General features: G+C 36.9%; 3 protein-coding genes and 1 pseudogene across 8 annotated transcripts; 3 read left to right on the top strand and 1 right to left on the bottom strand.

The window, feature by feature from the left end:
- Positions 1-59,684: 59,684 nt before the first annotated feature.
- On the bottom strand, positions 59,685-226,081 carry Commd1 (copper metabolism domain containing 1). The gene is made up of 3 exons (XM_026387206.2): positions 225,905-226,081; positions 173,842-174,123; positions 59,685-59,905 (listed from the first exon to the last, which is right to left on the bottom strand). The coding sequence occupies exons 1-3, from the start codon at positions 226,079-226,081 to the stop codon at positions 59,798-59,800; spliced, it is 567 nt and encodes a 188-aa protein (XP_026242991.1). The 3' UTR covers positions 59,685-59,797.
- Positions 62,321-62,542, top strand: LOC113181616 (small nuclear ribonucleoprotein G pseudogene; annotated as a pseudogene).
- A 5,661-nt stretch (positions 226,082-231,742) lies between the features above and the next one.
- On the top strand, positions 231,743-248,408 carry Cct4 (chaperonin containing TCP1 subunit 4). Its single transcript, XM_026387224.2, has 14 exons — positions 231,743-232,004; positions 235,453-235,505; positions 236,432-236,521; positions 238,024-238,132; positions 238,980-239,122; positions 240,127-240,248; positions 240,565-240,697; positions 242,542-242,681; positions 244,832-244,928; positions 245,011-245,121; positions 245,229-245,359; positions 245,833-246,067; positions 247,695-247,808; positions 248,192-248,408. The coding sequence occupies exons 1-14, from the start codon at positions 231,878-231,880 to the stop codon at positions 248,204-248,206; spliced, it is 1,620 nt and encodes a 539-aa protein (XP_026243009.1). The 5' UTR covers positions 231,743-231,877; the 3' UTR covers positions 248,207-248,408.
- A 3,543-nt stretch (positions 248,409-251,951) lies between these two features.
- On the top strand, positions 251,952-271,682 carry Fam161a (FAM161 centrosomal protein A). 6 transcript variants are annotated; one of them, XR_013342248.1, is made up of 7 exons: positions 251,952-252,213; positions 258,153-258,385; positions 260,294-261,424; positions 261,780-261,947; positions 263,799-263,898; positions 267,232-267,327; positions 270,207-270,291. XR_013342248.1 is itself a non-coding variant. In XM_026387236.2 (7 exons), exons 1-7 carry the CDS (start codon positions 252,028-252,030, stop codon positions 271,199-271,201), a joined length of 2,094 nt encoding a protein of 697 aa, XP_026243021.2. In that variant the 5' UTR covers positions 251,952-252,027; the 3' UTR covers positions 271,202-271,682. The 6 variants fall into 6 exon arrangements, 5 of the variants coding, with proteins under 5 accessions (XP_026243021.2, XP_026243020.2, XP_026243022.2 ...); XM_026387236.2 differs by lacking the exon at positions 267,232-267,327 and adding an exon at positions 271,057-271,682 and having other exon boundaries at positions 251,952-252,189; positions 270,207-270,361; XM_026387235.2 differs by lacking the exon at positions 267,232-267,327 and adding an exon at positions 271,057-271,682 and having other exon boundaries at positions 270,207-270,361.
- Positions 271,683-278,193: the final 6,511 nt, after the last annotated feature.

The following is a 278,193-nucleotide window of genomic DNA, read 5'->3' as shown; positions in this document are numbered from 1 at the left end:
GTACCTGCAGCCACCTCTTGGATGCCCGAGGTCTAGGGTGGTGCCCACTGGGCACTGCCACAAGATCCTCGGGTTTATGAAGCCGCCCAAGACCTTTGGGGGAGTCTTGTTCCTCCTAGCAGTGAAGTGCAGAGGGTTTCCTCGAGGTCCCCCTCGTGTCTCAGGAAGCCGGAAATGCAAGGTGCCTGGCGCGGGGCTGCTAACCCGACGCCGCAGTCCAAAATGCAGGTACCTAGGCATAGCCAAATAGCTGAACGCTGACCCCTCGCGACATTGCTCGGCTCAGCAAGCTGGATGGAGGCTAGGCGTCAACCACACCCACCAGCCGGACCTCTCTGAGCGCCGAAGCGTCCTCCTAACCCAGCGCCCCTGCTGTCTCGCCAGAGCACTACATGCCACTAGGAGTCCGGCCGGCTGACACCTGGCGCGACCGGATGGAGAAGTTGCGCGGGTTCGAAAGGTCCAGCCTAGCTGGCAAGACCCGCCCAAGGTGCACCTGCAAGCGCTGCCTCACCTTGTCCTTACTCCCCTGGGCTGATCCCCTCTGGGTAATCGTTCTGAGGAATTAACTATTTGCAATTATTATTTTTTTTTTCTCAGAAAGCTGTCAAGAGGTGAAGTTAGCCAAAGGGAGGGAATTGCTAATGTAAGAAATTTCGGGTACCTTCAAATTCAGCTCAATCCATCATCACCATCAGCACCTAAAGAGCACATTGTCGCTGGATGCACAGAGCCACGTGGGTATGACCCTCTAGAAATAAGGATTGTGAGTCAGTGGATCTGGAAGGGCTATGAACTGCAGTCTCAAGATCTTCCTGCTTTTATGTTGATCACATGATTTTACTAAGACTACGACTTGAAATCCAAGAAACAAATTGTATTTTTGTGTATTCCTAGGAGAGACATTTGAAATGATGCACATGGACCATTAACCATAGTTACTGGAGTTTGGGATGGGGGCGGGTAAGAAAGGGAGGTAAATTTAAAAGGGCATACAAAACTTGAATGTTGTTTTTCCAGTTTTATTTATTCCCATAATTTAGAAAACTAACAAGACTTTTAAAGAAACAAATTAGAAGAAATCTACAGGAACTGTACATTAATAGATAAATCAATTCGTGTAAAAATAAATAATCTTAAGTCATGTCCCTTGGTTTAAATAAAGATGTTTGTAGGCTCTGTTTTGATCTTTAAATGTTGTAAGGGGGCAAAGCTGATATCTGAAGAAGATCCTTCTAAGCTATCAAAATGATATTTTGTTACTGTGCGAGTTTCTTCTTTTAAAATTCATTCCCAGTAGCCACAGACATGCTTTCAAGGACTGCCAGCCAAGCAGTTTTTAGTAAAGGAACTGCTACAATGTCAGCTAGCAACCAACAAGAAAATTAAGCTTGTGTCCTTCACAGCTGCCAAAGGCTGCCCAGGCCCTGAAATTTAAAAATAAGGGCATTCTCTCCAAGTTGCCATTTATTAGTCCAACTTGGAGTGTATTAGCAACAGTCGTTCTGACTTGGGGGAAAAATTCAATGTAGAATTCAAACCCACTTATCTATAGTCCCTATTCTTAGTTAAGGACTGGGTTCATCATCAGTAGGTAGAGGTTTTATTCATTTATTCAACAAATATGTGCTAACTACTTATGAGGTGCAGAGCAGAGGGCTAGGCATTGGAGTAGTGAACATGGCAGACATACTGTTCCCTCTTGGAGCTCACAGTCTAGCTGGAGAAAGGGGTTTAACAATTGAATACACTTAAATAATTGCAATTATGATATGAACCAAAGTGAATGTAAGGTGGTGGGACCATTTGGGAAGTCCAAGAGAAGTTCCTGGCTGGTACAAGCTATCAAGGGTAAAGGTGGAGATGTAGGCAGGGTCAGAACATACAACGCCTAGTATAGCGTGTTACAGAGTTTGGACCTTATCTGAAGAGCCATCTGAAGCTAGAATTGTATGCTCAAATTTGCACCTTAGGGCCAGGCATGGTGGCACATGTCTGTAATCCTAGCAACTCAGGACTCTGAGGCAGGAAGATGCCAAGTTTGAAGTCAGCCTCAGCAACTTAGCAAGGCCCTAAGCAACTTAATAAGATCCTGTCTCAAAATAAAGAAGACTGGGGATATGGCCCTGGGTTCAATTCCCAATCACCCCCCCAAAAAAAATGCACCTTGGTTAAGATCACTCTGACTGCAATGTGAAGAAGGCAGTGGGGAGGGGTGGGACTGAAGGACAGTTAGGAAGGTGTTTGTCTAGACAAAATGGTACAGTCAATGAAAAGTAGATACCAACAAGACTTGGGTCATCATTCAGATAAGGAGGAATCAAGGAAAACTCCCAGATTTCTATTGATTCAATCAAGTGGATGATGGTAGCATTTATTCTACCCTTTTCTCCTGGGTTCCCTATATCAGATGGTAGAATAAATGCTAACAACGTTCAAACATGGTCAAAATAGTTTGGGATGCCTGTGAGATGTCCCAGTAGAGATGTTGAGCAGGTAGTTGGTTATATTCTGGTGCTTTGGGGAGAGGCTGGGCTGGAGTAACTGGTGTAGTTGTGGTGGTGAAGCTACAGGAGTGAGGAGGTCTCATGGGAGAGTGCACAGTAGACCAGAAGATGGCCTAGGACTGATCCTTGATGCATCCTTATCTCAGATCTGAACAGAAGCAAACTGTCTGGCAGAAGAAATTGAAGAGCAAGCAACTAGAGAGGCAGGAAAAAAGCTAAGAGCTTGAGGAGATGGTAGGTAGCAGAGCCCAAAGGAGCCAAAGTGCTATGAGAAAGAGGCGGGATTCAGCAGCCCTCAAGATATGAGACCAGTATGAAATAAAGACTGAATAACATCCACTTGATTTGGTGACCTTGGTGTCACAGACTTTTAAAGCGGGACTGGTGGAGTGAAGGCATAGGGCAAAGATTGGAATGGACTGAAGACATGAAGAAAGGTACCGAGTGAAGGTAACTTTTGTAAGGTTTGCCTGTGCAACTCCAGGAAGAGAACTAGCTAGAGAGGGATGTTATGTCAGCAATGGATTTGCTCATTCTGGTTTATATATTTTTATATTTTTAGGATAGTATAATTTGAGTGTATTTAAACATAGATTGGGAGGATCCCATAGAGAGAGGAAGACAAAGGTACAGCAGGGAAAGGACATGGTTTCCTGTATCCAAGGGGGAACGGAATCAGAGTGAGTGGAAAGGCTGATCTCATGCAAGCAACCAACTTTACCTTTGTAACAGAAGGAAGAAGACTGCAGGAGGCTGCACCAGGAAGGTTTGGTATGGATAGCTAGACCTTTTCACCTGAAGACTTCCTAATCTGTGACATAAGGAGGATTGTGATGACCAGAGAAACAGATAGCAAGACTGCATTACGTTCCACCTGAGGTTGCTGGCTCTCCTCTGTGGTTTCTTCCAACAGCTCAGTGGTCCACTCTGGCACAGGCCCAGGTGAGGGAATTGCTAGGGAAGAAGAGCAAAGAAATTGAGAACATTAGCCATGCTGCATGATCAGAGAGAAAGGACAGATGTCAATGGGCTGGAGAGCTCAAAGGGATCACATGAGAAAGAGAAGAGATTGGTCAGAGATGTGGATGCTTAATGTGGGCTCAGAGGGTGTGGGCTCAGAGGGTGTGGGCTCAGAGGGTGACCTGTAGGGTCATGGCAAATCTAGCATGTGATAGGGGAAAAGTAGAGAAGAAAGTCATTGAAGAATGTTAGGTCAAGGAGTTAAGAGGCAGCGTACTAGATGGGTCATATGTATGAGTGAAGTTGTCCAGGATGTGGATGGGCACTGGGATGTGGTATGAAGGCCATGGAACCAGGAGTTAGAGCAAGGAAGAGGGAGTAAACAGGAGATCAGAAGATGGAAAGAACCAGGAAAGGGAGAGGAAATATGACTGAGGTGACAGTCTCCTCAAAAGAGCAAGACTGTTTGCAAGAGGTGGAGGAGTGGCAATTGGTAGAGGATCCACTCTCACCTCTGGACCCTGGGGGACACAGTGAGTGAGAGTCAACAGGTTCAACTCCCAGTGCTGCAAGGGAAGAAAAGAAAGTGAGTTAAATTTTGAGCAGAGGTGGATGAAGGATGGATGGATAAACTGTCGGATGCACAGATTGATGAAACCAACATTGATTCAGCTTGCATGTTGAAGTCTATAGTTCCAAAGATTGAAAGATTTGGGGACAGCGGGTGAGTAGAAGGGATAACTCAGGTGCCAGGAAAAGCAGAGTGTTATGGCATGATGGAGGGAGAGAGGATCCATAAGCGAAGATGAGGAAGACTAGAGTGAGAGGCACAGTGGATTTTGCCTTAGTTGTCTCTTTCTGAAGCCTAACTCATGTAGCTCTTCAGCCAAGGCCACATTCCCTCACTCTCTTTTCCTTCCCAAGATTTCCATCACAGCAAGCATGTGAAAGCCTCTCAACCTTCTCCCCACTTCTCTACTAGGGATGCTGTTGTTACCACATTAGGTTTGGTATGGATAGCTAAATCTTTTCACCTGAACAATAGCTGTTGTTACCAAACAAGCTCCTGTAGGCCCTGGGTGTGAGTCAGGAATCCCAGGCTTGTCCTACCTCTACAGCTCACCTCCTTTCTTCAGACAGCTTGTTGATCTCTTAGTCTCAGTTTCATTGTCTGTAAAATGGGGTTGCTAAAACACACCTACCCCTTAGGGTTATCTCAAGGAATCGAGGAGTTAAGTGCTTTGTACAGTGTGAAGTCTCAAAAAAGTCAGTGTGAATCACAAAAGCTAGTGATTTCATTGTAAAGAACCCCAAGGTAGCCCCAGATACACCCACATCTCTCCCAGTAGCCCTCCAAAGGAGGCTGTGAGTCTTTGCTCCAGAGGAAGTTGTAATTTTTCCCCAGAGACAGGACAAACACATCCAAAACAATTAGCGAGGAATGCACAGCTGTGTCTGATTAAGTGCTAAATTGTAAGGTAAAGACAATAAGAGCTCCAAGAGCAGAAAAGTGAACAATGAACTAAGTTTGGAAAATTCTGGGAGAATTCCTGGAGAAGGTGGGGTAGAGAGCACCCAGATTGCTCACTTATCCTAAGAACATTTGCAAACTTGCCCATTTCTTTGAGACTGCAAACACTGTTGATCTGACATTGCAACAGGGGTCTAAAAGAGGTCGTAGGTCATAGATGGCTGTCTCGACATGCCTGCATCTCAGCCTATTCTTGCTCCTGGAGCCCTGTCCCTTCTCAGTCATACTCATGTGCTCCTCCCAGGGGGACCTACAGCCTGGGCTACACAATGAGTCCAGGTGCTTTTCCCTGGGCCTCTCATCTTTGGATTTCCCATGACACCCTTTTTATGTGTGTGTGGTGAGGAAATTGAGGCTGATCTTCACAAAATTTCCCATGCCCTCTGTTTGGTTTTAATATCCACCTGGTATTTTTTGCCAAGCCAGACAGCAAGCTCTTGAGCAAGCAGACCTTTCAAGTTCTGTGGTTTGCTTTACTGCACCTGGCCAGTCTAGGGCACCTGTATGCCCACACAGCCAAAGCCCAGGTCATACCTGCCTTCTTTGTTCTTTACTGCCTCTGACTTGCTAGCCAGGAGCCCTACAGAGCTGCCACCCTGGACCCAGAGTTCAAGCATCTTGAAGCCAAGAACTGGTTTCCACCACCTGGTTCTAATGGAATTAGTTCCTGTAACCCATAACCCTGTGGCCTGGTTGATGCCTCAGCCCTGTACCTCTCCCTCCTTTCCCCACAGGCCCATTAAAACTCTCAGTATACCTATGGGCCAGGCACACATAGATAGCATCAGCAACAGAAATTCCCAAACCACATACATTCTGTGAACTTAGATTATTCTAGAAGGATAGCAGTGTTTTGCTAGTCTGTTAATCAGTCCCAGATGGGACTATGAAAACAATCACTGGTCAATGGATAAAACATTAAACATTAATTATCCATGGGAAGTATAGGATCTTGGCACCGAGATTCTTAAGAATTCAAATTCAAATCTCTTGAAACTGGCAAATAAGGAAAGGCCCCAAAAGTAGCTTCTCTGAGGCCAAATACTTGATACTGGAGATAGTATCTTGAATGTTAAACAATTAAGTCACAGGTTAAAAACCACCTGGCTCCTAAAGCAGATGCTTTGCTCCCAAGGTTACTGTGACTTTGCAACAGCAGAAAAACATAAAGCCTCATTATCAGATGCAGATACTAGAGACGAATGTCATGATTCCCAGAGGACTCGCTCCATATTCCACAGTTCTAATGCTAGAAGAACTCAAAAATTCCCAGGTTAGTGAAGCCAGCTTGTACTGACATTATGATAGAGCATAAAGTCAGTCATTTGAAGGGGCATGAACAGCTGTCTCTACTAGGGTCATCACACTGTTTTGGAAATGGAACTCTCATTAAGGAGAAATGCAAAATCATACTCCTAATTATCATCAAACTGCAAATGTTCAAGAGGCGAGGTCCGTAACTGCAGCACTGAGCATGAGACAGTGCTGTTAATATGATTATCAGGGCATAAGCCTATTAGAGAACTTAATGCCTCTTTGCTGGCATCATCTCTTGTAAAGCTTCCCAGGGTCTAGAAATCATCTCAATTGTAAACACGACTGTGACAAAACAGTGATTTCCAAGGGGCATAACAAAAATTTGCTGACTTTTACCAAAGGCCAAAACTGCCTGGCTTAGGAGAAAGAGAACATTTCTGGAAAATGAAGACTGATAAGCCACTCTGATTGGCTCTTATTGAGGAAGGCAGGGTATCTGGCTGAGTCCCATGGATCCTTGCAGTAACCCAATGGTGGATATAATTGTAAGGTCTAACCACCACCAGGAGTTATTCATGAATGAACTCAGATGGGCACAATGGCCCAGGTCTTGGCTGCTGCTAGTGAAAAACTTATAGTATGAAAGTCTCTCAACCCATGTTTAGATCCCATTCTGGAAAGAAGCTCAGTGTAGTCCTCATGGGGATAGTAAGAACTATTTGAGAGAGTTCCAAGGAAGAGGAAATGAAGCTGTTTATGTCCAAGTGCCTGTTTTATAAGTGTTTATTTCCCTCCTTTTTCTTGGTCGTACGACCAAGTCCTAACAAGGATAAAGTATGCATGATACCTAGGTGTAGAATGCTAGGCAGTCTCAACCTTTGTCCTGGGTCACAGGAGGAAGTACCATTTTGTCCTCTTTCTAAAAGGTTCTGACACCATCATCACCAACATCATCCAGAACAGAAAAACCAATTGATTATCCCTGGAAGGAGCCACCTGCTTGGTCTTTAAGACCCAGTGACATTTGAAACTCTTCAAGTTCATCCCACAGCAAAACCACCTCCAAGAAGGGCACAGCCTCTTCCTTAAACATATCAGCTAGGAAAATCAGAGAGCAAGAGAACCCATGGATAGTCTTAAAAACAAATCAGAATGCATAAGCCATGTAGAATCCTAAAACATCAAATGAAAGGAGGCATATACAAAGAATACTTATTAAAGTTCAAGAACATGAAAAAGCTAATCTATGGTGGTAGAAATCAGAACACTGGCTGTCCTTGGGATTAGGAGAGGATTACCTGGAAAGAGATATGAGAGAATTTTATGGGATAAGAAAAATGTCTTTTGACTAGAATTGTGGTTACATAGGAGAATATGATTGTCACAACTCATCATACATGCATTTCAGACTTGTACTTTAAAAAAAATCCTTTTTACTGATTAGCTGCTTGACACAAGTGCACTTTGTAAATTTTCTTTTTTTTTTTTTCAGAGTATAAATTAGAAGTTTATTAAAGGACAGCAGAAAAGACTTCTCCCGGAGGAAGAAGGGGACCCAAGAGGTGGAATCCCTAAATTTTCTTTTTCAAAAAAGAAAGAAAAGGAAGCAGCCATCTTTAGGAAAGGGGAGTATGGGCAAGTAGAAAAATGAAAAGGGCTCCCCACCCATCAATCCCACTACCATCTAGGGCAATTTTCCCAGTGCCAACCTTTAGGACAGTAAGAAATCAACACTTCAAAATAAACCAGATAGGAGGGGATGCATTTTTTTTTCTAAAAATTAATAGCTTACTCTGAGCTCAGCATTTCGGATCAAGCCCTGTTTCTCTACATTTTGAAAGCCTTCTCATCACCATTTCCTTCCTTTGTCATCTTAGTGAAATGGCCTTTCAGAGTCAGCATCCTTCAGCAGCACATATCTGTTGCATAACATTGGCTTTATAAACATCATGCTTATGATACCATAGAAAAACAAAGCAGCATGTTGTTGATCTAGCAAAAATATGTAAATGATCATCAAAACTCAGAAGAAAGAGAGTTTGGGTTACCAGCAAACTTTCAAGAAGAAAGAATTCTGACAATAAAGCTTTTGACAAGCAAAGACCCTCCAAGGGTAAGAAAACAGAATGGGCCATTGAAACTAGAACAAAAATCACAAGCTGTAGATGCAATGCCATCATTAGGTGCCTGTGTGACAAATCCCTTCTGTGCTATCAAAGGGGACTCATTGCACATGACAAGAAGATTGTAGGCTGGGCAGGCTTCAGCCCAGCATGTTATGGCTCTTCTTTAGCTTGACTTTCCTGCTGTTCTCTTGGCTCTGTCTTCCCACGTCTGTTCCTTTCCACAGCTATTTCGGGCATCTCATCCAGAGTCAGTAACCAAAAGGGGGACTCTTTCTTCCCTTGTCTCTTTTTATGACCCAAGAAAAACTTACCTATAGTTTCCTACCAGATTTCCCTTCCCATCTCTTTGTCTGGGATGGAGTCAAATGACTCTTCCTAGGCCAGTCACTGGCAAAAATAAAGGTACCATCCTGAATCACTTGGCCAGTCAGGATTTACTCCTGAGTCTTCACGTGAAGACAGTATGGACCCCCAGACATAGTCGGGGCTCTACTGGCCTGGATAAATCAAGTAGGATTGCAGGTAGGGTTTCCCAGCTTGAGAAAGAGGTTTGTAAATAGGAAGTTTGTGGGGGGGGGGGAGTACTCTTAGCATCAACACCTGAAGGGAAGGGAAGTAAGCAGGAATGGACAGGGAGAAAAAAATGAACTGTAGTGCAATCCTGATAATGGCCTTGGCTGATCTCTCAGGGAACTCTGGTACTGGGATAGCTTAGAGTTGTCCAAATTGGATGAGAGGACTGGGCCTTTTTACTCCTGCATCAGTCAGTCATTGGATGTAGGCTGGCCTTGGTCAATGAGAGCATGATCTTAGGAAAGGTCCTTCAGCAAAGGACAAGTCTCAGAGAGGGGCTTCGCTGGCAGGTGCTGCTATCAACACTTCCAGTAGAGAGACAGAGATATAGTTTAGTAGTGGTGCATATGACGAGCATCATGCACGAGGCCCAGAACCAAACAACAAACAAAGAAAAGAATCCCAAACAAAACCCCAACCTCAGTAGATGGGGGGATGAATATGTCAATCTCAAAGGAAAGGTGGATTTGGGAACATGTCATCCACTTTGGGGGAGATGGATATTGCCTGGGCAATCCCTCAGATCTCCTAAAAATCAAACTGAAATCCACACTCTTATTTGGAGAAAACATTATATAGCTACCTTTACCAGGAGTAGCTCTGGAGCCCCTATATCTCCTCACCCCTCCACCTCCTTAAGAAGAGGGGACAGGAGACCTTTCAAGTATCAGCTACTACTTTGGTTTTTAAGAGGACAGCTGAGAAAAGGCTCTCTAGACTGAGTTTGGGTGGAACCCAAGCCCTCAGACTTAAGGGGCATGATGCCCACAAGAATGAAAATCCACAGGATTAATTTTGAACAAGCCAAGAGCCTGCTAAGCCCTGGCATTTGCTGAACTTCCCAAATCACACACATTAGACCATTCAGTTCCACATTTCTACAGTGTGTTTCCTGCCAAGCTTCCCAACACAGTTGACACAATAGGAGAATCAAAATGAGCAGTTAGAGCAATTATGGATATGCAGGTCAAATAAATAAGCCTTTATCTAGAGTTTAAACAGACATAGTCAACAAGGGTCTGGTCCAAAACTGAGTTTTAGACAAAGAAAGGCTTTACAAAACAAAGGGGGAAAGGGAGTGGAGATGTTTTTTCTGTCTCACTGAAAATACTAAAGTGACATTTTATTCAGCCTCTCCATGGTGCCCTGACCCCCTACCTCCCCAACCTCCACCCCTTGAATATTCCCTAGCTATATTAGAATCTGACTGCAGGGCCAACTCACAGGAAGTGTTATGATAGCAAATGAAAAGAGTTGACATTGAAAGGAGCTAGGGAAATCACTTGTTCATTGTTAGATATTTAGTTGAATGCTTAAGAATTAGAGCCATATTCATGAATATTTGTATTTATGTGTACACTAAGGAAGTACTCAGGTTTTGTTACTTACTGAAACCTCAAGTATTTCAATCAAATGAATAGGTAAAGTAAGAAGGTTGAATCTGATAATTAGAGGTGCTATAAAGCCAAGAGTGGTACAAATCCAGAGGTGTTACAAATTTCTTTTCTTTTTTTGGGGGGGAGGGTGTGGGTGAAAGGTGGTGGTGCTAGGGATCAAAATCAGGGCCTTGATCACACTAGGCAAATTCTATACCTCCAGGCTCCCCCAGTCTCCCTCCCACCCCACCCCACACGCCCCCGCCCCCTTTTTGGCACTAGGGATTGAGCCAGGGGCACTTTACCGTTGAATATATTCCCAGCCCTTTTCTATTTTTTATTTTGAGACAGGGCCTCACTAAGTTGCTTAGGGCCTTGCTAAGTTGCCAAGACTGGCCTAGAACCCGTGATCCTCCTGCCTCAGCTCCCTGAGTCTCTGGGATTACAGGTATGTGCCATGGAGTTGAGTCCTTATTCTTTTTTTTTTTTTTTTTTTTTAATGAAAAAAAGTGTATACAAGTTTCACTCCTCATTTTAGCAGTGGAGACACCAAGTCTCCTTGAGAGGAACTGTTGGAAGTCCTCTTTGATTGTGTAGCTGAAGGCCAATGGATTCTTGTTGTTACAGGGAAAAGGAAATGAAGAACCATTTTGTTTTCTTTGTCCCCCTCCTCCCCACCCAGCCTGACAAAAATCACTCCACTTATACAAGCCCACAATCTTCCCTAAAATTCTTTTTGTTCCTATTTTTATATTTTTGGTGCTTAGGATCGAACCCAGGGTCTCATGCATGCTATGTACTTGCTCTACCACTGACTACATCCCCAGCCCCCTCTGCAACTCTGAAGTCCATAAACCTCCGAAAAACGAAAGTTTTTTTTCATAAGATGTCACTAAAACTAAATTGGCGGGCTGGGGATGTGGCTCAAGTGGTAGCGTGCTCGCCTGGCATGCGTGCGGCCCAGGTTCGATCCTCAGCACCACATACAGACAAAGATGCTGTGTCCGCCAAATACTGAAAAATAAATATTAAAGTTCTCTCTCCCTCTTTCTCACTCTCTCTCACTCTTAAAAAAAAAAAACAAACTAAATTGGCTGTAAAATTCTACAGGAATTTATGGGAGAGTAGTTATAGTTTTTATCATTCCCACTTTATTTATTCCATGTTTATTTACAAATATGTTAATGTGTTTGATCACGGTTGCTTCTGGAAACACATTAATATATCTGTAGTAAAGGATATTAAATAGTATACAGTATATGTACTCTATTACTTCTCTGAAATCCAAAAAGTTCTAATTTCTGAATAAGAAGTGTGGGCCTGTATTAGAATCTAATGTAAGGACCCAGGTAAGATTAAAATACTGGATCATCTCCCCTAGCCCCCCAGTACTGGGGTTTGAACCCAGGGCCTTGCACATGCTAGGCAGGTGCTCTACCTCTGAGCTACACCCTCTGCCCTGGGTCACCTTGACCAGTGACCAAGATTTAGCTCTAGGGCTCCCATTGGTGGGGAATAAGTAGGCAGTGTGTGCTGCCAGTTCTGGGCACAGTGAGTAGTTGATGGGGAGCCACCTCATATCCAGCCACCTGCACAGTGGGACAACAACAAAATCAGCAACCCAGCCCATCCTGTCTTTGGTGGACAGAAGCACCTATTTCTGTTAGCTACTTACCCAGGTATTGAGATGCTGGGATATATATGTTTAGTTTTAGTAGCTACTGCCAAACAGGTTTCCAACATTGTTATGCCAATTCCTATGCTCCCATCTGGATAAAATTCTAGTTGCTCCAAATCCTCACCTAAAGTTTGGTATCCTTAGGGCTTCTAAAGTGTTCACTGCTTCAGTAGAGCTCTAGTGGTGCCTTATTGTGGTTTTAAAATGCACGTCCCTGATAATGACAGGAAGTACCCTATCTATGCATGTTAATTGTTTGGATACCTTCTTTTGTGAAGTTCCCATTAGTCTGTTGAGCATTTTTAAATAGTCTTTTTCTTATTTATTTATAGGCATTCTGTATGTATTCTGAATGAGTCTTTTGTTGAGTGTGTGTGTGTGTGTGTGTGTGTATATAGTAAATGCCTTTTCCCAGACTCTGGATTGTCTAGATTTTCTTTTCTTCTCTTTCTTTCTTTCTTCTTCTTCTTCTTCTTCTTTTTTTTTTTTTTTTTTTTGTAATTGTAGATGGACAGAATGCCTTTATTTTATCTGTTTTTTTTTTAATGTGGTGCTGAGGATGGAACCCAGTGCCTCAAACATGATAGGCAAACACTCTGCCACTGAGCTACAGCCCCAACCCTAGATTTTCTTTTTAAGTTACAAATCCTTGCACTGGGACATGTCATTTCTTCAATCATTCAATGATAAAGGTGGAGCAAACAAGCAGGTAAACAGGAACGTTTCTACAGAGCAAGGAGTCAGTGAGTCTGAATGTTGGACTGGATTTTGGAACTTTCTCCCATATATTATTGATAGGCCCTCTTGCTCCACTGACAAGAGGCTGATGTTCATCTGTTCCAAATAATCGCCTTTGAATCTTAAAATTAAAAAATAAAAGATAAACAAAAACCCCACAGTCCCCAGGATCGAGGAAAGTGACCTGGGGAGAAGCAAGCTGGTATGGGGAGACCAGTTAGAAGGCTGGGTGAAATAGTTTAGATAAGAAATAGAAGTGTAGATGAACGTAACAGCAGTGGGTATGGGGAGTAAGATATTTATGAGGCAATTTGGCTGTTAGGGGCAAGAACGGCAATATTGTAAAAGAGAGAAAAGAGTTGGATTGACTGGGTAGATGGTGGCAGTGTCCTTTACTGAATTTGGGAAAACAGGGAGCGAGGAGGAGCAGGGTAATAGGGAAGGTAGAAACCAAGAGTATAAGGTATGTGATATCAAAGTAGAGATATCATGAGACAGCTGGGTAGTATCTATAACCCAGAAGAACCACCAGGAATGAAGACATATAGATATCCATGGGGATTATCAGCATACAGATGGCGACTGAAGTCATAGGAATGTTTAGAACGGTGCAGAGAATGAAAGAGACTGAGAGGACAGGGCCTAGGATGGCTCCTCTGAGGATCTAATTTAGCAAATGGGCTAAAAGAGAAAAATCTAGCAAAAGGATTCCAGGAAGAACTGAGAAATAGAAAATCCAACCAGGCGCAGTGGCACACTATAATCCCAGGAGCTCAGGAGGCTGAGGCAGGAGGATTGTGAGTTCAAAGCCAGCCTAAGCAACTCAGTGAGATCTGACTCTAAATAAAATGCAAAATAGGGATAGGGATGTGGCTCAGTGGTCAAGTGCCCCTGAATTCAATCCTCGGTACACCCCACCCACCCACCCCCTAAAAAAGAAAATCCAGAGTGTGGAAGCCCAGCAGCCCAGGGAAGAGCTCATTTCCCTATGGGGAGTAGTGATTAGTGCTGGCTGAAGGAGGCCCATGACTGACCATATGGTAGCTAATGGATTTGTGGTCTTGTCTCCTAGGAGGTTAAGAACATGTCTTCAACTTATTTTATCTTTTCAAATAACTGATCTGTGCTTTGTTCATTGTAGGTACTCAATAAAGACTTGCTTATTCATTGAATATGTGAATTAGAGCCGGAGATCAGAAGCAAACATGTGAAGCCTTGTTTGGGATAAAAGACTAGGGAGACGACGGAAAGAGCAGGAGTTTGCTCACTGCCATGAAGAGCTGAAAGAACATTTTACCTCTTACCACATAGAAGAGCAACAGGTCTGGGCAATGAGAGAGTGCACATTGGCAAGTCTTTGGGGTAAAAGGCTTGGTCAGGGAGGAAATAGATCAACCCAATAAATGTTTGGTTCTTAAGCTGTATAAATCAGAGCAATTTATAGAACTTAGAGATAGTAAAATCAACTGTATTATTTCACAAGTGAAAATACCTGAGAAGTATTCAGAAAGCTGAGAGACTCACTTAAGGGCACAGCTAGTTACTGGTGAAGCTTGGACTCAAACTGAGGGCTCAGTCCCAAGTCTTGTGCAAAAGGACAAGAGGGTCTGGTGCTATGTCCACTATAAACATAAAATCTCACTACTAAGTCCTCTTCCCTTTTCCTATTCATTTCTTTGTTTGTTTGTTTGTTTTGGGGGTGTTGGTACCGAGAATGGAATTCAGGGATACTCAACCACTGAGCAACATCCCCAGCCCTATTTTGTATTTAAACACAGGTCTCACTGAGTTGCTTAGCGCCTTGCTTTTGCGGAGGCTGGCTTGAACCCTCGATCTTCCTGTCTCAGCCTCGGGAGCTGCTGGGATTATAGGCAGGCACTACATGCCCACGTCTCCTATTCATTTCTTTTCACTTGCATATGAGTGAAGTTTGGTTAGAAAGGACATCTAGGCACCTGTGATCATTTGCATGAAATCATAGACACTGGGACTAAAGTACTCTCAATGGTCACCCCTGGGGCAGTTTCTTCCCTATTTAGCAGCAAAATTCAGGCCTGGCTGATGTGCTGTGGTGTCACAGGCCAAAGGCTATTATAATTTACTCCTAAAAGTTGCTTTTAAGTCCCAGAAAGAGGAAGTTATAACCTCTACAACATGGAAAACAAGGCTATAAAACACCTGAAAAAGTCTTGGAAATTTCTCCAATGAGGTTAGTTCAAACTTCCCCCCTCCCTCAAGGGTCAGCTCCTACTGTCCACTGAGACAGTTCAAGTTGCTATGCTGTCTGTGGGTGAATGAGCCTTCCAAGGACCTGAGAGTCTGGTTTAGAACATTGTAGAAAGTGTCAGTTGTCCTTAAGAGGGAAAGTTTCCTGCCTTGGATATTATAAGCCACAAGTATAGGAAAGCCCAGAGGCATTTTTTGCCAGGAGCTTTTAAGTATAGTTCATAACTCTCATTTTCAGCCAATGAAATTCTATCCTCCAGTTTCACTAGGAAGAAAACATTTCCATAGCACAGAAACACTAAGCTTACCATCAGAAAAGCCAGCTTTGCTTTGGGAAGAATCCAGGGGAATCAATCTTTCCATCCAGTGTCTAAAAGATCTTATCACTGACATGAAAATAAGAGGGTCACCATAGAACTGAGGCAATGCCTGACAGACTCTCTTGCTACTGCAGGAGATGTCTTAGTGCATGGAGTTGAGCCTAGCCCTGGCTTGGCCTCATACTGCTGGGAGGCATTTCAGGAAAAAGGGAGCCATTGCCCCCAACAGGATGCACACCTAGCCCAAACACAGGTTGGTTTCTCTATGGACCACTGACATCCTTCTTAACAAATGTCAAATGTCTTTGTGCTTTGAAAGATCCCTTTGAATGGATGTGCTAAGGTGTCTGATTATAATTTAGGGATTATTTCACCCAGTCTAATTACGTAAATATTGAGGAGTGGCTTATGTAAAGGAAAATGATGTCACATGCTACTAGAAAACCAATGAAAAACCCAGTCTCCTAACCTTAAGGTGAAAGACCCTAGCCCAGTTAGCCCAGTTACCTAAGGCCAAGAGATGAAATCAAGATACCGGGCTTGTCACAAACAGGCTCAGGCGCTGGATGTGCTTTCCATATAACCGGTTGAGAAAGGACAGAGCACCCACATCCTGAGGCATGAATGAATAAACAGGAACAGATAAGCAGGAACAGAAAGAATAGAATGCAGACCTGTGGTTTTTGGAATGCAGACCTGTACCCCCTAGGTGGCCTATATGCTAGATTTAAACAAACCAATAAGAAACCTGTTGCTTCCCGCGCGCGCGCGCGCGCACGCGAAACCTGTCCCAAACCCTATAAAAATCTCTGTATCCCCAAGCCCGGTGTGCCAGTTCACCAAAGCTCCGGCTGAGGTTCTGCTGGGCACCCGCAGGCGCCTGTGTCTCAATAAACCACCTCGTGCTTTTGCAGCCAGTGTTTCGTGTGATTCTCCTTGGACAGGGAAACGGGGGTCTTTCATAAACGGGGTGTCTTTCAAAGGAGCTCATCGTTGTCTAGTGGTGGCGAGCATGGGGGCATGGCAGCTATGGGTGCCCAGAGTCCCCATAGACTAGACAATGACCTAGTATACTTTTGCTATCTGGTTTTCACTGTATACTGATACATTGTGCTCAACTCTATCAACAAATACTCTGCTTCAAAGAGGCAAGATGGCTGGGAAAAAATGTTTATTCAAACTGGCCCAGTAGGAGGTGAGGGTGGTAGGATGATAGGAAGAAGGAAGAGAGTCACTCCTCAATGCGGGTAAATCTATTATATAGGGGCTGGGGAAGTAGTCAAGCACTTACCTAGCACATGAAGTTCTGGGGTTTGAGCTCTTGCACCACAAAAAAAAGTAAAAATTAAAATTTAAAAATGCATTGTATAAACACCAAGTGAGGAGACATTTACCTTTGTTGCTACCTTTCTCCAAAATGAACTCTGAGTCCAACCCTCTGTTAGATAGAAAGGTTAACTTCTTAAGTAAAATTAGTTTATTTGGGAAAAAAAGCTTTGTTTTTAATATTTTATTGCCCAATCATAAAATAATAAAAAAGTCTCTCTTGGTGAGAAGGGCCATTGCTCTGTCCTAACTATACAGTTAATTTACTCAAATTAATGCAGCAGAAGCAGGGTGGGGGTGGAATCGTCTTTTGTATCCCATTTTTGCATTTTTAATACTGATAAGCTTTCAAAAGCCATGCTCTTGCAGTCTTTAGAATGAGGTTAAAGAGAATGAGTTGGAAGGAGTAGGATTATATTTATTTTTACAACAATCTGCCCTCTCTGAACAATGGGGAAAAGTACATTTTAGATCTTCTAAAAAGAACATTAAAAGGATCTCAAATAATCCTAAGCTTTCTCTTGCCTCTAAAAAAGTACCTTTTCTCAGCTCTTTGGTGCATATTATCTTGTCTGCCTGGGATCTGCTTTTAAAGCACATTTCCCACTAGGCCACTTCAACAGCAGTCTAAGAAATGTCAGATTTCCTACCTAAGACACAAATGGAAAAACACAGGATCTGAGTTCACTTGTTCTTTCCCCTCCCCCATCCCTTTTAAATAAAGGATGTATTTATTTCTTTCATCCTAAGACTTTTGGCAACAGCCATTTAAAAGAAAGAATCATATGGTAATTATTAATTTTGCATGGAATCGACTCTGGCCTCAGCTTTCATTTGAGATGCAGTTACATGAAAAACAGACTGCGTTAATTTCATCCCTCTGGGGTTGCTTGGCAACAAGGCCTTGTTCCAGACCATCTCTTCTTGGCCCAGAGTGATCTCTTTGGGGTGTCTCTCATGCTAAGGCAATCATCACCCTGTTGCTGTTTCTTTTATGTGTCTTATGATCCTGGTGACCCTGGGGGTTGGTGGCTTGACCCTAATTATACTGACTAGAGTCTGTATAAGTCCAGGACATATCAGGCTTGGAGAAGTTTGGATTTGTGCAATTCAGGTTAGACAGAAAAGATAAGGAGCCTGAGAAATGTCTGAAGTGATGCTGGAGATCAGATGGGCTGAGATGGAGTAAATATTAGCCCTTTAAAAAAAAAAAAAAAAGCATTACTACGTTGTGCTTTGTTACATTGCTAAATAATAATGCAAGGTCCAGGACAGTATGCCTTGGATACCAGCTTTTGAATATGTGCAGGGAGAGAAAAGGATTAAGAAAATATTTTGCTTATGTTTGCATAAAGAAAAATACAGATGGTCACCCTGTGAGTGTTTGGGAGCGATGTATAAAGGGCAGGAGCCAGAACAATATTTTTCACCTGTGTATTTCTTTATATTGTTTTGCTTAATAAGCTAAAAGGTGTGTTACTTAGTCTAAAAAAATATCAAAAACGTTAGCAATCCAATGTAAGTTATTAAAACAATTTAGGGAGTTGGAAAAACTGAAGGTTTTTTGGTTTTTGTTTTGTTTGTTTTGGGTGAATATGGAATTATTTCAAAATTTAAAGTTAAGCGTATTAACAACCCAAACAGTTTTATGTAGTTTTTTCTCTTGCTGTTTAAACCCCATTCTTGCCATCCTTTGTAAAGGAAGGTGATCTGTACATTTTGAACATTTTGTGTGACTTGGTAGCAAATAGGGGTACCACTGAACATTTTGAGCTACAAAGAAAAGCCAGTAGGAACATTAGCCTAATCAGAATGTGGCTCCATTCCTGCCCTGCAGGGCTTTGCTGTGGTCCCTGGGGCTGGCCTCTGAGTGTGGAACTCTCAGGAGGGAAGCATTACTCTTTGATTCAAATAAGCCCTTGGTTTCGCCTTCCTGGCCATCCTTCAGTGTTTTCTCTTAGCAAAAGGCTATCTCCTCTCCTTTCATTGTCCATCTGTATCACTCTAGTTATATCTTTCTCCATTAGATCTAGCTCCTTGAAGGTACCCATAATGGCTGAATTTATTACCTTATGTGCTTCCCTGGCACATAATTTTTTAAAAAACTATTTAAAATTTCTTTTTTTTTTTTTTTTTTTTTTAGTTGGAGGTGGACACAATACCTTTGTTTTATTTTTATGTGGTGCTAAGGATCAGACCCAGTGCCTCACGTGTGCTAAGCAAGCACTCTACCACTGAGTCACAACCCCAGCCCCACATAATTTTTTCTTAAGTTTTTATGTAAAAATAATTATAGATTCACATGAAGATGCAAGAAATAAATTCTTTGGTTACATTCTGCATTCCATCCTGGAATCCCTCAAGCTCCTAAATGATTTTTTAAAAATGTGTACATACTGAGTGATTCTTTGTGATATAAACTTCTATGGGTTTTGAAAAATGTTTAATGTCTTGTATTCAGCCTTGTAGTATCATAAAGAATAATTTGACTACTCTAAAAATATTCCCTGTGCTTTACTTGTTCAAGTGGCTCCCACCCTAAAGCCCTGACAGTCTCTGATCTGTTTATCATTTCTATAGTTTTGCTTTCTTTGGAATGTGAAATAACTGGACTCGTGCAATATCTTGCTTTTTTTTCCCCTGACTGCTTTCACTTAGCTATATTTATTAATGAGTCATCCACATCTTGAACAACTCCTTTCTTTCTTTTTCTTCTTCCATCTTTTTTTCATCTCTTTTCTTTCTTAGTGCTGGGGATTAAACCCAGGGCTTCGTACATGCTAAGCATATGCTCAATGACTGAGCTACATCTCTAGCCCTAATTTATTTCTTTCTATTGCTGTAAAATATTCCATTGTATGGATGTACCAGTTTGTATATCTAGCACCATAATCACAACAGCCATTTCTATTCACCACTCCTCCCCATATCCCTAGTCCTTGGCAACCACTAATCAATCTATCCTCCATGTCTAAAATTTGATTTCAAGAATATTTTATAAACTGAACCATTTAGTTTGTATCTTTTGGGATACATTTACCCCTGATGCAACATAATATCCTTGAGATCCATCCAAGTTGTTTTGTGTATCAATAGTTCATTCCATTTTATTGATGCATAGCATTCTATGAGAAATAAGTGTCAAAGTTTTCCTAACCATTCACCTGTTGACAGATGAGTTGCTTCCACAGTTTGGCAATCATGGAAAAAGCTGCTATAAACTTTCATGTGCATGTTTTTGTGTGAGCCTAGATTTTTATTTCTCAGAAGTGCAATTGCTGAGCCAAATGTAAGTGTGTTTTTAAGTTTGTAAGAAACTGCCAATCAGTTTCCCAGAGTGGTATACCTTACATTATATTCAGAAAAATGTTGGAATGGTTCAATTTTTCTTCATCTTTGCCAGCATTTGGTTGCTAGCCTCTGAGTTAGACTCTTAGAGTGTGGAGGAAACCCCATTCCTGAATGTGAGGGATTGGAGGGCAAGTGCAGGAGAGGAAGCCATTTCCTCCTACATCATTCCTAAGAGCCCTGCAGTCTCACAAATAATGATGTGTTGGATGATGAACCCTAAACCCCTAATAGGAACCTGTATCAGGGATAGCTTTTCTGTGGGCTACCCAACTCAGAGAGAAAATAAAAACTATAGAAGGTGTTAAAGTTTGGATATGAGGTCTCCAGTGAAAGCTTCCTTGTTAACACAGGGATGTTCACAGGTGCAATGATTAGTTTATGAAAGCTGTAACCTTATGGGTTCATCCTAGTTTGAATGGACTGACTGGGTTGTAACTTTAGGCAGGTGAGGCATAGTGGGAGGAGATAGTTCACTGGGGGTGGGCCCTGGAAGGGTGCATCTTCCCCGTGACCCCTTCCCCTTTCTCTCTCTGTGTCCTGGTTGTCACGAGGTAAGCAGCTTTCCTCTGCCACAGTTCTTCTGCCACAGTGTTCTGCCACAGTGTTCTGCCTCACTCAGGCTCAAAGCAATGGTTAGCTGACCACGGACTGAACCTAAGTTCAGCCACGAGCCCAAAATAAGACTTTTCCTCCTCTAAGTTATTCTTGTCAGGTCCTTTGGTCTCAGTGACATAAGGTTGACTAATACAGAGAAGTAAAGAAGAAAATCACTGTCAGGATCTAATAGAGGCTCAAGTCAGCTGTTTGAAGCTGTGGGTAAAAGGAATGACATTTACTGTTTGGGTTTTCCAAAAGTAGTTCAGATTCCGCCTGTGTTTTGCAAAGAAATAAGACAAAGCTAACAAAGCCTCCTGCCCATGTATGGCAAAATTGTACTGATTTTTAATCTGAAAGAGAACCCTATCCTTTCCCAGTGGATTTTGCTAAAGAAGATTCCTAGGTTACTGTCCAGGACCTCGTCTCTCATTTTCTCCAACTTCCATCTATTTAATTAAGCCTAGGACAATAAGTTCCATTTACTGATAGTCGTGAATGTGGACAAAATCATATTTCTGTACAATTAATGGAACCTCAGCTATCTAAAGAGCAGAGGGCTTGATTATTAAAAAACAAAACAAAAAAACAAAAAAACAAAAAAACCCAGCTTTTAAAAAGCAACTCTTCAGACAAAGGTTAGTTTTGTCTGGAATGGCACAGAACACTGTGCTCAGGACTTCATAGAGGAATATGCCATCAGGGAACTTTCTGTCCTTCCCGGCATAACTTTCTCCACCCCTGCCCTTCCTGACTTCACCCTAGGGGATAACTATTGTCCTCATTCTAGTCTTATTTTTTTAAAAGTGTTTATTTATACCCCACCCTATTCCAAAAAGCTTTTTGAAGAAATTTAAAAATTGAAATATTTTCCTCTGTAAAACAGGATAACAAAAAGGAAAACAAAATCAAAACCAGTTAAAAAGAAGCAGAAAAATAGATGTGGCCAAATTAGCATTTATCATCCACAATGATCATACTTTGCTTTAAGAAATACTCCTCACATATAATGCTCTATTACAAAAACACTGTTTTTAAAAGCTATCACTTGACTTTTCCCATTTGAAGTCTTCAAAATTCAGTGGAGGGGCTGGGGATGTGGCTCAAGTGGTAGCCCGCTCACCTGGCATGTGTCCGTGCGGCCCAGGTTCGATCCTCAGCACCACATACAAACAAAAATGTTGTGTCCGCCAAAAGCTAAATATATATATATATATTAAAAAAAAAACCCAGAGCCTGAAGGGTCATTAAAAAAAAATTCAGTGGATACTCCCATATTTTCCATTTCACTATTTTGTTTCGAAGTTACTAGCTCTTAGTGGCTTATACACTTAAATGAACATCTTAAGGATTTTCTAGTAGTCTGACTCCAGTTGATGGCTATTATCTTTTCTAGAGAACAATACAGAGGGCGTTTCTGTTGCTGCTACAGACAAACAATTCTTCTCAAAAACTTTCTGATGATGGTCTGGGGTTGTGGGTCAGTGATAGAGCACTTGCCTAGCATGTGTGAAGCACTGGGTTCGATTCTCAGCACCATGTATAAATAAAATAAGTAAATAAATAAAGGTCCATCAACAACTAATATATATATATATATATATATATATACAATAAAAATAAATAAAACAATAAAAAAAGCTTTCTGACAATAACTTGCAAAGATACAATAAAAAACAGTGCTATGGACTGAACTGTGTCCCCCTCAAACTCATACGTTGAAGTCCCAACCTCCTATGTGATATTTAGAAGTGGGGCCCTTGGAAGGTAAAAATAAGGTACTCATGATGAGATTAGTGTCCTTATAGGGAGAGGCAGAGTATGAAAGATCCTCCACACCCCCACCCTATCACGTGAGGACATGGGAATGCCATCAGCAGCAGCAAGCCAAGAAGAGTGTCACAAGAACCAGATAGTTGGCACATTGATCTTGAACTTCCCAGACTCCAAAACTGTGAGAAACATATATGTTGTTTAAAGTACCCAGACTATGGTATTTTGTTATAGCCACCTAAACTGATAAAGTTGACCAAATCAGCCAATGAATAAATACATATTAAGGTATGCCTATTAATAAACATTATCAGAGGGTAGAGGCCTTGTCTTTCTTGTCCATTATTCCTCACACAATGCCTGGCACAAAGACTCAAATACTGACCTATAGTTGTTGAGTGCCTTCTCTGAGCAACATACTAGTCTTATGAAAATATGCCCAGATAAAGGATTCAGGGTTTTGTGACTAGCACCCCTCATGCCCAAACAAGGTCCATCATGGCACATACATTTAGAGAAAAGGCTTTGCCTCCCATGCAAAAGACTTTCAGCAAGTGCATGGCCCAGATCCACCCACACCAGCCTGTGTGAGTCCCAGGCACACAGCAGGCTCGGTCCGTCCCTTTCCCAGTGGGGCAGACACCCCCTCCCCCAGGCTAGCCTCTGGTGCAGGACCACCCTTTCTGGCCTCTGGTGCAGGACCACCCTTTCCGACCAGCAGACTACCCCAGGAGCCGAGATCTAGCCCAGACTGCCCACACCAGCCCTCGGGGGACCCACGCTCTCAACCACCGGTCAAGCCCAGTGGCCCAGATTCACCCACACCAATTTTCGCAGGACCCAGATCCAGGATGCAGTAGCATTCATTGAGGGACACCAGCAGGGTCTGGGAGCCCAATGCCAAGGTGAGGTACAGACAGTCTGCATGGGTACTACAAGAATATAGGGTAGAAACTGTAATATCTCAGATCCACACTGCAAGAAAGGAAGACACATAGACAACATGAAAAATCAAGGGAGAAAAGTGCCTCAAACAAACCAGGACACTATAATAACAGAACCCAAGGACAGCAAAGTTGATGAAATGTCAGAGAAGGAATTCAGAAGGTTCATAATTAAAAAGATCTGTAAATTAAAGAATGACCTAAATGAGCAAATACAGGCAAAAATTGATCACTCCAACAAAGAGATAAGAGAGCAAATACAGGTAGCAAAAGATTACTTCGAGAGATAGAGACTCTAAAAAAAAACAGTCAGAAATCTTTGAAATGAAGGATACAATAAATCAAATAAAAAACTCAATAGAAATCATAACCAACAGACTAAATCACTTGGAAGAAAGAACATCAGATAATGAAGACAAAGTATACAACCTGGAAAATAAAGTTGATCACACAGTGAAGATAGTTAGAAACCATGAACAGAACATCCAAGAATTATGGGACAGCATCAAAAGAGCAAATCTAAGAGTTATTGGGATAGAGGAAGGCACAGAGTTTCAAACCAAAGGAATGTACAATCTCTTCAATGATATAATATCAGAAAATTTCCCAAACATGAAGAACAAATTGGAAAACCAAATACAAGAGGCTTACAGGACACCAAATGTACAAAATTACAACAACTGTACACCAAGGCACATTATAATGAAAATGCCTAGCATACAGAATAAGGATAGAATCTTAAAAGCTGCAAGAGAGAGGAACCAGATCACATACAGGGGGAGACCAATTCGTATCTCAGCAGATTTTTCAACCCAGCCCCTCAAAGCCAGGAGATCGTGGAACAACATATACCAAGCTCTGAAAGAAAATAGATGCCAACCAAGAATCTTATATCCAAAAAAAACAAGTTTTAGATTTGATGATGAAGTAAAAACCTTCCATGATAAACATAAGTTAAAAGAATTTACAAATAGAAAACCTGCACTACAGAACATCCTCAGCAAAATATTCCAAGAAGAGGAAATGAAAAACAATGATGAAAATCTGCAGAAGGATGGATTACACTAAAGGAAAGTCTAATCAGAGGAGAAACCAAGTCATGTTAAATACCAAAAATAAACAAAAATGGCTGGTAATACAAATCATGACTCAATAATAACCCTGAATGTTAATGGCCTAAAATCACCAATCAAAAGGCATAGACTAGCAGATTGGATTTAGAAAAAAAAAAAAAAAAAGACCCAAGAATATGCTGCCTCAAAGAGACTCATCTCATAGAAAAAGACATCCATAGACTGAAGGTGAAGGGTTGGAAAAAATCATACCACTCACATGGACTGCAGAAGCAAGTAGGGGTTTCCATCCTCATATCAAATAAAGCAGACTTCAAAGTCAATCAAAAAGGATAAAGAAGGACACTACATACTTCTCAAGGGAACCATACACCAACAAGACTTGACAATTATAAATATATATGCCCCAAACAATGGAGTGTCTACCTTCATCAAACAAACTCTTCTCAAGTTCAAGAGTCAAATAGACCTCAACACAATTATTTTGGATGACTTTAGCATATCTCTTTCATCACTAGATAGATCTTCCAAACAAAAGGTGAGGAAAGAAACTATAGAACTCAATAATACAATCAATAAAGTAGACTTAACTGACATATATAGAATATTTCATCCTTCAACGAGAGAATACACTTTCTTCTCAGCAGCACATGGATCCTTCTCTAAAATAGACCGTATACTATGCCACAAAGCAACTCTTAGCAAATATAAAAAAGTAGAGATACTACCCTGCATTCTATCAGATCATAATGGATTGAAATTAGAAATCAATGATAAAATAAGAAATAAGATCCACTCCAACACCTGGAGACTAAATAATATGCTACTGAATGAACAATAGGTTGCAGAATACATCAAGGAAGAGATTAAAATATTTTTAGAGGTGAATGAGAACACATACAACATATCAAAATCTCTGGGACACTATGAAAGCAGTTCTAAGAAGCAAGTTCATTGAACAAAGTTCGTTCCTTAAAAGAAGAAAAAATCAACAAATAAATGACTTAACATTACATCCCAAAGCCCTAGAAAAAGAAGGAAAAATCAACATCAAAAGCAGCAGAAGACGGGAAATAATTAAAATCAGAGCTAAAATCAATGAAATTGAAACAAAAGAAAAAATTGAAAAAATTGAAAGAACAAAAAATTGGTTCTTTGAAAAAATAAATAAAATTGACAGACCCATAGCTATGCTAACCAAGAGAAGGAAAGAAAAAACTCAAATCACTCATATACATGATGAAGAAGGAACCATCACAACAAACACTAAAGAAATACAGAAGATAATTAGAAATTATTTTGAAAACTTGTACCCCAATAAAATAGAAAATGTTGAAGGCATTGACAATTTTCTAGAGGCACATAATTTGCCCAAATTGAATCAGGATGATATACACAATTTAAACAAAACAATTTCAAGCAACAAAATGGCAGATGCCATCAAAAGTCTACCGACCAAGAAAAGCCCAAGACCGAATGGAAACACAGCTGAGATCTATAAGAACTTTAAAGAAGAACTAATACCAATACTCTTCAGTTTATTTCAGGCAGCACTCCCAAACTCATTCTATGAGGCTAATATCACTCTGATTACAAAACCAGGCAAAGACACATCAAAAAAAGAAAACTTCCGACCAATATCTCTAATGAACATAGATGCAAAAATTCTCAATATAATTCTGGCAAATCGAAATAAAAAATGTATTAAAAAATTGTGCACTATGATCCAGTGAGATTCATCTTAGGGATGCAAGTTTGGTTCAACATATGGAAATCAGTAAATTCATCACATCAATAGACTTAAAGATAAGAATCATATGATCATTTCAATAGACGCAGAAAAAGCAGTCAACAAAATACAGCACCTCTTTATGTTCAAAACACTAGAAAAACTAGGGATAACAGGAACATATCTCAACATCATAAAGGCTATCTATGCAAAGCCCCAGGCCAACATCATTCTAAATTGAGAAAAATTGAAGGCATTCCCTCTAAAAACTGGAACAAGACAGGAATGCCCTCTTTCACCACTTCTATTTAACATAGTTCTTGAAATGCTGGCCAGAGCTATTAGACAGACAAAAGAAATTAAAGGGATACACATAGGAAAAGAAGAACTCAAACTCACACTATTTGCTGATGACATGATTCTATACCTAGAAGACCCTAAAAGTTCCACCAGAAAACTTCTAGAACTGGTAAATGAATTCAGCAAAGTAGCAGGATATAAAATCAACACCCATAAATCAAAGGCATTTCTGTATATCAGTGACAAATCCTCAGAAAGGGAAACGAGGAAAACTACCCCATTTTCAATAGCCTCAAAAAATAAAATAAAATACTTGGAAATCAACTTAACGAAAGAGGTGAAAAGATCTATATAATGAAAATTACAGAACCCTAAAGAAAGAAATCAAAGGAGACTTTAGAAGATGGAAAGATCTACCTTGCTCTTGGATAGGCAGAATTAATATTATCAAAATGACCATACTTCCAAAAGCACTATACAGATTTAATGCAATTTCGATCAAAATTCCAATGAGATTCCTCATAGAAATAGAAAAAGCAATGATGAAATTCATCTGAAAAAATAAGAGACCCAGAATAGCTAAAGCAATCCTTAGCAGGAAGAGTGAAGCAGGTGCCATCACTATACCAGACCTTAAACTATACTACGAGAGCAATAGTAACAAAAACAGCTTGGTTCTGACACCAAAACAGACTGCTAGACCAATGGTACAGAATAGAGGACATAGAGACTAACCCACAAAATTACAATTATCTTATATTAGACAAAGGTGCCAAAAACATGCATTGGGGAAAAGATAGCCTCTTCAACAAATGGTGCTGGGAAAACTGGAAATCATGTGCAACAAAATGAAATTAAACCCCATGCATAAAACTCAATCAAAATGGATCAAGGACTTAGGAATAAAACCAAAGATCCTTCATCTAATTGAAGAAAAAATAGGCACTAATCTCTATCATGTGGAATTAGGCCCCAACTTATTTTTTTTAATATTTTTTAGTTTTTGATGGACATTTTTTAAAATTTATTTGTATATGATGCTGAGTATTGAACCCAGGGCGTCACACATGCTAGGCAAGCATGCTTCCACTGAGCCACAACCTCAGCTCCCCCAACTTCTTTAATAAGAATACTGTGGCATAAGAATTAAAATCAAGAATCAATAAATGGAATGGATTCAAACTAAAAAGTTTCTTCTCAGCAAAAGAAACAATCTGGGAGGTTAATAGATAGCCTACATCTTGGGAGCAAATCTTTACCCCTCACACATCAGATAGAGCACTAATCTCTAGGGTATATAAAGAACTCAAAAAGCTAAACACCAAGAAAACAAATAACCCAATGAATAAATGGGCCAAGAATCTGAACAGACACTTCTCAGAAGATGATATGCAATCAATCAACAAATATATGAAAAAAAATGTTCATCATCACTAGCAGTTAGAGAAATGCAAATCAAAACCACTCTAAGATTTCACCTCACTCCAGTCAGAATGACAGCTATTATGCATACAAACAATAATAAAGATTGGGGAGGATGTGGGGAATAAGGTACACTCATACATTGCTGATGGGACTGCAAATTGGTGCAGCCAATATGGAAAGAAGTATGGAGATGTCTTGGAAATCTGGGAATGGAACCACCATTTGACCCAACTATCTCTCTCCTCAGTCTATACCCAAAGGACTTAAAAACAGCATACCCCAGGGACACAGCCACATCAATATTTATAGCAGCACAATTAACAATAGCTAAACTATGGAACCAACCTAGATGCCCTTCAATAGATGAATGGATAAAAAAATGTGGCACATATACATAATAAAAGATTACCCAAGATTAAGAGAGAATAAAATCATGGCATTTTCAGGTAAATGTTAGAAAAGATAATGCTAAGTGAAGTTAGCCAATCCCCAAAAAACCAAATGTCGAATGTTTTCTTTGATATAAGGAGGCTGATTCACAGTGGGAAAGAGAGCGAGAGCATGGGAGGAATAGATGAACTCTAGATAGGGCAGAGGTGTTGGAGGGGAAGGGAGGGGGCATGGGGTTATAAATGATGGTGGAATGTGATGATAATTACTATCCAAAGTACAGGTATGAAGACATGAATTGGTGTGAATATATTTTGTATACAACTAGAGATATGAAAAATTGTGCTCTATATGTGTAATAAGAATTGTAATTCATTCCACTGTCATATATAAATTTAAAAAATAAATGGAAAAAAAAAGACTTTCAGATGAGCCAGGATTCCCATCTTCCTTGGAGGCCGCAGAAACCCTACCCAGGCACATCATGTGGAAATGGGAGGAGCACATTCACTAGATACGGGGAGGATGTAGATGTGCAAAGTCTTAGTTAGGTAGAGATGCACTAGCACATAGTCACCAGTTTAGCTACTCAGCCTCTGGGAAATGCAACAGTACCACCATGTTTTAAGGAAATACAGAAGCAAGAAATCATGTGTGAAATAACCCTGTAAGTCTTAAGCTCTGTGGTTGTAGTTTATCCCAGTGCATAAAACTGGGACCAGATCTTGCAAGCCACAGGTGCTACTACCCCTGCACACTGCCACCCCACCGCCAGCTATGTTAGTGCTGCCACCTGACTTCCCAGCTGCTGCCTCTTTTTTTGGTACCAGGGATTAAACCCAGGGGCACTTAACCACTGAGCCACCTCCCCAGCCCTTTTTGTACTTTTTTTATTTTTACACAGTGTCATGCTAAAGTTGCTTAGGCTTCACCAAGTTACTGAGGCTGGCTTTGAACTCATGATCCTCCTGCCTCAGCCTCTCAAGCTGCTGGGATTACAGGCTTTTGCCATAGTGCCTGGTGCTTCACCATCTTTTCCAAACACTTTGCCTTTAGTTTAGGGTGGTGCTTAGAGGCTGTAACACTTTAAATTTGGTTCCTGCCCTCTTAGGCAACAGGCAAATGTCTAGGGCAGGAAAAACAACTGAAATATCAACTAATAAACCACATGAGATACATACTGTCCATATTCCAAAACATAAACCTGAGAGTAATCTGTTTAATCAGACCATAATATTTCTCTTTCCTGATAAATCCACTGAATAGAGCAGGTTCTTAACCTTAGTGCTATTAGCATTTTGGTTCCGAAAATTTTTTTGTTGAGAGTGCTGTCCTGGGCATCGTAGAATGTTTAGCAGCATCCTTGGATTCTAATCACTAAGTCATGCTGTTAGGATTAAAAAGGGTATAGAAAAAGAGTCTGAGAAAAAGGTTAGTTAAAAGGTTAGGCCATTTTCATCCGTTTGATTTAGCACTAGTAGTACAAATTAAGTAATTATTAGAATATGCATTGAGGGGTAAATTCAGATTATTTTCAGAGTTTTTAATTTTTAAAAAAAATTTTTAATTCAGAGTTTTTTGAGAATCATGTGAAGGGGCAAGTAGGATTATAGGTAAGATAATTGATAATTAGCATAAGATAATTTTATATGCCATTAGGAGCCACCCCCCCACCCCCAACAAAAACATCTACCAATGGTGTTAGATACCACTGGGGTAAAGTCAGCAGGTGTTCAAAAGCCCAGGTGTACAAAAAACAACAACAAAAAAAAGTCAATGAATGCATTAGCTAACAGCTGATGGAATCTTTTCTTTAAAAGAGTGAAAATGTCAGTAATTGATAAACTTGCAAGTTTCTGAAAACTTGAAGTTGTTTCCAAATACAAAGTTTTTTTTATTAACAAAATGCCTTTTATAAAGTTACTTTTAATTTTTTTAACAGAATGCCTTTATTTTATTTGTTTATATTTATGTGATGCTAAGGATTGAACCCACTGTCTCACACATGTTAGGCAAGTGCTCTATCACTAAGCTATAGCCCCAGCTCCCTAATACAAAGTTTTAAAAAGAGAGAAACATATATCACTTGAATTCTGGCTTGATTTCTTAAAAAAAGAAAAAGAAGGAAGGAAGAAAGGAAGGGAGAAAGAAAGAAAGACATAAAAAGCTTCATTGAAATAATTCACAACCAAACTATTCGCCCATTTAAAGGGTGAATTTAAAGTCCACATCTTTATTTAAATTTTCAATTTAACATTCCACTTAAAGTCAACGTTCTTCAGTAAGTCCACAGGACTGTGAAAACATAACTACAATTTTAGACATCCATTCCCCCTAAAAGAAATTCCACACTTGATACCAGTTGCACAGGTCACTCACCAGGCAATCACTAACCTACTTGGTCTCTACAGATTTGCCTATTCTAGACATATAAATAATTATACAAAATGTGATCTTTTGTGATGGGTTCTTTCACTTAGAATAATGTTTTGAAGGTTCATCCATATCATGGCATGTATCATTACTTCATTCCTTTTTATTGCTGAAAAATAGTTATTGGTGAATGTATATTTCATTTTCCTTGGGTATACATGTGAGAGTGGAATTACTAGTTCACATGGTAACTTCCTGATTTTGAGGAACTGCCAAACTGTTTTTGAAAATGGTTGCATACACAAAGCCCTGGGTTCAATCCCCACTATCACACACGTGCACACACAAAGAACATGTATACACACACACACATACACTAAGACTGCATCATTTTATATCCCCACCAGCAATGTACAAAAATGTATAAGGGCTTCCATTTCTCTGTGTTTTCCTCAATCCATACTTGTTATTTTCTGTTTGGGTTTTTTTTTTAATTTTTAATTTTTTATTTATTTATTTATTTTTTAGTCATAGCCATCCTTCTCTCATGGTGGCTTTGATTTGCATTTCTCTTTGGACAAATATCTATTCAAATCCTTTCCTGTTTTTTTTTTTTTCAAATTAAGCATTTTATTTTGAGATATAGATTTACATGCAGTTCTAAGAAATAATAGTCATACAAATAATGCTTAATACTCAATTTTCCCGATGACAACATTTTGTAAAGCTACAGTATAATATTACAACCAAAATATTGACATTGATAAGTCAAGATACAGAACATTTCCATCACCACAAGAATCTCTCATAATGTCCTTTTACAGCCAAACCCACTTCCCTCCTGCCCCACACTGATAACTATTAATCTGTTCTTCAAGACATTTTGTCATTTCAAGAATGTTATAAAAATGAAGTCATGTGAAAGTTTGGGATTTTTTTTTTCCCCACTCAGCATAATTCTCTGAAGATACATCTAGGTTGTTACATATAGTTTGTTTATTTTTATTGCTGAATAACACATTATCCTCAGGATATATCCATTTGTTTAACTATTTACCTAGTAAAGAACATGGAGGTTATTTATGGTTTTGAGTTATTACAAGTAAAGCTACTGTGAACATATGCACAGGTCTCGGTTTGGACAATCACCTTTATTCTTCCAGGTTAAATGCCTGGGATTGAAATTGCTGGGTTGGACATTTAATTTTCAAAGAAATTGCCCACCTGATTTCCAGCATCACTATACCATTTTATCTTCCTTCAGCAAGGCATGAGCAATCTAGTTTCTGTACAGAAGTAGAGCTTCTGCCCTCTGAGTTAATGCTGAGTGGGGAAAGTGAGACCTGCTCTTCTCTGAGGCACTGGTTTGAAGATGTTTTTATTTCAATTTCAATTTAACATTCCACTTAAAGTCAGTGTTCTTCAGAAAATCTGTAGGATCCCATATACACAATTTTAGACATCATTCCCCGTAAAAGAAACTCCATACTTGATACCAGTTACACAGGTCACTCGCCTGTGGGAAGGGTAAAGGAGCTTGTTTGTGTCTCAAATGCCATAGACTCTCTGTTCTTTTTTTTTTAAACATTAATTTTTTTAGTTGTAGGTGGACATAATACCTTTATTTTATTTTTATGTGGTGCTGAGGGTTGAACCCAGTGCATCACGCATGCTGGGCAAGCGTTCCACCACTGAGCCCCAGCCCCAGCCCAGACTCTCTGTTCTTACTGAGAGATTTTAGCAGATTTTCTTGAAAGAATGTTTCCTCATGTGCCATATGCTCTAGAGACCTAAAAAAAAAAGAAAAAAAAATTTTTGCTAGGGAGAGGATCTGCTTAGCTCCTTATACAATGTTACCCAGGCTTGTAACTTTGACAGACATGATATCAATTCTGATCAGGATGTGCAAAAGAGTCTGCTGCTCCTAGGAGGCCACCATATTGTTGTCGAATTTAGTGCAGACACCCTATCAGCTTAGCGCACTACAGTCTCAAATTTCTGGGCTAGGTGATCCTCCTGCCTGAGCCTCCCAATTAGCTTAGGCTATAGATACATACCATTACACCTGGCTCTTGATTTTTGATATGACCAAGAATTTGGTAGAGAGGGAAAATTCCCCATCCTGCCCCCAAATTCTAGATCCTCTAACAAGGCAATCATTCCAGGTCCTCCCATGGATGATGAGAGTGGAAATGTTGCCCCTTCCCCTGCAGTCTTGGTTGCCTATAAGGCTGGATGAAGTATACTGCCCAAACATCTCAGGGGCTGACCTGTCTTGAATTAAAAAAAAAAAAAAATAGAGTTCTCTCCTCTCCTCCACTTCCCTCCTCTTTCCCTCCCCTCTCTCTTCTTTTCTTTTTCCTAAAGGGGTTGGGTATATCAGATAATAAAAATGGACCCATTCTTGAAGACTGAAGCTAGCTAGTACTTTAAATTTTATGCCAAATATACTTCTATTTCCAGAGGCATATTGTCTTGGTGCATCCAGCCGAGTGGCTTATTAAAGCTGGTCACCAACAGGGGAGTCAGTGGACCAGGTTAAATAAGTAAAGCAAAGACAAATTTTTGTTTGTTTGTTTGTTTTAGGGCTGGGGGTATAGCTTAGAGGTACAGTATGTGCCTAGCAGATGTGAGGCCCTGGATTAGATCCCATATACACCCCAAACCTCCCTCCCCCACATACAGAGGTTTTGTCCTCCTCCTCCTCCTCCTCCTCCTCCTCCTCCTCCTCCTCCTCCTCCTTCTTTATTGGACTGCATTGTGAAATAGTTTACAGAATGACATATAATAGGACTTCCTGTCACTCCTCTTCCCCTGCCATACAATTCTCCTCTACTGACAGGCCACCCATGAACTTAGTCCCTTATATATCTTTCCATGGACATGCTATGTAAACAATTTGTATCTTGTTTTCCTTCAAAGTCTGAGTTGAATTCTAGTTTTATCCTTTACTAGCTGAGTGGCCATTGGCAAGTAAGTTAACCTCTTTTCAGATTCTTCATCTGATAATGGTACTTACTGAACAAGGTTAGGGGGAGCATTTTTGGATTTAAGCCAGGCACAGTGGCACATGCCTGTAATCCCAGCTACTCAGGAGGCTGAGGCAGGAGGATCGCAAGTTCAAAAGCCATCCTGGGCAATTTAGTGAGACCCTGATTCAAAATAAAAATAGAAAGGGCTGGGAATATAGCTCAATGATAAAGCACACCTGGGTTCAATTCCCAGTACTTAAAGAAAAAAAAGATTGTGTTTAATGGTGCTTTTTAAAATAGAAACATACCTATGTCAGCTGTTGTTCTAATGGAAACATTTACCATGTACCAACAGTGAGGTGGAGACTGGCTGTATTCAGTAGGTTCTCCAGGATGAGAACTATAGATGCAGGGGAAACACCAGAATCGGACTGAGAGAAAGAGAACATAAGCCATGGGGAAATTCCATTATGGTTAAAGTTGGTATAAAATAGGGTCTTATGTAATCCCAGTGGCTCAAGAGACTGAGACAGAAGGATTGCTTTGAACCCGGACGTAGAGAAAAGACCACTGAAGCAAACTTGTATTTGTGTACACAAAGACAGCTGATCAGCGGCTCTCTCTCCTAAGGGGGGCTAGAGACCAGCACCCCCAGTTCTCCAAGAACAAGATTTTATAGCACAAAAAGTTGCAAAGGGGGATGTCTTGAGAACTTACAGATAACAGGATTTTGACAAGCATGATACAAAGGCAGATAGCAGGTTAATGATCTACATGGCATGATATTTCAAGGTAGGGAGTAAATTCAGATCCCAACATCAGAATTTATGGGGCGCCACTGAGGTTTCACAGAGGGTTGTTTTCTGGTCAGGGGGAGCCATGCATGGGTGCGTTCAAGGCATGGGCAGAAATTCCAAACAAGTTTAGAAATCACAGAAATTTATAGTAAAACAGAAATTAACTTTTCATGATTTTGTGACGAGATAGCTCCCAATCTTAAGATGGAATTAGGCTGGGTTCATGAGTTGAGATTTCAAAGCCAACCTAGCAAGTTAGTGAGGTGATAAGCAACTCAGTGAGACCCTGTCTCTACATAAAATACAAAATAGGGCTGGGGATGTGACTCAGTGGTTGAGTGCTCCTGAGTTTAATCCCTAGTAACCGCTCCCCCCCCCAAAAATAAAAACAGGGTCTGAATCATTTGCAAGGGGAAAACTTTGGGAGTCAGTGACACACAAAACTATCATGGAGGTAGTTGGAGAACATTTTCCTCTATCATCTGTGTACTGATGGCATATTGCAAGGCTCAAGCCTCTGTGTAACCCTTCTCCCCAAAGAAGCCTGCTTTTGAATCAGTGACAGTGTTGGGGTTAACCCCAAATAGACTTGAGTGGATTGGGGTCTTCCAAAGATCACGTAGAGGGGCTGTTTCAAAGATTATTTAGAATTTAATTTACAACAGGTGCTAAGCAACTCAGTGAGACCCTGTCCAGCCTAGGAGATCTGACACAGACTCAGGCCAGGAGACTAAGACTCAAACTGAGTTAAGCATACATTTGTTTCCAACCTTCTCTTTGACAGAATGAGTAAGAATAGCAGCAGGGAAAATAAGAGAAATCAGAGGGGCATGGGCAAAGAATCAAACATTGTTTTCAGTCTTCCTCTACTTGAATACAAGATTGAAAACATCCTACAGGGAGCCTGTCCTAGGCTCTCACTGTCTCTTTAAAGGATCGTAGAGGAGATGGAGCGAGGGAGATACCAACAGTTTCTGGATAGGATGCCAAAAAGGTGAAACAGGGCAGGACAGCTGTAGGCAGGCTGAGAGGAAGTAGTTCAAAGGCTGGAATTGCTCATTTTCTGTTTTGAGAGGAGCTAGGTGGGAAGAAGAAACAGTCATCTGCCACATTTAGGTTCCTCTCAAATTACAGATTCTGCAGCTTTTGCAAGGCCTCCCATGCAGGTCTGGCCACCAACTGCCTGAAATTGGGAGTGTGATTAATGGCTGAGGGAACACCAAGTCAGACTCCAGGGTCCAGCAGAGTTGACTCTCTGAAGTCTTGGAATCTGCTTTTAACAAGAGTTAGGTGCTCATTCCAAAGCCAGAATCACCCCTCCCAATCCTAAAGAGATTTGGTCATGCCCACTCTAGCCTCAGGGTCAGATCCATATTGTCAGGTGCCTGGTTACAGCTATTTGGGAGGCTGAGTCAGGAGGACCACTTGAGTTCAAGGCCAGCCTCGGCAAAATAGCAAGACCCAGTCTCTAAAAAATAAATACATAAGGAGCTGATGAAAAAATGGTTAAAAGGTTTGAAAATGATTGCTTCTATAGAGGACTAAAGAGTGAAAAGGAGCAGGATTGGAGAGCAGGAAAAAAAAAAAAAACAGCCATGTCAACTTTCTTTCTTTTTTCTTTGTGATGCTAGTGATAAAACCCAGGCCTTGCACATGCCAGGCAAGTGCTCTAACACTGAACCATATCCCAGCCCCAGCCTTCTTCTTTTCCTCCCTTTGTATTTTTAAAAGTTTCAAATCCATGCAAAAGTTGGAAAACACATACAATAAAATGACATTGAAAGAACTATTCATAAAGATGAACTGATAAATTGGACTTCATTAAAATGAAAAGTTTCTGTAACTTAAAACATGCTGTTAAGGGAAATAAAGAACAAGCCACAGGCCAGGAAAAAAAAATCTCAAAAACACAAATCTGATAAAGGACTTATATCCAGAATATATATGTATTTTAAAAAGCTCCCAAAATTCAATACAAACACAAATAACCTAGTTAAAAATGGGCAAATTATTTGAACAGACACTTCACTAAAGAAGATACACAAATAGCAAATATGCATATGAAAAGAAACTGGACATCACAGGTCATTAAGGAAAGATAAATTAAAACCAGGAGATACCAGAAAAACTAATAATATAAGTTGGTGAAAATGTGGAGAAATGGGATTCTCACATATTGTAAGTAGGAATAGAAAATGCTTTAGAAAAGAGTTTAAGAGTTTCTTATAGAGTTAAACATAATCCCACTGCTCAACATTTACTCGAGAGGTAAAAATTGGGATTCACACAAAATCCACAATGCAAATGTTTATAGTGGCTTTATTCATAACTGTCTAACACCAGAAACAATTCACATGTCTTTCAGCAGATAAATGGATAAACAGAGATCAGTACATCCTAACAATGAAATACTAGGCATTAATAAAAAGGAACAAATTACTGACCTGCAAAAATGTGGACAAAGGCACATGACAACTAGCCAAGAACAGTGCTTCTTGAACTATGAGAAACAATTTTAAAAATTTCCAAACCATCAAAGACTGACAACTTTATAAAATGAAAAATTTATTAAAGACATGCAAAAAACAAGCTTATCATTAATCCAACATACTCTGTGAAATGCTGAAAATGTTTCTGAACACTCACTCTGAATGCTTGTATTGATCTTGTCACAAACAACTTGTATTGATTTCTTGTCACAAATCAGGAGGGCACATCTGAGTCATTTCCAGAGCTTTTCTGAATTCATGGGCCTGCCTTCTAACCCCACAGGTTTGGCATGCTCAGTATACACTCTTCAGAGGACTCTGATGCCCACCTGTGATTAAGACTTACTCATAGCTTTAAAATTCTACCAAATCTACTGTCTCCATCTTGATGCAAGTTCAGAGACTCAAGGTCCCCACCCGCCATTTTTTACCCATTTTTAATATTGGTGCTTTATAATTGTACATAATGGCGGAATTTGTTGTTACATATTCATATGTGCACACATTGTAACAAATTAATTTGGTCAATATCACTCCCTAATATTTCCCCTTTCCCTCCCTGTCCTCTACTCTACTAATCTCCCTTCAATTTTCATGAGATCCCCACCCCATCTTTCTTTTTCTTTCTCCTCTCAATTTTCCATACATGAGAGAAAACATACAACTCCTGACTTTATGAGTTTTGCTTTTTTTTTGCTTAACAAAATATTCTCAAACGTCCCACAAATGACATAATTTCATTCTTTACGGCTGAATAAAACTTCATTGTGTATACACCACATTTTCTTTATCCATTCATCCACTAATGGACATCTAGGCTGGTTCCATAGTTGGATATTGTGAATTGTGCTGCTCTAAACATGATATGCATGTATCCCTATAGTTTGCTGACTTTAATTCTTTAGGATAACTACTCAGGAGTGGGATAGCTGGGTCATATGGTGGTTCCATTCCTAGTCTTTTGAGGGACTTCCATAATGATTTACATAGTGATTGTACTAATTTACTATCCCAGCAACAGCATGAGAGTGTTCCTTTTACTTCACACACTTTTCAGTATTTATATTTACTTAGGTACCCAATATTTATGATTTGCCACTGAGGTACATCCCCAGCCCTTTTAATTTCTTCAAGACAGGGTCTCAGTAAGTTATTTAAGGCTTTTCTATGTTGCTAAGACTAGCCTTGAACTTGCGATCCTCCTACCTCAGTCTCTGTAATTGCTGGTTTTACAGGCATGTGCTAACACCTCCAGCTTCCAGCAATTATTATTGTTGGTATTCTTGATGGTGGTCATTCTAACTGGAATAAGATGAAATCTCAGTATAGTTTTGATTTTCATTTCCCAAATTTCTAATGATGATGAACATTTTTTCATGTATATATTAGTCATTTGTATTTCTTCTATTGAGAACTGTCTGTTTCTTTGCCTATTTATTAATTGGGTGGCTCGTGGAAGGGTTGAGTTCTTTATATATTCTGGATATTAACCTTCTGTGAGAAGAATAGTTAGCAAACATTCTATTGGTTCTCTCTCACATTCTTAATTGTTTCCTTTGCTGTGCAGAAGCAAAGACCTCAAAGAGGACTTCTACTTCCTTGGTTAGATTTATTTCTAGTTTTTTTGTTTTTTAGGCTATTGCAAAATAGCCTAGGGATTGTTTTCCTGATTTCTTTTTCAGTAGATACATTATTTATGAATTGAAAAGCTATTGATTTTTATATGCTGATTTTGTAAGCTGCTAATTTTCTGAGTTTTTATTAGCTCTCAAAGTCTTCAGGTGAAGCTTTTGGATTTTCTAAGTATAGGATCATATATGCAAACACTGATAATTTGACTTCTAGCTTTCCTATTTTTAATTATTTCCTTCTCTTGCCTAATTGCTCTGGCTAGAATTTCTAGTACTTCGTTGAATAGGAATGACAAGAGTGGACATTCTTGTCTTGGTACACTATAATATTGGCTTTGAGTTTGTCATAGAATCTTTATGATATTGAGGTATGTTCCTTCTATCTCTAGTTTCTTCAGTATTTTTTTTTAAATCATCAATTGGGTTCTGAATTTCATTGAAAGTTTTCTCTACATATATTGAGAAGTGATTTTTGTCATTAATTCTATTTATGTTATAAATTACACTTATTGATTTGCATATGTTAAATCATCCTTTCATTCCTGGGATAAAATTAATTTGGCATGATGTACAATCTTATTAATATGTTGTTGAGTATGATTTGCTAATAATATTAAGGATTTTTGTACCTATGTTCATCAGGGATATTGATCTGTAGTTTTCTTTTTTTTTTTTAATGTATCCTTATCTGGTGCATCATTATGTGCTTATCTGAGATCTTTCTTATTTTTCTTATGCAGGCATTCATAGCTATAAGGGCTATCATGACTTCACAGAATTAATCTGGAAGTGTTTCACCCCTTTCTATTTAGGGAAATAATTTGAGGAGCATTGGTATTACTTCTTTAAAGGTCTGGTAGAATTCACCCGAGAATGCATCTAGTTTTGGACTTTTCTTTATTGGAAGGCATTTTACCACCTCTTATTGTTAGGTATTGGTCTGTTAGATTTTCTGTGTCCTCTTGATTTAATTCATGTGTATCTAGAAATGTATTCACTTCTTCTAAGTTTTTAAGTTTATAAGCATATGTTTTCAAAATAGTCCTTAATGATCCCCTGAATTTTTGTGATGTCTGCAGTAATTTCTCCTTTTTTTACTTCTAATTTTACTAATTTGGTTCTTCTTTCTTTTTCTTTTGGTTAATTTGGCTAAGGGCTTATCAATCTTATTTATCTTTTCAAAGAACCAACTCTTCATTTCAATGATCCTTTGTAATTTTTAATTCTAAATTTTATTGATTTTTGGCTCCAATTATTTCCTTCCTTCTACTGATTTTGGAATTGATTTATTTTCCACAGGCTCTGAGGTGCATCATTATGTGCTTATCTGAGATCTTTCATATTTTTCTTATGTAGGCACTCATAGCTATAAACTTTCCTTTTAGAACAGCCTTCATAGTTCCCCAGAGATTCTGGTATATTGCATCTCTACTCTTGTTTGATTCTAAAAATTCTAAAATTTTTCTCCTGATTTCTTCTATCACCCATTCATCATTCAAACATGTACTATTCAATTTCCATGTGTTTACATAGTTTCTGTGAGTTTTTTTTTGGGGGGGGTTGATTTTGAATTTCATTCTGTATGATAAGATGCAAGGAATTATATCAGTTTTGTTTTGTTTTTGTTTTGTTTTGACATTTGGTAAGACTTGCTTTGTGTCCTAAAATATGGTCAATTTTGGAGAAATTTCCATGAGCTGCTGAGAACAGTTGTTGGAAGAAATATTCTATAGATTTCTGTTAAGTCCATTTTATTTATAATGTTTTTCAGGTCCAAAGAGTTTTTACGGAGTTTTTGTCTGGATACACTATGTATTGGCGAGAGTGGTATGTTTAAATCACACAGTATTACAATACTGTGGTCTATCTAAGTCTTTAATATGAGTAGTGTCTGCTTTATGTAATTAGATGCACCAATGTTTGGGACATAAGTATATATCAGTATTATATCTTCTTGTTGGATTGTTCCCTTTACAAGTATGAAGTGACCTTCTTTGCTCAAAATCTGCTTTGTCAGCTATAAGAGTAACTACTCCTGGGGCTGGGGATATAGCTCAGTTGGTAGAGTATTTGCCTCACATGTACAATGCCCTGGGTTAGGTCCCCAGCACCACACACACACACACACACACACACACGCATATACATACACAAACAAAGTAGCTACTCCTGATTGTTTTCAGGTTCCATTTACATAGTATATCAATATGTCAATTTTTATCTTTTCCCTTTCAGCCTTTGGCTGTCCTTGCCTGTAGGGTGAGTTTCTTGCAAAATCATATAATTGGGTCTTGTTTTTAAATTCATTCTGCCAGGTTATTTCTTTTGATTGGAGAGTTGAGACCATTAGGTTTCAACATTTACACCTGATGTAATCAGAGAGATATTTGATAAATCCCATCATTTTGATTTATTTCTAATGTCTAATTTAGTCCTGTTTCTCCTTTGCTTCGCTACTCTTCAAATGATATTTGTTCATTTGTGAGCTCTGGGTTTTGTTTGTTTGTTTGTTTGTTTTCCTCCGTGTGAAGTATTTCTTTAAGTATTTTCTGTAGTGCCAGCTTAGAAGTCATAAATTCTTTTAGTTTCTGGTTACCTAAAGAAGTTTTTGTTTCTTCTTTGATTCTGGATAGATTTTTTTTATATATGACTATCTTGGTTGACAGTTATTTTCTTTTGGGACTTGGAATACATCTGTCCAATCCTCCTGGATTTTAAAAATTTGTGCTAATAAATCAGAAGTAATTCTTATTGGCTTGCCTCTAAATGTGACCTGACACTTTTCTTTTCAGGCTTTTAAAACTATCCTTGCTTGGTGTGGTGGCATACACCAGTAATCTCAATGGCTCAGGAAGTTGAGGCAGGATGATTGCAAGTTCAAAGTCAGCCTCAGGAGCTTAGCAAGCCCCTCAGCAACTCAGCAAGACCCTGTTTCAAAATAAAACATAAAAATGCTGGGGATGTGGCTCAGCTTTTAACCCCCCCTGGGTTCAATTCCTGGTAAGAAAAAACAAAACAAAAAATTTTATCCTTGTTCTGTATGTTAGGCATTTTAATTATAATGTGTTGTGGAGAGGTTCTTTTTTGATCTTGTCTATTTGGGGTTCTGAATGCTTGCAGTATCTGGATGTTCATCGAATTCTCAATGTTTGGAAATTTTTCTCTTATTAATTTTATTAGCCTGTATCTCACAACCCTCTTTAATTCCAATGATTCTTACATCTGGTCCCTTAATGTCTCAGAGTTCTCGTATATTCTGGTCATGGTTATTTTTATTTATTTATTTATTTATTTTGTACCAGGGATTGAATCCAGGGGTGTTTAACCACCGAGCCTCATCCCAGCCCATTTTTATATTTTATTTAGAGACAAGGTCTTGTTGAGTTGTTTAGGGCCTCACTAAGTTGCTGAAGCAGTCTTTGAACTTGCAATTCTCCTGCCTCAGCCTCCCAAGTTGCTAGCATTATAGGCATGCATCACTGCACCCAGCTATTTTCCTTTGTTTAATAATACTGCCTGAATTTTTGAAGATGGTCACTTTATCTTTCAGCTCCGAGATTTCTATCTTCAGCATGATCTATTCTATTAAAGGCACTTTCAACTGAACATTTAATTTGATTTATTGTATTTTTAATTTCTAAGATTTCTTTTTTATTCTTTTTCAATCTTTCTTTATTGAATTTATGAGTCATATTCTACATTGACTTCCTTAACTCATTTAGCCGTTTTTCTGTGTTATCTGGAATTCATTGATCATTTTTATAATCACTCTTTTGAATTCTTTATTTGGTATTCCATCTACTTCAATATCTTTGAAGTCAGTTGCTAATGAATTATGAACTTTAGGAGGTGTTGTGTTACCTTGTTTTTTTCATATTTTTTTGTTAGGTTTTATGTATCAGTTGGGATGGATTTCTCTTCCATTCTTAAGTGTGGGCCTTTTAAGGGCACAGCCTTCTCTTGCCAAAGTATCCTAGAGTCATTTAGATTGAGGCCCCCTCATAGGTGTGGTATCCTATGTGTTAATTCTGTTTTGGCTGTAGAAGTGGATGTCCATGAGCAGGATTCCTACTTTAGGTCTGGTCATTTGCTTGAGATGTTTTTTTCAAGTATATTTTTTAATATTTATTTTTTAGTTGTAGTTGGACACAATACCTTTATTTTATTTATTTTATGTGGTGCTGAGGATCAAACCCAGGGCCCTGCATGTGCTAGGTGTATGCTCTACCTCTGAGCCACATTCCCAGCCCCTGAGTTTTTTTTTCTCTTTTGTTCTTCATATTAAACTATATAGAGCTGAGGTTTGAGTGTGGTTAATTTGTGTGGGTCAGGTGTGTTATCTTTTGGCTGAGTTTAGTTCAGCATTAGATTCCCTATCCTGTGAACTTGTAGTGTCCCTGTAGATTTCCAGCATCTCACAGAAGGGGGGAAACAAATAATAGCAAAACCCAAAGCAAACAATACACAGCATTAAAATAAATACCTGGTTCCCACTATGACAGCTACAAACCTAATTATCACAAAAACAGGACTGGTAGGGTTGGCAATTGCAAATAGCAAAACAATAAAAAACTGTGGACTAGATCAGGCATCAAAGTACAGTAGATGTCAAATGTGTCATCCACAGTACTAATAACTGCAACAACATGAACAATGGGGGCAAGAGTTAAATAAACCAAAAGTACTAAAAGATGGTAAAAATATAGTTAAGAGAAAAGAAAATGTGATAGGAAGGTAGAAGAAAGTTTAGAATGTTCAAAATATAAACAGGGAGATGCAGAAGAAATGTGGTTCTAAAGGAGGAGAAAAATAGGAAAAACAGAAAAAAAGGAGAGAGAGAACAAGATAATTTGGCTGTTAGAAGAACAAAGAGAAATAAACAAACATAACAAAACAAAACCAAAATAAATAAAGCAAATACTGTCAAAAAACAATAAGGATAAATAATTATTATTTAAAAAATGATAAAAGCAAGAAAAAAAGCAACAAAAGTGTGTATGTACTCATGAACAAATCAGCACAGCAAGAAGACCATCACCAAAAATTTTTAAAAAAAGGAAAAAACCTTCTTAATGAAAAATTAAAATTAAAAAATTATCTCCAAGGAGGTGGTCAAAACAGTCAATGAGGGGCTGGGGCTATAGCTCAGTGGCAGAGTGCTTGCCTAGCATGTGTGAGGCACTGGGTTTGATCCTTAGCACCAAATAAAAATAAACCAATAAAATAAAGCATGCTGTCCATCTACAACTACAAAATTAAAATTAAAAAAAAAAAAAAACCAGTCAACGTGGATGGATGGTCACTGCCTGTGCTGACTATCCTTTCCATTTCTTCTTGGGCTATGTTCTGGGGGTAGGGGATGGGGGGAGACCAAGAGCATGTGCATGCAAGGCTGGGTGTTGTTAACCCCTTCCTCTTTTTGTGATACTTACAAAACTGCCAGCTTGAGTGTCCTAAAATTAATGCTAGTTGATAGGAGTTTTGTCTGGACAGACCAGATGGATGCACTCCCAGGGCAGGACTGCTACAGAGTTCTGAGAAAGAGTTCTGACAGCTGGGCTTAGGTCTAATCAGGACTTAGGGGCTTTGTTTGGTGGTATCTGCTCTGGAAGAGATTAGGTCAACATAACCACAAGGCCTAGGCAGATGCTTTTCTCTGCTGCAAGTCTGAATTTCAGAAACCTCCCTACTCATGGGGTAGGGAAGCCAATCCTCCATACACTCTACTGCCCATGAATATGGCCTTCCCAGGCTTGGTCCCTGAGTGTACTCACACCTGCCTACCAAGTTTTCTGGCCCTCTTCAGCTGGTCATGTGAGCCACCAGATTCAAAAGGGACAGTGAGTTGTACTCCCCTGTTTTTCTGACTTGAATTCCCGCTCTGTGCCTGTTTGACTCACTTTCTACTAGTTCTGTCACAGGCCACATGATAGGGACAGTATAGCAATGTTTGCCATATTAGATCTCCCAAGCTTCCAAAGCAGTAAGCGGCACTGTGGTCTGCTTAATTTTATGGCTTCCAACTCAACTTTTTATTTGCCAGTTGAGAAATACAGAGCACTTTTCAAACACTAGTTTTCTGTTCAGTGTCTGGACAAGCTAAATTCAGGCTGCTTTTCTGGTCTGTAGGTTTTTCCTTACCAAATTTGTCCATTTTGTTTCTCTCTGTGTGTCATTCCCTCCTCTATGCAGTTAACCAGTATCACTGACACTGCTTCACTTGGCTTGGTTCCAGTATACTCTTTCTTGTTCTTTGTTCAATGCATTAAAATTTTGGAGTCTTTAAGAGACTCTGACTTATGTTGAATTTCAGTGAAATTCCTTTTCACCCATCCTGCTGAAAATCATTACTCAATAAAATTGAATTCTGATTCATGAAGCAACTAGAAATGCAGCCATCCTCTTATCTGCCATCTTGAATCTCCTCAAAGTCCCTTTCAGAACTCACTAAAAGCAGTATTGGACAAGGGGGTAGGGGATTATGAGACTGAGGCAAGAATACCAGGGAATAGAGGGACGGATTCAAGTATCCTCTCTAACAACTGCATTACTATCTGGTGCTATATCAAACATCTTTTCAACTTATAAAATGTTGATGTCTGGTTCAAGGGTAAAATCTCTCTGAAAAGAAAATTAGAAGCAATCAAAATTGAATTTCATAGATAATCACTCTCAGCTAAGATGACACATATATTATGTTTCCTTCTCCACAGCTCTGCTTTTCTAAGAACTGGCCACCTCCTGCATCCTGCATAGGAGGGATTCTGGAAACCTTCCATACCACAGAAAAACTGTACATCTGTAATTCATCCCAGAATATGGCCAGTGGGTTCAGCAGCCAGTTATTTTCAAGAAGAGTCTGGGGAGAAGAACCATACCACCTTTTAAGATTAGGGTCAACAGTGAAAGACAGGGAGATAGGGATGGAGCCTCACAGAAATATTTACTTAAAACCTCAGTGGGATGTGGGTATATTTCATAATAGAGTGCTTGTCTAGTATGTGTAGCATGTGCAAGGAGGCACTGGATTTGATCCTAGCAACAGTAGACACACACAGAACCCCAATGAAAACAGGAAGTGCTGTCCTTCAACTAAAAAAAAAAAATCAGTGACTTAAGTGGCCCCAACAGAACTGGCGATCAAGAGGATGCTTGTGAAAATGACAAGTAGGCTGAGTCAAAATACAATTTATTTTTCTCACTACTCATAGTGAATACTATTTTATTATCACTGTGTATATTGAACTGATCCTACCACAATGTTAAATGAGTGCAAAAAGTTTGATGTATACAATTGTACTTCTCTCTGAGTTCCAGTTATGGCTTAGATCTACAATGTCCCCCAAACAGTACATGCATTAGGCAATGTAGCATCATCAGAGAAGAAAGACTGGATTATGAGAATTGTTACCTCACCAAATTAATCTATTTGCTGGATTAGTAAATTGAAAGGACTACTGAGTGGTAACTGTGGGTCACTGGGGTAGCCTTGAACTATATTTTGTCCCTGGCTTCTTATATACTGTCTCTACTTTCAGTTGCCATGAACTGAGCAGCTTTCCTCCATTATCTCCTTATAACATGTCCTGCTTTGTCTTGGGCCCAGACCATGATCTGCTGACCATAGACTGAAACTCCAAAAACATGAGTCCAAAAATAAATGTTTCTTCCACTAAATGGTATCTTTCCCTACCTCATCCCCAAGGTATTTTTTTGTCAAAACAAGGAAAAACTAACACAGAAGTTGGTAGTGGGAGTGAGAACATGAATGTGACATAACTGATCATGTTGCTCAGACTTTTTGTAACTGGTTTGTGGTAGGAGTTTTGGAAAGTTTGGAAATGCAGGCTAGAAAAGCTTTAGAATGCTGTAAGCAGAGTTTAATGGGTAATTCTGGTGGGAGCTCATAAGTCCAGTATGTGGACATGCAAAGAATATGCTCATGAAGTTTCAGATGGGAATGAGGGACTGGATTGTGAATTGAACTAAAGGCCATTTGTGCTATATTCTGGCAAAGTATTTTGTAGAAATCCTAAGAATCTCTGTGAAGCTGAATTTATTTATATATTTGTACCTTTTTCTAGCCAGTTTTCACATATACATACATTTTTCAGAATGATAAACATAGAATATATGTAATTTGCTATCTTTTATTTTATAAATTAAACATTTCTCCAGGTGCTATAGAATCTTTTTCCCCCCTCATTAAACTTTGTCTTACTGGATCTTAAAATTCTATGATAGATTTTTGGTCAAGTTGTTTCCATTAAAAAGTACTGATTTAAGCCAGGCATAGTGGTCACACTTGTAATCCCAGCAGTATGGGAGGCTGAGATGGGAGGATTGCAAGTTCAAAGCCAGCCTCAGCTTCAGCGAGGCACTAAGTAACTCAGTGAGGCACTAAGCAACCCTGTCTCTAAATAAAATACAAAATAGGGCTGGGGGTTTGGCTCAGTGGTTGAGTGTCCCCAGCACACACACGAATAAAATTTTCTGGGTGGCTGAATTTAAAGATGATGGAGTAATTCATCTGACAGAGGAAATTTCAAGGCAGCACAACATTCAGGTGATGGCATGGATATTGCTGGTTGATTTTAGCCAAGTTTACTGTGATAATCAGGAGCAGAAGGAGAAGAAATATTTTTAAAACTTTCAGTTTGGCTAGAAAAGCATATGTAAAACTGGGGCCAAGGAAGAGTGGTTGCTGAGGAGATTACTGTCACTAAAGGTAAGCTAAATACTTTGCACAAAGACAGTGAGAAACATGTCTTGAGGGCATCTCAGGAACCAGCAAGACTAAACCCATCACAGACTTAAGGATCTAAAAGTAAAAACTCATTTGGAAAGACTATGTCAGCACCTGCTTGTACACAGGTGCCTGGGAAGTAGTTTATCCAGGCTTCATTTTATTGTGCTCAGCAGTGCAGGAACTCAGAGGCTATTGCAACCATGCTCCAAGGGAGTCAGGCTGCTGCCTCGAGCTGGCAGTAAACCTTGGCATCATCCACATGATATTGGTTCTACAGGAATGAAGGTTTCTGGAATTAGGGGATCTTGAAGGCTTTCAATGAGATTGTAAAGAGTCTGAAGGCCAGGCAAAGTGTAGCAGGGCTGGAATCTCTGTGGACAGCTCCTGGAGAAGGAGATATATTTGAAGCAATGAGAAATGAAGCCAAAGCTGGAATGGAAACCTTGGGGATTAAGAGATGCTAGGAACATGGAAAGCCTGTTGAGGAAAGCTGCAGGAAGTGAACAGAGGCAGGCCAAGAGAGGTTATGTGGGCTGCAACCATCAAGGCCATGGGGTAGGATATCACATTTCACTGCCATGTGCCCTATATGCAAGATGTGTAGCTATAGGACTTCTTTGTCCAGCTACATTTTAGTCTTATTCCTTCTTTTTGTCCCTATTCCTCTTTTGGAATGGGGATATTTACTTTCTATATTATAATATATATAATATTATGTATTATATAATAATATATATAATATTATGTATTATATGCATGCAGTTTGCTTGGTTTTGATTTTTTCAAGTGTTTACCTTGAATCTTGGAGATTTTTGACTTGGAGTTTTTAGAAATGATGGGGAATTTATGGGGACCCTTGGGGTATGGACTGAATGTATTTTGCATTGTGAGATAGGAATGAGCTTCTGGGGAAAATGGTTTAGTTCTAAAAATGTGCCCAAAGACCTTATGTATCAGGCAATTAAACAAAGTAAGCGGTGAAAAGATTGGATGATGAAAGTTATAACCTCATTGGATTAATCCATTGGATGGGTTAATAATCTGAGTGAATGGATGCTAACTGTAAGCATGGATGGAGGAAGCAGGTCACTTGGGGATGTGGCCTTGAATAAAACTGGTACCCAGTTTCCTCTTTTTCTCTCTTCCTTCCTGCCATGAGCTGATACCATACTTCACCATACCATTCTACCATGATGTTCTGCCTCACCTTGAGCGATTGGAGTAGGCCGACCATGGACTAAGACCGCTGAAACCTTGAGCTTAAAATAAATTTTTCCTCCTCTAAATTGTTATTATCAGTTATTTTGGTCACAGCAAGGAAAAGCTGACTAATACATAGTTATTTCCTTTACCTTTTTCTTCAGTACTGAAGCCAAGGGCACTCTACCACTGAGTTACTGTCTCAACCCTTTTTACTTTCTATTTTGAAACAGGGTCTCCTAAGTTGCCGAGGCTGATCTGGAATTTGCAATCCTCCTGCCCCACCTCCAGAGGCACTGGGATTCCAGGTCCACCATGCCCAGTTCAGTCCTAATAGTTCTTCATTGGTATGTTCATGTAGCAGGCACTCTCTAGGATAGTCTGAAAACCTCTTAAACAGATTACTATTTCCAGACTACAAGGGCTCCTATAAATCATTAAAAGAGAAATAAAAGAAAAAGATGCAAAAGACCATTTTATGAGGAAGAAGAAAAATATAGCAAAGATGTAAAGATGTTCAAACTCTCACTGATTGGGAGAATGAAAAAAGTGTTTACTAATAGGTAAAAATGTATTTTTTAATATTTATTTTTTAGTTTTAGGTGGACACAATATCTTTTCTTTACATTTATGTGGTTCTGAGGATCGAACCCAGTGCCTCATGCATGCTATACGAGCACTCTACCACTGAGCCACAACCTCAGCCAGTAAAAATGTATTTTATCAAACACTGCCAAGAGTAAAGGGAAACAGATACTCTGATACACTACTTGTGTAGGTTAGGATACTTTAGAGGGCTTTTTGCCAATATTTGGTTGCATTCCAAGTTTGAGGGGTCACTTCATACCAACTTCCAAGAATTGACTATGCATTAATGTCACATTAGTAACTTGAAGTCAGTCATGGTAGGAGAAATCACACAATGGAAATCTCCAAGTACTACAAATCAGTACCTACCAATCCACACACATATTTTTTAAAAGACTGATTGTTAAACATTTATGAGTATTCCACGCATAACCCATGATATAGCATGTTATAGTTTGGATCTGAAATGTCTCTTAAAGGCCCATGTGTTAAAGGATTGACCTCAAGCTGGGTGCTATTGAGAGGTGTCATAGTGGAAGAAGGTTGAGTCATTGGGTGTATGCCCTTGAAGGGGATTATGGCATCCAGATGTGTTAGTCAGCTTTCTTGTCACTGTAACAAAATACCTGAGAAAGTCAACATATAAGGAAGAAAGATTTATTGTGGCTTATGGTTTCAGAGGTATCATCTGTCAACATCCCTTTGAGGGGAGTGCTGATAAATGTCTAACAATTAGTCTTAAAAAAAAAAGGGTGGGGTGGGTTGGTAGGTGCTCATTTGTAGCACTTGGAGATTTTCATTTTGCCTTTGGGCCTGTAGTGAGGCAGCATATTAAGGTGAAAGATGTGGTGGTAGAAATTGCTCATCTCATGGCAGCCAGAAAGGTGGGGGTGCGGGGAGAAGAGAGAGGGGGAGGGGGATAGGGAGCGAGAAAGAAGGGAGTGGATTGTAAGGGATCAGGGCCCCCATATTCCCTTCAAGGGCATAGCTTCAATTACCTAACTTCCCCCTACTAGGCTCTACCTCCTAAAGGTTCCATCTGCACCTTCTACCAGTACTGCCACAGGTTTAAGGCCAAGCCTACAATGCAGCCTTTGGGAGACATTCAAAATTCACACTAAAGCACCTGGTCTCTCTCTTTCATACCCAGCTATGAGATGAACAGGCTTCCTCTGCCATGTGTTCCTTCCACAATGTACTGTGCTGCCACAGGCCCACCAACAGAGCCAACTGGTCATGGACTGAAATCTCAAAAACTGTGAGAGAAATCTTTCCTCTTTATAAGTTGGTTATCTCAGGCATTTTGTTACAGTAATAAAAATATGCCTGACACACACCAATTCCTTGTTTCTAAGGTGTATGTAAACACATATACAGGGAGGCATGTGCAAGGATGTTCCTTGCAACATTGCTTACAATGGCAAAAAGTTGGAGTCAACCTAAAAGCCCACTATTTGGGGAACTCAAACAACCACAATGTACTGTGTCTATGGAATACAATGCAGCAGTTGAAATTAATGAGGTAAATTTATATTTAACAGATTGGAAGAAAAACTTCTCTACCACTGACTTGTCAGTGGCCTAGGAATTAACTGACAACAGGCAAATGATTAGGAGAAAAAACTACTATGCAAGCAGGACTACCTCAAAGAGAGTAATTTAGGAGTAAAGAAACATCAGCTTAATAAAAGCAGAGGAATTTAGGATTTCAAAGGATGAAAGATTTTGATTGAGGCTGGTTTACACACTTTTTTTTTTTTTTTTGGAATGTCCTTGTGCTCAAGGTTAGTGACTTTCTAACTGGAGACCTTCCTGGGGAGGGGCAGGTTAGGGCGGCAGATTCCAGTAAAACTCAGCTTTCACCAGATAGGAGAATTACAGATAATATTTCTTTCTGCATCTTCTGTAGGTAAAATGTTTCTGTTTGTAAGTATTCCCTAGGCCCATTTGATGGGCAGTTGGTCTCTTTAGTACTCATATAGAAAAGCCTCAAGACATACCGTAGGGGTGAGGTAGGGATTTCTAAGACAATACATAATGACTATACTTATGTTACAGAAATACAGAAAATAATACTGTAAATGTGGACATACTTATAAGTAGGTTAAAAAGAATCATGGAAAGAACCTTAAAAGCAACACAATTAAAATGACTGTAGGGGTTATTGCTGAGAGGAGTAGAAAAATAAACCAGGATCAATGGTATTGGCCATGGGGACCTTTGTTTTAATTATAAGGTTTAAACGTTTCTCAGGAACAAGGTACACATGCATTATTTGTGTAGTTGAAATAAAAATAAAACTCCTTAAGACAAAATGTCCATAAGCTTCTACCCAAAAGGTCAAGAAAACAGGGTTCTGTGCTCCTGGAAAGAGAGGCACTTTATTCCTGTGATATAGTCCCTCCTCCTCTAGTGGCTCGGGTTTCTTGAGTGGCCCTATACTTCTCCCTACAGAATACTCTGTAGGATATATGGCCAGATTAAGACTGGAAAAAAAGCCCCTGAAAAACACTAAAAAGATTATGGTTCTCCTCCCTCTTCTACATTTGGGATTCAAAAGAAAAAAGCACTTATACAGAGTTTTGATTTTTCCTGTATGACTACAATGATGCTTTTGATATTTGAAAAAATTTTTAATTTCTCAAAAAAGTGTGGCTTAGCTGGGGCTAACCAGGGAATTGATTTACTGGGTAATTTAGCACTTGGCAATACAATGACAAGAAATGACATCATCAACTTTGGGTCATTTCCCAAAGAGAAGGATAAAAGAATGGAAGGAAAAGATAACAGTTTAATCATTATGAGACTCCTCAAACCAGAACTTTAACAACCTTGCACACAATTAATTTGCTAAACTGCCAGGTGCAAAACTAGGTGTGGCATTTGAGCTACAAAGAATGGTACAGGCTGTGGTTACGGTAGCAACCACTTCTCTCCAAAGGCTCACTCAAAGCAACAAGGACTTGCTGGGTCTTGCCCCTGCAGCAGTGGTTCCTGGGCTGGTTGCCCAAGGGTACTTCAAGTTGATTCTCTCAGGATTGGGTCTCCAGTGAGGAGATTTCTCTAGCTCTTCAGAGACCTTCAGAACCAAATTCCCTTAGCTTTTTGCTCAGCTGTTCCCCATGTGTGTAGGGCAAGGGAAGCGTACTGTTTGTTAAAATTTTGCATTGATGTTCCCCATTTATTAAAATTACTTTCATAATGATGAAAAGTCAGTTTTTCCAACCTCATTAAGGGAACTGGGTGGTCTTCATAACTTACTAGGTATTCCTGGTCCCACATTATTCTGGCCAGTTTTTTTAACTTCCTGATGCTGGGGGGAAATATTCTTCCCTGAATTCCCCCTAGACTATACTTAAAGTTGTGGTACACTATCCAGCAAATGGTTATATATATATGATTTAAGTGGATCATACATTAATTTATGAAATGACTTACTTCCAACTCAAAGAGAATCTCTGGAAAGGCACCTTTTTTAAAAAAAACATTAAATATTTATTTTTTTAGTTATAGGTGGACACAATATCTTTATTTTATTTTTATGTGGTACTGAGGATTGAACCCAGTACCTCAGGAATGTGAGGCAAAAGCTCTCCCTCTGAGCCACAATCCCAGCCCTGGAAAGGTACCTTCTTGATCTATGTATACCATCTGCACCCAGAGGATTTGGAGCCTCATCTCTAGCGCTACCTGGTCAGCCAATTTAGGTCAGTCTGAGGGTCTGTGGACAGCCTGCCTTCTTGTGTCATTATTAAGCTAATATGTGTTATGTTATGGTTCAGATGTGAGATATCCCTGAAAAGCTCATGGGTGAGATAATGCAAAAGGGTTTAGAGGTGAAATGATTGGGCTACAGTCTTAACTTAATCAGTGCATTAATCCTCTGATAGGAATTAACTGGGTGGTAACTATAGGCAGGTATGGTATGGCTGGAGGAGTTGGGTCCCTGGGGGAGTGCCTTTGGAGTATATATTTTCTCCTTGTTGAGCCAGGTTGTCTCTCTGCTTCGTATGTCCATATTCCCAGCTGCTTTCCATCGTGATGTTCTACCTCACCTCGCACCTCAAGGAATGGAGCTGGATATTTATGGAGCAAGACCTCTGAAACCATGAGCCCCTAAATAAACTTTTCCACCTCTAATTTGTTCTTGTCAGGTCTATTGACACGATGATCAAACAAAAACAAAAACAAAAACTGACTGACTAGGTTGATGGGTAAATATAAATCCCAAGACAAAATTCAGTTTTGCACAGAATACCAATCTTCACTCCTTTTAAGTCTTCCACAACTGAATTCTGCTTTGAAGGAAAGGTCAGGAAGAAATTTTTTGTTTCATTTTGTTTTTTTAAACCCTCATTTCCTCTGGCAATCTGCTTGGGGGATATGAACGAACCTCCTGGGTTAATAGGACAGTGGTTTCTTTTTTGTATTCCACTCACTTTCCCTTCCCTGTCCAGGACCTAGGCTCTAGTGATTCTCTTTCAGGAGGCAAGTAAGAGACTCCTGAAAGAACCACAGACATCACTCTCCTTCTGAGTCAAGACAGAAAGGCCCCACAGGGCTCCCAGGGATGCTACAGAAATTGCTTCATGTCTCAATTCCCCAGGGAGGGAGCGAGCCTTGGGGTTTGTTCAATTGCGCAGTTTACTTCTGTAAGCAGCCATAGGTTCTCTTATCCAGCTATGTTTGGCATTGTTTGCCTTCCATGGGAACACAACTGCCTTGCCTTCCTTTTCTCAGTTCTCAACTTATAAGAACTTGTCACCAAAAACCTGAGTCCTGGATAATGACCTGGGTATGATTCAGGTTTGTAAATATCAAGGGGAAAAAAAAGGCCCATGAAGAGGTGTGACCCCACTCATTCTTGATCATGTTCCCATCTCACCAAATTGTTTTTACCTTCATTTATTTGGCTTCTCTACCCAGCTTAGAATACTCCTCAATCCTTTTCAAATTTGCCTGAATTTTTAAATTTTGGCTTACCATCTTTCCTAACGTCTCCAGGTCCCACTGCCCCTTCACTTTGCTGAAACTCATAGCAATTGTAGTTTGCACCACTCAATTGAGCAAATGAGATTTAATTGGCTCCTGACTTGTGTATTACTTGTAAATTGTTACCGGTTTCAGTTTCTTAAGGAGATAGTTCCTAAGAGTAATGATAATAATAGCAGCAGCAGCAAACATGTGTTGACTCTATGCCAGGTAGTGCTCCAAAAGTGGAAATATTAACTTATTTTATTCCAGAATATGCTACTAAGATAGGTACTATTGTATCATCACCTCATTTTTTACAAAGAAAAGGCATAGAACTGTTAAGCTGCCCAAGGTTACATAATTAGTAAGTAAAAGAGTCAGGATTTTTTCTGGATATTTTGCCCATAAGGCTCCAAAAGATGTCTTTTAGACTATATCCTAAATCCCATTTAATCCTAATCCTGTGAATTAGATTTAACATCCCTATTTCCAGATGAAAAAACTAAATTTTCTGAGGTCAAGAACCTGGTGTAGAACTGAGATTCAGATCTAGGTTTGACTCTAATGCTATCCTTTCCTCACCAAATGTAATACTCAGCTCAATCATCACATCTCTCTCTCTCTCTCTTTTTAAAAAAAAAAATTTTTTTTGTAGTTGTAGATGGACAGAATGCCTTTATTTGTTTATTTTTCTGTGGTGCTGAGGATCGAACCCAGTGCCACGCGCATGCTAGGCAAGCACTCTACCACTAAGCAACAGCTCCAACCTCTCTTTTTTTCCATGATATTAGGAATTAGAACCCAGAGCCTTGCCCGTGCTAGGCAAGTGCTCTACTACTGAACTACATTCCCAACCCTCATCACATCTCTTAATGCTCATTCATTACACGCACATTTGTAGAGTAAGTTGGAGCATAGCACAAGGTAAAAGGGGACAGAAAAATGTATAATATATGGTACCTGCCCTTAAGGAGTTCATAGCCCTGTAAAGACAGATGTGAAGACAAGGAGGTCTACTACATATAGTTACTGAGATGGCAGTTAAGGAAGTTCAGCAAGCACAAAGTTTAAGTGCTTAGAGGTGTCTGGGACTGACACATAGAGAAGTGGACTCAGAATTTACAATTTGTTATACAAACAAAAATCTTCACTATAGGAAATGTAAATCTAAACACAATGAGCCAGAACATAGGTATTTTTATAAGCACATTCTTTTGAAGGATCTAGCAGGTAGAAAATAAAAATAAAAGAAAGTAGCCCTGAACTTTCTTCCTGACCATGCACTTGTGCAAGTCCTCTGCCCTTTCTACCCAGATGTTTCTTCATTATTGACAAAATTCTAAAATAGCTTCCACCAGAACTTACAAACCAGCCATTCTAAGATCTATGCCAATTCTTAGCCATGTTTCTAAAAATAGAATAAAAATCACATATGATTCCCAAATTTCTACTTCTTTAATATAGAAACTGTGTGATAACATTAAAGGAATGAGATTTTAAAAAATATTTCATCCTAAAATTCTTTTAAACTAACAGTTTTATCTTCTTTCACTTGAACAATCAAATTCATATTTCTCCCTTTTGTCTCTCCCCCACTTGTATCCTGTGAATCAACAGAACTTAAATCCCTCACACCACCAGAAAACCAAAACCAGTCAAGAGTAGGTGAAAGAAAAACAAAAGCCCTAATTACAGGTCTTAGTGAATAAATGATGCAAATATGCATATTTTACTATCTACTCATGTGCAGCTTTAGTAATTTATTCTGATAATTTATGTACTGAACTTTTAAGTTCTGTTAGCTGGCACCCTTATCTGACAGGCAGCAGGCCTAAGCAGATTTCTTTGCTATAAAGGCTAGCTCAATGTGACATACAGCTTGATGTTATGTGAGACAATTAGGGTCATCCCCATGTAAGGGCAAATTGACCATACTTAGATAAAATTGTTATTTCTCAAATTCTGAAGTTTAAAACTATACACCCTATAATTAGAGTTAAGCACAAGCTAATTATGTTCTGTTTAGGTTTTCCCTTCTAAAATATGCCAACACCTTAGCTGTAAAAGTGGAAAGCTAAGAATTGTAAGAAAGCAGATGTCCCAAAAATGGGTACAGCATCCTGTTCTCTTAGGAAAATATCCAATCATTTCTCAGCTGATCCTAGGATTCTTTCTGTATCCTGGTCCTTTTCACTGGTCTAGATATTTACTGTTCACTTCAGAAAACAATTATTTTCTAACATCTGTTTAACATTTATTTTCCTTTGATATTTATATTCTGTTTTCCAAATTTTCACCCAGGTCTAAAAAAAGAGCTTCAACAATTAATAGCTCCGCATGATGCCAGCTATTTAAGACTTCAGATACTCAGTGTCATCCTTTGTTTTTCACCGCCTTCTTGCATTCATAGAATAGTTAGGATAAGGTTTTTAAAAATGCTGTAGTTCTTTTTGAATCATCATTAAAATAAGACTGGGAAAAGAGAGATTATATAAAGGAAAGAGGAGGCCACACTGGTGGAATTCAGGTCTCCACTGATAAAGCTGATAAATCGGAACCAGCGCTTCCAAGAAAGCCAGCCTTGAGAACAAGGTCAAAACCTGCTCATTATCAACATGAAACTACCAAAGTCTGGAGTTACTTTCTTTTTTTTTTTTTTTTTTTTTTAAATATTTATTTATTTATTAGTTATTGGCGGACACAACATCTTTGTTGGTATGTGGTGCTGAGGATCGAACCCGGGCCGCACGAGGTAGCAAGGTGAGCGTGCTACCTCTTGAGCCACATCCCCAGCCCCTGGAGTTACTTTCTGACTAGATTTTTACTTGACTGGATTCTTTCTACAGACTGAAGCTACAATGCTTATTGCTGAAGTAATTTTGACAAAACTTGATTCAGGCTGAGAATTATTTTGGTCTTTCATTTCCTGAACTTGAAATAGTTTAAATCTAGAATCACCAAAGTAGAAAACCTTGTAGTGGAGTAATGGAGTCTCTGGGATCTTTAGTTCTCTTCCTAGGTCCTTTCTTCATGCTTGCATTGTAAATGTCTCTTGCAAAAATTTACAGAAAAAATCTTAGTTTCACAAAATATAAAAAATAATATACAATCAGGTAAGAAATAGAGTGATTTATTCTCATACTTTCTGAGAGGGAATACAAATTTATATAACCTTTCTGAAGAGCAATTGGGCAATGTTTATCAAAATCTTAAAAACCATATATTCCACTTCCAGGAATTTATTCATGGAAAGTAAACTCTTTTCATAGTTCTCTCCATTATCTCTGTACATAAGGTTGATGGGTCATTTCATAGTTCTTGTTTGTTTCTAAATTTTTACAGTATACTATAATAAAATATACTCCTTTTACAATAAAAAATCAATAAAATATAAAACACATCCTATTCAAAACAACTTTCATTCAAAAGTGGTTAGTATTAAGTGTGGAGACCATCTTTGGCTTTTTTTTTTTTTTTTTTTTTTTTAGTTATTTTGAAAAACATTAATGGTAAGTTTTTAACAACCTAGGGACTGGGGATTTAATAAACAAAAAAACTCATGCCAACTTTTGTGACTATTACTTTCATAGGATAACTTAAACAGATTCAAACCACACTAAGTGGCCCATGGACCGTTCCTTCATGCTTCCAGACTTTCATGGGCTCTCTAAGTCAGTATTAATATGGTAGCTATAGTTCTTCCTTCTAAGACCATCTGGAATTCTATTATCTGATGAGATACTCTCCTCCATTTTACAGCAGGAGAAATTATCTAATGTGTCCTTGATCACATGGTGGTAGCCTGGGGATCAGAAAACAGGTTTTAATAGTGTTGTTTTATTTTTATTTTTTATTTTGCCAAACCACATGTCTTTTCTGAATCTACTTAAAGTACTGTTTCAAGATATTTTCTGAGGGGCCCATAGGGGCTACATTTAAAACCTCTGGTCATTGTTTGCTAACTGCTGGGATGGTTTCAATCAGGAAGAAGCCAATATTTTCAGTTTGAGTGCTGGAAAAGCTCTTAAAATGTCTCTAAACGATTTAAGAGAAGCTCCTTAACAGAAAAGGATTTATGCTTGTCCTAGAATAAACTCATTAGAACTGACATATGCTGCAACCACAGACCAAGAGAACCACATTTTTTGAACACATTATATCCCAAAATCAAATGAGATTTCCAAATATCATCAGTATTAAATGACAAAGCTGTTCAAAAAGGGCTACAGCCTCAATATGCTGGTTGACATCCTCCTTCACCTGGAATATTCTTTATGTTTGATAACGTATTATGGTTTAGATATTAAATGTCCCCTAAATTCATGGGTTGAAGGCTTGATCGCCAGCCCTTGGTGCTATAGGGAGGCAGTGGAACCTTTAGGAGGTGGACCTAGTGAAAGGAAGTTAAATTATGGAGTACGCACCCCTGTTCAATCCGGCTTTTCTCTTTGCTTCCTGGCCATAATGAGATGAGCAGCTTTGCTCCAACATATGCTTCTCGCCTTGAATATTCTGCCTCACCACAGGGCCAAAAATAATGGTGCCAAGCAACCATGGATCTTTGAAATCATGAGCCAAAATAATTCTTTTTTTTTTTTTTTGGTGGTGCTGGGGATTGAACTTGTGCTGGCCTTGTGCATGTGAGGCAAGCACTCTACCAACTGAGCTATACCCCCAACCCTTTCTTTCCTCCTTTTGACTATCTCAGGTATTTCTGTCTCAGTGATGGAAAGTTGACTAACCCCCTTTTCTACTAGGACCTACTTTTTATTATACTAGTTTTTCTTGAAGACATGTTCTGGAGGAGGCTTTGTTTGGTAAGTCAGGTAAATTTTTCTGAGGTAAAAGACTTCTAAGCAGACATTTTCCCCTCCTCACAATCCCAACTTGAGTCAAGAGAAGGAAGGGAGTCCCTTTGTTTGGAGGCCAATTTAGTTTTATGCTCCAGAAAGGTCCAATTCTCAGTAGCTGAGATCAAACAAAATCCCCCCAAACTTAGGCGGAACTAATTCAATTATCTGCATCAGTTTGAGGAGAATCTCATTAAGGTCAGGTAAATCTTTTCTGGTTCAGGTAGCTTCCTCTAAGCCTTAGCTTAGGACACATGACACTTTTTTAAAAAAAATATTTATTTATTTTTTTTGTTTTAGGTGGACACAGTATCTTTATTTTATTTTTATGTGGTACTGAGGATCGAACCCAGTGCCTCATGAATGCCAGGTGAGCACTCTACCACTGAGCCCCAGCTCCAGCCCCAACATGACACTTTGATGAACACTATATTTGCATGACTAAAATGTTTTCTTCCCCCTTTACTAATTCTTGCATGATTTATCAAATATAAACTCCTAAAATTTTTCTCAGGAATAACCAAAGGAAGGATTACCAAAGATGACTCCACATAGCCCAATCCTGATTCCAAGTCTCTGAGGGTAAGGCCCTAAAAGCCTGTTTTTTATTTTTGTTTTTATTTGTTTTTGTGTGGTGGAAGTGGTACTGAGGATAGAACCCAAGGCTTTACAAGATAAACAAGTGTTCTACCACTGAGCTACATCCCCAGTACCCCCATCTTTAAAATAGTTTAATCTATGCTTTCAAAAAATACACCTTGTAGTTCTTCTGCATGCTGAAGTATGAGAACCTTTACACCAGAACAACTATAAGAGTGAATGAAAGGGAGTGAAAGAAATCCTGACAAGCAAAAGCAGGCAAGATTTGACTTTTAAGGATTTAATATCAATAGGGGAACAAGATTTTAAAAAGATCAGTAGGGAAGGATAGTGAATATTGTTTCAATAACTCCAAGTCTTTCCTACATCAACTTCAGTTAGGCTGGTTGCATCAGTGTGCTGATAGTTTCTTCTACCTCTGAGAGCTTCTTCAAGATTTGGTTGACTTTGATCTCATCAAACTCCAAACACAGAAATTCAGATTCCTGTAAAACATAAAAGGATGTTTTAGAAGAGATCCCTAAGATAGCTAAAGTTTTTCATCTGGCAAGCTCCAGAGTCCCAATGCAGCAAGTCCAACTCAGGTCTTCATACCTAAGTGATGTATTACCCATAAAGCAAATCCATATTACATTCTAAATGAAATTGCTTGTATGATGGTGTTTCATAAAATGTAAAGAGATATACAGATCTCAGGTACTCTCATTATGAGGACTATAAAAATTTCTTCCCATTTGTCATCTAATGTCATCCTATAATAACTTTAAGTAATTACTCAAATATTGCTATTTTATAGATGAGAACTCTAGGGTACAGAAAAGTTAACCTATATCCAAACAAATTAGAAAATGGCAGATTGGGATTATGAACTCCCAGTGTTGGGTGACTCCAAAATCCATGCTATCTCCACAGCACCCTGTAGACTAACAATGAAAGGGGGATTTTGATTTGCAAGTTAGTCTGGGTTAACTCAGATTTAGTGGTTAAGCCAGAAATTGTTACAAATTCCTTGGGAAACATTAGTCAGACAATTAAAATACCCAGATATTGAAACAGCAACAAATATTTCTGGGGTCTTTCCACTTACTACAAGATTTCTCTCCTAAGGTTCCCCAAATAAATTCCCTTCAATCAATGTTAGGATTACTAAATAAATCATATATATATATATGTGTGTATATATATATATATATATATATATTTGTCTGATATACATGGCAGAATTTTCATGTATATTGGACAAATCTTAGGTCTGCAATGTTTTGAGAGAAAGGGGAAAATTACATGTATCCAAGAATGACAATATTCAAGATCCTTAAGAAAAATAATCCACTAATTTTACAGTAGTAAGAATCCAACAAGATCATATAACCCAATTGCTTTGTTTTCTAGATAATGAAATTAACATTCTGAGCAAATTAAATAATATGCCGAATCACTCTGTTTGTTATTGCAGAGTCACCAGTTAATGCTCTCTTCTCTACATTTTCTTCTTTATATATTAAAGGAGATCAGAATATGTCATCCCAAAATATGTCCCTTTGGAATATGGATTATTTTGTCAACTAAGAATCAACAAGTGGAGAAAGTCTTCTTAAAGTTTCCTTTATCTGAATAAAAAAGCAGAAACTTCTGAGAAATGAAGACTGCCTTATATAAATCCCTCCTTTGGTGGAGTTTTATGGAAATAAAGAAGATGGAAAGTTGGCACCAAGATGAGTCTGCATAAAATAGGCTCACTAGCTGGACCTGAGGGTAATCCCAGCTACTGAGGAGGCCATGGCATAAGAAATAAAGTTCAAGGCCAGCCTGGGTAACCATCAGAGACTCTGACTAATAAAAGAAGAGAGGAAAAGAACTGGGAGTATAGCTCAGTGGTAGAGAACTTGACAGTGTGTGCAAGGCCCTGGGTTCAATTTCTACTGCAAACAACAACAGACAAGCTTTACTAAAAACCCTAATCTACCATTAGTTCCCCCATATAGTTATCTTCCCATAATTTACTACCCCTAGTCACTTCATAATTTATCACCCTTTTATTAAGATGGTATATAAGATTTCAAGTCTAACTGCCTCTTTGGATTTTTAAATATATATTTTTTTCCTGTATAGCCCTTGTGAATATTGAATATATCAACATCAATAAAAATTGTAACTTTTTCTTCTGTTGATATTTTCTCAGTTTAATTTATAGCTTTCATGCAAAAAATCAGGAAGGTGGAGGAAAAGCTTCCGTCCTACAATACCACAGCACTTCCCACTCCTATCCCCAAATGGGCAGGTAAAAGATAACCAACAAATCTCTTCACGGCCTAAATCCTTAATGTTTTAGATCAAACTCATTTCTTACCAGGATCTGAAAGTATAATTATTATTAGTCTATAGAATAACTGAAGGTGGCTATTAAGCAAATGTTTGATTCTTTCCATCTATATACTAAATAACTTCTTTGTGTATAACTTCCATTTAAATGATCTGATCTAGGCCCTATAAGCTATACCTGAGTGAGTCTTCTGCAAAACAATAAAATTATAAAATAAAAAGATAAAATAATAAAATTAGAAAATAAAAAGACATGCCATTAAATACTGAAGTGGAACCATTTAGAACAAATTCAACTGAACAAAAATTCTATAATTTTCTATGCTATTACTATTTCTCACTTAAAATTTCACAAAGCTGTTATCAATTTATTGATCTCATTTATCAATATAATACAAATTTGGCAAGTTCTAATGTATTGTGTTTTCTTTTAAAAATGATAAAATTGGTGAAGTAGGCTACCAATTCCATTTCAAAGCATCTCTGTGCTTGCCAAGTAGACAAAATGAGCAAAGTTAACCCTCCCAAACTACTAATTATATATATATATATATATATATATATATATATATATATATATGAGAGAGAGAGAGAGAGAGAGAGAGAGAGAGAGAGAGAGAGAGAAGTTATTGAAATTAAATGGTGGCAGACATGTCCAGGGAATATTGCAGGGATTTGACCCATTATGAATCTTGTGATAGATAAATGTGGAGATGGCAACTAGTGGGCAACTGAACAATATTGGAATGATGGTAATATGAGGAAATAGTATCATGTTAGAATCCTTGGAATGGGTATAAATAATGGCTGTTCAGCAGAGAAATACATGTACTCTCTCCAAAGAGCCTATTTAACTAAGACATAAAAATCAGGTCATATACATTTTCATATTAAACTTTTTATTAAATAAACTTTTTTTTTAAAGAATTTTTAATATTTATTTTTTAGTTCTCGGCGGACACAACATCTTTGTTGGTATGTGGTGCTGAGGATCGAACCCGGGCCGCACGCATGCCAGGCGAGCGCGCTACCGCTTGAGCCACATCCCCAGCTCTTAAATAAACTTTTAATAGTTAGAAAAAAAGAGATAAAGTTGGGGGAAAGAAGGTGTCAGTAGGAAACAGTACCTTAGAAAACCAGTACTAATTAAAGAGATTCATGTAAAAAAGCTGGCTAGGTTTTATAAGACTCATTTGCAAAATTTTTCTTTTGGTTTCATCAGTTGTTATAGAGACTACTTACTGAACATAAACTCTGGCCATAAAGCCTGTTGTCTGGCCTGTCTTTTCATAAATTTAAATAATTCTCTGACTTACAGGTATGCAATCTGTATATTCTGTGTTTAACAACTAAGAGACAAAGAACATGGAGGTAGAGGTTAAAATTGGCACTGGCTTCTTGAGATACAATTTTATAATAAATAAGATTTCCAGTAGTTCTGAAATTGCCCATCAGAGAAATTCAGAACATCTTGATAAGTAAACTTGTATTCTCCACTCATTTCACAGTTACTGGGGTTTTCTCAGAATTATCATTGATACTGCTCCTTAACTCCTTCATGATACCTTGAATCCCCAAAATAGCTCCTCTGCAGCAAAGATATCCAAGTTCCTAAGTAACCATTTATTGAAAATTAAAATTTTATAGTTCCCTGAAAACTGTGCTGATTATTCTCCATTTGTCCTATCATATCCATTCTCTACCATTCTGTGCCTTGTTTCATGTCCTGTGAAGCTGTTTTCCGAAGGCACTGTCACTCTTTTGGTCTCTAGCCGACAGCTGGGTTTAGGCAAGAAGAGAGAGAGGTCATAAACTTTTATTCCCTAACCCCCAACTCCTCTTCCTCTACCATTTTCAACATTGTCTATGTAAGGATATTATTTCTTCTTTTCCTACTTTACTTACTGACCTCAATTACTACATCTGATTCACATAGAGCGGAGTCTCTTCAAGTACAGAATAATGGTATACAAAACCCAAAGAGGAGGAGAACAAGGATTTTTAACATGCCTAAATTGATAAGCCTTTTCAAGTGATTCCCCTTTCGTGGGGAATATGTACAAGACCCCCGAGTGGATGCATAAAATCACAGATGGTAGTAAAACCTAAATACATCATGCTTTTTTCCTTTACATATGCAAGCTAACTTACTGCCTTTTACATCTTAATGAAGCACTTATGTTACACTATGGCTGTAATTTTTCCAGTATGAGGTGTGACAATAAAACTAGCATGAATTTCTTTTTCTTTCTTTATTATTTCATGGATAGAAAATTTTATTCTCACTGTGGACTTCTATAACCTCAGCATATAATTTCTCTTATTGATAACTTCTCATTTGTTATTTTATTATTATTTTTAACTGACACAAACAAATTATATATATTTACGGGGTGATATTTACGGTGATATTTTGTTACATGTATATATTGTGTGGTGTTTAAATTGGATTATACATAACTATTTCCTCAAACATTTATAATTTCTTTATGGTAAAAACATTGAAAATCCTTTCTTCTGGCCTTCTGAAATATAAAAAATATCATCTCTAGTCATTCAACTGTGCAATAATATACCAGAATGTCTTATGCCTATCTAAGTATAATTTAGTACCTATTGATCAAACTCTCCATCTTTCCTTCTCCAATATTCTCTGCAATCTCTGTTAACTACCATTCTATTCTCAACTTCTGTGAGTTTCGACTTTTTTTTTTTTTTTTTGGTGCTGATAATTGAACCCAAAACCTTACACATATTAAGCACACATTATCACTGAACTATAATTAACATTTTATTTTTATTTTTTAGTTTAAGGTGAACACAATATCTCCATTTTATTTTTATGTGGCGCTGAGAATCGAACCCAGTGCCTCACGCATGCTAGGCAAGCACGCCACCACTTGAGCCACATCCCCAGCCTGAAATAAACATTCTTAAAATATTTTTGTAGTTGGAGATGGACAACACACCTTTATAATATTTGTTTATTTATTTATTTATTTTTTTACATGTGCTATGCAAATGCTCTGCCACTGAGCCACAACACCAGCCCTGAGATAAACATTTTAATATTCAATATGAGTGAGATCATATAGCACCTGTTTGTGCCTGACTTATTTCATTTAACATAATGTCCTCCTGTTCCATACATGTTGTTGCATATGACAGGATTTCATTCTTTGCTATAGCTGCATAGTATTCCATGGCATGTGTGTGTGTGTGTATACACACACACACACACACACATACACACACATATACATACATACATACCACTTTTTAAAAATCCATTCATCTATCAATGAACACTTGTCTTCATTTCTGGTTATTCAAATAGTACAAAATAAACATGGGAATAAAGATGTTTCTTTTGACATACTGATTTCATTTTCCTTTGGTATATACCTAATAGTGGGATTTCTGGATTTTATGGTAGATCTATTATTAATTTTTTGAGGAACCTCCACAGAGTTTTCCATAACAACTGCACTAATTTATAATTCCCCCATAGTGTGAAAGTGTTCCCTTTTTTCCACACTCTTACTAGCACTAGTTATCATTTGTCTTTTTTTATCGTAGTCATTCTGATTGATATGAGGTAATATCTCATTGTGGCTTTGGTTTGCATTTTTCTGATAATTAGTAATGTTAAACATTTTTTTCAGGGGCTGGGGATGTGGCTCAAGCGGTAGCGCGCTCGCCTGGCATGCGTGCGGCCCGGGTTCGATCCTCAGCACCACATACCAACAAAGATGTTGTGTCCACCGATAACTAAAATAAATAAATAAATAAATAAATAATATTTAAAAAAAAACATTTTTTTCAAATATATGTTGGCCATTTCCATGTCTACTTTTGAGAAAACATCTATTGCCCACTTTTTAATCAGGCTATTTATTTTTACTATTCAGTGGTTTGAGTTCCCTATATATTCTAGGTATAACCTCTTATCAGAAGTATAGTTGACAAATATTTTTCTCCAGTACTGTTCTCTCTTCACTATGTTGATTTTTTTCCTTTGCAGAGAAGAAACTTTTTAGTTTGATACATTTGTTTATTTTTACTTTTGTTTCCTGTAGTCTAGAGATCTTGTTCAAAAAATTCTCAAACATTCCAATGTTCTGAAATGTTTCCCCTATGTTTTCTTTGTTTTGTTTTTAATGGTACTGGGGATTGAATTCAGGGTCTCATACATGCTAAGCAAACATTCTACCACTGAGCTGTATCCCTGGCTGCTTCTAGTATATTTATTTAATTAATTTATTTTTGGCACCAGGGATTGAACACAGGGATTGTTGGTACCAGGACTGAACCACTGAGCCACATCTCTAGCCCATTTTTTATTTTTAAATTTTGAAACATGGTCTCACAAAGTTGCTTAGGACCTTGCTAAGTTACTGAGGCTGGTTTTGAACTTGCAATCCTTCCTGCCTCAGCACCACCCCCAGTCCCACATTTATTTATTTTTGATACTGGGAATTGAATGCAAAGGTGCTTTGCTACTGAGCTGCACCCCCAGACTCTCCCCACCTTTTAAATCTTTTTGCTTTGAGACAAGGTCTTGCTAAGTCGCCCAGGCTAGGCTCAAACTTGCCATCTTCCTGCCTCAGTTTCCAGGTTGCTGGAATTACAGGTGTGCCACCATGCCTGGTTCTTCTAGAAGTATTTTAAGTATTTTCAGGTCTCACATTTAAGTTTTTAATCCATTTCGAGTTGATTTTTTGGCATCTGATGAAAGACAGGTCCAGCTCATTCTTCTACACGTGAATATTCAATTTTCTCAGCACTATTTATTGGAAGACTGTCCTTTCTGCAAGGCATGTTCTTAGCACTTTTGTCAAACACCAATTGGCTGCGGTCGTGTACACCTGTAATCTCAATGGCTTGGGAGGCTGAGGCAGGAGGATTGTGAGTTCAAAGCCAGCTTCAGCAATTTAGCAAGGCTCTTAGCAAGACCCTGTCTTTAAATAAAACATAAAAAAGGACTGGGGATGTAGCCCAGTGGTTAAACAATCCTAGGTTCAATCCTCAGTATAAAAAAAAAATCAATTGGTTATAGATGCATGAGTTACTTCTAGGCTCTCTCCTCAGATCCACAGGTCTCTATATATCCTTTTTGTAAAGGCAATATAATGCTGTTTTGATTACTACAGTCTTGTAGTATATTTTGAGGTCAAGTAGTATAATCCCTCTTGCTGTGTGTGTGTGTGTGTGTGTGTGTGTGTGTAGCAGGCACTGGGACTGAACCTAGGGGCTTATGCATATTAGGCATATTCACCACTGAGCTACGTTTTTATTTTTAGTATGTATGTATGTATTTATTTATTTATAGACAACAGGTCTTGGTAAGTTGCTTAGACTGGCCTCAAACTTGGCAATCCTTCTATCTCCATCTCCTAAGTAGCTGGGAGTACAGCCATGTGCCTCTGTCTGGTGTCTCTTGCTTTATTCTTTTTGGTCAAAGTAGCATTAGAGTTTTGTGGTTATACACAATTTTTAGAATTGTTTTTTTCTAGTTCTATGAAAAAATGCCGTTGGTATTTTTATAGGGATTGAACTGAATCTATCAATTGCTTTGGGTAATTGGAACATTTTAACAATACTGTTTCTTCCAATCCATGAACACAGTATGTTTTTCCATATGAGTGTGTATTTGAGGCTACTATAAATGGAGACTATTTTCTTGATTTATAGTTAATTTGATATTGGTGTATAAAAAGGCCACTGATTTTTGTATGTTGATTTTGTATCCTGCAACTTTGCTCAATTTGTCTATTAGTTCTAATAGTTTTTTGGTAAAGTCTATGGGGTTTTCTAAATATAAGACCATGTCATCAACAGTTATAATTTGACTTCCTCTTTTCCAGTTTGGATCCCTTTTCTTTCTCTTGATTGGTGGCTCTGGTTAGGACTTCTAGTACAATGCTGAATAAACGTGGTAAAGTGGGCATCTCTGTCTCAGAGCTTAGAGATTAAGCTTTTTTTCCATTCAGTATGATATCAACTAGCTTATTATATATGGCCTCTATTATTTGAAGACATGTTCACTCTACTTAATTTATTCAGTTGTTGTCATAAGGCATTATTGAATTTTATCAAATGCCTTAGATTCTGCAGCTACTTAAATCATCATATGCTTTTTGTCCTTCATTCTGTTGGTGTATTGAATTATGCTTACTGATTTCTGTATGTTGAAACATTCTTATATCCCTGGGATGCATTCTACCTGAACAACTTTTTTTTTTTTTTTGAGGCGGGGGTGGGGGGATGGCAGGAGAGTGTGCTGGGGATTGTCTGGAACATGCTAAGCACAACCTCTACCAGTGAGCTACACCCCTAGCACAAAGGTGAATAATCTCTGTTTAATGTGTCCTAGATTTAGTTTGTTATTATTTTGTGGAGGGTTTTTCCCTTCATGTTTATCAAGGATATTGGCTTAACAAGCTTTCTTTTTTGTTGTGTCCTTGTCTAGTTTTGGTATCAGGGTAATGCTAACCTCACACAATAAGTCTGGAAGAATTCCTTCTTCAATTTTTAGAATAATCTAAGAGGAACTGGTATTAGGTCTTCAAATTTGGTAAAACTCAGCAGCAAAGTCATCTGATCCTGGGCTTTTCTATTATGGGCAACTTTTTATTACTGATTCAATCACATTAGGTGTTATTGATCTGGTTTTCTATTTCTTCGTGATTCAATCTTGGTGAAGTTTATGTGTCCAGGAATTTGTCCATTTCCTCTAGGTTATCAAATTTGGTGGCTATTATGGTTGGCATATAAGGTATTCCCCCAAAGCTCATGAGTGAGACAATGCAAGAAAATTTATAGGTGAAATGACTGGGTCTATGAGAGCCTTAACCTATCAATACCCTAATCTACTTGAAAGGATTAACTGGGTGGTAACTGTAGACAGGTAAGGTGTGCCTGGGGGAGGTAGGTCACTGGATCTGACTATATCACAGCAATCCTGCAAAAGGTTTTATAGAAAGAGATTAGAATTATTGGGAGAAACTTGAACTGTTACTTCACACAACTATTTTTGAAAATTAAGCCAGAAAGACCTTTTATTTGAAATATTTTCCTCCCTTCAATGAAAAGGACTACATTATGTCTTTGAAACATAAACACTTTTGACTAGCAGTAATGCAGTCCATAACACTTTTAAATTAAGTAAATATCAGGAGATTTGGCCAAGTGAATTGCTCAGTGGTAGAGGGCCTTGGTTTAATCCTCAGTACTAATAAGAACAACAACAACAACAATGATGACAATGATGATATCAGATTTTTTTTTTCTCCCAGAAAGAATGCACTCAAGTAGCCTGCCTTAAAGCTCATGGTTTACACATTAAGAGGGGGTTGGGGGTAGAGGCTGTACAGGTGGGAACAAAACATAAAAGGAGGAAAGTACCAAACGCAAATCCCTTTCCTTACCCAGTAGCCCCTATCAGATGCACACACATATCCATAGTGAAATATCTTCAGTTACTCAGATCCCTTGATTCATACCCTCCCTGTCCTTCTAATTACCCATTCACTAAGGCTGCTAGGCATTAGGAAAATCTAGGGACCTTACAAAAGGGAAATTAGCAAGATAAACTCAAAAAAATGTCTAAGCTTTCCATTGCTATAACACATACCACAGATAATCAACTTATTTTTTTAAAAAAAGGTTTGTTTTGGTTCACAGTTTGGAGGTTTCAGGCCATGACAGATTGGTGCTTCTGCTTTGGGCCCAGGATGGCATAGTATCTTAGGGTAGGAGTGCTTGGAGGTAGTGCGGGCCTATTCACTTCACACAGGGAAGTGAGACAGAAGCAGGTAGATGGTCCCATTATCTTACTCAAGGGCATACCTGCAATGATCAGAGGACATCCCACTAGTCTTCACTTTTAAACTTTCTATCATCTCTCAACAGTGCCAAGATGGGGACTGGTCTTTTAAACAGAAGGGCCTTTGGGGGACAAATCAGATCCAAACTATAGAAAAACAAGGCTGACTTTATACATACACACCCACAACCACCTACAACTTACCCGCAAAATACACATCCTTTTGCTCCTGTGTTTTCACTTTTATCAATAGGCTTGGGGCTGTGAGCTAACAAGGCAATGAAACTGCAAGAACACTGTCAACTTTAAGTTGTTTTAATTTCTAAAAAAGAAAAAAATGGGGGGCTAGGGTTGTGGCTCAGCAGTAGAACATTTGCCTAGCATATGTGAAGCACTGGGTTCATCCTTAGCACCACATAAAAATAAATAAAAAACAGAGGAATTGTGTCCATCTACAACTAAAAAAATTTTTTTAAAAAGAAAAAAATGGAATATGTCAAGATTCTTCTCTAGGTTTAAGATTTCTTAGCTGGAAACAAGCTAGAGACATGATTTAGAAGAAAACTAGACAAGCTTTTCCTGCTGATGTGTGGACAAAAGAAACATGTATTTTGGCTCAGGCAACACTGACTTATTTCTAAAAGAGAGAAAAATAGTTTTGTTCTTACAAGAATGGGTGGAGTGGACCTATCATTGGATAACTTATATACAGTTACAGATTAGCAGGGTGCAGTGGTGCATGCCTGTAATCCCAGCAGTTTGGGAGGCTGAGATGGTAGGATCCCAAGTTCAAAGCCAGCCTCAGCAACTGTCTGAAAATAAAATGTTTTTTAAAAAGGATGGGGATGTGGCTTGGTGGTTAAGCACCTTTGGGTTCAATGTACCAAAAAAAAAAAAAAAAAAAAGATTAACACTATTATTTTCCCCCAGAGTGTTCAAAACAGCCTGACATGCATTCTACTCCCCATGATAAGTCAGGGAATAATGAAAGATAGACATACCATTGATCATCATTTTACTACAAGAAACCAACCAACCAACCCACCCAGAGATGCCCCAATTATGGAAAGGCCAAAATTTCCAGTTTGATGCAACCCATCTGACTCTTGAGTCTGGTCACTTTTGAATTTGATTAGGAATACTAAATTTTATGTTGTGTATATTAGCATGAGGATCTAAGTAAACCTTTACAGGAAATTTTAGAAATATTCAACAAAACAAAACAAAATGTAGCCAAGTTATATAAACACTAAAAGCTGAATACCAATGAATCACTGGATAATTTCTATATTTTTTTTCAAAATCATACCCCAGTTCATTTTACAACTTCTCATTTTTTTTTTTGCAGGAATTAATGTTTAGCTGTTAAGATTTTCTGTATTTTGAAAACCTTTGGCTGAAAAATATTTTGGTATAAAACTATTTTTAGGTACTCTGGTTTGATCTGCAGGAAGCCACACTAATTTTTGACAATGGACAGAGTACCTAAGGAACAACTATTAAATAGCTGCAAGGCAAACCACATTGAAGGAAGGAGAAATTTCACTTAAATCTTTCAGAAACCAAATGACAAAACTCCTAGAACATTAAAGAAAGAATGTTGGGCCTGGAGTTGTAGGTGAGCAGTAGAGCGCCTGCCTTGTACATGTGAGGCACTGCATTTGATTCCCAGCACCACATATAAATAAGCAAAATAAAATAAAGGACCATCAACAACTAAAAAAATAAAAGAAATAAAAAAGAATGTTGCCGATTTTAGATTGAAATTCAAACTGGAACTCATCATCATTCCTAATGAGGTAAATACTAGAACAAATTCATTTGCAAACAGTCCACAGTATATTTACATGAAAGGAATTGAGATTACCCCTCCCCCACAAATTAAAGTCATCTAGAGTTACCATACTTGAACATCATTAGTGAAGCTGCACAAACTACGCAACAGCACTTGCTTTCTAAGGGCTTTTTAATAACCTACAGATTAAGATCAGAAACATGGTGTAATACATCTAATATAAAAACAGGAGAGCAATGATGAATGACAAACTTCTTGGCAGGAAGGAAGGCAGAAGTGGTACCAATCAAACCATTTCTGGGATTGTGGGTTTTCTTCAACTAAAGGAAGAACCAACATGCTCTACCAACAGCGCCATCTATTTATTTCCAGCATTCTCAATGTGGTTTAGGTTATTAATGACAGTATCATTAAGCAGAAACAGGCATAGTTTGAAAATAAGAAAGCAACATATCTCTATCCCTTCTCTAGAAGAAACAAATAAAGCTATGTAAGAAAGACAAAGTTTGAAATGATCAAGGACAGAAAGATTTTCAAATTCAGGGGAAAAGTTTTATATTTTGTTTTTGGTGGGGAATTGGGGTTGTTGGAGATTGATTTTGGGGGTTCCCAACTGCAAAATGTCTTCTAATTTGTACCCCTGTATTAGTTTTCTAGGGCTGTCATAACAAAACACCACAAATTGGATGGCTTACACAACAGAAATTTGTCACCTTTCTGTAGCTTAGATGTCCAAGATCAATTGGCCAATAGATTTGGTTTCTTCTGAGCCTTTTCTTTTTGACTTGTAGATGGTCATCTTGTCATGTGGTTTTTTCTCTGTGCACAAGCACCTTTGGTGACTTTCTCTTCTCATAAGGACACAACTCATTTAGAACTCAGCACAATGTCCTTTTAACTCAGTAGTCTCTTTAAAGAATTTATCTCCAAGAATAATTATATTCTGTAGTATGGAATGGAATTTCAACATATGAATGGGGGGAACACGATTTAGTCAATAACAACCCCCAGTGCTTAGGGGGTCCTGCACTTATCAAGAATCTGGTATTTGTGGTTGATATGACGAGGACACCAACCTTACACTTCACTTTTAGTTTGCTGCTCATGTTGTACAAAAATGAATCTCTAGTAGTTAGTTCAGAAATAAGAAAAAAATACAAATACAGAAAATCTATTTGCTCATTGGCCAGGTCTACCATCCCAGTTTGACAGAAGCCATATCTGGCCTCACCCTCACCGAACTTTATTTTGAAATATCATTTAATCTATAGTACTGCCAGGACAGGGATTAGATAATGGCACAAAGAAATCTCTCCTAATTACATCCTAATTACAGCTCCTTCTTACATCCTATTAAGTGCCTTGCCTGCCATGTTGTGTCCTAAAGTCTAGACTTGGGATTTGGCACACATTCTGTGACAGAATAATGTGGGCCTGAGGAAAGGAGAAAGGACTTGTAGTCACACATGAAGTTAGTCAGTTACCTGCCCCTCTAGTAAGAAGTACCTTACTGCAAACTTCTGGAGGTGGTATGCAGGGGGAAAAGAAGAGAGGAGGTTGCATCTTTATAGTCTAGAGTTGAATTCTGACATAATTTGCTGGGGACTTTGTTCAAATGCAATAATCAGCCCTCACATTAACACAGTGCTTTAGTTTAGAAAGTCCTTTCACATGCATAATCTCATTTGATCCTTATAACAGTTTTGTTAACTAGGAAGAGACAAAGCCAGAAGGTAAGCTTCTCTGATCAATTATAAAAGTGACAAAATTTGCTCATCTGACTCAAAGCAGATCTTCAAGTCATATCTGGCAGAAAGACTGTCAGAAAATGTAAGAGAATTTGCAGGCTTTGATACACTGTGACCCTATTTATGGGAAAAAATAAGCATCATTTATTTAAAACTGCCCAAAGTCTATAAACTACAATTTAAAAGTTTATTTCTTTGCAAAAGACACAACAAGCAAGCAGGTCCTAACTAGGGAAGAAGTATGATTCTTACTTGGTCATCACCATTCATGCAGTAGACTTTGGAAGTAGTGAAGGGAACAGAGAAGTTTGGAGGTAGATGGGATACAAGGATTATCTCTGGGCCACTGGGAGAACAGATAAATTTGGAGGTAGATGGGATACAAGGATCATCTCTGGGCCATTGGGAGAAATGAAATGCCACTATTAAAGAAAAATAAGCATGAAAGATAGGAGTTGAGATTGTAGGAAAAGGCTGACAAATCTGAAGACATCAGCAAATTCAAGGAAAGAAAATTATAGTTAAAATAATAAAATATAATAACATTAATAAGTAATGATAATTAACAAGGGCCAATGTATTGAATACATACTAAATATTAAACTTTGTACACACATTATTTCATGTAAGGATAATTTTTTCACATTTTGCAGGGTAGGAAAGATAATATATAACTTGTTCAAAGCCACACAAGTAGTAAGTGGCAGAGTCAGTTTTAAATCCAAGACTGTCTGGCTTTAGAACCTGAGCACTTAACTATTTGACAAGACTGACTCGCATTTATATACAACTTAAACCCCATCACTAATAGTTACTAAGTGCCTACACATGAACGCTATTCTATGATTCAATTAACCTTTTCAAAAAATATATTTTTGTAGTTGTAGATGAACACAATACCTGTATTTGTATTTATTTATTTTATGTGGTGCTAAGGATCAAACCCAGAGCCTCACATGTGCTAAGCAAGCGCTGTTCCACTGAGCCACAACCCCAACCAACCCTTGATTCAATTAACTTTTAAGAAAGACTCAAAGGACAGCTGAGTGTCGAAAGAGATACTCAAAGTCAATCTATAGTGACCAATAAAACCCATTTATAGATAAGCACATCCTGGCTCCATTTGGAAAACAATAGTGTGATGGGGCAGCAATACAGCTTATTAATATGCACACGTACCCAGGTGAGAAACATATTTTATTTTTTTTCAAATATCCATCTTTTAGTTTTAGGTGGACACAATATCTTTATTTTTTACATTTATGTGGCACTGAGGATCGAATCCAGTGCCGGGTGAGCATGCCACCACTGAGCCACAACCCCAGCCCCCAGAGAAACACATTTTAAAGAGATTAAGGTTTTACAATGATCTTTTCTCTTTCTGTTGGTATGGAGGTTGAGAGGCAGGGAAGATTCACAAGATAGCTAGCTTCTTATTACCATCAGCAGGAGAGCTGAAGCAAGGTTTACCTTTGTTATTCAATGGACCAAAGTGTGATGAAGTTTTGAGAATGAGATTCCTTAAATTAATAGAACCAAATTATCTGCTTACACCCAGGGTTCTCCTATCTGTAATCAGGAGGAATTCCTAATTCTGCCTTCTTGTCTGATCCAAGAATATCAAATTACTCATCTTTTAAAAATCATATCAGAATTTACAGGCACTTTTGGAATGCAAGATGAATATATTAAATCGTGGATTTAAACCTTTAATATCCTTCATATTGGCCCACATCTATTCCTTAATTGAAGAATAAGTGATACTGCTGGTTACTGGTGACGAGTTTTGCTCCCTCACACGTTAAAGTTTAACATTAGAAAAGCACGAAGAAGCAAGCATATAAAACAGGGTTTATTTTAAAATGGATAACGTAGGCTTCTCCTGGAAGGGAGAAACTGGTATCCCAAGAAGTAAGTGTGTTCTGTCTTTTTTTAATATGTCCTTGGCTTCCTTTGTTCTCCTGCTCTCTTCCCCTTATCTAGGCCCAGGAAATGGCCCATGTGAGATGGACAAAAGGCGAGAAGCAGATGGACAGGAGGATGGAGTGATCCAAGCAGGAAACAGCCCTCCACATATTAATTAACAACTTTTATAATTACAAGGGTGGAAGAAGAGGTCTAAAGGAATTAACATTTCAATCCCTTACGGGTGGTTTCCAACTTCCCAGACCCAAACTGGCCTATCTGTCTGTCTTTAATTCTGGCTTTATAAATAGGATTAGGTGAGGTTGAGGTTGTGGCTCACCAGTAGAGCGCTCACCTAGCATGTGTGAGGCACTGGGTTCGATCTTCAGCACCACATAAAAATAAATAAATGAGGGGCTGGGAATGTGGCTCAGGCGGTAGCGCACTCGCCTGGCATGCGTGCGGCCCAGGTTCGATCCTCAGCACCACATACCAACAAAGATGTTGTGTCCGCCGAGAACTAAAAAATAAATATTAAAAATTCTCTCTCTCTCTCTCTCTCTCTCTCTCTCTCTCGTCTCTCACTCTCTCTTAAAAAAAAAAATAAATGAAATAAAGGTATTGTGTCCAACTACAGCTTAAAAAAAAAATTTCCAGTGAACTAGGTGGGTGGAATAAAGGGAAAGAGAGCCCTGATACACTCATACATAACATGATCAAGGCTTGACTGACAACCACTAAAATATAAGGAGAATGCAGATAATATGTACACTGATATAAATAAACAAACAAATAATTAGTAAAAACAAATAATTTTTGACTTTGTAGCTTATCCTTTCATTAAAAAGAAAACATTTACCATGTTACTCAAGCTTATATTAATAAATAAGAATATGAATTATATAGGAAAAATACTGTTTGGGAAGACAGTATTAGCCAAAGACCTAATTACCTGGCATAAAAGTAAGGTTATGACTCCAGTGGAAATATAAGAAAAACATCTTGACTAAAAAATGACTTGTGTATTTTCTCTGTGAAATTACTCTTTGTCTTACTAACTTGGTTTGGGAAATTTCTTTGCCAAAGGAGGAAGCATAAATAGAATATGAACCTTAAATCCTTGTTGAACTGCCTCATCAGCTAGGTTTTGCTAGTTTCTGGAGAATTTTAGCCACATTTATAGAAGGTAAGACATCTGACATTTTTGTTGTTGTTGTTGCACAATTTCAAATACACATAAAATATAACAAAAATATGACTCTTTTTTACCCACATTCACCAGTTGTTCAATTATTTACATTTTGGTATAGTTGCTTTATCTTCTACTTCTCTCACAGCCACTTGAAAAAAAGTGTGGGATGTCATGCTCCTTTATTCCTTTATATATTAAACTTACTTTATTGTTAAATTTCCTAAAGATGAGAACATTATCTTTTATAGCCAGTTATATAATATTGATAAATTGGGGTAGGAGTTGTGGCTCAGTGGTAGAGTGCTTGCCTAGCATGTGTGAGGCACTGGGTTCAATCCTCAGCACCACATAAGAATAAATAAAGGTACTGTGTCAATCTACAAACTTAAAAAAAAAAATAAAAAATATTGATAAATTGAGGTTGAGCATCCATAATCCAAAAATCTGGCATCTGAAATACTAAAAAATCCAAAATTTTGAGTGCCAACATGATACCAGATGGGGAAAATTCACACTTGGGTCACAGTCAAAACACTAAAATACTAAATAAAATTAAAAATACTATAAATAAAATTATGTTCAGGTTGTTCAAAAAGGTTGGTATATGTGAAACATAAATGGATTTCATGCTTAGAGTTGGGTATAGTCCCATCCCCAAGATATCTTATTATTATTTTGGTACCAGGGATTGAACTCAGTACCCATTGAGGCGCATACTCAGCCATTTTTTTCACTTTTTATTTTGAGACAGGGTTTCACTAAGTTGCTTAGGGCCTCACTAAGTTGCTGATCCTCCTGCCTCAGAACCTCCAAACTGCTGTGATTACAGATGTGCGCCTACACCCAGACCCAAGATATCTTATTGTATGCAAATGTTTAAAAATCTGAAATAATTGAAAAACTTCTGGGTCTATGCATTTGAGATGAAGGATATTCAACTATACTAATGATTTATTAATCTAATTCTGACAATATTCAAATTTTATGAATGTCCCACAGATTTGTTTTTTCCTGGTCTGAAACCAAAGTCATAATCACATACTGCGTTCAGATGTCATTATTATCTTCTACTCATACTATTATTCCCACAAGGAAAGTCCTCACTTCTAAATTTTACATAGCCTAGAGTAAGTCTTACTTCCTTAATGAGAATTTTCTTATTTTTTTCATTCAAATAAACCTGTTCCTTTCTGAATTTCTAAAAAACTTAGTGATCTTGTAAATGTAACAACTATTGCACACACAGAATTTTTTTTTTTTCCCCAGTGCTGGGGATTGAACCCAGGGCCTTGTGCATGCAAGGCAAGTACTCTACTAGCTTTGCTATATCCCCAGCCCCTTGTACACGCTCTTATAGTGTCTGATTCTCTGTGTGCGTATATGCCTAGTTACTGGTTCCTATCTCCAATGATTAGCAAACAAAGGTTTTGAAGTTGTACAAACCTAAATGAAAATCTAAATCAAAATTCTATCACTTTCTACCTGTGTGGTTGATTAGGTTTTAATTTCCTAATCTGTAAAATAATGATTTTTACAGAATTGATGAGGTTTGTGTAAGGATTTTACAATAACACATCTAAAGCAACTCAATAGTTTCTGGGGGCAAAACTATTTCTTATGTCTCTGATTTTGCCATGGTACCTTACACCAACATTAAAATTATATTTGTTAGTTAAGCAGTATTTCTTATTTTCCAAAGGGAAAAATAAGTAGTTTACTTTGCCACTAACACACTGTACCTCTAGCAATCTAGACTGGCCAACATACTTCACTGCCAGCCTGAAATCAGCAGCAGCATCCTTTCCTCTGAGCTTTGGCTGTGACAGTGGCTAGAGAAGCTCAGTAGAAGAGTATGACGGGGCACAAATGCAAACAAGAACTAGAGTTGCCAAGAACATGCACCTGCTTGGGTGACTATTAATGAGCACTCTGACTAAAAGTATCAGGAACTCAGGTGCAAACTCTCCTTCCTCTCTGTCCATTACTGTCAATCCTGAGAATACCCAAATCAAGCACTTTTCTTATAACCAAATTGAAAGATAATTTTAATATTCAACAATAACATTAAAAAAATCAGAAGTCCACAGTTCAAATGCCATTCATATTTTATTTTCATAATTTCCTTGCTCTTAGTAAAAAGGCAAGAGAGCTAGTATGCAGAGCATTTCAAATCTGTTGTTTTGATATGGTAATCTCAACTTCCCCATCTCTGAAAAAATATCAATAAAGTCATTTATGTTAAATGAAACCTCTATGTCAGGGATTGGAAAAACAGAAGAAGAAGAAAAAAAAACAAGAACTACAGCATCTGTAAAACTTTAAAATATAAACCCACTGTAAGATTTGGAATAAAAAATTGAGTTTTTCTGCCATTAACTCAAATATTCCATCAAAGTGCAATGCAAAAAATTGTGTTAAAGTGATTTGTTACCCCCTCCATCAGTTGGAACCGCAAATGAAAGTCATGTGTTCCCTAGGAGTAAAAAAAATAAAAATGAAACAAACAAGAAAATCCCTGTATCCTTCATTTCAAGATGCAAGGAGGGGCTTCCAGTAAAGCTAATAAAGGTTTACATCTGTGATCTAAAAACAAAAAATTCTAATACAGAACCTTTATTTTTATTTTTGTCAGTAAAGAGTAAAAATACTATAACATGAACATTAAAATGGAATGTCAAATAATTGTCATTTATAGGGTAGAGGCCCTAAGTTTGAGACTTTCCTCTGAGAAATACATTAAACAGTTTTAGAAATGTGAACTCTCAATTCAGGTTAAATCTAAATACATGACAATGAAAATATTATAACCTGAAGGTATTATTAGTCTCTGTTTCTTTGGAAATTTCCAGAAATTCACAAATACTTTATTATTATTATTATTATTATTATTATTATTATTTTTGGTAGGAGAGGGGTACTGGGGATTGAACCACTGAGCTTTTACCACTGAGCTACAACACCAGCCCTTTTTTATTTTGAGGCAGGGTCTAGCTAAATTGCCAAGGTGGATCTCAAACTTGGAATCTTCTTGCCTCAGTTTCCAAAGTCACTAGGATTATAGGTATGCACCACAAATACTTTTCTGGATATTTTTTTGGGAAGGTGGGGGACCAGGAATTGAACTCAGGGGAACTTGAACACTGAGCCACATCCCCAGCCCTATTTTGTATTTTATTTAGAGACAGGGTCTCACTAGTTGCTTAGCACCTCACTTTTGCTGAGGCTAGCTTTGAACTCATAATCCTCCTGCCTCATCCTCCTGAACCTCCAGGATTACAGGCATGGACCAACATGCCCAGCTTTTGTGGATATCTTTAATTTGGGGAGAAAAGCTCATCTCTCATTACTCTGATGTGCTGGGGCTCAAAAAATGATACCCAAAAGTATAGTATTTTGACATGCTAATCTAAAGTAGTCTCAACATCTCCCTGCCTTTCCTTTTGCACCCTGTGTCTTGGATTCTCTTTTTTTTCCCAAAATACAGGATGGGGCTTTTCTCTAAAGTTTATCCACTAAAGGCCAGGTCTTCCAGAAGAAAGAAAAAAAGACTAGAGTTGAACCCAAAGCCCAGTCTGAAATTTGTCTCAGGTTAGTGTGTCTATTCTTTAGGCATTCACTCTATGATGACCTCCACCCCAGCTTAATTATTCTTCTCTTTCCCTTGTGAAAAGCACATATACGCCTCAATCACCTAGTCCTTGTTTGAGTTTTCATATTTTGGATGACTCCCAAAATATGGCTCTCATATTTTGTTTATATTAATTAAATATATTTAAAATATTTGTTTATTATAGCTCATGTTCATCAATTGTTTTTGTTTTCAGTCAAACCTACAGAAGACAAGGGAAGTTCCCTGAGTCTCAACAATTGCATCACTCATGAGATTGTCATATGATGTTTAAAACTTCCGTACATTTAAAACATTTTGAGTGTTAGGGTTAAAAAAGGAGTCTGTGAATGTAAATTCTGCTATCTTATACCCTATTTCCCTTTCCTTCTATAGGAAAGTCAGAAATTGAGCCCTCTCCATCAATACTGTGGAACTCAAAGCAATATTAGGGGGAAAAATCAATGATTTGATAATAATTTGGATTTGGATCTGGCTCTAACATTATTAGTTTCATGACTGTGGGGGAACATATATTTTTCTTAACTCTTGGTTTCCAAATATAAAAAATGGAAAAAATAATACCTATTTTGTAAGAGTGTTTAAGATAACTACGTGTACAAGGCCCCACCACTGTTTCCTGTATGAAACAGGCTCTCAATAAATGTTAGGTTCTCTTCCTACACTGTTACACATATCATGTCCCTTGATACTTTATAAAGAGACCTACTAAATACTTGGACTAACTGCTCTGTTTTCTCCCAAAAAAGGCAGTTGGCTCTTAATAGTGACAGCCATGTGAAAGACTCTTGGGGCCTGACATTATCCCAAAGAAACAAAAAAAGTTCTCATATTGATGAAAAACACCAACTGCTTCAGGCTATAACAAGCCCCAAACAGTAAATCCCTTCCTGCATGTTTTTATAGTGTTACTTAACATCCTGAGAGCTCTGTGCTCTTCCAAGAGTCTTTTATCCTTGCAAGGATCAGGCACACTGTTTACCTTATTTTCCTTTCTTAATAGAGGTCTTTATTGAACAAGACCACCTACTATATTAAAATATTAGGAATCAAAAAGGGCCAGGTTCAACCAGGAAGAAAGTGACAGTTTTAGGACTAAACAGTAAGCTGTTCTTAACCTTTTTAGAATCCAGAGTTTTATACTTTCTGCTCTCAGAAATAGCAGAGTTGCTGATGCACTGGTTCAAACATGTCTGTGTATTTCCCTTGCCTATACTACCAAAGAACTCTTACCATGTAGGAGACTTCCTACTGAATGAAGTCCACAGTCTCAGACTACAACTATAATTTTAAAAAGCGGTGCATCTCAAACTCTCCCTTCATACAATAGATAAACTTTGAGACATAGCACCTCTTGGAAAGCTCTGAACTAAAGTGTCTTATAAGAAATGGTGGCTACTGCATCTCCAAACTCTAGGAAACCAGAATATGCCACTTCAACATAACCATTTTGGCCAGGTCTTCCAGAAGAAAGAAAAAAAGACTAGAGTTGAACCCAAAGCCCAGTCTGAAATTTGTCTCAGGACTATTTTGAGAAACTGCAAACACAGTTATCCTTTTGTAAGAGAAATTTATAACTAAAAAGAAAATCTCCATTTGTAAGGGTACCCTCTCTATGGCAGCAAGAGGAGGATGACTAAACCACTAAAGGCTCTTAATGCAGAAAGCATAGACTTAAATCTGAATAATAAATATTAACCTTTGTTTTATGGTGCTTTCCTGGGCATGTTAATCAGGTCTTTTCCCACATCTTTCTTTACTTTGGAGAATGATGGTATTTAAGCTTCAAGTTTAAACTACCTCTTTGAGGTCTACTGTAGAGACTGACTCATCTCTCTGGGTTATTTGTTTTATATATTGGAGCTATGTAAGTTATTAAACTTGTTTTTCTCTTGTTAATCTATCTTCTTTAATAGAATATCACAGTAAGAATTCATGAAGGGTAAAGAAATTATTTTTCCTCTCCTACACTACAAAGGGTAAAAGTACAAGTAGCACTGAATAGGTATGCCATCGAACACAGAAACTTTACCACATAAACTGTTTCAACTCCAAACAGCTCAAAGTCCACACTCTCTTACAGGGCTGATCTCTCTGTCAGATCTAAAGGAAAAAGTATACCTACAAAAGGCAACATACACTGACTTTCAGCAGCCATTTTTTAACATAAGGATCACAAAACCTTAAGGCATTGATATAGGCATAAAATACTCAATGTTTTATACTTGGCAGGAACAGTTCTAGACAGTGGGGATTCGGTTTTAAAAAGCAGAGTCTCAGCCATTGAGGAGCTCCAATTTTAATGGAAAAGAGTGAATAAATTAAAACAACTTAAAAAAGTAATTTCAATAGAATGTATAGTCTACTATGGTAGACATGTAGAATAATACTTTTGATGTCATCAGAAAACTGTTAGCTACATCCCAAGTACCTTATTCAAAGGGGTAAAGAATTATAGATAGATGATGACCTAGTTCCAAAATTCACCTCTTACATTACTATTTGCTAGGGTTAACATCAAAGCCTCTGTCTTTTGGTAACATACAAAAGGAGGATGACATCATTTATAGGCAGATAATGAAGACCTAGGCAGTATAAAATTACAGAACACAAAACAAGAAATCAGATCTAGGATCTACTTCTAATTCTATCACTTGATATTCAGAGGAACTTGGGTAATTCACTTAAACTCTTGAAGCCTTATTTTCTCTTAATCTAGTCTGTCCCACTTCATAGGGCTTTTAGAAAATTTTAGTGAGTCAATAAAAGAACTTGAAAATGTTTAAAACATTGGGCAAATACTAACTACACATGCTAATCAAAATGTTAAGAAGCTCAAAGGAGAACAAACAAAATTAACTACATTTAAGATTATCATGAGTCCTTGCTCCTGTATATTAGTTGTTCTTAAATCTTTCCTTCCATATTGTTTCCTAAAAGAAATACCCACCTTTTCGAGAAATGATGCCCTCAAATGACACCTTTAGGAGCAAACTCCTATATTAACACACCTTCAAAGAATCCTTTCCTTCTGATTCAGCAAAATCTTTTTGGAGAAATTTAAAATGGGAGCTCCTCCAGCCAATATATGTTATCACCAAGCTAATCTTTTTCTTTTAGATACCTAGAGTAAACTTGGCTTGTTATAATACTAGATTGAGCATGCCCAAAAGCATGTGTCTACCACCTTTAAGTGTCCATATCTACCATCTTAAACTTTTAACATATGATCTATGACCTTGAGCTGGGCATGCCCAGAAATGTACATCCTATACTGAGTGTGCTCAGGAATGTCCTCACTACTAAAGTGTCTTCCTATATGAATATGAACATGAATATGAATAGGGTCCCCAGGAAAATCCCATGTTTCCATTCTTTAAGGAAACCAATGTTTTACAGAACTTTGGTATTCTCCTTACTTGTGGGTAATTAATCTCTCTCATAGGCCTAGTACATGTTAGTCAAGCACTCTACCTCAGACCTTTTAAAATTTTTATACCAAGATAGGGTGCCACTAAGGTATCCAGACTGGCCTCAAACTTTCAATCTTCCTGCCTCAGCCTCCTGGCCATCTAGGATTACAGTCATGCTCGCCCTATCTGGCACTCTGTGGGAGACCAACGTTTCCAACGTATGTGACTGAGTCATACCCCCCCACCCCGGTTGGGTGCTGAGGCACTAAGTCACAGAAATGTAGCAGAGCTTACCCTTCTTGGGTTTGAGGGATGGTGTCTCCTGCATGGGTGTGTCTTGCTACAGCCCCATGGGTGGAGCTACGCTCACCTGTTCCTTTGTAATATAACCCCTGTTTAGGACAGACTCTTCCATGGAAGTGCCTTGTGTGTGTCCCCTTCTCTTACTGTGTTCTTGGGTGTGGCCTACCCAGATGTCAGTCAACCTGCTGACAGTGGACATCATGAAGATAGACTCAGCCCCCTGAAACCTGACCCCTTGCCTCATTTGAATAGCTTCTCCTCAATAAAAGGGGTCAGTGCGTGCTCTAGCTCTCTCTTTTTGTGGACCCTTAAGGTCAGAGGAGCTGTCACAGCGACCCCAATGAAAAAGGTATTTGTGTCACTTGTGTGGTTATTTCGTGCAGCCCAGTTAGCCCAGTTCAACTGGAGTAACCCCTGAGCCTTTTAGTCATGAGAACAGAAACCCGGCAGCACTCTTTCTCCATTCTTTTATCTTCCGGTTGTGCTCATTGGCTTCACACTTTTCAAAAAGAGAATCTATTGTGTTTGGAAACAATGTCCAGCTAAGAGCCAGTTTTAGTGATTATCCCCTACCTCACTGGGCCAAGAACAAAAAACTATTTTCTTGTGTTTCACTTCTTGGTATTCTGCTCCTTGATTAAATGCCCTTATTTTTAGGTGCTAAACAAGGTAAGCACCCATAGGGGGCAAATTCCTATACTTTTATAGAGAAAAAAGCTGCTGCCCTTTTAAAAGACTGTTAATGTGCCTTCAAATTGTTTTTTCTTTATGCTTCAGCTAAGAGTCTATGGAGAAACATACCAGGAACCAGACAACATTACCAAGTCACTCTGACTCTTTTAAGTGACTTAAACTTTGCTAATTATGACAAAGAAGAAATAAAATGAGAAAGGTAGAAAGGAGAAAAAAGGAAGGAAAAGAAGACTATATTTTAAAAGCCTTGTCCTAAAGTTCCTCATACCTTTCCTCCCCAAGCCAGTTCTCTCTCCCAGACCATCCCTCCCCAAATTTCTATAAATCTTCACTCACAATCTTAAAGTTACTGGAAATTTGCCCACTTACAAAAACTGCCCTGTGCACTGTTTAATTGGCCTATAAATACAAGTATTCTTATAATAGATTAAGAAAATGGAGATATAAAATCTATAACATAAGGTACTTTCCTAACATTTTTATCTATTGATCAAATAATGGAAAAGAATCAATCTTAGGATTCTAGGAATTACCAGGCCACTGTAAACCATTTTGTGATCCCCAGATTGATGTCAATCTCATGCACCTTCCCACTGCCAACCTCACCAAGTTCCCTTTAAAAGAAGAGCCTGGGAACCCCGAAATTGTTTCTCACTCTTGAGATGGACCACTGAAGAAGATAGAGTTACATGAAGGATTCAAACTCAAAGGCCAAAGGTCATAGCCAATAGCCTTGATGCTTTTTCAATACCTGTGTAACACAGATTTTGACCAATGGCCTTGATAATTTTTCATTTAACACAGATTTTGGTCAATGTTCATACCCCAAAACTATATATGTCCTAGGATAACACACCAAAAACAAACAAACAAAAATGATATCCTGCAACCAGGTCCCCTTCCACATGGAGGGAGTTCTATCTCTTCTCTACTCACTTAAATAAATCCTGCTCCATTTGCCTTCTATTATCGTCTATGAATTTTATTCTTCAAATTTGTGAGACAAGAATCCAGGAGGAAACTGGCTTGAGTTACCAGGGTTTTCTGTGATACTAAGAGCTGCACCACACAATTCAGTAGTATTAGATATGGAAAATGACAGACGCCAAAATAATGAGGCTTGGGAAAAGGGAGTGAAAAAGAAAGCCATACACTGACAGCATTGATTCTTTCCCAATACATTCTTTCCCAGTGATAAGACAAGCCCCAGGGAGGAGATAGGAGATATCCACCACATCTGAAATTAGAGTCTCTGGGAAGAAGCCAAAGCATTGATCCTTCCCTAAACAAATCCTTTCCAGATACCAACCATAACCCCAGGCCATCCATCTGGTCCAGTAAGATAAATCCCAAATATTGACCACTGACCCCAGACCCCCTCCCATTCTGCCCAATAAAAAAGACCCCCAAATTCCTGAGTGCCCAAACTGACACATTCATTTATTAAGTCACCTCTCAGTATAGCCTAAAGAAGTCCAATCCTCTTCTTTGTTTAGTGGCTCATTTTCCACGAGGAAAGTGGGTCCACCGGTGTCACCCCGGTTCTTGCCCAACCCGTTCTGGCATGAAACTTCATTCCTGAATAAAAGGTTGTGATGAAGTTTGCATCAGGCCCAGTCCTTTTGTGCTAACAGGTAGTAGCAAAGAATCTAGTTTTGCCAGCTACAATCCTTGGGGCTGATGTCGGCAGATATCACCTGCTGTGTCCAGTTACTAATACTAAAATGGACTTTATTGGCTGTAGAAGCCTGTACCCTGCATAAACCCCATTTGCTAACAGAAGCAGGGAATGTAGTTTCTTCTCAAATTCTGGTTTCACCACAATCTCCTTTGAATGTGTACTCCTTGCTTTCCTAAATAAATCTCTGTCCCTCAATATCTGATGCATGCTGAAATTCTTTTCTATCACATCCACCAAGGACTCCATAGTCTTAAAGTGAGGCACCCTCTCTGGGACCTCTTGGGATCTCCTCCAATGACAATTATAATACCAAACTCCCTGCCCAGAAAGGTTTGTGCCTGCCATCTTCCTTTTGAATATGATTTATGACTCTCAATTAAGCATGCTCAAGAATGTGCCCATCCCACATGTGCTTTCCTGTATGAATATGAATATTTTATAGGTTTCCCTAATAAAATACCCTTGCTTTCTTTGTTTGAGGCGAGTACTGTTTTGCAAAGAATCTTTCCAGTGTGACTGCAAGAACTGCTAATGGAGAACCACCACAGCTCCTTACTTGCTGCAAGTAATCAATCTTTTCTTCATTCTTTTATTTTCTGGTTGTATTCATTAGCTTTCCACTTGTCAAGAAGAGAATCTATTATGTTCAGTTATACTTACTGTATGAGTTATTCTTGATGATTACTTTCAACTTGGAAGTAAAAAGTAATAGATGTGAACAGTAGAACACCTAGTTAAGGGAATAACTCTATAAAACTGGACCTTCTGTGCTGACTCCAACATGCTTTCTTTTAAGAAGCAATTTATGGGCTGGGGTTGTAGCTCAGTGGTAGAGCACTCACCTAACACATGTGAGGCACTGGGTTCAATCCTCAGCACCACATAAAAAGAAAGAAAGAAAATAAAGGTATTGTATCTATCTACAACTAAAAAAATATATATTTTTTAAAAGGCATTTACCTTCAGCTCTGCCTGGCTTAACTCAATAGAATATGCTATATTTCTCAACAAACAACCTGTTATCTACAGGAAAAATGCAAGCCTGAAAGCCTCATCCCTGCTAATAAGAACATAAGTTGCCCTGAAGGGGTTACTTTTCTGGCCTTTACATAGATCAGATTCCAGAATTCAGGGAGATAAAATATAGAACCAGTGGAAGTCTGATGCAATCCCACAGTCATTAGAAATCAAGAGGTGGACCTGGGCTGGACTCTCTGGAAACTTCCTTGGGACTCCCAATAAAGCTGGAGGACAGGAGGGGCACTCTAGCCCTCTCCTCTATTAGAGGACCCAAGCTGTCCCATGAGAGTGTCCCATATTTCCTTTTATATATCCCTTCTCATAAACTCTTACCTGCTACATGTCTGGAATCTTTCCAGTGGGACTGCAAGAACTGCTAATGGAGGATCACCACAGCTGTCTCAGCTCAGTGGTGGGTAGAAAGTTAAGTATAAATTCACCTCTCAGCTATTAAGACACTGATTATCAAGCACCTTAATAACCTCTTAGTAACTTCTCTTTTTGGAAAACTGCCCTTTTGTTCTCCAGAGTATTTCTATAGCTACTATTTTAAATTCAATTGCATGTGGGTCAGGAGGGCCAAGTAGAGTGTTAAAGTCAGCTGGAGTAATGTGGGGAAGAGAGCAAGGAGTGGTGGGACTGAAGTGGTGAGTACAAAAATCATCTAAAGGGATAATCATTTCTTAGCTCTAGCCTACTATTGGTAGAAAATTCAACCCAGTATTGCCAGACCTTTGTTATTTCAAAAGATTCCAGAAACTATATTCTTGTGTGACATTCACAGGGGCTATTATAAATTTAAGGGAATCACAACATGATGCCCCAAAACACTATGATGGCATAAGGATTATCTTGAACTGTAACCACAGAAAACCTCTCTACTTCCCCATATTTACCTAAAGAGAATTTTGAGGAGTTCCCACCCCTATTTTTTTTTTTTTAATACAGGAAAAGCAGAACTACTCTTAAATCACCTGAGAGGACTCCAGATTCTTATCAGCCCATAGCTGGAATGGCAGATATCTATATAAAAACCTTACCTAAAACAATCCTTATCTTCCACTAGTTTACCCTTCCACTACCTTCCTATAATTTACCATCCCTAGAAAGCTCAATTCCCTTTTCCTTTGTCTTTCCACATATCCACAATCTTCCTCTGAGGGTTACAAAGTTCTAAGGCTTCTTTGGGTCTTCACTTCTTTTCTATAAAGTCCTCTATATACAAACATAAGAAATAATTTCTTCCATTAATCTGTTTTCTGCCAGTTTAATCTGTAGGGCCCCCGGCCCTGAATCTAAGAGTAGAAGAAAAAAAATTTTCATATATTTCATTATGCAGATTTCCTTTGCCATTTTATGAAAAACTGAGTTATTTACTTAAAAAGTATTTACTAATGCTGATATGTAATTTATCATTTTTTTCCTGATATGTGGAAGTAAATATTAAACTGGCCTTGTAAGCTAGACTTGGGAAAGAGGAAACTTTAGGCTAGGCAAACATGATGTGCAAAGACAGAGGTAGAAATATGCCTGGCATGTTGGAGGAGGAAGGAAGATTGGATTTCTTTAGAGAAGTAGAACATAAATAGGAAAAAATTGTGAAAGATACTGAATTCTAAAGATTTTCATGGATAACTTTTTACTTTCTGTAGCTTTACTGAGGTAAAATTGCAGTACAATAAAATTTTTGTGGACCTGCAGGGAACTCAGGCTCACAGTAGGCCCAGGTCTATCCTGCCACTGGTAGACACACGCTGGAGTTCAGGCTCCGGACTGCCTCTTCCATTCAACAGACCACCTTGGGAGCTCAGGCCCAGCCCACATCCACCCACACCAACATACGCAGCAACCAGGCCAGAGTTTGCCACCTCCCACTTGGGAGGCCAAGCCTAACCCACTTCCATCTTGGGACACTGCAGATATCGCTATAGCCTTCCACCACACAGTAGCCCCTACCTTTTTGACAAGAGACAGGGCCCAGAAGCAGCTGCATCTCAGAGCAGGCATCCCAAAGACAGTGTAAGACCTACCCTTTAAGCCCCATCCTCTGTAAGACATTGCATCCATATTGGAGTACCTCCACTATTATCTCAAGTAATCTTGGCTATTTCCGCCACCACCTCTAGTTGCAGTAGCATATATTGAGGGACACCAGCAAGGTCTGGAAGCCCACTATCAAGCTGAGGTGCAGACAATCTGCGCAAGTACTACAAGAATATAGGATAGAAACTGTAATATCTCAGATCCACACTGCAAGAAAGGAAGATACATAGACAACATGAAAAAATAAGGGAGGAAGGAAAGTGCCCCAAACAAACCAGGACACTATAATAACAAAATCCATTTAGACAGAAAGTTGATGAAATGTCAGAGAAGGAGTTCAGAAGGTTCACATAATTAAAATGATCTGTAATTTAAATAATGACCTAAATGAGCAAACACTAACAAAAATTGATCACTCCATCAAAGGGATAAGAGAGCAAATACAGGTAGCAAAAGATTACTTCAAGGAAGAGATAGACACTCAGGGGGTGGACAGTCAGAAATCCTTGAACTGAAGGAAACAATAAAACAAATAAAAAGCTCATTAGAAAGCATAACCAACGGACTAGATCACTTGGAAGAAAAAACGTCAGATAATGAAGACAAAGTATACAATCTGGAATATAAAGTTGACCACATAGTGAAGATAGTAAAAACCATGAACAGAACATCCAAGAATTATGGGACAGCATCAAAATACCAAATCTAAGAGTTACTGGGATAGAGGAAGGCATAGAGTTTCAAACCAAAAGAATGAGCCATCTATTCAATAAAATAATATCAGGGGCTGGGGATGTGGCTCAAGCGGTAGCGCTCTTGCCTGGCATGCATGCGGCCCGGGTTCGATCCTCAGCACCACATACAAACAAAGATGTTGTGTCTGCCAAAAACTAAAAAATAGAATAATAATAATATCAGAAAATTTCCCAAGCATAAAGATTGAATTGGAAAACCAAATGCAAGAGGCTTACAGGCTGCCAAATGTACAAAATCACAACAGATCCACACCAAGGCACATTATAATAAAAATGCTAACATACAGAATAAGAGGAGAATATTAAAAGTCATGAGAGAAAGAAATCAGATGACAGATAGGGGGAAACCAATATGTGCAGATTTTTCAACCCAGACCCTGAAAGCTAGATGATCCTGGAACAACATGTATCAAACTCTGAAAGAAAATGGATGCCAACTAAGAATTTTATGTCCAGTAAAATTAAGCTTTAGATTTGATGATGAAATAAAAACCTTCCAAAACAAAAGTTAAAAAAATTTACAACTCGAAAGTCTACACTACAGAACATCCTCGGCAAAATATTCCATGACGAGGAATTGCAAAATAAAAATGAGAATCAGTAAAGGGAGGTATTACACTAAAGGAAAAACTAATCAGAGGAGAAACTAAGTCAAGTTAAATATCAAAAATAAACAAAAACATCTGGGAATACAAATCATGTCTCAACAATAACCCAGAATGTTAATGGCCTAAACTTACCAATCAAGTCATAGACTAGAAGACTGGATAAACAAAATTGACCCAACAATATGCCGCCTCCAAGAGACTCATCTCATAGGAAAAGACATCCACAGACTGAAGGTGAAAGGTTGGAAAAAAAATCATAACACTCACATGGACTGCAGAAGCAAGCAGGGGTTTTCATTCTCATATCAAATAAAATAGACTTTAAGCTAAAGTTAATAAAAGGGATAAAGAAGCACACTACATACTGCTCAAGGGAACCACAAACCAACAAGACTTAAAAATTGTAAATATATATGCCCCAAACAATGGACCATATACATTCACTAAACAAATTCTTCAAGTTCAAGAATCAAATAGACCACAACACAAGAATTTTGGGTCACAGTAACATACCTCTTTCATCACTAGATAGATCTTCCAAACAAAAGCTGAACAAAGAAACTACAGAACTCAATATAGAATCAATAATTTAGACTTAACATATATAGAATATTTCATTCTTCAATGAGAGAATACACTTTCTTTTCAGCAGCACATGGATCCTTCTCTAAAACAGATCATATATTATGCCACAAAACAACTCTTAGCAAATATAATGATCTGCATTCTATCAGATCATAATAGAATGAAATTAGAAATCAATGATAAAATAAGAAATAAAAGCTACTCCAACATCTGGAGACTAAATAATATGCTATTCAATGAACAATGGGTTGCAAAAAATATCAAGGAGGAGATTAAAAGATTCTTAGAGGTAAAGGAAAACACAGATACAACATATCAAAATCTCTGGAACACTATGAAAGCTGTACTAAGAGGAAAGTCTGTTGCATGGAGTTCATTCCTTAAGAAGAAAAAGTCAACAAATAAATGACTTAACATTACATCCAAAGCCCTAGAAAAAGAAGAACAAATCTACACCAAAAGCAGCAGAAGACAGGAAATAATTAAAATCAGAGCTGAAATGAATGAAATTAAAACAAAAGAAACAATTCAAAAAATTGACAAAACCAAAAGTTGGTTCTTTGAAAAAATTTTAAAAAATGATAAACCCTTAGCCACATTAACAAAGAGAAGGAGAAAGAAAACTCAAAATTACTAAAATCCGTGATGAAAAGGGAACTATCACAATGGACACTACTGAAATACAGAAGATAATTAGAAACTATTTTGAAAATTTATACTACATAAAATAGAATTCTTGATGACACCGACAACTTTCTAGAAATGTATGATCTACCCAAACTGAATCAAGAGGGTATATACAATTTAAACAGATCAATTTCAAGCAAGGAAATAGAGATGCCACCAAAAGCCTACCAACCAAGAAAAGCCCAGGACCAGATGAAAACAGAGCTGAGTTCTGAAAGACCTTTAAAGAAGAACTGATACCAATAGTCCTCAAATCATTTTGTGAAATACAAAAAGAGGGAACACTTCCAAACTCATTCTATGAGGCCAATATCACCCTGATTCCAAAACCAGACAAAGACACATCAAAGAAAGAAAATTTCAGACCAATTTCTCTAATGAACATAGATGCAAAAATGCTCAAGAAAATTCTGGCAAATTGAATACAAAAATATATCAAAAAGAATAGTGCACCACAATCAAGTGGGGTTCCTCCCAGGGATGCAAGGTTGGTTCAACATACGGAAATCAATAAATGTAATAATATCACTTCAACAGACTTAATGACAAGAATCATATGATTATCTCAATAGATGCTGAAAAAGCATTCAATAAAATACAGTACCTCTTCATGTTCAAAACACTAGAAAAACTAAGGGTAACAGGAACATATCTCAACATCGTAAAAGGCATCTATGCTAAGCCGTAAGCCAACATCATTCTAAATGGAGAAAAATTAAAGGCATTCCCTCTACAAACTGGAACAACACAGGGATGCCCTCTTTCACCACTTCTATTCAATTATAGCCAGAGCAATCAGACAGACAAAACAAATTAAAGGGATAGGCATAAGAAAAGAAGAACTCAAACTATCACTATTTGCCGATGACATGATTCTATATTTAGGAAGATCCAAAAACTGCCACTAGAAAACTTCTAGAACTAATAAATGAATTCAGCAAGAATCAGAACACAAAATCAACACCCATAAATCAAAGGCATTTCTGTATATATTTCTGTATATCAGTGACAAATCCTCTGAAAGGGAAACAAGGAAAACTATCCCACTTACAATAGCCTCAAAATACATAAGTAAATAAACAAATAAATAAATAAATATAATGCTTGGGAATCAAACTAACAAAAGAGATGAAAGACCTCTACAACAAAAACTACACAACGCTAAAGAAAGAAATTAAAAAAGACCTTAGAAGATGGAAAGATCTCCCTTTTTTGTTGGATAGGCAGAATTAATATTGTCAAAATGACCATACTACCCAAAGCATTATTCAGATTTAATGCAATTCCAATCAAAATCCCAATGACATTCCTCATAGAAATAGAAAATGCAGTCATGAAATTCATCTGGAAAAATAAAAGACCCAGAATAGCTGAAGCAATCCTTAGCAAAAAATGAGAAGCAGGTGACATCACTATACTAGGCCTTAAACTACACTACAGAGCAATAGTAACAAAAACAGCATGGTGTTAGCACCAAAACAGACTGGTAGACCAATGGTACAGAATAGAAAACACAGAGACCAACCCACATGAATACAGTTATCTCATACTAGACAAAGGCGCCGAAAACATATAATGAAGAAAGGACAGCTTCTTCAACAAATGGTGCTGGGAAAACTAGAAATCCATATGCAACAAAATGAAAATAAACCCCTATCTCTCACCATGCACAAAACTCAACTCAAAGTGGATCAAGGACCTAGGAATTAAACCAGAGACACTGTGCCTAAGAGAAGAAGAAGTAGGCCCAAATCTCCATCATATCGAATTAAGCCCCAACTTCCTTAATAAGACTCCTATAGTGCAAGAATTAATATTAAAATCAATAAATTAGATGGATTCAAACTAAAAAGCTTCTTTTAGCAAAAGAAACAATCAGTGAGGTGAATAGAGAGCTTATTAATGGGAACAAATTATTACCACAATGAGTCAGATCACTAATCTCTAGTATATATATAAGAACTCAAAAGCTAAACACCAAAATAATAATAATGATAATAACTCAATCAAGAAATGGACCAAGGAACTGAACAGACACTTCTAAGAAGGTGATATACAATCAATCAATATATGAAAAAATGTTCAACAACTCTAGCAATTAGAGAAATGCAAATAAAAACTACTCTAAGATTTCATCTCATGCCAGTCAGAATAGCAGCTATTAAGAATACAAACAACAGGGGCTGGGGTTGTGGCTCAGTGGTAGAGTGCTCGCCTAGCACGTGTGAGGCCCTCTGTTCAATCCTCAGCACCACATATAAATAAATAAATAAATAAATAGAGGTATTGTGTCTAACTACAAATAAAAAATAAATACTTTACAAAAAAAAAAGAGAGAATACAAACAACAATAAGTATTGGTGAAGATGTGAGGGAAAAGGCACATTCATACATTTCTGGTGGGACTGCAAATTGGTGCAGCCAATATGGAAAGCAATATGGAGAATCCTTGGAAAATTGGGAATGGAACAACCATTTGACCTAGTTTTCCCACTCCTGGGTCTATACCCAAAGGACTTAAAAACAGCATACTACAGGGACACAGCCACATCAATGTTTATTGCAGCACAATTCAAATAGCTAAACTGTGTAGACAATCTAGATGCCTGTCAGAAGATGAACGGATAAAGAAAATGTGGTATATATACACAATGGAATATTATTCAGCATTAAAAGATAATTAAATCATGGCATTTTCAGGTAAATAGATGGAGCTGGAGAATATAATACTAAGTGAAATTAGCCAATCACAAAAAAACAAATGCTGAATGTTTTCTTTGATATAAGGATGCTGATTCATAATATGCTGCAAGAGGGGTGGGAGGATTAAATAAACTCTAATAGGGCAAAGAGGAAAGGGGAAGGGAGGGGAAAGTAGGGGACATAGAGGTAGGAAAGACGGTGGAATGTGATGTTCGTCATTACCCTAAGTACATGTATGAAGACATGAAAGATGTGACTCTACTTTGTGTACAACCAGAGATATGAAAAATTGTGCTATATATGTGTAATATGAATTGTAATGTATTCTGTTGTCATATATAACAAATTAAAATTTTAAAGACATTTTAAAAATAAATAAATAAATAATTTTGGTGACCTATACAATCAATTTAAGAAGCATTTCCATTACTTTTTTTAAAATTTGAAATCATGCAGACTGTGTTTTCTGCCGGATTCATTACATTACAAATCAATCACTTAAGATATATAGAACCCCACCCCCACATGTCAACAACTTCAAAATTAAATACACACTTATAAATATCTCAGAGGTCAAGGAAGAAAGCACAAGAAAAGTAAATAAAAAGTGCTTTGACCTAAATGATAATAAAAGCTTAAAATATCAGGATCTCTGGGATGAAACAGTACTCAGATGAACACTTATAACTTAAAGTACCTGTTTCAAAATGAAGATAGAATAACAAATTATTTTCAAATTACATAGCAGGAAGGTATAAATAAAGAATAGAAGCATGAGTATATGAAATAGAGAGGAAATATTACAGCTAAAATTTGATAAAAAATTAAGTCTAATCAAGAAAATAGTAAGAACAAAAAATTTGTATCAATGGAAAGGGAGCTATCAAAATAACCCTACAGATGTTTATATATTAAGGTAATATTACAATTGTATGACAACATATATAATAATTTACATAATATGGTCTATATTATAGAAGAATCCATATGCTACTAAGAAGAAATGTATTCAGTCATTGATGGATGAAATATTTTATATGTCTGTTAAGTCTAAATTATCAATTGTACTTTACTTCTATAGCATCTTTGTTTAATAGTTTTTGTTTGCAGAATCTATGGGGAATCTAACATGCCTCTGCATGTTAAAGTTACCCAGTATTATTGTGTTGTGGTCTATTTGATTCTTGAAATTGAGAAAGGTTTGTTTGATGTATATAGATGTTCCATTGTTTGGGACATAAATATTTACAGTTATGTTCTTGTTGATGTATAATTCCCTTAAGCAGTATGAAATGGCCTCCTTTGTTACTTCTGTTTAATTTCAGCTTAAAGTCCACTTTATCTAATATAAGGATAGAAACCCTTGCTCGATCCATGTGAATGATGTTTTTTCCCATTCTTTCACCTTTAATCTATGGATGTCTTTGCCTATGAGGTGAATCTCCTGAAACAGCATATTGTTGAGTCTTATTTTTTAATCCAATCTGCCAGTCTGTGTCTTTTGATTGGTAAGTTTAGGGCCTTATTGTTCAAGGCTATTATTGAGATATGATTTGTATTCCTGGTCATTTCAGTTTATTTCTAGTTTTTAATTTGAATTAGTTCTTGTTTGATAGACTATTTCTTTAGTGTAGTTACTCCCTTTGCTGGTTTTAACTTTTTTTTTTCCAAATTTATCTTCATGGAATATTTTGTTGAGAATATTCTGTGCTGCAGACTTTCTATTTGCAAATCCTTTTAATTTTTGTTTATCATGGAAGGTTTTTATTTCTTCAAATCCAAAGCTTAATTTTACTGGATACAGAATTCTTGGTTGGCATCCATTTTCTTTCAGAGCTTGGTATATGTTATTCCAGGATCTCCTATCTTTGATGGTCTGGGTTGAGAAATCAGCTGAGATCTGAATTGGTTTCCCGCTATATGAAATCTGATATTTTTCTCTCACAGCCTTTAAAATTCTATCCTTATTCTGTATGCTAGGCATTTTCATTATAATGTCCCTTGGTGTGGGTCTGTTGTAATTTTGTACATTTGGGGTCCTGTAAGCCTCTAGTACTTGATTTTCCATTTCATTCTTTAGATTTGGGAAATTTTCTGATATTATTTCATTGAAAAGATTGTGCATTCCTTTGGTTTGTATCTCCATGCCTTCATCTATTCCAATAAATCTTATATTTGGTCTTTTCATGTTATCCCATAGTTTTGGGAAGTTCTGTTCATAGTTTCTTAACGTCTTCTTTCTGTAGTCAACTCTATTTTCAAGATTATATATTCTGTCTTTATTGCCTGAGGTTCTGTCTTCCAAGCGGTCTGATCTGTTGGTAATGCTTTCCATTGAATTTTTAATTTGGTTTACTGTTTCCTTCATGATTTCCTTCAGGATTTCTGGGGTATTTTTTTCCCCAGAATCTGCCTCTTTATTGAAGTGATCTTTCACATCCTGTATTTTCTCTCTGATTTCACTATCTGCCTCTTTATTGAAGTGATCTTTCACATCCTGTATTTTCTCTCTCATTTCATTTCTCATACAGTCCTTTACTTCTCAGATCAGTTTAACTATGTACATTCTAAATTCCTTCTTGGACATTTCTTCCACTGTGGTGTCATAGATTCTGTTGTTGAAGTATCTTGGTTTGTTTCAGACAATTTGTTCCCTTGCCTTTTTACATTGTTTGTGTGTCTACCCATCTAACAGTAGGGATCTGAGACAGTAGATTTTTACCCTGTGGGCATATAGTGTCCCTGAAGGTTTCCAATACTTCACTGTTTCGGGGGAGACAAATAATAACAACCAATGCAAATAATATACAGCATTAAACCACACAGTTCCTACTATGATATCTACAATGTTAATTATCACAATAAACAGAAGTGATATGATCAGATATTGCCTACAACAAAAACAGCAAGTTTGCAAAAGGGTTTATAATTTCAAATGGTAGCCAGGGAAAGAACAGAAGTGATAAAGGATGTGATGAATATGAGGTAGGAGGAGAGAAGTAGTAAAATATTAAAGGAAGAGTGAAAGAGAGAACAAAGAGATTGGCTGTTAGCAGAAGAGAGAATCAAGGGAAATAGGTAGGAAAAATATATATACAGTAAATATTTTTAAAAATAAAAATAAAAGAATACCAGACAAAACTAAAATATACTAATCAAATATCTTAGCGCGCGCGCGCACACACACAGACACACACAGACACACACACACACACACACACACACACTAATCCAAAAAGTTAAAGAATTCTTTCAGTTGGAATTCAAAAGATTCTGTTTCTCTACTCAGCAGTTTTAGGTGGGGTTTACTGGAGTGTGATGCTCCACTCTCTGGACTGTTGAAGTGAGAGGATAATCCTGTAGGCAGAATTCCTGGAGGAAGGCCTATGCAGGCTCAAGGATCTTGGCTGAATGCCAATTGGTCTGGAGATTTTAAATGAGCGCACCTCCAGCGCCAAGTACTTCCTGGCCCACGCTGGAGGACTATACCCTAGGGATCCCCCCCAGGTTCCAATTGTGGGGGACCCAATTCTTAGCTCCCTATGTCACCTTCAGACCCCATGTTTCCTGGTTTTGGGTTCAGTCTCCAAACAATCTCTTCCACCCCTGCCCTTCCGAGTTCTTGGCCACATGCATCTCACCAAGCTGGTCCTGCAAGCAGTGGGATTGGAGGGAGAGGGGTACAGCCATGTGGGTTTCCACAGTTAGTTTGTCCCCTATGTAAACCTCTCTCCACGTTTGATTTTCTCCTGGTCACTTAAGCACACTATGTTGTACAGTGTGTGTTTACTGGCCCTGTATTTCAGGCCAAACTAGTCCCAGCACAGCAGCTGCAAAATGATTCCTTCCTTTGTCCTCTGCGTGTCACCTGCAGAGATGGCGGCTTCTTTCCCCACACACAGATATCAAGCAGTACGTCTTTCAAGTTTGCTGGGCAATGTCCTTGATCTCTAACTGCTCAGTACCCAGAAACAATTCTGGCCTCCCCAAAATGTGGGTTTAATTCCTTTATCCCTCCTCTATGCTCATGGGGGGAGCACTCTGGCTGGTGCCGCTGGGGATTTCTTCCTTATTTTTAGTATATCAAATCTCCTGAGTGCCCGATCTCCTTTGAATGTCCAGTCTTAAATCCAGTAAAGTCCCCCCCCCTTTTTTTTTGTTCATCCACCTTGCTAAGAAGCTGCCTATCTGTATTCTTGGTTTCTACCTATCTGTATTCTTGGTTTCTACAGAGCAACCAGGAAAGCAACTTCCTCTATTCCACCATCTTGAAAACCTCTCCTTTTAATGGATAACTTTTAAAGGATAAAGTCTATAAATAATGGAGAACCATTATGAGGAAGGATATCATTGTACTATATTTCCTATCTTGTCTATGGTCATGTTGATTTTCTTAACATTTTTGCAAAGTAGAAGATAAGGTTGAAATGCTGACCCATGAAACTTGGGAGTTCTGAAAAATTCCCAAATGAATACCAGACCAGTTTAACCAACCACACTCTAAGTCAACTCTGTTGGCAATGTGGTAGTCAAGCTTTCAAAGAAAAATTTAAATGATCTTTTTTTATATTTATTTTTCAGTTATAGGTGGACACAATACCTTTATTTTATTTTTATGTGGTGCTAAGGATTGAACCCTTATGTATGCTAGGCAAGCACTCTACCTCTGAGCCACAATCCCAGCCTCAAATTAAATGATCTTTAAAGGCTATTTCTTTTGGATCAATAAAAACATTTAGAACTTAAAACCCAAAGAAAAGGCTACTAGATAGTTTGGCACACTGTCAGATTCATCATCAGGCAGTGTTTTCATCAGACTGTCTGTCATTTGGCAAGAAGCTTATTGGGCAAGTCTGGCCTCATAAAAGTCTTCAAGCGAGAACAAAAGCCCAGAATGCACTGTCGTCCATGTTCACCAAGTAGAGACATGCCTCCAGCGGCTCATGTTTTAGCCTTAGATCCATTCCTCTTTTCTTCTGCAACACATAATTCTGGGATTATCAGTCCAGTGATACTCTTAGTAAAATTGCTGAAAATAAATGGCCAGGAGAATAGAGCTAGTGATTTTACTATGATCAGAAATATTAAATTACCAAATTAAACACTTTTAAATACTCTTTTAAATAAAGAATTGTCAAGGACAAAGTTGAGAGGGGTCATACATATATTCTAAAGAACTTCATTATAAGGCAATGAAGAAATCATTAATCAATTCTGGCCAGGTAATGAGGGCCACAACCAAGTTAACATGGTGCCTGGAAGTATGCTAGGAGGAATGGTTTCTGAGCCAACGCCAATGAGCCATTAAGATGATGAGGATTCCTTAATGACTCATTGGCGTTGGCTCAGAAACCACTCCTCCTAGCATACTGCCAGGTGCCATCTTAACTTGGTTGTAGCCCTCATCAGTCAGGTAAAGAACACTATTAGATTTTAAGAAAAACTAACCTGGTGGCAATTTTCAGGCTTGCTCAAAAAGGGGAGAAAGATCAGAGAAGGGAGAACAATTCATGTAAATGCATGGATTTGAGAATCAAAACAGGGTAGGTCTTCATGATAGTGAGGAGACCCAGTTTGGGCCTCATGAGCCCAGGAAACCATCAGAAACTATTGCTATTCTTTAAAAAGCATGTATATTTCTCTCACACACACATACTTTTACCCACTTGCATGTGTACTTCCCATAAAGAGTCTCTACTGTTTACTGATTCTGTTTTCCCCCTCCCTTCTATAAAATTTTTATAGTACATAGATGACAAGTAATTACTACTACAACCTAAGCTCTACCTGACCTCTCATAGTGATGTAGGAAAGCTGACCCCCTAGCAGCTTTCCTACATGACTAAATTAAAAACTCAAAGAAGAATCCATCTCATGCAAAAACTATAATCTCCACCTAAGCAGAGCACATCACACCTAGCTATGACACAAATACTTATGAATGGGTCACTTATGTTCAAGGTTTCGTCTGATATAGCTAATTGGCGCCAGGGAGTATGGTTGAAAGGCTGGCATGATGTACCATTCACACAGCAAGGATAAAGTGAAAGTAGTTTCTCTTAGGTCATTTGACAGGTAGGTATTTTGTGATGCTATAAAAGAATACCATACCTTGGGTAATTTATAAAGAAAAGAAATTTATTCTTTATAATTCTGGAGTCTAGGAAGTCCCAAGATTGAGGGGCCTGCATCCAACAAGGACCTTCTTATTACATCATCCCATGGCAGAAGTGAAAAAACAAGAGAGCACTTGTGAGAGAGCCAGAGGGAACTCAGAGATGTAAGTCCCAAACACCTCCCCAAACTGTTACATTGGGGATTAAGTTTCTAAAACCTGATTTTGGAGGGAACATTCAAACCACAGCTATAAGGCAGGTAATGATAAGCTATTTTTTGCTATAGCCTAGGAAAAACAAAAAATAAAGGCATCTTACTCAGAGCCCAGAGAATATTTAAAACCAAATAAAAATGATAGCCATTTATGATCAGCAAACATGTAAGATTAATAGGTACTGACAGAAACAAATTGAACATCTGACTTAAAACGATGTATATGTGCCCTTGATCTAAACAAACTACCACATATACTTAATTTCACAAGTGGAAAATGATTGTTTATTTTCGGAAGGATTTCACAGGTGTTTTAAATATAATCCCCTTAGGGCTGGGAATGGAACTTGATGTTATTTGTTTGATTAGCATGTACAATGAGATTTGATTCCCAGACTGCTAAATAAATACATAAATAAATCCCTTAATACTGAAAAATTAAAGTTTCAGAAATTTAATGTTCACATGGTTATTCTAGGAATTTATATATTATTTATAATGACACATTTTTTTTTTAATTTTTAATATTTATTTTTTTTTTTTAGTTCTCGGCGGACACAACATCTTTGTTGGTATGTGGTGCTGAGGATCGAACCCGGGCCGCACGCATGCCAGGCGAGCGCGCTACCGCTGAGCCACATCTCCAGCCCTATAATGACACATTTATTTAATAAATCATATTTAAATTTAATAAATTCTATTTAGGTTTAATATTTATATAACATCCTGTAATCTGGACCCCAAAATACAAATACTAAACAAAAGTAGGTAGGTATATTGAACATCTGACTAAAAATGGTGTTATGTATGAATTGATTTATTTAGGTAAAGGCGGTGATAGAAAGGTAAAGATTTCAATTTTAATTTAAATTCAGAGCAAGGAATTTCAACTAGATTCTGATAATCAAGCAGAGATTTTCTATGAGTTTTCTTAGAATTTTGTATAACTCATTCTACTCTATTCTATATTTTACATGGCTATTTCCTGAACCTAGAATACAGACTGTTTTTTGTTTATAGTTGTATCTCCAGCATCTAGCATCATTGCCTGGCACACAATGGGCACTTCTAAAGGATAAATGAGTGGCTGGTAGGAAAGATGTATGAACAGAATAAGAGACATTTTGAATTTCACCAGTCCATATTATTGTTCTACAATAAGCTTTAATGAAAAGAAGACAGAAGTGACATGCACAACATTAACATTTTATTATTGAAAACAGTTTACTATGAATGTTAGAAGATTCTACTTATATTTCAGGCAACATCCAAAAACAGCAACTTTTTCTGAGCTTTTAACTATGTGAGAAGCAAAATTATTTTTTCTAGTCATTTAATTAGAGGTAATATGAAGATGAATGAATTCTTGAAATTGTTCAACTCCTCTGCTCAATGAATTATAGAATTCAAGGTTGAAAGCAAAGACTACAACATGCAAAGTTCTATACATAGTCTCCACCTATATAATAAAATCAAGGTGATATGGAAGAGATGTATATAAATGATGAACTAAATTTGAAGTAACATACATATCACAGATAAGAAGGTTTTTGTACATTCATATGGAAGTGAATATTAAGTCTGGCTGAGGGATTAAAGAGCTCTATGAAGAAAATGGCATTTGTATCAGGATTTTCACAGGAAGAAAAAGAGTAAGGATATTTTAAGTAGAGGGAGCAGCAAAAGTACCAAATGGTTAAAATAGTTGAGAATGTTTATATAAAATTTAAACGTATAGTCTGATGGAAGGAGAGTCAAGGTGGGATGCAGTCAAGGTGAGAGGTCATGATAAGGCGTGAGGACTTCATACTTCTGGTGATGGGAAGTTGTGATAAAATGGAAAATAAATATTTGGTCTTTGTCCCTGGTTCTGGCACATAGCTCCTAAAATTCTTGCTATCTTCAGTGACAGAAGCATTTCTAATGTGCTTTTCCTTGCCTTGTGCATCTTTTCCATTTGGCTGTCACTAAGTAGTATCCTTTAAGATAAACAGGTAATTAGTAGATACAGTAGTTCCCTGAATTCTGTGAGCCATTCCAGCAAATTATTGAACCTAGGAGGGGAAAATACTCAATTTATAGCCAGAATATACATAACAGAATATACATAACCTAGGGTATAAATACTAAAAAATGGCAACTGAAGAGGGGGTTAGTCTTATAGGACTAAGCTCATAGGTGAGACCAATAGTATCAGAATTGAACTACAGAACACCCAGTTGGTGTTCAGAGAATGGGTTGGTGTTCAGAGAATGAGTCGATGTTCAGACAGAGAATGAGTTGAAGTGAGGGGGAAAACACCATACATTTCATGTCAGAAATATTATGAATAAAAACAGTCCAGAAAAGTCATTAAGAGGAACCAAATGGTCAGGTATATATCCTAAGAAACAGTGTGAAAGACTAGAAAGGTAAATAATTAGAAATCAGGAGAAGAGGACCTGATTTCAGGCAATGACAATGTGAGTGGTGAACGAGTATACACAATACTGTAGACAAAAAGGACTAGACTGGAGATGAAAGAGAAAAGCAATGAAGATCACTTATATTTCTAGCACAGGTTATGAGTATGATGGTGATACCATTAACTGAAACAGGAAATGAGGGAATAAGACATACTAAGTCAGAATAAGACATAAGAATAAGAATAAGACATACTGAATCAGAAAGTGCTTGTAGTACATTTATGTAGCACTATTTAACAAGAAGTTAAGAAATGTGGTTCTGAGTCTCTGAGGAAAAGAGAGAGCTTAAGACAGATTTGGAAGCAGCTCACAAGGAACTAAGAATGAAGACACTGGCTAGAGAGTAAACAGCATTTTCAAGTGAAAACACAGAGAAAAGAGAAGAAAGCTAAGGCTAGATGTATGTTTATAGGACAAGTAGTGAAATAATGAAGAAAGCATCAATGAAGGAGACAGAAGGAAAACGATGGAAAAAAAAATAAAGAAACTTCAATAGTAGAGGAAGAAGTCAAAGAAGTCAAGGGAGGAGGAAAAGGTCAAAGTATAAAATATGACAAATGGACTGAAATAAAAGATAAAATGATGCTAAATCTGGCAGTTAGCTATCTTTGACTTTTGTAAGAACAATTTGAGAAAAACAGTGGGAGGAAGAAGATGGTTACCGCGCCTTGTTTTTTGTTTTGAATACTTTTAGTCATAGATGGAGATGATATCTTTATTTAATTTTTCATGTGGTACTGAGAATAAAACCCAGCGCCCCACATGTGGTAGGCAAGTGCTCTACCACTGAGCCACAACCCCAGCCCCCAGGCCTTGTTTTTATACAAATAGGACAAATACAGGTTTATGGTATGAGGATTTGTTGTTTACCATCTGTTCCCATTTAGCCCTTTCATTGATGGATTCTGTAGCAGGCATGGCCCTTGTGGACTCTCTCTCTAAATCATTAAAACTTTAGGATACCTGAACTGAAATTTCAGAGAATCATAATTATTGAAAACAACTGATAAAATTATCAATCTTTGTTAACTTTCTTAAGACTTAAAAAGTACATTTGGCTACTTATAGAACATTATTTAGAAAAAAATCATTCTGATATTAGATTATTGTTTTCTTTAAACATAAAGCTCTTTATCCAAAAGTTAATAATGTGAATAGTTAACATCTCAAAGAGGTTTGGATGCTAGGTGTATTGTCTAGTACTGGAGGACATTTAAGAACCAAATGTTATTCTCACTGAAGACATTTAGATCATAAATAATGAAGAATAGTGTCCTTATTCTTTATAAAGAAATATTTTTGATGAGAGGGGCCATCATCAAGAATTTTTAAGCACCCACTAGAAAAGTTCAGTTAAGCATGATTCATTTCATGTTCTTATCTTTTGATTAGAAAAAAGTTCAAACTAAATTATAGCAATTCTTATAGTCCTGAAAAAAGCAACCATGGACTTAGAGAGGTCTAGAAAAATTAAGAAACAGTTTTTAAAAATTCATCCCTACTTTTGCTTTTATTTCTATGTGAAGCAGAATTCTAACCTCTTAGAGACCACAGCTACTTCTGTAAATTAGGGTAATAGTATTTGCCTGCCTACTTCAGAAGGCCATTTGAGAATTATGAGATAATATTCTTTTTTTGAGAGAGAGAGAGTGAGAGAGAGAGAGAATTTTAATATTTATTTTTTAGTTATCAGAGGACACAACATCTTTGTTTGTATGTGGTGCTGAGGATCGAACCCGGGCCGCACGCATGCCAGGTGAGCACGCTACCGCTTGAGCCACATCCCCAGCCCGAGATAATATTCTTGTAACTCTTTGAAAAGAACAGATGAAAGGCTTTAATTATCAGTATCAATGGAATTATTCTGATGTCATTTTTCTTATTCAGGTTTCCCTAAAGTCTGTGCTTGGAAAAGTCTACCAAAAATAATAATAATAAAATAATCTATAAATTTAAGTCTTAGTTTGTCACATCTTGATATAGGTTAAGTTACAACTACAGACCTTATGTAGAGCACATAAAAGAAGACTAGTGAGACAAGACATTCTGTAAAAATAATGAGTTCCATGTAGAGTTATAGATAACTATTTAAAAACCAACTGATAGTGGCGTAATTTCTTTGAATTATAAAGAAGAGATGTCATAAAATAGAATATTTTTAAATGAGTTAGGAAGTCATTATATGAAAATGGAGTTGTGGTTAGAGTTGACTCTATGAAGAAAAAGAAAAAAATGACACTTTTCTAGCTACCAGAAGAGAGGAATTCAATTTCTAACTTACATAATATACAAACACATTCCCAAAGTTAATGCCAAAAAAACAACAGAAAAACCCAAAACAGGAGAATATTTTTAGAGGAGATCTAAACCTAAAACCTAAAATAAAAGCATAAGAAGACTGACATATTTGGATACCTAAAACTTAAAGTCCTTCTGAAGAAAAAAAGCATTATTAACAAAGTAAAAAAAAAAAAAAGCAGTAAACTACAATAGTTTAAAATTACTAAAACACAAAAATGCTTCAGTAAATTGATTTAAAAATCATAAATAAATAATTTAAGAGAAAAAACAGGCAGAAATGTGCACAGGCAATTAATAAGAGGAAATTTAGGTAGCTAATAGATATGAATGGACTGAGTCTCACTAGTAGACAAAGAAAAGCAGAGTGAACCATGTATGTTTAATATGTCAAAATATACTCTACTGTCATGTTTATCTAAAAAAAAAACCAAAGAAAAAAGAAAAGCAGAGTGATGCATTAATGAGATATCATCGTTTTTCTAGGTTAAACAAAATTAAAGAGTGATAACATTTAGGTATGCTAAGAAGTAGGTAAAGGAACATTCTTAGGTACTGTGGCAAAAGTGCAAACTATAGCACCTTTAAAAAGTGATCTAGTAACAGCTATTAAAAATTAAAATATGGAGTGGAGTGTATTGCTAAGTGGTAGAGCACATGCAAGGCACTGGGTTCAATCCCCAGCCCCAAAAACTCTGTGTGTGTGTGTGTGTGTGTGTGTGTGTGTGTGTGTGAGAGAGAGAGAGAGAGAGACACACACACAGAATTTTTTAAAAATATGCATACCCCTTGCAACAAAATTCTACTTTCGTTCAGGACTTTTATAGAAACAAAAGCATCATTATATAAGAACACATAAACACAACTTCATCCCTCCCTCCCTCTTCCCTTTCTTGTTTTCCTGCTAGATAGTTATAGTGGCAAAAACACCAAAAAAAAACCAAAGTCAAAACATCTTAAATGTCATTAATAAAGAATAGTTGACTAGAACGTGGAATGAGTACTATGCAGTTCTTAGAAAAGAACATGTTATGCCTTTATCTACTGAAATGAGTTGCCCAGGATCTATTTAGTGGTAAAAGTCACTTGCTTGAACAATGTGTATAATAGAATCCAATTTTGGTAAAGACATCTTCTACTCGACCAAACTTTGTAAGTGTGATTATGTTTGTATTTGTAAGGGATATGATGTGAAAATATACTACCACTGGTAGAACTGGAGTATATCTCATTAAAGTTTTGTGTATTTTTATAGTTTTCACTATTTTATAAGCAAGTATTCTTCTGTAATTTTTGAAAAGGCATTTGATAAAATTTTCTTGAGACAGGAGTTCTTTATACTATTTTAATGACTGTTTAAAGAGAACTGAGACTATAAACCCTTGTTTCTTTGCTGAAATTCAATTGTATCCAACAATTTCCTACTGATTTCTCCCCCAGACCACAAAGCAAACCAAACACGTCTTATGCACCAATTAACTAATGGCAAGTACACAGTTTATCCACATATTCAAAGCATATTTATTTTTAGTCAACTCTACTAACTACAAGGGATACAGCAATGAAAAAGGCAGACCCAGTGCTAGCTTTCATTCTGGCATTCTTTTGGGGGTTTTTTGGTGCTGGGGATTTGAAACAGGGTCTTACTAAGTTGCTCAGGCTGCATGTACTCTGGCACTGAGCTACAACCCCCAATCCCTATCCTAGCATTCTTTGGAAGCATATTCTTTTGTGTATGTGTATGGTCCTGTGGATGGAACCCCAGGACCACAAATGTTAGGTAAGTGTTCTACCACTGAGATATATTCCTAGCCTTTTGTATTTTTTTTTTAAACACTAAAATGCCCAGACTGGCCTCACCTTGGAATCCTCCTGCCTCAGCCTCCCAAGTACCTAGGATTACAGGAATGTACCACAGTACCTGGCTAGAAGTATATTCTTTATTCAATTTGTATACCATAGGTAGGTACCAGAGCAAATAATACAGAATGCCAGCCATTTCTACAAGAAGAAATCTGAAGAGAACAAGTGTTTATATTTCACAGGAAGTAGGGTACTTTGAGGCACTTACTTCAGACCTTTTGGAAAGACTATATTCAGAGCTAATACTTTTTAATGCTTCACATTCTACCACTCCATATTTATTTAAAAGTTTCATAAAAACCCTATTTATCAATTCATAGTGAATTTCCATTTCACTCAATTTCTTTCTATTGATGTCTGACAAAGGCAAAAGCAGACAGAATTTTGCCTTTGCCTTGGAAAGATCTCTTTTTAAATCATGTCCTCAGGAATGTAGTATAACGGAAAAAATGGTTTGTTTCTGAGCGCCTATCATGGCTACTCACTGAGTTAGCTACTTCTACACAAAAGTAATAAAGACTAGGTCTCTGTCCTGAAATTTACAGTTTCTTAGAGTACAGAGAGATGTACATAGACCTTATCCACAAAGTGAAGTAATGTACAACAACAGGGTTATATCTAGAAAGCTATGCAAGATGCCTGTGACACACATAACAATGTCAACCCTGCTTGGTAGGCAGACTCTAGAAAATCCCCATATGAGAGAGAGAAATACCTCTGACTGGGGTGTTTACCTTCAACCATTCACTTCTCAAAACAAAAGGAGGGGGTTGATTTGGTTAACCCTAAATTCAACTCCCTGTTTAAAATTCCCTGTTTTTCCTTTTATAATATTCTAATAAGTATAATTTAAATTAATTTATAATTATTAAAAATTGAAACAATAAGTAATCTTTTCCCTATCTTAAACAGAAGTAAATATGTACTGTTAGTTACTATTTAAACATGTAAATAGTTTAATAACATAATAATAACATAATAACAATTATTATGTTAATATAACATAATAACAATTATTCTTAATAATAAATACAAAATTGTTCCCCAAGTGTACAAAGGATCTTTATTTTTTCCTCTCAGTAAATAGATCTTCCTCAATTTTCTGGTTTTAGATCTCATCTACCTTATTCCTTCCCTGAGCAAATGTAAGCCAACACACTGCTAAAATAATCAATTTGTTACAGATTATTTATAGAATAATAATTTAGGCCCTGATACATTGTCTGCCCACAGTTCCTGTATTTCTAGCTATATGCTAGACATGGCTCTAAATCCATCCTCCTAGTGTCTTAAACCTAATCACATAGTCCTGGGTTAAAATTCTAGTTCTACCACCATATTAGTTGTGAGAACCAGATAAATTAAATGCTCTGAATTTGTTTCCTCTGTAAAATTCAGATAAAGGCAGTTCCTTCAGTGAAGTTTATTATGATGTTTTAATAAGATAATTAATGTAGACCTAAGCACAGCACCTTACACACACTCACATTTAAAATGGATTGTCCCTTTCTCTAGTGAACTTGCTGATTATCATGTCTTCCCTATTTTGTCAAAAAACACTACTTTCTCTCTTGGAAGGGCCTGCTCCATGTTCTCCCTGGAGCATACTTTCGTTTCACTAAATAAACCTTTCATGCTTTTTCTTCAAAATGAAACAAAACAAAACAAAAACACTAATATCCTTCCACTCACCAAACTCAATTCCCACAGTTCTCGCTGATACCTTCCTTTTCCTTGTGGATAACATCCACTTAGTTATCAAATCTTTCAATTCTGCCCAAATAAATTCAATTGCAAACAATAAACATTTATAGAACACTCACTCTGTTTCATAGGCACTGGGTTTAAGTAGGTAGGGATTGAAAGAAGAGTACATTACACAATCTACCTTCCAGAAGGTCACAGTGTATTATCCTCAAACACTACAATCATTATGTATCTATTCTTTTTGTGCCACTGTCACAACTACTACCTAATTTTAGGTCTTTACCTTCTACTACTTCAACTACTGCATTCATCTCCTGTAGAGGCTCCCAGCTAACTTTTCACTGCAATACATACAAACTACTTACTATAAACAGATTAGCTCTCTGAAAGATGCCTATAATTATTTTACTTCTTTACTTAATCTTCTACATAGCTTTCCAACAAATTACTTCTTTTTCTTGGTATGTGCCTCTACTTTTTGATTCCTTTCCTTTATTCTCTCTACTCTTTCATTTCTCGGTCCCAATTTTGTTGTCTCTCATGTACCATTATTTTAAGGTGTGGGCTAAAGGCATCCCTCTTTTATGTATCCCTCTCAGATGGCAACTCCACCTCCTCCTAATTTTGGTCCCTCTCAGAACTTTATCTGTCCATTCTCTTAGCAATAATCCTTTCCTAATAAAGACTATAGTATGTACTTCATACCTCCTCTCTGCAGGGATCTGATTTATTATTGCATCTACACAGAATTTTGAACATAGTAAGTACTCAACAAACTACTGAACAGTTGATAAAAGGATGAAAGTGTGTATGGATCACAGTCAATCAGTTGGGGAGAATGAGACACATCAAATCCATTGCATGCTAGCAAATGCAATCTGAATAGCTGAATCAGTGGGGAGGGGATTTGATTAAACTACAGAATTTTTTTTTCCGTTCCCTTTATCACAACCTTTCTCCCTAAAATTCAGAGGAAAAGTTCTAAAGAACTTATTGCCAGAGTGGTCTCAAACTCTGGGAATTCCAGCAACTCTGCTAGAAAATATTTCTTTCTCAGGGACTTTCAAATCATGAAAACGGCATGAGAAATATGGTTCATACAAATCAGATATTAATAAATATATTGCTTAATTTTTATTTCCACAAACATTTATCATACTAACACGCTGAGCAAGAAATTGTGCTAGACACTTAAACATTTATTGTTAGTATCTGAATTTTAAGCTACAACTCTCAGAATGGGTAAAAAGCTAGCATGTATGGCTATGTAAGCAGAACTAAAATCAGTAAAGAATGCTCTCTGAATTCTAGTTCTTCCACAGATTATGAAGTTTTGAGAAATTCATTTGGGAAACTCATTTATCTAGTTTCATTCTGTTCAACTACAAAACAGGAGTTCTAATATTTACCTCATATGATTATATTGAGACAGCATAAATAAGGAACTTTAACCAGAAACTAAGACATTATAGTTAGACCTTTTTTTCCTCCCTCTGAACTCAGAGAATTTTCAAAGACCAAATTCGAGATGGGGATAAGATAAGGCAGTAGGGCTAAGAATTGCAATAAACTAGAGACTTATAAATTTTAAAGGAGACAGCCACTATTTCACTTCAGCCACAGGTACACAGGCCAAATGATATTTTTGATATTTTTAAGAGAAGTAAAAAAGTTCATATTAGTGTGAACTCTACCATTAAAAAACAAATTGAAATACAATTCAACTTTTTTAAAATTTGTGCACCAAATAAAACATGTGCCAGCTAAATTTCTTAAGTCACTAAGTTGTAATCTAAAACTTAATGGCTAAGACAAAAGAAAAGCAGCAAACACAGTTCCATGCTAGAATTTTCTAAAACGTGGTGAGAGTGGAAAGTGATGCTTTGTTAGGTTTTATCACTTGGTTCTTAAAGTTTTGCCATGCTGCAAAAGTGATAACAAACAGGTATGGGGTGGTGGTGTGTGGAAGAAGGAGGAGAAGGAGAAAGAGACAATGATGATGACCACAACAACAAACTAAATACTACTGTTCAGAGACAATGCCAAACACAAAAAAATAAAGATCTTGAATATTCTTTATATCATACTCTAAACCCAGAGACATAATACAAAATATAATACCCCTGAACTTGCATCAGGCATCTGGGTTCAGATGATATAATACAAAATTTTGATATAATACAAAATTTGACTGACCTTTGTTCCAAGTTCCTGGGAGAGAACATTTAAAACTTTGGAATTTCACAAGTGACAGGAGCTTGTCCTGATGAGATAACTCAGAATGGAGGCAGACCAAGCTAGAAAGTTTAGGGAGTTGGTACTTCAGTGCTTAATATCAGCTCAATCTCTGGAAACAGGGAGGACTGTTGACTGAGTTTAACCATGTGGCCAAAAATACAATCAATCATGCCTATATAATGAAAATCCATTAAAAACTCTAGACACAGAAGCTCATTGAAATTTTCAGGCTGGTAAATGCACTGACGTGATGGGAGGGTACCATATCTTGATTTCAATGGGACAGGGTACAGGTGTTTTGTTTTGGGGACCCATTTAGACTTTACACTATGTGTTTCTTCATCAGGCTGGTCCTGATTTGCATATTAAATACTTAAACTGTAATCATAAAAGTACTTTCCTGAGTTCAGTGAGAAGCTGTAGTTAATTACTGAATCTGAGGGGGATTACAGAACCCCACAGGTTTGTAACCAGTTGGCCAGAAATGCCAGTGGTTTGGGCCCCTGGAACTTGCAACAGGCATCTGAAGTGAAGGTTCTGTTGTTGGGAACTATGCCTTTAGCCTGGGGAGCCCCAAGCCCCCCTGCAGCAGAGGTGGAGGGGAGTGTCTGCTAATTCTAGGTGGTTAGCCTAGTGCACCCGATGGGCAAGGTAGGAGAAGAAGACAACCCACCCCACCCTGCTATGCGGTAGGAACAGCACTCCATCTATCAATGTGTCCAGTGGCTTTACCCACTGGCTTCGTTTAGTGACAATGGCCAGGACCTATAAGACCATCATCCAGGTTCCTGCAGGCAAGGTATTGGTAACCTGTAAGAACACTACAAGATTATCAGGTAGAAACTGTTAATATTTTTTTTTTTAAAGAGAGAGTGAGAGAGAGAGTGAGAGAGAGAGAGAATTTTTTTTAATATTTATTTTTTAGTTTTCAGCGGACACAACAACTTTCTTTGTCTGTGATGCTGAAGATCGAACCCCGGCCACACACATGAGAGGCGAGCGCGCTACCGCTTGAGCCACATCCCCAGCTCAAAACTGTAATACTTTGAATCCACACTGATAGAGAGGAAGACTCGGACAATGTGAAGAAACCAGGGAAAAAAGTGCCCCAAACAAACCAAGCTGATACAATAATAGAGACAATAATAGAGACAATGACAGCATAGTAGATGAAATGTCAGAGAAGGGGTTCAAAATGTACATAATTAAAATGATACGCAAAGCAAAGAATGAGTAAAGAGAGCAAATATAGGCAACAATTAACCATTCCAACAAAGAGATACGGGAGGAAATAGAGGTGGCAAAAGATTATTTCAAGAAGGAGATAGAGACTCTAAAAAAAAAAAGAAAGAAAGAAAAAGAAACTACAAAAATAGAAATCCTTGAAAAGAAGAAGCAAACCAAAAAAAAAAAAAAAATTCAACAGAAAGTATAAACAACAGGCCAGGCGTGGTAGCACACGCCTATAATCCCAGTGGCTCTGGAGGCTGCAGCAGGAGGATCACAAGTTCAAATCCTTCTCAATTTCAAGAAGCAAATAGGTCCCAACACAATAACACTGGGTAACTTTAACACACCTCTCTCACCACTGGATACATCTTCCAAACCAAGCTGAACAAAGAAACTATAGAACTCAATAATACAATCAATGACTCAGATTTAACAGACATTATATAGAGAGTATTTCATCCATCATTGAGTGAATACACCTTCTTCTCAGCAGCACATGGATCCTTCTCTAAAACAGACCATATATTATTCCACAAGGAAACTCTCAGCAAATACAAAAAAATAGAAATGCTACCCTGTATTCTATCAGATCATAATGAAATGAAATTAGAAATCAATGATAAAATAAAAAGTAGAAGCTACTCCAAGATCTGGAGACTAAATAATATGTTATTAATGAACAATGGGTTGCAAAAAATATCAAGGAGGAGATTAAAAGATTCTTAGAGGTAAAGGAAAACACAGATACAACATATCAAAATCTCTGGAACACTATGAAAGCTGTACTAAGAGGAAAGTCTGTTGCATGGAGTTCATTCCTTAAGAAGAAAAAGTCAACAAATAAATGACTTAACATTACATCCAAAGCCCTAGAAAAAGAAGAACAAATCTACACCAAAAGCAGCAGAAGACAGGAAATAATTAAAATCAGAGCTGAAATGAATGAAATTAAAACAAAAGAAACAATTCAAAAAATTGACAAAACCAAAAGTTGGTTCTTTGAAAAAATTTTAAAAAATGATAAACCCTTAGCCACATTAACAAAGAGAAGGAGAAAGAAAACTCAAAATTACTAAAATCCGTGATGAAAAGGGAACTATCACAATGGACACTACTGAAATACAGAAGATAATTAGAAACTATTTTGAAAATTTATACTACATAAAATAGAATTCTTGATGACACCGACAACTTTCTAGAAATGTATGATCTACCCAAACTGAATCAAGAGGGTATATACAATTTAAACAGATCAATTTCAAGCAAGGAAATAGAGATGCCACCAAAAGCCTACCAACCAAGAAAAGCCCAGGACCAGATGAAAACAGAGCTGAGTTCTGAAAGACCTTTAAAGAAGAACTGATACCAATAGTCCTCAAATCATTTTGTGAAATACAAAAAGAGGGAACACTTCCAAACTCATTCTATGAGGCCAATATCACCCTGATTCCAAAACCAGACAAAGACACATCAAAGAAAGAAAATTTCAGACCAATTTCTCTAATGAACATAGATGCAAAAATTCTCAAGAAAATTCTGGCAAATTGAATACAAAAATATATCAAAAAGAATAGTGCACCACAATCAAGTGGGGTTCCTCCCAGGGATGCAAGGTTGGTTCAACATACGGAAATCAATAAATGTAATAATATCACTTCAACAGACTTAATGACAAGAATCATATGATTATCTCAATAGATGCTGAAAAAGCATTCAATAAAATACAGTACCTCTTCATGTTCAAAACACTAGAAAAACTAAGGGTAACAGGAACATATCTCAACATCGTAAAAGGCATCTATGCTAAGCCGTAAGCCAACATCATTCTAAATGGAGAAAAATTAAAGGCATTCCCTCTACAAACTGGAACAACACAGGGATGCCCTCTTTCACCACTTCTATTCAATTATAGCCAGAGCAATCAGACAGACAAAACAAATTAAAGGGATAGGCATAAGAAAAGAAGAACTCAAACTATCACTATTTGCCGATGACATGATTCTATATTTAGGAAGATCCAAAAACTGCCACTAGAAAACTTCTAGAACTAATAAATGAATTCAGCAAGAATCAGAACACAAAATCAACACCTGCGCAATCTTGGCTGGGCACAAGATCAGGAGCCACTCACAACTTTGTAGATTCAAACAGCTTTCTTTAATCCCGAACTCACACCGGCCTCCACACACGTTCAGGGGAAATCTCCGTTCTGCCGCCGCCCAATTCACCTACTCCACGAGGCTTTTTTCCAAATACTTTTTGAATCTCACGAGAACTCAACGGGAACTCAAGCAGCAGGAACACCCTATTCCCAGCAGCAATAATCTTCAACCTCCAACTTCCCTAAAACCCATATTGTCTTAAACCGGGAACGCCCTAAACCCAAGGACGGGATACTCCCTAAAACCTGATCAGCTTTAAACCCGGATCCGCCCTGGCCCTTGAGCAAGGTCACCTTACTAAAGCATACATGCAATGTCCCAGCGAATGTCCTCTAAGCAACATGGGGTACGCTGGCAAGGAAATTTCGACGCGTCAATACTACTTGGCAATGGCCCTCAGCAAACACCCATAAATCAAAAGCATTTCTGTATATATTTCTGTATATCAGTGACAAATCCTCTGAAAGGGAAACAAGGAAAACTATCCCACTTACAATAGCCTCAAAATACATAAATAAACAAGCAAAAAAATAAATAAATATAATGCTTGGGAATCAAACTAACAAAAGAGATGAAAGACCTCTACAACAAAAACTACACAACGCTAAAGAAAGAAATTTTAAAAACGTTAGAAGATGGAAAGATCTCCCTTTTTTATTGGATAGGTAGAATTAATATTGTCAAAATGACCATACTACCCAAAGCATTATTCAGATTTAATGCAATTCCAATCAAAATCCCAATGACATTCCTCATAGAAATAGAAAATGCAGTCATGAAATTCATCTGGAAAAATAAAAGACCCAGAATAGCTGAAGCAATCCTTAGCAAAAAATGAGAAGCAGGTGACATCACTATACTAGGCCTTAAACTACACTACAGAGCAATAGTAACAAAAACAGCATGGTGTTAGCACCAAAACAGACTGGTAGACCAATGGTACAGAATAGAAGACACAGAGACCAACCCACATGAATACAGTTATCTCATACTAGACAAAGGCGCCGAAAACATATAATGAAGAAAGGACAGCTTCTTCAACAAATGGTGCTGGGAAAACTAGAAATCCATATGCAACAAAATGAAAATAAACCCCTATCTCTCACCATGCACAAAACTCAACTCAAAGTGGATCAAGGACCTAGGAATTAAACCAGAGATACTGTGACTAAGAGAAGAAAAAGTAGGCCCTGTTGAGAGCCACGCTGAAGCGGCCCCAGCAAACTTCCAGCTGATTGGCTCCTCTGTGGTGATGCTCATTGGGCTGTTTCCCTGCTCTTTCAGACCATGGAGCTGCTCATTTGGGGACTCTTTTGGCTCCGCCCATGCAACTCAACCAATTGGGATCAAGAACGGTTGAGAGGCTGGCCAGGAGACCCGGTGGTGATAGTTGGGCTCTGAGGGAATTCCTGGAGAGCTCGTGTGGTGTGTGTGTGTTCTAAAAACAAAGTTTGTTCCTGCTTGACAAGTGGCTCGTGAATTGTGCCCAGCCAGACTGCGGCATTTGAGGGTAAGTGATAAGGTAAACTACTAGCCCCTGAGGGCAGGGTGAAAGGATGGGTAGCCATTTTAAGATTCTTCTTTCGTTTTGTTTCGCTTTTGTTTTAAGTTGCCTGTCCCTGGAGATGGGTGAGACGGAAGAAAAACCTCTCACATCTGAGGAAAAACTATTTGCGTCTGAGGAATAGATAGGGAGAAAAGATGGATGGACATTTCAGGAGGATAGAAAGTCTGATATAATGAATTTTTGTTCCATTTTTGTTTCATTCTGTTTCGGTTTCATTTGGTGTTATCTTGTTGGGCTGTGTTATCATTATAGTAGAAATATGGGATCAGAAATTAGTAAAAAACAAACTGAAAGAGTGTTAAGTAAATTGTTAGAGGAAGGAGGCACCCCAGTAAAACCAAGAACAGTTAGGGCATACATCGATACAATACAAAAATGTAGCCCATGGCTTTTTAAGGAGGAGTTGTTGAATATATCACAATGGGACCATCATGGTGAAGATTTAAGGGAGAGGGAAAAGAAAAACCCAGGAACTCTGCCAGTTGGCACATTGCCATTGTGGATGATGATACGATTTTGTTTGCCTAGTCCAAAGCCTTCAGTTCAGACTATGATAGAAGACATGTTAGATCAAGTAAAAGAGAAGGTCTCTTGAGCTAGTCAGACAGAGGAAGAAAATTTAAAGGAGGAAAAGCCAACAGGGGCGAAGTTACAACAGGAGGCTGTTACTAACACCTTTCTATCACCAGAGGGCGTAAGTGTTCAACCAACAGCTCCACCTCCATATGCTGGGAGGCCCCCAACCCCCGTAGTTGATAGATGGGATCCTAAGACAGGAACTTAAAGATTAGCATGCCCTGTATTTGAGCAGGCAGGAGGGCAGCAAATTCACCATGTTTAGATTTCAAAACAGTGAAGCAGCTAAAAGTGGCTGTAATAACCTCAAGCACCCTTGGTTGGTCCTCAAGCACCCTTCACTGTAAACATGGTCGAATCCATTACCAAAAATGACAAGAAAAACACCTATCATGAATGTTCCAAATATATTCACTGATGGGTCAAATAATGGTATAGCAGCAATAGTTACACCTGATCAAACTTTTACATTTTTAGTACCCAAACAATCAGCTCAAAAGGTAGAGCTTAATGCAGTATTACAAGCTTTTGTGATATTTAAAGATTCGGTATTTAATTTATTTTCCAATAGTCAGTATATAGTTAATGCTATAATATCCCTTGAAGATGCTGGTAGAATTTCCCCTTCCTGTACTGTTTTCTCTTTGTTTTCTACTATACAAAGTCTAATCTGGGACAGAAAAGATCCATTCTTTATACGACATATCAGGGCACATACAGGATTGCCTGGAGCCCTTAGTTTGGGCAATGATTTAGCAGATATAACTACACATGACATACATATTTTCTCTACACTAGAAGAAGCTACAAATTTTCATAAAAAGTTCCATGTCAATGCTAATACTTTACAAAAGCGTTTTAAAATAACCAAGGAACAAGCTAGACAAATAATAAAACAATGTCAAAATTGTGTGACCTTTTTGCCACAAGTTAGTCAATCCTAGAGGACTGATACATAACCATATTTGGCAGATGGACATCACACACTTGCCAGAATTTGGAAAATTAAAATTTTGCATGTTACAGTTGATACTTCTTCCGGATTTTTGATGGGCTCCCTTCATGCCAGAGAAAAAAACTAAAGATATTATAGCTCATTGCTTACAGAATTTTGCCACTGTGGGCATTCCAAAACAGTTCAAAACAGATAATGCCCCTGGTTATACTTCTACCTCTTTTAAACAATTTTGCTCAACATTTGGCATTACTCATATAATAGGAATCAATCCCATACAATCCACAGGGACAAGGCATAGTTGAAAGAGCTCATCAAACTATTAAAATGTACTTATTAAAGCAAAAAGAGGGAATTGGGAAGGGGTATATATCCCCCAAAGATAAACTTAAAATAACCCTTTTTATTCTTAAACTTTTAAAATTTGGATTCGTCAGGGCTTAGTGCTGAGGAAAGGCATATGTGTCCAAAAAATGTACATAAGCCCAAGGTACTTTGGAAGGATATTCTAACAGGACAATGAAGAGGTCCTGACCCAGTGATTGTCTGGAGTCGGGGGTCTGTTTGTGTGTTTCCACAGGGAGAACAGCAGCCGATTTGGATTCCAGAGAGATTAACTAAAGCGATTTCTACAGAGCAAAAAGAAGATGATTTTGCTCAAATTCATAACAGCTGATATCCAGAATTCCAGTTTGGCTATCCTTACATCTGCGACAGTGGTTCTCCCACACCTGGAGGCTAATGAAACCAGGATGCTTTTTTCAATATCTATTTTATTATTGCCCTTTCCCACATCACGAAGTTGTTTTTGGAGCTCATACACACCTAGGTTAATGTTTTGCTGATCAGTTCTATTTTTTGACTATGGAGGTTTTAAACATTGCAATGGAGATTTCACCTGTAAAAAGTTACAAGGCCTTTACTATTATGTTATGTGTTGTATGTATTATGTGTGCACAAACTTGAGTTTTGTGTTGTATGTTTGTATGTATGTATGTCCATATATCATATATGACAAGCACTCATGAAAAAATGGATCCAAATTTTTTTCTTATTCACGTGATTTAAGGGGTTTAACTTAAATTGAGTAAACAGCTATTGAGGATTGTTTTAATATGTGAACAAAAAAGGAGGTTAACAGATCTGTTTGTTTACTTTCATCTTTTCTTTTCATTATATTTAATAATTCTGTTCAGGATAATGTAAATTGTTCAGAAAGTTGTTTTCTTTCAGTGCCTGCGGGAATGTTACATAATTTTTTCTTTAGCCATTATTGCCAGAATTCCTATCTTCATGCCGGTGAAGACAAAGATAAAACCAAACTACAGCTTCTGGAATAGCTATCACTGAACTGCTTGCAGAACTTGCCTGGACTATGTATCACTTGTGGTAGTGCCGGGGTATTTTTATTGATGGTGTCATCAGTGGTACAATTTTTCCAAAAGGAGCCATCAATTGGCTTGGTGTATCCTCCTTCCTTCTGCTTGTGATGGTCGTTCAGCTAAAATTTGGGGGCCAACAGAGGTGAGGCAAAGAACCTCACCCGCCCACTGGTACAAAGGCCTATCTACAGGTGTGGCTGTATGCTGGACCTGTAGTCAATGATGGGTAAGATCCAACTGCAATGGTACCAACCTAAGACAGGAGGCTGACGCCTAGAGGTCAGTGCATCCGATGACGGGTAAGGACCATATGTAGTATTGGACAACCTAAGACATGCACGGTCCCTAAGCCACATGCTTGTTGTTTAATTAAACAGAGAGGGGGAGATGTTGAGAGCCACAGCCGAAGCGTCCCCAGCAAACTTCCAGCTGATTGGCTCACTGCAGCCCTAGCAAACTTCCAGCTGATTGGCTCCTCTGTGGTGATGCTCATTGGGCTGTTTCCCCACCTTTTCAGACCACGGAGCTGCTCACTGGGGGACTCTTTTGGCTCCGCCCACGCAACTCAACCAATCGGGTTCAAGAGCGGTTGAGAGGCTGGCCAGGAGACCCGGTGGTGGCAGTTGGGCTCTGAGGGAATTCCTGGAGAGCTCGTGTGGTGCGTGTGTGTTCTAAAAATAAAGTTCATTCCTGCTTGACAAGTGGCTCGTGAATTGTGCCCAGCCAGACTGCGGCAAGACCGAAATCTCCATCATATCAAATTAGGCCCCAACTTCCTTAATAAGACTCCTAAAACTCAAGAAATAAAATCAAGAATTAAGGGGCTGGGGTTGTGGCTCAGTGGTAGAGTGCTTGCAATGCATGTGTGAGGCACTGGGTTCCATCCTCAGCACTACATAAAAATAAACAAACAAAATAAAGGTATTGTGACCATCTACAACTAGAAAAATATATTTTACCAAAAAAAAAATCATGAATTATAAATGAGATAGATTCAAACTAAAACACTTCTTCTCAGCAAAAGAAACAATGAGGTGAATAGGGAGCCTACAGCTTGGTAGCAAATTTTACCATTCACATATCAGATACAGCACTAATCTAGGGTATATAAAGAACTCAAAAAGCTAAACACACACACACACACACACACACACACACACACACACAAATAACCCAATCAATAAATGGGCCAAGGAACTGAACAGACACTTCTCAGAAGGTGATATACAATCAATAAATATATGAAAAAAATGTTCAACATCTCTAGCAATTAGAGAAATGCAACTCAAAACTACTCTAAGATTTCATCTCATGCCAGTCAGAATAGCAGAATACAAACAACAATAAGAATTAAAAAATACAAACAACAATAAGTGTTGGCAAGGATGTGGGGGGAAAGACCCACTCATATATTGCTGGTGGGACTGCAAAATAGTGCAGCCAATATGGAAAGCAGTATGAAGATTCCTTGGAAAACTGGGAATGGAACCACCATTTGACCCAGCTATCCCACTTCTCAGTCTATACCAAAGGACTTACAAATAGCATATTACAGGGACACAGCTACATCAGTGCTTATTGTAGCACAATTCACAATATCTAAACTGTGGAACCAACCTAGATGCCCATTAGTAGATGAATGTAAGAAAATGTTGTATATATACACAATGGAACATTACTCAGCAATAAAAGAGAATAAAATTATGGCATTTGCAGGTAAATGGATGAAATTGGAGAATATAATGCTAAGTGACGTTAGCCAATCCCCCCAAAAAAATGCTGAATATTTTCTCTGATATAAGGAAGCTGATTCATAGTGGGGTTGGGAGCAGGAGCATGGGAAGATTAGAGAACTCCAGATAGGGCAAAGGGGAGGGAGGGGAATAAAGAGGGCAAGGGTGTAAAAAAGATGATGGAGTGAGATGGACATCATTACCTTAAGTACATGTATGAAGACACAAATGGTGTGAATATACTTTGTATACACTAAAGATATAAAAAATTGTGCTCTAAATGTGTAATATGAATTGTAATGCATTCTGCTGTCATATATAACAAATTAGAATAAAAATTTTAAAAAAACAAAAACACTAATCTATTTTCTATTCCTATAAATTTGCCTCTTACAAACTGTTATATAAATGGAATTATATAGAATGCAGCCTGTAAGTCTGTATTCTACTTAATATAATACTTAAGAGATTCATTCATGGTATTCAGTGTGTCAGCAATTCATTCATTTTTACTGTTGAATAGAATTCCATCATAAGAACGTACCACAGTAATTGACCCACTCACCCACTGAAGGACATTTTTGCCAATTATTAAAAAGCTGCTATGAGCCGGGTGTGGTAGCGCATGCCTATAGTCCCAGTGGCTCAGGAGCTGAGATAGGAGGATAGTAAGTTCAAAGCCAGCCTCAGCAACAGCAAGGTGCTAAGCAACTCAGTGAGATACTGTCTCTAATACAAAAAAAAAAAAAAAATAGAGCTGAGGATGTGACACAGTGGTTGAATACCCCTCACTTCAATTCCCAGTAGCTCTCCTCCCCACACACAAAAAAAAGCTGCTATAAAAGTTTGTGCATAGATTTTTATGTAAAGATAACTTTTCATAAGAGCAGAAGTGCTGAGTCATAATATATTTAGCTCTATAAGAAGCTATCAAGGTGTTTTTCAAACTAATATTGTACCCTTTTCCAGCCTCATCAATAGTGTATAAAAAATCCAGTTGTTCCACATCTTTGTTAGCACTTGAAACTGTCAAATTTTTAAATTTTAACCATTTAGCAGGTTGATAGTGCTATTTTATTATGTCTTTAATTTGCATTTTCTTAATGATTAATGATGACTAGTATCTATTCATGTGTTTAGAAGCAGAAAGATCTCTCTAACCTTTCTTTTTAAAGACCTCATGTGACAGGTGCCCTCTCCTATCCCACAGGGAAGGAATATTATACAAAGAGGCCTAGAAAAATCTGGACCGATCTTGCTAAATCCCCCCCCCCCAGTTTATTACCATTGGGCCATACCATTTTTGTCTAATCATTCTTCATCAAGCCCAACTATTTAAAAATATAGTTTTCTTTGGGTCTTTGAGCCTTTGCTTCTGAAGGCTCCCAAGTCTTATAAAGCTTATATTTAAATAAGCTTCTCTTGTTAATCTGTTTTTTGTTAGAGGAATGTTGAGATAAAAATTTGGGAATAAAGGGAGAGATGCTGAGTCTCAAACATCCAAAAATCATTAAAATGCAGAAAGCATCCATGAACAGTTACAACCCCCTGAGCAACACACTCCATGCCCTTGTCTAAAAAAAGTAACATGAAGGTAATGTTCAAGCTCAGGAAAAAATGGTATGAGATTGTATAACTCTACCCTGGCTCTGTCTCTGGTCCAGCCCCTGGCAACCTCCCTTTATAAATATTAACACATCACACCGCTGGGTTGCTGTTTCTCCCTTTGTAGATAGATCACATTCTCCCTTGCTTTACCCCCCAAAGCCTCTCTCTTTCTTGAAACTGCCCCCATTTTCTTTGAATATTTTCCTGAATAAGCATCTGTCCATGCCTTTGACTGGCACATGCTGAAATGCTTTTCTGTCACATATGCCAAGAGCCCTGCTGGTCCTGAGTCAAATTAGTTCTCTTTGGGAACTCTGCAGACCCCTCTTTGGAGACACCTGTTCTCCTGTGGCAGTGTTAGCCATGAACTCTGCAATGGATGATGAAAAGATACTGCTTTTTCTCCCTTAGGACCCCAAATCACATAATTTTCATGGTTCCTAGGGAAAATGATACCTGATAACAAAGAACTTTTGAAGGTCAAATGACAAAAAAGAACGGAAAATGTCTTAAATAAACATAAATAGAAGATTTATTCTTGTTTTAAACTTAGAAGACTAATTTTAACTACTCATAAAGATCATGATTCATCTTTTTCTGTACATCTGACGTGGAAACTTGAACCTCAAACTTTAGCAGTAACAAACAGCCCCCCAAACTGTTTAGATTTTATCTTGATTTGTATCACTGACCAGCCATTATAAAAGTGAAGTAGCTATAGTCAGGATTTCCCCTCATTGTCCCCTAAGAGTTAAGGCATTTTCATAATCACTTTCATGAAGATATTCTGCCCTCCTCTCCTCCCTCATTCTACAGTATAGGTATTTAAATACCAAAGAAAGATCATCTTAAGAATTAGAACACAGGGGCTGGGGATGTGGCTCAAGCAGTAACGCACTCGCCTGGCATGCACCGGCACTGGGTTCAATCCTCAGTACCACATAAAAATAAAATAAAATAAAGATGTTGTGTCCACCAAAAAACTAGAAAATAAATATTAAAAAATTCTCTCTCTCTCTCTCTCTCTCTTAAAAAAAAAAGAATTAGAACACAGTAGAGAAAGGGGTGTTGGCAGGGGAGGTATTTCTATAGGTCATTTCAGGAAAAAACTGTAAATTAGAAATATTAAAGAATTCAAGAATCTACTTTCTTTTCTCCAATTTTATCTTCCAAAAGAAATGAGGACAAGCACTCTTAGTCAATTCAAATGAAGGCTGAGTAATGTCATTTTCATTGCCTATAAGCAGTCAAAATGAGTGGGAAATTCTGGTGTACTTCTAGGGTGGGTGGTAATGGAAAGACCAACCACCACATCTGGGTATGTCACACACCCCTTACATTGTGACTAGCTACTTCCCAACCTTATTTGTACTTTTTTTTTCCAAAAAGTTCAAAATTTGACTTTAATAATTAAGTTGTATAACAATTCAAATGGTTCTTTCTCTTCTAAATTAAACAGGAATATTTAGGTTAATTTCTGCCTTGAGGCATAATTTATCAAGTTTCACCCAGAAACTTTTATCAAAAATAATTAACAATTACAATAAACATCATGTCATCATCTCAATGATATTATTCTTGAAGAAGCATCTGAAATGAAAGTAACGATTAAAGTCCAAGTTCCCTTTAAGTCAGTGGATACAAAATGTCACTACTGTACTTGTTTGGGTCATGGTGGCCTGGTGTTATAATCAGTTTGGGTTTATATATTTTGAATTTCTGCATCATATTGCTAAAATTTCAAACTACATCACATACTTACCAGGTAAAAACAATTTTTTTACAATGGCAAATACTGATACAAAGACTGATTATATTCCTTTGAATTATATGTTTTCATCCACCTATGCTAAATAACTTTAATAATACTTAATTAAAATAGCTGCAGTTTTTAGTTTCTGAGAATATGGTGAACGAAATATCCTAAAATATCCTCTTTACAAATGTAGGCTAGACACAATACATGTGTGTGTGTGTGTGTGTGTGTGTTGCCCAGGCTGGCCCCAAATTTGCAATCCTCCTGAATCAGTCTTCTGAATCACTGGAATTAGAGGTATGTGCCACTGTGCCTGGCAACACATATGCTTTTAAATAAATGACCAAAGCCTATAAAGAAGCTAGGGGATGCTAAGAACAAAGAGGAAGTTGAAAAATCTGTGAATTTACTGATCTCACAAGACAGAAGACAGAGCCTAAGGCTCAAATGAGGCAGAGATAGAATGGAATTGCCTCTATGAAACTGCAACCTTCAGAGAGCTTTCTCCTCAGCAAAATGGTGGACAAGTCAAAAATCTACTTATCACAAGAGAAGGCAATTAAGAGATCATGTGATCTCTTAGTCCAAAATTATAAAGCACAGGAAGATAAAAGCTAATATGAGTGAGAATAAGCCGAAACAACAAAATTTAGACCTTCAAGAACTTCAAAAAATAGAATAATCAGATAAAGAATAAAGGACATTATTGTAAATGAACAGGCAGATTTTAAAGGAGCAAAATATGGGGCTGGGGCTGTAACTCGGTGGCAGAGCACTTGCTTTGCAAGTGGGAGGCACTGGGTTCACTCCTCAGCACCACATAGAAAAATACACAAATAAAATAAAGGCATACTGTCCATCTACAACTACAAAAAAAAAAATTAAAAATAAAAGGGCTAAATATAAATTGTAGAAATGAAAATAAAACCATTAATTCAAGCAGCTATTCTAATCTCAAAGAAAAATTCTTTTTTTTTTTTTTTACCTTCACGCTATTTATTTATTTATTTGCTTTTATGTGGTGCTGAGGATTGAACCAAGGGCCTTGCACGTGCGAGGTGATTGCTCTACCGCTGAGCCCTAGCCCCAGCCCCTCAAAGAAAAATTCTTAAAATGTCCACATTGATGTTGGAATTTATACAATGTTAATTTGTATATAGACTATCGTAGCAAGACAAACACACAAACCAAATTTTTTACTAGAAATATTTAGAGTAATTAATATAATAACATTGCTTTAAGGAATATAGCTATGTGATCTGAAACTTGATATGAAAACTATCTCATTCAGTCAGTCATTTAAGAAACATTTATTGAGCATTTACACTATGTACTAGGCAGATATAAATAGAATTCCAGAATATGTATCATCTGTCTGTACTAAATAGAGGTAATACTTGGTTGTAAAATAATTTAATTTGTATGTCAAGCTTCAAGTAGACTAAATGACCAAGTAAGGTGCCAAGATTGTGAAGACTTTGATGACTGGGTTTAGAAAAAAATGCATGACAGGCAATCAGAATATTTATGTAGCTAACAAGCTCTCTGTCTCAATTTTTCATCTGTTAAATGATAATATCCCTTTTTTAAACTTCTTAAAGAAACTGTGAGGATAACACACACACATACAAAAAAAACAGATATAAATGGGATTTAAATGTGCTATAGACACAAGGAATTGGGCAATATTTTTAAAAAGAAAAAAGTGCATCATCTGATTTGTCCTGCACGTGTCGATCTATATAAAAGTATGTTTTAAAATAAAATATTGGGCCAGGTGTAATAGTGCATGCTTGTAATCCCAGTGACTCAGGAGGCTAAGAAAGGAACATCACAGCTTCAAGGACAGTCTTAGCAACTCAGTGAAACCTTGTCTCAAAATAAAACATAAAAAGGCAGGGAATGGGCTGGGGTTGTAACTCAGTGGTACAGTGCTTGCCTAGCATGTGTGAAGCACTGGGTTCGATCCTCAACACCACATGAAAAAATAAACAAACAAAATAAAGGTATTGTATCCATCTATAACTTAAAAAAAAAAGGTGGGGGATGTGGCTCAGTGGTAAAGTGCCCTGGGTTGAATACTTAAAAAGAAATTAATTTCATTAAAGAAATCTTAAATGATGACAGTAAGAGACATATCTCCATACGTCTGTACCATTTCTACAAATTTTGTGAGCATACTGACTGCCTTTCTTATAAATTATCTCTAAAAGAATATTAGTATAGTGAATAGTTTTGGAACACAGAGAAGGAATCAATCTCCAAAGAAGGGGTCAAATCTGTTTATTGCCAGTATAATAATCTCTGCTCAGCATTCAGGGTTCCTCTCCTATAATGTACCCAACTACATATGAAGGTTTGACCTGGACCTCTTTACCTCATTCCATTAGAACAGGGACTTGGGTAAATGGTACAAATTCAGATGCAGTGGCTACTACTATTACCATGAAAGAAAAAGTTATTTGTCTCTAACTCATGAATTTCATGACTTCTGATAGCATCCATAAAACCATGCAGAATGGGTCTTGGGGTCTAGCTCAGTGGTATACAGCACTTGTCTACCATGTATGAAGCCCTGGATTTGATTCCCAGCACAAAAACAAAGAAACAACAACAAAACAAAACAACAACAATGAATGAAGCCAAGATGAACTTAACTTGGGCAAGTAGGGTAAAATCTCAGGTTCTTCATAGTTCTTGAGAGATAAGAACTGTAGTATTGAAATCAAAGTTTTGAGATGAAACTTGATTCCCATTCTGCTGGCAGGTGAGACTGGAGTTTCTCTGCTTCTACTGGCAGGTGGAGTCTGTACAAGGCTGCAGGCCTCTGCAGCCAGGAAATGTTACTGCTCTTAATGGTGGGCTATGCACTCCAGTATTGTAGCAGACCCGAGCAGCTCACCATCAATTTCTTCTTCTTTCCAGGTCCTTGTCTTGTACATTTGAGGAATGAAACCCACAAACCAGGATATGTGTGAGTTTAATAACAGAATTTATTGAAGAATAAAAACAGGAACATAACTCCTGCAGTGCAAGAGGGACCTGGTAGCAGATTTTTCCCCAACCAAATGAGCTAGTCTAGGGGTTTATATAGCACTTGGATCACTGCTATTGATCCAAATTTATCCTATTTAGGGTTTGGAAAGTACTAACAGTATTGGTCAATTCTTTTTTTTTTTATTGGTCGCTCAAAACATTACAATGATCTTGACATATCATATATCATACATTTGATTCAAATGGGGTATGAATTCTTATTTTTACCACGTGTACAGATTGCAGGATCACATTGGTTATACAGCCACGTTTATACATACTGCCATACTAATGACTGTGGTATTCTGCTGCCTTTCCTATCCCCTTCCTATCCCTCCTGCCCTCTCTTCCCCTCCCATCATCTCTCTCTACCCCATCTACTGTAACTCATTTCTCTCTCTTTTTTTTTCCCCTTTCCCCTCACATCCTCCTATATGTGATTTTGTATAACAATGAGGGTCTCCTTGAGTCCCAATTTCCATTCAGGTCTGCCCACTTCCATTTTCTCGAAGCAGGTCAGGAAGTGGGAAGACACAGTGATGGGATAGTGTATTCTCCCAGATTCTGGGCTACAACACTTCGTGGAGCAGGCTTTGTAACAGGCTTCTGCCACAGGCATCCATACTGTGCCCAGGCCTCCTGCCAAAGGATGATCTGTTGGTGCGCCTTTGCTCACAGTGCCTCAAGACCACCAGGCCTGCTTGGTGGGCTCCATGCAGCCTTGGGTCGTGCTTGCCACCTGTGCTCCAACCCACCTGGGCTAACACTCCACCCCTCTACCACTCTACTGCCACTTTTTTGTGTGGGGGGGGTGGGGTACTGGGGATTGAACTCCACACATAAGTATATCATACTCAAACTACTGAAAGGCAAACATAGTGAAATCTTGAAAGCAGACAAAGAAAAATGGTACCAGACTGTGTGAACAACACTACTGACCAACTTAATCAAACTGACTTTTGTAAAATGCAACACCCAACAATCCACAAAACATATTACAGTTATCTCTCAGTATTCATAGAAGGTTCATTCCAGGATTCCCATGTATAATAACATACATGAATGCTCAATTATATCATATATAATGGCATAATGTTTGCACATAATCTATATACACCCTCCCATTTACTTTAAATCATCTCAAGATTATTTATAATAATAAATAATCTTGTAGTTGTTATACTGAATTGCTTATAGGGGTCAATGACAAGAAAGAAAGCCTATACATGTTCAGTACAGATGCAATTATTCTTCTGAATATTTTTGATCCAAACTGGTTGAATCCCATGGATGCAGAACTCACAGCTACAGAGGGCCAACTATACTTTCTTGTGTGTATGGTCTATTTACTAAAATATAAATCAGATGCAAATTCAGAAGATAAGTTCTAATAAATTTCAAAGAGATTTATTAAAAACTTACATCGAATATGTTCTCTGAACACAATATAATTAAATCAGAAAGTATTAATAATATAAGAACTCTAAGTATTTGGATATTAAACACAGTATTTTAAAATAAACCATGGCTTCGGGCTACAGTTGTGGCTCAGTAGTAGAGTGGTTGCCTAGCACATGTGAGGCACTGGGTTCGATCCTCAGCACCAAATAAAAAATAAATAAATAAAATAAAGGTATTGTGGTCCATCTACAACTAAAATAATTAATTAATTAATTAATTAAATAAGCAAGCCATGGCTCAAGAAAAAAATCATAAGGATAATTAGAAAAGATTTTAAATAGAATAAAATACAATATAATGCAGTGCTCAAAGATAATAACTTTACACAAAATTCTTTACAAACATAAACACAAAAACCTTAACAGACTTTAGCAAATCAAGTCCTACAATATATTAAAAAGATCACTGGAGATTATGGGGTTTATTCCAGGACTGCAAGGTTTAAAGTGGTAAGATCAGACACACATATACATATATATATATAGATAGATAGATATAGATATAGATATGTATACATGTATATCTGGTTATGAGATTTTTACATATACATATATACTAAGTATATTATATTTGTATTATATATTTATATATATTTATAGTCTAGGTGATCATTACTAGATTTTTAAGCTATGGTGGATTTATACAACGGAATACTATTCAGCAATTTAAAAAATGATCACAGAATTAGTACCCCTTATCTGCAATTCTGCTTTCATGGGTATCAGTTACCTATGATCCAAAAATATAGAAAATTCCAGAAATAAGCAATTCCTAAATTTTAAATTGCATATATTTCTGAGGAGCATGATGAAATTGCTTGTCATCTAATGGTTCCTATCCAGGAGGGACATAAAATAACCTTTTATTCATCATATCCATGCTGCATTTGCATGCAGCTCTTAGTCACTAAGTAGCTATCTTAGTCATCAGATCAACTATTTCAGTATTACAGTTACCTTCAATAACCATTATTTTACTTAAATATTGGCCCTAAAGTAGAAGAGTAGTGATGTTGATGGTTTTATTACAGAATATTGTAATTGTTCTATTTTATTATTAATTACTGTTGATAATCTCTTACTTTGCCTAATTTATAAAAGTAAACTAGATCATAGGTATATATGTATAGGAAAAAACACTATATATATATATATATATATATATATATATATATATTTGGTTTGGTATTATACATGGTTTCAGGCATCAACTGAGGTCTTGGAATTTATCCTTCATGGATGAAAGACTACTAGAATCATAAATGCAACAATATGTAAGAATCCCAAAAATATGCTGAGTGAGGTAAGTCTTTTACAAAAGAATATATACTATGATTTCATTTAAATTAAGTTCTACTTTAGGCAAGCTGATCTATGATTTTTTTTTAAGAAGTCACAACAGTGATTGCTTTTAGAAGCTAGGATTATCTGGGAAGAGGCATGTGAGAACTTTAAGGGGTTATAGAAAATGTTCTGTATCTTGATAGGGAATTTAGTTAAAAACAGTGTATCCACTTTTCAAAACTCATAAAAAGATACATTTCAAATTTTAGCACTTTATTGTATGCCAAAGTTACCTTAAAATCGTAAACAAATTTAGTCATGAAATGTTATGCAAAAGAATTAAGGGGAGAAGTATACTAATGCCTGCAAATTACTTTTGATTTATATATATATATAAAAGGATGAATTAATGGATGAATAGATGGATGGAGAGACAGTGATAAAGCAAAGAGCAGAATGTTAACAAATGTAGCATGTATGTGCTGGGTATGGAGCTATTAACAGTATAAGTGTTTCAACTTTACCGTTTGAGAATTTACATAATAAAATGTAGGGGAAAATTAGTAATAAAATGTAGGGGGAAATTACTTTAAAAATAATTTAAGACAGGCAGCCGAAGAGTAGACAATTGAAAATTATGTGGTTCATAGACTTAACCTGGTTTATATTCTTCTATCCAATTTACAACAATATATAACATTATGTTTCTTACTATTTTGCTAACGTGTCTACTGTTTGTTGTTATTTTAGATTTATAATGTGTTTCATTTCATTTTTTTCTAGAATAACTCCATTATTTTCTTAGGAAAGTTACTTAAATTCTTTTGAATTTCATATACAAGTTTTTTTGTAAGGTGCTTTGAGAAAGCTAAAAGTGTTCCACAATTTTAAAAAATAATAATAAGGTCCATCTACAATTTAACATCTACAATTTAATAAAGGAAATTAAATTCTTGGTTTTCCAGGCTTCATTTTAAATAGACAAAAATAAAAACATAGCTGCATGTGAATATTTTATGTACAGTAAAATATATGCCAATTGTAATACCTCAAGCACAAAAGACCCTTTTCTCTGGGGTAAAGGGTGTGACATCAATGTGATATCCTTGGACAGATCTGTTCTTTTTTGGAATTCAGTCAAGTATGTTTTCAGATATCCTGCAAGACACTGGCATTATGGCAAATTCAATCATTTCAGTCACCCCCGAAATCCTACTGCTAAGATCAGTCAATTCCACAGGAACTCATTGTGCTCATTTGAACAATTCAGGAGTTGGCCCTTTCTATTCTTTCCTCATACTCCCAACCTTAAACTCAATTCATCAGCTTCAAAACTGCATGCTGACTGAACATTAAAAGTTGAGAATAATGTTTTCTCATTTACTGGGAATGATAGAAGCATCATCCCATTTTCTATCGTTGCACAAAACCCTATTGATAAAAAATCTGATACCAAATAAATGCACACACGCATACACGACTTCCTAAAATACAGGGGCAAATTACTGCCCATTAGCTGATCTTGGTCTTCATTTCTATTCTAGGAATCCCCACCTCCCAAGGTTCCATGTTCTATTTCTATATCCTGTCTTATATTATTACTAGGGAAACTTTTTTTAATCAATACTCTATTTCTGTCATTTTTTGCCTCTGTTCCCACATTCATCTTCTTCTTTCAATATTCTCATATATTCAGGAGGTGAGATAAGCATCCTCACCTCTCTAAGGAGGTAAGCTGTGCATCAGAATTATAAAAGGTATTGAGAATGATATGTCTTCATAGCCTAGGTTTTATAACCAGAACTATTTGAAGACCAGAAGGATCTTTCATAAACATAGCTACTAGTCAGCTGACTCTCTGATCCAAATGATAAACCGTATTCAAAGAGAAAGTATGGGCTGGGTTTGTAGCTCAGTGGTAGAGCTCTTGCCTAGCACATGTGAAGCACTGGGTTCAATTCTCAGCACCACATAAAAAATAAATAAATAAGGGGCTGTGGCTGTGGCTCAGTGGTAGAGTGCTTGCATAGCATTATGAGGCACTGGGTTCGATTCTCAGCACTACATATATATAAATTAATTAACTAATTAAATTAAAATCCATCAACAAGTAAAAAAAATTTTTAAATAAATAAATAAAGGTGTCATGTCCATCTACAACTAAAAAAAATTTTTTTAAAGAGGAAATAGGGCTGGGGTTGTGGCTCAGTAGCAGAGCACTTGCTTTACACACTTGAGGCACTAGGTTCGATCCTCAGCACCACATAAAATAAAAATAAGTAAACAAAATAAAGATATTATTGAGTCCATCTATAACTAAAAGTTAAAAGAGGAAGTAGTCTCTAGTGATATATAGAAACTCAAAAGGATTTTTATGTAAATATGCTGATGTAGAGTTCATATCAAGTCTATTTTTCCCCTGATTTTTGTCTGTATTTAAAGTTATTATCAATAGTATCCTAAAGACACTATGTTAAAACTGGCATGAAGCTGTTGAAATCTACCTACTCAGGGCTGGGGATGTGGCTCAAGTGGTAGCGCGCTCGCCTGGCATGCGTGCGGCCCGGGTTCGATCCTCAGCACCACATACCAACAAAGATGTTGTGTCCGCCGAGAACTAAAAAAAAAATAAATATTAAAAATTCTCTCTCTCTCTCTCTCTCTCTCCCCTCTCTCTTTAAAAAAAAAAAGAAATCTACCTACTCAAAAACAACAGATGAAATAATAAACAGAGTATGGCAGGCTGCAATCTGTTCCAATATCCATCATTCCCTTTTCTATAGAAATAAATTGGACATGTAGCCACCCAGATTAAAAACATGTTCTTCCCTCCACTAAAGTTATACATGACCATGTGACTAAAGTCTAATCAATGGGATATAAGCGTAAGACCTATGGGTAGCTTCTGCATCCACTGCCTTAGGAGTGAATATGATAGACCCTTGGGCCATGAGGACAAGGAATCATAGCCAAGGGACAATGGAGTAATCTGATGGAAAAGTCTGGTATTCTGAAGACTGCATGGAACAGTATCCATCTCTGGACTTTTATTTAAAAGCCAAATAAACTTTTTCTTCTTCTTCTTCTTCTTCTTTTTTGCCATGCTGGGATTCCAACCCAGAGCATGCTGGTCAACCACTGAGCTACACCTCAATCCCAAACTTCTACCTTTTTAAAGCCTTTCATTTGGATCTCTGTTACTTGTTGCTGAACTTAACCAATACAGTAGGTAAGGAAAAACAGAAGACCTCAGGTACTTCTTTTGAGTAAGTTGCAGAGTTATCCAACTGAGGCAGACTGCATATTGTAGATGATACATTTTCTGAAAAAAGAGATGAGGAACTTTTTAGTACTATTAGTCTGCAGGGTTATTTGTATAAAAATTGAACTCAGCTAAGTGAATATGCTAAGTCTTTGGCATATTTACAGAATGCTAAGAGTTGCTATGGAGCCTAATCACATTGATAACTTGACAGAGTATATGAGCTTACTAAACCATTAGCATGCTCTACTGAACATATGGCTTTAAAAACCTTTGGACTACTTACAATGTTGCTTTCCGTCAACTGCAGGAGGCCCAAATGGAACCAATTATGACTAATGATAAGAGATTTAAAATTCATTCCTGAAAGATTTATACCTAAGGAAATCTGTAAAACAATCATTCTCAACAGTAGGATAGACTAACCAACCAATGAAGTATATTACAAAATCGCTTTCAGAAACTTGTCAATTTTTTTAAAAAGGCACTGAGGATTGAACCCAGGGCTTTGCTCATGAAAATCAAATACTCTATTCTGGAGCTATAGCCCCAGCCCAGAAACTATCAATCAAGAGGCTTGAAAGATTAAAGTGTCATGGAAGACAAATACCAAGGATAAGGAGAAGGAAGTCTGTTATAAGTTATTGACATTTTTAGATTGACAAGATGCACATATGAAAAAACTTGCAGAGTATAGGCTAATTGCTTGTCAATCTAGAAGCCTATCAGAATATACACTGAACCTACCAAAGGTAAGCAGGTTATAAGATAAATAAGCTACATGAAAAACAGAATAAAGGGTAATTTACTCTAAAAATCTTTAAAATTCTTTACAGCTTTGTGTCTTGGTCCTCAGCTTGAAACTACCGGGAGGTAGTAAAAACTTTAAGAGGTAGAGGCTAGTAGAGGTCTTTGGGGGCATATCCTTAGGAACTGTGGGATCTCAGTCTCTTCTCTTTTTACTCTCACTTCTTAGTCATGAAGTAAGTAGTTTTGTTCCACCATGAACTCCCACCATGATGTGCTCCCACAGGCCCAAAAAAAAACCCCAGAGCCAACCAATTAATAACTGAAACTGTAAGCCAAAATAAACCTTTACTATTTAGCTGATTATCTCAGATATGTGTTACAATAACAGAAAGCTGACTGACATTAATTCAGAGCATTTCTGAATTAATGATATAAGTAAATGGAAAATTAGATTCATGATAACAAATGCTTAACTTATTCAGAGTTTTTGATTAACAGCACATATCAAGGCATACCTGTTCTTTCATCCCAGCTCTTGTCACTGAGCTTCCATTTTAAGGAAGAAAAGGTATTTAAGGGGGAAAAAAAGTTTAATTTCAAATAGCAATAGCATATTCTTTGACTAGGTCAAGTTCCAGAATATCAGTAATGAATCTTCAAGGGCAAATAAAATCAAATTTAGAGGCAAAAACTTTTCTCATTTTAGATTTAATTATATTTTTAACTGCCACACGACATAGCCAGTTACAAAAAATGTATCCACAGCAAGGCATATAAACTGATCTTTTAGCAGGTCTCTTTCAAAGTGAAAAATCCTTTCCTAAAATGAATTATTCAAAGCTGAAAAAAAAATAATAGAAGACAAGTGAGAAAATAATAAAGGGAGTATTTTTCTTTCTTTTTTCCCCCAACAAAAGAAAATACAAAATTGCAAAATGCATATACCTTGAGTATATTTTATTTTAAGAATAAAATAAGAAAAGAAGAATTTAAACTAGCACTATTTGCTGATGATATGATTCTATATCTAGAAGACCCCAAAAAAACTCCACCAGAAAACTTCTAGAACTAGTAAATGAATTCAGCAATGTAGCAGGATATAAAATCAACACACAAAAATCAAAGGTATTTCTGTATAAGTGACAAATCCTCTGAGAAGGAAATATCCTCAAAAAAAAAAAAATAGGATACTTGGGAATCAACAAAAGAGGTGAAAGATCTATACAATCAAAACTACAGAACCTTAAAGAGAGAAATCTTCAAAGACGACCTTAGAAGATGGAAAGATCTACCTTGCTCATGGATAGGCAGAATTAATAATATCAAAATGACCATATACCAAAAGCACTATACAAGTTTAATGCAATTCTGATCAAAATCCCAATGGCATTCCTCATAGAAACAGAAAAAGCAATCATGAAATTTATCTGGAAAAATAAGAGACCCAGAATAGCTAAAGCAGTTCTAAGCAGGAAGAGCAAAACAGGTGGCATTGCTATACGAGACCTTAAACTATACTACAGAGCAATAGTAACAAAAACAGCATGGTATTGGCACCAAAACAGGCCAGTAGACCAATGATACAGAATAGAGGACATGGAGACTAACTCACAAAATTACAATTATCTTATATTAGACAAAGGTACAATTATCTTATATTAGACAAAGGTGCCAAAAACATGCACTGGAGAAAAGATAGCATCTTCAACAAATGGTATTGGGAAAACTGGAAATCCATATGCAACAAAATGAAATTGAATCCCTATCTCTCACCATGCACAAAACTTAACTCAAAATGGATCAAGGACTAGGAATTAAACCAGAGATTCTGCGTCTAATAGAAGAAAAAGTAGGCCCTAATCTTCATCATGTGGGATTAAGCCCTAACTTCCTTAATAAGACTCCTATAGCACAAGAATTAAAAACAAGAATCAATAAATGGGATGGATTCAAACTAAAAAGTTTTTTCTCAGCAGAAGAAATAATCTGTGAGGTGAACAGAGAGCCTACATCTTGGGAGCAAATTTTTACCTCTCACACATCAGATAGAGCACTAATCTCTAGGGTATACAAAGAACTCAAGAAGCTAAACACCAAAAAAACAAATAACCCAATCAATAAATGGGCCAAGGACCTGAACAGACACTTCTCAGAAGAGGATATAATATCAATCAACAAATATATGAAAAAAATGATCATCATCTCTAGCAACAGAGAAATGCAAATCAAAACTACTCTAAGATATCATCTCACTCCAGTCAGAATGGCAGATATTATGAAGACAAACAACAACAAGTGTTAGCGAGGATATGGGGAAAAAGGTACACTCATACACTGCTGGTGGGACTGAAAATTGGTGCAGCCAATTTGGAAAGCAGTATGGAGATTCCTTGGAAATCTGGGAATGGAACCACCATTTGACCCTATTCCTCTTCTCTGACTATACTCAAAGAACTTAAAAATAGCATACTACAGGGACACAGCCACATCAATGTTTATAGCAGCATAATTCACAAAACCTAAACTGTGAAGCCAACTTAGATGTACTTCAGTGGATGAATAGATTTAAAAAATGTGGCATTTATACACAATGGAATATTACTCAGCATTAAAAAAGAACAAAATCATGGCATTTGCAGGTAAATGGATGGCACTGGAGAAATTAATGCTAAGTGAAGCTAGCCAATCTCAAAAAAAAAAAAAACAAATGCCAAATGTTTTCTCTGATATAAGGGGGGATAACTGATAGTGGGGTAGGGAGGGAGAGCATGGGAGGATTAGATTAATTCTAGATAGGGAAGAGGGGTGGTACGGAAAGGGAGGGGGAAGAGGATTAGCAAGGATGGTGGAATGTGATGGTCATCATTATATAAAGTACATGTATGAAGACTTGAATTGGGTGTCAACAAACCTTATATACAGAGATATGAAAAATTGTGATATATATGTGTATTAAGAATTGTAATGCAAAAAAAGTACATGTATAATGGCATAAATTGGCATGAACATACTTTATATACAGAGATAAAAAATTGTAATGTAGAAGAAGATGGCGGCAAATAGAGAGCGACACCCCCATGTCCCGCGTCACTGCGCAGGTGATTAGCAAGTTTAGAACGGCTGGAAGCTATTTTGATAGGAATGTCCAACAAAACTGGGGTGCACTGAAACCTAGAGGAAGAATTTCAGCACCTGAGGATCAGTGATCCCGGCTCAATTGCGAGTGAGCCATGTGCACGGAGATTCAGGCTGATTGATCAGCAGCCTGCCCCACAGCTGGAGCCTGTGCGCCGACGTGCCAGCAACGCAGAGAAACGTTGCTATGGATTCTGTGGGGTCCTGCCAACTGTGCCTTCACGGTGCTTCAGGCTGAGTTCTGGGATTGAGATGGGGAGAGAAACGGTCCAGATCTGCCCTCCACACTGAACACCCCACCAAGGAAGTCAGTGGACACCATATTGGGGAGCTGACGTCACCATCGCCAGCTTCCGACAGACACAGCAAGTTCAGCGACAGAACAGGTGTGTAACACTCAGCCCCTCTCCCATACAGTGGGGAAATCGCATAAAATCTCTCCCCGGCTTTCTGGGGACATGAATATCAGAGGCATGGGGAAAAGTAAAGATACCTGACCTCCAACTCCCCCCTCCCACCAGTGGCGAAAACGAAACCTGTCTCGCCAGCTCTCGGGGGAGTGGCTATCGGAGGGAATCGAAAGAATAGGGGGCCGGTTCCCAATACCCGCACTCCACATCCAGGAAACTGCAGGCCCAGAGTGTAGCTTGAACTGCGGAGAGGTACCACACTGGGGAAGGCTTGTCTGGCGGGAGAAGCAAGGCGACTAGAGGCCAGGAACAAACCTAAGTGAACAGGATTGGAGAGACACCAGGTGGAGGAGGAGGCAGTGGCCTCATACGGATTGTTTCCTTCAGCCCAAGGGCAAAATCTTGGTCTAGAAGGCACAGCTCCACCTACTAGAAGTGAAGAAAATAGAAGCCTAACAATGCTTTTTTTCCTCTTTTTTTTATTGTAATTTTTATTTTACTTTATTTTATTATTTTTTTATCATTTCTTCTTTTTCTTTTCTATTTTTTTCTCTTTCTTTTTTTTTCTCTCTCTCTTTCTTGCTTTGCTTCCTTACCTTCTTTTCCCTATCTTTCTTCCCAAGCACAACCACTCCGATTACCGTGTAATTTACTAAATGCAAATAGATGAATGTTACGTGACGGTCTATAGTCCGCCTAAGCCCTTAACTACCCCCAAGTACTCCTGTCAACATTCGACTTCATTTGAGCAACCCCCCAAAGAAGCTAAGATATACTAACCTCCATGCCATCACATCTCCCGACCTCAACATAAATCCTAAGTTCAAACCTCAATTCTCTATATGCCATCAAAATCTGTAGGCCTTTAATGAAACTAAGGAATTTACCTTAAATCACAACTAAATCCAACATCTCTAAACATTGTCTCCAAACACAAAGGAGAGATCTTGGAGCTATACAAAACCAAAAGAAATTTACAGGAGAAAATAATAACACAACAGTCAAACAGAGCTGGAAAGGAACATGAGCCCTACGAAAAAAGGAAGAAAAGGAACACAAACAATGCAGGATAGCTTAAATTTACAGGAGATGCTAGATGCACCAGAACAATGGTCAAATAAGGAACTCAAGGCATACCTGACTCAGATGGAATGGAATCTTAAAGAGATCATTAGACAGCAAATGCAAGCAATGAAAGAACACCTCGACAATGAATTACACAAACAAATTCAAAAAGCAAACAAACAACTCTACAGGGATATAGAAATGAAGGAAAGTATAAACCAAATTAAAAAATCAAATGAAAGTATCACCAGTAGAGTAGACCAAGTAGAAATCAGAACATGAGACAAAGAAGACAAAATATATCATCTCGAAAAGAGTCTAGTCAACTCAGAAAAGTTGGTAAGAAATTATGAGCAAAACATCCAAGAGATATTGGATAACATAAAAAAAAATTAAGAGTCATTGGGATACAGGAAGGTATAGAGGTCCAAACCAAAAGAATGAGCAACTGTTAAATGAAATAATTTTAGAAAACTTTCCAGACATGAAGCAGATTTACAAATACTAGAAGCCTACAGAATACCAAACATACAGAATCACAATAGACCAACTCCAAGACACATTGTTATGAATATATCCAACATACAGAACAAGGAGAGAATATTAAAAGCTACAAGAGAAAGGAGGCAGATTACATTTAGGGGTAAACCAATTAGGTTAACGGCGAATTTCTCATCACAGACACTGAAAGCGAGAAGATTCTGGAACAACGTTTTTCAAACACTGAAAGATAATGGGTGGGAACCAAGAGTTTTATATCCAGCAAAACTAAGCCTCAGGTTTGACAATGCAATAAAAATCTTCCATGATAAACAAAAGTTAAAAGAATTCGCAGCCAGAAAACCAGCACTGCAAAGCATTTTGGGCAAAACACTACATAAAGAGGAAAAGAAAAACAAAAACAAAAAACAACAGTGGGCAGTACCCTCAGTAAAGCGGGGGGGATGAAAAACTAAACAAAGAGGAAAAACAAACCAAATCTTAAAAATAATTAAATAAATAAACAAACATGACTGGAAGTACAAGCCATATATCAATAGTAACCCTAAATGTTAATGGCTTAAACTCACCAATTAAACGACATAGGCTAGCAATCTGAATTAAAAAAGCAAATCCAACAATATGCTGCCTTCAGGAGACTCATCTGATAGGAAAAGACATACACAGGCTGAAGGTGAAAGGCTGGGAAAAATCATACCACACACTTGGGCCTTGGAAGCAAGCAGGGGTGGCTATACTCATATCAAATAAAATCGACTTCAAGCCAAAATTAATCAAAAGGGATAAAGAAGGACACTATATACTGTTAAAGGGAACCATTCACCAACAAGACATAACAATTATCAATTTATATGCCCCAAACAATGGTGCTGCTACGTTTATAAAACAAACCTTCCTCAAGTTCAAGGGACAAATTGACCACAACACAATAATTATAGGTGATTTCAATATACCTCTCTCACCACTGGACAGATCTTCCAAACAAAAGTTGAATAAAGAAACTATAGAACTCAATAACACAATTAAAACCTAGACTTAACCGACATATATAGGATATATCAACCATCAGCAAGGGGATATACTTTTTTCTCAGCAGCAGATCCTTTTCAAAAATAGACCATATATTATGCCATAGGGCAACTCTTAGCAATTATAAAGGAGTAGAGATAATACCATACAGCTTATCTGATCATAATGGAATGAAACTGGAAATCAACAATAAAAGAAGAAGGGAAAAATCCTACATCACTTGCAGAATGAACAATATGTCACTGAACGATCAATGGGTTACAGATGACATCAAGGAGGAAATTAAAAAATTCATTGAGATAAATGAAAACACAGACACAACATGTCAGAATCTATGGGACACAATGAAAGCTGTTCTAAGAGGAAAATTGGAGCTCATTCCTCAAAAAAAAAGAAAAACCAACAAATAAATGATCTCACACTTCATCTCAAAGCCCTTGAAAAAGAAGAGCAAAAAAACAGCAAATGCAGTAGAAGGCAAGAAATAATTAAAATCAGAGCTGAAATCAATGAAATTGAAATAAAAGAAACAATTGACAAAACTAAAACTTGGTTCTTCGAAAAAGTAAATAAGATCGACAGACCCTTAGCCATGCTAACGAAGAGAAAAAGAGAGAGAACTCAAATTACTAGCATACGGGATGAAAAAGTTAATAATCACAACAGATACTACAGAAATACAGAAGATAATGAGAAATTATTTTGAAACCTTATATTCCAATAAAATAGAAGATAGTGAAGATATCGATAAATTTCTTAAGTCATGTGATCTGCCCAGTTTGAGTCAGGAGGATACACACAACTTAAACAGACCAATATAAATTGAGGAAATAGAAGAAGCCATCAAAAGACTATCAACCAAGAAAAGCCCAGGACCGGATGGGTATACAGCAGAGTTTTACAGAACCTTTAAAGAAAAACTAACATCAATACTTCTCAAGATATTTCGCGAAATGGAAAAAAAAGGAGTACTTCCAAATTCATTCTACGAGGCCAACATAACCCTGATTCCTAAACCAGATAAGGACACTTCAAAGAAAGAAAACTACAGACCAATATCTCTAATGAACATTGATGCAAAAATCCTCAAAATTCTGGCAAATCAGATACAAAAATATATCAAAAAGATTGTGCACCATGATCAAGTAGGATTTATCCGTGGGATGCAAGGATGGTTCAATATACGGAAATCAATAAATGTAATCCACCACATCAATAGACTCAAAGATAAAAAACTATATGATCATCTCGATAGACGCAGAAAAAGCTTTCGACAAAATACAACATCCCTTTATGTTCAAAACATTAGAAAAACTAGGGATAACAGGAACTTACCTCAACATTGTAAAAGCTGTTGATGCTAAGCCTCAGGCTAGCATCATTCTAAATGGAGAAAAACTGAAGGCATTCCCTCTAAAATCTGGAACAAGATAGGGATGCCCTCTCTCACCACTTCTATTCAACATAGTTCTCCAAACCCTGGCCATAGCAATAAGACAGATGATAGAAATTAAAGGCATAAAAATAGGAAAAGAAGAACTGAAATTAGCACTATTTGCGGATGACATGATCCTATGCCTAACGGACCCAAAAGGTTCTACCAAAAAACTTCTAGAACTAGTAGATGAATTCAGCAGAGTGGTGGGATAGAAAATCAACACTCATAAGTTTAAGGCATTCTTGTATATCAGTGACAAATCCTCTGAAAAGGAAATCAGGACAACCACCCCATTCACAATAACCTCAAAAAAAAAATAGAATATTTGGGAATCAACCTAACAAAAGAGGTGAAAGTCCTTTACAACGAAAACTACAGAACATTAAAGAGTGAAATAGAAGAATACCTTAGAAGATGGAAAGATATACCTTGTTCATGGATAGGCAGAATTAATATTATTAAAATGGCCATACTACCAAAAGTACTCTATAGGTTTAATGCAATGCCAATCAAAATCCCAATGGTATTCCTCACAGAAATAAAAAAAGCAATCATGAAATTCATCTGGAGAAACAAGAGACCCAGAATAGCTAAAGCAATCCTAAGCAGGAAGAGTGAAACAGGTGGTATAGCCATACCAGATTTCAAACTATACTACAGAGCAATAGTAACAAAAACAGCAAGGTACTGGTACCAAAACAGGCGGGTAGACCAATGGTACAGAATAGAGGACACAGAGACCAATCCACAAAATTACAACTACCTTATATTAGACAAAGGTGCTAAAAGCATGCAATGGAGAAAGGATAGCATCTTCAACCAATGGTGCTGGGAAAATTGGAAATCCATATGCAACAAAATGAAATTGAATCCCTTTCTCTCACCATGCACAAAAGTTAACTCAAAATGGATAAAAGAACTAGGAATCAAACAAGAGACTCTGCATCTAATAGAAGAAAAAGTTGGCCCTAATCTCCATCTCGTGGGAGAGGGCTCCAAATTCCTTAACAGGACACCTACAGCACAAGAGTTAAAATCAAGAATCAACAAATGGGACATATTCAAACTAAAAAGTTTTTTCTCAGCAAGAGAAATAATAAGTGAGATAAATAGGGAGCCTACATCCTGGGAACAAATTTTTACCCCTTACACTTCAGATAGAGCACTAATCTCCAGAGTATACAAAGAACTCAAAAAGTTAAACAACAAAAAAACAAATAACCCAATCAACAAATGGGGCAACGATCTAAACAGACACTTCACAGAGGAAGATATACAATCAATCAACAAGTACACAAAAAAATGCTCACCATCTCTAGCTATCAGAGAAATGCAAATTAAAACCACTCTAAGATACCATCTCACTCCAGTAAGAAAGGCAGCCACTATGAAGTCAAACAATAACAAGTGCTGGCAAGGATGTGGAGAAAAAGGTACACTCGTACATTGCTGGTGGGACTGCAAACTGGTGCAGCCAATTTGGAGAGCAGTATGGAGATTCCTTGGAAAGCTAGGAATGGAACCACCATTTGACCCAGCTATTACCCTTCTCGGACTATACCTAAAAAGAGCATACTACAGGGACACAGCTACATCAATGTTCATAGCAGCACAATTCACAAGAACTAGACTGTGGAACCAACCCAGATGCCCTTCAACAGATGAATGGATTAAGAAATTGTGGCATTTATACACAATGGAATATTACTCATCAGAAAAAATAACAAAATCATGGCATTTGCAGGGAAATGGATGGCATTAGAGCAAATTCTGCTAAGCGAAGTTAGCCAATCCCTAAAAAACAAATGTGGAATGTCTTCGCTGATATAAGGGGGGAGGTAACTCAAAACAGAGTAGGAAGGAAGAGCATGAGAAGATGATTACCACGAAATAAGGAAAAGAGGAGGGAGGGAAAGGGAGAGAGAAGGGGAAATGCACGGAAGACAGAAGGAGACCCTCATGGGTTCACAAAATACATATACGATGGTGTGAGGTGGAAGGGAAGGGGAAAAAAAGAGAGAGAGAGAAATAAGTATCATACTAGTATGGGTAGACAATAGGGATGGGAGGGGAGTGGGGGGATAGGGAGGGCAGCTGAATACAACTGACACTAGGATTGCTGTATGTATACACATGGATGTATAACCAATGTGATCCTATAATCTGTACACGTGGAAAAATAAGAATTCATACCCTATTTGAATCAAATGTATGATATGTCAAGATCATTGTATTGTCTTGAACAACTAATAAAAAAAAGAAAATGCATTTGAAAAAAAATAAATAAATAAAAAATTGTAATGTTATCGTGTATTTAAAAAATAATAATAAAAAAGAACACTTTAAAAAAACAGAATAAAATAACCAAAAGGACAACATGAAAAAATACTAGCAACTTCACTGAAATGGTAGTAGTAAACTTTTCTCTTTTATCTATTTTTTTTCAAATTTTCTCCAACATTAGTTTTGTCACCTGTATAATTTTTTTAAAAAGTTACAAATGAGTAAAAAGCAGAAAAAGTCTTTTAAAAAATGGTTGTATTTCTTTTGGTCAGAAAATAGTGATACTTATACTTATTTTGTGCAATGATTTAATATATACTTGTTACTCAGAACCTGATAAAAATGAAGAATTTGGGGCCTCATCTCACTTGCTAAATCACCCGACATTTTAAGCTAACGAAACACTGTTTAAGAATATTCACCTAGAAATAAACACCTCTCTCCATTACTAACAACTTCCTATATCTCAGCCCATATTTATCATTTTTTTCATTTACTTGTGAGATACATGCATTCAATTTCAATACATATTGATGATATGAGATAATAAGAATATGTTAATCATGCCAGGCACAGTGGTGCATGCCTATAATCCCAGCTGAGACAGAAGGAATACAAGTTCAAGTCGAGATTGGGCAACTGAGCAAAGACCCTGTCTCAAAAATTTAAAAAATCAAAATGGTCTAAGAAAAAGGAGGGAGAAGGGGAGTTGCATGGAAGATGGAAGGAGACCCTCATTGTTATACAGAATACATGTATGATATTGTAAGGAGAAAAAGAAAAAAAAAGTGTGTCACATTAGATTGGATAGAGAGAAGTGATGGGAGGGGAGGGGAGGGGAAGCAGGGATAGGAAGGGCAGCAGAATAGAATAGAAATTATGATTGCTGTATGTATATAGGTGACTGTATGACCAATGTGATTCTGCAATCTGTACAATCAGAAAAATGAGAAATTATACCCCAAATGTATGAATTGCCAAGATCATTGTAATGTCATGTGTAGCTAATAAAAAAAAATGGTCTAAGATGTAGATTAGTGGTAAAGCATATCTGGGGTTCAATCCCCAGTACCCCCTCCACACACACACAAAAGAATATGTTAAATATACCACTATATTTGGGGTAATGTTTTTTAAAATAAAATGGAGTTCCAAAACTCAAACTCTAGCCACCAACCCCTATTACATTATACCACATCCATTAAAATGAGCCAAAACCAGATTCTGAGTATGCCAGAGACACTCTTAATAAGTCTGAAATCCATTAATGAGGAAACACTAGAACCATAGGGTGGCATGATACTACAATACTAGAATACTAAGTACACCCTGTCTCTACCTTATCAAGGCCTAGTCAACAACTTTAACTTTTTAGTTGCTTGAAATGCTCACTCTTAGCACTATTGACATTTTAAGCTGGGTAATTCTTTATTGTGGATCTTTTCTATGCATTGTAGGTGGTTCAGCAGCATTCATGGCCTCTACCACTAGATATCAGCAGTATATTCCCAAAAGAATCTGTAGGGGCAAAAAGGTGTGAGAATTTTTTTCACCCATAGTAGGGGCCTTAGCCAACACTCCTATAACAAAAAACAGGTTAAAAAGAGAAAAGTGTAGCAAATTTATTTAATCTAAGCTTTACTAACATGATACAAGGAAAACTTCTTCAGCTTAGGCTGAAGAAGAATGTACAAATCTTGTGGAAATGTGATTGGACAAAAGAATATGATATAATGGAAATAGAGATTGGGGAAACGAAGCAAAGCCCATCTGTTCAGATTCTTTCTGACCTCTATGTGTAGCACTCCTTCCTCCAGGAACACAAAGGACACCTCTGGAATGAATATTGCAAGGGGAAAAAGGAGGCAGTGACCTTTTCTAGATTTTAATAGTTTTTTTAAAATATTTATTTTTTTTTTAGTTGTAGTTGGACACAATACCTTTGTTTTATTTATTTATTTTTATGTGGTGCTGAGGATCGAACCCGGGCCTTGTACATGCTAAGGGAGAGCTCTACCGCTGAGCCACAACCCCAGTCCCTTAATAGTTTGTTTTGAAGAAGAGGGATTCTAGATTTCATGATCTACCTTGACAAAGAGTAATTCTGATGGGATAGAAGATGGGAAGATGGGAGAACGTAAAAACAAAAACAAAAAGAAGACCTTGGTGCTGAGGGTTTTCTAAATTCTCTCAGTTCAGAGTACTCACCTTTGAGATACTATATTCTGAGTCAACACATCATTCATGTAATTATTATATTTTCCCCATTTCTCAGGTTCTATCCACACACAAAATATATATACATTCTGCTAATTACTACAAGAAAATCTATATATCTATAATCTTTTATAAATCACACAAATTAGCACTGAGAAAAAGCTGATACAGCTATAAGGAGGACTGGTAATGTAGCTCATTTGGTACCACTATTCCTGATACTGTGATTCCAAAAGAAATTAAGAATAGCACAATTCCTACTTTCATGTTCCTCAAAGTCTGATGAGGCAGATACAAGCAGGTGCAAGCAACTACAAATGTGACAGGCCTGATAAAGAGGGAAAGGGAGGAATTGTGAAAAATAATATAATAGGGGGAATTCACCCAGACACAGTAGTCAAGGGAAAAAAAAATCTCCATTGTTGAAGGACATTTGAAACATGAAAGATGAAAAACAACTGGTTAGGTTAAGTTTTCCAGAATAAGCACTTAAGCTTCCTTCCTTGGAATTCACATGAAGAATAATAATAACATTCCTTCACCTTCTCCCTCTCTCCCTCCCTCCCCCTACCTTTTTTTTGCTGAGGATCAAATTCAGGCAGTGTGACTGCTAGGCAAATGACTCTACTACTGAGCTACATCACCAGTCTTCCTTCACCTTCCCTCTTACGTCAGTTTGCTATCTTTATTTCAAGTTCATTATATTTCAAACCTCAAGACAATTCAAATTTAACAGCTTATATATGTGCAGGCAGGAGAAAACTACAGAAGAATCTATCTCCACCTCTGTTTTCAAACATTTGGTCAATAGATTTAATTAAATCTAACTTCCAGAAGTAAAGTTCAAGTAATTCAAATTTGAAGTAACAAATAGGACACACTTTCTGCCTAAGGGATACTACTAAATGGGAATTTTAAAAATTTTCCTCTTTCCTTATGAGATTGAAAAGTGATTCCAAACAGATTTGGTTATTTAAAAATAAAAATATAAAGAACTGAAGGGAGTGCAGTTAACAAACATGAAATAAGGCAGTGAACTCAAGTTTGATATTTTGATGAGAGACACCCCCCCACCGGCTATTAGTAAGTCAAGCATCTTCAGTGAATAGTAATTGCAATTCTTATTTAACCTCCAATTGTCCAAGACAAACTATTTCCTTTGCCCAAAGCTACATCCAGTATTACCAGCTGAGCTGGTATTTCCAAACGCTCTGACTCAGACAAATCTCAAGATGATGATAGAGCCTGGCATCTTTGAATAAAACAATGTGTTTTAGCAGATGAAAGACTGCATACTCAGCATTCATCACTTTAAAGTTAAAGAATACTTGAAAATCTTCTCAAATGTCTAAATCTTCATAGAAAAACAGGTTTAGAGTATTCTTTGGCCTTAAAAATAGAAAGGTTATTTCAGTTTCTGGTAAATACCTTTGGAGGTAGAGGCATTAACCAGCCTGACAACATATGTCAAAAGGTTATTTACACTTTTGACATAAGTGCCAGCTTACAAAACACAAAACCAGTTCAGTAATTACTCAACCTCCTTTAGTAACAGAGCTGGCAGAAGAATACTACTAAATGGGAATGAAAGAAAACAAAAATCAACTTCACAAATGTAATTTATCAAGCAAAGAAATCTAGAAGTATTTTTCATTGGGAAAAAAAAAAAACCCAAGATCTGAAATTTTTAATCCAGAGGTAGAAATGGATTCATTTCAAATAAACTAAAGCCATGAATTTTTAAAAGTTGTTTCAGGCTAAAGCATATCCCATGTTAAATGATGGTACCTACTATTAATAGGTAATAGTGTGTCCCTACATTAGTCATATATATATCTGGAGGAAGAGCAATTTCTGGTGTCATGGACCAAAAAGACGCCTATAATGTTTTGATAGCAGTGTGAAGAGGAAAATGGTGATTAATGGTCAAAAAAATTATTGTACTAAAGAATATCACAAAACAAAAAGTAAGCTGACCAGGTATACCAAAATCCCCGGCAAATCAATCTTGGAAATATATAATTGCAAGACTTTCTTCCTGAAATATTTTAATTTTGTCTTCTGAATTTTAATTTTGAGACATCATGTAATTTATCTATGAACCAAAAAAGTAAGATTCACTTAATAAAAATTGTTTTAAAAGGAATATGACTTTGAAATATATTTCAAAAATATATAAAAGCAAGAGGTAACACTTCATAAATGATTTTCCACTGAGAAAGAGCATGGTTAGTGGAAAAGATGAGTTTTAAGTCCAGAGAGAATTGCATTCAAACCTTCAACCCTACTACTAAAACGTATGACTTTGGGTACATTGCTTAACATCTCTGAACCTCTGTCTTCATTTATTTATCTTGAAATGATTATTTTAAGAACTGGCTCAAAGGAGACACTATCAAAAAGTGCATATTATTATAATTATTATAGAAATGCTAATTACATAAACTTTTTCCAGGAAGGCTTTTGAGCAATAAAGGACCTGCTTTTGTGCAAGAAAATACCTAACCAGCTAAAAGTTCTATAATTCCTGTGAGGATTCCTAGTTCTAAAAACTTCTTGTTTTAGTAGACGTTGTTTTAAACAAGGAAAGGGAACATTATTGTCAGTTACTAAGTTTTGCTAACTTTCAGAAGATATATTACCTGCTATATCCATAGGTAGATATATTCCTGCATTAAGTAGGACTGTGCTTTCCTTTATTTCCTTAATTACCAACCAGAAACTGGACAGCTATGCTAAAAAATTGTCATTGCTAAGACAGTAGAATAAATCTAACATAATTTTCCTATGCACACATATGAAAATACCATCACACCCACCTGTAACAATAGGGTCCTAATTAGAATAAGATATATCCTATGCTTGTATAATCTTATCAAAATGGATTCTACTGTTATGTATAACTAAGAAGAACCAATAACATAAAATTTTTTAAAAAACTGTAATTGCTGCAAGAGCAACTTACTTTCCCTAATTATCTATGTATCTACTTGCTATCCTAGAGATTGAACCCAGAGGCACTTTACACTGAGCTACATCCATACATCCCCAGTCCTTTTTATTTTTTATTTTGAGATGTGATTTCACTTCCCAAACAAAGCTTCTCAAGTCCCAGGGATTACAGATATGCAGCATGAACCTGGCCTACTTTCCCTGATATTTAAAAGGAATATGTTGTGAAAGAGCTAGAAAAACAGCCAACACCAACCTAAGGACACTGTGCTATTCTCACATACTTTCTTTGAGTCGAGTTAGCTAATCAACTCCTCAGAGAGGACATTCTGATCATCACATAAAAGACTAGTTCTCTGTGCATGCCTGTAATCCCAGCAGCTTGGGAGGCTGAGGCAAGAGGATTGTAAGTTCAAAGCCAGCCTCAACTAAAGTGAAGGGCTAAGCAACTCAGTGAGACCCTGTCTCTAAATAAAATACAAATAGGGCTGGGGATGTGGCTCAGTGGTCGAGTGCCCCTGAGTTCAATCCCAGTACTTTAAAAAAAAAAAAAAAAAAAGACTAGCTGTCTTTAAGACTGGAACAGTTACTGACACTTCTGAAAAAAACCTATTCTTTTGTGGGGCCCTGTGATTTCACAAGCTATGGAATTTAAACAGTATACAAGCTTGGGATGGTTTCTTCAAGAAAATGTGAAGATTATATTTTCTATTTGAAGGGAAAAAAGGATATGGCATCCACCTCAACTAAGCAGAGTAACTTAATAGTCAAACTCATAAAAATGCTAACCCATTTTTCAGGCACAATTTTTTTCCAAGTTATATTTAATTTTTCTACTTGTGCTGCCCTATGATTTAACAGAGATCATATTACAACTCTTCCTGACAATGCAAAACAATTTTTATTTTAAAAGCCAACAATAATCACAAAGTAACAACTTTTTTAAGGTATCATGAAAGTAAGCAAGCAACAAAATTTAGTTTAATGTAAATAGCAACAGGCCCCCAGAGAAAAGATAAAACCTGTGAAAGATGATACCCTGGCTCGTTGGGTTAATATAAAATGAAAACAGAGATATGAGTTAATCAATTTTTAATCATCAACAATCTTCACTGGTGAAGCATATCTACAGACAACTAGCATTTTTAGTGTTTTTTTTAAAGTTGGAAACAATACCTTTATTTTATTTATTTATTTTTATGTGGTGCTGAGGATCAAACCCAGGGCCTCACCATGTGCTAGACGAGTGCTCTACCGCTGAGCCACAACTCCAGCTCCGCATTTTTAGTTTCTAACCACCAATGAATTCTATGCTTCTTAACCTGCTTCAATAGAGTTAACTAATGGGATGAAAAAACTATCATCTTTAGTAACAGAGTAGAGTACATAAAAAGATTTGGGTTTCTAAGTAAATCTGATTAAAAAGAAAAAGTACTCTATAAACATAGTAGCATTTCAGTAGAATGAATCAGACATAACTCTCCTATGTTCATAAGTGAATACATGACCAGTGTGAACTCCACATCATGTACAACCACAAGAATGGGAATCTAATTAGAATAAGTTATACTCCAGGTATGTATAATATGTCAAAATACACTCTAATGCCATGTATATCTAAAAAGAACAAACTTTTTAAAGTATGGAAAAAAACACAGTAGCATCTATTTAGAATTTAATTACATTTTGTTTTATGTCATAAATAGGCCTGGTTCACTAGAATCAGGGTTATGTCTAACTATTGGGAGGGTTTACAAACACAAGAAAGAAGCAGAGCATGATGGAGCACACCTGTTATCCCAGCAACTCAAGAGGCTGAGGCAGCATGATTCCAAGTTAAGAGACCAGCCTTATCAACTTAGTGAGGCCCTAAGCAATTTAGTGAGACCCTGTTTCAAAAGCTTAAAAGGGCTGGGGATGTGCCTCAGTAGCTAAGTGCCCCTGGGTTTAATCCCTGGTGTACACACACACACACACAAACACACACCAAAAAAAAAAAAAAAAAAAAAAAGGCAAAGAAAGAAGCCTAAAAGTTAAGGCAACTACCCTAAGCCAGCATTTTAAGTGGGTTAGACAGCGCAGATATCCTAAAAGGAAAATAAAGGCAAAAGGAGGCCAAGCTTGCTAGCAATACATCTGTAATCCCAGCTACTTAGAGGCTAAGGTAGGAGAACTACAAGTAAGAGGAAAACATGGGCTATTTAGGAAGGCCCTGTCTCAAAATAAAATTTAAAAACAAAGGCTGGGTATATACTGATATAGTTCAGTAGTAGAGCACTTGCCTTGCATATGCAAGGCTCTGGGATCAATGGGGGGGGCAGCAAATGGAGACAAATAAAGTAACAAATGGCATGTAATCCTTTCTTCCTGAAACAAGCAAGCTCTCATGCAATAAAAAATGAAAACAGTCAGTTAAGTGGTCAGAAGACCAAGATCAACTGCCAAGAGAGATAAGAGTAGTAAGGCAATGGCCAACAAAGACAGAGATGAAGAACTGAGAGAATGTTTACAAAACCTCAAAAGTACATTTAGTCTGCATTTTCCCTACCATTTGGAATCCTATTTAACAATACCAGTATCATCCTTTGAAAATAATTGGTACTAACACTAAACAAGAATAAGCTGCATCTATAATCTATAAATCTAAACCTAAAACCTGGAGGCTATAAGTGAAAAAAAAATTAAGAGGATACTGTCACTTAGAGCACTGTACTTATATATTTTTATCAAATTTCTAAGACTTAAAATAAATAGCAAAATAGCTAATGTATGGGGCTGGGGATGTGGCTCCAGCGGCAGCACGCTTGCCTGACATGCGTGAGGCCTGGTTTGATCCTCAGCACCACATACAAGCAAAGATGTTGTGTCCGCCAAAAACTAAAAAATAAATATTAAAAAAAATTCTCTCTCTTAAAAAAATAGCTAATGTATTCTGGGTATTATCATATAGTATACTCATATAAATGTTAAAACTAAGGCTTGTGACACTTCAGGAAATATTTTAAGCATACAGAATGTTAAGAGAACACATAAGAGAAAGGAGATAAAATGAGGAGATGCTCAGAAAGGAAAGAAAATATCATAACAGCATCTGATGGATTCTTGCCAAGAAACTGAACTTGAATCTGATTAAGTTCTCCACCAGGGGTGATTTTGCCCCCAAGGAACAGACTCCACCGGCCAGATACAAATATATACCCCAAAGCTACGCCCCCAATTCCCATCGCCTCCAGCCACACCCTACCACTTCAGTTACTACTCAATTAATCCCTATAAGGTGATTAATTCACTGATTGGTTAAGACTCCTACAACCCAATCATTTCTCCTCTGAACATTCTTGCATTGTCTCACACATAATGGAAAACACCTCACGTCCAAACCATAACAGAGAAGCTGAGATACACTTCTCTAAATCTAATAGAAAACATGGAAGTCAGAGAAACATGCTAAAACACTTTATGGGGGATGCAATTGGCAAAATCCATAACATAGAAAATTCTGTGGAATAAACACAATACCTTCAACAAATAAATTGTAAGAGAGAATGGGTACATGGGTAATGGGTACATGATATTTTTTTCTCTAATACATGTTTGAAATTTTCATTATAAAAAGTTTCTTTTTAAGCCTTCTTTATATATACGTGTGTGTGTATTTTTGTTGCAGATGGACACAATGTCTTTATTTATTTTTAAGTGGTGTTGAGGATCCAACCCAGTGCCTCACATGTGAAAGATAGGCGCTCTACCACTGAGCTACAGTCCCAGCCCCCTATAAAAAGTTTTTAAGGAAGAGTCATCATCAGTCTTTGAACTTTATGAATACATGCATCCTGCTGTACTCTCTTTAGCTAATAACCTTATACCAAATGACAGCTGCATCAAACATAAAAAGCCATCAGAATGGAATATTCCATTTTAAAAAACAGAATGTACTTCCCCTAGTAATATCAGCATTTGTAGTGTTAGGTACAGTGGATGTACAGCAGTACCCCATATATAGGAATCTTATATCTGTGACCATTTATAATCATTACAAAGTGATCCCATGATAGGTTAAACAATTCTAGTACATATCTTTGGATAGTGAACCCATATTCTCCTTTCTCATAAATTGGATAGTAAAGCTAATTTGTTCTAACTTCTGGTAACCAGAATGCTACTAGTAAGACCAATTCGAGAAAAGCAGCCCAGAAGCAAGAACTGTGAGTTAATATACCAGTACCTTCCAAATAATAATAGCTAATATTTATTATGGCCTCCCCATGTTCCAGACAGTTTTAAACACATTTACCCACAGTGACTCATTCATTCTTTTTGTTTGTTTTGTCGTTCGTTCTTAAATAATTGAAATAAAGTATTCATCAAGTAAATGTTCATATGGTTACAGCAGAATCAGGATTTATTACAAGTGACTAAAGAATAAAATTATTTGACTATATCTCATTAATAGAATGTATTCAAAGAAAAATCAGCAAAGAAAACTGCAACACTAAATCTTACGATCCATCCAATAGTTTTATTACCATTATTATTTTGATAAACTGTTTGATAAGCCTGATAAAGCTATTTACTTTTCATCAAAATCTTTGGATGTACAAAAAGTTCTGTGAAGTGATGATCATCTTTCTCTCAAGATGATACATAAAAAATAGTACATTAATTTTAATACTGGAAAAATAGTACATTATTGCAGATGTATGAAGAAACTTAAAGACAGAGTGATCATGCTGAAAACCTGTCCTTGGCAAAAATTTTTACATAAAACCAAAATCACTGAAGTCATCTTGGCAGCAGAACTTTATGAGTGGCTGATAGTTCCTACTCTGTTCTTCTAGAATACTTTGAAAGGGTAACTAAGTCTCAATACCACAGTGAAGAGTATGTTCTACTCTACTGTTTTGTTTTTGTTTCTAATGTCCCAAAGAGGCTAACATGAATAATCAAAATTTGGAACTTAATGGAGTTGTTATTAGTACCTGTTTTTAGATTAAGGCATAGGGACTTGAAGACAATGCTGTCCTTTTCTATCACAAAATAATGCTAACAATTTCAGTATACCGAAAAGATACATAGGAATGTGTAAATTTAACAAAGTTCTAAAGGAGGTAGTCCCATGTTGCTAGTAACTTTTACCTCACATGACATGCATGACAAAAAAAAATTATGAGTGAAAACAGCCTTATCTTATGTAGGGTTATGTTACTCAAAATAAAATCACAATTGCTCTTGCCAGGTGCAATGGTGCACTGCTTGTAATCCTAACGACTCGGGAGGCTGAGGCACAAGGCTCACAAATTCAAGGCCAACCTCAGCAATTTAGTAAGGCCCTAAGCAACTTAGTGAGACTCTGTCTCAAAATAAAAAATAAAAAGGATTGGGAATGTGGCTCAGTAGTTAAGTATCCTTGGGTTTCATCCCTACGAGGAAAAAAAAGTCATGAATACTTTTAGTGGAATAATTACCAATGTTCTTCTTCTTTTTTTTTTAATGGTTTTTAGTTGTCGATAGACTTTTATTTTATTTACTTATTTGTATGTGGTGGTGAGAATCGAACCCTGTGTTTCACATGTGCTAGGCAAGCACTCTACTGCTGAGCTACAACTCCAGCCCCTAATTACCAAAAGATGAATAATAGCTTAATCAACTTGTTAGATCAAATTACCATCAAGAAATTATAGTAGAGAGGCTGGGTTGTAGGCCAGCGGAAGAGTATTTGCCTATTGTATACAAAGCCCTGAGTTCGATCCTCAGCACCAGATAAAAATAAATAAATAAAAACAAAGTTATTGTGTCCAACTACAACTAAAAAAATAAATATTAAAAAAAATAAATTATAGAATGAACCAGACATTACTACCCTATGTGCATATGTGATTATACAACCTATGTAACTCTACATAATGTACAACCAGAAGAATAAGAAGTTATACTCCATTTATGCATGATGTGTCAAAATACATTCTACTGTCATGTATAACTAATTAGAACAAATTTTAAAATTTTTTAAATTACCATCAAGATAGTAAATATTATAACTATGATTTTATAAAATCTTACAGTTCTTGATTTTTGTACTACCAGAGACAGACCAAACTCAAAATGTGGAATGCTATACTTACAGTTCACATAATTCAGAACTGAGCCAGGATATAACTATTTGTATTAAAAAAATAAAAAATAAAAATAAAAACACCAGCATCATCTTATTAATGATTGAGACTTATGGTTTTAGGTTAGTGACTTTGAAAGAAAAGTGAATAAAAACAGCACATTAAGTATATTAAGATAATACTAAGATAATGGCTTGTCCTTGAAGAAATACAAAAAAAAGATTTAGAATAGAAACAAAATCAACTGATAGCAAAATAAGAAACAAAAGAGAAAATATGAAATTACAACCCCCCCAAAAAATCTTGACTAAAAGGAATTACAGAATATAATGGTATTAGATAAGATTTGGAAACAATGATTTTTTTTTTTTTAATTGAACCCAGGGCCTCAGGCATGCTGCGAAGCACGCGCTCTACCACTAGACTATACTCCCAGCCCTGAATCCTTTCTCAACCAGTTACCATATGTTTACTGTTCAGGCACAGTAATACATTTAAATATGTATTTTATATATATATATATATATATATATATATATATATATAATGTATTCTTTATTCTTTAGAACAATACTTAAAAATGTTACTGTACCTGTTTCATGCATGAGAAATCTAAGGATCATAATGATATAGTGATTTGGGCAGTAAATATCAGAAGTAAGATTTAAGTTTAAAAATGTCAGGAGACAGACTATACTTTACACTTTCTGTGATTATGATATTTTCCTAGAGAATGTAATGGACTAAGTTTCAAGGGATGAGGTATACCACCAGGAGAAGATAGCACTGAGTAGCTTAAAGTAAAGGAGATAATTAATTGCACACCAACAGGTAGCTAGATGGGTTGCTGAGTTCTGATATAATATCTGGAGTCTGACACACAAAAAAAATATAAAATATATGTCAATAAGAAAATTTATTCAGCCCCAGCCTCCCTCTACAAACAAACGTTAACTCAGAATGAATCAATAGCCTGAACTACACAGGGGTAAAATCTTCATGACTCAGATTTGGCAACAGATTCTTATATTTGCAGCAAAAGTATAAACAACAAAAGGAAAAAAATTGTCAGGCATGGTGGCATGCCTCTAATCCCAGTGGCTCTAGAGTCTGCGGCAGGAGGATCACAAGTTCAAAGCCAATTTATTGAGGCCTGAGCAACTTTATTGAGGCCTTGAGCAACTAGCAATTTATTGAGGCCTTGAGCAACTTAGCAAGACCCTGTCTCAAAATAAAAAATGAAAAAAATAAATAAAAAATTAAAAAATGGGCTACTGATCAGAAAAAAATACTTACCTATCAAAGATCTGGTAAGAGTTTAATATAAAGAATATATTTTTAAAATTATAAAACAACAAAAACACATATGACTCAATTTTTTAAATATGCATGACCTAAGCACACAGCACTCTTGTCTATGACGTTCTCATAGATATAGAGGGCAAAGTTATATAGACATGTCCTTCAACTTTGTTTCTATGGTGTTGTTTGTATCCTTTGGCTTTATACGAAAGCTAACAAAACTTTATGATGTAAAAGATTTAATTTGCTTGAGTCAATGAGTTTACACGAAGAGAAACTGGAAAACTATCTAATAAACCCACCACATGAAGCAAAGTAGTACCACTGTCAATATTTATCTGATTCTGTACTTCCCATTTCTCCAATCTGTTTATGACTTATTCTAACCTGACCACCCTCAGAGTATTTTTCCATTTGTCCATTAAAGGTGCGCATTTCTCAAAGTTTTACTCCTAGCTTTCCTTTTTGTTATGGTTTAGATATGAGGGATCCCCCCAAAGCTCTATGTTAATGCAGAAATATTCAGAGGTGACACGATGAGATTATAAGAACTGTAACCTCATCAGTCCATCATCCTAGTTTGATCAACTGCCTGGGCAGGTAGGGCAGAGTTGAAAGAGTTGAGTCACTGGGGGCACGCCCCAAAAGGGTGCATATTCCCTCTGGCCCTGTCCCCTTGCCTTTCTCTGCTTTCTGATCCCACCATGAGCTAAGTAAGCAATTTCCTCCAATGGGCCCTTTCCCTATGACAAGCTGCCCACCTTGGAGCCAGCTATCTATGAACTGAGACCTCTGAAACCATGAGCTCCAAATAAACTTTTTCTCCTTTAAATTGTTCTTGTCAGGCAACACAAAAGCTGACTAAAACATTTCTGGAGCAGCGGATGGCCCCAGCAGCCTGCTGAGGGGTGGAACCGGCCCCTCCCCCAGTGCCTGCAAGCTAGGCGAACCTGCAACCCACGGGCGGGTCAGGTCCAGCAACCTGCCGAGTGAGAGAACAGCTACGCGCGCCTGCAGGGAACGCGGACAGGACCCACAAGTAGGACAGGGCCGGCGGCTTGCTGAAGGGCAGGCCTGTCCCCTCCCCCAGTGTCTGCAAGGTAGGCGGGGCTGCGACCACTGGCAGATCCGGCCGAGCGGTCTACTGAGGGGTGGAACCGGCCCCTCCCCCAGTGCCTGCAAGCTAAGCGAACCTTCGACCCATCGGGAGGTCAGGCCCAGCAACCTGCGGAGTGACAGAGGTGCCCCTCGTGCCTGCTGGGTAGGCGGACCTTTGACCGACCAGCAGAGCAGACCTAGGGCCTGCCAGCGTAACAGACGGATCACACAAATTGTAGGAGGATCACAGCCACTACCTGCCCTACAAGGTGATCTTTCAACCATACAAGAGCAATATAAATAAATAGAGGGAAAATTTCAAAAACACAACAGTTTCACCAAGCAGAAAGAAACGCCAGCAGTATGAAAAGACAAGGAAAGAAAGGACCACAGGCAATGCAGGTCAACTCAACTTTAGAAGAGGTAATAGGTGCAACAGATGGAATGTCAGATAGAGAGGTCAGGATATACATGCTTCAGATGATCTGGAGTCTCAAGGAAGACATGAGACAGCAAAATCAGATAATGAAAGACCACATTGACAAACAAATCCAGGAAGTAAAAGATCAATTTCACAGGGAGATAGAGGTAATAAAAAACAAACAAATAGAAATCCTAGAAATGCAGGAAACAATAAACCAACTTAAAAACTCAATTGAGAATACTACCAGCAGAGTAGATCACTTAGAAGAGAGAACATCAGACAATGAAGACAAAGTATTTCAACTGGAAAAGAACATAGACAGCTCAGCAAGTCTGCTAAGAAACCATGAGCAGAACATCCAAGAATTATGGGACAATATCAAAAGACCAAATTTAAGAGTCATTGGGATACAGGAAGGCACAGAGCTCCATACCAAAGGAATAAACAGTCTATTCAGTGAAATAATACGAGAAAACTTCCCAGACTTGAAGAATGAGACAGAATCCCAAATCCTAGAAGCCTACAGGACGCCGAATGTGCAAAATCATAAGAGATCCACACCTAGACACATTATAATGAAGATGTCCAACATACAGAATAAGGAGAGAATTTTAAAAGCTGCAAGAGAAAGAAAGCAGATTACATTTAGGGGTAAACCAATCAGGATAACAGCTGATCTCTCAACACAGACTCTGAAAGCTAGAAGATCCTGGAATAACATATTTCAAACACTGAAAGAAAATGGGTTCCAACCAAGAATCGTGTATCCGGCGAAATTAAGCTTCAGGATAGAAGATGAAATTAAAACCTTCCACGATAAACAAAAGTTAAAAGAATTCGCAGCTAGAAAACCATCTCTTCAAAAAATCCTTGGCAAAACATTACAGGAAGAGGAAATGGAAAATAACATTGAAAACCAACAATGGGAGGTAGGACAGTAAAGGGGGGAAAGTAGTCAAAGAGGATAACAAATCAGGTTTACTAACATCAATAAACAAATATGGATAGAAGAACAAACCATATCTCAATAATAACCCTAAATGTTAATGGCTTAAACTCACCAATTAAGAGACACAGGCTAGTAGAATACATCACAAAACAAGACCCAACAATATGCTGCCTACAGGAGACGCATCTGATAGGAAAAGATATTCATAGACTGAAGGTGAAAGGTTGGGAAAAATCATACCACTCATATGGACTGCGGAAACAAGCAGGAGTGTCCATACTCATATCCAATAAAATAGATTTCAAGCCAATGTTAATCAAAAGGGATAAAGAAGGACACTTCATACTTCTCAAGGGAACCATACACCAACAAGACATAACTATCATAAATATATATGCCCCAAATAATGGTGCAGCTGTGTTCATCAAGCAAACTCTTCTCAAGTTCAAGAGTCTAATAGACCACCATACAATAATCACGGGAGACTTCAACTCACCTCTCTCACCACTCGACAGATCTACCAAACAAAAGTTAAATAAGGAAACTATAGAACTCAACAACACAATCAACAACCTAGACTTAATTGACATATATAGACTATACCACCCAACATCAAGTAGTTACACTTTTTTCTCAGCAGCACATGGAACCTTCTCAAAAATAGACCATATATTATGTCACAGGGCAACTCTTAGACAATATAAAGGGGTAGAGATAATACCATGCATCTTATCTGATCATAATGGAATGAAACTGAAAACCAATGATAAAAGAAGGAAGGAAAAATCAAGCATCACTTGGAGAATGAACAATAGGTTGCTGAATGATCAATGGGTTTTAGAAGACATCAAGGAGGAAATTAAAAACTTCCTAGAGTCAAATGAAAACACAGACACAACATATCGGAATCTATGGGACACATTGAAAGCAGTTCTAAGAGGAAAATTCATTGCTTGGAGTTCATTCCTCAAAAAAAGAAAAAAACAACAAATAAATGATCTCATACTTCATCTCAAAATCCTAGAAAAAGAAGAGCAAAACAATAGCAAAAGAAGTAGAAGGCAAGAAATAATTAAAATTAGAGCTGAAATTAATGAAATTGAAACAAAAGAAACAATTGAAAAAATTGACAAAACTAAAAGTTGGTTCTTTGAAAAAATAAATAAAATTGACAGACCCTTAGCCATGCTAACGAAGAGAAGAAGAGAGAGAACCCAAATTACTAGCATACGGGATGAAAAAGGCAATATCACAAGAGACACTTCAGAAATACAGAAGATAATTAGAAATTATTTTGAATCCTTATACTCCAATAAAATAGAAGATAGTGAAGGCATAGATAAATTCCTTAAGTCTTATGATCTGCCCAGATTGAGTCAGGAGGATATAGACAACCTAAACAGACCAATAACAATAGAGGAAATAGAAGAAACCATCAAAAGATTACCAACTAAGAAAAGCTCAGGACCGGATGGGTATACAGCAGAGTTTTACAAAACCTTTAAAGAGGAACTAACACCAATACTTTTCAAGCTATTTCAGGAAATAGAAAAAGAGGGAGAACTTCCAAATTCATTCTACAAAGCCAACATCACCCTGATTCCGAAACCAGAAAAAGACACTTCAAAGAAAGAAAACTACAGACCAATATCTCTAATGAACCTTGACGCAAAAATCCTCAATAAAATTCTGGCGAATCGGATTCAAATACATATCAAAAAAATTATACATCATGATCAAGTAGGATTCGTCCATGGGATGCAAGGCTGGTTCAATATACGGAAATCAATTAATGTTATTCACCACATCAATAGACTTAAAAATAAGAACCATATGATCATCTCGATAGATGCAGAAAAAGCATTCGACAAAGTACAGCATCCCTTTATGTTCAAAACTCTAGAAAAATTAGGGATAACTGGATCATACCTCAACATTGTAAAAGCAATCTATGATAAGCCACAGGCCAGCATCATTCTGAATGGAGAAAAATTGAAGGCATTCCCTCTAAGATCTGGTACAAGACAGGGATGCCCTCTCTCACCACTTCTGTTCAACATAGTCCTCGAAACACTGGCCAGAGCAATTAGACAGACGAAAGAAATTAAAGGCATAAAAATAAGAAAAGAAGAACTTAAATTATCACTATTTGCAGATGATATGATTCTATACCTAGCAGACCCAAAAGGGTCTACAAAGAAGCTATTAGAGCTAATAAATGAATTCAGCAAAGTGGCAGGATATAAGATCAACACGCATAAATCAAAGGCATTCCTGTATATCAGCGACAAACCATCTGAAACGGAAATGAGGACAACTACTCCATTCACAATATCCCCCCAAAAAATAAAATACTTGGGAATCAACCTAACAAAAGAGGTGAAAGATTTATACAATGAAAATTACAGAACCTTAAAGAAAGATATAGAAGAAGACCTTAGAAGATGGAAAAATATACCCTGCTCATGGATAGGCAGAACTAACATCATCAAAATGGCGATATTACCAAAAGTTCTCTATAAGTTCAATGCAATGCCAATCAAAATCCCAACAGCATTTCTTGTAGAAATAGATAAAAGAATCATGAAATTCATATGGAATAATAAAAGACCCAGAATAGCAAAAACAATACTAAGCAGGAAGTGTGAATCAGGCGGTATAGCGATACCAGACTTCAAACTATACTACAGAGCAATAGTAACAAAAACAGCATGGTACTGGTACCAAAACAGGCGGGTGGACCAATGGTACAGAATAGAGGACACAGTAACCAATCCACAAAGCTACAACTATCTTATATTTGATAAAGGGGCTAAAAGCATGCAATGGAGGAAGGATAGCATCTTCAACAAATGGTGCTGGGAAAACTGGAAATCCATCTGCATCAAAATGAATCTGAATCCCTATCTCTCGCCATGCACAAAAGTTAACTCAAAATGGATCAAGGAGCTTGATATTAAATCAGAGACACGGCATCTGATAGAAGAAAAAGTTGGCTATGATCTACATACTGTGGGATCAGGCTCCAAATTCCTCAATAGGACACCCACAGCGCAAGAGTTAACAACTAGAATCAACAAATGGGACTTACTCAAAATAAAAAGTTTTTTCTCAGCAAAAGAAACAATAAGAGAGATAAACAGGGAGCCTACATCCTGGGAACAAATCTTTATTCCACACACTTCAGATAGAGCCCTAATAACCAGAATATATAAAGAACTCAAAAAATTAGACAATAAGATAACAAATAACCCAATCAATAATTGGGCAAAGGACCTGAACAGACACTTCTCAGAGGAGGACATACAATCAATCAATAAGTACATGAAAAAATGCTCACCATCGCTAGCAGTCAGAGAAATGCAAATCAAAACCACCCTAAGATACCATCTCACTCCAGTAAGATTGGCAGCCATTAGGAAGTCAAACAACAATAAGTGCTGGAGAGGATGCGGGGAAAAGGGCACTCTTGTTCATTGCTGGTGGGACTGCAAATTGGTGCAGCCAATTTGGAAAGCAGTATGGAGACTTCTTGGAAAGCTGGGAATGGAACCACCATTTGACCCAGCTATTCCCCTTCTCGGTCTATTCCCCAAAGACCTAATAAGAGCATGCTACAGGGACACTGCTACATCGATGTTCATAGCAGCACAATTCACGATAGCAAGATTGTGGAATCAGCCTAGATGCCCTTCAATAGATGAATGGATAAAAAAAATGTGGCATTTATACACAATGGAGTATTAATCTGCATTAAAAAATGACAAAATCATAGAATTTGGAGGGAAATGGATGGCATTAGAGCAGATTATGCTAAGTGAAGCTAGTCAATCTTTAAAAAACAAATACCAAATGACTCCTTTGATATAAGGGGAGGAAACAAGGACAGGGTAGGGACGAAGAGCTTGAGACGAAGATTTACATTAACAGGGTTGAGAGGTGGGAGGCAAAGGAAGTGAGAAGGGAAATCGCATGGTAATGAAAGGCGATCCTCAGGGTTATACAAAATGACATATAAGAGGAAAGGAGGGGTAAGACAAGATAATACAAATGGAAGAAATGATTTACAGTAGAAGGGGTAGAGAGAGAAAAGGGGAGGGGAGGGGAGGGGAGGGGAGGGGGATAGTAGAGAATAGGACAGACAGCAGAATACATCAGACACTAGAAAGGCAATATGTCAATCAATGGAAGGGTAACTGATGTGATACAGCAATCTGTATACGGGGTAAAATTGGGAGTTCATAACCCACTTGAATCAAACTGTGAAATATGATGTATTAAGAACTATGTAATGTTTTGAATGACCAACAATAAAAAAAAAAAAAACATTTCTGTTCTTCAATAGTCTCTTTAACCTCAACTGAAAAAATATTCATGACTCCCACACTTCTCTGACTGCCAAGGATATATCAATGAAATATAAAACCAAATTTCTAAGTTTCTAATAAATATCCTAAGAACTTTTTAATAAAAGGGAACTAGAGTGAGGCATGGTGGTGCACACCTAATAATTCCAGTGGCTCAGTAGGCTCAGGGAAGAGGATCACAAGTTCAAAGCCTCAGCAACTTAGTGAGGCCCTAAGCAACTTAGCGAAACCCTGTCTCAAAATAAAAAATAAAAAGAGCTAGGGATGTGACTCAGTGGTTGAGTGTTCCTGGGTTCAATCCCTGGTACCCTCCCCTAAAACAAACACATAAACAAAAAGAGCTAGAAATTACTAGTTTTGAATATTCACAGTCTTTCCAAATGCAAACAACATGAAAATAAGAAACAACTTCCAAGCAAAATTCAAATCCAAGGCACTATCTAGAAAACACGGTTTAAAAAACAAGATTGAGAGCATAGCTATAAAATTCTTTGTTAGAACATCAGAAAGATCTAAGATGGTGTCTCTGAGTACCACCAGCCAGACAAAAGGCCTTTTAAAGATTTTAAAGGTGTGACTTACAGATTATTTTAATCAAACAAGGCATTGTAACTCTGGAGAATCCCAAGAAAGAAGATAACTTGTCTCAAAGAGATTTTTAGGTATGGCTTCTGTCTAATTAAGTGATCCGAAAAAGGATCTACAGGAAACCCACAAAGTTTGAGAGAGAATTAAACTAGCAGAAACACTGCCCATTCAAACAGAGAGACAGTGCAAAACAAAAAGAAAGCCTTGAACACCAAAACTGCCACAGGCTAGAAGTAGGTAGAGGAAACTCTGCAATTACAGTCTACTTTTCATAGAAAAGAAACAATAACTCAAGAGTATGAAACCAAAAGCCTAGAAGGCAGAGCTAAGAGCCATGAAGAATTATTCCCAGATCTTGAACACTAATCAATAAACTACCAATCTGGATTTCAGAACTGGTATGAAGCAAAGATATCTTTGTGTCAACATTTTTCCTTCTTTTTGAACAAGAATACCTATAGTGACTATCTTACACCAGCTCACACTGAGCGGGGCAGATAATATGCTTCTTTTAGTTTAACAAGTCTTCTAATAGAGAGGACTCAAGGAGGTGCAATTAAGAATCTACTCCGAAGGACCCCACCTAAACCTGAACTGATTGGGGAAAATATACTAAACATATAATCTGATGTTATAAAAGAGGAATTCTTGTGGAAGAGGTTAGTATATTGTACATGTGGGATTGGATGTAAATAATTTGTAGCCATAGAAAGTACTATGATCACCTAAAATATGTTCACAAATTCCCTGACACTTTCTTCAAAAAGTAGAAACTAATTCTCCTCACTGGGTTTAATTCTAATTTTGAATGTATATAGCAATGTGTCTAATACATGTATTCTCTCTGTTATTAATTCATTTTACAAATATTTATCAAACACTAATATTTTCAGGCTATAAAAGATATGAATATTAATGACAAATCGTAGGCTTCTTCAAGGCATAAGCTAACAAGACACTGTGGTGGACACATACTAATTTTGTTTGTCTAGCATGCCTAATCTCTTTGGAGAACTGCTCCTTAACTATTCCCTGTGATATCCACCGTCAATCTATATTACCTTATCCTTGGTTAAAGAGCTGGGAAAATACTACAAATGTAAATTACCCTAATTTCTATAAACAGTGACTACTCCATTTGACCTAAGGAGGGAAAAAGGAAAATTTACCTTTTTTCTACATACAAATTTTGGAAAGAGAGATAAACTTAAAAAGACAGATCTGGGCCTGCATCCATTTTGCCTCCATGTGAAGTCAAAGTGTATAAAGAATGATATGAATAGCCAGACACTGTCAAGAGATATCTGAAACCAGGAATCAAATTTGAGCTTTTTAAGAAGCTAACCTGCTGACTTCCTTTTTGGCTTTAGTTTGACACTAATATCGGTGTTTTCTATTTTTTTAAGGTATAACTATTTTTCCTTTTTTTTTTTTTTGTAGTTGTAGATGGACAGCATACCTTTATTTTATTTTTATGTAATGCTAAGGACTGAACCAATACCTCACACATGCTGGGCAGAAGCTCTGCCATTGAGCTACAGCCCCAGAAGGTGTTTTGTTTTTTAAATATAAGTTGTACGAAGTGCTAGAGAAAGGTTCAGAATATTCCAGGAACTGATATTATTAGATTCAGTTGAAGTAACTGGGAAGAAATTCATGAGAGAGGTATTCAGTAATATGAAGAAGTAAAAGCATTTCACCAAGTGAAAATGAGAATGGATAAAGAAAATTCCAAGTAGCAAAGGGAAAGAACATGGCATGTATGTAAAATGCAGTTCAGCTTTGTTACACAATGTAATATAAACAGATGACAGATCACAAGTGACTTAAATGATATTCTTTTTTTTTTACACTTTTTTTTATTGGTTGTTCACAACATTACAAAACTCTTGACATATCATATTTCATACATTAGATTGAAGTGGGTTATGAACTCCCAATTTTTACCCCAAATGCGGATTGCAGAATCACGTCGGTTACACATCCGCAATAAAAGATATTCTTACAAGACTAGGTTGTTTCTCTAGACTAAAGTAGTGACCATAGGGCATAACACAGAAAAAAAAGATCAAACTCCTTTTGTGATTAACACTCTTTGGTAATTATGTACTTTATTAGCTTTATCATCATAATTTGGTGTAGGTTTTCTACTGTATCCATAAGAGAATTAAATGACTTATCAAAATTCAGATATACTTCCTCTGTTATGGATTTCTGATCTACTTAGGTAAATAATACTGCCAATAAAAAGGAACTGTAGCTTATTTGGCAGTTAATCTGAGTTGGTTCCTAGTGATTACCACTCATTGCAACCTGCATCTTGAGTAAGATCATTGAGCTCTTTAATTAATTATACAAAGAGTTATCTAGAAAGTTTAAAAACATGATAAACTAAAACTACTTTTGAATTAAAAAATCCCACTATTTTCCTGGTACCATAATTCATTAAAAAAATACATACAAAAGTGTTAGGAATGGCCTTATACCATATAGAAAATTAATTCAGAATGGTTCAAACTGGAGTTAACACTATAAAACTAGAAGAAAACAAAGGAAAAGATTCATGGTAATGGATTTGGCAAGGATTTCTTGGGGGTGATATCAAAATCAAAGGAAAAATAGGAAAACTGGATAATATCAAAATTAAAAATAGTTGTGCATCCAAGGACACTACCTAAAGAGATAATTCGCGGAGTGGGAAAAAAACATTTGCAAATTATTTATCTGATATAAGATTGATATTCAGGATATATAAAGAACTCCTACAACTCAACAACAGGTTTTTTTTTTTTAATGGACAATACTTGAATAGACATTTCCCTAAAGAAGACCATTAACATCATTAATCATTGAGGAATTCAATGCAAAACTACAATGAGATACCACTTTACATCCATTAGGATGCCAACTATCAAAAAGAAAAAGGTAAATGTTAGTGAGGATGTACCAAGTTAGAACCTTCATGCATTGCTGGAGAGACTATTGCATTGTGTACCCACAGTAAAAAACAGTTCAGCAGTTTCATGGTTCAATCTCTAGTACTGATAGGTAGGTAGGTACGTCCGTACGTACATAGGTGGGTGGGTGGGTAGGCAGGTAAGCAGACAAAATAAATAAATAGAATTGCCATATGATCTAGCAAGTCCAATCCTAAATACATAGCCAAATGAATTAATAGTGGGACTCAAACAGGTATTTGTACATCCACGTTCATTATTCACAATAGCCAAAAGGTTGAAAAACCCAAGTGTCCATCATCAACAAATGGATAAACAAAATGTGATATGATATCATTCAGCCTTAAAAAGAAATGAAATTGACACATTCTACAACATAGATGAACCTTGAAAATACTATGCTAAGTAAAATAAGCCAAATACAAAAGGACAAAAATTGTATAGTTCTATTCATCTGAGATATCTAGAATAAGCAAATCCATAGAGTCAGAAAATAAAATAGAGGTCATCAAGAGCTGGAGAGAGATGGAAATGGAGAATTATTGTTTAATGTGTATCGAATTTATGTTTGGAATAATGAAAAAGTTCTGTAAACAAATAATAATGATTGTTACATAACTATGTGAATATACTTAATATCACTAGACTGTGCACTTTAAATGGTTAAAATTGTAAATTTTATGTTATGTATATTTTATCATAAATGTTTTAATGTACTAAGAATGGGCTAAGACCAGAGGCCTTCTACATATATCCTGGCAGTAGAGCAGTGGCATACATGGAATGAACCCATAGTCAATCAGCCAGTTCTGAAATACTAGACAAACATAAGCAATTTCTACAATGCTGGGCATGATACACTGTTGCCCTGAGTTCAGAACAAGGGACTCAAATCCATATGTTGTTTCCAAGTCCTCTTAACTCTCGGTTTCCTGGCTTCCTCTTAAGTACCTCATCTGTACACAAGAATAGTAAGAGAGCCTAAATGGCAGCAATATGAAGTAAGTCCAACACCAGGGTCTGTTGGAAGGCTAGGAAGAGGCTGAGGACTTCTACAGTGCCAAAACCCTTTTCTCATAGGATCAATGAGTTTGCAAAGACAATCAGCCCTCTCCCTTTCCCTCTTTAAGTCTTTTTCTTGATGCACAATGTACATACAGAAAAGGGTATCATAAAATACAATGATTTTTTAAAGCCTATTAAAAAATTATTTAAGTTCAGTAATCTTAAATTCATTTCTTTATAAACAGATTTATTTCATCACAGACAGCATTTTCTTAACTGTCAAGTATGAAGTAATTTCATTTGTTTTCCCCCAAGTGGAAGGACTAGAGCTATGAAAAAACTCAAGTTGCATATTAGATGGTCAACTTAGTAAAAAGACTTCTAAAAAGTGACTAACATACTGAATTTAGAAACACTGTTCATTACTAACATATTGAAGCAAGAAAATACAAGCAGTTACCTCAATTCCTCACTTTTTCTTGTTACCTACATAATTCCAAGTCGGTTCAGGGCAACTTCACTACATTCAAAACACATTCCCCATCTGTTCGCTTCTCTTCATTCTGCCAAAACTGTCCCCATCTTCCTTGATAGTAGTATCTTAATCGTACATGGTAGCAGCCCCCTTAACTGGTCTCTTAGCTTTACCTTTTTTTTTTTCCACGACATGAATTTTTATTAGTTAACCTTGGACTTGACAAACAAATTTTTGAACACATTACAATTTTTTAAAATTTTTAAACAGGAAATTGTCATAAATGAGGAAAAAAGATGGAAATGTCAAAAAAAACTGTGTAACCTCATCTCTATTATTTTTTGAAGTGAACAACTAATATTGTACTTATTAATCTCTGTATACATAAATCTTGTTAACAGACTGAAAGAGTTTTTTATTTTTTATTATTTTTTAAACTTGAGATCCTATTATATAGAAGTTTGGAAACAAATAAGAATTGCTCTTATAGTGTGCAAATCAATTTCAAACTTAGTGATTTTTGCCTTCTGGGATCTCAGTATCCTGGCTTCACTCTTGACTATACACACTCCATTTTCCACCAGAATAAAATGATACAAATTACAGCACATGATTTCCTTGTTTGAAACTCCCTAATGGTTTCTAATTACACTGATAATAAAATTCAGATTTCCTCCCAACTTCTACCTTGGCTATTTCCTCTGTATTTTCTGCCCCTACATCTTCCTGAGGTGGCCCCTTCCTATGATTCCAACTCAGTTCACCTCCTCAGAGAAGTATTCCCTAATCAAACTAAATCAGTAGTCCCTAACTTTGAGATAGAGTCTGGGCAGCTATAATTTTTTTCTTCAGCTCCTCAGTTGGGACTGATATATAGGGATACTAAGAATTGCTGCACTAAACGAGTTTTGCTTTTGCTTATGATATTTTTATGCTGATTTTTTTAATATTATTTTTCAGTTTTCGGCGGACACAACATCTCTGTTTGTATGTGGTGCTGAGGATCGAACTCAGGCCGCACACATGCCAGGCAAGCGCGCTACCACTTGAGCCACATCCCCAGCCCCATATGCTGATTTATTTCTTGCTACTTCTCATTGCCTGTGGGTTGGAAAAGTGGAAAACTGACAGGTCTGAAGTGGTGAGAAAGAAATGCCAATCACTAGAAATCTGTACTAAATCACCACCAAAAGTCACACCTATCTGTTAAATGCAAGTTAATGTATATAAACTCTAGAGAATTTGTCATGCCTATATCAATTTTTTTGTTGTTGTTGTTGTTCTTATTTCATGATTCTCAGCCCGGGATCAGAAAGTTGAAATTGTCAGAAAAATAATATGCTTTATCACCTCATGTTACCAAACCAGGACCATTTTGCCCACTGCACAGTATGTTAATCACTGACTTGACAAGTTTTGCAAAAGAGAGTTTATTCACATGATGGCCAACAGATATGAAGAGAGGGGAAACCTAAGGGTCAACCCTACAGCCTCAAGGATAGAACTGAGTAATATTTATAGGAATAAGCAAGGTGATTTAAGGAATGGAGGTGATTGGCGGTAAAGCAATCTGTGGTCTGTACACGTGTATCAATCTTCCTAGCCCTTCACAGGATGCATGTTCAGAAATGACAGTTAGCAAGATCTGAGGGTAGAGATTTTGACCCTCTAACATCAAAAGGCCACCCATCAGACACCTGCAAAGACCCAAGGGAAGAGAGTGGTTTCAACAAAAGCATTCTTGAAGCGCCTGGAAAGTAACTTCATGTGTCCCACAGGTCAGAGGTATTATTTATAGCAGAGCTAATGGGAGACTATTAATTACATATTGCTCAGCTGCAAATCAGTGATTTTTAAAATCAATTAAAAGCAAGTGAAAATAGAGTTTTGATCCAAGTTTTCCATGGTTTCATTCAGAACTGTCTTAACTTTGTGAGTAAAGATTGCCATTCTCGGGGCTGGGGTTATAGTTCAGTGGTGGAATGCTTGCCTAGCATGTATGAGGCACTGGGTTCAATTCTCAGCACCACAAATAAATAAACAAAAATTAAATATCCACGAACCACTAAAAAAAGTTAAAAAGAAAAAGACCGCCATTCTCTTTTCTAAGTCTTGGTAAAAATCTTCAATTTGATATAATTTCCTAACACTAATTATTAACTTTCTTCCACTATGAACTATGTAAGATAGGGGATTTGTCTATATTGCTCACTGATAAATTCCCAACTCTTAGATGATGTCTGATATAAAATCATGAATTATGTGATTATTCATTCAACAAATAGTTACCATGTGTTAGGCAGCATCCTAGACTTTGAGGATATAGCAATGAAAAAACAGCAAAAATCCTTGTCCTCTTACATACTAATGGGTAGCACAGACAAGAATAACAAGTATAATAAAAATAAGTGGCAAGAAGAAAAAAAATTTAAAAACTAATCTAAGGTAACAAAAGATAGACCAGTAGTTGCCTAGGAATTAGAGTAGAAGGACTAAAAGGGCCACAGACAGACTTTTAATGGGTGAGGGACATGTTCTGGTTCCTGACTGTGGTGGTAGTTTCACAGGTATACAGAACAACCAAAATTAATCAAGTTGTATACTTGGAACAAATAAGGTTTATTGTATGAAAATTATATTGCCTGGAATGTAAAGCAAGAAGCAGAAGACTGAACTTTTCAAAATATAGCCAATGAAGGCTTCATTAAAAATTTGATTTTTAAGAAAAGACATTAAGAAAGTGAATAAACTAGCATGCGGATATCTGGGAAGATCAACCCACAGGGGATAGTACTGGCCCTAATAAGATAATGTGTCTGGCATGTTCCAGAAATCAACAAGGAGGCCAATGAGTCTAGTTAGTATAGATTAAGGTAGAAGACTATTAATCTGATTGAGATAAGAAGCCACTGGAGTTCACATGAGAAGCCATGAATACATTATTGGACTTATGCTCTAATAGAGTCACTTTGGATACTGTGTGTTGAGAAAAGGCTGAAGAGCAGAAGCAGAGAAATCAGTTGGAAAGATGTTACTATAATCTAGGAGAGAGGTGATAGTGATTTAAACAGAGTAGTAAGTGAGAGGGTGAGTAGACAAATTTTAGACACATTATAAAACATACCCAGAAATATTTGATGAAAGGCTGGATCTGGATGTGAAAGGGGGAAAAAATAGAGGATATGAACTGGAAGAATGGAGGTACCACTAATTGAAATGAGAAAAAAACAAAAGAGGAGTAAGTTTGGGAGGTATATGAGGACCTGGTTTGGGGCATATTCAATTACTGATACATTTTAAACATTTAAGTAGAGTTCTCAAGTATGTCATAAAAACATATCTGGAATTTAGTGGAGAAATTTAGTTTGGGGTTTAAATTGGGCAGTCATCAGGGTATAGATGGTATTTAAATTAAATCTATGAAACTCCAATATCATTAATTAGCAATTAGGGAAATACAATCAAAACTACACTGAAATTACATCTCACAAAATGGCAGTCATCAAGAATACATATGGGGGGTGCTGGGGTTGTGGATTAGCTGTAGAGCACTCACCTAGCACATGCGGAGTGCTAGGTTCAATCCTTAGTGACACATAAAAATAAAATAAAAGTATTGTGTCCAACTACAACTAAAACAAAATACTTTTTTTTTTAAAAAAAAGAATACATATAGGAGATAGGGCTGTGGCTCAGCAGTAGCGCACTTGCCTGGCATGTATGAGGCACTGGGTTGGATTCTCAGCATCATGTATAAATAAATAAAATAAAGGTCTATCAACAACTAAAAAAATATTTTTTAAATAAAGAATACATATAATAATAAATTCTAGAGAAGATGTGGAGAAAAAGGATCACTTATACACTGTTGGTGGACTGTAAATTAGTACAACCACTATGGAAATCAGTATGGAGGCTCCTCAAAAGACTAGGCATTCACCAAATGACCCAGCTATAACACTCCTTGGTATTTATGCTAAATAATTAAAGTCATCATAATATAGTGATACATGCACAATTCACAATAGCTAAACTAGAGAACCAGCCTAGGTGTCTGTCAATGAATGAACCAATAAAGAAAATGTGGTATATATACACAATGAAGTTTTACTCAGCCATAAACAAAAATGAAATTATGTCATTTGGAGGAAAATGGATAGAACAAGAGACCATTATGCTAAGCAAAATAAATCAACTTCAGGTCAAGAGACAAATGTTTTCCCTCATATGTGGAAGCCAGAGAGGAAAAAGGAAAAGAAAGGTGGAGGCGGATCTCATGGAAATCAAACAGAGATCAGCAGAAGAAAGGGACCAAGTATTGGGAGGCAGGGAGAAAGGGGATATTGCTGGGGAGTGATACTGGCCAAATTATACTGTTATATTGTGCACATGTAATGAATACGTAACAACAAATCCCATTATTATGTACAACTATAATGTATCAATTAAAAAAGAAACTAAAGAGAATATGTAAAGAAACCTACCAGGGCTGGGATTGTGATTTAGCGGTACAGCACTTGCCTAGTATGTGTGAGGCCCTGGGTTCGATCCTTGACACCACATAAAAATAAGTAAATAAAATAAAGGTATTGTGTCCAACTACAACTAAAAAATAAACATTTTTTTTAAAAAGAAACCTATCAATTTTAAAAAATACATATCGTCATCATTAAGAAGAAAAGAAGGGGCTAAGGATATAGTGCAACAAAAAAAGAAGAAGGAAAAGGAGAAGGAGAAGAAGAAATAATTTTCTATTATAGGATATAACAGAAGCATTTGTTTCATTGTTTACCTAAAAATAAGTCTGATTATCTAATTTATCTAATTTAGTGATCTGGTTATTCTCTTACTAATTACCAGCTTCCCATCCCTGTCAAAATACATAAGTCAGGTCATTAAAAATCTAATTTGGCAGGCATCTGGAGCACAAACTGAATGACCTAAAGAAATATCATGCTAAGATTATCTGCTATAATGATTATCTATTTGCTGTACAGAACGCAAAGAAAGCACTGTTTTGCAAACAACCAAAATCAAATTGAGAAATATTTGTGAGCTCAAGGTCAAAGAGAGCATACTTGGGTCTTTAGGAACAACACATTAATGTAATTAAAATACATTGTCTTCTACATCTTACTGACCATAAAGATAACTGGGTAAAACTGTTTTGTTCTGTGTTGTTCAATATCAAATCTTGTTCTTTATTTAGTATCTCGACTATTGCCTTGGAGAGTTTGATCAAATGTCAAGAATTTTGAAATCTAACCAAAATGTAGTAGGAGGTAACTTCTGTACAATCACTTTAACCAATTCTGTTTTTCTGATCTGAGAAAACTGCAAATCCTGTGGCTGGTTCTAAACTCTGTCCATAATTATTAATATCCAAATTTTTAGATGATTCTACCTCTGAAAAGGAATTCAGGGTCTCTTCAATTATTTCTTTTATCTCTGCAAAGAAGAATGTCAAAATGCAATCTGAATGTATGGGCTAATATGTAATGGAAAATATAGTTTACAAAGATTGAATTGAAGTTGAACTCACCTGTCCACTTTTCCCAAATTCTAGCTCTATTATGGCAACAGGGGTGTGTATTTGAGATGAGTGCCTTGACTGAGACTTAGAATCAACTCTCCAGCTCAGGCCCCGAAGTCCATTGTCCCAACGGCTCTGGTTCATGAGGCTCTCTCGAATCTTTGTTTTGTGGCTCTTCCAGAATTTGGAAATGACAGCAGCCTGGTCAGATGTTATCCCACCTTGCTTTTTGGTTTGAGCAGTCAAAAATGCCTCCAGTTGGTTGAAATCCATGTCTGCAGATGCAATCGACTATAAAGATGTCAGAAAAAGCAATAAATTTGAATTTGGTAGATAACTAGAAAAAGAGCTTCTTAACTAGAGCATATTTTGAATGATTCTTAAGTACTGACTATTTCTTTCAAATAAGATCATCAAACAATAGTAATGAGAATGAATAGTGAGTATAAATACAAAAACACTCCCTTTGCAAATATCAAAATATCAGAAAAGCTACTATTCAAAATTCTATCATTCCAATTCTATATTAATAACTTGAATCTAACTTAAATACCCAGTTTCAGAGTGAGGAAATGAAATGAAAATTATTTTAAATAATAAAACAAAAATAAAATTAATCTGTTCTCTGATGCAATCTTATAGTGCCTTACGGATAGGCCTGATTTAAAAAAGTACAACTGTACAATGTATTCTTTTTTTATATGTATATAATGTATTATCCATAAGAAGTACTAAGTAAATGTTGTTAAGTGAAGCATTATTTTAGCTTTGCAGTCTATCTTCAGTGAAACAGCTCAGAAGCATTATTTTAGCTTTGCAGTCTATCTTCAGTGAAACAGCTCATTTGCAATACTACTCTGCAATTATATATGATCTTAATACTTCTCCTTATATTTTCAAAAGTTAATTGCCATTAAAGTTGGGTTCTCAATTCAAGCATCCAAGAAAACACAGTAAATAAATATAAGTTCAAGTTTAAAATTAAAAAGCCCTAAATTTGCACAGCAGTCTTTACTCTTTCAAAGCATTTTCACTTTTATTATTACAATTGAGTTCACCATCCATTTTCAAAGATAATGAGGTAGACAGAAGTAGGATTAGTTCCCTTTACTCTCAATTTATAGAAATGGAAATGGAAGCATAGAGGAACCAAATGATTTTCCCAAAAGTTCAGTAAGTGCAGAGTCAAAGTCTCCTAAATGCAAAGCCATGTTTCCCTCTAATTAGTTTTCATAAGTGACTACACAGAGAAGTAGATTCTGTATTACTTTCATTGAAAAATATCTAAACTGGCACTTTCTGTCAACAATAATTCAGAGACACCAGCACCTAAGGAGTAGATACAATGCTTTATTAATGGCCTTCAGAGACTATGAGACATGAGAGGAGAGTGATAGTTAATGATTTAATACCAGAGCAAACTTTCCCTTGCCTCTTCTTTGATAGGTTCCTACTCTCTCCTCTTTATGAGGGCTGATATGAATTCCAAATTAGAATATCCTCCTCTTTCTGGACACACTTATTGGTCCAAATCAATTTCCCAATTTAGAATAGGACAAATAGTCTTGTCTTTTGGGATAATAGTACCAGAAGGATGAGAGGCTGGGGTTGTCATTATCTTTGACCTCTGGGTATAAGCCTAAGTATGATTAAAAAAAAAAAAAAAGAAAAAAGCCATACATACACACACACACACACACACACACACACACACCTATATATACACACATATATACACACACATATATATATATATGAAGCCAAGCAGAGATAAGAGTAGATCCTAATGTGCCAATATCTGTATTCTATAACTCCCATGGCCCTGGTTCCTGCAGGCATTCTTTCAATTTTGTACACTATATCACCTCTTTCCCACCTACAGGCACTAAATAAATATATATATCTCTATATACATACACACACACACACACACACACACACACATATATATATATATATATATATATATATATATATAAAATTCAAGATAGTTTAAGTTGTAGTTCTATCATTTATAACCAAGAGTCTGACTAAAATAGGGCAGTAGCAGTAAGAACAGAGGAATGTAAAGGTACAGGTAGTATACGGATGGGTAAACTATGGCTAGGGCTGAAAAATAAACATACTGCCTTTCTTTTCTCCATTAGTATAAAAAACGTTATTTATTACAACTTTCTGGTAGATTAAAGATATTTCATGTTGCAACAAAAAAATGTTAATATCTCAGGGCTGGGGTTGTGGCTCAGTGGTAGGGTGCTCATCTAGTATGCACTAGGCACTGGGTTCGATCCTCAGCACCAAGTAAATGTAAAATAAAGATACTGTGTCCACCTAAAACTTAAGAATAAGTATTTTTTTAAAAATATTAATATCTGCCTATTTATCAGATATTAGGCCTAAAAACCTCTGGCTATGCCAACTCAGTAGAAATATTAATTTATTTACATAACATACTATAATTAAATTAAACTATTTCCATTGGCAACTCACATCAGAATTCAGGTGGTTTGGATCATTCTTTTCCCCAAATTATATCAAGAAATATCTATTCTGATATAATTTTACCTGTGATAGAATTTATTTTGTTTTCTGAGGCAGGCTGAGGCAGCAGGATATCGAGTTCAAAGCCAGCCTCAGCAAAAGTTAGGTGCTAAACAACTCAATGAGAACCTCTCTCTAAATAAAATACAAATTAGGGCTTGGGATATGGCTCAGTGGTTGAGTGCCCCTGAGTTCATTCACCAGCACCAAAAAAAATTTTTTTTGAACAACTACCATGATAAAGATCTGCTCAAGGGGCTGGGGATGTGGCTCAAGCGGTAACGCACTTGCCTGGCATGCATGCGGCCCGGGTTCGATCCTCAGCACCACATACAAACAAAGATGTTGTGTCCGCCGAAAACTAATAAACATTAAAAAATCTCTCTCTCTCTCTCTCTCTCTCTCTCTCTCTCTCTCTCAAAAAAAAAAAAAAAAAAAAAAAACTGCTCAAAGCATGCCACCTCTATCTACTGATAGCCAAAGTTGATGGCCTGCTACTCATCTTTTGATTCTCTCCTCCATCAACACAACACCAGTACTGGGGATGGAACCCAAGGGCACTCTACTATTGAGCTATATTCCAAGCCCTTTAATTTTTTAATTTATTCAAAAATAAGCAGCACATGGTATGAATTGCCAAGATCATTGTAATGTCATGTGTAGCTAATAAAAATAAATAAATAAAACAAGCAGCACAACCTGTGGGCTATGGTTTGCCAACTCCTGCTCAATAACATAAAACAAACTGACCCATGTCTTACATGACTGCAATGCCCCACCTGACATTATGTGGAAAAATCTGCTTATAATTATTAGAGCCTAGATATTAACTATTTTTACACAAAAGTATTTCCCACAGTTTATTTAAGAAACATCCAACTTTTCACTAATGCACCTAATATAACTTACACTTTGTTTGGGCATAACTTCACAAACAGGATGTTAAGCATTTTAGAAAAAACACATTATTGGGGGCAATGCTGTTTAAAATATCTGAGCTACCAATATAATACATTTGTGCATATCTACATTTGTTGCTATGCATTCATAGTGACTCTACATATAGGTACAGCATCTAATTAATTCATTGTATGTTCTAATGCTCAAAACATTTACATTTTAAAATAAACCTTTCAAATTACTTTAGTTTCACTGTATTTTTCATTTACATTACATTTGTATTATATTGATTTATTAGAAATTATGCATGTTAATTTTTATTATATATGAGTTATTATTGTATAAGAATTCCACTGAAGGATAATAAAGAGATATTTGAAAATGTTTACTATAAGAAGGTGACATTGGCTTGGACAGGTTTGAGAACCACTGAAGATTGAATGTAAACTCAATAAAACAGGCCCTGGCTTATTTTTTAGTATTTATTTGACAAATTCCTGCCTCCCATACTTAACGCTCAAATAATAACCTGTTTGCAATTCCCCTTCTTGCAATCCTAATATACTGTTTCTTTATGTGTGTTTCTGTTTGTGCTATTCTAACAGCCTAAAATATCCTTCTGTTACCATCTCCATCTTATTAATTTCTATTTATCATTCAAGTCTCAATCCAAGCATAACTTCCCTAGGAGTCCTCCTTCCCTAGTAAGGTGCCGCAGTCTGGCTGGGCACAAGAATCACGAGCCACTCACAGCTTTGTAGATTCAAACAGCAATTCTTTATTCCCGAACTCACACCGGCCTCTACACACGTTCTGGGGAAATCCAACTTCTGCCCGACAAATACACGTACTCCACCAGGCTTTTTATCCTATTCCCAGCAGGAATAACCTTAAACCTGGAACTGCCCTAAACCCAGATTGTCTTAAACCGGGAACGCCCTAGACCCAAATTGTCTTAAACCGGGAATGCCCTAAACCCAAGGAGCGGGATACTTCCTAAAACCTGCAGGATACACCCTAAACCTGGATCCACCCTGGTCCTTGAGCAGGGTCACCTTTCTCAAACACACATGCAATGTCACAGCAAATTTCCAAGGCAAGTCCATTTAACATGGGGTACGCTGGCAAGGAAATTTCGATGCGTCATTCCTACTTGGCAATGGCCCTCAGCAGTAAGGTAAATGCCACTTTCAATTCAAAGAATGCCTTAATATATCTATCATTCTATATACCTCAATAGAATCAAATTATGTGTTTACAAGTCCATTTCTTCCACAGATTCTAATCTTTGAGGGCAGGGTCTACATCTCTCTGAAAATACAGCATCTAATGCCCTGAGTAGAATTCAGGTCCTAACAGGTACTCACAACCATATCAACTACTTTTCAAATCCTAAAAGTTGCATATAAATATTAAGTCCAAAAGCATATGAAGTTTCCCACTTTTTGCTTCACAAAAATCCTTCCATATATATTCATAAATCATAAACTCCTTTGACATAAATGTAGAAAATAATCCAGGTTGTTGATTCTTGTTTACCTAACATAGCCCTTGGAAATTAACAAGGACACAGAGCCAAAAGAAAGTTAGGATAGGAATTTAGAGGAAAGGAAGAACTTGAATAAAATATGAATTTTGTTTAATCAAAATTAAACAAAGTTGTTACTCCAAGAAAATAATCAGTGATCCCACATGGTATAGCTGATGGTAGAAAGCTTAGAGAAACTGCTGGTCTCAAGTCAACACAGATCAGCAATATGCTAAAAATGTACTTGACTGGTGATCCAGTAATAATTTGGGTGATAGAGGCACTGGGGATTGAACCCAGGGCCTCCCACATGTTAAGCCCGAGCTCTACCACTGAGCTACACCCTTAACCATGCATACCTTCAGCCCTACATCTTGCTATAAAGTGTAAGTGCATTAAGAGGATAAGGATCAGCAGTGCATGGTGGTGCATGCCTGTACTCCCAACTTTTCAGGAAGCTGAAGAGGAGTATCTCACAGTTGATGCCAGCCTGGGCAACTGAGTGAGATCCTGTCTCAAAATAGAATAAAAAGGGCTAGAGATGTAGCTCAGTAGTAGAGTGCTCAAAGTCCTGGGTTCAATCCCTAAACACACACACACACACACACACACACACACACACACACACACACACGGCAATGATTTTGCCTCAATTATTTAATATTTAGTCATTGTGGCCTCACACATTAACTAATACATAGTAGGTGCTCCATAAAAACATGGTGAATTATCAGCAAAACTATGGAAGAAATAAAAAGATTAGAAGTTTCCAGGGTTTAGAACAGAGGAAGCAATGAATATGTTCCAGAAGGATTCTCAGGGCCATGAAACTATTCTATAGGACACTAAAAGCAGATATACGCCTGTTCTTACATATGTCAAAACTCATAGAATGTATGAACTTAAAACTATAACCTTTGAGTGATGATAATATGCATTTTGGTTTATCCACTCACAATCACAAATTTGTCAACCCTGGAACAGGATGTTGACAGTAAGAGAGGTTATGTATATCTCGGAATAGGAGTTACATAGGAACCCTATTTTCTATCTTATTTTGCTGTAAATCTAAACCAGCTCTAACACTGGTTTTTAAAAAGTTAATTAGGGGCTATGGGTAATAGCTTAGTGGTAGAATAGAATGTATGTCTAATATGTACAAGGCCCTAAATTCAGTTCCCCTAGCATCACCAAAATCAGTGATACAAAACAAAACAGAAAAACACCTGGCAGAAGTGATGGCTATGCCAATTTTCTGACTCAGGTTTTAGGAAACTGGCAACTTCCACTTTTGTCTCTCTTAAGAGATTTGCTCTTAGAGCCCACACAGAAGGCTGTGAGCAGCATATGGAAGAGTCCTAAGTTGAAAGGACTCTGGCCTTAATTCCTCTCAACTTTGGCTGAGCTCCCAGCCAACAGCCAACATCAAATTGGCAGCCATATAAATGAAGCATTTTGGAAGTGAATCCTCCAGTCACCAGTAGAACAGCCCTCATGGAGAGAATCTTCTGTACAAGCTCTATCTACAGTTCAGATTCAGCAGGCCAATAAATGGCTGTTGTTTTTAAATAAAATAAACAAATACATAAAGCTAATGATCCCTGTTTCAGTGAATTGCTTAAGTATCAGCTGGGCACAGTGGTATACGTACTATCCCAGTTACTTGGAAGGCTAAGAAAGAAGGATCACAAGTTCAAGGCCAGCCTGGGCAACTAGCAAGAAACTATCTCAAAATTTAAATAAGTAAAATAAAATAACAAGGGCTGGGGGGTATAGCTCAATAGAGCATTTATCTAGCAGGTACAAAGCCCTGGCTTCAATCCTTAGTACCTCCCCCATCCCACCCCCAAAAAAACCTCAAGTATATGACCTGTCTTTATAGAAAACTAATCAGTCTCCTCTAATTTCATATTTATATATAATTATAAATTTCTCCCAGCTGATTAAAAAGAATAGTATTTAAAGTTGGTACTCAAAATAATCCAGAGAAAGTCAGTTCCTATTTCTCTTTGGCAGATAAAACAGCTTTTCCTTTAAGCTTCTAGTTTTTGAGAATGGTATTTCAAAATCAGACTTAGTGATTAAAACAAACAAGCCAGGGGCTGTGGGTGTGGCTCAGTGGTAAAGAGCTTGCCTAGCATGTGTGAGGCACTGAGTTTGATCTCAGCACCACATAAAAATAAATAAAAGTACTGTGTTCATCTACAACTAAAAAAAAAAAATAAAAACAAGCCAGGAATAGTGGCAGACACCTATAATTCCAGCAACTCAGCAGGCTGAGGCCGGAGGATTCCAAGTTCAAAGACAGCCTCAGCAACTTAGCGAGACCTTAAGCAATTTATCGAGACTCTGCCTCAAAATAAAAAATAAAAGGGCTGGGTATGTGGCTCAGTGGTAAAGCACCCCTGTGTTCAATACCTGGTACCAAAAAAAAAAGAGTAAATAGCATTTATCAAGAACTATATTTTTATATAATATAAACTTATATATTAAAGTTAAAAAGCAAAATTGTTATTTATTTTCACCTAGTAGAAATACATCAATAATAACTAGGCATGGTGGCACACACCTACAATTTCAGCAACTAGATAGGCTGAGGCAAGAAGATTTCCTCAGCACCACATACCAACAAAGATGTTGTGTCCGCCGAGAACTAATAAATAAATAAAATTCATTCTCTCTCTCTCTCTCTCTCTCTCTCTCTCTCTCTCTCTCCTCTCTCACTCTCTCTTAAAAAAAAAAAAAAAAAGAAAGATATTGTGTCAAAAAAAAAAAAGGACAAAAACTGTACATTCACTTTGGATAACACTCTAGCCATTTCTTACAAAACTCAACATATTCTTACCATATGACCCAACCATTGCTCTCTCTCTCTCTCTCTCTCTCTCTCTCTCTCTATATATATATATATATATATATATATATATATATATATTTTTACCCAATTGGGTCGAAAAATTACATCTATACAAAAATGTGAGCATTGATGTTTACAGCAGATTTATTCCCAATTGCCAGAACTAGGAAACAAACAACATGTTCAACAGTAGATGAAAAAACTGTAATACATCCAATGAAATATAATTTAAGCACTAAAAAGAAATGAGTTATCAAGCCATGAAAAGTTATGGAGGAATATTAAATGCATACTCCTAAGTGAAGAAGCCAATCTGTTTTGGCTACATATTGTATTCCAACTGTATGACATTTTGGAAAAGGCAAAACTACATAGACTACAAGGAGATCAGTAACTGTCAAAAGTTTAGGAGGAGGGAAAGGACAAACTGTTGCATACAGAAGATTTGGGAAGCACTGAAACTACTCTATATGATACCATAATGGTAGACACATGTCATTACACATCTGTCAAAATCCATGTACTATATACCACAAACAGTGAACCCTAATGTAAGCTATGGACTTAAGTTTAGAATAATGTACGAATAAATAATGAAAAATATAAAAAGAACTTTTACAAATCAAAAAGACAACCACATAAAAATCTGGTCAAATACAGGAACAGACATTTAATAGAAAAAGAAACCTAAAAAATAAAATACATATTAGTTCAACCTAACCAATAATCAAGACAATACAGATTAACATTATTTCTCATTCGCTATACTGGCAAAACTTAAAATGCCCTATAATACTAAATATTGTTTCCTCATATCCTCACCAGGAGCTCTCAAATATTTTCGGGAATGCAACATTTTGGAGGTTAGCTAGCAAATGTTGGCATTATCTACCAAAATTTAAGATTTACATCCAACACTGTGATGTTAAATAATTAGAGTAATTCTTGCATCTAGGCACTGTAGTCCTCTAAAAGATTGAGTCTGGTGGTGACTTGGTGGCCACTTAGAACAAAGCAGCCCCCCCACCCCCCGGGAGGTGGGGGGGGTGGGGGGTATCAATCAGGCGCCTGCGATGCCTGTCAATCAGCAGGACCCCCTGGCCAATTCTGGAGTTCAGCCAACTCCCCTGACCAACTCCAACGGGAAGGGACCTTATGAACACCTTTTCCTGTCCCTTGCAAGCCCTTCCCTTCCTGCTGTAAGCCCCATAAAAGTCCAGACCAGTCAAGCTTCCTCGAGGTTTCTCCTCAGACCCTTCTCCTGTCTACTCTGATGGTCTGATGGAGTTCTGCCTGGGAGTGATATCTCAATAAAGCCTTCTTCGGCAGCCTTTTTAAATCTGCCTCCTTTGGCCTTTTTAAATTTGCCCACCTCGCCTGATCTGACAGAGTCTAACAAATTATAATCAATGCAAACAGTGAAACCAAAACAAAAATGGAAAAATAGTGAAATCTCAACAATGGACTAAGAAACACAAATGAATTAAAACCACATGATAAAGTACAAACAAGGCATACTGAACAATAATAACAAAAAAGCAAATTACAAATACATATACTATTTATGTGAAAATTTACAACAAATAATATTATAAACTTAAAAATAAATATGTAGTAAATACGAAAATTATGTGTGCTACTGATAAACACCTAATTCATGATAGTGGTTATTCAAGACAGCAAAAGAATGAAATCCGATTGTGGAGTATGGTGGGCTTTAGGAGTATATATCATTTTGTTTTATTAATAAAATTTTCACTTTAAAATAGATTTAGATTTAAAGAAAAGCTGTGAAGATAGAATTTCTGTATATCCTGCGCCCAGCTTCTCTTATTATCATCATCTTCTGTTATGAAATCTGTAACCATTAATGAACCAATATGGATATATTATTATTAAATAAAATTCATACTTTATTCTTATTTCTAATTTACCTAGTATCCTTTTTCTGTTCTAGAATTCCATCCAATTTATATTGCATTTAATTGTCTCTTTTAAGCTCCCCCTTGGCTATGACTGGTTTCTCAAACTTTGGTTTTGATAACTGTAACAGTTTTGAGAAATCCTGGTCAGATATTTTATACATTCCTCAGTTGGGATTTGTCTGATATTTGTCTCATGGTTAGGCTGGGATAAAGGTTTTGGGGGAAGAGATAGGAAGGTAAAGTGCCACTCTCATCACACTTATTGAGATTACAAATTACCAACACAGCTTTTCCTCATTAGTGTTAAGACCTAGCTGACATAGTTTGTCAGGTTTTTCCACTACAAAATTACTCTTTTTCTCCTTACTATACTCATTAGAAGGAAATCATGTGTAGCCCACATTTAAGAAATAGGAATGCCAGGTGAGGTGGCACACACCTGTAATCCCAGGCGCTCAGGAGACTGAGGATGGTTTTGAGTTTAAAGCCAGCCTCAGCAACAGTGAGACACGAAGCAAATCAGTGAGAACCTGTCTCTAATTAAAATATAAAATAGGGCTGGGGATATGGCTCAGTGGTTGAGTGCCCCTGAGTTCAAGCCCTAGTACCCCCAAAAAAAAAAAAAAAAGGGTAATTCCAGAACCAAGCATGGTGCACACGTGTAATCTCAGCAGCTCAGGAGGCAGGAGGATCATAAATTCTAAGCAGTCTCATCAACTTGGCGAGGTCCTAAGCAACTCAGCAAGACCCTGTCTCAAAATAAAAAATAAAAAGAGCGGGGGATTGGCTCAGTGGTTAAACCAACATGATTCAACCCCCGGTACAAAAAAAAGAAAAAAGGTAATTCCATTCAACTTAATTTAAATTAAAAGGTAATTTAATTAAATTTAAATTAAAAGGTAATTTAATTAAATTAAAAGATAATTTAATTCAACTTAATTAAATCTCCTAAATTTTCTATCCCCATATAAACTATCTTTGCTTTCACCTCAGTTTTTATTTTCTTATAATGGAGAAAAATGTTTAGCTTTATTATGAAAGCCAGTGGTTAGAGTTGGTTCTCAATTGTTATTCAAGATGCATGTACTTTATCAGAAAAAAAATTGTTTTTCATTGTTGAGGAATAAATTTTGAAAGGTCTATTTTTTAAAAATATTTTTTAGTTGTTGATGTACACAATACCTTTGTTTTATTTTTATTTATTTTTATGTGGTACTGAGGATCAAACCCAGGGCCTCATACATACCAGGCAAGTGCTCTAACACTGAGCCAATAATCCCGACCCCTTGAAAGTCCCCTTTATACAAAATACATGAAAACCCTCCTAAGTTACTACTTCACCAGTTTTGAATATTCAAGAATTTGTGCTAGCCAATTCGATTATTCCATTTTATGACTTGTTATCAGTTTATAATCTGTATCTTACACTACACTTTTTACCACCTGCCTGGTATTATCAGGCCCTATGCCAAGCTCTTGAATAAGATAAATAACTTGGCCCTACCTTTGAAGGGCTTTCAAGCTGGTTGTGTAACCAAAAGCTCAGTATACTACAGCAAACTCAGCTTTCCTCATTTGCTAAAAAATCTAGAGCAGTGCTACCCACCAGTATTGTCAAAGACCAGTGCTTTGTTACCTAACTCCACTACAAAGAGACTACTGAAATGAGAGTAAAAATTTAGAAACTTCTACAGTGTTGTAACAGTATTTTTATGTATTTTTTGTGAGGAATTGAAAATATTTCAAAAAACAACACACACACAATAAAATTGGTCCTCAATAGACATCAGTTAAGCACTGCTATTAAGGGTATAAAGATTAGAAGGTCCTGTTATCTTGCAAATTAGGGCTGCTGAATTTAAAACTAACTTAAGAGCTACTTGGCCCTATTTATAAAATACTAAAAATCCTGGTTACAATTGAAGAAAAAGAAGAAAAGGTAACAAGGAGAAAATAAGGTGCTGGTTATGGACAAGTTGGAAAGGCTAAGTCAAAACTAAAATTAATAAAGGAAAAAAATGTTATTACTTTTCGCTGGAAAGAAGAATATTTCAGGTTGACAGCAGAATTTTAAAGACCAATTTTGTGTATGCCTGGCTATACTTACAGGGGAAAAAATTGCACTAATCCTTTAAAATTTCTCAACTTACAAAATTTAACAATTTGAAAATTACTGTATTAAAAAAAAAAAAAAAGGAAACTGTAGCCAAAAAAGAAGTAGATTGCATTAGGTGGGGTGACTTCATTCTTCACAAATCTGTTTAATTAATCCTATTTTTGTCATCTGTGATAAAATAACAATGTTTCTATTTATCTGATATCGCCAAGCCCTGGGACATCACTGGAAACTTTATTCAAAGTCCAACCTTGTTTCATTTGGCACAGCTAAAAACAGAAGTGGAATCAAATTATATTTTAAAAGTCAATTCACATTTCCCATTGTTAGATTTAATACACAACTGACTGGTGTTTCTTTTGGCTATTGCTGCCATATTCTGCATGCCAGCTTAACAAATTTACACATGAAAAAAAAAGAAACTAATGTTGTTTCATATGAAAATTTGCCCAAGAATGGACTCAGCACACATGAATACTTTCCAAAGTTCAGTAACTTGTTGTTCACCTACTATGTAACAGTCACTGTGCAAGGAACTTTCCAATTGTCCAATCAAGGGCAGAGTTTAACAGCTAACCAAGCTCAGAATTTGCAGATAGAGAGCTAGGTGAGAATGAAGGGGGAAATGAGTACATATGTAATATAGAGAGTTGATGTGCAATCTAATCAATATAGCAAGAAATAGAACATCTATGACAACTACAGTCTAAACATTCACAATTTCAAAACTATCTCAAGCTATTAGAATATTTCTGACATGCAGCAATTGGTCACAAGCTCAGGTATGAATTAGAATCATGTGTACTACGAACCACATTTAACTGTAAGTAAAACTAGCCAACTTCTCAGTTTTGTTTTGTTTTTGTTTTGGATTAAACCTGGGGCACTTTACCACTGAGCTACATCCCCCACCCTTTTTATTTTTTGTTTCCAGGCAGGGTAAATTACTTAGGTCCTCACTAAATTGCTGAGGCTGGTCTTGACCTTGCAATATTCCTTCCTGCCTCAGCCTCCACAGTTGCTGGAATTACAGGTGTTCCACCTCATCCAGCTTTCCAGCATTTTCAAGACCACGATACAACTGATTTGTGTCCTTAATAAAATCAAGCCTTGATACTTCAATATCAGCAACTTACTTGCCTTTATATATGTCTAAAAATCTTTACTAAGGGTTTTTTCCTAAAAGCCAACAAACATCAGATACAGAAAGACAAATACCATATGTTCATTCTTACACATGGAGGATAAAGGTGATCTCAAAGGAGTAGAGAATAAACTAGTGATTACCAGTGCCTGGGAAGGTGTGGGAGAGGGAAAGATGGAGAGAAGATGGTTAGTGAGTACAAGTGTAGTTGAGGATTTCAACCTCTGAGTCTATCTTCATTTTTTTCTTCTTAACTACTTCGTCTTTGTGTGTGTATGTGTGCGTGGGTGTGTGGGTGTGTATGTGTGATTGTAGATGGACAGCATACCTTTATCTTATTTATTTTTATGTGGTTCTAAGGATCAAACTCAGTGCCCCACACATGCTAGGCAAGTACTCTGCCACTAAGCTATAGCCCCAGCTTCTTTAACTACTTCTTAATTACTTCAAAGTTGAATACCTGGGTTTTCTATTTGTGGTTTTGAGATTGTTGTTGTTTTTTAACTTTTTAAAATAACAAACTTAAGATAACTATCTAAATCCTTTCTCTAATGTTCCTTTATTAAATGAATTAATATTAAAAAGACTAGGTGTTTGGAAAAATATAAAGAATTATATTCTTAAGTTAAAAATCAAAAATAGTCCCCTGATCTTGCAAAATTAGTTCTCTGAACTAACATTTTAGATTTTTTTGCAATCTTTTCTCCCTCAATGATTTTGCTATAAAATAAAAATTTCAGATGCAAATTTTTACCTGGGGAGATTAAATATGCATCTTCTTCAACTAAAAATTATGAAACTTCTTTCAAATTAATTTCAAGAAATTAATTTGAAGCACTAATTAGGTTTTTTTTTTTTTTTTTCCCCTTCAAGTACTAGGAATTGATACCTGGACACCCAGCCTTTTTTTTTCCCCCCCAATTTTGAGGGTCTCACTAAATTGCCCAGGCTGTACTCCAACTTGTAATCCTCCTGCCTCAGCCTTCCAAGATGCTGGAATTACAGGTATGTACCACCATGCATAATTTAACAATTATTCTACCTGCTATGTTATTTTCTTTTTCATTTTGGTGCTGAAAATTGAACCCAGGGACACCCTATCACTGAGACATATCCCCACACCTTTTTGACACAGAGTTTCACTGAATTGTCAAGGTTGGCCTTTAATTTGTGATCTTCCTGCCTCAGCCTCCAGAGTCACTGGGATTAGAGACATGAACTGCATTGCACCTGGCTACTACATGTTATCTTATAACTATGTTATCTGATATAGATTAGTAAAAGAGAATTGAGAGAACAAAAATAAACCCTCATATTTATGGCCAACTGATTTTCTACAAAGGCGATTAAGACAATTCAACATGGGACAGAATAGTCTTTTTAACAAATGTAACTGGGAAATATGTGCACCAACATGTGAAAGTCTAAATTTAGACTGTACTTCTCAACTTTTCAGTATTACACCACTAAGAAGTTTTCCTAGACATTTTTACCTAATTGAGCTTTACACTAATGATATTTTAATAACCACAAGTAAACTATGTTATTTGTTTATGCAGACATACCTGTGCTTTATATGAAAACAGTAATTTTTTCACTTCCCAAGAACCAATCCTTGCCCCCAAATACAGAATGAATGAAAAAATTAACTCACACATACAAATAAACTCAAACTAGATCAAAGACCAAATGTAAAATCTAAAACTATAAATTTTTTTAAAACTAGAGAACTCTTTGAGAACTTTGGTTAGGCAAAGTGTTCTTAAATACAACATTGAAATCATAATAATAATAAAAGAATAAATTGATAAATTACACCTCATCAAAATTTAAATTCAAAAGATACCATTAAGAACATGAAAAGAAGGCTGGGGTATATGAGTAAGTAGTGGAGAACTTGCCTAGATTAGGGCCCTGGGTTTAATCCCTAGCACCATAGGCAAGGGGGGAAAAAATTACAAGCCATAGACATGGAATAAAACATTTACAAGCCATATATCTGATAAAGGGCTTATATCCAGAATACGTTTTGTTAAAACCTAGCACACACACATGCCTATAATCCCATCAGCTTGGGAGGCTAGAGTAGGAGAACTCCAAGTTCCAGGCCAGTCTTAGCAATTTAGAGAGATCCTAAGCAACTTAGACCCTAAGCAACCCTGCCTCAAAATAAAAAGAGTTGGGGATGCAGCTCAGTGGTAAAGTGTGTTCATTTCCTAAGAGGAGCTGGGGCAGGGCAATGGCTAAAATTAAAAAGACTGCTAGAATGCTGCTCTCATTATTACTGGACTTCATTTAAACCTTGACTAGAACAGAACACCTAAACAACAGTGTTTGAAGAGAGCTTCCATATTACTGATCACAAACACATGCTGGGAGGGTGGTGTACCCCAAATTTTTGGGAACAGAGGCTTTTGCACTTGGGACCCTTAATCTTATCTGTATGCCTCTTCATCTGGCTGCTTGTCTGTGCCCTTTATACAAACTATAATAATAAGCAGAATTTTCCTAACCAAAAAAAAAAAAAAAAAGACTGCTATACTAAGTGTTGAAGGTCATTAAAGAACTGAAATTGTTATAACTGTTGGTAGAAAAGTAAAATAGTATGACCACTTCAGAAAACAGTTTGTTGGGACTGGGCATGCAGTGCTTGCCAAGCATGGCCAAAGCCCTGGGTTAGAACCTTAGCACTGCCAAAAAAAAAAAAAGAAAGAAAGAAAAGAAAAAAAGTAGTTTGTACTTAAAACATTACATACAACTTTTTATATGAGCCAACCACTACACTTATTTACCTTATTTACACTTATTTACCTAAGAAAAACACTTGTACACAAATAGTCATAGTAATTTTATTAAAGTATATCATAAGAGAATTATTCTTATCCATAAAAAGAAATAAATTACTGATACAAGCAACATCTCAGAATAATGCTGAGTGAAAGTAGTCAGATACCATCTCCTCAAAAAAGAAAGAGTACACATTGTATGATTCCAGTTATATAAAACTTTAGAAAATGTAAACTCATCTATAGTAATGAAAAGAAGATCAGCAGTTTCCTAGAAAAGAGGGGATAGAGAGATACAGGGAGGAAAAATTAAAAAGAAACACTGTAGGATGGGGCTGTAGCTCAGTGGCAGAACGCTTGCCTGGCATGTGTGAGGCACTGGGTTCAATCCTTAGCACCATGTAAAAATAAATAAAGGCATTCTGTCCATCTACAAGTGCAAAAAAAAAAAAGAAAGAAAGAAAGAAAAGAAACACTGGGATATTAGACATGCTCACATCTGTAATGATAGAAATGCTCACTATTTTGTTGCTAGTTTCACAGGTATATTCATATGTCACTTTATCAAATTGTATGCTTTAAATATGTACAATTTGCTATATGTCCATTATAATAAAGCAATTTTATCTCTGGCTTTTAAGTGGCTCATCATTGAACTCTCCCATGACACACATAAATAAGCCTCCTCTTTCCCTCTATTAGCCTGCCTATTGTCAATCATTTGCAGGCCCCCCCAGCCACTGGACACAAGTTAGAAGAGGAAAAGCTTAATGGAACTTTCTTCTGAAACTGGTTTACTTGCAGAGCATGGGGTGTTAGCTATCATCTGTCTGATATGATCTTTGTATTAAGAGAATAAATAATGTGATAATATCCAGGGAAAAAAAGAAGAGGAAAAGTTTTCTTTCTAACCTCTTTGCAAAAAAGAATGGGATGGTTGGATGGGATGACTAAAAATCGCAGCTGAGATCCCAGAACTTCTGACTAAGCCAGTGAACATTTTACCAGTGGACCCTAGAACTGTGCTCAGGGTCTGGTCAAATGAAGCTCAGAGACTCTCTGTCTTTTCTAAATGGAATTTCTCCAGAATTTAGATTTATATGCAAAAATGGAATTAGTTCTCTGGATATTGTGACTTATTAGATCCTTAGATATTAGATCCTTTCCCTGCGAGAGCCATTATGTCCAGTTTGTCTCATTTAGTGTCCTGAGAGCCTGTCTTAGATCCAGAGAGAGCCCTGAATCATTGATTTTCCGCCTGTTGGGGGCACGAATTGTCAGATCTGTGTCTGCAGGCAGGTAGCCAGAGGCTGGAGGCCTAAGACATGTTCCTATGGTTTGCCAACTCTCACAGGGTCCCCACAATGGACTGTGTAGTCTCTTTCCTTGATGCCTTGCTAGTGCAGAGAAGTCCCATTTCATTATTGTCTGCCCAGTGTTACAAATTGCAATCCATGATCTGAGGTATTTCACTTTTGTGGGAGACCACACATACGAGTTTTTCACAAACAACTTCTTACTGACTGTAGCAAAAAGGGTAGAGTCTCTGCTTTCTCTTACTTTAGCTATCTTTGGGAATGACTTTGGAACAGAAGTTGCATCTTCTGTATCCTTTTGGGGGATATTATATTCATGATTAAGTCATAAAAAGGTTTATGATTTTTGAGTCACATTTTGAACGAGTACAGCTCTGAACCTGGGTTAGAATTCCAGGCACCTTTGGAAGACACCTCCTGGGCTTGAAGTTCTTCCTTGTTTTGGTCTAAGGCTGTTCTCTTCTTGACTATTTGTTTCAAGGCCTGTTATCCATACTTCATCTTGCTTTCTTCATGGGAACTTCTCTCAACTGAACCCGCCCCCTTCTCAAGTTCCTGCTGACTATATCCTCTACCACTGCAGCACTTTTTCTTCCTCTCTTGTAGGCATGATTTTGCTGATAATAAGTGAAAAATTCAAAGGCTTCTTTGAAGCTGGCTCCATACCAATGTCCTCCTCCCTTCCTTGAGGTATCTCAAGGGAGACTTAGGATCCCAAAAGCAACACTGGTGCTAAACAGGCTAAATGGAAACAGAATTTAGCCCACAACTTCATAAAATTATGTTATTATGTTAAAACAAACAAAAAAATCTTGTAAGTCTTCTCCACTGATATCAATAAAAAGCTTTGCCCTTGTATTGATTAAAGACAATTTATTTCATCTTTCCCCAAACATAATTCAGAAAAAAAATAAAAACAAAGAAAAAAAATCACCAACTCATATATAACCTAGTGAATTCTATCTACTATATTGCTGTATTTATGTTTGGCTCAAGGCTAAAACAACTAATAGCCTGCTACTGACTAGGTGTTTTCAACAAAAAACAGTTAACATATTTTGCATGTTGTATGTATTTTATTTGTTGAAAAACATGCAAGATCTACAAGAGATCATTGTCTACTGATACATAACTTACTAAAAAACTGCTCACAGAGATAAGTGTTCACACAGTATTTTAAGTGAACACTTGTAGCACTTGAGCTCACTGTAATAGTGAACAAAAGGTGGCTATGAAATTATTACAGTACATTATATATTAATTTTATGCAGTTCTAATACTGCATCTTTACAGTTGTTTACATTTCTATTAAAGGTTGAGGGTTCTTTTATTCAATTCAGTTAGAAATCATGAATAGGCAAAGTGAAGCTCCTTTAGTGTCAGTGGCTCTGAGCTTTGAATGCCACCAGCTTTCAGCTCTTAGTGTTAGTGGCCCCCTGTGCTGTTCTCCTTAAATCCAGAGGCAGTAGCTATTGGAAGCTCTCTGAAACTCTTCCAATAGCCAAAGCAAGCAGCTCCCAGCAACTCTACTGTTCTCTGGCTGCTAGCCACTTTCAGTAGAGCCAACAGTCTCAGTGTTATCAATTCTATAATCAGTTCATCCTGCTCTACTTAAGACTTAAGTCACAAAGAGGCAAAATTAAATTCATCCAAAAAAGATTTTATTAGGATTTATGCTGCAGCATAAGACTAAGCAGTACACAGACTTATCCACTAAATGTGAAGGGAAGACTAATCATATAGACAAAATAAGGTGGGGCCCATGCACTGTGTGCTGTTAGCTAATTGCAAACTTTATGCTGAGTCATTGGTAGGGGAATAGCTCCTCACAGACCAGACTTCAGAAAGCTGAAGCAGCTGCAGTGGGATGAAATCATCCAGAGAGTCTGTGGAACAGAGTCATTTGGGACAGACCTTGACTGAAGCTACCACAGTCCAAACAAAATTTTCAGGAGCGCTTGGGGCAGCTTCAGATATCAAACATGGAAGAAAGAAAATTTTAAAAGTACTTCTTGGAAAGCATAGGGCCCTTCTCTTTTGTCTCATGTCAACTATGAATATGCCATATACTATCCCTATTAGTAAGCACATTTTTTTTTTTTTTTTTGGTACCAGGGATTGAACTCAGGGGCACTTGACCAATGAGCCACATCCCCAGCCCTATTTTGTATTTTATTTAGAGATAGGGTCCCACTGAGTTGCTTAGAGCCTGGCTTTTGCTGAGGCTGGCTTTGAACTCACGATCCTCCTGTCTCAGCCTCTGGAGCTGCTGGATTACAGGCATGAGCCACTTGCACCTTGCCAGTAGGCATAACTTTTGATAATATTTTAATTTTTTATGATAGATTTGTGTATACTTTGTGGTAGTAAATAAACTGTTATCTACATACATCATCTACATTCCTGACATGTTTTTTCTTATTTTTTTTTCAATATTTCCAGGCTACCGGATTTGTCTGCAAGTTTTTTTCAAATTGTTTCAAATATCTAAAAACAAAATCTGCATATAAGTGGCCCCAAACAATTCAAACCCATATTGTTCAAGGGTGGACTATATATACTTTGTGTATTTCTTACTATATACACTATATGATATTTCTTACCTCCAGATGGTATTAACATATTAATAAAAGAGCACCATTCTAATTGGCTTAGAGAAAAATAAGCACTTACATAAATTGAATACTTCTAAAACTCTCAAAAATACACAAAATTAACCCAACTATTTTCCAAGTTCATGTGATTTGGATAAATTTTTGGTAAATAAGGTTAGTTTAATACTGCCAGTTTAAGAAAACAGGCAATGACTTCAGAGTTGCCAGCACTATATTTTATTCTATTTGGGTTTACTAGTCAAATAAGCCAATATGTTTATTACATGTTTATGGTTATAAAACTTACAAATTTGAGCAGGTGCAAAAGTACATCCCTATAATCCCAGCAACCTAGAAGGCTGAGACAGGAGAATCACGAGTTCAAAACTAGTCTCACTCAACAATTTAGTGAGGTCTGAACTACTGAGCAAGACTCTGTCTCAAAATAAGAAATAAAAAGAGGTGGGTATGTAGGTGGGTAAGTGGTGAACCACCCCTGGGTTCAATCCCCAGTACCAAAATAAAGAAAAAAGAAAAACCCTTACAAAATTGACTTTAATCAAATTCAGTTACTGTTCTGACAAATTTCATTTCAACAATAATGTAGTTTCCGAAATCTGTTTGGTAACTTGAACTTAAAACTTAAGTTATACTAAATTAAATAATACATATTCATTGACTATCTAGATAATTTCTACAAAAAATACTGAAACAATTACTGAATATGTTTAAATTTTGGATTCTTATTTTTAAAGAGAGACTAAAGATGGGCTGGAGATGTGGCTCAAGCAGTAACACGCTCGCGTGGCATGTGTGGGGCGCTGGGTTCGATCCTCAGCACCACATAAAAATAAAATAAAGATGTTGTGTCCACCGAAAACTGAAAAATAAATATTAAAAAAAATTCTCTCTCTCTCTGGGTCTATTTGAGACTCAAAATATTCTTTTTGCCACAATGGAAAAGTTGTACTGTGAAGAAGCATATACCTCTAGAACATGTGAGATGACATATTAATAAAATTGGCCAACTTGCTATGAAACATTGGTATATGACAGTCAATTCACAATAATTTACATCCTAAATTTCTTTATAAAGTAAAGGTTATTAATGGTTAAAATGATAATATATTTAAATGGAGCTAATAGAAACAGTAAGGGTGAATGAAAACAACAATGTATGAAAAGTATTCAAATGATATAAAATGTTTTGGTTAAGGGAAAGAATAGTATCTTTGTCCTAAAGTAGTTGTTTAGAGGTTGTTAAAAGGTTGTTCCAGCATAAGAAAGAGGAAAGGAAAGCAAAAGACAAAAACATGGACGGATACAGAAAGTTATAAAGAGTATGTGGAGAAAAAAATGGGAAAGAATCTTATATCAAGCTGCAATTAAATAATCTTTAATATCAATAATTTATTGATCCAATGCCAGAGTTTACATCTCTTTAAGAAGACAAAAGTTTCTTGGACTATTGATCTGCTCTTTATAAGCAATTGTTAAAATTGTTAAGTTTTTTGTTGGGTTTTTTTTTTTTTTTTTCATTTTATGAGTAATCTATCTAGGAAACAAGGATGCTCTGTCTTACTGGTGCTTAATCCTATCTGTGATTATTGAAGAAAACCTAGTCTTCTTTTAAAAGTGACCTGAGATCCTATTTAATCAAGCATTCAAACCTTTTGACATTTTGCCCCCTCAAAATGCAACTCTATCTGTAATCCCAGGGGCTCAGGAGGCTGAGGCAGGAGGATCACAAGTTCAAAGCCACCCTCAGCAATTTAGCGAGGGGCTAAGCAACTCAGTGAGACTTTGTCACTAAATAAAATACAAAATAGGGCTGAAGATGTGGTTCAGTGGTCAAGTCCCCCTAAATTCAATCCTGGTACCACCCGCCTCCAAAATGCAATTCTAAATAAAATCTTAGTTTCAAACTGACTTTTGAGATTTCCCAAAGGGATCCTGGACAATCTCAAGGGTTTGTTCTTTCACTTTTTAAAAGTGAGATTTTAAAAATAACTAGATGTTTGGGGTAGGCAGGGGGAGCATGGGAGGAATAGATGAACTCTAGATAGGGCAGAGGGGTGGGAGGGGAAGGGAGGGAGCATGGGGTTAGAAATTATGGTGGAATGTGATGGACATTATTATCCAAAGTACATGTATAAAGACATGAATTGGTGTGAATATACTTTGTGTACAACCAGAGATATGAAAAATTGTGCTGTATTTGTGTAATAAGAATTGTAATGCATGCAGCTGTCATATATAAATTTAAAAATAAAAAATTTAAAAATAAAATAAATAATAAATAAAAATAACTAGATGTATTTAATAATGCTAAGTTACATGGGAAGCACTGTCAACTGAGACAATATGTTCCAAAACAACAAAATTTCCCAGTCAGTTGCATTATTTCACAACGCACTCTCCTTAAATCTTTACCCATAGCAATTTTAAGTCTTTTGTCATTCATGTGCAGTTAACTGTTTTATTCAGAGGACTCCCTAAAGCTCCTGCAATCCAGTAGAAATCTTCAACTTAAGTGACTATCTTAGGACTATGTCAGGTACTCTGGAGTACAGGTTTCTGATAGCATTGCTTAAATAACTTTGAGATAATTTCACTGGACTGAGTAAGGATTTCCAGATCTCTAGCAGAGATGATAGTTCATAAAACTGATAACCCAAGATTAAGTAAAACAAGAATTACATGGTATTAAATAAACAGATTTGTAAATTTTATGACTTTTGTTGTTGCTGGAGTTTGAAATATTGCCAGGTCTTTTAATTTTCTATTTTCTGGACATAAGGAACCCCCCTTCTTTTTTCTCTTAAACTATCTATAAATCACAACTTACCTTTGTAAACAAAAATTAAATATTTATCTTTTTCTCTACCAGAACCCTCCAGAATTCTAAAACTCTTATTGAATATTCTTTCATCTCAGAATATTCTTTCATCATTCTTTCATCACAGTTACTTGCATAAATTCCATAAGAATCTGTTCTTCTGAGGTTTTTCTGTTGTTTTGGTTTTGTACTATAAATTTAACTCAAGGGCACTTAAGCACTGAGCAATATGCCCAGCCCTTTTTATTTTTTATTTTGAGACAGAGTCTCACTAAGTGGCTTAGGGCCTTGCTAAATTGCTGAGGCTAGCCTTGAACTTGCAATCGTCCTGCCTCAGCCTCCTGAGTGGCTGGGATTACAGACATGAGCCACCATTCCTGGCAAAAATCTGTTCTTATAACAGGACATAATTGAAGAAAGTGGCTCCAATGATGATGGACAGAATTAGATATGAGCAGAGGTTTTTGTTTTGTTTTTGATATGGGGGTTGAATCCAGTGGCAATTTACCACTGAGTCATATCCCCAGTGCTTTTTATTTTGATACAGGGTCTAAATTGCTTAGGACATCACTTGAACTTGCAATCCTACTGACACTGCCTCTATAGCTGGGATTAAAGGCATGCACCACTGCACCCAGCAGATATGAGCAGAGTTTTAAGGAACTGAAGGTTAACTCAATGGAGCCAATGCCTACAAAGACCTCTTGCAAAAAAACAACCTGGGATTTCTATCCTCACACGTGAATAAGATAGGTAAGTTCCTCACAGACTGAGAACATTAGGAAATTTCGAGGACCTCCAGAAGGAAGGATTGCACCCTATCTATAAGTACTGCAGATAAAATCTGGCTGACAAGTACTTACCTTGGCTTCCTAGTCCAAACATCTAGAAATCCTCTCAATTGGCTACCCTTTGGAATCAGAAACTAGGTTTATTGTCTACTTCAAGTATTAATCTTTTTTTTTTTTTGTTCCCTCATTCTATGTTCTTTCCCTTTGTAGATCTGTTACCTCAAAATTTCTAACCTGACTCCTCTTCACTGCAATTAACCTAGCTCTGTGTGTGTGTATGGAACAGTAAGTTTCAGATGAGGGAAATGTGGAATCCACCTTAACGATTAACATGTGGGAGATCAGAACACATCACCTTAAAATATGCCTTTTCTGGCATACAGATTGTTAAACTGAAAGCAACCAAGGAGAAGCAGATGCAGGAAAGCTGTCTTCCCTTTATTTGCCTAAAAGCAGGACATATATGTGCTAATACCAAAGACAGCCTCCCCCTGCCCCTTTCTACCAGAGAGAACAAAAGACAACCTAGACCCTCTTAAGGCACCAGAGATGGTATCAGAGGAATTTACATCAACTAGCTTTACTAACCATGCTTTATTTGCCATTTATTTGCTTTACCACAGCTGCAGCCCCTAAACACTCAAAATCTTCTTCCTTTGTCTTATAACTAACCTAAAAATGTACTTACTGTTCTCTTGTTGAAGACATTATCAGCTTGAATTCAGACATCTCTTTGAGAACTACTGTCGTATATATGACAGTTTTATATATATGCATACATGCACACATCCACGTATATATGCACATATAAACATATAAATATTTATATATACACACGTGTGTACGTGTGTATATTATGAATGTATAGGTCAGTAAACTTCTCTTGTCATCTTTTGTTACAGGGTTTGGTTCTAAGAACTCCTGAAGGCTGATTTTTTTTTTCTCTCCTATACAATCAAGCCAGTGGATGCTATGCTACCCAGCCCTTTCTCCTTTTTGTTTACTTTTTTTTAGACTTTTTTTTTTTTTTAGTTGTAGATGGGCACAATACCTTATTTATTTATGTGGTATTAATTTCACATCCCTGGCCTTCTTACTTAAATGAAAGTTTCAATCCATAACTTAAATGTGTTAGGCCTTTTAAAAGAGGAACACAAATCTTATTTCCTGAGGCAAACTCATTTTGTGTATGGTTCTCTCTTTATAAAGCACTACTTAAATGTACCCTCCAGGGCAGTTATCCCAACTGTGTCACCCAAGGGAGAAGCCTATTAATAACTAAAATTTATTTTTATTCTACACTATTTCCTATATGCCCCCTACATACACACACCCCTACCTCAAATTCATTTTGTGTTTACACATGTATAGTTGCTACGGTAGTTTGGATTTACTAAAAATTAAGAAAAATAAATTACTTGTTCACTTTTTCTGTGTTCCTTTGACTCAGTGTAAACCTCTGATTCATTTATGGTAAACCAAGAACTGAAAACAAAAGGGAGCACAGAACATAAAGCCAAAGTTCTTCTAAACACCTGTCCCACTTCAGCTCCATGCACAGAATACAACTGCCTGATTATGATGATTGAGGAGTCTATAAAACATGGGTGGCATTTGAATTTCTTGGCAATTCAGACAAGTGAAATAACAGCAAGAGAATGCCATGAGTGAGAGGACTGTTTTATATAAATCCATTTGTGGCTTTAGTATACATTTTATCCAAAGAGCTCTGCCAGAGAAGAATTAAGAATGTAGGCTGAAAAGGAAGAAAAGATCCACAGCAAATTTGGAAAAGGAGACAAGCCCTCTTCAGTTTTGGGAGAGTTTTCTGAAAAAGGTGGTTTTCATTCCCATCAGTGTTAAATTCCCAATCAACATTAAATAATAAGAGAAATGCAGAGGTTTAATCTCCACAATGCTATATGGAATTTCTATGTATGTGATGGATACAATGGTGAAAAAAGAGTATTTGCTATTAAAGGGATATTTTATTTATTATCTACCAAACTGAAAATTGAAAATAATACAGATATTATTGCACACACTGAGCTTTGAGGCTTTATTCCAAGAAAATGGAAGGGCTGATTTGGGGGATCCAGAAACACATAGTATGACTCAGGAACTACACCAGTAGATCCAGAGATATTATATGAAAGAACAATGAAAGCTGTGTTCAGATAAAAAGGGTATCTTACAGTAAGAAAGGCTCCTGTAGTAGCCAGGGTTCTCTAGAGGAACAGAATCAATGGGAATTTATTAGATTGGCTTACAAGACCAGGAGCTGGATAGTTCACAATGGCTATCTACAGGCTGGAGAGCTGGAAGAACAAGTAGCTGCACAGTCCAAAAAGTGAATGCCTCAGAACAAGAGAGATCAACAGTTCTAACCTAGTCCAACACCAAAGGCTTCTGGAAACTCCCTGGGGAATCACTGGAGGAGTTTGCTTTGGAAGAGTGAAGTAGCAACTATAGCAGCAGCAATGAAGAATCCATTCAAGAAGAATCGAGATTGCCTCTGCTGCTGCTTCCTTGTTCTTCCAACTTTTTAAAAAATATTTTTAAGATGGGACATAATACTCTTATTTTATTTATTTATCTTTATGTAGTATGGAGGATTAAACCCAGTTCCTGATATGTGCAAGGCAAGTGTTCTACCACTGAGCTACAACCCCTGTCCTCTTTCGACTTTTATTCCATCCAAGCCATCATCCTAAAGCTCAAAGAGACCTAGAATGAAGCCTAATTTACCATAAATTTTAGATTTCCTAGTCTCTAGAACTGAAGAAATACATTTTTGTTATTTAAGCCAACCAGTACATTTTATTTTGTTACAGTTGCACAAGCAGACCCAGACTCAGCAGAAACTTAAAGCAATTCTAATGGGCTTACCCCATCTAGAAACTAATTCAAACGACTGACTCATAAGGCCCATGATTTCTAGATTTATGCCCATTAACCTTTTTTTAAAAGAGATTTCTTTTTAAAAAATATTTTTTTAGTTGTTGATAGACCTTTAATTTTTATTTATCATACGTGGTGCTGAGAATCGAACCCAGTGCCTCACACATGCCAAGCAAGTGCACTCCTGCTGAGCCATACCCCAGCCCCGCCCATTAACTTTTTAAATGAGTTGCTATTAATGGATGTAAATCCACAATAGGATAGAAAATAAAAGCAAAAGGTAAGAGGCTACAATAAGCAAAACTCAGTAATTGGAACTGTGAAAAAAAAAATCAACTTCACAATTCAGGATCAATCTCCCACCTTAAGGATCATATCTGTTTCCCTGCTTCCTTCCACAGCACTTATGTGACCATTTTCTTCTTTACTGAGAATCTCAACTCAATGGCAAAAGGAAGAGTGAAATCAACTTTATTAATTTTGATTCCTCTCATTTAATAAAAAATGTCATTACATTTTAAACTATGATTTTCGCTTGAAAATCATGATTTTCAAGATGACCTCTGACTTTTAAAACCAACAGAAAGAGTACAAATGAATTTCCTAAACTACTGGAAAAGAGGCAGACCCCTGGACACTGGATTCTGCTTTCTTCCCTAGACAAATATGAAGCCTTATTTGGCACATCAGGTGTTTTAAACATTTCTTAAAAAAAAAAAAATTTAGTTGTTGATGGACCTTTATTTTATTCATTCATTTATATGCGGTGCTGAGAATTAAATTCAGTGCCTCACGCACATGAGAAAACCACTCTACCACTGAGTCACAATCCCAGCTCTAAACATTTCTTAATCTGGAAGGGTGATATGATTCAGTTTAAAAGGGCAGCTATGTAGCAAAAATTAAGTTTTGCAGACAGAGTAATAGTGGTGACCAAATCAAATATGATTGTACTTTCTCCTGCCCTTTGTGACCACTTCTCAGATTTTATATAGTTGACTAAATCAGGAATTCAAGTTAACCTCAAAATAGTAAGGGTGGGTCCCTTACCAATAAATACACCCACTTTGAAATAGTATAGAGCTACACTGAAACAGTTTGGTAGCTACACTGAAACAGTTTGTGCTTCACACTATTCAAGAAACTCTCTTATAAATCTGAGTTTATTTTACCCGGGCTCTTTGCTCCCCACAGAATGTTTAAATGTATTCATAAAACATACTTGAAAATCAGGTCTCTTTTTTTTATTTTTTATTTTTTTTGTAGTTGTAGATGGACAGCATGCCTTTATTTTATTTGCTTATTTTTTGTATATGGTGCTAAGGATCCAACCCAATGCTTCACCTATGCTAGGAAAGCACTCTGCTGCCGCAAACTGCCCGGCCCCGGGCCGGCTGAGTCCCGCTCCTGCTGCCGAGCACTGCCTGCGGCACCCCTGCTGAGCGATTCCCTGCTGAGCTGTCAGTGCACGCGGGCTTGCAATCTTGCAACCCGGTTGGGCACAAAAACACAAGCCAGTCAAACTGAGACAAAGTTTTATTTAGAGAGAGGCCGTGTGCGTCCCCTAACAGGTGGGTCCGCCACGTGTGTGTTCTACCTGAGCCGGGGGGTTTCCCCTTCCCCCGGAACACCCTCCTACCATCCTTTCCCAACCAATGGGAACTCTCCCATTACAAGAGTGACATGAGTAACCTGAGTCCTGAAAATGGGCCCAGCTAGACAGCATGAGTCCAATTACCATATGAATGTGAATTGCTGGCTGGCAGTCATAAAATCCAAAGGTGCCTGTATCAATATTTTTGCTGTGGCTCCTAACACTCTGCCACTGAGTCACAGCCCTAGCCCCTTTTATCATCTTGTATCTCACCTGCTTCACCATGACCTTGATATTTTTTAACTTAACATACATTTCCATAGTTACATGTATTAATGCTGTTCTCCCTATATAGAACCCCTTATTGTGGAAATCTTATCTTGCAGGCCCAACTTAAATGTTGTTATAACCTAGCAAATGAAATTAATTACAACTCATTTATTAGGCTTTCAATTTTGCTTTCAAATCTTATCGTTTAAATACATATTCATGTTTCTAAGTAAACAATAGGCTCCTTGTAATGAAATAGAGTATTTTATTCATCTTTATATTCCCCTAATACTTAGCACAATACTTTGCACAAACTTTAATGTGTACAGGAATGAAAGACTCCACACTTGTTTTTATTACCTGATTAAAAGTAATACTCCAACTCTGCATCATCCATCATTCAGTTTAGCCACATAGAAAAAAAAGAAAATTAATGCCTAACCTAATGAAGTATTAAAAGAGCTTACAATTTAATAATGAAAAAAATCTTGACAGGTATTCTACAAAAACTGGTGGTTTCTGTTTCCAAGTTCACGAATCAAGCCAGCTCTCCAATCTTAATATTCTGAATGTCTGAAAGAACAGCTTAGTATCAGCTTCAGTAAAATCTCTTGAGGGTAGGTATCTTAAAAGCAATTTGCTGCCACATTACCCAAGTCTAATTACAGAACACTACATTAGGATTATATTAAATTACACTGTTATTCAACAAAATGATCTATAATTTTAGTCACTCTGGTACTAATTTACATGCTAACCAAGAAACCACACAAAACAAAGTCAATGGTGAATCTATGAATTTGATTCTAAACATTTTCCTCCAAATGCTGTTTATCCTCATCCTTCTCCCAAATAGGTAACATGCAATCTTTGGCCAGAAGCCTACATAGGATGTTTTAAAGCAATTGTAATTAATAGAATCTCTATAATTACTCCAAAATTGTTTATTTCAAATCAATTTCAACTTGAATAAAAACAAATGGGGAAGAAAACCTCAGAAACATTTATAAGATAATAAACAAAATAACTACAAATCTATAAAAATAGGATGGAAACAGAATCGTTAAAACCAGACTAAGAATTTGAGATTCTATCTTTAGTATAAACCCCCAGAATGATTCCTATGCTGGCCCACATTCCTCCAATAAATAATCCCACATCACAGTTAAATGCCAAAATCACCAAGTTTTCTTTTTTTTATTGTTAGTTGTTCAAAACATTACATAGCTCTTGACATATCATATTTCATACATTTGATTCAAGTGGGTTATGAACTCCCATTTTTCCCCCATATACAGATTGCAGAATCACATCGGTTACACATCCACGTTTTTACATACTGCCATACTAGTGTCTGTTGTATTCTGCTGCCTTTCCTATCCTCTACTATCACCCCTCCCCTCCCATCCCCTCCCATCTTCTCTCTTTACCCCATCTACTGTAATTCATTTCTCTCCCTTGTTTTTTTTTCCCCTTTCCCCTCACTTCCTCTTATATGTAATTTTGTATAACGATGAGGGTCTCCTTCCATTTCCATGCAATTTCCCTTCTCTCTCCCTTTCCCTCCCACCTCTCGTCCCTGTTTAATGTTAATCTTCTTCTCATGCTCTTCGTCCCTGCTCTGTTCTTAGTTGCTCTCCTTATATCAAAGAAGACATTTGGCATTTGTTTTTTAGGGATTGGTTAGCTTCACTTAGCATAATCTGCTATAGTGCCATCCATTTCCCTGCAAATGCCATGATTTTGTCATTTTTTAGTGCTGAGTAATACTCCATTGTGTATAAATGCCACTTTTTTTTATCCATTCATCTATTGAAGGGCATCTAGGTTGGTTCCACAGTCTAGCTATTGTGAATTGTGCTACTATGAACATCAATGTAGCAGTATCCCTATATCTTTTAAGGTCTTTAGGGAATAGTCCGAGAAGGGGAATAGCTGGGTCAAATGGTGGTTCCATTCCCAGCTTTCCAAGGAATCACCATACTGCTTTCCAAATTGGCTGCACCAATTTGCAGTCCCACCAGCAATGTACAAGTGTACCCTTTTCCCCACATCCTCGCCAGGACTTGTTGTTGTCTGACTTCATAATGGCTGCCAATCTTACTGGAGTGAGATGGTATCTTAGGGTGGTTTTGATTTGCATTTCTCTGACTGCTAGAGATGGTGAGCATTTTTTCATGTACTTGTTGATTGTTTGTATGTCCTCCTCTGAGAAGTGTCTGTTCAGGTCCTTGGCCCATTTATTGATTGGGTTATTTGTTTTCTTATTGTTTAATTTTTTGAGTTCTTTGTATACTCTGAATATTAGGGCTCTATCTGAAGTGTGAGGAGTAAAAATTTGTTCCCAGGATGTAGGCTCCCTATTTACCTCTCTTATTATTTCTCTTGCTGAGAAAAAACTTTTTAGTTTGAGTGAGTCCCATTTGTTGATTCTTGTTTTTAACTCTTGTGCTATGGGTGTCCTATTAAGGAATTTGGAGCCCGACCCCACAGTATGTAGATCGGAGCCAACTTTTTCTTCTATCAGATGCAGAGTCTCTGTTTTGATATCAAGCTCCTTGATCCATTTTCAGTTAACTTTTGTGCATGGCGAGAGAAAGGGATTCAGATTCATTTTGTTGCATATGGATTTCCAGTTTTCCCAGCACCATTTGTTGAAGATGCTAGCCTTCCTCCATTGCATGCTTTTAGCACCTTTGTCAAAAATAAGATAGTTGTAATTTTGTGGATTGGTCTCTGTGTCCTCTATTCTGTACTATTGGTCCACCCGCCTGTTTTGGTACCAGTACCATGCTGTTTTTATTACTATTGCTCTGTAGTATAGTTTGAAGTCTGGTATCGCTATACCGCCTGATTCACTCTTCCTGCTTAGAATTGCTTTTGCTATTCTGGGTCTTTTATTTTTCCATATGAATATCTATTTCTACAAGAAATGCCATTGGGATTTTGATTGGCATTGCATTAAACCTATAGAGAACTTTTGGTAAAATCGCCATTTTGATGATGTTAGTTCTGCCTATCCATGAACAGGGTATATTTTTCCATCTTCTAAGACCTTCTTCTATTTCTCTCTTTAGGGTTCTGTATTTTTCATTGCATAAATCTTTCACCTATTTTGTTAGGTTGATTCCCAAGTATTTTATTTTATTTGAGGATATTGTGAATGGGGGTGGTTGTCCTCATTTCCATTTCAGAAGATTTGTCGCTGATATACAGGAATGCCTTTGATTTATGCGTGTTGACTTTATATCCTGCCACTTTACTGAATTCATATATTAGCTCTAGTAGTTTCTTTGTAGACCCTTTTGGGTCTACATGTCATCTGCAAATAGTGATAATTTAAGTTCTCTTTTCCTATTTTTATGCCTTTAATTTCTTTTGTCTGTCTAATTGCTCTGGCTAGTATTTCAAGAACTATATTGAATAGAAGTGGTGAGAGAGGGCATCCCTGTCTTGTTCCAGATTTCAGAGGGAATGCCTTCAGTTTTTCTCCATTTAGAATGATGCTAGCCTGAGGCTTAGCATAGATATCTTTTACAATGTTGAGGTAAGTTCCTGTTATCCCTAGTTTTTCTAGTGTTTTGAACATAAAGGGATGCTATACTTTGTCGAATGCTTTTTCTGCGTCTATCGAGAAGATCATATGGTTCTTATCTTTAAATCTATTGATGTGGTGAATAACATTTATTGATTTCCGTATATTGAACCATCCTTGCATCCCAGGGATGAATCCTACTTGATCATGGTGCACAATTTTTTTGATATGTTTTTGTATCTGATTCGCCAGAATTTTATTGAGGATTTTTGCATCTAGGTTCATTAGAGATATTGATCTGAAGTTCTCTTTCTTTGAAGTGTCTTTGTCTGGTTTCGGGATCAGGGTGATGTTGGCCTCATAGAATGAATTTGGAAGAGCTCCTTCTTTTTCTATTTCCTGAAATAACTTGAAAAGTATTGGTACTAATTCTTCTTTAAAGGTTTTGTAAAACTCTGCTGTATACCCATCCAGTCCAGGGCTTTTCTTGGTTGGTAGTCTTTTAATGTCTTTTCTCTTTCCTCCTTTGATATTGGTCTGTTTAAATTGTGTGTATATTCTTGACTCAATCTGGGCAAATCATATGATTTAAGAAATTTATCGATATCTTCACTATCTTCTATTTTATTGCAATACAGGGTTTCAAAATAATTTCTAATTTTCTTCTATATTTCTGTACTGTCTGTTGTGATATTGCCTTTTTCATCTCGTTATGTTAGTAATTTGAGTTCTCTCTCTTCTTCACTTCTTTAGCATGGCTAAGGGTCTGTCGATCTTATTTATTTTTTCGAAGAACCAACTTTTAGTTTTGTCAATTTTTTCAATGGTTTCTTCTGTTTCAATTTCATTGATTTCCGCTCTGATTTTAATTATTTCTTGCCTTCTGCTACATTTGCTGTTGTTTTGCTCTTCCTTTTCTAGGATTTTGAGATGAAGGGTGAGCTCATTTATTTGTTGGTTTTTTCTTTTTTTGAGGAATGAACTCCAGGCAATGAATTTCCCTCTTAAAACTGCTTTCATTGTGTCCCATAGATTCCAATATGTTGTGTCTGTATGTTCATTTATCTCTAAGAATTTTTTGATTTCCTCCTTTATGTCTTCTGTAACCCATTGATCATTCAGTAACATATTGTTCATTTTCCAGGTGATGCAGGATTTTTCCTTCCTTCTTTTATCATTGATTTCCAGTTTCATTCCATTATGATCAGATAAGATGCATGGTATTATCTCCACCCCTTTATATTTACTAAGGGTTGCCCTATGGCATAATATATGGTCTATCTTTGAGAAGGATCCATGTGCTGCTGAGAAGAACATATATCCACTTGATGATGGTTGATATATTCTATATATGTTAAGTCTAGGTTATTGATTGTGTTATTGAGTTCTATAGTTTCTTTATTCAACTTTTGCTTTGAGGATCTGTCCAATGGTGAGAGCGGTGTGTTAAAGTCACCCATAATTATTGTGTTGTGGTCTATTTGATTCTTGAACTTGAGGAGAGTTTGCTTTATGAACGTTGCAGCACCATTATTTGGTGCATACATATTGATAACTGTTATGCCTTGTTGGTGAATGGTTCCTTTTAACAGTTTATAGTGTCCTTCTTTATCCCTTTTGATTAACTTAAGTTTGAAGTTGATTTTATTCGATATGAGTATGGCCACTCCTGCTTGCTTCCGAGGACCATGTGAGTGGTATGATTTTTCCCAACCTTTCATCTTCAGCCTGTGTATGTCTTTTCCTATCATATGAGTCTCCTGAAGGCAGCATATTGTTGGATCTGTTTTTTTAATCCAAGTTACTAGTCTATGTTGCTTGATTGGTGAGTTTTAGCCATTAACGTTTAGGGTTACTATTGATATATAGTTTGTACTTCCAGTCATGTTTGTTTATTTATTTATTTATTTATTTTAATTTGGCTTGTTTTTCCTCTTTGGTTATTCCCCCCCCCTTTACTGAGTTACCTCCCACTGTTGGTTTTGGGTGCTGTTTTTCATTTCCTCTTCTTGTAGTGTTTTGCTCAAAATGCTTTGCAGTGCTGGTTTTCTGGCTTCGAATTCTTTTAACTTTTGTTTATCGTGAAATATTTTAATTTCATTGTCAAACCTGAAGCTTAATTTTGCTGGATACAATATTCTTGGTTGGAATCCATTATTTTTCAGCATTTGAAATACATTGTTCCAGGATCTTCTCGCTTTCAATGTCTGTGATGAAAAATCAGCCGTTAACCTAATTGGTTTACCCCTGAATGTCATCTGCCTCCTTTCTCTTACAGCTTTTAATATTCTCTCCTTGTTTTGTATGTTGGATATCTTCATAATAATGAGTCTTGGAGTTGGTCTATTACGATTTTGTATGTTTGGGGTCCTGTAGGCTTCCAGGATTTGGCAATCCATTCCATCTTTCAGGTCTGGAAAGTTTTCTAAAATTATTTCATTCAACAGATGGCTCATTCCTTTGGTTTGGACCTCTATACCTTCCTCTATGCCAATGACTCTTAAGTTTGGTTTTTTATGACATCCCATATCTCTTGGATGGATTGCTCGTGATTTCTTAGCATCCTTCCTGCGTTGACTATACTCTTTTCGAGTTGATAAACTTTGTCTTCATTATCTGATGTTCTGACTTCTATTTGATCTAGTCTATTTGTAATATTCTCATTTGAGTTTTTGATTTGGTTTATGGTTTCCTGCATTTCTAGGATTACTGTTTTATTTTTTTTTTTAATCTCTATCTCCTGGTAGAGTTCATTTTTTGCTTCTTGAATCTGCTTATGTAATTCATTTTCAAAGTGTTCTTTCATTGTTTGGACTTGCTGTCTAATGACTTCTTTAAGATTCCATTCCATCTGAGTCAGGTATGCCTTGAGTTCTTTCTCTGTCCATTTTTCGGATGCCTCTAGGTTCTCCTGTAAATTTAAGTTGTCCTGCATTGTTTGTAATCCTTTTTTCCCTTGTTTTTTCATGGTGTTCACATTACTTTCCAACTCTGTTTAACTGCTGTGTTTCTGTTTTCTCCTATAAATTTGTTTTGGTTTTTTATATCTCTGTGGTCTGTGCTTTGTGGTGAGAGACTATGTCTAGAGATGTTGGGCTTTATTGTAATTTAAAGCTGATTCATTCGATTCATATAAGGCTTACGGATTCTGTAGGCATATAGTGATTTGTTGTTTGATCTTAGGACTTTATGTTTACGTTTGGTGCTATGATGGTATGAAGGTTAGTATGTCTTGGCTACTTTGGAAGATTGCTCTACTGAAGGGGGATATTAACAGGCGAATGGATCAGGGTATTTGGTAATAGCTAGGTACTTAGTAGCCCTATAGACAGCCTTGGAACATTCACCTATTTGCATTTAGATAATTACATGTAATGCTTGGGTTGAAAGTTAGGGGGAAGGGGAAGGAAGGAGTCCTTAAAGAGATTTTGCCCTATTTCCTGAACAACTGAGCACTCTCTGTTTGTCATTCATCCAGACCCCAAGGTTGTGGAGCGGGTGATCTGGGAACCATCAGTTTAATTTGTCTGGACCCCTTCGGTGGCCACACCCCCCCGGGAACTGGCAGCTAAGGCCTTGGGTGTAGCCGCTGGTGGTAGGGGGAGTTGGGGGTCGGGAGTCCCCTCTGCTTCCCTCGGCCCCTACAGTCACGCCCACGGAGTTCTGGGGGGAGATTTTTTAGGTTTCCCAGCTGTATGGATCTGGTGGGAATGGGAGTCACACACCTGTTGAAGTGATTTCACTGGGAAGGGATCCCGTCCACTGAACTCTGGTGACGTCAGCTCTCTGCTATGGCGGGCCCCACACTCCTTGCTGGAGTGTCCAATGGGAGGGGTGGGTCTGGCCTGTCTCTGGTCTGTCCCAGACTCGGTTTCAGTTCTGGTCCGCTATTTCATGAAGGCTTTGTTAGCAACCTCTTCAAAGGGTCTCTACGCCGCACACGGTATCCGGCAGTGCTGAAACGCCTCCTTCTGCACAGGTCGCCAGGCAGCAGCGGCCCGGACCTCCACACAGGGTGGCCCAGATTCACCCGTCCAGGGCAAGCTGTCACCTCCAATAATCCCAAATTCCCCACCTAGGTCTCACTTCAGCGGAATTTTGCTGGGAGTTTCTCAGCAGGTAGAATCCGAACGTTCTGAGGTGTCTCTCTGTCCGCGTGGCTGAGGAGGTACTGAAAGCGCTTGCCTCCCCACCGGCCGCCATGTTGAGTCTCTGATCACCAAGTTTTCTAACATCATAATATGAAACCTTTTTTAACCAGGACCATTAAACCAAGACCTGGTCATTCTCTGTATTTAAGGGGCTACAGAACTAATTACCATCTTCTATATTTCTTCTTATATAGTCTGTTATTATAGTAAAAGTGTTCTGCACTCTCAACAGAACACATCAAAAGAAAAACAACTGTATAGATGAGGGTTCAACAAACCAATTTTCTAGATTTCACCTGTATAATTTTAAAAGTACAGTAAATTAATAATTGAAGAAATAAGGCAGCAGGTTGCAGTTATAGCTCAGTAATAGAGCACTTATCTAGCATGTGTGAGACACTGGGTTCAATTCTCAGTAGTACATACAAATAAACTAAATAAAGGTCCATCAACAACTAAAAAAAATTTTTTTGAAAGTCAGAAAACAATAAAAACAAACAAACAAAAGACAAAAAAAAAAAGTCAGAAAACAGCAACAGCACTGCCAAACTCTAAATTACATTCTAGTAATATAAGCTAACTAACTGGTTTTCATTCTGCCAGTTACTTTTTCCAGTAACTTACTTGCCATCTATGTTCTTAACATTTTGAGTATGACACCTATCTCTATCAGCATCGGGGGTGGGGAGGAATTCACAATGAAGCAAAACAAATGTTTAAAATGTTTACCTGCAAATGCCATAATTTCATTCTTCTTTAAGGCTGAGTAATATTCTATTGTGTATATGTACCATATTTTCTTTATTCATTCATCTGTTGAAATAATTCCAAGTAACAGATTAGCAATTAACTTCAGGGGGAAAGAATTTAGCCTTTTCTTAAAAAAAAATTGGCCAGCTCAAAGATGTAAATGTGCAAAAGACTCCAAAAGAAATTACAAAGTTAAAAAAAAAGGCTCTTATAGATGAATGGATTAAAAAAGCAGTATTTATACACAATGGAATATTACTCAGCACTAAAAAATAACAAAATCATGGCATTTGCAGGGAAATAGATGGCATTAGAGCAGATTATGCTAAGTGAAGCTAGCCAATCCCTTAAAAACAAATGCCGAATGTCTTCTTTGATATAAGGAGGGCAACTCAAAACAGAGCAGGGAGGAAGAGCATGAGAAGAAGATTACAATTAAACAGGGACAAGAGGTGAGAGGGAAAGGGAGAGAGAAGGGGAATTGAATGGAAATGAAAGGAGACCTGCATTGGTATACAAAATTACATATAAGAGAAGGTGAGGGGAAAGGGGGAAAAAAAAAACGAGAGAAATAAATTAGAGTAGATGGCGAAGAGAGAGAAGAAGGGAGGGGAGGAGAGGGGAGGGGAGAAGAGGGGGGATAGTAGGGAATAGGAAAGGCAACAAAATACAACAGACACTAGTATGGCAGTATGCATAAACGTGGATGTGTAACCAATGTGATTCTGCAATCTGTACACGTGGTAAAAATGGGAGTTCATAACCTACTTGAATCAAATGTATGAAATACAATAGGTCAAGAGCACTGTAATGTTTTGAACAATAATAAAAAAAATGATAGTGGAATGTGATGGACATATTATCCAAAGTACATGTATGAAGACACAAATTGGTATGAATATACTTTTTATACAACCAGACATATGAAAAATTGTGCTCTATATGTGTAACAAGAATTGTAATGAATTCTGCTGTCATATATAAATAAAAAATAATTAATAAAAAGAAATTCAATACCTATTTAAAAAAAAAAAGAATAAGCAGATGTGGGTTATTCACACCCTAAAAAAAAAAAAAAAAAAAAAAAAAAAAAGAGGCTCTTTCCTTCCCCCTTCATTTTAGGAACTATTTCTACAATATTGCTGACAGCCCTTAAAGCTTTCTCTTGGGAAACAGTACTTGATTAGTGTAGTGTCCAAATAAAGTGCCTAAGTTAACATATTTTTAAAAATTACTATTTAACTTGGAATGGATCCACCATTTGAACCAGCTATTCCACTACTCGGTTTATACCCAAAGGACTTAAAATCAGCATACTACAGGAACACAGCCACATCAATGTTTATAGCAGCTCAATTCCACAACAGCCAAACTATGGAACCAACCTAGATGCCCTTCAACAGATGAATGAATAAAGAAAATATGGTACATATACACAATAGAATATTACTCAGCCTTAAAGAAGAATGAAATTATGGCATTTGCAGGTAAATAGATGGAAGTAGAGAATATCATGCTCAGTGAAATAAGCCAATCCCCAAAAAACAAAAGTCAAACGCTTTCTCTGATAAGCAGATGCTGATCTATATTGGGGCAGGAGGATAGGGAAGAATGAAGAATTTTGGTTTGTGTAGATGGGAGTGAGGGGAGAGGTGAGGCTGTGGGGATGGGAAGGATAGTAGAATGAGACAGACTTATTACTTTATATACATGCATGATTACACTATTAGAGTGATTCTGAACCATGTACAGCCAGAGAAATGAGAAGTTGTGCTCCATTTGTGTACAATATGTCAAAATATATTCTACTGTAAAATTAATTAATTAATTAATTTTAAAAATTAAGGACAATATATAGTCCAGGTTAAAAAAATCACTGTTTAAAAACAAAACTACTGGTGGGGATATAGCTCAGTTGCTAGAGTGCTTGCCTTGCATGCACAAGGCCCTGGGTTCAATTCCCAACACCACAAAATAAATAAATTAATTTTTTTAAAAAAAGAATCACAAAAGAAGAAATATCTCTAAAGAAGGCTCCAAGGAGTTCTCAGAGAGAAGAGGGAAATTGACCTAGGACTAGCAGGCATAACTGACAGAAAAAATTGTCAGCACATGCCAGAAAAAGGAATAGACAGAGGCTTATTTAGAAAAGTAGATACATATCCAAGAGAGAATGGGGACAATGTCAAAAGAGATACCTTTAGGGTAAAGCAAGGAATATACATTCAAGGGAGAACGGGGCTATCTCCTGAAGGAGAGATAGCAACCCATGGTGTGGGGTATTAATATTTACAGAAGGGGCGGGGGTGGTGGCTCAGTGGTAGAGTGCTTACCTAACATATGTGAGGCACTGTGTTTAATTCCCAGTACCATATTAAGAAACTAACTAAACATTAAAATAAAGGTATTAAAAAATATATTTATACAGGGACAGTTGCTGTGGGCTGAACTATATGTGAAACCAGGGTGGAGCTGCAGAGCAAAATTTACATAATTTTGCATCAGTTTTCCTTTGCTTGCTTATTTCCTTTATTTTACAAAGGCATGGGCAAGGCCATGTCTCTTGAGAATTACAACTGTTCCTAAGCATTTATTGCATCTCTGGCTCAAGGGCACTTTCTTTGAGATTCAGCATCTCTCTCCCTCTTTGTACCAAATTCCTATCTCAGTTCTATAACAGTGAAAGAATTGAGCCAAAAGAAATTTAAAAGATTTAATAATAAAAATGAAAACAAGGGGCTGGGGATATGGCTCAAGTAGTAATAGTAACACGCTCACCTAGCATGCATGAGGCACTGGGTTCAATCCTTAGCACCACAAAAAAAAATAAAAATAAAAATATTGTGTCTACCTAAAAGCTAAAAAAAAAATTTTTTTAAATGAAAACAAGAGAAAAAAAATAATACTGCAATAATTAGCCAGGCAAAGTTGACATGTCTCTGTAGTTCCTTCACTCATGAAGATGAGGCAGAAGGATCACTTAAACCTAGGAGTTCAGATCACCTAGGCAACCCATAGTGAGATCCTGTCTCTAAAAAAAGACATACTAGTTAATAAGGCCATCAAAAAACTATTGAAGAAGTCATAAAATGTATGACAAGGGAGAGTAATAAAGTGTAATTTATTCAATTATCTATAGTGCATCTTCTAAGAAAAACTTTTTTCAGTTATATAAAAAGGTTCAAAAGAAATAGAACTCAAGGGCTGGGGCTGTGGATCAGTGGTAGTGCACTTGACTGGCATGTGTGAAGTACTGGGTTCAATTCTCAAAACCACAAAATAAAAATAAAAAATTTCATCAACAACTAATAAAAAAATTTTTTTAAAGAAATAGAACTCAGAGCAAAAGTTCCTATCTTATAGTCTTATTTGTAAAGACAAAACAGAGCCAAATTAAACTATATATACATATGCTTGTGAAATCAACCTAAGTGTTGATCCAAAATGATTCAGAAGCCACACACGAGTATTTAGTACTGTACAATTCCATTAATATAAAGTTTGCCAACAGGTAAAACTATACTATGGTATTAGAAGTTAGAAAGTAGTTCTTTGGGGGTAAGACATTAGTGAATATCAAAAAGGATGAGGGGGTTTTACAGTGTTGGCCATATTTGGTTTCTTATTCTGGTGCTGGCTACATGGTTACATTCAGCTTGTGAAGAGTCACTAAGCTATGTAAGTGAGATCTGTGTACTTTGCTGTATGCTACATTCAATAAAAAGTTTTTGAGCCAGGCATAGTAGCACATGCCTATAATCCCAGTGACTCAGGGAGGCTGAGGCTAGGAGGATGGAAAATTCAAGGCCAGCATCAGCAATTTAATGGGATCCTGACTAAATAAAAAGGGCTGGGGGTGTAGCTTAGTGGTGGAGCAACTCTGATTGGATTTCCCCCCATTACTGGAGGGAAAAAGGTTTTAAAAATAAGGTATCCTTTCTAGAGAGCTACCTAAAAAGCCAGAGAGGACTTAAAGATCTACTCACTTTAGGAATATATAGCAAAAGAGAATATAAGGCTAGATATATGATATGTATGTAAGTGAGATCCATAGAGTAGAATTCTCAATAGGAAAATCAAGTCACTTTCCATCTCTATAAGAAAGGGAATAATGGGATTGGATGGCAAAAATATAGACTGGGAGATGCTGTTCTAAACATCAAGTTTACATAAAATTAGTTTGAACATTTATCACTTTGATTATAAAATCTACTAGTTTTCTTATAAGAAAACCAAATATAATAATTAAGCAATATTCACTATCTCAGGTAAAAGTCTGTCATTGACTTTAAGGGATAAAAAAATTATAGAGGTGAAAGCAAGGAGGGAAGTATATAAAAAATAAGTATTTTTCTGCCTTCATTCCTTTATTCGCATTATTTTAGTTTACTGTCAGGACATTCCCCCATAACAGCTCCAGGAGGAAGGAAGTTGTTTGATTCACTAATGTTTTCAGGGTCGTAACAGGTACTCAATAAATGTACACTTGAATAAACACATTTTAAATGAATTATAGATAATAATGTTATTTCTTAAGAAAGTAACATGCTCTCTGAATAAACATAAGAGAAATTTAAGGATCTCATAAATGGTAGCTTCTGTGATAGGACTGTAGAAAACTACTGGGAGGGGCTGGGGATGTGGCTCAAGCGGTAGCGCGCTCGCCTGGCATGCATGCGGCCCGGGTTCGATCCTCAGCACCACATACCAACAAAGATATTGTGTCCGCCGAGAACTAAAAAATAAATATTAAAAAAAAAAAAAAGAAAACTACTGGGAAAGAGCTATATTGCTAATCATGTCATAACAGGGAATAATGTTCAGAACATTATCATTCAGAGATAATTCTATACTGGCATATAAAGATATTAAAAATTACTCTTCTACAGATTAAACATCCCTAATCCAAAAATATGAAATCTAAAGTGCTACAAATCCAAAATTTTTTGAGCAGACATGATATCACAAATGGAAAATTTCAAATCTGACCTAATGTGATAAGTCAGTCAAAATAAAGGCACACTGCTGGGCATGGTGGCACATGCCTGTAATCCCAGCAGCTCTGGGAGGCTGAGGTAGGAGAAGTTCAAATTCAAAGCCAGCCTCAGCAAAAGTGAGGCACTAAGCAACTCAGTGAGACCCTGTCTCTAAATAAGATACGAAATAGGGCTAGGGATGTGGCTCAGTGGTCGAGTGCCTCTGAATTCAATCCTTGGTACTAAAACAAATAAATAAATTAATAAAGGTACACTAAAAATATTGCATAAAATTACTTTCAGGCTATGTATATATTAAATACAAAAATAAATTTCATGATTAGATTTGGGTCAAATCCCTAGTATATCTCATTCTTTATACATCAATACCCCCAAATCTGAACAAACCCAAAATGCTTTTGGTCCCATGCATCCTGGATAAGAGATACTCAACCTGCATAAAAAGTACACATAAGCCAGGCATGGTGGTGCATGCCTGTAATCCTAGACTCAGGAGGCTGAGGCAAGAGGATTTCACATTCGAGACCAGACTCAGCATCTTAGGAAGGCTTCAAGCAACTTAGCTAGACCCTGTCTCAAAATTAAAAATTAAAAAAAGCACTAGGAATGTGGCTCAGTGGGTAAATGCCCCTGGGTTTAACCCCCAGCACCAAAAAATACCAAAAATTTATATAATTTAGTTATAAATTATAACTAAAAAGAGATTTGTGTACTTTGCTGTATGTGTGCTATATCCAATAAAACATTTTGAGCCAGGCATAGTAGCTCATGCTTGTAATACCAGTGATCATATAAAATTATAATGATAACTTTTATAATTTTTTATAATTCCTTTATTTAAAAAGAATTTAAATAAAGGAATGAGTTGAGACAAATTTTCATCAAAGATAAATAATGGTAATGCAAATTTATAAAAACTATATTCTAAATTAAGACAAAGTTAAAAATGTGGATGTTGGGCTGGGGTTGTAGCTCAGTGGTAGAATGCTTGCCTTGTACACATGAGGCCCTGGGTTTGATCCTTTGCACCACATAAAAATAAAGATATTATGTCCATCTACAACTAAAAAAAAAATATTTTTAAAAATGTGGATGTTTTATTAGAACCAAAATCTTGATTTTTTTCACATTTCTGCAGTTAAAATAGGATCCACTTCACCACACCACATCATTTTTATCTTGTGGCATTTATTATTTTTTAAGACAAAGAACTCTGACATTTACCTTGTATACAAAACAGGGTAGAGCACATTCGGGCTTAGTAAATAATCAGTAAATACATTGAAGATAGACATATCCTTTAAAATCTTATCCAAGTACTCCTTCAACTCAAGTCAAGTTTCCATACCCAAAGTAGTTGTTTTGAGACAAGGAGAACAAAAAAACTGATTAATACAGGTTTTTCCCTAAATTAAGAAAGAAAACCCAAAACATGTCATTACAGGTCATTTGAGTCTGTTAAAATATTTTGTCTGCAAACCCCAGCTGAGTAATCCACAATTACTGTTTATAATATGATGTCCAGTAACCCAAGAAAGTTACATCAATAAACTACCAATCCTTTAGAGAATTACCAATATGTCTTGTACATCATTACCTAAATTCTCAAAAATGCTCCATGAAATCAGGAAAACTCCATTATACAAAAACTAGAGAATTACAGCAAAAGGGATTGTTTACAGAGCTTTAAATTGTCCAAAAAATGATATTTCTAAATTCAAAATATCTACCCAAATATTTAGACTTCCTTTTGATTAAGAAATTCTTATTGTTGAATAGCCAACTTCTAAGCATTTTCTGAACTTGAACATTCCAGAGAAAACATTTAAACATTATGTTGCTGCTAGCATAGCAGTACATTAGCAAACCAATATTCTACTGCCACCTACAGTACAAAAAACAGAATTACAGCTTAAAGCTAAGACCTAATAAGTCAAAGGTGAACAGTAACACTTTAAAACCATATATTTTGTATCTATTTTACTTTATGATCAATATATTATTAATTATGTGGTCATAAATGGATAAAAGTAAAATTTATTCTTAAATTGAATATAAAAACAAAACAAAACTACAGCTGGGGACATAGCTTAATGGTAAAATGTTTGCCTAACATGCAAGAAGCCTATAGTTCAATCCCCAGACGCACAAGAAGGAAAAATAATAATAATAATATTGCATTACACATTTTTCTTCATTTGTAAAGAGATTCTAATGGTAAGTAAAAAGATTATACAGTAAAATATTTCTACATTATACAATAAATGAAAATTTCTTGCATAGACAAAAATGATCAATTATACAAACCATTTTGGTTTTTTCTCAAGAATGAGCTACTCAAATATATTCTACAAGATAATTCCCAACATGGAAGCTGACACTACTGTTCTTTGATAATACTATTCTTTGATGATTAAAAAAAGTATCACTAACAGCCAGTCAACTTGAGCTATTTTGTAAATTTGATATTACATGCACTTAAAAGTGCTTCTGCTTTGTTTTGTTTTTGTTTTGTTTTGGGGTTTGGTTTGGTTTTGAACTCGGGGCACTCTACCACTGAGGTACATCCACAGCCCTTATTTTTTTTTTCAGCCCTTATTTTTTTAAGACAGGGTCTCCCTAAGTTTCCCACACTGGTTACAGGTGTATATATTCTACAAGATAATACCCACCACACCCAGCTAGGCTTCTATTTTTACTATAAACACTTTCCATAAAACTTTCCAGATATTTAGAAATGAGAATCAAATTGTACTTTTTAAAATAATATATACTATAGTATACAAAACATAAAATTATTAGAATAGGGGCTGAGGCTATGGCTCAGTGGTAGAGCGCTTGCCTAGCATGTGTGAGGCACTGGGTTCGATCCTCAGCACCACATATAAATGAATAAAATAAAGGTCCATACATATAAAAAATATTTTTAAAAAATTATTAGAATATTTAAAAGATTAAGTGTTCCTCTACAGACATTTAATTTCTTCTATTTACATCACATCCAAAAATATCTTAGAAATATGATGTTCCTCAAAAGCCTCTGGAGAAAGCTTTCACCAGTGCTAGATACAACTAGTCTAAATTCTGAATACTGAAGAACTACATATGAAAAAAAACAGAGTCAAGATGGACAAATCTTTAAAAAGTCAAATACAGAAAGTTATGTTCAAACAAAATCTCCCTTATTTGAAAAATTACTTGGCTAAACATAATATTTTGTTCATATGAAAAGAGAACTATTAGAAATTAAAAACAGGATCAAATGAAAAATTCAAGTAAAAGGTTAGAAGACAAAGTCTATCAATAAATGTAAGAAAAAAACAAACAAATGGAAAGTAGAAAAAAAGAAAAGAAAACTAGAAGATTCAGTCTAAGAAGGTCTAACATTTGAAAACCTAGAATGCTAGCAAGAAGATAGGAAAAAAAAAAAAAAGAAAGAAAATAATCAAAGTAGTAATACTGTTGTCCCTGGGTATCTGTGGGGATTAGTTCTAGGACCCCAGGAAATACCAAAATCCATTGATGCTCAAGTCACTTATGTAAAGTGGCACAATATTTGCATATAACCTAAACATACTTTAAATAATCTCTAGATTACTTTTAATAGCTAACATCATTTAAATGCTATGTAAATAGTTGTTAACAGGTATTGTTTAGGGAACAATGACCAAAAAAGAAAAAGTCTGCATATGTTAAATGCAAAGGCAATATTTTTTTCCTAAATATTTTCAATCTACATTTTCTTGAATTCTTGAATGTAGAACCCAAATATTCAGAGGGCTCACAGTTTCTTGAATTCTTGAATATAGAACCCAAATATTCAGAGGGCTGACTGCACAACTTTTCCCAGAACTAAAGGTCACCAGTCTCCAGACTGAAAGGACAAACAGTGGCCTGAATAATGAAATCGTAGTCACACACCAATGACAAGGAAACAAAGGATAACAAGAAAATCCTAAAAGCCTCCAGAGTGAAAGACAGGTTACATTCACTGAAAACAATGCCTTCAAAATTGTGAGTCAGTTATTTGACAACCTAGAAATATATTCTCAGCCAAACTACTAAGTGTGAGACTAAAAATAAAGCCATTTTTAATAGTAAAAAAGAAAAATATTACTTCCTATATACCCTTTCTTAAGGAACCACTTGAGTACATGCTTCAGGATCTGACAAGAGATAAAGTAAACTGATTCCCAGACCGAAGATGGAGCTGTTGTGCTAATGTCTTGGCCTGACCAGGTCAAGCTTTGAGATTGAATCTGTCATAAAAGAAACTTAATATGAGAGTCCCAGAGAAGCCAAATCCTTAAATGGGAGAGGCCCCAGTCAGTCATATTCATAAGAAGCCCCTACCTTCAGACCAGGGTCTGACAACCCAAACAAGGAAAACTAGTTCTATGCTGTTTTCATCTTTTCCTTTCAGTCTAATAAGTAGACCTTTTTCTTTTCTTTTTTTTCTTTTCTCTTTGTTCATGTTGTACAGTAGACTAGGAATTATTCTACCTAGAACTGCTGTCTTAAAGTCTACATGCTCTAGGAAACTACATGATTCACAAGGACAGAAACTACAGCTTCAATGTTTACTGCTGTATCCTAAGTATAATGCATGGTGCATAATTAAGATGTTTAGTAAGTACATGTGAGATAAATAAATACCCAAAAATATTAAAACTAGTTACCTCAGCAGAAAATATTAGATGTGCTTTAACACATCTCAAATGTCTATATTGTAATTAAATAATGTTTACAATAAGGAGTTAATAAGGTGGCTAAAGGGCTGGGGGGGGGAAATAGGCACAGCACCACACACCTGTGGTCCCAGTTCTATTTATTTATTTTTGTCCTGGGGTTAAACCCAAGGTCACTTTACAATTGAGCTATATCCAGTTATTTTATTTTTGGGGACTGGGTCTCACTAAATTGCTTCAGGTCTTGCTGAATTGCTGAGACTAGCCTTGAACTTGAGATCCTCCTGCTTCAGCTGCCAAAGTCACTGGGATTACTAACAGCTATATATGCCACTGAGCCCGGCTCAGATGTTCAAATAATTCTTAAAATCTTTTACCATTGTAATTCTAAATATCATGTTTCTGATTGGTGATTTCCTATAAAGTTTAAACTAGCTTTCATATGTTGGTTCTGAGGCTCATAACATTATATACGTGATTCTGAGGTCAAAACATTAAATTTTGTTATTTTTACATTACACTAATAAGCATAAATTTTAACATTCTTTAAATATGAGCAAAATTTTCAAATATAAATTCTACATCTTACTAAGAATGCATACTTAGCACTTAGTACTACAGAAACATCAATAAGTTTTTTGTTGTTTTTGATTTGTTAATCACAGATCTCAAGTCTTTTTTTTTAAAAGAAAGAGAGAGAGAGAGAGAGAGAGAGAGAGAGAGAGAGAATTTTTTAATATTTTATTTTTTAGTTTTCAGCGGACACAACATCTTTGTATATAGTGCTGAGGATGGAACCCGGGCCGCGTGCAGGCCAGGCGAGCGCGCTACGGCTTGAGCCACATCCCCAGCCCCAGATCTCAAGTCTTAAGAACAAGTTAGTACAAATGGTGCTGGGAAAACTAAACATCCACATGTTTAAAAAAAAAAAATCCACATGTAGAAGAATGAAACTACAAATTAGTACAACCATTTTGGAAAGCCTTATGGCGATTCCTTAAAAAACTAGGAATAGAACTACCATATGACCCAACTATCCCACTCCTCAGTATTTACCCAAAAGAACGAAAATGAGCATACTACAATGATAATAGGCACATCAATGTTTACAACAGAGAAATTCACAATAGCTAAGTTATGGAACCAGTTCAGGCACCCATCAACAGATGAATGGATTAAAAAAGTGCTATATATACACAATGAAGTTTTTACTCAGTCATAAAGAAGAATGAAATTATGACATTTGCTAGTAAATAGATGGAACTGGACAACATCATACTAAATGAAATAAGCTAAGTCAAACTCAAAGTTCAAATGTTTTCTCTCATGTGCAGAATCTAAAGCAAAGTAAGGGGAAGGAAAAGGAGGTGAACCCCTCAAAAGTAGAGGGGAGATCAGTGCAATAGAGAAAGGAGACTGAGAGTGAGGAAGGAGAGATGGGAAAAGGGAGGAAATGTGGAAAGAAAATGATAAAATTATGCTAAGTACATATATGAATATATCAAAGTGGATTCCAACTTTATGTACATCTATACAGCAGCAATTTTAAAGAATAATAAAAAAAACAGAAGGCAGACCAACAGAGTAGAGAAGAAGGGGAACAGGGAAAGAGAAGAGGAGAAGAATACTGAAATGAGGTAATTATATTCCATGTACAATTATGTCACAGTAAATCCCATTATTATATATAATTACAAGGCACTAACAAAAAACCTTTTAAAAAAAAAAGGAACAAGTTAATAAAATGAGTTCAAGAGGCCTAAAGAGGTACCTATTTCCAATTTTTAGGTATGTTTCAAGCAACCAACTTATAAACATAATTTACATATATGTAATTAAATATAATTTACCTATATTGTAAACAGATGTTTGAGGCAGGAGTCAGCAACCTTTTTTGTAAGTACTCAGATGGGAAATATTTTAGGCTTTGAATGCCACATGATATCTGTCACAACCACTAACTTTATTGTAGTAACTAAAGCTGCTCCAGACAAGATGTAAATGAATGAGCATGTGGCCATGTTACAATCAAAACTTAAAAGTAGGCACCAAGAAGGTATAGCTCAGTGGTAGAGAGCTTGCCAAACATATCCATCCCCTGGGTTTGATCCTCAGCACCATAAGGCAAAACAAAACAGCCAAAGCTAGGGTTATAATAGGGGGAAATTGGAAAAGAGCGCCAAGCCACATTAGACCCATGGGCCATGGTTCGCTGCCCCAATTTAGAGTACTACTACATTTTCCAGCTCTCCCCATCTAGAAGTAGTATAGGTTTTCCTTCTGTATTGCCCAGGGTGGCCCTGTGTTTGATCCTCAGCACCACATAAAAAATAAATAAATAAAATAAAGGTACTGTGTCCATCTACAACTAAAAAAAGTAAATAAATTTAAAAATATATATAAAATCATCACCAATAGAGGGCAGTAGTGAATAAAGAAAATACCGGAACAAAAGGTGATGGATCCTCACACCAAAGATCTTTATTCAGAATTTTAGTAAACTAGAATTAGGCATACCCACAACTTGAAAAGCAAAAGCAAGCCGTGTGCGTGGTACACGCCTGTAATCCCAGGAGCTTGAGAGGCCGAGACACGAGGATCATGAGTCAAAACCAGCTTCAGCAATAGCAAGGCACTAAGCAACTCAGTGAGACCCTGTTTCTAAATAAAATACAAAATAGGGCTTGGGATGTGGCTCAGAAGTTGAGTGCCTGAGTTCAATCCCTGGTACCAAAAATAAATAAATAAATAATAAAAGCAAGAGCAGATAAAAGAGTATAAAAACTTATATAAGTTGAAATTACAAATGTGAAAAAAATCATATAAAATAGCAGTAAATAGCAAGCAAGTACTGTGTTATATAGGATGTCATCTCCCTAAAACACCACTCCCAATTCATTTATTCATTGCTCTTGGAGCTACCCAAAATTGAAAACTAGAGTAAGTGAATCATCTGCTGCACACATCTACAAGAAGATGAAATGTTTGCCCTTTGTGTTTAACTGGGCTGGGGGTTTAGCTCAATGAGGGGAAAAAATGAAGGCTATTAACATTTGTGACACTGAGCCAAGAGAGGCAGTACATGCCTGTAATCCCAGCTACTCTGTAGGCTTAGGCAAGAGACTAGCTCCAGACCAACCTGGGGAGTAGAATGTCCCTGAATTCAATCTGTAGTGGAGGGGATAGAGTGACACTGAATTTCTTGCTGGAGGTTACACATCCCTTCCTTCCTTTCCTCTTACCCCTATCATCTCTCTCCATTTTCAGTTTGTTCACAGACCGTGATTTTCCTGCAGATGACTGAAAGGTATGAATACTGCTGTCACCTATATGTAAAAATGTATACTTTGCAGGGCTGCAGTTGTGGCTCAGTGGTAGAGTGCTTGCCTAGCATGCATGAGGACCAGCACCACATAAAAATAAAGATATTATATCCACCTAAAACTAAAAAATAAACAAAAAAAAATGTATACTTTGCTTAAAATCAAGAATAAATGATAGCAAGATTTAAAGGGACAAGCATTGTTTCACTTTTTTTTTTTTTTGCCTCCTCCACTAATACTCCTGATTGGTTACCACATTAGGATGGAATTGAACTAGTCACCACTTCCTGAACATGCTCTACATTTTTCTGTCCCACCTCTATTTTGTTAACCTAGAATGCCCTGTGTAGCTGGCCCCTCATTTCAGTCTTAAAATACTCTTCATTGAGCTGGGGATGTGGCTCAAGTGGTAGCACGCTTGCCTGGCATGCGTGCGGCTCAGGTTCGATGCTCAGCACCACATACAAACAAAGATGCTGTGTCCACCGAAAACTAAAAAATAAATATTAAAAAATTAAAAAAAAATACTCTTCATTGCCAGGTGTGATGGTGCAAACCTGTAATCCCAGAAAGTGGTAGACTGAGGCAGGAGGATCAAAAGTTCTAGGACAGCTTGAGCAATTCAGTGAGACCCTGTGTTAAAGTTCAAAAAAATAAAAATAAAAAGGATTGGGGATGAAGTTTAAAGGTAGTGTTTGCATAGCATTGTAAGGACCTGCATTCAATCTGAGCACCACCAAAAAAAACCAATTTCACTTTCTTCAAGAGCAACAAAAATGGCATCCCCATGAAGCCTGCCAGAAAGAATATCTCTTTACTGTCCAGTTGCTTAATCACACTTCTTTTTACTAATACTATAGTACTCCTGCATCATGCATATTTGAACATGTTCCCTCTTGAATGACATTCTATCTCTGCTCAAAGCTTTTTGTTTAAAAACATTTACTTTTCATGTTTCCATAAAAATTACACATTTAACCTTCAGTACTACTTATGAGATAAATGAAGATTAAAAGAAGATGTCACCCTGAGCCTGAGGTTTCAGTTTTACGTTAAACAACCAAAGATTTTCTTCCTTGGTTCCTCAGACCAATCAGCTGCACAAAGACCATGTTACCAGGCACAGGCAAATTTTCTGGTGCCTTCTCTCAGTACCAAGAGAGCCATGACAACATTGCAACCCAGAATTGCTCAGCAAACTTAAGTATCCTGGATATTAATCAGCAATGTATTTAAAAGAAAATAAAGGAGGAAATTTTCGGGCAATCGCTTCTCTGAATATCTCACAATTTTTATCTCATAACAAAACCAAGAATCAAAATATGGTCCACCTAAAGAGGAATAGCAGCCCCCAATATATGAAGGTACTAAGACCAACAAAACATGACTATATGCAGTCCCTTATCCTCATCCCCATAAGCACAATAAACACTCAAAACTCAGTATGATGCCAAATTTTCTACAAAGTCTTCTCTGATACTTAAGATTACAAATTAACAGAAATAGAAGGATTGTTAGTGGTTTATGCAATCCCACTACTCCACAGGTCAGGCAGGAGGTTCATGAGTTCTAGGCCCACCTGGCCAACATAACAAGACCTTGTCTTCAAAAAAAAAAAAAAATGAAATGAAATGAGTGTTCACCATGTTTTTGCAAAAAACAAAGGAAGTAACATGTAAAATGCTTAGTGTAGTTCCTAACACATTCAAAATCCACCAAAAAAAAAAAAAAGCATTATTTTTAAGTCTTTTTCAAAAGTACATTTTGGTACTAGATGTATTCCTATGACTAATTTCTTGGTCTAAACCAAAGTTGTCCAATACCACAATAATTAACCACATGCAATTACTGTGCATTTCAAATGTTGTTAGTTAGAATTGATATGTGCTTTAAGTGCAAAATACAAACCGATTTCAAAGACTTAGTGAAAAAAATTACAATTCTTAATATTTTGTATCCTGATTACATATAAAGTGATAATACTTTGAAAACACTGGGCTAAATAAAGCATTAAAATTATTTCACCTACTATGTTTGTTTCACATAATTTTATGGGGCAGGCTGATCCATATTTTGACTTCCAATCGGTAAAAATGCTCTTAACCATACAGTTGACTGCTTAACAGGTGTTCATTCTGGCCAATCCACTCCTTAAATAAGCCAGCAAATAGTGGCTCATTTTAAGGCTCTCAAACGTCCACAACCTAGAAAGCTGGAGATCAACCCAGCGCTCTTAATTTTTAAAAGTCCAGAGCCCATAAACGCCGAGGAAACGCGAAATTGATAACCACCCAAAAAGAGTGACAGTCAGCCTTGGGGACAGTACTTGAGCAGAAAGAGGTCACCCTTAGGAAAGAGACGGGATGCAGAATGAGCTCCTCAGATCTGAAGCGGCGCAATGTGAATGGAGCCCACTACATAGAAATCTGAAGAGCAAAGTCTTTTCAGACTTGGGGCTTGGGGCGAATCTAAGGGCTGAAAGGAAGGGGCTGGGCTCTGTGGCAGAGGCTTCAGGAAGAGCAATACCTTAAGAATCCCCCTCATCTTCGCCAAAAAGGGACGGAACTCCTCAGCCGACACCTCCGGATACAGCTGGCTCCTCAGCAGCTCCTCCGTGATGCCCCGGTGCCCGTGGAAAGCGTCCTGGGCCAGGCCGCTCAGCAGCCCGCTCAGAGACTTGCAACCCTCAAGCTCGCCCGCCATGGTCTGCAAAAGCCCCGCCCCCCAAACAGCTGAGAGCCGCTCTCTAACGGCGGCCGAGATGAGTCTAAATTGCCCAGGCAAAGGCACGCTGGGAACCTTGAGGCCCTTCTACCAGGGGTCAGTGACCGCAGCTTCCAGCTTTGCTCTGTAAAACCCATCCCCACAGAAGGGCACCCACCGGCGTACGCATTCAATTCCATGTAGGCTTCTTTACTCACGCTGATTTCTTTCAGCACTCCAAAACCTATCCAAAGGATGACTGCTTGATGGAAATCCCTTGTTAACCAGTTTAACTTTTTGACTTGCCAGCCGATTAACTGAATGGAATCTACCACTCAGCTGTAATTGCTGCCTAAACCTCACCTATGGAACATTGTTCAATAAAACTATCTCCTGATGACATAATTGGTTTACTTTCGTTGTTGATTACCTTTAAAAAAATTTTTTTTTTGTAGTTGTGTATGGAGAGAATGCTTTTGTTTATTTATATACGGTGCTAAGGATCGAACCCAGTGCCTCACAAATCTAGGCAAGTGCTCTGCCACCGAGCTACAGCACCAGCCCTTGATTGCCTTTTTATAGACATGCATCTTATGTAGCCAGCTAGACAGTGGCTCTGATCCAGTGTTGCCGTCCATAACAAATATTTTGCCAATGCTTTCTTTGCTATCCTGCAATGCATTGACAATTTAACTTCCTCTTCATAAAATTACAAAAATTCCATTTATTCCTCAGGCGTAAAAAAGATAAAATACTGATACATGCTAACATAAATGAACCTTAAAAACACTAAACAAAGGAATCCAAGCAAGGTGCGATGTCACAACTGTAATCCCAGTGACTCAAGCAAGAGGATCGTGAGTTCAAAGTTAGCTCCAGCAATTTAGCAGGAGGCCTTAAGAAACTCAACAAGACCCTGTCTCAAAATTTAAAAAATAGAAAAGGCTGGGGTGTTTAAGCACCCCTGGTTCAATCCTTCGTATGAAAAAAAAAAAAAAAATCCAGTATCTGGCTAAATGAAAAAAACCCAGATACTGGATAATCCCTTTGTAGTAAATGTCCAAAATTGGCAAATCCATAGAGACAGTAATAGTTGCCAAAGACTGGGGGAGAGAGGAATGAGAAATATTGGGAAATATATGAATTGACTCTCCAAAAATTAATGTAATGGAGCTGGAGTTGTAGCTCAGAGGCAGAGCACTTGCCTAGCTAGCACATGTGAGGCATTAGGTTCGACTCTCAGCACCACATAAAAAATAAATAAATAGGATAAAGTCATGCTGTCCATCTACAACTACAAAAAAAAAGTTTTTTAAATTAATATAACGACCTGGTTATAATTTAGAATTTTAAAAAGGAAATAATTCATATTATATTAATTACAACGTGTGTCTAGAGATAACTACACTAGGTGACTAGAAGACATATAATATGTGCCTGAAATTTTTTTCAAATAAATATGAAACAGTGACTTACAAAAGATGTAAATGTGTCTTAAATGAAAAGTTTTTCTATGTGAAAAATCAAAGACTCCTCTCACAGATAACCCATACTGCATTAATGATTTGATAAGAGTGTACTAGCAGCCAGGCGTGGTAATCCTGTAATCCCAGTGCTCAGCATCTAAGGCAGAAGGATCCTGAGTCCAAAGCCAGCCTCAGCAACTTTTGCAAGGATTTAAGCAACTCGGCAAAACTTTGTCTCCAGATAAAATATTTCTTTAAAAGGACTGGAGATGGGCTGGTTTGTGGATCAGCAGTGGAGCTCTCACCTTGTGTGTATGGGGCCCTGGGTTCGATCCTCAGCACCACATATAAATAAATAAAATAAAGGCATTGTCTCCAACTCCACCTAAAAAATGAATATTTAAAAAGGCATTGGGAGAGGGGGGTGGGCTGGAAACACTAGCTCAGTGTTTAAGCGCCCCTGGGTTCAATGCCCAGTACAAAAAAAAAAGTGTACTAGCAATGACTATAGTTTTTTTTTTTTTAATTACATCTGAAAGATCAAATAAATACTGTTGGCTGGGCTTGCTTTGTAGCTCAGTGGTAGAGTGCTTACCTCTCATGCATGAGGCCCTGGGTTTGATCCTCAGCACCACAAAAAAAGTAAATAAAGATATTGTGACCATCTACAACTAGAAAAAGGAATTAAAAAAAAAAATACTGTTGAGGAGGAGTGTTTTTATCCCAAACTCCAATATTCCCATTGTGTCCTGTCCTGTTCTACTTTGTAGAAATCTTAACACAGATGCCTACTTTGTAGAAATCTTAACAACACAAAGCCTACATCTTCATGTAGAACTACTTGTGATTTCTGCTGATGCAAACTGATAAAGTTGTGCAGTATTGGTGACTCTAAACAGCAATTGCTATTGTTAACAATGATATTCTGAAACAGAGATCGGTAAAGTTTACCAAAAACTAAAGCTTCTCTCACTTAATGTAGTAATTACAAACCTGGAAAACTGGAATGTCCGTATATATTAAAATCAATCTAAAAGTACATTGTTTCTATGTAAAAAGGAGTTCAGTTTAGGCTCAAATCATAACAAACAGTTTTTTTACATGGATGTCCCCCTACATGGCAGGATGTCTCCTCATATCCCTGGCCTCTAGACACAACTATACTAGGTGACTAGAAGATATATAATATAGCCACATGCCTGTGCTACCCCTACTCTTCTATTAATGTAACAATTGAAATGCCCTTTCAAAGCATTGGCAGTCTATTAATAACCACTAATAGAGGGCTGGGTTTGTGGCTCAGTGGTAGAGTGCTTGCCTGGCACATATGAGGCACTCGGTTTGATTTTAGCACCACATAAAAATAAAGATATCTTGTCCATCTACACATAAAAATATTTTTTAAAAAAGAATCACTAGACTGCTTTAATTAAAGTTCATCTGGGTTTTCAAGATAGTAATTTGAAGGCAAGATAGTCTCTTTTTTTTCTTTTATTTTTTAGTTGTAGTTGGACACAATACCTTTATTTTATTTATTTTTATGTGGTGCTGAAGATCAAACCTAGGGCCTTGCATGTGCTAGGCATACACTCTACCACTGAGCCACAACTTTAGCCCAAAGGCAAGATAGTCTTTATATTAAAAAATATCTGATATATTTCTTCCCCTAGAATTAATTTCATTTTTTGCAGTACTGGTGATTGAACTCAGGGGAACTTACCACTGACCTACATCCCTAGGGAAAAAAAAATTTAAATTTTGAGACAGGGTCTCACTAAGTTGCTGAGAGGCTATCCTTGAACTCCCAATCCTCCTGCCTCAGTCTGCAGAGTTGCTGGGATTACAGGTGTGCACCACACCTAGCTTTATAGTTAGTATGTATCTGTCAGTAACAGAATGGTTTTTATTTTCTTCTTTTTGCTTACCTGATTTTTCTAAATGTCTACAATGTACATGAAATACTGTTGTAATGAGAATATTTTAAAAAAAATTTTTTTGTACCAATACCTAGCTCATTCCAATTACCAGAGAGGTCTAGGACAAGATAGGTTATCCATTCAAGAGAGAATCCTCATTTTGGATGGTTGGTCAAGTGTTGTTTTGTAAAACCTATTTTACTAAACATTAAAGAAATTCTATAAAGCCATTGTTTATTGACAACATTCCTACATTCTCCTATATCTGCATGGATCTGTTAGGAGAGTTTTTTGTTATTGTTTTTTGCAGTGCTGGGGATTGAACCTATGGCCTATGGCATGAACCTATTGAACCTATGGCATGCTGGGTGAGCACTCTCCCACTGAGTTACATCCCCAATCATAAGAGTATTTTTTTAAATGTCTATCCTACAATAGCAACAATGTTTTGTTTATATAAAGTATCCTATAAAAGCTTTTAATGTTTGTTGAAATGCTGTTCTAATGGAGAATCCTGTACATAAACACATTAACACAAGCAAAATTTAAGCATTTGTTTATTGTTTAATCCCAGGAACAACAATAAAACCAATGGAAAAAGAGAAAAAAATGCTTATAACTTGAAAGATTTCAGATAATCAAAGCAACTGTCATAACCATGGAGAGTGTCCCAAGAAACCAATAACATCAGCTTTCAAATTTTCCTATCTTCTGAGGCTGACAGGTCTACTTCTTACATTAATGGGACTAGAGTTTAATAAGCCTCTATAGATTATCTAATTCAACCTTCCTATTTTATAGAAGAGGAAAATACGACTCAGAATGACTTGCTCAAGATCTCAATAGTAATAAACATCAGAGCTGGAACTCAAACCCAAACTTTCAGACCCTCAAATTAATGCTATCTCCATTATCACCCACTTGTTTCTATCATATTATGTAAGTTGTTTAAACAAATAATCATAGAATGTTTATGTGCTACATGGAAGTAAATTGTTTCTTTGAAGATAAGTTGATCCCAAAGGCTTATAGATCACAGGGACCTAGGAAGTTCATCTCCGACATCTAACAGCCTGGATGGGTGTACAAACACCTCATGATCACAGGATCACGTCCTTGGAACAATCGTACTTGGACCCATAGTAGGCATCTGTCACTTTATGGGGGCTTAATAACTTGGGAACAAATACTGAATGAAACTCCTACAAAAATCTCCCAATTCAAATATAATGGTAATGAGAACTCAGCAGGTTAGATATGACAGAGTCTTTGCTCTGTATTGGAATACTGCTTCCATCAACTTACTCGTCTATCTTGAACTTCATTACTCCACCAAGTAAAGATAATGACACCTATTTCACAGGATTATTGTCGAGGATTAAATGAGATAAAATATGTAAAACGTTAGCATTTTGCTTAGCAGGTAAGTAAACTCCCTAAGACTCAGTGGCTATGTTATGTAGGAGAAACCAACAGAAGTCGAGTGGGTTGTACTGACAGGCAGTCTTTGACAGGTGGTCACAAATTTTGAAAAGTTCTCTGGCATTTAACCAGAATATACTTAAGCTTCTAACTATCACCCAATAACAACGAGTACGAAACAATTAACCTTAACACTTTGGGGGGGAAAGGGGGTACCGGGGATTGAACTCAGGGGCACTTTACCACTGAGCCATATCCCCAGCTCTATTTTGTATTTTACTTAGAGACAGGGTCTCACTGAGTTGCTTAGCGCCTCGCCAAGTTACTGAGGCTGGCTTTGAAGTCGCGATCCGCCGACCTCCGCCTCCCAAGCCGCTGGGATTACAGGCTGCACCACCGCGCCCGCTTAACCTTAACACCTAAAACAAAGGAAAGCGTTCATCACCCATCGCAAATCGTCTCCTTCAACCCCCTTTCAAACTGAATAAAATGGATAATAATGGATAATAAAATAGGAGTCAGGCATACGGCTGAACAAAGGGAAACTGAACTAACAATTCCGCAGAAGACTGAAGCGCGCATGACCGCTACTATAGGTCCAGCCGCTTAGAGGAGGGGACCTCAGAGTCGAGAAGGGTGGAGTAGGAGATGTGGTGTCCACAACACTCGCCTATAAAAATGGCGCGCTGTCATTGTGGCATCGCGGGAATGCGCCCCACCGCGCCTGCAGCCCCCAGCAACCTGGGAGTCCACTCTCCTAGTGCCGGATCCCGGCGCTCAACCACCTCAACCGGCGCGCGGCGGCCAGCCTCTTACGTCAGGCCGGCGACGCGCCACTAGACAGGCCCCTTCTCCACCTCCGCCCCCTCCCGGCGCCGGCGCCGTTTTCTGGAAGGTTCGTGAAGGCGGTGGGCGCGTACCGTTAGTCCGGCCGACCTGAATCCGCGTCCATCCGTCCTTCCTGAACTTCGGCAGACTCAGCCAGGTTTGCCATGCCAGAGAATATGGCACCCCGAAGCGGGGCGCCCGCTGGGGCTTCTGGCGGCCGAGGAAAAGGCGCCTATCAGGACCGCGACAAGCCGGCCCAGATCCGCTTCAGCAACATTTCCGCGGCCAAAGGTATCACCCTCGTTCCAATCCCAAGCCTGATCCTCGCAGCAGTGTGGGGTCAAGTTCTGCTCTCTCACCCTGAACTTGTGTGGGTATGGCCCACTTCCTGTTATTTCAGGGTGGCCTTTTCCCAGTGGAAGCACTATGAAGGGATTCTTTCTCTGAGTGTGTTTTTTTTTTTTAAGCCAGTAATTTCTGACCCTGCCTAAGGAGTGGTCGGTATCCATTCTGGATTTTAGTCGCCCATTGTTTTCCACCTGGGTTTTGTGTTAATCACGCTGGAACCGAAAGCAGTTCAGTTCAAACTGCTGAAGACTGCCTGCAGCGGCTCTTTGGGATCTGACGCTTAAAAGTTAATCCTTATTTGCTTATTGAGCCCACTGACCGTTGCTTGCACAGTAATTTTGAGCGTTCTTATTCTTACAACAACGCGTTTAAATAAGTTTTCTTCGGCACAATTATTGGGTCTAATTGGGTAATTCTCGCGTTTAAACTAGGGCGGAACACATTGTATTGTATGGTGTAGGGAACTGACCCATCTTTTGGAGAGTGATTATGGAAAGCTACGTCTGTGTCATCTCTGTAGTGGAGAAACACTTTCTTAGCTCTAAAGAATAGTATGGCAAGTAGTGGAGATCAAAAGACCCTAGTTTCATTCTCTATTTATGTGACTTTGTGATTTTTAATCTCTGAACCGAGATTTCCTTACCCATAAAATTGAAGAGGAACATGTTTGCTTTTTTAGAGTTATGAGGATTAATAGAAATCAAGTTGAAATAGTAAAGTGTGGAAGGAAACTTGAGACCAAAGGCTTAGAGATCCCGTCTGGTTGTGCATTGAGTATAGCGAGTAATTTGGTTTGGAGAATAAGATGACAAAGAAGCAATGAGATTGGAAAGGTAGGCTGGAGCCAGATCTTGAAAGATCTAGCGTCCTGGAAAGTGTTTTTTCTCTGGCAGCTACAGATCATTCTTCAGTGGAATGAGGTAATGACTAATTTGTAAAGTTACTGTTAGGATTAAATGAGAATGTGTATATGATATAATATATGTGTGTGCACATAAATAATACAGATTACACATGTAGGTATGTGGTGTGTATATATCATTCACATATGTGAATGATATATGTCACATCTTGAAACTATTTGCTGTCATTAGCCCAAGTGATTGGGAATGTGATGTTGCTAAAATATAGATGCTGAATGGTCAAAGAAAAAAATATTCCTGTTTGGGGCTAATGAGTTGAAGAGGTAAGATTGAGCAGATGCTTAGATTCATTTGGAAGTTCAAGAAATAATACTCCTGGAAATTGAGATTGTTGATTTCATGTATTGTCTATGGAGCCATAATTGAAATTTACGTAGATAAGGGTCAAGATGTTGAAAGAAACAGGGGCCATTGGGATGGTCAAACGATTATAAGTTATCGTTAATTTTCAATAAACAAGATACAAAATGCGAAAAATACTCTAACATTTCAAACATAAGGCACCTAGATTATCTAAGAACATAATTTGTGGATCTTAAGTCAGGAGATCTCATAGAGCAAAGGGACATAACAAGTTTGTCTGAGTCAGACACAATCCTTTTGACAAAATCCAACTGAGAAAAACTTCTACCGGGTTTATTTTTACCTTAATTCTGGGGGCCACCACAAAAAAACATGAGGATACCATTTATTGAGGAAAACAGCACACACATAAAAGTACTAATAGTTTTAGTACTATTCAGCATGAGTCTTGTGCCTGCTTATGCCACATCATTTTTATTAAACTTCCAATACTTTCAGAGATATAAGAAGTCTAGAATACTATGTTTATATGAAAAACAGATAATTTTCCAGAGTATTCACATTGATAGATAACAAAGCATTCTAAGTCCCTTTTGTAAAATTGTGGTATACAGGTCTAGTATATCACCTGAAATTGTAGTATTCACCAAAGTTTTACAAAATTAATAAAATACAGGTTTAAAATTATACAATGTATGTTCTGCTAAATTTTTAAAGATTATTATTGCTAGGTCATAATCCCAGCAACTCAGGAGAATGAAGCAGGAGGGAATCACAAGTTCAAGGCTAGCCTCTGCAACTTAATGAAATCCTGTCTCAACATAAAAAATCTAAAGGGCTTAGGATGTAGTTCAAGGATAGAGCATCCCTGGGTCCAGTCCCCAATACCACCAATAAAATAAGGTGGTGTGTTACTGTTCATGCTGTATGGGTAATCCATTTGCTAATTGTGGAGAATAAAAGGAATAGAGACAATCTGTGTGTGTGAGGTGCAGTGGTATGCAGAAAGAGGGGAAAGAACTACTCATTTGTCCTGGACTTGTCAAAGAAAAGGGGAGAGAATACTATTTCTCAAGTTTAGTTTCTCTCAGAAAAATTGTAAGTGAATTAATAGAAACTTTCTCATTGATAATTAGTAGGAGCATGACTTTGGAATAATAAGTCATATCTAGAGATGTTTCATAATATGCTTTTGTCTTTATTTTGTTGGTGTGTAGTGTTCTATAGCATTTTCAGGAGTTATACCATTGAGGTTTGCTTTGTTAACAGTGTTAGTATTAATTTCTTCTGTTAGCCATGAATATATACCATGTTCATATTGCTGAACAAAACTCAAGTTTGGGGTTTTTGTGTGTTTTTTTGTTTCTGGTTTTTGGTACCTGAGATTGAACCCAGGTGCTTAACCTCTGGGGCACATCCTCAGTCCTTTTTTATTTTATTTAGAGACAGGGTCCCACTGAGTTGCTTAGCGACTCACTGTTCCTGAGAATGGCTTTGAACTCCTGCCATCCTCCTGCCTCAGTTTTCTGAGCCACTGGGATTACAGTTGTACACCATCACGCCCTGCTAAAACTGAAGTTTTTTATTTCAGAGATTATATTCTTGGGAGGGGAGAAAAAGTAAACAAATGAATTAGATAGTAAGTTAGAAAGTCTAGTCTTTTGTTGGCTTGTCCTTTTTAAAGGAACAGGAAATAATACAGTCCCCAATCAGCTTATAACTAGATTGTACCATTTTGATGCTTAAAGGAATCCCTAGAATGTATTCTGCCAGAAGCAGAACATAAATACTATACATAATGACTATAACACAAATGTGAAGCATCATAAACTTAGTAATAAAAAAAGTAATAATTGTTTTCCTATGTTACTATTAGACGTGAATTTTCTTTATACATTTATATATGTAGTTGTAGATGGACACAATACCTTTTTTTAATTTGTTCTTTTTCTTTTTTTTAATCTGGTTCTGGGATCGAACCCAGTGCCTCATAAGTGCTGGACAAGCCCTCAATCACTGAGCCACAACCCCAGCCCAGACATGAATTTTCTCCAGTGTACATAGTAAATTGTTGTATACCATACCCTAATAAGGACAAAAATGATAATTTGAAAGGAGGAACACTGCTTTTTGAAGGGTTAATTTTTTTTCTTCTTCCTTTATAGCGGTTGCTGATGCTATTAGAACAAGCCTTGGACCAAAAGGAATGGATAAAATGGTAAAAAGCTAAATCATTCAATACTTTTAACTAAGCACCATTATTTTTACTACTTAATACAAAGGGTTAAGATGTCCTGTTTAAAAAGTACCTTGTGAGTTCAGAGGAAGGAGAGATTACTTTGAGGTGAACACGACTTAATTCACATTTTGTTGAATGCTTTTTAAACAACGAGAGTCCATACACAAAGTAGTTCTTTGTTTTGTAGTTAAATGAAAAGTATGTCCAGGAGTCAGGACTTGAGTTCAGTGTTCCTGTAGATGATGCCTTGGTAAGGGTCTGTGAGATTTCAACTTGTATGTTGTTGAGTTAATAAATACATTTCAGTAACTTGAATGGTACACACTTAGGTTCAGTGCTAGTTAATAACCCCCCAAAAAAAGAAAACAATATATTATATTCTCTGGATGAAATAAAGATTATTATTTCCTCGGGATTCTAAATTCATATGTCTCCTACCAATGCTTTTGCCCTTTTTAAAGATACTATGAAATAAGCTACTTGTGTTAACCACATTACATGGTGCCATCTTTTTGGAGTTCTGGTAGAAAGGGTGTTTCTCTAATCATTAGTATGAAACCAGAAATCATAGTGGTTTTTTAAAAATTTTTAGTTGTAGATGGACACAGTGCCTCACATGTGCTAGTCAAGTGCTGTACCAGTGAGCTCCAGCTCCTGTAGCGATTCTTTATAGTGTCTTTTTTGTCCTCTCTTGTGTATGTATATTTCTTTACTTTCAAAGTACTCTGAATAAAGCCAATTATTCTTTTGTAAAGTTAGGCTGTTCTTAGATTTTTTTTGCCAATGTAAGGAAAGAATTTGAAATTAAACTCTGTATAGACGTAAATGAATTTCTCTGAAGTATTAAATTTAATAGAACTTTTATGGTGTCACATTGAAATATAACTTTAAAAAAAAACTTCCAGATTCAAGATGGAAAAGGTGATGTGACCATTACAAATGATGGGGCCACCATTTTGAAACAGATGCAAGTATTGCATCCAGCAGCCAGAATGGTAAGTATAATTATAGGTGAAATTTGTGTATTTTAGTATATTGTTTGATATTTGATAAAGTTTAATTTGCTTATTTGGTAAAGAGTTAAATTTGTTTATTTGGTCACATTATAGCATTTAAACATGGTAAATTTTTTTCTTTATGTTAACTAGGTACGATTTTAAGAAAATTATGTATCTCTTCAGAGTGATGCTAGTAAAACATGAGTAACCTTGTCCTTGTCCATAAGAATGTGCTTTACAGTTGAGGAGGAGAAGATAAAAACATAAATTATATCTTTTTTTAGTATAGATTATTAGTATAATGAGCATTAGCTGAAAGATAACAATTTGTTTTTGTAGTGCTAGGGATTAAACCCAGGACTCCACAAAATTCCAGCCAAACAGACAACAGAATAATTTTAATTGTGTATAAAATAAATTTGTCAAAATTTACATTGACATTTATTTAAAATACTGATTTAACAAAGGGTCAAAATTGTGATTCACATGTCAAGTGAGAAGTCATATTGGTTGGGGGGTAAAAAAAAGGCCATATCTATTAAAATGTTGTGATAGGCATAGTTTGTCTGCCTGTAGTCCAGGCACTCATGCTGAACCCGAAAAATTCCTTGAGTCTAGTCGTGGCAACATAGTGAGATACTCATCTCAAAACAAAAGACCCTTTAATTTTATAAAGATGACTTTTAAAAATAATCAGATTGTGCTCATATGAGGTAGGTTCTGGTAAGCTTGGTAAAGGACTTTAAACTGATATTTCATCCTTATCTGGAATGCCTCATTTCATAACTTGCAAGACTATGTGGTACCTATGATACAATTTTCATACTTTTTGGTGCTGGAATACTTTACTGTTGATGTGTATCCCCTCAGCTTCTCAAGTTGCTGTGATTATGTATGCCACTCTGTCTGGCAATATCAATGCTTTGGGTTTTTTTGTTTGTTTTCACTTTGTTTTTTGAGACAAGGTCTCACTAAGTTGCAGAGGCTGGATTTGAACTTGAGATCCTCCTGCCATAGACCCCCCCCCCCGAAATGCTAGAATTACAGGCATGCACCACTGTGCCCAGCCATTGATGCTTTTTGACAACGTGTGTGTGTGTGTGTGTGTGTGTGTGTGTGTGTGTGTGTGAGAGAGAGAGAGAGAGAGAGAGAGATATGCTGGGGATTGAACCTAGGGCCTTGTGCATGCAAGGCAAGCACTCTACCAACTGAGCTATATCCCCAGCCCGATGACAACTTTTCAGAGAATTTTTTGAGAACTTCTCTTTACACCACAATCTGGATCAGAAATCATAATATGGCCTTGTATAAAATTTTATAAGAATGTCTTGTACTACAAATGTACAGCTTTCATTTTAAAATGAAATCCAAGTCAGACAACAAATTAGAAGGTAAGAATTATGTTGAATCTTTAATTTCAGTTTGTGATTGATGTGAGAATTTGATGTTATTGGGTTCTCATTTTTTACTGAGTCATTTGCCATGTTCTGTTCACTTAGCTTGTGGAGCTGTCTAAAGCTCAAGATATAGAAGCAGGAGATGGCACCACATCAGTGGTCATCATTGCTGGCTCTCTCTTAGATTCCTGTACCAAGCTTCTTCAGAAAGGTAGGTAGGAGGTAATTTATTACTGAATAAAAAAGCAGAAAAGTTTTTTAAAATTTAGAGGAAGCCAAGTTATCTTAAGTAAAATAATACTGATTAGAAATAGTTACTGTTTTTACCAGGAAATTTTAGATTTAGCTGTTTTGCTTCTGGTTTTTGCCACATTTCTTTTTTCCATATAGTACTCAGTAGAGTTTTACTTTTCAGAAATGAAGAGGTGGTATTATTTTTATTAATCTTAGATTGTGAGATAAGATATGATTTGGGAGGGAAAATGAGGGTTCTTTGGTAAATAGTGCTTAATCATAGTAGTGATTTTCCTGTTACTCTTATTTATTATGTAGACATGTGATGTTTTGAAAAATATAAAACTTGGTCTCAACCTTCAGTATCTACATGAATTTGTTTCAGATTAAGTAAAAGTAAATTATTAGCCAAGGTTAGCAGTTAAATTTATATAAATCTTGATGTTTCTAACAGAAGCATAAATTAGTTTGTATTAAGAATATTTGTGGAGGCTGGGACTGTAGCTTAGTGGCAGAGCGAATGCTTGCCTAGCATGCAGGAGGCACTGGGTTTGATCCTCAGCACCCACATAAAAATAAATGAATAAAATAAAGGCATTCTGTCGATCTTAAAAAAAAATTTTTTTTTTTAAATATTTGTGGACTGGGGATAAATATAGCTCAGAGCTGTAGCACTTGCCTGACATGTGAGGCCCTGGGTTCATTCCCCAGCACCACAAGAAAGAAAAAGTATTTGTGAGTGATATTTTAATGAGTAGAAAAATTTTAAGTCATGACGTAGATTATCTGTTACAATTAAGTAACTAGACTTTCATAAATGTCAGGAATTCATCCAACCATCATTTCCGAGTCATTCCAGAAAGCTTTGGAAAAGGGTATTGAAGTTTTGACTGACATGTCTCGACCTGTGGAACTGAGTGACAGAGAAACTTTGTTGAATAGTGCAACCACTTCATTAAATTCAAAGGTGAGACAAGCCCGAGGGAATGGTTAAGTCTTGAGAGACTAGGTAACTAAATTGTAAAACTGAATTGGATTAAATTATGAATTTAAAGTATCGATAGGGCTAACAAAAGAGAGTAATATGTATTAAGTCCATTTTTGGTTTTTAGTTATAGCTTTAAAGCAGGGGATGAACTTTTACATTTTGGGGAACATTTATAATATAAAAATTTCGGTATTAAATCCACATATTCATTTTCTTTAAATGTTAAGTGGAAAGCTAGATAGTATTAGTGACATTAAATGATGTTGAATACTCCCCAGAACTAATATGGCATAATGGTTACAAGCACTAGTTATAGAATCTACACCGTTCATGTTCATTGCTGGCTTCACAACTAAGTTGTGTGACTTTGGGCATATGACTTGGCCTCTGTTTTAGTCCAGTTGTTAGTTCAGTGGCAGAGTGCTTGCCTAGCATACACAGGGCCCTGAGTTCAGTCTTTGGCCCTGGAAAAAAGAAGAGAGTGAGTGAATGAGGTTAATAATATGTGAAGTGAGGGCTGGGGATATAGCTCAGTTGGTAGAGTGCTTGCCTTGCATGCACAAGTATCTGGATTAGATCCCTAACACCAAAAACAAAACAAATAATATATAATGTGCTATAGCCACTTTCTGTATATAATGAGTGACCAATAAATGTTAACCATTAGCTGTTTTGCCAGCCCCTCAATATTACACGCATAACTTGATCACATGTTTATTTTAGGTAGGAAACCTCCATATAAAATTAGTAGGATGCTCTTTTGGGTATCCTATAAAACTTTTGGTAATCGGGACAGTCCCAGATACTATATTAATTTTAAAAAAAAGAAAAGAAAAACAAATGGGTATTTTTAGTCTGTGCCCCTGGCTGAACAAGGCAATTTTATATACAGTGTCCAATCATGTGGTTTTCTTTCCCCATCCCACCCAAAAAAGGAGATAAGAATTCAATCTGTTTTTTTTTTTCTTTTTCAATAATTTTAGGTTGTCTCTCAGTATTCAAGTCTGCTTTCTCCAATGAGTGTAAATGCAGTGATGAAAGTGATTGATCCAGCCACGGCTACTAGTGTAGACCTAAGAGATATTAAAATAGTTAAGAAGCTTGGGTAAGCATCTCTATAAGTCTCTTATAACTTTCATATTGTCAAAAATAAATCTAGTTAAATGAAAAATACCTAGATGAAAGTCACAAAGCTTGCTTTCTTTCTTGTTTTGTTTTCTTGAGAACATATGTTCATATAGGAATCTCAAACTGTTATTTATATTCCCTTATTATGGTAAGACAATAGAAGATCAGAGTATTCTGGGAATGGGATACTAATGTGAGGCTGATGATTGGATTGATGATTTTTAATCTATTCAAGACTGGTTAAACTTTCAGATTTTCACCACTTCTATTTTATTTTATTTTTTTCCTTTTAGTGGAACAATTGATGACTGTGAATTGGTGGAAGGACTAGTTCTCACCCAAAAAGTGGCAAATTCGGGCATAAACAGAGTCGAAAAAGCCAAAATTGGGCTTATTCAATTTTGCTTATCTGCTCCCAAAACTGATGTAAGTAGATTCCAAATGAAACTGGTTTCCTTTTTATTATTTGACTTTTTAGTAACTGAGGTGTTTATTCATTAAAATAAAGATAGAAAATGCTACTGGATGTAGTGATACATGTTGTAATCCCAGCTGCTCAGGATGCTAAAGCAGAAGAGTTGTATTTGAGACCAGCCTAGGCAACTTGGTGAGCTCGGGTCTCAAAAATTAGAAAAGACTGGGCACAGTGGTGTATGCCTGTAATCCCGGTGGCTTGGATTGAGAGTTCAAAGCCAGCCTCAACAACTGAACAAGGCTTTGTCTCTAAATATTTAAATGGGCTGGGGATGTGGCTCAGTGGTTAAGTGCCTCTGGGTTTAATACCCCCACCCCCACCCCACCCTGTACCAAAATAAATTTTTAGGAAGGGCTGAGGATATAGCTCACTGGTCTCAATCATTCCTCATCACCTTTGGGGGGGGGGGGATGTTGATACTAGTGATTAAAAAAAAATCTTGGCTTGGGTAGCTCAGTGGTAAAGTATTGCATATCTTATGCAAGGCTCTGGTTTGATTCTTAACACCAACAAAACAAACCTATAAATCTCAAATGGATCCATAAACTGAGACAAAAATAGTGTTGTTATCACTGGTGACAAGACTGTAGCCTTAATTGAATAATCATTGAAATTCTGTGATATACTTCACATTAGAACATAAATTATGATTGGAAATATGTATCAAATAAAAGGATAAGTTACAATGTTTGTGGAATTTTCAGATTCTTTCTAGCTTTTTCAGAACAGGAACTTCACCTGTGCAGTTGCTACCAATGTTTCTTATATAAATGGAACCTTAAATCAGTTTGCTTTTATACATTATGAAGAAATTGCTTTTTACTTAAGATAGTCCAGTATCTATTAGTATGAGTGCCATTCTCTCAAAGAGGTGGTTAACATCTCAAGATTTGCTCTCGTAATTCCTTATGTTACCATACCGGTTTCCTATTTTGTATTTTGTCTCTTTAAAGTTTCACCCTTACAAAAATTAATGTAGTTTAATGTGGTAACATAAAGGGATTTGTCCTTGCTACTTCTCGGCATATCATTACTTATTCATTAATGGTAGTGCACATTGAACCCAGGGGCACTTAAAACACTGAGCCATATCCCCAGTCCTTTATTACTGATTTTGAGACAACAGGGTCTCGCTGAGTTGCTTAGGGCTTCACTAAGTTGCTAAAGCTGGCTTTGAACTTGTGATCCTCCTGCCTAAGCCTCCCAAGTGGCTCAGATTATAGATGTGCACTGCTGTGCCCTGCACACTTTTTTGAAAAGCCATAGAGTAAAAAAGATGCAACTGAAGCTGTTTATAGGTGAGTATGTGTGTGTGGAAAGAGAGAGAATATTTATGTGAAAAAGATTGCCATTCCTTACATGATTATCAAAAATGTTTGGGTTTTTTTGTTGTTTTATTTATTTATTTTTTTGGTATTAGGGATTGAACCCAGGAGTACTTTGCCACTGAGCTATATATTCTGTTTTTTATTTTGAGACAGGATTTCACTAAGTTGCTTAGGGCCTTACTGTATTATTGAGGCTGCCTCAAACTTATAATTTTCCTACCAGACCTCTGGAGTTTAAAGGATTACAAGTAGGCGCTGAGCTTTAAAATTTTTTTATAAGACAATAGTGGATATAGTTGAGTAAAAGACTGAAGTGTGTGTATATGTGTATTTTTCCAGACTTTTCTATGTGTGTCTATTGTTTTGTATGATTTTTTCATTGACTTTATATATAATTTTACTTAAAATTCTTCTGACTTGAAATCTTTTAACTGTACATACTATTAATAAGTTCTTTTTTTAAACAGATGGATAATCAAATAGTAGTTTCCGACTATGCCCAGATGGACCGAGTACTGCGAGAAGAGAGAGCCTATATTTTAAATTTAGTGAAGCAAATTAAAAAAACAGGATGTAATGTCCTTCTGATACAGAAGTCTATCCTAAGGTGGGACTGTGTTTTGTTCATCTCTTAATTATTATTGATTTTGGATAACTACTAGCTGATTCCCAGAGTATCTCACAGGCCAGGCAAATGTTTTACCATTGAACCAGCCCTAACTAGCATTTCTTTACTTTTTCCCCCCTTATTTTTTTTTTTTTTTTTTACTAGTGCATTATAACTACACAAAATACTGTGATTTCCCCACTAGAGTTTTTTGTTTGTTTGTTTTTGGTTTTGTATTTTTAAGAAATGGTGAGCTGAGTAAGTCACAAGAAACATAGAGTGAATCTATATTTTAGAGCATTATTATATTTTTATTAATAATAAAAAGTGGTGGGCTGGGGTTGTAACTCAATGGTTGAGTGCTTGCCTTGCATGCATGAGACCACTGGGTTCGATCCTTAGCACCACATAAAAATAAATAAGTGAAATAAAGGTATTGTGTCTAACTACAATTAAAAAAATAAATATTTAAAAAATATTAATAAGTGGTTTCTTGAGCTGGAGTTGTAGCTCAATGGTAGAGTGCTTGCCCAGCATGTGTGAGGCACTGAGTTTGATTCTTAGCATCACATATAAATGAAGGTCCATCGAGAACTGAAAAAAAAAGAAAGAAATTTACTCAATTCTGTAATTTTTTTTAAAAGGTGTTTTCTTTTCCATTTAGTATAATATGGGGTATATAATCTTACTAGACCATGGTTTTGTTTGGTATTGGGGATTGACCCCGGGGATACTTTACCACTGAGCTACTACATACCCAGTGCTATCTATTTTATCTATTTGTATATTTATTTATTCAAACTGGTTGTTTTTTTTTTTTTTTTTTTGAGACAGGGTCTAAGTCAGTTACTTAGGATGTTACTAAGTTTCTCAGGCTGGCTTTAAACTTTCGATCCTCAAGTTGCTAAAATTACAGGTGTGTACCACCAAGGTCTTTAATAGCAAGTAAATGAAATCCCTTGTTTTTTAAAAGCTAAGTTGCATGCAGTTGGGCTCACCTGTAATCCCAGCTACTCAGAAGGTTGAGGCAAGAGGATTAAAAGTTCAAGGCCAGGGCTGGGGTTGTAGCTCAGTGGTAGAGCACTTGCCTATCAAGTATGAGGCACTGGGTTCAATCCTCAGCACCACATAAAAGTAAATAAATTAAAGGCATCATGTCCATCTACACCAAAAAAAGAAAGATTAAAAAAAAAAGTCCAGGGCCAGCCTGAGCAATTTAACAATATTGTTTAAAAAATAAATAAATATCAAAAATTAAATTTTTTAAATTTTATTTTCCTGGAAATGTTTAGATAGTAAATAGATCAAAGGAATTCTCCAAAGTGTGACTGATCCCTTTTTTTCCTCCTTTGATATTTTCTTTCTGACAGGTAGGCACATTCCTGTTTTCCTCCATTGGTTTGTTATACCAGAAAGTACTATGGATATTTTTGTAGAGTCCTTGATGGGCAATTGGAAGACAGTTCCAAGTTATATAATAGTTAGTGACCTTGAATAAATTGCACCTAAAACTCAATCTGCAAGTTCAACAGAGATAATTGAAACAGATAGTAATATCTACCTTTTCAGTGTCATAGGGTTGTTAAAAGGATCCTTCCAGATAATTTGTGGGAAAGTGTAAATTTCTAGAGTCTGAATCACATTTCTAAATTCATGAAGTATCATTAAACTTTGAATTACAAAAATGCACTTATTAACAAAAATGATCTAATTCTCTCGTGGTTTATGGTATTGGGAGAAAGTCCATTTTAAAAAGTTTCACAGTTATAATAATTTTCAGTAGAATTGGAAATTGATTTTAGAATTTTAAACTTAATGTAAAAATTGGCCATTTGAACAACATAAAATAATTTTAAAGCTTAAAAGCTATTGAGCCAGGCATGATGGTGTACACCTGTAATCCTAGCGGCTCCAGAGGCTGAGGCAGCAGGATCTCGAGTTCAGAGCCCACAAAAGTGAGACTCTAAGCAACTCAGTGAGACCCTGTCTCTAAATAAAATACAAAATAGGAATGGGGATGTGGCAGTAGTTGAGTGCCCCTGAGTTTCAATCCCAAGTAACCCTCCCCACAACCCCTCCAAAAAAAAAAGCTCTTGAATAGCAAAATGTATTTTAATTAGTATTAACTAAATACTAATTTTGTATTTTAGAGATGCTCTTAGTGATCTTGCGTTACATTTTCTGAATAAGATGAAGATTATGGTGATTAAGGATATTGAAAGAGAAGACATTGAATTCATTTGTAAGGTAAAATATTAACATCTGTTTATGTAGAGTGTTCATTGATCAAATAAATGTGATAATTTGAGGATTTGATTCTTTGATTTAGACAATTGGAACCAAACCAGTTGCTCATATTGACCAATTCACTGCTGACATGCTGGGTTCTGCTGAATTAGCTGAAGAGATCAATTTAAATGGGTCTGGCAAACTGCTCAAGGTAACTAGTGTTTATTATGATAATTAGCTTTCGTTCACCTGGGTTGGCTTTAGGTTTTATTTTTCATCTTTGCCTCAGATACCTATTCTGAAAGTTGTTTACTAAAGATTACAGGCTGTGCAAGCCCTGGAAAAACTGTTACAATTGTGGTTCGTGGTTCTAATAAACTGGTGATTGAAGAAGCTGAGCGCTCCATTCATGATGCCCTGTGTGTTGTTCGCTGCTTAGTGAAGAAGAGGTAATGTAAATGTTAACATTAACTAAGTAATAGTTTGAACATTAAAACTTCTATATTTGGGGCTGGAGTTGTGGCTCAGTGGTAGAGCGATTGTCTAGTGTGTGTGTGAGACACTGGGTTCAATCCTCAGCAACCACATAAAAATAGAGAAACAACATTTTGCTGGGCACAGTGGCACACACCTGTAATCCCAGTTATTCAGCTCAAAGATTGAGACACAGCAGGAGGATCACCCAGTTCAAGGATAGCTTCGGCAACTTGGACTGTGTCTCAAAAAAAAGAGAGTTGGGGATATGAGTCTGTAGTAAAGTACCCCTGGGTTCACTTCCCAGTAATCTATATGTTCCCCCCGCAAAAAAACAAACAAACAAAAAAAAACTATATTTGGGCTTTTTTTTAAAGTATAAATCATAAATTATTAAAAATAGCTTTCTGTTGGATTAAAATAAGCTAAACATATTTTGTATTTTCAGGGCGCTTATTGCAGGAGGTGGTGCTCCAGAAATAGAGTTGGCCCTACGATTGACTGAATATTCACGAACACTGAGTGGCATGGAATCCTATTGTGTTCGTGCTTTCGCAGATGCTATGGAAGTCATTCCATCTACACTAGCTGAAAATGCTGGCCTGAATCCCATTTCTACAGTAACAGAACTAAGAAATCGGCATGCCCAAGGAGAAAAAACTACAGGCATTAATGTTCGAAAGGTAATAGCAAAAGTCCTTTTAATTATTGCAGAACATGTTAATATAAAAACATTGAAAATCTTATGATTGTAATGGAAGGCTTTGTAGTGAAAAGTAGTATTTTTTTTTTTTTAATTTAAAGATGAGATCTACTACCAGTTAATGATGCCTTTGAGAATGAAAATGATGCCTTAATTGGGAAATATTATTTGTTTATTAACTCTGCCACTTATTGATTTTTTTTTTTTTTTTTAGCAAGATATTTAGTCCATGCTTCAATTTCCTCAGTTGGTAAAATAGAGATAATAATGTCAGATATGTTGTGAAGACTAAATGTATTACTAATTCTACATAAATACTAACCATTTCTCCTGTGCTTGAGCATCAGCTGGTTTAGTAATGTAAACACATGAAACAGCAATAATATTCCCCTTTTTAATTAATGCTTAAGTAAGGCAATATGTGATGGGGGGGAACTAGTAATCCAAGACGTTATTTTTTGAATAGTACAGAACTCCACAGGACAGTATGACCTGGTTATGAAAAACTTCTATGATTATACAACTTTGGTTAGGGGATGAGGAAATTTCAGAGAGGGACGTACTGGTATACAGGGGAGAGGCCAATGTTGGTGATATAGTAAATACTAAAGTTGGAAAGATAAAAAGCTAGAATGAGAATACCCTAGAGTATTGAGACAGGCATTTTTCTTCCAGTGGTTTAGAACCAGTAAAATTTTGTAAGCAGGAGGGTAGGCCAATGCAAAGTTTTGGGACTCTTTTGGGGGTGTTCTTTTTTTTTTTTTTTTTTTTTTTTGAGGCTGAGATAAAAGGGATTAGAGTGGTGGGGTAGGATTGTAGTTCAGTGATAGAGCTCTTACCTGGCATGTGTGAGACAGAGGGTTTGATCCTTAGCACCACATAAAAATAAATAAATAAAGATCTTGTATCCATCTACAACTAAAAAAATTTTTTTTTAAGTATTAGGATGGTGTAGTAGAGACTTTAAGATAGGAAATAGGAGATGTAAAGGAATAGTAGACCAACTTGGCCTGATTCAGAATTAAGACTCACCATTGATTTAAGCATTGAAGGTTGGTTATAGGTGGATACAATATCTATTTTATTTTTATGTGGTGCTGAGGATCGAACCCAGTGCCTCACGCGTGCTAGGTGAACGCTCTACCTCTGAGCTACGACCAAGATCTCAGAATTTTTTAACTACTATAATAATCTACCTAATTTTGTTGGGATATTTTTTTAAGGAAACCATATCTAGAAGTTGTTCTGGAGTTGGCTGGGTGCAGTGGCACAGGCCTGTAATCTCAGTGGCTTTGGGGTCTGAGGAAGGAGGATTGTAAATTCCAGGCCAGCCTCAGCAACGTCATGAGACCTTAAACAATTTTGTGAAACCCCATTTCAGAATGCAAAGGGCTAGGGATGTAGCGCAGTGGTAAAGTGCCTCTGGGTTAAATCCCCGGGATTAAAAAATGATGTAGAAAAGAGCTTATAGAATATCTTACCTTAGCCTTACCTAGAACCAAGAGAAAGATAGATTTGAAAAGGTCTTAGCATACTGGTGACAAGTTGGTTGGTTGCTAATGTATAGAATTACAAACACTTTAAAATCAACTTCTGGTGATTTGCAGGGTGGTATTTCTAACATTTTGGAAGAAATGGTTGTACAGCCCCTGTTGGTTTCAGTCAGTGCTCTGACTCTAGCAACTGAAACTGTCCGGAGCATTCTGAAAATTGATGACGTGGTGAGTATATATATGTTGTAAATTGCTCTACAAGTTTAGTTTTAATGATAAATGCTTGCTAATTATGAAAGTTATAAGCTTATAGTGTTTTTCACCTGTACAAATGAGGACCTGGTGCATTTGTACACTCATGATCCTAGTAACTCTGGAGGCTGAGGAGGATGGCCAGTTCAAGGATAGCCTGGGTACCGCAAGTTCAAGGACAGCCCAGTATCAAAATAAAAAACAAAATGGACTGGAGATACATGTGGCGCAATGTTAAAAGTGTCCCTGGATTCAATATCAAGTACCAAGGGCGGGGGGGTTGAATAATTGAAATAATTGAAACATCTTTCAATTTTAAGATATCATAAGTTTTGAAACCTAAATTTTTTTCTTTTCAGGTGAACACTCGATAATCTGGATAACATTGGCTGGCTGGCACCATTTTGGCCACCAATTACTGTGATTAAAGTGGAAGATGATGGCCTTGGTGTTCCTTGTTTTCTGGAAGATTGTTCCTCTGACTTCCTGGGCTTTGTGTTCTAGTTTGTATTTGCCTGAAATTGTATTGAAACACTTTAATGAAGAAAATTAAATATTTGGTTTCAAACAGGTTAATTCCCTCCCAATGTTGTATCAAGTCTGTTAATTCTGAAAAACATCTTCCGCCCCCCCTCAACCTGCCAAAAAAGTTTGCTTTTACACTGATTTTTTTTTTTAGCTGTAGGTGAACACAGTATCTTTATTTTATTTATTTTTATGTAGTGCTGAAGATGCCAGGCAAGCACATGCCAGGCAAGCACTCTGTCACTTAGCCACAATCCCAGCCCATACATTTACTTTCTTAGGGCTTAATCCTGGGTACATCCCTCAATCCATATTCTACTTAGATCTATTCATTGATGTAATTTTTTAAAAAGTATTTAGAAGGAAAAAAAATGTCCAGTGTACTTAACACTGATAAATGCCCATTGGTATAAAAAACACATGAAAATCTCCCTTTACAATCTCTTACCTTTCTCTAAGAATAACCACCGATCATTCTGGGATTCCTTCTATAAATAAAAGTATATGCAGAAATGGGGGTGTACCTCAGAGTGGTAGCCTAGTATGCACAAGGCCAGTGTTCAATCCCCAGTACCACACACAAAAACACGTATGTAGGATCAAAAGGATTTTTTTAATTAGGTTGTCTTGTTCCAGTTTTAAACATTGATTGCCACTGTCTCATCCAAGCATCATTGTCTCATCATGAACAGTGTAAGATCCAACTAGTCTTTCCCCATGTTTTAGCCACTTTCTGCCCGTTCCCCACACATTTTAGCTAGTATACTTTTTGTTGGAGTACCTTGATCACAAACAGGGCTGGGGCAGTGCATGAGCATTGTTTACACAGATGGTAGTTCTGGCAGAAATACTGTGTGGAGGGATGACAAATCCAATCTAGTGTCTGTCCCTGTAAGGACAAAACTGCTCTTTCTGTGAGGGAAGTAGTCCAGGATAATCAACATGCCACCTGGTAGCTGGAGTGAGCAGCTATGAACTAATTATGTGTAATCCTTTTTGATACATTTGTATACACATGGTCTCAAATGGAAGGGGATAGAAGATTTGAATAGCACAATTAGACTAATATTCATTTATTAGAGGATTCAATCAACTTTCTCTGATCATTTAATGCAAGTAGACATAATGAAAAATAAAGCCAGGTGTTGTGGCCCACGCCTGTAATTCCAGCAACTTGGAGGCTGAGGCAAGAGGATCAAAAGTTCAGCTTCAGCAGTTCAGCAGACCCTGTCTCAAAATAGAAAATAAAAAGGGATACGGATGGGTTGGGATTGTAGCTCAGTGGTAGAGCACTTGCCTACCATGTGTGAAGTGCTGGGTTCGATCCTCAGCACCATATAAAAAATAAAGGTACTGTGTCCATCTATAACTGAAAAAGGGCTAGGAATGTGGCTTAGTGGCTACGTGCCCCTAGGTTCAATCCTCCGGACTGAAAAAACAAAAAGTAACTGGAGGAGGGAAGGTAAAGGGGAAGTGCTATGTGCCTATATGAATATATCACAATACCACTGTTTTGTAATTACAATGCACCAATTAAAAAAATTCTTGTAGATCCGCTCATTTCTGTTCTAAATAAATAGTTTGAGGTTATGTTATGTCTGCAAATTTTAAAAATTGCTGATAAACTACTCTTCCATCACACAAACCATGTCCTCCACACTCATTCCCATTATTTTACTATTTTATTTTAATCTCCCGTTATACAGTGATTCAGTATGTGGACCTGTCTTGCTGGTTTTGAGTTGGGCTTACATCAAATCCCAACAGGGACACAGGCAGCCACAGAACTAGCTGCATATCCTGTCACTTTGGCGACCTCTCTGGCTTCAGCGCTTCCACCTCTGGCTTCTGCTTAGAATCAAAAAAGGATCCGTTCCAGAGTGAGAAGCAATTGCTTTCAAAACAAAGAGCAATCTGAAGGAGCTGGTGAAGTAGAGGATTTTACAGAGGCTCACAATCTCAATAGACAAACAAGAAACCTTCTGAAAAGAGCCCTGAACTCAGAGATGGGTTGTAATGTAGACTCCCCCCATAACGAGGGAAATAGGGCAACTTTATGGTGGAGAACGACAGCTGTTTAGGTAACAGGTGGCTAAGACAGCCATGCCCGCTATTTTGGGGCTCGGTCTCCATCACAGGTGCTGCAGAATGAAGGAACCCAAATCCCGAATGGAAAGTTGGTGGGGGAGAGGTGCAGGTAGGGAAGTCTGTGGTTACTGTTGGGCTCTTGTGCTTTCCAATCCAGCCAGTCTCGGTCTCAAAACTGAAGAACCGGATTCACACTACCTGCACTGTGACTGGTCCGAGCGCCCGGCCCCACCCAACTCTGGGCTTTGATTAGTCAAGCCGAGAAACGCAGGCGGGACAACTAGTAACTTCCTTATAATTGGCCCATTCCTGCTAGTTCTCAAATCAATCAGCGGGGAATACACTACCCTCCCCATTCTCTGGCGCCTGGGGGAGCCATGTTAGGCAGTAGCCTGTAAACCCTGCTGCTTTCTTCACCAATAGCACCGCCTGCTTCCTCCTCTTCCGTCTCCTATCATACTATTTCAGCTAATAAATATGCTCTCTTTTCTTCATAAAACTAATTGTTTCATTTATATAATGTGAGAAGTCTGCGTTGAGGAGGTTAGACACTAAAGAGGGGAAAGAATGTTCGGTTCAGTCGGTCAACTTTCTAAACCAGCAAAAGTCTCAGTACCGTGCTGAACGCGGGGGCACAAGCATGTAATCCCGGCGACTCAGGAGGCTGAGGCAGGAGGATCACAAATTCTAGGACAGCCTCCGCAACTAAAGCAATTTAGAAGCAACTTAAAAGGGCTGGGGATGTGGATCAGTGGTTAGGCGCCCCTGAATTCAATCCCCAGTACAAAATAAAATAAAATAATTATATATAATAAAATAAATTATATATAAATAAAATAATTATATATATATATATATATATATATATATAGAGAGAGAGAGAGAGAGAGAGAGAGAGAACCGACTCCCACTGTCTAGTAAATTGGATAGTAAATTAAATGAATTAGCGATAATTACAAACTGCCAGTGAGACACTCATTTGAACAACTCTTTTAAGATTAAATTCGACTTTGGCTTGTTTGTACAGTTGCAGTAATAATTTCAGAATGCCTGGTTAAACTGCGTTTTTTTTAAGAATGATATTCGTATGAAAAAATTTTATCAGTTTTAAGGATGTTAATACAAACTCATGGAGAACAGGTAAACTGCGGTTTATATTATACTCTTAGTACCTCAGGAGAGAAGCTCAGCGGAGGATTTGGGGCTTCTGGGAGCATGCCAGGATTTTTGTGTGATTCTTTTTAAAATTTTTTCTCTTTTTTTTTTTAAGAGAGAGAAAGAGAGATATTTTTTTAATATTTTTTTTTCAGTTTTCGGTGGACACAACATCTTTATTTTATTTGTATGTGGTGCTGAGGATCCAACCCAGCACCCCGCACATGCCAGGCGAGCGCGTTACCGCTTGAGCCACATCCCCAGCCCTTTTACGCGATTCTTGATCCCTAGCGGCTCCTGTAGCGTTCCTAGTAACCGCGCCCCTAGTAACCGCCCACCCCAAGCCAGGAGCCGCTGGGTTGCTAGAGGCCAAGCCAGCTTACCCGCCCCGGGCCAGCGCTGGCGCTCAGGCCTCGGAGGCGGGGTGATGGCCTCCGTCTCCCACCGAGACGCGAGGGTAGCGGCCTCCAGTTTCCACATGCCGGTAAATCCCAACACCGGAGCGCGGGTCGCCCAGTACGAACGTGAAGACCCCCTAGAGGCCTTGGCGGCAGCGGCGGCGGCTCTGGAGGAAGACGAGGAGGAGAAGGTGTTGCGGGCCACGCGGGCGTCGGTAATTCGGGGCGGGACGTGGGCCGGGACTGGGCTCGGGCTTGAAGGCTGGTCCACGTCCCTGCCCAGCAAGGAGGTGCTGGAAACGTTGTGCCCAATGCAGACCTCTACCTGATGATCCTGGCCCACCATCATCTCCTTTCTCCCATGAAAATTGCTTAAATTCAAGGCATTGAAAAATTTTTAATTTTACTAAAGAGATTGTTGTAAAAATTTATTAGGGAGCATTTTTATAACTATTTCTAGAGAATACAAAGTCAGAACTTTACTCCCTACTTTCCAACATCTGTTAGGACTGGATATTTCCTTTCTTCTTTAACTTGAAGAAAACTATCCTCTAATGGATAATCCATAAAAACACGTGAATCACTTTGCTGTCAGGAGCGTGTCTTATCATCTTAAGACCTGGTTTTAGCAGATTTTAACATAGTACATAGGAGATGAGTGCTTAAAAAAAACATGCAGAGTTCAGTGTCTAGATGAAACACAGATATGGATATAGATAAGCATCCAGACAAGCAACTGAGATCCCAGTGCCTCCAGGGGGTCAGGGGGTCTGCAGGGTGGAGTGAGACAGCTTTTTCACAGATCAATTTTCAGTGTCAGATGTCTCCTGGACACCTGTCCAGCAGATGGAGGATAGAGTCCGCCATCTGTTATAGTCACTTAAAGATGGAAACCTTGATTTTAAATCAGCAATCTGCACATATAAACTTCCTTATACCCAGTTAAGGTTTCTTAATGCCATATGTCCAAAGCAGCTCAAATACAAAACATTATGGTCTAGGCTAGTAGGAATTACTAGGTGTTTTGACATTTTAATTCTTTTTTTTTTTTTTTTTTGGTACTGGAAATTGAACTCAGGGGTGCTTTACCACTGAGCTACATTACCCAGTCCCTTGTATTTTTTAATTTGAGACAGATTCTGGCTAAGTTGCTGGCTAACAACTTGAGACTCAAACTTGAGACTCTCCTGCCTCAGCTTTCCTAGTCCCTGGGATTGCAAGCCTGCACCATTGCATCCAGCTTGAAATACTAATATCTTTATACTAAAACTATTCATGAGAAAACCTGTGGCAACATCTTTTATGGCCAATATTTCACCAACAGACAGACACCTTAAGGTTATCCAGAATGAGGCAGATTGAGACCATGAGCATGAATCAGGATTAGAGTCCTACTAGAACCAGTTTCAATTATTCACAATTGACAGTAGATAATAAAAGAGGCAAAATGATGGGAGTAGCCACTTTCTAGGTGATATTATAACATTGTTCCTTAGCCCTCAGTGTTCCTATCTGTAAAAGAACTATAATAATTGTCTCTCAGCTGTTAATGAAGAGCAAATATATATACAACAGCTGCCAATGGGACTGTCATTTGAAAAACTCCTTTGAAGATTAAGTTCTACTTTGGTTTTCTGTGGTAGGAGTTAGTCATTTCTGCAAAGCAGAAGCAAGGAGACTGGTCAGGAGTCTATTGGGTGCCAGGGACAGTGGCTTGGACTTAGAATCCAGTGGTGATGGCAAGAAGTGGACAGATTTCTCTAGAAAAGACATACTGCTGGATTGCATGTGAAGTCAAGGAACAGAAATCAAGAATAGAATGTTCATCCCCAAGTTTCCAGTTTGAACAGCTGCATCAAATGTAATGCTATTAGCTGAATTGGGGACAACTGGGGAAGGAATATGTTTGAGGGCTGGGTAGAATCAAGGTTTCAGTTTTTGATATGATAAATTTGGGATGCCTCTGGAACTACCAAATGGAAATGTATAGGAAGAAGATGGGTTTATGAAACTGAAGTCCTATGGGCTCTGGGCTGGAGATTTATATCTGGGAGTTTTCAGCATTTCCAAAACAATGAAAATGGATCACAGATCACTTAGGGAGAGAGTGTAGAGAAGGGTCCTAGTATAGAGCTCTTAGAAACCTCAACATTTAACAGCCAGAAAAAATAGGCAAGAGATTAAGGAGCCACCACAGTGGTAGGAGGAATGACAAGAAGCTGCAAGGTTCATAGTCATTGTTTTTAATGATGAGGGAGGTGTCACTTGCTGCATTTCATCCTTGAAATATGAAGGAATGAGAAAAAGGTCCCAAAAGGAAGCTTTGTAGATGGGGACAATGAGGGAGCTTCCCTTTGGTGGTTTCTGTATTCCTAAAATAAAATGGTTAGGAGGGCAGTTGAGGGATAGGGGGAAAGGAAAGGTAAGCAGAACTTAATTGCTAGGAAGTGGGAGCCATCTTCTAGAAGAGATTTGGGATGCTGGGCAGGTGAAGTGTTCATGAGACGTAGTTTGGAATATTCTTTTTTTTTTTTTTTTTTTTTAAGTACTAGGGATTGACCCCTGGAGCACTTTACCACTGAGCTACCTCTTCAGCCGTTTTTTGTTTTGAGACAAGATCTTGTAAGTTGCCCAGGCTGGCCTGGAACTTGAGATCCTCCTGCCTCAGCTTCCTGATTTGCTGGAATTATAGGGATTTGCCACCATGCCTGGCTTGTCTTTTTTTGTTGTTGTTAAGTTACATTTCATTATGACAATAATACATGAATACTTTCTCCTTTTAAAATATCACCTGTTAGTTGGGTGCAGTGGTACACACTCGTTCATAGTCCTAACACTGTGGAAACTAAGGCTGGAGGATTGCTTGAACCCAGGAGTTCAAGGCCAGCCTGGGCAACATTGTGAGACCCTATCTCTTTAAAAAAAAAAAAATACCAAATCAAATATTACATATGAGGCTTAGTCCCTTATAACACTTCTCCCCTGCAAAAAGAAAATCTGGATACCCACCAACTCTCTTGAGTAGTAGGGAGAGAGTGTAGAGAAGACCACTGTTTTGAAATTTTATGTATTCTATTCTTCTGGACTTTTTTCTGTCTTGTATATAATATTTTAACAGATGGTAGCATATTACAAATATAGACATAAAATACAGATAGATATAAAGTTCTACAACTTGCTTTTTTAATTTTTCATTTATTGGGGATTTACCCATGTTAATACATGTAGGTCTGCCTCATTTCTTACAAATCCTTTCCAATGAAAAACATTTCTGAATAAAAATTTCAGAATTGCCAGTGAAACTTTATAGACTGCAATACAAATAGTTCCTTATGCATGCTGACACTAAGGAAAGAACAGGTGCTGGAAAAGGTCATTATCTAAGTAGGTCAAGCCAATCTCAGGAAGATTATCCTCTAATCCAAGGGCGGCATTTGCAACATTCCACAAAAAGAGGAACAATTAAAGGGAAAGGAAGAAAAATGTCTGTGACCTGTGTTATTTAACATACCAAATGTTTCTGGGTGGAGACAATTAAAGATGAAATTAGAATTGGAAATAATTTCTTAGCCATTCATCTGTTTTAGGTAAAACACTGAGATCACTGTCTGAAAAGTTCTAACTAGTATTAACAGTATTAAACTGAAAATGGAACACACACTGTGCCAAAGTCACATGTAGTCTAAGTAGAATTATCAGACCTGCCACAGTCTCTTCAAAAGCTTCTCTTTTTCAAATAATTCTTCCAGGTCAAAGTAAATTTGACCCATCTTGTGTAAACAATTGAAATAAGATCTTCTTTTAAGAGATATTCTCAAAGGATGAATGGTACCACATGGATGCTTTTGCCTAAAAATAGTTTCTTTGGAATAATTTCCCTGTTTTAATTATAGTTTTTGGAACTTAGGTCTTTTCCTTAATACTCCTAGAATGAAGACAGCTCTCCATAGCTGCCAGAATGTTTGCATGATTCACTCATTTGAAGGGACGGATTTTTTTTCTTTGTTGGAAACTTCTTTTTTGTTTGTTACTGTGCATTCACTTGTTCAACAAATATTTATGGACACTTGTTAACCAGATACTTTTCTAGACACTGGGAGCACCAGAGTAAACAAAGCAGACAGATTCTTGCCTTTGAAATGCTTGTTTTCTGGTAGGGACAGGCTATGTAGAATATCAGTCGTTGAATACTTTTGGGAAAAATAAAGCAGAGGAGGGCTGACAGTGAGTGGGGGAAGAATTGTCATTTCAAATAGGGCAGTCAGTCAAGACTTGTTGAGAAGATGGCATTTGAATGGAGACCTCAAGGGATGAGCAAGTGGGCTCTGCAGATTTCTGGATGGAATCGTGAGGAGAGGGAATAAGTGCAGAGGCCCTGAGGTAATTCTGGTGATTCTTCCAGCTGCAAACTAAATTCAGCTGGAATAACAAGGCACACATACAACAGCAAAAGATATTAGAGAATTCTCTTAATTGATTTGTATGACATTATATTAAGTAGTTTTTTGATTCGTGGACCTGTTGGTAACAAATTTCTGCATATCAGTTCTACTGAAGAAAACTTGTTTTCTTTTATTTGTTTTTTCTAAGTTACCTCCAAGTGGTACAACACTGGCCTCTTGTTTTTAGTTCACAAAAAAAATAAAAACAAAAACAAAAATCTCCACATCCATTAATTTTTTTCAATTTTCCTGTCAGGAAAGCCTAAACAGATTTATTTTCCAGAGTCTTATCAGATTGAATCTGTAACTTTCTATGGCAAATATATTTTATTCATTTGAGTGTTCCAGGCAGTAGGTTAAATTTAAAAGCACGGTTGACAAGCCTTTATTCATAGTATCACGAATAATTTCAACTCTTTCTTGATTGGGAACATATTAAAAATTTTTTATTTGTGGAAAAATGAGATTTTAGCTCTTTAGTTGCTTCAATTAAAAAAACTAAAAAATATTTGAAAGGAGTGAGGCTTGACTTGTATGTAGAATATATACAAACACATATTTCTCCTTCTGTTCTCAGTCCCAAAGATTCTGTCACCGATAGGAGTTCCTGCTGTTCCTGTCCACAGGAACAGTGTTCTAAGAATGCCCTCCATCCACTACTAAGTCCTCTTTCCTCTCTTGTGAGGTCTTGTCCCAGCTGGCTCCTTGATAAACCACTGAGAACTTTGTCCCTGACCCCACTGACTCCCATTGCCTCCTCCATTCCCCTGCCTTCTCCCTACTGACGCACCATAGAGCTAACACTGCAGGAGCACAGCTCAAGGGGCAGCATTAGTTCTGGTGGTTTGGCTGTGTTCCTTTTCATCTCAGTTAAAACAACTCAGGAGGCTCCTTATAGAAACGCTTTGTAAAGGATGGTTTGGTCCTGTCCTAATACTGTGAATGCAGTGAGTCAAAAACCTTTAGTTGGTTGATCAGAGAACCATCCATTATAAAATGGTTAAATAACTTATTTTCTTGTAGTTTGGTCTCAGTTTCTCTCATGTTTGGTCTTGTTTTCTCTGTTTGTTTGTTTTTGGTGTTGGGGATTTAATCAAGGAGCACTTTTACCCCTGAGCCACATTCTACCTCTTTTTATTTTTTAAGTCTGAGACAGGGTCTCAGATTCTCAGGGCCTTTCTAAATTGCCAGAGGCTGTTTGTGGCTCAGTGGTAGAGCCCTTGCCTAGCATGTGTGAGGCCCTGGGTTCGATTCTCAGCACCACATACAAATAAATAAAATAAAGGTCCATCAATAACTTAAAAATATATATATGTGGGGCTGGAGATGTGGCTCAAGCGGTAGTGAGCTCGCCTGGCATGCGTGCGGCCCGGGTTCGATCCTCAGCACCACATACAAACAAAGATGTTGTGTCCGCCGAGAACTAAAAAATAATAAATATTAAAAAATTCTCTCTCTCACTCTCTCTCTCTCTCCTCTCTCACTCTCTCTTTAAAAAAAAAAATATATATATATGTGTGTGTGTGTGCGCGCGCGCGCGCGAGAGAGAGAGAGAGAGAGATTAGGGGAAATATGGGGAAAAAATCATTAAGGGAAAATGTAAATATCCAAAAGTAACTTATAATCTAATTGGAAGCAACATTTGTATCAGTATCAGCTTAATTTGCTTTTAATTCCAAACGTCATATAACAGGTTTTTCCCTCCCTACCAGGCTGATTTTAACACCAACTTTTCTGGGTTGGATGAACATATGAACTATGAGGACATAGTGCACTTTTCTGATGTTTACTACTCTAATGAAGAGTATTTCAGGAAACTAGAAGAGCTGAAGGCAGCCCACATAGAAACTATGGCAAAATTAGAGAAAATGTATCAAGATAAATTAAATTTAAAGGAAGTTCAGCCACCGATCATCAAGGAAGATGTTCCTAGTATTTCTTCCAGGTAAATATGTGCCTAATGTCATTTGTGGAAATTTATGCTTAAAAGTGGGGAATAAATTATTTCTTAATTCAGAATATTTACTCTTAAATATTCTTTTGTAGTCTTGGGCCTGGTGTGTGGCTCAGTGGTAGAACGCTTGCCTAGTACATGTGAGGCACTCAGTTTGATTCTCAGCACCACATAAAAACAAATAAAGTATTGTGTCTATCTACAGCTTAAAAAAAGAATTATGTGTTCTTTTTGTACTCTCAATGATGGTAGAGAAGGAATTTTATTATTTATTTATTTATTTTTAATTTTAATTTTTTTTGTGGTGCTGGTGATCAAACTCAGGGCCTTGCTTCTACTAGTCAAAGTGCTCTACCACTGAGCCACATCCCTATCCCTGGGGTGGGGTTTTATTCAAAATCTCTAATGACTTATCAGTTTCTAGGTGATCTCTTGCTTTTGAGAGACAATTGGTGGTCATTTGTTTTTTTTCTCTTGGACTTATCACCCACAGACCTGTAGACATGTTTCAAAATATTTAGGCTGTCCCATTTTAAATTATGAACATTAAGATTTAATTTTTAAAAACTTTGTAACATATAGATTAACATAAGATCTTAAAAGATTCAATACAAAGGGCTGGGGTTGTGGCTCAGCAGTAGAGTGCTCACCTAGCACATGTGAGGCCCTGGGTTCCATCCTGAACACCACGTATAAATAAATGAAATAAAGGTTTTATGTCCACCTACAACTAAAAAAAATACTTAAAAAAAAAAGGATAGAATACAAAGAGTTCAAGAGTAGGAGATGTGAATCTTCAATGTTTTCAAAATCGTCTTTTTTTTTTTTTTTTTAATATCAGGGATTGAATCCAGGGACGCTTAACCACTGAGCACATCCCCAACCCTTTTTATTTTTTATTTTGAGACAGAATCTTGCTAAATTACTAAGGCCTTGCTATGTTGCTGAGGCTAGCTTTGAACCTGCAATCCTCCTGTCTCAGTGACTGAGTTGCTGGGATTATAGGCAAGCACCACCATACCCAGCTCATCTGTAATTTCAAGACCCATTTCTCCTGTGAATTCTCTTGCTTTGAAACTTAAGACCAGTCTCTGAACTCACCTAGTTGATCAATGCTGATTGCACATTTCCTGTGTGCCAGACCATGCCTGGGCACTGAGAAGTCAAAACCAGGATGACCTCAAGGAGATCAAAGACTAACCAAGAACCAAAAATGCATTACAATATGATATAGCAGAGTGTTACATAAATGAGGGAAGAAGCAGTTGATCATACCAGGGTATTGGAGAGATGCAGCAAGAATTTTCCACAAAAGAAAGCATTATACCTGAGTTCAATCTTAAAGGACAAGTAAGAGATTCAGCAGATGCAGGAAGTAGGGAATGGCCTTCTAGGCAGTAGAAAGCATGTATGCAAAGGTATGGTGGCATAAGAAATCATGATGTACATGAGGAACTTCATGCAATTGGATGTGGTTTAAGAATGGTGACTGGAGGTAGGGAGTGGTAACAGGTCAGACTGGAAAGGTAAACAGGGACCAGTCCTGAAGGGCTTTATGATCTAGACTTTGTAGCAATGAGAAATCATTGAAAAGTTTCAAACGGGGGAGTGATGTGATCAGAAGTATGTTTTAATATGATGACTTTGAAAAACATATGGAGAATTTAATAGAAGTAAAAAAGGTGACTTTTTTACTTTCTTGTAAAATGAGAGCGTGAACTAGATAATTTATAGGCATGTCTCAGTTGTGTTCTAAATAGAAATGATAATTTTCACAAGCCCTTTCCAGCCTTTCTCTTATAGCTAATTATACCCTGATCTTAGAAAATATATACCTCTATTTTAATATTTGTTCATATACCAAATTGAAATTATACCCTAATTATTATTCTCACTTAGCTTTATATCAGAAAAGAACTCCTATCAACATGTTCCATTAATGACAGCACTTTCAGAGCCTGATTTAGGCCGGACCTCCTCCTTGCATACTTCTTCCTCTGAAGAGGATGTGCCCAATCTAGAAAAATACACAATGATGAACTATGCTAAGGATCTCATCAACAATATGTGGACAGACTTTCGTGTTAAAGATTATATTCAGTATGAAGATACTGACTTTCAGGCAAATGAAAAAACAAAGAAGAAACCAAAAGAATGGGTGCCCAGGATTACAATACCTGCTCCTTTTCAGATGATGATTAGAGAAGAGAAGAAAAAAGAAGAGGCCATGAAATCTAAACCAAATATTGAAACAGTACATCAGCTGCTCAAAAAACAAGAAGAAGATTTAGAGTGTAAGAAGAAATTCCGAGCCACTCCAGTTCCTGTGTGTGTCCTTCTCCCCCTTTATCATGATATGGTCAAACAAAAAGAAGAACGAAGGAGGTCTAGGAAGGAGAAAAACAAAGAAGCTCTTCTGAACTCACAAAAGCCATTTAAGTTTATTGCAAGAGAAGAACAGAAGCAAGCAGCCCAGGAAAAGCAGCTGAAAGACTTTTTTAGATCTAAAAAGAAATCAAATTCATTTAAAGCTAGACCCATACCTCGTTCTACTTATGATTCAAATACCAGTGACAAGTTAAAAGAAGAAGAGCATTATAGAAACATGAAGATACAGCCAAGATCCCAAGAACTTTTACAGAATTCATCCCCTATGCCAACTTTCAGGCATTCTAAGGGTCCTGGACAGGCTGGAAAGTCAAGGTATAAACACAAAGCCAGGTACCCGACTCACGATGTTGAAGACCTTCCTGAGAAATATAAAACAGGCTTCCCGGGACACAAGGATTCAAAACTCTTAACTGGCAGTAAACCATCTGATCTTCATACATCCTCAAGTGCATCTGCTAAAAGAGAACCCCTTTTGACAGACATTAGAGCAGATGAAGAAAATTTGAAAGAAACACATTGGCCTTATCAGTCTCCAAGACACAAGTCACCAGTAAGAAGTACAAATGCAAAGATCATGCCTTGTAACTGCAACCCTCCAGCACCCACAGTATCTTCCAGAGGAAGGGAACAAGCCATAAGGTAAATAACTAGGACTCGGTATTGACTGACTCATGTTTGCTAAAGTAGTGTATGCAGCTCTGTTGATTTTATGTTGGTGAATTTGCAAATATTAAGAAATTATTGTAAGATATTTTACTACATAATTTAGGGTGTTTTACTAAGGATGTTGCTCTAAGAATGTATTTTTAATTTTATGAATCTTTGGGTATAAAAATGGTTATAGTCAGCCTTGATTGGATTTCTAGTTTCACAAATCAGAGCCTTCTCAAAAGGTTGTCTTTTTTTCAGCCTTTGAAATATCCCTTGTTAAATTTTTGCTAAACAGCTTTCTCCTTGGCTTAAAGTGAATTAAGCCTTAGTTTGTTGCCCTCAGGAGATCACTTGAGGAAAAGAAAATGTTGGAAGAAGAGAGAAATCGGATCCTAACTAAGCAGAAGCAAAGAATCAAAGAATTGCAGAAACTCCTGACAACCCGGGCTAAGGCTTATGACTCACATCAAAGTTTAGCTCAAGTTTTTAAGTCCAAAGTAAAATATCTCAGGTATTATGAAAGAATCCTGAACTCCAGAACATTGGTTTCCAAACTTTCTTTTTTCTTAATCAGTGGCTATCAATATATATACAGATTGAGAGTGGTAATAGTATATTAAGTTATGAATTTAAATTATAACTAGTTACTTATACTCAAAAAGCATACATGAGTGTGCACTTAGACACATAGAAACACATACCTTGTGGTGAGAACCAATATACACAACTCCATGGTAAGAACCATAAAGCTATGTTGATGAACAAAAACATTTTCTGTTGTGGCCTTAGTTAATAGCTATGATCTTATAAGATCATAAGATCATAGCTATTAACTATCCTTTTTTTTTTGAGTGTGTATGTGTGTGTATGTATATGTGTATATATATTGTATGCATATATAATATATGCATATATTATTATATGCATATATTATATATATACACACATATTTATTATTTATTTTGTGTGTGTGTGCGTGTATGCACAAATACTAGGGATCAAACCTAGGGTCTTGTGCATGCTAACCACCAGTTCTACCATTAAGCTATATCCCCACCCTTCTGTATATTATTTTTGATTGCATAGTACAATATTGAGAAATTTTTAATGCTCATAGATAAAACTCTTTTCTTAATATCTTGCCATATATTAGATTGAACCCAAGGCCCTGCTCATGCTAAGCATGTGCTTCTACCACTGAGCTACATCCCCAGCTCAGAATACTTTCTTAGTAAACAGATGTCAAATAGTTTTGTTCTCAGTTATGCACAAAATCTGATAGCACAAATTAAAAACATTGTAGAAAATTGACATCTTTTATGCTATGCATTTTTAACATGTGTGTCGAATTAGTGGTATATATTCATTTTGATAGTTTCAATATAAAAAATAGAACCCCTTCACAGAACAATAGAATTCTGCAGTACAGAGTTTGAAAGCCAGTGTTCTGGATGTTGTACATAAAAATGTTCATGTTTAAGTAGGAAAATATCCCTCCCAAATCTGGGTAAGTAATAATGATTTATTAATTTTTATAGGAGCCAAAAATGCATATATTTGTTTTTGGTGATGAATATTCCTTTATAACATAACATTAATCCTCTGATACAGGAAGTTTAATTTGTTGAACTTAAACAAAAAAAAAATAAATCAACTTAGAAATATACTATTTACCTATAGAGAGTAAACTAGCTTTTTCATATACCAACTTGTATATATTAAGCATAATTATCATTTTAAAGGTAATTATTTCCTTTAATCTATGGAATCTCATTATCTTGGTTGCTTTAATATATCTTACATAGAGAAAAACTATATAGTTTAATTCATTATATAGGATCTTGTCCAAAGAGTAAGTATACTTTAAATGTATGTGTTTTGGTTCTTATTCTTCCATATGTTATATTCCCATGTACCCCATTTCTCCCCTGACTTGCTCCCATTTAATTAATTTTGCCACTAAACTTTAGGAGATCTCATTTAGGAGATACAGTAAGCATGAAGTCTTATTTTCAGAAGAACTATTTTGAGAGAAGACACCTATTTTGATATTTTTTTGGTTTTGTACACTTATAAATAAGAGGACATTCATTCATCTGTTCAGGCCAATTTGAAGCCCCTTAGTAGTATGTTATGTTTTGAAGATTTTGGAAATCAAAGCACCAAGACTGTTCCCAGGGTGATAAAATATGTACTCTCAAAACCTAGGATTTTTATTCTGCATTCCATGAGAATTTATCAGTTTAGAAAAAGAATTGACGTAAACTGCTAATAGCTTCTTTTGTCCTCTGAGCTAAATGTTATATGTGCAAATTTTTTTAAATGACCTTTTTAAAATTTCATTCCTTTTATTTGATTTTAGAAAGAGTGAAAAGGAAAGAATGAGAGAATACCGACAAGAAATAGAAGAAAGAGAAGAAAAATTAAAAAAGAGGCCACTACTATTTGAAAGAGTTGCTCAGGTTGTGTTTATTGGAATGTAAGAGCTATTGTCAGCCTCTTTGTTTTGTTTTAATATCTTTAGCTCCCAAGTTTACAGTCAGTTTTTCATATAAGTTATGATTCTTGAGACACATTATTGTTTTTATGACGGCTTCATCAAATCATCCACAGAAATAATGTTGCTTAAATTCTAAGTTTTGAATTTTGTTGATGAGGCACATAAGCTTGACAAAGAACCTGTTGCTAATCCAGTTCTCAAACTGTTAGTTTCACAACCTGTTTTTAATGGCCAGTCTTTTTTAAGTACCAACGTGGTCAGATATTAAGTTGAAGCTTCGTGATATAACTGGACATCTTTGTGAAGAATTAAAAAATCAAACAAAATGGCTAACTGAATCAGATTTATTTCTGCCAATTTTTTAAAAATAAATGTATAATTTAGTCTTATCTATAATTACTAAAAGGGCTTCCTTTTTGTAGGAAAAACAAACTGATCTAATGGACAGTGGATCCTGATTTTTCTAAATTTTCAGTTTTATAATTTGTTCTTTCAGAGAGGTTTATCAGTTTCAGGTCATCTTCTCCTATGTCATTCTAACTGAAGCATTTGTATGGGTCTGCTTAACAATAGACAAAATCACTGGAGGTTACTGGTGTTGATCTGTGAATTCCAAGCTGTTACATTGAACAGTAGATAATTAGCACACTGACAGATGAGCATAGTTACAAGACTATACTTGGTTCTTGTCAGTGACTCACTCAGGACAATGGACATGTGTTGTGGGTGAATCTCCACAGTACAGTCTCTCAAAGTTATGTAATCTTGGATATAATTTTATATAATGCTTTTTGTTTTAAGGAGTATATTTTTTTTGTCTCAGTTAAAAAATCAGTTTTAAGAGCTGGGGATGTGGCTCAAGCGGTAGCGCACTTGCCTGGCTTGCGTGCGGCCCGGGTTCGATCCTCAGCACCACATACAAAACAAAGATGTTGTGTCTGCCGATAACTAAAAAATAAATATTAAAATTCTCTCTCTCTCTCTCTCTCTCTCTCTCCCCCTCTCTCTCTCTCCCCCCCCCTCTCTCACTCTCTTTAAAAAAAAAAATCAGTTTTAAGCTGTTCTATATTATGTAGTATAAAGCAGTTAATTGACTTTTTGATTCAAAAGGTTTTATCTCCAGCTCTAAACTGCAAATTTTTATTTTCACTGCTTTGACAGAAATCTCTACTTAGATTTTCTGTGTACATCTTACCTTTATCTTCCTCTGCAATGAGATCTTCCTGTTGATTTTTCTCCTTTGGTTGAGGGTATAATTCAGGTGACTGACGGCTACTTCTCCTTTTGGTTGAGGGTCACTAAGGGATCTGTCAATTTTTTTTCCTAAGTAATTTGCCCTGTTAGATGCCAGGTGAACTACCTGAATTATTATAACAATGACTTGATTGAGCTGGATACAGTAGTGCATGCCTGTAGTCCTGGCTACTCAGGAGGCTGAAGCAGGAGTATGGTTTGCGCCCAGGAATTTGAGCCTGGGCAAGATAGTGAGAACCCTATCTCTTGGAAATTTTTTTTTTTTTTTTGTCTTTCTGCTTTGCCTTTTTTTTTTTTTTTGGCCATTCATTATGTCTTCTCCTTGTCATTCCCATTTTCCTGCCAAAATGTTAACCCTGGGTAGGCTGTTAATAACCTTTGATAACAGTGGCAATCATCCATTTTCACTGATTCTATGCTATAAGGTAAGTCTTCCGATACTATAGATGAAGAAGCTTACATTCAAAGAAGGTAAGTAAACTCATTAAGTTTATAGTTAGTAAAACTGAGGTTGGAACCCAAGTTGACCTACTTCTAAACACTTAACTCTAAGCTGTCCTGCTTTGTCCCAGAAGATAAAATCACAACTCTTAGCATGATATACAGAATCCTCTGTGATCCTTTTTTATCTCCTTAGTCTATTTCCTGCTGTGTTCTTCCCATCCCTGTCTTCTTTTTCCATGTACCCCCTTTATTTTGGGGGCTATTTCAGACTATGCTACTACTTCCAAACTTGAAGTCTGTAGTCATACTGTATTCTAAACATCCTTAGAGTCTCTATTTTTACCTAACTCCTACTCCTTCAAGTCTTAACATGCAGTCACTTTTTGCATTATTGCCCCAGGTTGGGTTGAGTACCCTTTTCTTTGTGTTCTTTCACTAGCCTGTGCACCCATCTGTCATAGCACTTGTCACAGTTTGGAAAATATCTATTTGCATGATGGTCTCTCTTCCCTTCTAGCTAATTCATTTTAAGGGTATTGGCCAAATCTTTGTATTCCCAACTCTTGGCACCTAAAATACTTTGTGGCAGAGTGGAGATGTTTGTAAGCATGTGTTGAACCCAAACTGAACAATTATTATCAAATTGGCCAGACATTGTTACCTTACATTTTTTCTCACTGGGGTTACCCTGGGCTTAGGGCACTACTCTGATGTATTGGTGATGAGTCTCAGTATTAATAAACAGTTTTGTCATGTTGTGAATTCCCACTGTTTCTATGCACCAGAGAAAATGTGGCAAAATAAATGGTTATATAAAATTAAACAAAAAAAATTGTAAATGTTGAAAACACAGGTTAGTTGTACAGCTAATATTTCTTTTCCCACTTTTGGCCCTCACAGATTTTGTTCCTTCACTCAAAACCTTTTTCTCTCCCCATACTCTCCTTACTTCCCATAAGTGCTTGTTACAAAATAAGTATTTGGAAATTGTTAAATAAATGAAAGAATTACTACAAACTAAACTTATGATGATAGAAAACTATTTTTCTCTTTGAACTAGGACACTGATTATAGACATACTTTCACCATCACATATTATTATTTTGGTTCCTGGAAGAAATAAAGGCAATCCTTTTCGGCAGAGTTTTGGTTTTTTTTGTTTTGTTTTTGTAGTTGTTGTTTTGTTTTGTTTTGTTTTTTTAATATTTACTTTTTTTAGTTGCAGTTGAACATAATACCTTTATTTTTTTTTTTTTTATGTGGTGCTGAGGATCGAACCCAAGGCCTCGCATGTGCTAGGCGACTCTACCGCCGAGCCACAACCCAGCCCTTTTTAGTTGTTGTTGTTTTTTGGACCAGGGATTGAACTCAGGAACACTTGGCCACTGAGCCAACTGAGTTGCTTAGTACCTCACTTTTTCTGATGCTAGCTTTGAACTCTCGATCCTCCTGCCTCAGCCTCCTGAGCTGCTGGGATTACAGGCATGTGCCACCGTGCTTGGCTTTGTTTTGTTTTGTTTGTACCAAGGATTGAACCCAGAGGAGCTGAACCACAGTGCTACATCCTCAATGCATTTTATTTTTTATTTTGAGACAGGGTCTCAGTGAGTTGCTTAGGGCCTCACTAAATTGCTGAGGCTGACTTTGAATTCAAGATCCTCCTGTCTCAGCTTCCCAAGTTAAGGGATAACAGGCATGTACCTTAGCAGAGTTTTTGATAATAAAATAGTTATTTTATTATCTGTACTTTTTATTTGATTGTTTGACAGTTCTTTTGCATGGTGAGATGCTGGGGGGAAATACTTGTTCCAATTAAAAATAATTAAATATTGTTTATCTTGAAGTAAATTATTAAAAGATAATTAATTCTATACTGAATCAACATTATTTTCAATTAGTTAACACAAATTATTACTTTCTTACAGTCTATTTTGCTGTGACTATTGCTGCTAATTAACAGCTATTTAATAAATTCACTTGCAGCTTTATGCACTGCCCTTTTAAAAGAGAGAATTGTAGTCTTCCTGCTGTTGAGTTATCCCCTAGCAGAATGTGCCCATGATTCATTATAGACCAAACCATGTGTCCTGTTTCTTGGAAAGCATAGGATTTATTAGTTGAGTAGATATTAAGTTGAATTTTAAACCAAATTCCAATGAAATATTCCTAGCATTGACTTTGGTTAGTGTCATTACATTTAGTTTGCTTAAATCAGAATATACTGTTCTTAATGTGTCCAGAGTTAGGTTTGGGGTTTCTTTATTGTCTCCCTTTCGTTATTGTTCTCATTTCTCACTTTGCCCTGTCTTTTAGTTCACCAAGGTTTGTCTGTTGGTATTCACAGCCTCCAAATGCATTTTCACTTCTTTTTAAAAAACTGTTGTTATTCACAGATGCATTTTAACTTCATTTGAATTCTTCTTTTTTAGTTTCCCAGAGTATCAGAAAGTGCACTGGTGATACTTATATCCATTGTAATTAGTCTTTGCTATTTGTTTTCACTTGTAGAATACTAAACTCCATGAAGTCCCTGAGTTAGGCAACTATCTGACAACTGACTTGCTGGCATCAGGCTTTGAGCCACCTTTATTTTTTTTTAATTAATTAATCAATTTATTGGTACCAAGGATCAAACCCAGGGGGGTTTACTCCCATCAGCCCTTTTTATATTTTATTTAGAAACAGGGTCTTTCTGAGTTAGGACCTCACTTAGTTGCTGAGGCTGGCTTTAAACTGTGATCCTTCTGCCTCAGCCTCCTGAGCCACCAGGATTACAGGCGTGCACCACCACATCCAGCTTGGGCCAAAACCAGTATAGCCATTACCATGAAGAGAAAGCAGCATAATAGAGTGGAAAAGACTCAGAAAAAGGTCAAGAGATTTAGCTCTGCCACTCACTAGCCTTGTTAACTTAAGCCATTTAACCTCTGCTGGAGTGAGGTCTTGGTTTTCTTCATGTCTTTTTCTTTTCTTCTTCCCTGTTAATATTTTTAAGGTTTTTTTTTCCCCCTACTGGGGATTGAACCCAAGGGCTGCATCCCTATTTCCCTTATTTATTTATTTATTCATTCATTCATTCATTCATTCATTCATTTAGTGGTACTGGGGATCAAACCTAGGGCCTTGCACATGCTAAGCAAATGATCTACCTCTGAGCCACATTCCCAGCCCTTCATTTTTTTTTTAAGAGAGAGTGAGAGAGAAGGAGAGAGAGAGAGATAGAATTTTTTTTTTAATATTTATTTTTAGTTTTCAGCGGACACAACATCTTTGTTTGTATGTGGTGCTGAGGATCGAACCCAGGCTGCACGCATGCCAGGCGAGCCCGCTAGTGCTTGAGCCACATCCCCACCCCCCTTCAATTTTTTTTTTTTTTTGAGACAAAGTCTCATTAGTTTGCATAGGACCTTGCTAAGTTGAACCTACAGTCTTTCTGCTATCCTATCCTATCCTATCCAGTCACTTTGCTGTAGGTGGAGGTCCAGAGAGCAATTCTGGGCCCTATACTAGTTCAGATCCATTCATAAGAGCTAAAAGTAGATCAAAGCTAAGGCACTAATGTGAACACTGTCACTTTGCAGCTCCATAAAGCCTGTGACCTCAAGAACTGTGATGACTTTCAATTTGTAGCAACTAGGAGACATCACAATTCCAACAGATTTCCAAGTTTGGACATTCCAGAGATTTGAACCCAGTTTTAAATCCATGTTCTTTTTACTGCTATCCCTTGCTTCTTCCCACAGAGTAGAGATAACAGTACTGATGATTTTATTTTCTTTGATGTATTTAGGTATGGATTATAAAGAGTTAGCATATAAAATAGAAGAGCCCTCTAATAACTATCACATAAACTTATTCTTACTGATTTTTCCAGGTTTCTTTATATACAGTTATAAAAGTATGTGAAACAAATTCAGTGTAAAGAGTAATTACAGATCGACAGTCTTGTGACTATACCTCAGGTTAACCAATAGAGCATTGCAGCTCTCCAGAAACCATTGGTGTGCTCCGTCTAGACACAACCCTCTGGCTCTCCCTTAGAGGCAACCCCATTCTAACTTTCAACATGAACATTTCCTTGTTTTTTTGCACAGTTTTACCACCTATATTTCTGTCCCCAAACAACATAGTCTACTTTTGCTGTTTCTGAACTTTTAGGTAAATGAATCATAATAAATGTTCTCTTTTGGGTTTTCCTTCCTTTGCTCAGTATTATATTTTGAGATCTATTCATGCTATGGAAGATAGGTATAGTTCATTCATTTTCATTGCTTTGTGATTAGACATAACTTATCAATCTATCCAGGCATTAACAGATATTGGGCTGTTTACAATTTCAGGTTATTACAGACAGTATCATCCTGAACATTCTTGTACATATATGCCTCTTGGAGCATAGGTATAGGAGTTTCTTTGGATATATACCTAGAAGTATAATTGCCGGTCATATAAAACGCATATTTCGATCACCTGTTATTGATGAACTTAATTTTCACTGGAGCTTCTAACCCATACATTTTTAGTGGAAATTTAAAGTCTGTTCTCATCTAAAAAGGTTTGTCTTTCCTATAGAAAAATGCAAGAATGGCAGCAGAAAAGCATTATTCTAACACCCTAAAAGCACTAGGAATATCTGATGAGTTTGTTTCAAAGAAAGGCCAAAGTGGAAAAGTATTTGAAAAGTTCGACAATCAAGAGATGAAAAGTTCCACTGAAGATCAAGAAAGGTAACATATGTAAGATGTCTGAACAGTTTACCTTTGAAAAATTCTTAGTACAGGAAAGCATACACTTCTCTGTTTTAAAAATCTTTTACCTAAGGGAATGCATGTGAACTGTTGTAAAACATACTGATATTTTACAGTGTTTGATACAATCAAAATATTACATGGTGATGAAGTATTTTGTTATTAAAACAGAATAACTTAGATTTCTGACTGATATAAATAATGAAAATAATAGCATGCTTTCAAATGAATTTTTAAAAGAGTCACTCAGGTTTTGAAATAAATTAGTTCTCAAAGGAATATTTATAAAATTTTAAAGTTGACACTTTCGTAGAATTTTCTCTTTCTTTCTTTCTTTCTTTTTTTTTTTATGGTACTGGGGATTGAACCCAGGGGTGCTTAACCACTGAGCCACATCCTCAGCCCTTTTTGTTTGTTATTTTGAGACAGAGTCTCACTGTGTTGCTTAGGGTATCACCAAATTGCTGAGGCTGGCTTTGAACTTGTGCTCCTCCTGCCTCAGCCTCCCTAGCCTCTGGGATTACAGGCATACACCACCTCACCTGGTTTAGAATTCTCTTGATAATATATTGGAACTCATACACTTGAGGAAGACTGGCTACACTGCAAAGGGTTTGTATTCCTATAAACCAACTCATTTTTCCTTTGAAAGATTGATAAATTTCTTCCTCCAGCTTTAATGAAGAAGAAAAAATAGAAGAGAGACAGAATGAAAAAGAAAAGTATTTTATTGATACCAGCAGCCAGGATTCTTGCAAGGAAGAAAACGAAAATGATGAAGAAAGTGCAGAAGAAAACTCTGTCGAAGAACAAAACTGAATCAGCAAGGTCTCCCCTCTGTGCCCTTGTGATTGTTTGTGGCATCAGAATGTCAGCAGCTGCACTTGTGATGTTGAGAACATCTGTGGGACACCTTTGATAGTGCAGGGCTGTTGAACAAAGCCTGAAAAGGCTGAATCCATCTGAGTGGTGATAATTTGGTCAATTAGAGTAAGGCTTTGCCTATTTAGATTTTTTAAATTGCTACTTATGGTCTGTTTGCAACTACGATCTTGTATTTTTAAGAAGTATTTGGGGAAAAAAAAGGTTTGAGAATCACAGCTGTTACAAATTGATTAGTTATAAAAATATACATTATTATATTTGGTGGGAAAAATGGCTTAGTATTGAGAGCAAAGGAAAGTATTGGCTCTTGATGATTTAATTAAAAAATTTTCTAGAAAGCATGAATCAATAAAGATTTTGATTAATTATACTATTTGCCCATTCTTTTTATCTGCACTACATTTAGATCCTCAAACAAAATAGATCCTCAAACTTGTTTTGCTAGGTGTTTTAAATTTCTTTAACCATTTTTAAAATATAAATAAAATATAGATAAAATAGTTGCAAATTTACATTCATTTCTGCACTGATAATTTACTATTAAATTATCTATACCATCACCACTTTTTCTTTTTATCCCTAGTTTTTAGTCTTTTTTTTTTTTTCCTGGTGCTAGGGATTGAACCCAGGGGCATCTCGTGCATGCTAAGCACACCACTGAGCTACACTCCTAAATCCCGCCCTCTTCCCCTTTTTTTTGTACTGGGGATTGAACTCAGGGACACTCAACCACTGAGCCACATCCCCAGCCCTATTGTGTATTTTATTTAGAGACAGGGTCATAAATGCTAAGCATGCATTGCTGAGACTGGCTTTGAACTCCCGATCCTCCTGCCTCAGCCTCCCAAGCCGATGAGATTACAGGTGTGCACCACCATGCCTGGCTCCAAATTATTTTTGATATGTAAAATATTAGAAAAGCCTATACACTGATCATTTTATACTCTATGTATTATTACAGATGGAAATAATCCGCTAATTATAATCTTAGACGTAGATATAATCCTTGTTATATATATACTGAACTCATGCATAATAACTTAAGAAGAATTCACATTTAACTTTTTAATACTAGACTCATTTGTGCTTAACTCTTCATATACTATTATAAACTCCCTGTATCTGTGCATGATGTTAATTTGATTTTATGAATCATTTTTAGTCTTTTTTTTTTTTAAGAGAGAGTGAGAGAGGAGAGAGAGAGAGAGAATTTTTTTTTTTTAATATTTATTTTTTAGTTCTCGGCGGACACAACATCTTTGTTGGTATGTGGTGCTGAGGATCGAACCCGGGCCACACGCATGCCAGGCGAGCGCGCTACCGCTTGAGCCACATCCCCAGCCCATCATTTTTAGTCTTTAAGCAAATTTTTGTTTTAAAAATTCAAACCAATCATAAAATTGCTATAAGGTAAAATATTTACTTTTCTAAAAACAACCAGTATCCCTTAAAAAGGATAAACTAATAAAGGTACACATAATAATAATGTTTTCCAACCCAATTTATGCTTTAGTAAATAAGGTGATCCTTTTCAACCAGGGACAAATGTTTACTTTTTATATAAATTTTAATGTATATATTTAGTTGTAAATGAGCTTTTATTTAATTAACTTATTATACACAGTTCTCAGGATCCAACCAGGGCCTCATATATGCCAGGCAAGCGCTCCACCACTGAGTCACAAACCCAGCCCTGTGAATGTTTGCTTTTAATGCCTTTCCTACAGTTTGTTAAACTATTGTCACTGTCATTAGACTGTAAACTACTTAAGAGTTGGCACCACTTTTTTTTTTTTCTGGTACGGGGGACTGAATGCAGGGGCATGCTATCACTGAGTCATATCCACAGCCCTTTTTGTATTTTATTTAGAGATAGAGTCTCACTGAGTTGCCTAGTGCCTTGCTTTTGCTGAGGCTGGCTTTGAACTCGTAATCTTCCTGCCTCAGCCTCCCAAACCACTGGGATTATACGTGTGCACCAGCATGCCTGGCACAAGTTGGCACTATTTTTAAAATTCACTTTGTATTCCCTTCATCTTTAGCATAGGATTATACATGTTAAGATTTGAATGGATGAATGCAATATTTAATTATACTTACAGTTATTTGAAAATGAGTACACATGGGTTTTAAGAGTTCCTTACGTATTGAGAACAATGAAAGTATGGGTTTTAATCATAAAAATTTGGCTTCATGGCCATTCTTTTAAAAATAGGAAGAGCAGGGCTGGGGTCATAATGCAGGGGTAGAGCTCTTGCCAAGCATATGTGAGGCACTGGGTTTAATTCTTGGCACTACATATAAATAAATAAAGATCCATTAATAACTAAAATAATATTTTTTTAAAAAATGGGGATAGCACCTATCTTAGGTGTATAGGAAGGATTGGATGAAATCTTGTATGAAAAAATTGTAAAACATGGTACTGAAATGGTAGTGTCAGGACAGAATATTTCTTTTTTTTAATATTTATTTATTTAGTTTTTGGCAGACACAACATCTTTGTTTGTATGTGGTGCTGAGGATCGAACCCGGGCCGCACGCATGCCAGGCGAGCACGCTACCACTTGAGCCACATCCCCAGCCCCAGGACAGAATATTTCTGAGGAAACTTTTTTGTGGTGGTGCTTGGGCTCAAACCTAGGGCCTCATAAATGCTAAGCATGCGTTTTACTACTGAGCTACACCCTCCAGCTCCTCCTTTCTTCTTCTTAAAATTAGAAAATAACCATTGGGTTGCAGGCATGATCTTGAAATAAGGTGTTCTCCAAGAAAAGGATGTGACCCTTGTTTCATTGTTTGGTCATTAACTATTTTCCCTTTCTTCCTTTCTGTTATGTCTCTTTTTTGCTGGTGGTAGCACCATGACCAGCAAAAAAAAAAAAAAAAAAAAAAAAAAAAAAAAAAAATCCTCTATTTTCCAAACTTCCTTATAGCCAGTGGCCATAGGGTACCACATTGGCCAGAGAGGATTTTCAAGTCTTTCCCTTTAGAAGGTGCAGTGAAAAGGAATTGTATTCTGCCTCAGCCTGCCTTTCTCACAAGGAGGCTCTGAGCTAGTGTCTCCCATTGCTCTCCTGTTTAGCTTTTCTTCTCTCCATCCCCTCCAGTTTCTGATCTTGGTCCAGTGAGTGAGCTGCCTCAGAAGGGTGCTCAGGTCTACTATTATCACTTCTGGAGCCATAGAGTCTGATGATTTTTAAGGAAAGAGGAAAAGGGAATTTACAAGCAGCAACCATATGGGAGGAGAAGCTTTTCTTATTCAAAATAATAGTCTCTATTTGTTTGTATTGCTTTGTATTTTTTTAAGGAATTTCACATTATATTATTGGGGCTTCACATACCAATAATTCGAGGCAGGTAGAGTATTTTTTCCATGTTGCTGAAATGAAATAACCCCAGCAATATCATGTCACTAGTCATGACAAAATATGAAGAGTCCTCTGCAAGTTCAACTGCTCCACTCTATAATCAAAAATCAGTCTATTTTAAGTCTATGGTAAGGAAAGTAGAAGGAGACACAGAGACAAGATGCAGAGACAGGAAAGGGAAAGAAAGAGTGGCTGCCCCTCCAAGCAGCTGCATTTATTTATATCAAAAGTTACATAGCTCCATAGTACCATCTACATTATTATTTAGTATTTCTTTAATCCTAAGTGCTTGATAGCTGAGATCAAAGTCCAGGCTAATTAAGACACAGAGCCCTTTTCTCCAAGGATAGAAAGTAGATACTGCACCTGTGTAGTTATCTTAACTAGCTTCAAGGAGAAACTGCTGGGCATTCAATGCATGGGGAACAGAGTGCCTGTTACCCACCCCACCTCCCACTCCCAGCTTGCTCACCAGAGGAACGCTTTCCTGTATATTTCCACGGTCAGAATACCTACAATCTATGTTGACTCAGTTAAAAAAAAAAAAAAAAAAGGTCAATATATTCTTTAAATGATCACAGTTTAAAAGTTTATTTATAATCCTTAGTAAAAGTACTCTGCAATAGAAAGAATTCCAGGGTTGGAGGTAGAGTGATTGCTCAGTGGTAGATCACTTACTTAGCATGCCCAAGGCCCTGGCTTCAATCCCTAGCACTGAAGAAAAAAATTTATAAAGGCTTATAACCTTGAATCAAATAGCAAACATTATGTATTTTTTTTTATAAAATTCAAAAGCAAGCAACCTGGGAATATACTATAGGTACTAGGTTTTTTTTTTTTTTTTTTTTTTTTTGCTGCTGTTGTTTGTTTTTTCTTTTCCCTTTCTTGTGGTTGTCTATAGGTACTGTTTTACATCCTCAATTTAGCTAGTTCTTGTGAGGTCCAAAAATATGTGATGTTCTAGAAAAAAATAATATGCAAATAAGTCTCAGTATCACAATATAGCAGTTTAATCACTCTATGTAAAAATTCTTTATTACTCTTGATTTTGAAAAATTTCAGACCTATGCAAAATTTGAAAGCACATTCATGTACCTTCACCTAGATTCACCAATTATGTTGGCAAATTTGCACTCTATCTTTAAACACACTTTTTTGTTCCCTGAATCATTTGAAAGTAATCATTGAAAGACGTGAGCACACCCATGTAATCCCAGTGAAGGGAGGATGAGGTGGAGAATCACAAGTTCAGAGCCAGCCTCAGTAACTTAGCAAGGCCCTAAGCAACTTAGATCCTGTCTCAAATAAAATATAAAAAGGGTTGGAGTTGTCCTCAGTGGTTAAGCCTCACTGGATTCAGTCCCGATATTAAAAAAAAAAAAAGTAATATGCGTCATATTATGGTGACATTTACTCCTAAACATTTCAGTAGTAATATCCTAAGAACTGGGACTTTTATAGCCACAATACCATTATAATACCTAAGAAATCATACACACACACACACACACACACACACACACCTTTTTTGTGTGCTGGGGAGTAAATCCAGGGCCTTGCACATGCAAAGCATATGCTTTATTACTGAGCCACTCTTCCAAATAAGAAATATAATATTGATGTAATAATTCTAATATAAAGTTCATATTCAAATTTACCTTGTCCCAAATAATGTCTTTTATAGTTGATTTTTACCCAGTCCTGGATCCAGTTATCAAATATTACATTTAGTTATTTAGTTATAATGTCTCTTTAATTTCCTTTTATCTGAATCTGCTGTCTTTTTTTCTTCTTTCATTACATTATTACTTTGTAAGAATCTAGGCCAGGCATATTGTAGCTTGATGTGTAATTTTGATTTCTGTAATTGTATGATTCTGGTTAAAAATCATGGGCAAGAATAACACATAACTAATTTATGTACTTTGTAAAAGTATTATAGGAGGAGGCATGGAATGTCAGTTTTTTGCCATTATGTTGATATTAAATTTGGTCACTTGGTAAAGGCAGTATCCATCAAACATTTGCATTGTAAAAGTACCTATATCTTTTATAGTAAGGTAATCATGTGGGATGGGGGTGATGCTTTGACACTGCATGAATATGCTGCCCCCCCAACAAATTTATCACTCAATAGCATTAATATTTCTTGATTGTCCTTACCTGAAAGTGTTGTTATATTAGGAGTTGCAAAATGGCCATTTTAAAGTTTCATTATTCATTCTGTATTAGCTGAGAGTCTCTGTAAAGAAGTTTTCTGCTCTCTTTTATATGTAAAGTAATCCTATGATTCATGAATTATTCATTTACTCAATGTGTTACAATGTATGACCATCAGTAATTTTTTTTTTTTTTTAAACTGGAGATTGGGGCTGGGGATGTGGCTCAAGCGGTAGCGCGCTCGCCTGGCATGCGTGCGGCCCGGGTTCGATCCTCAGCACCACATACCAACAAAGATGTTGTGTCCGCCGAGAACTAAAAAATAAATATTAAAAATTATCTCTATCTCTCTCTCTCCTCTCTCACTCTCTCTTTAAAAAAAAAAAAAAAAAATTTAAACCGGAGATTGAACCCAAGGCTTTGTGAATACAAGGCAAGTGCTTTGCCACTGCCTTGTCTCAAACAATGAAAAAGCTGTATTGATATAGTAATTGATGTAGTAATATAAATATATGGTATCTAACTGTGGAAGAAAGAGATAAATATATCTGCTTTGCATGTGTGAGGCACTGGGTTTGATCCTCACCACCATATAAAAATAGATATTGTGTGTCCATCTACAACTAAAAAAATATTAAAAAAAAAGAATTTAGAAACTTAAAAAAAATACTCCACAACCAGAGAAGTAAAAAATCATGTTCCATTTGTGTAGTATGAATCAAATTGCATTCTACTGTTATGCATAACTAATTAGAACAAATAAATAAATTTTTAAAATACCCCAGATACAATATGTATACTGAAGAAAGATGTTATAGTCCTGATAAGAAAATAATTAGGAAAAAACTAATGAAAAATTTTTAAATCATTTTAAAAACATCATTTAATGCATATTCATGGTAAAAAAAGATATATATATATATATATATATATATATATATATATATATAAAAGGGTATAACTATTTTTAAATAGCTTTATGTATATTTTTTCAGAAATATGATATGTAAAGGACTGGAAATGTAACTCAGTGGTAGAGTGCTTGCCTCAGTGGTAGAGTGCCTTGCATGAGGTCTTGATTTAACTCCAGAACTGAAAAAATAAAATAAACACATACACACATATACACACATATGTGTATATATATATATGTGTGTGTGTGTGTGTGTGTGTGTGTGTGTGTGTGTATATCCATATGTATATCCCATAGTTTTCATACATACCTGCTATCTGCATCATTCTCAGAGATGTCACCTCCTTTTGGACAACCTGTCCTTCTCTAGACCTCTTAGACTTTGGACCTTTGATTTCCTCAACCCCAGGCATCTCTTCTTTTCCACTTCAGCTGCTCACTCTAAAAATCACTCATTTGAATTCCACACACTGACTACAACT

Source organism: Urocitellus parryii, chromosome 12, assembly GCF_045843805.1.
Source record: "Urocitellus parryii isolate mUroPar1 chromosome 12, mUroPar1.hap1, whole genome shotgun sequence".
NCBI lineage: Eukaryota > Metazoa > Chordata > Mammalia > Rodentia > Sciuridae > Urocitellus > Urocitellus parryii.
The sequence above is the reverse complement of the archived record's forward strand: the minus strand, read 5'-3'. Positions and strand labels throughout refer to the sequence as shown.

Coding starts and splice junctions, on each gene's coding strand:
- Cct4 (XM_026387224.2), top strand. CDS start 231,878: ATGCCAGAGAATATGGCACCCCGAAGCGGGGCGCCCGCTGGGGCTTCT. Junction 239,123..240,126: donor CCACTTCATTAAATTCAAAG/GTGAGACAAGCC, acceptor CAATAATTTTAG/GTTGTCTCTCAGTATTCAAG. Junction 242,682..244,831: donor ATACAGAAGTCTATCCTAAG/GTGGGACTGTGT, acceptor TTTGTATTTTAG/AGATGCTCTTAGTGATCTTG.
- Fam161a (XM_026387235.2), top strand. CDS start 252,028: ATGGCCTCCGTCTCCCACCGAGACGCGAGGGTAGCGGCCTCCAGTTTC. Junction 258,386..260,293: donor GTTCCTAGTATTTCTTCCAG/GTAAATATGTGC, acceptor ATTCTCACTTAG/CTTTATATCAGAAAAGAACT. Junction 261,425..261,779: donor GGAAGGGAACAAGCCATAAG/GTAAATAACTAG, acceptor TGTTGCCCTCAG/GAGATCACTTGAGGAAAAGA.
- Commd1 (XM_026387206.2), bottom strand. CDS start 226,081: ATGGCGGGCGAGCTTGAGGGTTGCAAGTCTCTGAGCGGGCTGCTGAGC. Junction 174,124..225,904: donor AGATGAGGGGGATTCTTAAG/GTATTGCTCTTC, acceptor ACATCTTTATAG/TCGATTGCATCTGCAGACAT. Junction 59,906..173,841: donor AATTTGGGAAAAGTGGACAG/GTGAGTTCAACT, acceptor TATGTTTTACAG/GAATCTGAATTTCTGTGTTT.